The sequence below is a fragment of the Adelges cooleyi genome, unplaced genomic scaffold, assembly GCF_023614345.1.
Source record: "Adelges cooleyi isolate 19-005CV unplaced genomic scaffold, UGA_ACOO_1.1 ACOO_flye_CR_arks_rails_tigmint_CR_PRNA_574, whole genome shotgun sequence".
Taxonomy (NCBI): Eukaryota; Metazoa; Arthropoda; class Insecta; order Hemiptera; family Adelgidae; genus Adelges; species Adelges cooleyi.
Genome location: NW_026096268.1, coordinates 14,625,017 through 14,913,374, shown reverse-complemented (window position 1 = coordinate 14,913,374; position 288,358 = coordinate 14,625,017). Strand labels below are relative to the sequence as shown.

Genomic DNA, 288,358 nt, shown 5'->3' with positions numbered 1-288,358 from the left:
TTTATTCGAAACGATTTTAGTAATAATAATTATTAAAACATAACGATGGTGTACTTGTTCAAGTTTATTTTTTATAAACTTTCAATATTATAACTTAATAAATGTAGGTACCTATGTAACCGGCAACACATGTTTTGTTCATTTGAAACGGCAGAAAAAAGGTAAAAGTACTTATTTTTCAATCATCTGTGAGTTGACGACATGATGATAATGTAAACGTTCATATTGCCAGATGACGACACGACATCCTAAAACGGTTATACACATAATAGTATACAATATTATCCTTAGGCTCGTCGTCTCTGTCAAAACGCGTTTAACACGATATCTTATATGAATTCGTACGTGTTGAGCACTCGTCTTGCCCTTTTCGAAAATATTCACAAACACGGCGACATAAATCGGAAGAGATCATGAGTTAAAAGCGTAGGTAACACTATACACTGGCACTAAAGTGGTGCTCGAGAAAACTTAATCCTGTTCTATTATGCATTGTTTAGTTTGCACACGGAGAGTGTAGGTATCTTTTCAAAGTACATTTTTTTTTTTTACTACTCAAATAAAATAAGTGCTAAACGAACGTCCGAAAAATTATCCATCTCTATGGGGGTAAATGGAAATCTGTATACACTGCACTCAGTATGGTAGACAATGTTTAAGAGGTATTAAAAACACTGCTAATGCGTTAAAAGCGAACCAAACGTTTTAGTGTTCTAAGCTTTGGGATTTACACACACACACACACACACACGGTACACGGTTGCACGATTAACATATTATTTATGAGAAATTAAACTATTTTCACGGTAACCGAGTTTGCTCTTATAGAAACAATCTTATTGTTTCGAGAACGCGTTTAAATTAGATACCGTGGCCAAGTGCAAAAAATGGCATTAGTTACAAGCTTTCACAATTTATTTCACAAAGTGATGCTCGATTCATGTGTCGAATCTTATAAAGTATAGGTTATAGTTTTTTTTTTTTTTTTTTTATTGATTTTTTAAAAAAAACATTTACAATCTGTACATAAAAAAAAGTATACAATAAGCAAATATGTTAAAAATGTAAATATGTGACTTGAAGATTAAGGGTAGGGAAACTATCCAGCGATAGAACCCTATGAAGGTTATAGTTTTAACAAACATAAATTATAGAAGTATTGTTATATGATAAGCTGTTAGTAGTTAGTACACACATTCGATAATAGTAAACTTATTAAAAAATTTAAATAAACTAACAATGAGTCAATGAAATTAATTTAATGTAATTTGGTTCAAAAAGTATTAAGTCATACAGTAAAATGTATAACAACAACAAATGCATATCAATATAGATACATAAATGTGTCGATATGGAAACTTAGAATAGAGTTAGGAATATTTAATGTTTTAAAATAAATTAATATTAACAATTTAAAAAGACCAAGTCTGAACTACAAAACCAACAATTTTTTTACACGTATGGTTTTTATTTTTGAAAATACGTATACGGTTGGATTTGACTAAATATCGTTGAATAACACAATGCCGCGTTACATAAAATTAATATTTCATTTTTTTGTTGACACTAACACGGACTGTTCAAACATTTAATGGTATAAAATTATTATTCTTGGTGCGAAACAACTAGAACTTGTAAGCGACTAGCATTTTCAAGTAGTTTTCCAATCGTCGTGCTTTCGAATTCGCAGTGTTTTCTTATTTTATTTTACAACATTTTGTTATAAAATGCGGCACTTAAAATTGCTAACAGTAATCGTTTTGAGTTTTGCTGGACAGATTTGTCGATCCATGCCTTACGTTCCTGAGGACTTAACCAACCCTACACGGTTTAGATGTAACTGTTTGCTTAAAGCACTGACACATATGAGATTGACCTGGATGTTGTTTGGATTGAAGAAGGTTTCGGCAGCTTCAATTCTGGACATAGTTGTGGACAGCGATGGTAATGATGCGTTATCTATATTATACAAATTAAACGGTGTAAAAATCGGCTCGTTGTGGCTATTCCAATTGTACACAGGATTGTTGAGATCTTACTATGTCAAAGATTTAAAAAATAAAAGCGGAAGGGGCAGGTCACACGAAGCTGGTCTTGATAGAAACATTTCTGAAGTACATAGTTATGTTATCGACTTAATGTTGTCCGACTGGAACGCTACCGATTGTCCCACATATCGTTTAGACGATTGGTTCTTGCCATGGTTTGACAAACATCGAGACGCCTTATTCTCCGAGATAGAAGAAAACGTAGAGCAAAATAACCGTGAATTCAGAAATCTTGTAAAAACAAAAAAGAAATTGATGAACACAAACACCCGACAGGTGGTCGAGGAATTGAGCGAATCATTCAATATTAAATATCTATTATTGAACGAATTGGGCGATAACACATTGGTCAAAAAAGCATTGATGAATTCATACAACGTCCACGTTGATTCCACGTCGATCCCCCAATTTGAATGGCATGACTTCGCCGACATTCTTACATCGTCCTGGAAACTAGCGATTAACGTGACATGGCCCGAAGATCATCTTCAAAACCTCAAATCATACCTTACTAAGCATATTAATTTTTTGAAAATCATCTTTCTACGATTTACGTTGGTGCACCTGTTGTTGATTGAAAAACTAGAAACCGGTCCAATGAAGCACTACGCGCGAAAATGGCATACGTTGCTAACATATTTCGGACAGATGTTACATATCGAAGACGATCCGGTCATCAAGCATTTGTTAACTGTTTTCGACAAGCTCGCCAATCCAGATCTAGGTGTAGGTGCTGTGATAGATGATTTAAACAAATTACTACACAATTGCGTTGTGTCATTTAAACGCAATGCGACTAATCCAATGGACCAGACAACAGTAAAAAAGGGTTTGCTAACCGCAACAAGTTCTGAACATAAACTGGTGGAACTCATTACTCAGAAAAAAACGAATAGATTCTTGAGTGAGGTGGAACTAATATTCAAAAGAGTTAACTTTGGCGTCGTACGATCACTCGTGGAATACATTGATGAACTCGACGAGACTGTTAAAAGAAAAGTGTTAGAAGAACCGTCTTCATCGTACTCGTAATAAGGTAGATTCGCGAGAAGATAGATGCTTGTCGTCGTTATAATATAAACATGTTTTTCATACATTTTATTGTCACTCTTACTTATTAATTATTATATTGTAAAAACAAGATTATGTTGAAACAATTAAAATATAATAAATTAATTTAAAAAAATTGTCACTCTAAAATGCCCAATAAAAAAATTTTAATTCAGTTATTTTTGTTTGATCATCATTTAACCTTATTTTTAAGATATAGTTTTAAGACATGGTATAGAATAGTGTTATTCTTTTTACATAGTAAAGATACCCGATGGTATGGATTGATCAACAAGGTAAAAAGTTCCAGGCAGAACAGTGTTTGCTGACGTCTGGCTTGGTTGTCAGTCCTATTTATTGCGAACAAGTAAATATGCTAGTCAATTAATCGTCAAAATATATCATTAAGTTTTGTACTTGAATATTCTATTATATAAGCAATGGTTAGTTTTTTTATTCCACATCAGAGTAATATATTATAATGTTTATTGAATATGAATGTAAAATTTAAAATCTTCAGTAGCCGGGAAATAATATTAGGTGTTTTCGCGCCAATACGTTTAAAAAAAATTTAAGCACGCTTGTTTGGTTTGTTTGTGTTTATCCAACGTCTTTGGCCACGCTACGGCCACTTGTTGCGCCTAACCTAGATAACCGTTCTTTGATTATTTTAGGTTCAGCACGGTTGTGCAGTGTTGGTGTTTTTTTGTGTTGCTGTGGTTTGGTCGTGGCCGCTTTATTTTTTCAGTAACAAAGCCAACAACAATTGTTTAACACGTACGATTTTTAGTTTTGAAAATACGTATACGATTGGATTTGTTTAAATATCGTTGAATAACACATTGGCGCGTTACATTAAATTCATACTTGAATTTTTCGTTGTCACTTACACGGGCTGTTCAAACATAAAATGGTGCAAAATTATTGTTGCTGATGCGAAAGAACAAAACAATTTGCTAGCGACTAGCATTTCCAAGTAGTTCTTCAATCTACGTGCTTTTGAATTGCGATTAACTTAAGTTTACAACCGGTGTTTTCTTAGTTTTTACAACATTTTGTTATAAAATGCAGCACTTAAAATTGCTAACAGTAATCGTTTTGAGTTTGGCTGTACAGATTTGTCGATCCATGCCAGATCGATCCAAGCAATACACTGCGAGTGCCGTTGACAACCCTACAATGTTTAGATGCCACTGTTTGCTTAAAGCACTGACACACATGAGAGTGACCAGGATGTCGTTTCGATTGAGGGAGGAACCGGTAGTTTCAATTTTGGACATAGTTGTTGACAGCGATGCTAGTGAAGCGTTATCTATATTATACAGTTCATACGGTGTAGAAATCGGCTCGTTGTGGCAATTCCACTTGTACACAGGATTGCTGAGATCTTACTATTTGGAAGATTTAAAAAAAAAAGACGGGGAGGGCACGTCATACGATGCTGCACCTAATAAAAACATTTCTGAAATACATGGTTATGTTACCGAACTATTGGTGTCCGACTGGGATGCTACCGATTGCAAAAAATATACAATAAACGATTGGTTCTGGCCATTTTTTAAAGAAACTCGAGAGGCCGTCATGCCTCAGATAAAAGAAAGAGTAGAAAAAAATAACCAAGAATTCAGAAATCTTGTAGAAGCGAAAAAGGGATTGTTGAACACATACATGAAACAATTGACCAAAGAATTGAGCGAATCATTGAGTATTAAAAATCTATTATTGAACGAATTGGGCAATATAACAGTGTACAAAAACTCATTGATGAATTCATACAACGTGGACTTCCACGTTGATCCCACGTTCAAGTTTGATTGGGTTGATTTCGACGACATACTTAAATCGTCCTTCAACCTCGCCATTAAAGTGACATGGCCCGAAGATCATCTTCAAAACCTCAAATCATACTTCACTAAGCATATTAATTTTTTGGAAATCATATTTTTCCGAATAACGTTGGTGCACCTGTTGGTTATTGAAAAACTAGAAGCCGGTCCAATGAAGCACTACGCACGAAAATGGCATACGTTGCTAACATATTTCGGGCAGATGTTACATATCGCAGACGATACGGCCATCCAGCATTTGTTAACTGCTTTCGACCAGCTCGCCAATCCAGGTCAAAAAGTAGGTGTAGGTGCTGTGATATATGATTTAGAAAATATACTACACAGTTGCGTTCTGTTATTAAAACCCAATGCTGTTAAACCGAAGGCCATCAACCAGAAAACAATAAAAAGTAGTTTGCAAACCGCAACAAATTCTAAACATGGGCTGGAGGAGCTCATTACTCAGAAAAAAGCAAATCAATTCTTGGACGATCTAAAACTACTAATCTTAAAAAAAACAAACTTTAGCGTCATTCGATCACTCGTGGAATACATTGATGAACACTACAAGATTGTTAGTAAAAAAGGATTAGAAGTAGATTTCTCGTAAGAAGGTAGATTCGCAAGAAGATGCTTGTCATCATTATAATATAAACATGTTTTTCATACATTTTATTGTCACTCTTACTTATTATTTAATATATTGTAAGAACAAGATTATGTTGAAACAATTAAAATTTAATAAAAACATTTTTAAAAATTGTCACTCTTAAATGCCCAATAAAAAAATTTTAATTCAGTTATTTTTGTTTGATCATCATTTAACCTTATTTTTAAGATATAGTTTTATACATGGTATAGAATAGTGTTATTCTTTTTACATAGTAAAGATACCCGATGGTATGGATTGATCAACAAGGTAAAAAGTTCCAGGCAGAACAGTGTTTGCTGACGTCTGGCTTGGTTGTCAGTCCTATTTATTGCGAACAAGTAAATATGCTAGTCAATTAATCGTCAAAATATATCATTAAGTTTTATACTTGAATATTCTATTATATAAGCAATGGTTATTTTTTTTATTCCACATCAGAGTAATATATTATAATGTTTATTGAATATGAATGTAAAATTTAAAATCTTCAGTAGCCGGGAAATAATATTAGGTGTTTTCGCGCCAATACGTTTAAAAAAATCTAAGCGCGCTTGTTTGGTTTGTTTGTGTTTATCCAACGTCTTTGGCCACGCTACAGCCACTTGTTGCGCCTAACCTAGATTACCGTTGTTTGATTATTTTAGGTTCAGCACGGTTGTGCAGTGTTGGTGTTTTTTTATGTTACTGTGGTTTGGTCGTGGCAGCTTTATTTTTTCAGTAACAAAGCCAACAACAATTGTTTAACACGTACGATTTTTAGTTTTGAAAATACGTATACAATTGGATTTGTTTAAATATCGTTGAATAACACATTGGCGCGTTACATTAAATTCATACTTGAATTTTTTGTTGACACTAACACGGGCTGTTCAAACATAAAATGGAGCAAAATTATTGTTGCTGATGCGAAAGAACAAAACAATTTGCAAGCGACTAGCATTTCCAAATAGTTCTTCAATCTACGTGCTTTTGAATTGCGATTAACTTAAGTTTACAACCGGTGTTTTCTTAGTTTTTACAACATTTTGTTTTTAAAATGCAGCACTTAAAATTGCTAACAGTAATCGTTTTGAGTTTGGCTGTACAGATTTGTCGATCCATGCCAGATCGACCCAAGCAATACACTGCGAGTGCCGTTGACAACCCTAGAATGTTTAGATGCCACTGTTTGCTTAAAGCACTGACACACATGAGAGTGACCAGGATGTCGTTTCGATTGAGGGAGGAACCGGTAGTTTCAATTTTGGACATAGTTGTTGACAGCGATGCTAGTGAAGCGTTATCTATATTATACAGTTCATACGGTGTAGAAATCGGCTCGTTGTGGCAATTCCACTTGTACACAGGATTGCTAAGATCTTACTATTTGGAAGATTTAAAAAAAAAAGACGGGGAGGGCACGTCATACGACGCTGCACCTAATAAATCCATTTCTGAAATACACGGTTATGTTACTGAATTATTGGTATCCGACTGGGACGCTAGCGATTGTAAAAGATATAGCATAAACGATTGGTACTGGCCATTTTTTAAAAGAAATCGAGAGGCCGTCATGCCTCAGATAAAAGAAAGAGTAGAAAAAAATAACCAAGAATTCAGAAATCTTGTAGAAGCGAAAAAGGGATTGTTGAACACTTACATGAAACAATTAATCAAAGAACTGAGCGAATCATTGAGTATTAAAAATCTATTATTGAACGAATTGGGCAATATAACAGTGTTCAAAAACTCATTGATGAATTCATACAACGTGGACTTCCACGTTGATCCCACGTTCAAGTTTGATTGGGTTGATTTCGACGACATACTTAAATCGTCCTTCAACCTCGCCATTAAAGTGACATGGCCCGAAGATCATCTTCAAAACCTCAAATCATACTTCACTAAGCATATTAATTTTTTGGAAATCATATTTTTCCGAATAACGTTGGTGCACCTGTTGGTTATTGAAAAACTAGAAGACTCTTCAATGAAGCAATACGCAAGAAAATGGTATACGTTGCTAACAAATTTCGGACGGATGTTACATATCGCAGACGATCCGGCCATCCAGCATTTGTTTACTGCTTTTGACCAGCTCGCCAATCCAGGTCTTAAAGTAGCTGTAGGTGCTGTGATATATGATTTAGAAAATATACTACACAGTTGCGTTCTGTCATTAAAACCCAATGCGGTTAAACCGAAGGCCTTCAACCAGGAAACAATAAAAAGTGGTTTGCAAACCGCAACAAGTTCTGGACATGGACTGGAGGAGCTCATTACTCAGAAAAAAGCAAATCAATTCTTAGAAGATCTAAAACTACTAATCTTAAAAAAAACTAACTTTAGCGTCATTCGATCACTCGCGGAATACATTGATGAACACTACAAGATTGTTAGTAAAAAAGGATTAGAAGTAGAGTTCTCGTAAGAAAGTAGATTCGCAAGAAGATAGATGCTTGTCATCATTATAGTATAAACATGTTTTTCATACATTTTATTGTCACTCTTACTTATTATTTAATATATTGTAAAAACAAGATTATTTTGAAACAATTAAAATACAATAAATAAATTTTAAAAAATTGTCACTCTTAAATGCCCAGTAAAAATATTTTAATTCAGTTATTTTTGTTTTATCATCATTTCACCTTATTTTTAAGATATAGTTTTAAGACATGGTAATAGAAAACAAACGGTGCTAAAGTTCAATGTGGTATAGAACAGTGTTATCTATTTACATAGTAAAGATACCCGACAGTATGTATTGGTCAATAAGGTAAAAAGTTCCAGGCAGAACAGTGTTTGCTGACGTCTGGCTTGGTTGTCAGTCCTATTTATTGCGAACAAGTAAATACGCTAGTCAATTAATCGTCAAAATATACCATTAAGTTATACTTGAATATTGTATTATATAAGCAATGGTTAGTTTTTTTTCCACATCAGAGTTATATATTATAATGTTTATTGAATATGAATGTAAAATTTTAAATCTTCAGTAGCCAGGATATAATATTAGGTGTGTTCGCGCCAATACGTTTAAAATAAATCTAAGCGCTCTTGTTTTGTTTGTTTGTGTTTGTCCAACGTCTTTGGCCATGCTACAGCCACTTGTTGCGCCTAACCTAGATTACCGTTGTTTGATTATTTTAGGTTCAGCACGGTGTGCAGTGTTGGTGTTTTTTTGTTGCTGTGGATTTTGTTGTCTTTTCCAGTGACTTATTGTAAATGTTCTTCACCGAGAAACCAGGTATGCACAGTATATAGTCGCTACACTGCTAATGTCACACGTTCACCCCAAAAATTGTAGTCCATATAACTTACAGGCCTCAGAGTGGTCGCGTGGGTAGAACCAAGCTAATACTGTGCATATAATGAAAGGTATATAATATTTATTTATTTGTGTATTTAGTTAGTTATATTGTATATTGGCCAAGCGCCGTACCATTTAAAAAATTGTAACGGTCTAATCGGCACCTTTATTATTAAATATTCTTTATTCAATTATTTGGTAATCAAACCTGTGACTTATTTGAATTTACTTCTTATTTTTTCTTTATTTATGCATACAAAATTTATAAAAAAGACCGTGTGAACAATAAAAATTATTATTTGTACTTCTGCTTCGTTTTTGACTTCAACCTAACAAAAATTACATTCTTTGGTTCTTTTTTTGTTTATTAAAGGCGTTTAAGATAGGCTACACGGAGCACATAAAATTGCCTATTTTACAGCCGTTAAGGCACTTGTGTTCATATTGAGCACAAGCCGATGGCGGCAACAATGTAAAATATCAAAAATATGATTACAACATTTTCATTATCACTTATAGGAACAAGGTTTTATTTATGAAATCATTAAGTTTACTAGTTTTCATCATCACAATTAGAGAATTTATAAACACAATTGACAATACATCAATGTATGTAAGCTGTTAGCACACACATTCAATAAGAGTAAACCAATTAAAATTTAAATAAACTAATATTGAGTCCATGAAATTAATTTAATGTACTTTAATTCAGAATGTATTAAGCCACATAGTTAAACGTAAAACATAAGATCAACTGTATATTAATGTAGATACATTAATATGCAGTGGCGGCTATCTTGCAAAATAATGGTGTATCAATTTTAAAGCCATAAACCACCCACCCTTCCTAACCCAAAATTCTAAGGACTATTAGTCCTTAATATGCACAGTACACATTCATAACACAAATATAATATTATTTAATTCTATAATTGTATGACTTTATACAAGTCACTCATTCACCATGACCATCCACCCAATTTTAAAGGTGTATCGACGGATACACCTTTAGTATAGGATAGCCGCCACTGTTAATACGTCGATATAAAAACTTACAATAAAGTTAGAAATACTTAATGTATCAAAACCAATCTGCACGAAAAAGTAAATTAACTTAAACAATTTAAACAGGCTAAATCTGGACTCATACTTGTAAGGTTTGCATTGAGGGCAATTTAATTAAATGTTATTTTGATTTTAAAAAAGTTGCCAAATATCATTAAAAGAAGTTCATAAAAAAAACTTCTTAGTTTTTGTTACGATAAAAAAATGATTTGAAATAATTAAAATAATGTTGGTTTAAACATTATTTTAAACATTACCGAACATTAAATATTAAAAAACTTAAGTCTAACTGTTTTCTGTTATATGCAATATGAAATATGATTAAAATGAACTAATGAATGAATAAGTGTGAATTTTGGACGGCTATGGCTATATAATAATTAGCAGTTAAATTTAGGATTTAGTGAGTGCCGAAGCTTTAAAGCCCACGGCGAGAAGCGTACATCCGCCCGTGTTTATGACTATGAATTCGCAAAAAAATGATTTCAAAATGAAATCAAACATGAGATAAGTAATCTAAAAAATCAGTAAATTATTCAAATGGAAAAAACGACAATAGATAAATTGTTATAAAAGTTATATTACTAATTATCTAATTTTCCAAAGTATAAAAATATCGAAAAGACACATAAGCCTTACACATCTACTTTTTCCAACGAATATATTTTCTATAGGATATTTTAAAATTGGGAAATATTGTTATAAGTGTATAAACTAACGACCCAATAACCACTTTTTCCAATCTATTATTTTTCCATTTTGGAACAAGTGGATAACAGAAAAAATGGTCTCTGGAAAATAATGTTGACGTAATAAGTAGGGAACCGATTGGTGAAAATTAGAAATTCAAACGCTAAAATTGTATTAAAAGATTTGTCTACAGATTAATGAAATTGAAAACATATGTTCCCATTTAAAAAAACAAATGCGATACTTGTTTTAGAAAAATATGTACTTAAAAGTTTAGGAAAAAAAAATTCTCAAAATAATCATATTTTCTGAGAAAATGAGTGTCTTACGTAAGTTAGATCACCATGATTTTTTTTTTTTTGGAGGGGAGATTCGCGTTATTGTAGAAACGAATACAGGAATCCTAGTCGATCCCGTAGGTCTTAAATAAAGATCTATATAATAACATAATAAAGAAGAATAAACATACATCATATAAATACTGTTATATGATAAGCTGTTAGTACACACATTCGATTAGAGTAAACCAATTAAAATTTAAATAAACTAGTAATGAGTCAATGAAATTAATTTAATGTACTTTAATTCAGAATGTATTAAGCCACATAGTTAAACGTAAAACATAAGATCAACTATATATCAATGTAGATACATTAATATGTCGATAAAAAACTTACAATAAAGTTAGAAATACTTAATGTATCAAAACCAATCTGCACGAAAAAGTAAATTAACTTAAACAATTTAAACAGGCTAAATCTGGACTTATACTTGTAAGGTTTGCATTGAGGGCAATTTAATTAAATGTTATTTTGATTTTAAAAAAGTTGCCAATTATCATTAAAAGAAGTTCATAAAAAAAACTTCTTAGTTTTTGTTACGATAAAAAAAATGATTGAAATAATTAATTAATTTTACTTTAACATCAAAGTATAATGTTGTGATTTTGTAACCTTTGTATTTTTCATAAGACGGGCTTCAATCTATATCAATACAATGTTGTTATTTTAATTAAATAAAATAAATAAGTAAAATAGAATAGAAAATTAGTATTAGGTAATATACTTAATATAATATTTATAATGTACATTTTATAACCCGTAACAAAAAATGATTAGGTAATTATTTAATAAAAAATTATAATTGAAATTTGAATAAACAGTGATGATATAACAAGTTAAAAAAATGTATCGTGTTTATGTATCGTATTATAGTTATCATAAGACATAAACCGATAATATAAAATATATAAAATAATATTAATCGTATCTCAATAATGATCATGCACATCATAAGTTCTGCTCTTTTTAAATTTTATTTCAGGTAGAACCCGTTATAAGATGTTTACACATAACTATTGTGAGTAATTTCCACGGATCACTCGGTTTTTATTTGTCTGTGCTATTGCAGTGTTTTTGTCGACATCTAACTATCAATTAGCCATAACCCAAAAAGTATCAATTATAAAACTAAAAGCTAAATAAATGTATAAATCTAGATTATTAAATATAACGTTAACAGATAGCAGCATTGGAAAAAACTTGGAACATAATATTAAATAAAAACCTAGTCCCTTCTTTGTGACGGTTTGGTCGTGGCCGCTTTATTTTTTCAGTAACAAAGCCAACAATTTTTGAACACGTACGATTTTTACTTTTGAAAATACTTATACGGTTGGATTTGTCTAAATATCGTTGAATAACACAATGCCGCGTTACATGAAATTCATACTTGAATTTTTTGTTGACACTAACACGGGCTGTTCAAACATTAAATGGTGTAAAATTATTATTCTTGGTGCGAAAAAACTAGAATTTGTAAGCGACTAGCATTTTCAAGTAGTTTTCCAATAGCCGTGCTTTCGAATTCGCAATTAACTTAAGTTTACAACCGGTGTTTTTTTATTTTTTACAACATTTTGTTATAAAATGCAGCACTTAAAACTGCTAACAGTAATCGTTTTCAGTTTGGCTGTACAGATTTGTCGATCAGGGCCAAGTCGACCCATGCAATACACTGCGAGGGACGTTACCGAACCTAAACTGTTTAGATGCCACTGTTTGCTTAAAGCACTGACACACATGAGAGTGACCAGGATGTCGTTTCCATTTCAGAACGAACCACTAGTTTCAATGCTGGACTTAGTTGTTGACAGCGATGGTAAAGGAGCGTTAGCTATATTATACAATTCATACGGTGTAGAAATCGGCTCGTTGTGGCAATTCCACTTGTACACAGGATTGCTGAGATCTTACTATTTGGAAGATTTAAAAAATAATGACGGGGAGGGCACGTCATACGACGCTGCACCTAATAAATCCATTTCTGAAATACACGGTTATGTTACCGAATTATTGGTGTCCGACTGGGACGCTACCGATTGTAAAAGATATAGCATAAACGATTGGTACTGGCCATTTTTTAAACAACAACCAGAGGCCGTCATGCCTCAGATAAAAGAAAAGTAGAAAAAAATAACCAAGAATTCAGAAATCTTGTAGAAACGAAAAAGAGATTGATGAACGCAGACGGGAAACAGTTGATCAAGGAATTGAGCGAGTCATTCAGTATTAAAAATCTATTATTGAACGAATTGGGCAATAAAACGTTGTTAAAAAATTCATTGATGAATACATACAACGTAAACTTCCACGTTGATCCCACGTTCAAGTTTGATTGGGTTGATTTCGACGACATACTTGAATCGTCCTTCAACCTCGCCATTAAAGTGACATGGCCCGAAGATCATCTTCAAAACCTCAAATCATACTTCACTAAGCATATTCATTTTTTGGAAATCATATTTTTCCGAATAACGTTGGTGCACCTGTTGGTTATTGAAAAACTAGAAGACGCTTCAATGAAGCACTACGCACGAAAATGGTATACGTTGCTAACAAATTTCGGACAGATGTTACATATCGAAGACGATCCGGCCATCGAGCATTTGTTAACTGCTTTCGACCAGCTCGCCAATCCAGGTCAAAAAGTAGGTGTAGGTGCTGTGATATATGATTTAGAAAATATACTACACAGTTGCGTTCTGTCATTAAAACCCAATGCGGTTAAACCGAAGGCCTTCAACCAGGAAACAATAAAAAGTGGTTTGCAAACCGCAACAAGTTCTGGACATGGACTGGAGGAGCTCATTACTCAGAAAAAAGCAAATCAATTCTTGGACGATCTAAAACTACTAATCTTAAAAAAAACTAACTTTAGCGTCATTCGATCACTCGTGGAATACATTGGTGAACACTACAAGATTGTTAGTAAAAAAGGATTAGAAGTAGAGTTCTCGTAGATAGATGCTTGTCATCATTATAATATAAACATGTTTTTCATACATTTTATTGTCATTCTAAAATTCTCAATAAAAAAATGTTAATTCAGTTATTTTTGTTTTATTATAATTAAACCGTATTTTTAAGATATAGTTTTAAGACATGGTAATAGAAAACAAACGGTGCTAAAGTTCAATGTGGTATAGAATAGTGTTATCTATTTACATAGTAAAGATACCCGACAGTATGGATTGGTCAATAAGGTAAAAAGTTCCAGGCAGAACAGTGTTTGCTGACGTCTGGCTTGGTTGGCAGTCCTTTTTATTGCGAACAAGTAAATATGCTAGTCAATTAATCGTCAATATATACCATTAAGTTATACTTGAATATTCTATTATATAAGCAATGGTTAGTTTTTTTTTCTACATCAGAGTAATATATAATATTGTTTATTGAATATGAATGTAAAATTCATAATCTTCAGTAGCCGGGGGATAATATTATGTAAAATATCAAAAATATGATTACAACATTTTCATTATTACTAATAGGAACAAGGTTTTGTGTATGAAATCATTAAGTTTATTAGTTTTCATCGTAAACTGTAGAGCAATATAAAATTTAGTCACAATTAGGGAATTTATAAACACAATTGACAATATATAAATGTATTATAAAACGGCAAAGGATTTTTTCGGTTTCTGAATACACAATGCAAGTAACGTTGCACGCATTTTTTGGGGGTACTTTCTATCCACTTTTTCCAATAATTATTTTTCCTGTAGGAAAAATGGCGATTGGAAAAAGTGTACTCGAACCAATTATTATTTTTACCCTATTATAATATTATTTCTTACAACGATTATGGCTATAGAAAAAAATGACATTGTTAAGTACCTGCTTTTCCAAGTAACAATTTATTCCAACTGGTAAAACTAAATACTGTAAAAACTGACGGTTAGTATTTTTAATTCATTATTTATTCAGGTCCACATTTTCCAACAAACATATTTGTATCTCAACATATTCATGTTAATTGACAAAATATGATTAATTTAATTACCATAGATTAATTGATATTATTTGTTGTACTAGGTACCTGTACGAACTGAAATATTTTTAATATACTTTAAATTTTAATGTTTTCTGTTTGAATTTTAATTATTATTTTCTTCGTTTTTTTACTCTATAATATGTCTAATAACCCCTCAAAATGTGTTGTGCCTGGTTGTTTATCAGGAAGTTCTATAATTGTATAAATTTAGTTGTATCTCAAATGTATGCATACTTGTACACAATTGAACCTGCATTGTACATATGTGATACTACTTTTCAAATTTTTCTTAAATAAGAAATTTATTAGAACATCCGCTAGTATTAGTTGTAACACTTTTAGTTGTGGGAGCAACCTCGAGTCATGTCAATAGTGTAAATATAATACCCCACTCAAGCTTCAATAATTTTTTAAGAGATTAAAATGTTTTTAATTTTAACATATAGCTAAGCAGAATGCGTTTCGCTCGGTTACTTTAAGCCAAAACACCTTTTTTTTTTTTTTTTTTATGAAAATTTCCGCCTTTTTTGTAAATACACTAAATATTTATCTTGCACTTTAACGTATAGAAAACTTTTTTTTTTAAATAGTTGTAACTTAAATAAGACATTATATTGCAAAAAGGATGTGACATTATTCTGTTTTTACTTAAAAACATCATGGTCTGAATAAATTGGATTTCCGCTTAGCCCGGTGTAAAAACTGACTACCTATGCGGAATTCATCTAAAATAAGGGGTAAACGTCTTCTTAAGGTTTTGCCGATTTAGGAGGAATAAGACTTTTAGCTGTATAACAATCTCTATTATTTTTTATCTTAACGTAAAAAATAGTATCTATATTTCAGGTAACCGTTGTAGTAGCTAAATAGTGTCAGCCTGATCATAGTCAATAATAATAATGATAATATTATTTTATTTTGTGTTTAAAAGAAACGATTATTTTTTATGTATAAAACTTGGGAAAATATTTTTTTATAAAAACCTTAATTAAAAATTTGAAAATAGGCAATAACAATTAGGTATCTGTACAATTCTTAATATATGTATAGTACAAAACAATTTTAATTAGGTTAGGCCTTGGTAATTATTTAAAAACATATTATACAATGAATTTATAATGCACACAAACAAATTATAACATTTTTTTTATATGTGATGTTGTTAAGGCCTTCACTCGAAATACGTGATGTCTGATGATAGTTCGTTTATTTTTGTTTGCTTGTTTTTTTTTTCAAAATTCCTTTCTCCATCAATCTACTGACTCATTTAAGCTAATGTTTGTGAAGGAGTCAGCGAGAAATATTAAAACAAACAAATTGCAAGTGTAAAGAATAAATTTCATCGAAACTCCAGATGAAAAATGTTAATATCCATCTAAGATGTTATAAATTATATACCTACTAGTCGGCTAAAGGATTTATTTATAATAAAAAATTAGGTTATCCACGTTATTATCCAAATATTTATATTAATTTTGAAATATTCCATAAGAGATGGAATGTATTTTGATAATTTTTTTCTATACTTTTCCAAAACTAAATTCGGAATACTGACAATTGCCCTACAATTTAAATTACTCAAGTAAAAAATTATTGGACCCAAAATATAATAATTATCAAAATCGTTTTAACTTTGGAGACTTCAAATAATTTAACTATGTCGATGATAAAATATGTTGTTTTTGTTTTCGAATATTTTCTTTTTTAGGACATTGGTGTATGACTGTAACTGTTTGAACAAGCATACAAAACAATAAATCAAAACAAGTATTCTTCTTATTTTAAATAAATAAAGTGTTTTCAATACGTTTTCCCGTTTAAGAAAGTAAATTTACAATTATTTAGAAAAGCAATAATAAAGGTTTTAAATTTTGAATGTAAAAATAATTATAATTATATTATTTATGACCGGATGTAGACAATTTTATGCGTTCTAAGACCAATTGTAGGAATATGGATAAAAATACAAGTACAGTACAAAAAATATATGTATTCATGATAATTAATGATTTTTTTTAATATTATATAAATAATAGTATATTATAAATATATTTACAATTTTCTCATTTCTGTAAATTCTATCCAAAGGTATACAACACATTTGTGTCTATATCGAATATATTTAACATAATAAAACTCCAAGGCCTTTGTTACATTTTTGTTCTAAATGTATTCACTTCTTGTAATCTCTAGTGGAACCTGTTGACATTGACTATTTAATAAAACATTTCATTTAAACATTTTTTAGTCGTTAGATAAAACCACTCTTCTATGTTGGAATCTGTAATGTAAGAGTGACCAAAGAATTAAATGGTTCATTTATGGTTATATATCAACGAAAAACAAGTAAATGCTCCCAGTTTGTTAATTGTACATTCACTGATTATATACTTAGCATACTACAATACATTTAAATGACATTTACACTTGAGGCTTTACACATCAAAGGACTTGCTTCCACAAGGAGTTGAACAAAAGTAAAAAAAAAAGCACAGTTTAAACATTATGTTGTCTTTATAAATTGGTCACAAATATAAAATAGGTTCTCTATATAATTGCATTGTTATAACAAGCCATATATCGTTGTTAACAATATAATGAAATATTTTTATTGTCTATTTACTCACTCACACATAGCAACCTGGAGATTGGCTACGGTAAAAGTGTAATTTCCCCCTTTTTTTTGGGGGGGGGGGGGGTCCTTAATGTAAAATTAGTTTGATCACTATTTTTTTTTTGAGAAAATTGTAGTTATAGTTCCATTCTAGATAATATACCTTCGGTCTAATTTTCCCGACCTAAATCCCTAAGACTTTGCTTCGAAAAAAATTCTATCTTTTCTATTGGAAACTGTTTAAATTAAAAATTGCGCCAAACAAAATTTAAAAACATTCAGCCTTTTTCCCAGGAGGAGGGAGGGTTGTTGAAATTTCGGGGTTTTCCGTGTGTAATTTTTTTGGTAAAACTTTTCACCAAATTTAAAAGTGCTAGGGTTATAAAAAATCGAAAATATTTTCGAAAAGCATACAATTTCGGCACTTGTGCACACATGAGAATGTTTTAGTCATTTTTTTGGCATCGATTTTTCATACATTTTAAGCAGAAAAATACATCGATCGAACGACAAAAACAATATATAAAATTTTCGATGTTCGAATTAGAAATTTTTAATGGTGAAAAATTTAAATCACATTGTATAAAAACAATAGGTATACAATAGTTCACGATAACATGATCACCCTGTATTCAATTAATAAAAAAAAAATTATATATATATATAAATCGCTTCGTAATTATCACGTATTATAGATTACATTTTGATAATTAAGCGCTGACTTATATTATAATATTAAATTAACTTTTAAGCAATGCATATTTGTTTTGAAAAATAGTGGGATTAATTAATCTTTTTTCTTTATTTGTAGTTTTAGGAATTGAAATTATACCTAAAGTAGAGGTTACCAAGGTATACTGTATTGTGTAAATATATTTGATCTATGAAAATTGCTTTTGTATGTATTCGAACAAAAAAATAATGTGCAGGGTCAAAAAATACCGTGGAATATTGAAAACAACAATTCACGTAAAGTTATAAAAACTAATAGTACCGACCTATATGGAACAAAAAAAAATAAGTTGTTTTTCAGTAAAATATTTGTACAAATAAGAACAGTTACAACGACAACAACGGCAGAAAACGCAATAACAATTTCGTTTTAACGGCAAATGAATAAATTTTCAATCGAAACGTTTATATTTTACATTGCCAATTGAGAACAACTTAAAAAACAACCGGCTAGGTTAGGTTAGGGGCTGATGCAATGGTTGAAATTATTAGTATACTTGCTGGAATTTGAAAAAGAATATACTATGCAAAGGCTATTTTACGATATTCATATGTATATGTATATATGAGAGTTTTTATACTGAAGATTACAAAAATATTGACACATTTCCTAGCGTAGGTATAATACATTGTATAGCTGTTTATATACATGCACATTTTAAAGCAGTTAACGTCGGGTTGGTAAATTGTTCAGTCTACTCAAAATCGGTTTTGAAAACTATTACTGTGAAGTCCAAATACAAATTGGGTTTAAAACTCTGTTTGAAAACATAGGTATGATGTATCTAACCTATAAAAATATTTGTCTAAATCGGCCGCTTTTCTAGGTTAATGTAGAAATCGACTAATGATATTTCGTTTAAAATTGTGTTTAAGTCCTATTTTAATTGCTCAAATTTGTCTTTTCAAAGTAAATGAATCAGTTATTCAACAATCGACTTCCATAATAACATGCATTCCTGCATTCAACCCCTTTAATGTAATCGTTGAGCAATTGATTTATTTATTGTATTTTTAACGAGTTAATATACCCAATTACAAAAAAGAGAAGAATAGGAACATACGCATAGAATTTACACAAAAATAAAAGTATACAGATTAACATAATAGCTGACAAATACAATGTATTTCAACAACACAAAATAATAGATAAAGATAAACAATATTTACACAATTGGATTATTTAAATAATTAACAAAAGCTTCTAACGAATTTTTAACAAATAGATCAATATTAATTTTGTTTACTAGTCGCATTATGCGATTTAAATGGGCATCACGACAATAGTTTGAGAAAGGTCAACAGTCAGTGAAATAATAGATGACACAAGGAAGACCCTTGTGTCATCTATTATTTCACTAACATTTTATCTATTTTTCTATAATATAATATTTGATTAGATTCCAAACTATTTTAAAATTATTTCGCGAATTAATAATTTTAGTACCACAACACATATTTTTTGCCGTATACATTAGCTTATTCAATAAATTCCTATACTTTATAAACTACTTTATTACATATATTACAATGAATGGTTGCATTTTCGTTTTATTAAAAATCGTCCTCTTAGTTCTGATTGCATTTAAGCCACGTCGTGTAAAACCATGGATTTAGTTTACTTTTTTTCTTATTACTAAAATGTTTGCACATTTTACTTATTATATGATAATAAGAGTAAGTCCCACAACGATGAACCTACATAGTCCGTCGATGTACGGTTTTCATTTAATGGACAACGTATAAAGGTAGATGGGGTTGAAAAAAATGCTCTGATAATGTATGAATAAACCATTTAAGACGCTAATAATTACTGAACATAAAATATTAAAAAACTTAAGTCTAACTGTTTTCTGTTATATGCAATATGAAATATGATTAAAATGAACTAATGAATGAATAAGTGTGAATTTTGGACGGCTATGGCTATATAATAATTAGCAGTTAAATTTAGGATTTAGTGAGTGCCGAAGCTTTAAAGCCCACGGCGAGAAGCGTACATCCGCCCGTGTTTATGACTATGAATTCGCAAAAAAATGATTTCAAAATGAAATCAAACATGAGATAAGTAATCTAAAAAATCAGTAAATTATTCAAATGGAAAAAACGACAATAGATAAATTGTTATAAAAGTTATATTACTAATTATCTAATTTTCCAAAGTATGAAAATATCGAAAAGACACATAAGCATTACACATCTACTTATTCCAACGAATATATTTTCTATAGGATATTTTAAAATTAGGAAATATTGTTATAAGTGTATAAACTAACGACCCAATAACCACTTTTTCCAATCTATTATTTTTCCATTTTGGAACAAGTGGATAACAGAAAAAATGGTCTCTGGAAAATAATGTTGACATAATAAGTAGGGAACCGATTGGTGAAAATTAAAAATTCAAACGCTAAAATTGTATTAAAAGATTTGTCTACAGATTAATGAAATTGAAAACATATGTTTCCATTTAAAAAAACAAATGCGATACTTGTTTTAGAAAAATATGTACTTAAAAGTTTAGGAAAAAAAAATTCTCAAAATAATCATATTTTCTGAGAAAATGAGTGTCTTACGATAGTTAGATCACCATGATTTTTTTTTTTTGGAAGGGGAGATTCGCGTTATTGTAGAAACGAATACAGGAATCCTAGTCGATCCCGTAGGTCTTAAATAAAGATCTATATAATAACATAATAAAGAAGAATAAACATACATCATATAAATACTGTTATATGATAAGCTGTTAGTACACACATTCGATTAGAGTAAACCAATTAAAATTTAAATAAACTAGTAATGAGTCAATGAAATTAATTTAATGTACTTTAATTCAGAATGTATTAAGCCACATAGTTAAACGTAAAACATAAGATCAACTATATATCAATGTAGATACATTAATATGTCGCTATTAAAACTTACAATAAAGTTAGAAATACTTAATGTATCAAAACCAATCTGCACGAAAAAGTAAATTAACTTAAACAATTTAAACAGGCTAAATCTGGACTTATACTTGTAAGGTTTGCATTGAGGGCAATTTAATTAAATGTTATTTTGATTTTAAAAAAGTTGCCAAATATCATTAAAAGAAGTTCATAAAAAAAACTTCTTAGTTTTTGTTACGGTAAAATATTATTTGAAATTATTGAAAATTATTAAAATAATATTGGTTTCAAACAAAACAGAATAATGTTGTGATTTTATGGGAGTATATTCATTTATTCAAACAACGTTGTCGTTGTGTTATTTTTAGTTTCTATGCGGAGCAGAAAGGCCATTGGTTTTACAATGATGTGAGCTTTTTTTGTTTTATAGCCACCAATGTTTTTATTGTTGTTATACGCATATTGCAAGTATGTCAAGATGACATACTTGCAATATGCGTATATCAAAGTTCTACTTTATTTTTTATGTGTCTGTTAAGTGTTATTGTTACCATCTAACTATCAATTGGCCATAACCCAAAAAGTATCAATTATAAAACTAAAAGCTAAATAAATGTATAAAACTAGATTATTAAATATAATGTTAACATCGCAGCAGCATTGGGAAAAACTTAAAACATAATATAAAATGAAAAATTCGTCCCTTCTTTGTGACGGTTTGGTCGTGGCCGCTTTATTTTTTCAGTAACAAAGCCAACAATTTTTTAACACGTACGACTTTTAGTTTTGAAAATACTTATACGGTCGGTTTTGACTAAATATCGTTGAATAACACATTGGCGCGTTACATGGAATGAATACTTCATTTTTTTGTTGACACTAACACGGGCTGTTCAAACATTAAATGGTGCAAAATTATTGTTGTTGATGCGAAAGAACATACGAATTTGCAAGCGACTAGCATTTCCAAGTAGTTCTTCAATCTACGTGCTTTCTAATTGCGATTAACTTAAGTTTACAACCGGTGTTTTCTTATTTTTTTACAACATTTTGTTACACAATGCAGCACTTAAAATTGCTAACAGTAATCGTTTTCAGTTTGGCTGTACAGATTTGTCAATCCGTGCCAAATCCACCCAAGCAATACACTGCGAGAGCCGTTGACAACTCTAAAATGTTTAGATGCCACTGTTTGCTTAAAGCACTGACACACATGAGAGTGACCAGGATGTCGTTTCGATTGAGGGACGAACCGTTAGTTTCAATGCTGGACATAGTTGTTGACAGCGATGCTAGTGAAGCGTTATCTATATTATACAGTTCATACGGTGTAGAAATCGGCTCGTTGTGGCAATTCCACTTGTACACAGGATTGCTGAGATCTTACTATTTCAAAGATTTAACAAAAAAAGACGGGGAGGGCACGTCATACGACGCTGCACCTAATAAAAACATTTCTGAAATACATGGTTATGTTACCGAATTATTGGTATCCGACTGGGACGCTACCGATTGTAAAAGTTATAACATAAACGATTGGTCCAGGGCATTTTATAATTATCAAACAGAAGCCGTTATGCCTGAGATAAAAGAAAAAGTAGAAAAAAATAACCAAGAATTCAGAAATCTTGTAGAAACGAAAAAGAGATTGTTGAGCACATACATGAAACAATTGACCAAAGAATTGAGCGAATCATTGAGTATTAAAAATCTATTATTGAACGAATTGGGCAATATAACAGTGTTCAAAAACTCATTGATGAATTCATACAACGTGGACTTCCACAATGACCCCACGTTCAAATTTGATTGGGTTAATTTCAACGACATACTTGAATCGTCCTTCAACCTCGCCATTAAAGTGACATGGCCCGAAGATCATCTTCAAAACCTCAAATCATACTTCACTAAGCATATTAATTTTTTGGAAATCATATTTTTCCGAATAACGTTGGTGCACCTACTGGTTATTGAAAAACTAGAAGCCGCTATAATGAAGCAATACGCACGAAAATGGCATACGTTGCTAACAAATTTCGGACAGATGTTACACATCGCAGACGATCCGGCCATCCAGCATTTGTTAACTGCTTTCGACCAGCTCGCCAATCCAGGTCTAAAAGTAGGTGTAGGTGCTGTGATATATGAATTAGAAAATATACTACACAGTTGCGTTCTGTCATTAAAACCCAATGCGGTTAAACCAAATGCCTTCAACCAGAAAACAATAAAAATTGGTTTGCTGCAAACTGCAACAAGGTCTGCCCATAGAATGGAGGAGCTCATTACTCAGAGAAAAGCAAGTCAATTCTTGGGCGACCTGAAACGAGTATTTAACAAAGTTGACTTTGGAGTCATTCGATCACTCGTGGAATACATTGGTGAACACTACAAGATTGTTAGTAAAAAAGGATTAGAAGTAGAGTTCTCGTAAGAAGGTAGATTCGCAAGAAGATAGATGCTTGTCATCATTATAGTATAAAAATGTTTTTCATACATTTTATTGTCACTCTTACTTATTATTTAATATATTGTAAAAACAAGATTATGTTGAAACAATTAAAATATAATAAATCAATTTAAGAAAATTGTCACTCTTAAATGCCCAATAAAAAAATTTTAATTCAGTTATTTTTGTTTTATCATCATTTAACCTTATTTTTAAGATATAGTACATAGATTGTTTTAAGACAGGGTAATAGAAAACAAACGGTGCTAAAGTTCAATGTGGTATAGAATAGTGTTATTCTATTTACATAGTAAATATACCCGACGGTATGGATTGATCAAAAAGGTAAAAAGTTCCAGGCAGAACATGGATTGCTGACGTATGGCTTGGTTGGCAGTCATTTTATTGCGAATAAGTAAATATGCTAGTCAATTAATCTTAAAAATATACCTTTAAGTGTTACCTAACTTAAATAATGAAAAGAGAAAAGATTAAATACATTTTTTAATACTAATTTATAGAAGAAAGTCGATTATGGTTACATGAATATCAAAAAAAAAAAAATGGACAAATTATAACTATTTTATGTGCCAAGTAATAGAATAATGTTTTTATTTGTAATAATTTCTATAGACCTGTGACCTCTCAGTCTCCACTATGCCGCGACCACATTGTGCTCCCTCCTTTTTTTTTTTTGCGAATCTTTTAATTGATAAAATTTAATGTTTTCCAACGATAAAAGATAAACACTAAATAAAATATGAAATTATCAAAAAAATCAGTCTAAAATATTTATATAAATTTTCTAATTATTTTAATGATAAAATAGTTAAGTTAATTTATGTATCTTAAAGTTTTTTATAGCTTACATTCACGTGCATAGATACTATTTTTTAAATGATTTCCAAGCATGTAGCAAACATACAAGTTGTGTTTTGAATTTATATTTGTAAGATATTAGTTTGTATTCCTTTGGACGTCCGGTCGGTGTACTGAATTCGTTGCTATATTTGTACTATTGAGCGATTCTTCATTCAACTGCAAACAAAAACAAAACACAATTTATAAGTCTGTAAACACAGTATTTATATTATACCGAAGGGTAAGTACAGTGGAAAAAAAAACACCCTTCGAGATATTATCATGTTTTTATTTGGAGTTTTTCCAGTTTATTAGGCTTTGGAAAGTCTTTAAGAAAAACAGTGTGTCATAATATAAATACCGCTTTGTATATATCCGGCTGGCAATTAAATCCCAAATGTTATTTCAAGCTATTGTTCCAGTAGACTTGATGTATGCTGTTGACAATTTAAAAGGGGTTTTCATTAACTCATTGCGTTCAAAACGAAATAACACTTCCCGCACAAAGTTAAATGTGAAATAAAATAATATTGTTCCGACTTTTATTATTTTTCAACGTCCGTTTAACTCAGTTTCTAACGTACATTGCCTTGATTTTAATTTAGAACTACAATCAGACATGACTTTTGCAATTGATATATAGATAATGTGGCATGGAACTCGACTTCCAAATAAATATTTTGTAATCACTTCTTCGTGTAAAAAAAATCGATTCACCTACTGATCGTATGACCGTATAAATAAAAATAAGGCATTTTTTAAAACTAGGTCTTCTTAAAAACTGTCGCTCCGGATTTCATAAGTAGGTCGCATGAAACAATTCGTATTTGTCTTTGGATCGGTATCACATTCAGTTGGAATATGATGTTGCCATCATAATACCCACTGAAAGTCTAGAATCTATCCAAAATGCATTCTCACGATTCCTATCATTCAAATGTGGGGCAGATAGGCAGCCTAATATTGGTTATGGTGGTGTTTTAGGTTTTTTTTAATAATAAACCCATAAAAAAACCCGTAGAAATCATCTTAATTTAAGTTTTAGTTTCGATGCAGAGTTCAATCAAATTCTATTTTACTAAAAAACGAAAAATAGATTAACATAAATGTCTAAATTTATTATTCATACAAGTTGCTATAAGATATTGCAAAATCACCTCTATCTAAAATCCTCTTACCGAAGGGGGTAAAATTACAATGACCTTGAAATAACATTGCATTACAAAAAAAAACCAAAAACAATTCACGTACATTTTTTTTTTTCTAGAAAATCGTCAATAAGTCGGGTTGGCCATGAATTTCTTAAGACCTCTTGAATTTGTCGATTCGTATTTTTCAATTTATGTAAACGGTGGAAACGGGAACGCACTTCGAACAACCCAAGTGTTTTTCTATAGTAAAAAAAAATTATATTTTCGAGTTAATGCTTAGGCGAGAATTCGATAAATAATACTTGCATAGAAAATCGTACATGTAAATCTTTATTTACTTTTGAACTAAGTGTAACTTTTGAAACACATACCGCCAATTTGCTGAATTATACAACATCCTCACTCTCTAACAATTATCAAAATAATTTGTACACCTATGCAATGGTCTTATCATTAATTTGTTCGTATTGGCCTAAAACGGAACCACTAATTTGTTGAAAATTGTCCACCATCTTTTATGGTCTCTGCCGTTTTAAATATTTGCAAATTGAGCGGAACACGAAACAGCAATGGGTATTTTTAAAATTGATAAAAAAAAATGTATTGAACTCAAACCGAATGTTTTCGTCAAGGTTTAAAGATGGAATGAGTACCTACGCTTTAGAATAATTGCAATTTTGTAGTATTTCTTTTTTGAAAACATTTTTGGTTATCATATTTTACAATACTATAAAAATACTGAACATTAATCTTTTTTTTTATTATTTTCCATAAGCCTATCGACTTTCAAAACTTAAATAGTATTTTGTGTACAAATTTTATTTACTATTTAAACTGAGAATTATTTTCTGAATAGTATACCGGTCGACAACCAGTTTTGGCTAATTACTTTGGGAGTAATAACTCCCAATATTATTAAACATTAAAATTTAGGACGGGACGAGGAAGGGTGGAATGAAATATTATTTTTTCTGCTGGCACTACGGTTCTGTAAAAATACTGAGCTGTGAAAAAAAAAATAGAAAAAGTAAATGTTTAGTAATAGTTTTATAATATTGTAAAATAACACCAACTTAAGTGTCTCCAATTATTATAAAAGCTACAAAAATGCTATTATTTTAAGAGAAAACTACTAGTGTCCTGTCCTTAATGAATCAATCAATTTTATAGGGTATTTCGATTTATCGAAAATACCCTAGAATAACATGTTTTTGTAATATACTCGAAGGTACGCGTGTATTAATATTGGGTGTTTGCTTTACAACGGTTTTTGTTTTCTTTGTCGATGTGCAAAATGTAGTCGTAAGAAACGAATTTAGCAAAATAATTTGGCGTAAAGAGTCTTTTCCTAAGGGTCTAAAAAGTTCATTTAGTTCCTGGCGTGCAAATTGTAAAATTTATTATCTACATTTCCTTTTTTTATGTAACGGTATAGAAAGACAAAATTGCCGCATTTCTCATTACGGCTTATAAAGTATGAAAAATAGTAAACTGGCACAACAAACGAATTTGGCAGTTTGGTTTGTTAGCACCTTTTGCTAAATAGCCGTAACCTCAAATTGTGGTGTCTGGCTGAGATTTAACTAAGTAGCTTTAAATTAAAATAACAAGCACCGGATGACGAAAAAATAATTGAAAAGTATTAAAATTAAAGCTTTCAAAGTTAAAATTAACACCATTTGGGAGCAGGTTCAATCTTTAAGTTGTATTTCCTCAGAACTTGAGTTGTGGCAGCCTTGCTCCAAAGGCGTGACATGATTCCTACTAATTATATGCTGCAATAGTTATAGGTTAATTTTAAGTGCATTGTCTTTACAGTGCTTTTATCAATACATATACATGTTTTTAATGTATAAAATGTAGTGAATTTTTTCCCAAAGTGATTTTAACAACCAGGAATTGTTTTTGTCATTAGTTTGCACCGTGAATGAGCTTTAGTGACTGGAATAACGCTATTGTTTTCAATTCTTCCGGTTTTCTTTCCTCTAATCCTAATTAATTTTTATCACGATTTTTGCTATTTAAGTACATTTTTTAAACACTGTGGACATTTTAAAAGTAACAGTATTTGGTTTGTTTGATTATCAAACCGCAAAAAATAAAATTTAGGACAAAGTGATACTAATTATAGGTTTTTTTTTATTTTCAAATTTTTTAATTAAATTCCTCCCGTTTTTCCAGAAACTCGCAGAAAATAATTACAGTGATAAATATCCAGTTATTGTCTGATAAATATGAATATAATTTTTAGGCAGGTTCAAAAAATTTGTTTTTTTTGCCGGCAAAAGGAAAATGGGTTCATCTCGGTGAAAACAAGTATTTTTTGGCTAGTCGCAATAATTGTATACTTCATTATCTATTTAAATAACACTACAAGATGGACTATTTTTTTTTAATTAAGCATTACTTAGTACATTTAAATGCGACTAGAAGCATATGAAAAGACTTTCGAGATTAAAGCTATAGTCAAGTTTTGACTAATTAAAAAAAAGGTTGTCTTTCCTTAGAATTTAGGGGGGAATTTCGTTTTTATGGTTGTAAGTTTGAAGATTGCAAAGAGTAAGGGTCAACAGCTGGTGTCTAAAATATATTTGCATTATGATGTAGGTTTTTTTTGTGTCTGTATATGCATTGTAACTTTTTTAATACTGGATCAATTCCCTCGAGTAGCAACTCTATAAATCGCAAATGTTATCTAGTTGGCAACTTAAAGGGAGTAAAAATTGAAAAAGTTCACTTCTTTACAGTTAAAATTTAAAAAAATACCATACTAGTTTTGAAAAATGGTCGAATCCTTCCAGTTGAATTTTTTAGAGAGGAATATTTACTTGAGATTTAAATTTAAGTTAGACCCATTTACCACCCCCTCGCGGCGAGATGCAAGTTGTTTTTTGGGTTTTTGGGACCTTTTAGTTGAAAATTTATCTGGAATTAGAACTCTTGTGTACACAAAACATGTTAAATCTTAAAAAAAAAAAAATTATCAAATCATTCCAATATTTTTATGAATACTCCTTAGAGTGGCCCCAGCAAGTTTCGTGTGCTCAAATACCAGTTTAAGGTTTTGATTAATTTTTTAAAAAGTGAATTTATCACATTCAATCAGCTCGGCCCACCCAAATTTGTAATGGACTTTTCCTTTGAGAATATCCGTCGATAGCCGTACTTAAGTTTAGTATATCCGATTCGATAACATTTTCAAGTTTAGACGATTTGCTATGACCTTCGAATTTTCGAAGTAAAAAGTAACACAGATGTACTCAAAAAAAAAAAAAAAAATTCGAAATTCGAACATTGACAATTTTATATATTGTTTTTGTCGTTGGATCGACGTATTATTCTGCTTAAAATGTATGAAAATTTATCGATGCCAAAAATAATGACTAAAACATTCTCATGTGTGCACAAGTGTATGTTTTTCGAAAATATTTTCGATTTCTTATAACCTTAGCATTTTCTATATAAAAATTTTCATCAACAAAATCGCACAAGGAAAACCCCAAAATTTCAACAACCCTCCGACTCTTGGGAAAAAGGCTGAAAGTTTTAAAAAATTTGGTTGGCGCAATTCTAAGATTTAACAACTACCAAGTCAAACTAATTCCAAATTTGTGTGGAATTTAAACCGTTCCCAATAGAAAAGCTAGAATTTTTTTTCTTTCTTTCACTTTTCTAAGCAAAGTTTTAAAAGGATTTAGGTCGGGGAAATTAGACCCAAGGTCTAGACCTAATATTATCTAGAACAAAACTATAACATGTACAATTTTCTCAAAAAAATCCGTGATCAAACTTATTTTTTATTAAGCAAACCCCCCCCCCCAAAAAAAAAAAATTACACTTTGACCGTAGTCAATTTCATTGTATTGTTAACAACGATATATGGGTAATTTGAGCAATACATTTATATAGAGAGACGACAGTGAAGTATTTAGAAAGGGGGGGGGTCGCTCTGAGTGGCAATTTTTTAGAGGCGCCATCAGATTTGTACACAGCCCATCTTCTGTTAGTGAATCAATTATAGAGATGTGTCTAACACTTAAAAATGAAGGATTTGAAGACCCTTCGAACCTTTATATAAACATTGCTCTGACAATGTATCTATGTTGTTGTCCCGTATCAAACTGCTCTTCAGAGCGATCATTTGTTTTTTACTTTTGTTCAACTCCTTGTGGAAGCAAGTCCTTTAATGTGTAAAGCCCTATGTGTAATTGTCATTTAAATGTATTGTAGTATGCTAAGTATGTAATCGGTGAATGTACAACTAACAAACTGAGAGCATTTAATTCTTTAGTCACTCTTACATTATAGATTCCAACATAGAAGAGTGGTTTTATCTAACGACTAAAAATTGTTTTTAATTGAAATGTTTTATTAAATAGTCAATGTCAACTGGTTTCACCAGAGATTACAAAAAGTGAATACATTTAGAACAAAAATGTAACAAATGTAACCCTAATCATATCCACCCTTAAATTAAATATTCATTTTCAAGCACATAATTGTTATTAGGTACTCATGCTCTTATCGATATTTGTACTTTTATCTGTGATCACTGGATTGCTCTTTGACGCCCAAATTTGGGTTTCGAAACCATATTATGTAAGGTTTTGTTTTATGCTCTGAATTTTCGTTGTACGTTATAAATGCGTAAACATTACACGGTTAGTAATATTTTTTTTTTGCGTTTTATTTACCTTAAATTCGTATCGATATGAAAAAACATATTAGTCATAATAATACACATAAAAAAGCTCCTAAATGGTAGATGTACTCAGATTTTTCGTACTATTACATGCGTTAGTATAGAAAAGACCTTGGAGTTTTATTATGTTAAACATACTCGGTATAGACACAAATTTGTTGTACCTACCTTTAGGCAGAATTTACAGAAATGAGAAAACTGTAAATACATTTATAATATACTATTATTTATATAATAATAAAACAAATTATAAATTATTATTAATACATATATTTTTTTTTTGTATTGTATTTTATTATTATCCATATTCCTACAATTAGTCTTAGAACACCTAAAAATTATGTCAGGCTTTTAGACCTTAAGTCCAACAAACAGGTCACTACAACCCCCATAAGATGGGTCAAAACCTATTCACTGGAATCAAACTTATAATTTTTACAACAGTTGTTGGCTACCATAAATTCGGACTTAAGAGCATTTGCTTCAATATCTAATAAGTAAGCATGCTGTTCCCAATACACGTTCAATCAAGATTGTCGCAATATATTATTTTCACTTCAAAATATCTATCTGTATCATAACCCTTTTTTGTGAGTTACGAAAACCGCTAAAAAGTAAAACATTTTTAAAAAATAATTTTCAGTTTATAAAAAATACCGTATGTACAATTTTTTATGTAGCCTTTGAGCTACTAGGGAGGGTTTTTCCAGAAATGGGCTCTCCCTCCCTTAATTACACCTTTGGATTTGTATGGGAAAAATCGCTTTCGATGATGTATCTAACCTATGTTTTCAAACAGAGCTTTAAACCCAATTTGTATTTGAATTTTACAGTAATAGTTTTCAAAACCGATTTTGAGTAGATTGAACAATTTACCAACCCGACGTTAGCCGCTTTAAAATGTGTATGTATAAAAACAGCTACACTATGTATTATACCTATGCTAGGAAATGTGTCAATATTTTAGTAATCTTCAGTATAAAAACACTCATATATACATATACATATGAACATGGTAAAAAGGCTTTAAATTTAAATTAAATGCTAATGAAATGTACTGTAGTTTTTTATTGGAGAAACTTAATATTATTATTTGCAACACTCGAGAGATAAGAGTTCACCATCAGATAATATGTTAATGTCAATGGATAATGCTACTCATTTAGACATTTTATTAGAAATAAATAAGACGTATAGCTGATGTTCTTTTTAATATGTAAAAAGGTGTAAAAACCGTTTGGTAACTTATACATTTTCTTTTGTGGAAGATACAGGAATCCCAATCGATGCCGTTGGTCTTAAACAAAGATCTGTTTGCCGTACGGTTGACTACTTACGGGGGTCGACGTTTTCCAAGTGTTCCATCTCTATCGTTTCAGAACTTCGGGGCTGGTTTGTTATTCTCCATCGAATTGGATTGAGCAACGCGTGTGGCGTTCCTTCGTTGGCGTTGTTAAAGGGTTTTATTATCGTGTTGCCACGTTCGTCTTTCGTCGGGTTTGATCGATCCGGAGCGTTTGCCGTTTCATCGGTTCTGTTCAAATACTTGAGGAAACCGGAAAACAAAACATTTTTGCTGCCTTCGTCGGCCGTTTTCGTCGCGGCTTGGGGCAAACGCGAAATCGGTTTCTTTGCTTTCGGCTTGGCCGTTATGATGATCTTTGGCTCGTGGCTCTTGACCTTCGGCAGCATCAAAGGGGGGGGTTTCCCATTCGTCGAGTTGGCAGCGTTGATGACACCGGCACCTGTGATTCGGTCGTTTGCCCGTCTCGACGTGGCCGGTGGTTCTGATCTGACGTTGCTGGCCCGAGACAATTTATTGTTCAGACCGATCAGACGTTTGCTTGGTTTGCTCTTGCCGGCTTGCTCTTTTTTCACCGTCAAAACCAGAGGGCTATTTTGGTAATCGTTTTCCAATGTGCATTGCTGTCTACCGTGGTCGGTATGGCTCTCGACGTAGACATGAGAGCGTGTCAGTAGAACGAGCTTCTTTTCTTTTTTCTTCTTCGGACAGGCATCGCGCAATATTCCCTTGGGCTTTTCTTTTGACAGTTTTGACGTTTTCACTAGCTCTTTATCCTTATCAGGTCCTCCGTTTGTCGATACTACTTTGGCCGTCTTGTTCGAGTGTTTAATAACCGCATTGTTGGCCGCCTCGTCTCCAACGTTGTCCGGATGCCGTTTAGTCTCTATTGGCGTTGCACTATTATTATTATCTGTAGTCGGCTGAAACACAATTATCACTGTCAAACTTAAAGCAATGCCAAAACAGTACTACACTCGACCAGCTACAACTTACTTGTCTGAAAAAAAAACGTTTCATTTGTATCTGATTTTTTTTTTTTACACTATTATTTTAATATGGCTTGCTTTTGAATTTTATTAATTTGTTATTTTATCTATATTTGAGAACGTATAATTTCCATTTGTTTAGTTTGACATTTAGAGTGTAGTCTAGGTTATTTTTAAACAATAGCTTATTTGAAGTTTCTTTTACAAAAATCTCAACGTTATTAATAAAAAATATGTAAACAGACAAAGATAAAATATTATGGTATAATAACTGTAAGGAAATGTCAATCCTCTATGTACTGAAGAACTATAGTCCTTACTTATAATATTAGCTGAACTGTAGGTTGTTTCTTTATTAGAAAATTGTTTTTTAGTCTTCCAATTCATTTGTTAGCATTGTTGTATTATAATGTATAGTCATAAATTATATTATCATAATCGTTTTTCTATACAAACGCCTATAATTTGATTTTTAATAAACTTTTTATATCTTTTTAAAAAAATGTACTTACTTATTTTTCTAAAATATCTGTCATCATCCAATAGGTATTAGTAATAAACATTGTTTTATTAGATAAAGTTTCAATATTGTCTTGATAATTGTTCATGCTATTGTGTAGTTCATAACCATTATATAAGTACCCGAAAATAGTTTAAAAAAATATTCTAACGTTTATTGTGTGTATTTAATTTTATTTATAAAATGATTTAACAACAAAATAAGATATTGGAATTTCCATATTTTAACGTGTCAAACAAAATAACTATCGCAATATAGTGTAATATTATTTTTTCAATTTCGCCTCGATGTTCTCTTTGAATTCAACGGTTCCTTGCTGATTGGCCTCTTCGTAGCCTGGTAAAGATTGCTGTGCTGCATTAAACCACCGAACAATATTCGGGTATGCGGTCAAATCGAATCCCACTATCTAAAAAGTCAAACAGAATTGATAAAAAAATCACAACTGTTGTCAACCCAGCTGACATTAATATAAATGATTTCTATTACCTCCAGATTTGATACGGTGACCACCAAAGTAAAATCGGCCAGAGTTATTTCCGGTCCAGCCACCCACTTGGTTTTGGCCAAATATGTGTCTAAGATTTCCAAAGCCGAGTTCAACTTGGGCAAAGCCGCCGTTCCGTAAGCGCCGTTCATAAACACTGGAGTCTGCGCAGAGGAGAGAAAAAGAAAAAAGACAAAGTGTTAAAAAATCGCCCGGGCTTTAAGCCAAACGTCTTAACTGAACAGAGTATAATTAAACGGATTATCTTTCCAAAAGGGGGGTTCCGTTAAAACCGTCCTAATTGGAGTTGATTTTTAAACTTCAAAGCCGTCGGAGAATGGCAGAGCTAAGTATAATATTCTACGACAACAGCTGTGCTCACAGTTGAATCATATTAGCCAGTTTCTAACAAGAATAATATAATTACCGTCAATCGCTTGTAAACGCGTTGCGCAATTGCACAGTAAAAAAGTTATCTCGGAGTTGACCTTTGATTTTTTTTTTTTTTTACATATATAACTACAAACTTATAACATTATATAATAATATCGTTTTATTACTCCCCATAAAAACTGCTATATGCCCTTAGGCTTTGGTTAAAGTAGCGGGCTTACAATCGGAATGGTATAAAAGCGTTTGCAAAACAAAAAAAGAAATATTAATGGAGTTAAGTAAATTTAAAAAAAAATCCATTTCTAAGTTTTATAAAATAAATATTCCAATTGGTCGACAAAACGTTTGATATAATAAGCAACATTTTCAATTTCCCATTTATTATTTGTTCTAAAAAAATATCTTTAGTTAACAATCAATTAGTTCTCATATTAGTGTATTTTTCATAATGAATAAATTATTAGTGATTTTTGAGAAAGTTTGCTTGTACTAAAAAAAAAATCATTTTTTAATCTCCTCTTGGTCTTATAACCACCTCAGCTACCGCTAAATTCTCATTTTCTTCATTCTCTATTGAGAATTTTTAATTGATTTTTTTTTACTTTATTATTATAATGTATACAAACGGGTTCGCTTTGTTGTAACATGCCATTTAAGTAAAAAATAATTTTCAAGTTATAATTGTACATTTTAATAGCAAAAGTTTTCAAAAAATCGCCGGAATAGCTTATCGGATATTCCCCAAAGAGTTCAATTTTGGATTTCCAAGTTTTAATCCCAACTATAGTTAAAATTCAAAATGCGTATTGCCGAAAGTAGGCCATTCTGAATTACTGGCACGTCTTTTTTTTGATATTTTTATATTATTATGTATCAAAAAAGTATGGTAAATGAGATACAAAATATAAATATAACATGGTACGATGGTAAACTTGTAACTCTAAGTAGGATATAATAAGTATTGCAAAGCAAGCCACATATAAAAGGCATTCGAGTTTCGACCCTTTTTCAACATTTAAACGAAGACCCTATCAAATAATAGAAAACATAATAATATATAGATACACCCGAGTTTAGCAGAGAATAAAAAGTAGAAATTTTAGATCTATTTTTTTATGAACGGACAACAGCTGTAGCATTGCCAAAAGCAGCTGTAGACGTTTTTTAACGTTGTGTGAACAATAATTTCAAGATAATGTAATATTAGTAAAGTCTTTGAGTAGTTTACAAATCAGTCAAATATCAGTCAGCTATTATTACAATTTGCCATAATATTGTAATCAATAATACTTTTATATCGAACCACTTTTCAAGCTGATATTAACTTGGAGGCCATAAAGTTAAAAGGTTTTTTTTTAATTAAACACAATCTACTTAAAAACTTTTAAAGGAAAATATTAATGTTAATTAAAAGTTTCGCCAAAGCGAGATTTTAATAATTATAATTATTATCGAATAAATAACGCAGCAACATATTTTTTTTTTCTTTTTTGCTTTTCTTAGCATATTTTTAACCTTTTTAAATTATATTATTTACGTTCAACGTTATGTCGTTTATACTGTGAACAATAAACAGTCATTCGGTGCTAAATTTTTAAACAACTAAACTACAGCTAAAAAAACTTGTTATGTTTTAGTTATTATTACACGATATAGTGTTTGTTATTCGGGGCGATAAACTATTTTATTGTTACTAAACCCGGTGCAGCAAGTGTTGTAATAATAATTATAAACAATAAATTGGTTTTATGATGGATTTTACTTACAAAATACTCGGAAACCCTTCGGTAGAGAGCTCCTAAGTCGAAATCCATCCGTTGGTCGACGGTAGCTCTGCGTTGAAGGTCTTTTGGGTAAAGTTGATCTTTGGTAAAACCGATTTTGGGTTTGACGCCATATTTTTCGGTGAGATATTTGCAGATAGCTCGGCTGAAATTTGACAACATTTTCATTAAACAACTTTAGTGTCAACTAATAATAAACATAAATAAATAATTAAACCTACAAAGTTTAATATAAATGTTTTTTTAAAATATATAATTTTATTTTCACTTTTTGAACTAATAAACAGAATCGAACAACATCAGCTTAATTATTATTACCTTTCACTCAAAACGAACCCGTTGTCCACAATAGTCGGTATGGTGTGTTGAGGGTTCAACTAAACATATATTTCATTAGGGTTTTTATTTAAAAAAATATTATAGATTTTTTTACTTTATCCAACACTCTAGTCTACCTGTTTGTATTCCGCTTTTTGCGTATCTCCCTTGCCGGGTACGATCAATATGGGGTTAAGTTTGACATTCAAAATGTTTGCCACCAACTGCACTGTTCTGCACGGTGGACTCCAAGTATCGTAGTAGAAATCTATAGACATTTTGCAATAATTTTTTCTAACTGAGAAGTCGTCGGTGCACGGTTTTAAATTCACTATTGAACTGTCAGTAGCTGAAAATAAACTAAATAGAGTTGTATTTGTTTTACAGACTTTATTTATGTGTTGCATAACTAGCTAGATAAATTAATTATATAAGGTTAAAAAAAAATTCAAATTCATATTTCGATAAGTCCTAAAATATTTTAGCTTCTTTTTTTTCATAATATATAGTACATGTTGTTAAATGGTATAATTACATAAGGCCGGAGTCGACACAAGCGGCTATAGTGTCTATGCATGAAATTACTTCTTCAAGTTATCACTTACATACAAAATAGTCTGGAAACTGATTTTTGGCAATTGACATATCATTCCACTGTTTGAAATGATGATTTCCTATTTAAATTCAATAAAAAGCTATGAGATCATTTTATTATTCCTCGGTGTTGTTAAAAATGTTGTTTTTTCTTAAAATCAGCAAGTCGGAGTACATTTTTAAAACAGTTTCATAACTTAAAGTACAACAAGTCTGCTATCTAAGAGAGCGGTTAAAATTATATTAAAAAACAACCGTTTCTTTAGTAAAACTCTTAAGGCTTCAATTTTAAATCGTTTCTTGACAAGCCTATACGATTCCCAAATAATTACATTCTAATTGTCATTGCTAAGCTGTTTGTTAAACCTATCAGAAAAACATGGCATTTTGGCCATTTTCTAGGTGTATTTTGATTGATGAATAATCAAAAAAAAAAAAAGTAATAAAAATCGTTTGGTATGGATTTTATAATGATGTGTTTTTATTGGAATAATATGCTTGCAAATAAAATTTGGGTAAACAGCTTTTAGAGCACAAAACTTCAAACACAAATTTAAAAGTTTTCCAATAAGTAAATGTATGAAAGGTTAATCCAAAGATTCAGAAATTAATTTTTCTATACAGTTTATTTCCTGTAAAGTGGTTTTACTTGGCTGTACCCTTCAAAAACTCTTTGCCTGTGGTACTAAGGTGGGTTCGAAATTAAAAAAAAAAAAAAAGTCAACTCCTTTTACTATTTGGCTGGATGTGAAAATGTGGTGTAACATTTTTTCGACAAAAATAAAGAGACACTGTGGAAAATATTTAATAATATTATCTTTTTCAATAAAAGGTTTTTGTTACGGTCCCTTCGCCCGCGTATCTAATCTATTTAAACGTAAACCTCACGTCTGTCGCACGAGTGAGAGACGGTTAAAGGTTGAATCACAAAATGTATAAATCTAGTTTTTCTGTGGGAAATTACTCTCGGTTTCACAATAGAACAGGCTCGTTTTAATCCAATGATCATTTTATTTCTCGCACGTGCCCTCATAAGTCTCCTGCCCGTCCCCGTTGACGAAAACGGATTTATATTAAGATTAAAATATTTTATGTCACGCGCTTAGGCATTATTATCGAACGACCCACTTTTGTAAATGGTAAAAAAAACTTTAAGCTAAAAAAACCTGAAATAACACAACTGATGGTCTTTGCTTTGATGTAAAGTTAAGAAAAATGAAATAGAATAAATGTTATTGTACTTGAAAATTCTCGGAAAAATGCCACTCATATAACATATTTTGCTATTATACCTGTTACTTTGAGCCCGTTAACCCTTTTGACGGGGGCTGATTTTTGTATTCTCAAAATAATCCTCACCATGATAATATTATACATGTATTATTATAACAGTTCTAATCGTTCGCCCCGAGTTGTACACTACTGTAACCAAGGCAACAACCTTGAAGGCTTGTTGGTAATCGCATATAGTGTGCGTGAGTGTACTTTGCGATTCACTCACATGCCACAGGCTGTTGTCCGGTCGTTAAATAATATATTGGTGAGATTCGACTTACTGCAAGTGTTTAATGTATAAAAAAAAAACCCAAAAGCTTTTTGCAGAGTCGATTTGCAGTGTTATGTTTCCATCAATTTCGGGTGGCTGTCACACTTCTCATTAGTTCTGCATCTTGTCGACGTTCAAGAACGATAAAGATTTAGCTTAGGGTTTCAATGAGACGGGACAGACTTACAGATTTGCCAATATTACATTGTATAGAAAAAGATATGACAAATTTACAAAACAAGCAAACACCTGTAATATATGATAAGAAAGTAAGGTGGTAAATGTTAAGTTGACACTTATACAACATCCTTGCTCAAACAAAAAATACCATTGACCTAATTAATTTAAATTTAAATACCAGGAAAATGTAGAGCATTTTCAAACGGTTAAGCACTCTCCAATTTAGAATCGCGCCTATGGTCAATGAGCGTTGGTATTTATTATTAAAAAAACACATTATTACCGAAACCGTATTGATTGAGGGGTTTAAAAAAAAAAGAGAAAAATGACAAATATACCGACTAAAAAATTGATCGTGTATTCGGTATTTCTATAAATAAATATTTGTAAAAAAAAAAATATACATACATACGATGTTACATCATGCGATTGCCAACGTGCAAAAATAAATATCATAAAAATATGCGTATAATGGTGTTTTCGTAAATTAAACGTTATTGTAGTGGTGAAATAAAAAAACAAAATAAAAACGTTATTGCTATTATTTCTTAGTGAGGTTGGCCACCATGATTTTGAACCCATCGATTCCCTTTTGGTTTAGCTCCTGGTAACCCGGCAACGTGGTCTTGGCCTTCGACAGCCACTTGGACACGTTCGGGAACGGCGACAGATCAAAGTCCACGGCCTATGACAAGACAAATTGATTAATATTGAAATATATATATATATATATTATTTTTATGCAAATAGCTCAAAGGCGTTTTTTTTTTAAGAAGCAACCCACCTCGATCGTGGACACGGAAGCCGCCAAACTTAAGTCGGCGAGCGTGATGGAATCGCCGGCCGCCCACGCGGTACCGCTCAAGTAATAAGTGTCCAACAACAGCAAGGCCTCGGCTATCTTCTTTTCTTTGTCGTCGGTTTTGGGCACACCGGCGAAAATGTACGGATACTGTATAACATACAACACAACCGGTGATTATTTGATTAATAATAATATAAAAAATAAAATCCAGTACAGTGGGACCGGGGCACTGTCACGGGTCTACAGGGATTATGAACTTCAGTCTAATATTCAGACCTTCAGTCCTAACACTACATCCATTTTTTTTTTTGGATTGACCACGTTTGTCGATAGCACTTTATCTTAAGAATATTCCATGCAAATTTGAAACAACAAGTTGAAAAATATGTACATTTTTTTGGGTGTTTTCCTCGATTTTGTAATTTTTAGGTATGTTTCCGGATCTACAGTGTTGCTACACGAAGAAATCTGTTCAGCACCCCCTCCCTCCCTCGCAAATTGAATGAAAACTAGTTAAAGATTATAATCATAAAAAAATAACCAATTTATTTAAACATATTTTCTGGCAAATAACATCAGTTAAAAAAACCAATATTGTTTTATTCTTTAACTAAATAATTGTGTTTTAAAGCATATTATTTAATGTTTTTAGTAGCGAGTAGTGAAATTTTGAACATTATATTTTTAGAGTACCATTTGATCAGAAATTTGTCCGACTAATAAAAGATTTGTTAACAGACTTTTTTAAAATAATTTTCTGCTAAACATTTTTAAACTGCATACAAATCACCAAATGTTCGATACCCCCCCCCCCCCACCCCCTTTGTATCATATACACCACGGGGCTTCAGCTCCATCCCTTTTAACTGATTAGGGACCTCGATAAAGGCAGTTCTAGACCACAGGACTTACGTATTGGTCGGCAAAGGCCGCGTACAAGGTGCCAATGTCAAAGTACAATCTCTGGTTGACCAACGCTTGCTTCTTGGGGTCTTTGGGGTACAGCGAATCGTCTTTGCCGTATTTCTGTACCAAGTACACGATGATGGCACGACTGCAAAAGTAAAAATAACACAATAAAAAAACACTATAATAGTTACAACGCGGTAATCGTGTACCCTTGGGTCGTCTACACTGTGTTTAGATACTCTGACCGATATTCAGTACAAATTGATTTTTTAGTTTTGTGGTTATTTTAATATTTAATGTACTCTGTATGTGCGTTTGACATGCCACACCCGGCAATAACGATTCGTTCAATGTAATTTAGCCTTGTAACGCGGGCAATATAAATAATATTCTCTGTATAATATAATACAATATAAAATTACCAAATCTACATGAAACGCACACGAGGAATAGGAAACCGTCATCACAATCTCATTATAGGTTTTTTTTATTGGCTTCGAAAATAGGCTTTTTGACACAGTTTATGAATAAAAAATAACAAATTATCTACACAACTTCCTATGTGTGTATAACAGTGGCAGATAACACGTTGAATAATTATTTTATATTTTAGTCTGGTGGAATTAATTATCATAACTGAAACTTACCTTTCCCAAAGTACTAGATCGCCGTCGACCAAAGTGGGAACACAGTGCTGGGGATTTATCTAAAACACAAACGACCAAACGCGGTTTTATTAATCACTATAATTATTGTTCGCAACAATTATCCAAGCATACGCCGACTTGTTTACCCGATTATTATTAATGATAATATTATTTAGAAACAGTAAAACCGATATTAATAAATTGTATGGCGTTACCTTGACGAATTCCGGTTTCAAGTGTTCGCCGTGATGGAGATCCAAGGGTTTCAAGTTCAACTCCAGACCGATGGCTTTGGCTGCGAGCAAAACAGCTCTGCACGGTGGGCTGCCCGGGGTGTAGTAAAAATCGACCGTCATTCTAAACACACGGATTAGCCGATGTTACAATATAATTTAGGTAACAAAAATAGTTTTTCTTAAAAAAAAAAAAATAGATTTTAAAAAAAAAGACAGACTTTCTGATAATCATTCCTTATGGTTAGAGTAAAATTCTTATTTGAGAAAAATAATTAAAGAACATGTTTTAGACCGTAGAAAATTTTATAAAATTGTTCTATACCGATTTGCTTGTGAGTTTAATAATCATAATAATTATCCAACACCCAACATTGACTACAATGATATCCAATTATTTCGACCTTGACTGTATTAGTTGTTAATATTCTAAACATTACCATTTTTCAATATTGAAAAAACAATCAATTAATACATATTATATTTCCAACTAAATCTCTATAGAGCTTAGTAAAATAATTGGTGACTGTAAACAAATGGGATAAATAGGATGTTTTTTTTTTGATAAAATAGTCGACAAACTATATTTTACTTGGCTCTGTTTTTTAAGTTGTATTGAATGTAAGAAATTGTATCTCCACACATCAGAGTTGAGCTTGAAATAATATCTAACAAGTCGTTTAATAATTAAAAGTTTTAAAACAATAATCGAAAGATTGTATTTTTTATGTAACAATTTTTGTTTGTTAGATAATTTTGTAATAAACAAAATATATACTTTGTACAGGTAAAATGTGTAAAATTAGTTTAAATGTGCACCATAAGTTAAGTCCACTGCAAATTGTGTGAGTTCACATTCCATCCACTATAAACCGGTTTTCGAATATCTACATCGCAAGTGCAAGTACAATGTGTACAGACTATCCCAGACCGAACTTGCTCTCTACTGTGTTACAGTTTTATACCAACTGACCCGCGATAAACTGTAATAATATTATATGAAACACAATATGCGTTTCTTGCTCATCTGTACTAAAGTGTTAATTAATAACGTTTTAATACAATACTAAACACCGATAACAATATTATTATTATTATTGTCGCTGCTTGATAACTTTTATTTTTGTTCGAATACGATTTTTTGTCAACCAATTTCACTAAAACTGTTGTTTGTTTTACAAATAATAGTTCTATAAACTCTACACTGTAAATAAAATGAAAAATAAAACCAACATTAATTTAATTAACCCGTTTGGCATACCTGCCCTGGTTTTATTCCGACATTTTTTATAAAATATTGATTTGTAGATTTTCATAACCCGTTTTAATTATCATATATCTATTTCCCACGTGAATTTCTGTTAGTGTACAGTGTTTTTAACAAGAACATATTATTAGTATGCCGAGGTTGAATTTAATCAGAGGTTGTTTTTACGGTGTTTTTTTAGTGGTTTGATGGGAAAATAAAATACTGACAAAACTAAGTCATGGTAAAATGACATAACATTATAATTTTAACGGACCGAAACAATGTGGCACCTTGAACCGGCTTCTATTATCCTTTCACTTTTTACACTGTGAAAACCTTTACCAACATTATTTTAACTTCTATGCGATAGCTGTTAGAAGGTATTGATTTTTGTTTTGACCTATACAGTTTACCGGATAAACAGTGATAATAATTATTTAATTGTTTAACTAAACTAATTGAAACAAAACAAAACAAAAATCTACTTGAAAATCAACACTGGACTGAATTGTAAACGAACGGGTGCATAATATGTATACACGGTATTTTTTTTTAATTAAATAAATTGATAATTTTTAACTTTAACTCATGACTGAAAATTGCATTTACCTTTGCCCCGTTGGTTTTTCAATTAGACCACTTGACCCCCTCACGCGTTTAAGTATAGCATTTTTTTTTTGTATTTACCTGACTGTGTTGTTGAATATAATGTGCTTCTATTGACTGAATGGAAAACACTGCTTGTGTCGACTGCTCGAGTGTAATAATATTGTGGCCGGTGCTAGCGTGCCGGTTATATTTAAGGTATGCACTTCCCCCACTATGTTGTGGCCCATGTATTATTAATGATATATGAATATATTGTACAGTACATGGTATTGTGTCCAAAGTGTACAGAGTGAATCATTAGGGACGGGACATTATGTTTTTCTTAGAATAATTATTGCATTTTTGTAGTTTTCCTTTTTGAAAACGGTTTTGTTTAATATAATATTGTTATCTTACAATATTTAGACTCACTTTGTGCGGTTGAGTAATGCAGCTTTGATGATAATTACTCAAAAAGCAATAAATAATATTCAAATCTTTTCTCAGGAAATTCTACTAGAGTTCTATCATCTCTTGAAACTCGAATGGTAGCTCATATATTTTTATTATCCTTTTAAATTAAAAACAGATTATTATTGACTTGATAATCTTGGACAGGAGTACATCCGAAGATCACTACCAAGTCAATAATATTTCACTCATGACAGCTGCAACACATTCGAGAATAAATTACCAAAAATGTTGTCTGGGCATGCTAAAAAATTTCAATTATTGTAAAAGAAAATTAGTGTCTTATTCTTAAAGGGTTCTTAATCTGTGTATTTTTGATAGAGAACAACTGATTACAATTTTGACAACACTCTATCCGACAATAGTTTTAAAAACATATGGATTTATCAACATTTGCATAATGTATCGATCAACGTACATATTTTATTAGTTTTCTTTTTTGAATTATTGTAAAACCATAAATAAAAATTGCCACTTTTCAAATCGAAATTACTATTTAACTAAAAATAATTGTAAAAATCGCCCCTCGGTCGACACCTTATGTAGGATGTTATGAATAATCCAAATGTTTTTAATTTTAAATCTTAATCCGGAGTGTTTTTAAAAACGTACAGTCAGTTAAGCCTTTGTACAGAAATAGTCTGTACGCGTTAAAAAAATTAGAGAAACAAAAACAATATTTCATATCAAAATAGATGTCTCTTTACTGTGTTAACGCTTGGAAATTTTCGAGTAGGTGAGCAACGCCATACACAAAAACGGCGACCGGTTTTTTGCGGGATTCCCGCCGTCAGCAGAGGTACCCTCGCCATAGCCAATGGACGGGCGGGCGGTAAACTATGACTAGGGTACCTCTGTTGACGGCGGGAATCCCGCACAAAACCGGTTGCCGTTATTGTGTACGGCACCGCTCAACTGTATAAGATTTTCAAAACCGATATTAATGAATCACCCTGTAGAGGTTCAAACGGGAAACCGGGCCAGTTCCACTGAGTCATTGGATAGTGTGCTGGGTGGGAGTGAAACCAGTTTACAGAGGTCCATTCCCATTAGGCATATTGCCGTCGTTATCCGCCTGGGCGATTCCGGAAATCTAAGACCTAACGCGAAACCCAAGACGTAGGACGATCACGGTTTGTATCCTTGGAAGATTAAAAAATGTAACACAGTGGAAAATAGTTCAGACACAGTGTACAAAATATCCAACACAGTGGAGTCGTCGAATAGTAGGGACGGAGCTAAAACACGTTTTAAACCACATAACATTTTCACTTAAATAAAAGTATTTGTTTGTCTTTGACTCTTAAACTTCAGTTTCTGTGTTTCATTTAGTTACATCAAAAATAAATAACAAATTGTTAAAATCATTGTTATCAACGTATTATCTAATAAAAATGTAATTATATAAAAAAATTTTTCAAGTTATACAAATACAAATATTTCAAACAACACTCACCATTTGCAAACTATTACTTGGTATTTTTAATTTTAATTTTTTTCAAAAAAAAAAACTCAGGTTTGTAGCCTGGCGGAGGTAACAATAATGGTATTTAATGCTGGCAAATGTAAATACATTTTTTTTTATATACTTGATAATCTCGTTAAAAGGGTACCTACTCCTACGAAGAAAATATTTGAATAAGTTTAAAAAGAACATTTTTTAAAGTTTAAAGACAAAGCAAAGTTGTAAAAAGTGATATTCGCTCTTTTAGACCCAAAGTTTGCGTTTATATTTTAATCCGTTTTTCACTCTTTACCTCACTTGACACTGCACTTGATAAATACACAAATTAATAGTGGTTTTTTACCATTTAAACGAGAAAATAATACTATGAGTTCGCCACCGCTTTATTATTGGGGTTTAGTGTTGGGGTTGACCTCTGAATTAGTTGGGATTTTTTTTATCAATACAAGGGCATCGGACTCGGGGAAAAAATAAAATATTTATTGTAGTTTCAATTGTTATTTCAACACATAATAATATTTATAATATACCGAAACAGTTTTGTAGTTTATATTATTTTGTTCCTGACACCAGTGTGTACTTGTCCTGAAAACGCCTGTGTAGCTCCACAACGGCAATCATTAATAACTACTTCACTTTATTGTATTTAAATAAATATACGATTAGGATGATTGATTGTGCACAACCTTACTGGCGTTTTGTAAGAAATAAATCTTCTTGTCGCCGTGTTGTGTTTACATTTAAATTTAAGTAAAAAGCTCTTTTTTTTTTTCCACTGAAAGTCATAACATATCACTTTCTTTTAAATTACCCACGCGGTTTATGTTTGGGGATAGAATACGATTGAAACATTTGTGTTACTTATTTGTCAAAAATAATTTAGCTACCTAATTTGAGTTTTCTGAACCGTGTACTACCACCGTGCATTTTTGCCGGTACATTAACTTACAAATTATGACATTATGCTTTCTATTTCCTTATTGAAGAAATGCCGGTTTTCTACACTGACAGCCGGTTTCACCAACTATTGTTAAATACACTCTTATCACCATGTTAGTTAACGATTAATTAAAATAATTTTTTTCTATTTTGAAAGCCTAAAAAAAATGTAGGTAGTGATAAGAATTATTTCCATTGTTGTACTCAGAACAGGCAAGACATAATAATATTATCTTAATTACAAAATACAATAAATTATGATATTTGAACCTATAATGCAAGTCTATGCCATTCCTTTTTATTTAATTTACTTACATAAAATAACTTCTACTTACCTAATAAAGAGTTCTCGAAGTTGTCTTTTCTATTGTTTTCTAAATATTCAATAATAATAATAAAGAAGTTCCTCGTCAAATGTGTAATTCATTATTATATATTACTAGTATACTCAGTCGACAAAAATTATAAAACAATTTCTGAACTATAATAATATAAATATTATAATATATAAGTATTAAAATACATGCCGATTAACTTTTTAACATTTTTGGTGATTAATTTAACAATCGCTTTAACAATGTGTTAAGGCTTACAAGTCTCGATGAAACCGAATTTTTACTAACTAATCGTTAAATATAAATAACAATAAGTTAAATTCTCAACAAATGTTGGTGACACCGGCTGTGAGTATTTAATTTGTTGTATGTAGTTGGTACTAATTAAATGTCACAGGTAGACCCACGTTAGCTGAACGACAGTGTCTTACCGAATTTATCTATTGATCTAATCGACGAGGAATAATATCCATGTACGGTGTTCAAGAGCTTATGAAAAAAAAAGTATTCATTTCTATTTAAAGTGGTCACATTGTCGCTCGCTTTCTTGATGGCTACTTTGTTGTAGACAATTATTTTACAGCTCTTTATACTTCACTCTGTGATAGACTATAATATATTAGGTATTCGTTTCGCTTTGATAATCATACTAAAAAAAAAAATTCATATAACCCGGTAATTCCACGGTGTGATTGATACGACCGAGCGGTGGTGGTTATAAAAAGTTAATCGCACATGAAATTTATTTTCTTGCACGCGCTTCGACCGCACTTTACTACCCCGTTAGGAAATTTGACTGACATGAATAATAGAATGCAAGATAAGGAAAAATGGCCTCATGCCTGTATAATATATGAGACCGGGTCGTTGTACGATTTCCAAGTATTATATTATTATTGCATCGAACAGGCAATTTAAAAAAAAAAAAAAATTGCTTAGTTAAAAAAATTGTTTGAACAAATCTAGTTTGAGAACTCCCACTTGGAAAATTGATAGCTTATTGTGTGCTGTCACTTACTAGATTTCTATATTGCCTTTTCTATTCAGTTCAGGTTAATTCAATTCTCGACTTTCCCAAACGAAATAATATTATGACATGCGCATTTATATAACATTAAAATACAATATAGATGAAAGGTGAGATTGGATACCTGCTATTTGGAATACCTGTAGGTACATAATGAATAATCGACAATTGTACGCATTAAGACTATAAATGCAAATAGATACATTAATATTGCGTTTTAACTCGATTCGATAACCGACTTTGATGTTTCAAACGACATAACAACAACATATTGTGTTTGGCAAGTAGGATGTGTGCAAAACCGTACAGAAGGAAGTGTTGACCGGTTACAGCTGTACAAACACGGCCCAGACCAATATTCGGGTGATTTTTTTTTTTAATTTTCTTATACATTCCTATTTACCGCCAAGGCCGACATCGATTAATAATAACTCACGGATAAGACGAAGCCTCAAGGATTTGTCGATCTCGCACACAAATGTATTTCATACGTTTGATATTATTTCGTTACACATATAATGTACTTGTAAAATGTAAGTTTAGCTTCACAGCGTCGCCGACAAGGTGTTGTTTTTGTACTATGATGTTTTTTTATTTTTTTGTGTACTTGGGCCACTCTATAGATCTGAAATCGTACCTGAACTGTACTTTATTGGGTTCGAAACAAGAAAAACTGTACATATTTTTCAACTCACGAATAAAGCGCTCTAGGACTTGTGTTAAAATGGTCGAGTTCCTTCCAAATTTGTATGCAAATGGAATATCCTCATACGATATTATAATAAGTACTATCGATAAACGCGGACAAACCCATTTCGTTAGAGAAGGGACATAAACTTTGTCTTTATTTCTCTATTTTACGAGCCAAGTTTTATAGGACTTGACGGGTTAACTTGAAAGTAATTTTATTTTTAAACAGCACAGTCTCCCGTCGACTGTCCTCGATGCACATTCGATCATACGTGGGAAGTAATAGAATCAGAAACTTGAATTGATTAACAATATACACATTATATTTTCAGTATAGTAACGCATCAACTGCCGGGCTTAATGACCATCATATGAAATAATAGCATGTTGCAATAGGGTTTATTTTAAAACGATTACCGATGGGTTTGTTGAGTCTTATCGTTTCTATTAGAATACCTATAGGGAAAACGGTCGCCTGTAATTATTATATTTACCGACGGCAGGACAAACCCACGTGTAATTGCGCTGGTCTACCGATTATTCTCATAGCAGTTGGGTGCAGGTTGACTTGCATTTACTGGAGTGCAACTGTGTGTAAATAATTGTACAATATTATAGAATACTTTCTTTGGCAATTATGGAACACTCCTGTTTAGCTTTTGACATAATAATACAATAGGAAATGTCATAAACATATTTTTAAAAATAACATTGTCTAAGTTTTGATGAAAATGCACAAGTATTGCTTTGTTATCCTCTAAAAAAATACTCTTACTCTAATCGTTGATTTTATCATATATATATATATATATATCACAAAATAAAAGATAGTACTATTACTATAATAGCTTTTAATATTATGATTATTAGGAAAGGTATGCGATTACAGCATATAATTGCACAATATGATAGGAGAACCTAATTGTATATTATAAGAAGGTACTCTTAATAGGTAATAACTGTGCGAATTAAATATAACGATGACTTACCTAAGTCGTTCCACTCGAAACCCATAATTTTGTTGACTCAATATTTAAGCAATTTATATTAATCTGGGGGGGGGGGTTTAAGTACAAAACTCTAAACGTGATTCAGATGCGACATGTGTGTAATTAACATGGGTTTTGGTGACGCACGGATAAGCCGCAGTGCGTGTGACGTATCCAACAATGTATACAGGGTGATTATTTTATCATGGGCCACTCGATATCTCACTGGGTTTAACTAATAATAATTTTTTTTTTTTTCACAGTGTTTTTATATAATGTGATCTCCCAAACTCCTCCCAACTTTTTTGATAGAAACTTTTGAAACTTAAATGGAAACTTATATATATTTTATTACCTTTTTAAATTATGAATATTCTACTTAAAATTTCAACTGTTCGATAACCAGTTTTGTATAATAATTTTTAAAATGATAAGAGTTTAAAAATAGTTCTACACTGCACCTGTCCTCCTGCCCTAAACTTGAAACTTCAATTGCATGGCACATTTCACATTTGTACAGCGTTTACAAGTTAAAATGACAACTAAAAGTCTACTAATCAAAACTGAGCATTTGAGCAAGTCGAAAATGTTCAATACTTTGGTGTAAATTTAAATAGTCATCGGCTAAGCTGTGCATAATATAATAAGGATCTAGTAATATTCAACCAGAACCAGCTGTATCTTAACACGTTAAGCAGTGTGGTTTAACCCTGTATGAATATTCAATACTTAAATACAACATAAAATATATTAATAATTATATAAACGTCTTGTAATAACACGTCATATATAGAATAAGTCATGGGTGGGTAATTGGGTTAGATAAAGTAATACTAAATCATTTTGTATAATAGTTGAACGTGTATTTCAATATTTTAATGTATTTTTTTGATTATTATTCGTTTAAATTTATTGAGTGTACACGAAACCTAACTTTGAATAATAATTAGTGATGACCTCTTTTACTAGCTTTTGAATTTGAATTCCTAATTGTTTTATGAAATCCGATTGTTTATTATTTGGAAACTCATTTAAAAATGCATTCATCATTATTTTGATGTCCGGCTCTTCCTTCGGATCTGGTCTTATGCAATATTTTTCTAAGAACGGCTCTAAACAGTGCTGATTTCTTCCGTTGATAGACCTGAACAATTTTGTGGTAAACGAACCACCTATTAACTTGTACTCGACAAGTGTACCGGTATAAGATGGAAAAGAGCGTTTCAAATTTATCCGTATGTCTTTGTACCACTTGACTAACGATAATATTTCTTGTACATGCTGTACGCTAGCAAGTTCCACCGGCGGAATTAAATTGAATAAAAAATTTAACGCGTCATACATGTATTCGAACATCTGCTGACTACCCATTAACTGTTGGCAAGTAAAATTGAAAATTGTCCACGAAATGCCATAGAAATAGTCACAAAGTTCAAATTTGCCATTTACACCGATATTCTTCTGTTGGCTTTCTTCCTCGTCATCCGATATGTGCGCCTTGCCTTCCGAATCGTCACTGTTTTCTTCACGTGATTGATGATCATGTTGCACTTCACGGGTTGTCGATTGCCCACCTGGCCTTTGTTCACCGTCCATACTTCCCAGACGCATTTTCTTTAACTTGCGCCGTTTAACATTAGCGTACGCTCTATTTTTGGACAAACGTCTTTCGTAACCATTAACAGATAAAATGTTTTTGATCAACGCTGTAAATGTATGGGTCGCGTTCGCGTACAAACATCCTAACAAATTAACCACCATGTAGAATTTTTGGTACACGTTATCGACACTAACATGCGAATTGCCAATATTGTTAGCGAGCGAGTACAAACCTCTGTGAATAAATAAATCTCTCCCTGAAAACGAATCGCATTCGTTTGTAATGCCTGAATGTGATTTAACTTGCACGTCGGCAATCCGCGCCCATTGCCAATTGCCCAAAAGCGCGTTAAGTACGTCAGCAAGGGTTTTTTTTTCGACTTGGTAACTTGCAATCGTTTTTTCACTATTATAATAGTATATTATAAAAATATACAGTAACACTTTGCCGGGCTTCATCTAACCGACGTGCCAAAATTGTATTTTGAAATTAAAAATATATTATATATTTTAAAGTAAAGTTTTATACGGTGAACGGTAATATTTAGGTTTTCTACTTTTATGCTATACAAAAATACGACTATTGCATGTAAAAAAAAACGTATGTTAATTTATTGACCGTATGCATACAACTTCAATCTCTAACAACTGTTAGAAGTATTGCATTTTTTACATCGTTATTTATTCTAAATTGTGCTGCCACTAATATATAGTTATTGGTAAACTTCGCATTGAAACTAAAACTCACTTAAAAACAACATGACTATGCTACAACCTTATATTATGTTTTTTTTTTTTTTATAAACAAGTGTGATTTGTCTATATGTATAACATAGTCGTCTACTAATACAAATATTTATTAAATGTAGTACACTTTTTTGTATTGTAGATACGTTTTTTTTACATGCAATAGTCGTATTTTTGTATAGCATAAAAGTAGAAAACCTTAATATTACCGTTCACCGTATAAAACTTTACTTTAAAATATATAATATATTTTTAATTTCAAAATACAATTTTGGCTCATCGGTTAGATGAAGCCCGGCAAAGTGTTACTGTATATTTTTATGATATACTATTATAATAGTGAGAAAACGATTGCAAGTTACCAAGTCGAAAAAACCCCGGCTGATGTACTTAACGCACTTTTGGGCAATTGGCAATGGGCGCGGATTGCCGACGTGCAAGTTAAATCACATTCAGGCATTACAAACGAATGCGTTTCGTTTTCAGGGAGAGATTTATTTATTCACAGAGGTTTGTACTCGCTCGCTAACAATATTGGCAATTCGCATGTTAGTGTCGATAACGTGTACCAAAAATACTACATGGTGGTTAATTTGTTAGGATGTTTGTACGCGAACGTGACCCATACATTTACAGCGTTGATCAAAAACATTTTATCTGTTAATGCTTACGAAAGACGTTTATCCAAAAAAAGAGCGTACGGTAAGGTAAATCGACGCAAGTTTAAGAAAATGCGTCTGGGAAATATGGACGGTGAACAAAGGCCAGGTGGGCAATCGACAACCCGTGTAGTACAACATAATTATCAATCACATGACGAAAACAGTGACGATTCGGAAGACATGGCGCACACATCGGATGACGAGGAAGAAAGCCAACAGAATAATATCGGTGTAAACGGCAAATTTGAACTTTGTGACTATTTCTATGGCATTTCGTGGACAATTTTCAATTTTACTTGCCAACAGTTAATGGGTAGTCAGCAGATGTTCGAATACATGTATGACGCGTTAAATTATTTATTCAGTTTAATTCCGCCGGTGGAACATGCTAGCGTACAGCACGTACAAGAAATATTATCGTTAGTCAAGTGGTACAAAGACATACGGATAAATTTGAAACGCTCTTTTCCATGTTATACCGGTACACTTGTCGAGTACAAGTTAATAGGTAGTTCGTTTACCACAAAATTGGTCAGGTCTATCAACGTAAGAAATCAGCATCGTTTAGAGCCGTTCTTAGAAAAATATTGCATAAGACCAGATGCGAAGGAAGAGCCGGACATCAAAATAATGTTGAATACATTTTTAAATGAGTTTCCAAATAAAAAACAATCGGATTTCATAAAACAATTCGGAATTCAAATTCAAAAGCTAGTAAAAGAGGTCATCACTAATTATTATTCAAAGTTAGGTTTCGTGTACACTCAATAAATTTAAACGAATAATAATCAAAAAGATACATTAAAATATTGAAATACATGTTCAACTATTATACAACATTATTATTTATATATTTAAACCTATTAATTACCGGCTATCATGTATCAATTCGGAATTCAAATTCAAGATATTATTATTTTATTTGTTAATTAAATCATTTTCGCTATTTACCCAATCATTTTTTTTTTTACAACACATTACCTACTTATTATTATTATATGACCAGGTTGGTTGTAAAACATAACGGAACTTAAATAAATAAATCTATTTGGAAAAAGAAACACATCAAAAGTGTTTTTTTTGGTCCAATGATTGATATGTAATATCATAGGTACATATTATAATACCTAGTGTTAGCAGTTAGCACAGTAACATACATCTACTTAATTTGTGGTAGTACATAATTGATGCTGTGAATATTATTGATATAATTATGTTCAATTGATGTATAAATTATGGAGTCATGTTTGTCCTTCGAACTAATATATAGTTTCGGTTCATAGATTGGTTATTTTAGACAAAATACAAACAATATTAGGGACAAAAAAGTCAAGGAGTCTCTATAAAAATCAAACAATGACTACTCTACAGCGTCCTTGGTCGGCCAATCTGTTATCGTATCACAATATGATAACAAATATCAGGTCCGGTGTGATAACACTGTTTATAACCTTAGTTAAAAAGGTTATAAAAATTAAAAATGTATTCATTTAAAAAAAACTATTGAATAATTATATTTTAACTTGTATTTTTTGTAAAAAAACAACGTTAAAAATTTCTCCTTTTAGTGGTGGTCAAACGCACCGCGCTTAAAAACATTTAATATTAAACGTGAGCCCAACTTTTTCAGTTACCTATTCCTTTATATTGTATTATATTTGTATCGATTAGTAAATCAGTCAGCATTCGTCGAATAGTCTATTATTTATTAATTCAGTGATATAAAGTTATTATTAAAGTATGGGAATAGTAGGGTCGCATTTGACGCGAAACTTGAGGAGATTTAACGTAGTTGGTCGAACAGAACGCGTGATTGACAAGGAAAAACCAACACGGGCTCCACTACACAAAGCCGATGCCGAAAGGATCAAACAAATGATCAAAGGTATAATTTGTCGCATTGTAAACACAATATTGTAGTCTTTAAAGTGATTTGATAGGTTTGGAATTTTACAATTTTGTCATGTAGATAAAAAAAAAAATATGTACTAGGTAATCATACTCAGATATACCTGTTTGTTCTTTCAGACGATCCTAAAATGAAAGAAGAATTGCTCAATAAAAGTTCAGTACACGAGGGCAATTTAAAAGATGTTTACGTCACGTCCACCGGCGATGTAAGTAATAGTTTATGTTTTTTCCAATTGTATGCAAACCGTTAAACTTCGATACATATCATCATTGTTGTTTTTCCACAAAACAGCGAATTAAAAAGGAAATCGACTAGTGAATGTTTAAAGTTTTGACAATGTTCAATCATTTGTATAGTACACATAATTAAAACATAAATTATATTTTAGCATTTATCGTAGTTAAACCTATTTACGTAAATTGTATGTAATTATAAGTGTTTTTTGTATTATATATATAGCTTCCCGATGTTTACACCGGTTCGAAAGCCAAACTTCCGAAAAATCGAGAACAAGTGTTTGCGTCCGGTTTCCTAATGGAAGAGCCGACCGACGTGCCTAAAGGACGGTATACGTTAACGCAAATAGTCCAGTGTATATCCGACCATCACGGAGACAAAAACCAATTTACGGCCGAAATTTTAGCCAAAAAAATCAACATTGACGTAAAAACTATGGGTAAGTTAGGTTCAGCCGTAATAATTATCTTCCGTTTTCTTTTTCGTGACCATTTTTTTTTTTGGTAAAAATCATTGCGTGTCTCGTTCACAGAAAATATATTGAAATACTACCGAGTGTTCGATATCCACATACCCGACAAAAGCGTGATAGAAAAGCAAACGTCGTCGCCTAAACAAGCGCTGCTCAGTATTTTCAACTCGCTCAAAGACGATTTGATGTTGGAAAAACCCACAAAGAAACCAAAAGCTATAGAAAAAGATTAGAAAGTATAATAAGTACCATTGTTAATTGTTTATGAAAAGTCGAGTGTTTGAGTAATATAATTATTTTGATGTAAGTGTAGTTTCGAAATCGATAACTATTATTATACATTATAAATTGTTGTTTTTTATGGATTTTAGTTGTATTTGTCGTGTGTAAATTCGTCGTTGACCTTCGAGTTGATGATCACCAAAGACTGTTGACAATTGAGTAATGATCGGCAGACGGAAAATTTTCAGCGTTTAAAATTTACATTCTATTCTTAAACCGTGTTGGTTTTGTGTTAACAATCATTATAGTAACATGATTTATGTCAAATATAAAGAAAACCTATAAGAAATAATATTATTTGACTTACACTTAAATTTTATTAAGTTTAAGACCAAAATGTAACTGTTTTAAACGCTGAAAATGAGTAACGTCGTTGTTTGTAAATAGTAGTAAACTTGCAGAACTATTTGACATGTTATTTTTAAATATTACAAAGGAAATAATTTAATGTTTTACAAAATAGTTTTTGTGAAAATACTTTAAATTATGTACCTATTTCAGATTGAAACAAATATATATCTTACAAATTGAAAGATCAATCGTTAACCAACGAGATTTACAAATAAAATATTTGACAATAATTATAAACGATTGATTTTTAATAATACAAATAATTAACATGTTAACATATTATTTTAAAAAAGAAAAACTACAAAATTGTAATTATTTTTAAGAGAAAATCAGTGTCTCATATTTGATAAATCACCCTGTATACAACTTTTAATTACTCGATGAATCAATGTCAATCTCGAGTGTTAACCCAAAACTTAAATCGAACAAAACACAAATTATTAGCATTTAATTGACAACCCTCCCCCCTCCCTTATTGTAGCTAAAGACAAGTGTATATGTTTTTTATTTGCTTTTCGTGGCCTGCTGTATAAATTAACCTACTTGTGTAGTACTGTTTCGTCGGCATGTACTTAACCGAAAAAAATTCGGTTGACCTTAATATATATATATACCAAATCGTACCCGAAAAGCACTTTAATGGGCTGACAATTTAAGAAGTTGACCCTTTGAAAATTGAGTAAAAAACCCGACAAATGTACTACACTCTATTCTTTAGACATAAACGTCGACCGACTGAAAAAATATCTCCTAAGTCCTTTCATATGGAAGGAGTGGAAACTGGAAACCTTTTCTTTATTACGGTCTTTAGGTGAAGTTCAAGAAAGGCTCAAGGTAGATTTCAAAATGGGACTATAACATATTATACAATATTGTCCCATGAAATCATTTTATACTGTCATGCGTTGGTGCCAAATGTGTTGCCTATCGACGCCGTAGATTCACAATGGGTAAAATACAAATATAATATCAATAATTAAATTACAAAATATAATATTAATAGACATTTAAGCCAAGTAGTCGAGGTGAAAATCATTTGGTTTTTAAAGTGTTGCTGATTTTAAAAAAAAAAAAACATTTTTTGGTAAACGATTTTTGCTCAAAAATTAATTGTCACAAATAATATTATATTTATGAATTTTAGATATTAAATTAATGCATTTTGAAGAAACGGTTCGATACTTAATTCGCATTCAAATGGATTTATCTGCACTTCAATAGTCAATGTGCATTAACTGCTGCAAGTAACCACAATATCAGTATATACTACAATATTATTACTATTGTATTAATAACCTCTTGTTATAATATAAAATTCACTCTAAGATTGCCTGTCGGCACAGCCGTGTTTATTGTTTTTGTGTTAAAGTATTTCAAATGCATTTACAAAACGTTTCAAAAAAATGTTCAAGCAGTGTTGGTTATTTTTCGAATAAAATATTATCTATTTTATTTCAAATACAAATTTCTACGTTATTGGATTTTTTTTTAGCTGTTTTTTATCGTTATTCGAATGGATCTCTACTCAAATTTCATTCAAGTATGTAAATCTCCTAAAACACTGAACCCATTTTTTTCATATGGCAAGTCTATGCATGTGAATACACCCTAAAGGTACTTGAATAGGCTAAACAGTTAAAAAGTTCCTCCCCCTTTCAATTTAAAACCCCAAAAAATGTTCTAAAGATAGCGGAATTAATTTCAAATTTGTATTAAACATATTCATTAGATATACCCAACCAAAAAGATATCATAAGCCTTTTTTCCTGCAACTTTTTAGGACTTGAGATTTGAAAATTAGACCCAACATCTATAGATATATGTGATCCTAGTAATGGAATATCAGTTTAGGTAGGTACATATTATAAATATTTTTGCCAGTGTATAACTGTTACCGTGTATAATATACCTAATACTATGTTTCCGGTTCGAGCCAACTAACGGAATTGACTTAAGAGGTCGCCAAAATAATACAAGACACAACAGGATGGTCGTGCGGTCTGTGCCCAAAAAGTAAACTGCACTCCTTGTGAGGTCTCCGACGATGGTAATAATAATAATAATATAATTACCCTTTCAGGGATACTATTGTATTATTATGGCCGGTCCGGGGAAAAATTCAATTTTCCAAAAAACCGAAAAACCGCAACGCGAAATCATAAATGATATGTAAACAGCGTGTGTGTGTGTTATTAAGCTATTGAACGGTTCTTATATACTTACATTATGTCATTATTGTATAGACACACACGTGGTCGCGTGCGAGAAATAATGAAAAATTGCATTTCGGTATGGTATTTTTTTTTGTTGTTTTATTCCTCCAAAATCGCATACACGGACAAAGTAGAGACGATATTCCTTCTTAAATACCCGTTAGGTTAAAAAAAACCACCACCACCAGTTACAACAATAGTCTTCAAAGGCTTTTTATACTTTGTGTCAAATCAACGGGCAACCTCACCGTCTTGTTAGAGTACAATATATAGTGTGTACACATATAGGATAAAATAGGTATATTATCCTTTCCAAAGGGGTCGCTCGTCAAAAATCAAATGGCGATTATATTAATATTATCATTGCTCGTATATAACATGCACTATTATTCATGTGGGATAACACACACAAGGGACCCAAGTATGCCGCCTACCCTGGCCATTTCTCTCCTTAGACCAACACAATATTATGATAATATTGCCTGTGTCTTTCTACTGTGCCAGCTGATGTACAGTGATGATTGTAGTATTTAGTGTAAATATTGTAATATTATATTATTTTGTTATTCCAACGGATACCGCGCATACCAGGATTGACAATATAAGATATCAAAGATACTCTCTCTCTCTCTACACATATACAGAGAATATATCTAAATATTTTTTATTGGAATAACTGAAGAAATGTTCCTTTAACTAAGGGACACGTTAAGGCACATATTTTAGACGTTTTTTAATTATTCTTTTTCATACTTTCACAGCTGTTATTGGTTAGTCCGACTTTGATATATTTTCCCACTACACAACCCCATCCCTCGTGTGGTAAAAACCCTATGAACTTTGTCCAGTCGATAATCGGTTTTGGATCGGTTTTACAGTCAGCAAATTATTCATAATTTAAAAAGTCAATAAAATACATAAGTTATTGTTAAAGAAGTCCACAAGGTTTTAACACATAAGGGATGGCCGAACTATATTAACAGCTATATAAATGTATAAAACAAATATTGATTTAAAAAAAGTATAATATCTTCTGAGACTTTGATAAGTGGTCTAGGAAAAACGTGTACTGCGCATTATATGCAATAATATGTTTATGTTGAAACAATTAATATTGTTTTTTTTTTTTATTGAAAATGCTATACCTATTGTTTTAGGTACAATAAATTATACCTACTTTATAAGTGTTTGTCGAGTGAAAATTTACCCTTAAAACCGTATATCATATAGAATTACACGAATTACACGGCCGATTGATCGCCGTCGATCGTCCAGCCAGCCATATCCACCAAGGTCGACCTTGTGTACAATATTATAATACCCCGATGGGGTTAATCCAAAAACGGGGATTCGCCTCTTGTGTGTAACGCAACACTACAGTTATGTTTTTCCAAAAAATATATTTACATTACAACGTCGTCGGGTGGTTGTTTTCAAAACCCGCCGCCTTTGTAAGGCTATTGTTGTTGTTTACACATTGTACATAATATTTGAATGGCCGTCGTCGACTAAAACAAAAGGGATGATGATGTGTTTACACACGTCAATGGAAAAAAAAAAAAACATTGATCGAGCGAAACACAATCGGTCGCACACGATTAGTTGCAAGTCCACTAGAGATTTGTGGACAAAAAAATCAAACAACTCTCCCTATGTGTGTACTTAAACGGCGACCGAATAATAAGGGAGGGGGGGGTAGCCGTTAACGCTTGGGCTATTATTTTTAACGACCCTCTTAAATACATACACGGGGGCTATTATGTACCTATGCAAGCCACTCGAGTAGTGTATTATGATACCGTGGCGAAAATAATAAAGCGACGGTGGTGTTTACATATATTAATATCACAGTGAATACGGTCTGCTGATAATAATATAATAATATATATAAATTATAATAACGGTCATGTAAATATTTAAAAAAAAAAAATGTCTTCCCAACAAACACCCAACAAGACTACCAAAAACAACGAGAATCACCCAAGGGAAAATAAATATTATTATATATAGGTATTGAAAAATATAATATAATAACTTAATCGGAACCGTTTATCGACCCGCAGTGTTTACTCAACCCGCCCCTGTAGAGAGCTGTACAGGGGGATAAGGCACCTATAAAACCTATTTAAGTGCAATAATTCATCGGCGGTGCCTAAAACGACGTTATTATTATTACCTATAAAAATTGGGTTATATTGGTTTTTCGTCCTACCTATCTCTTGTAAAAAATAAAACAAACAGTGGTTATATTAGTGCCCAGGTACCTCGGAAAAAACCTACCTTATATTGTATTACTTCTTTTGGTCGGGCGACATTACGGGCCTAAGGGTCGAACGCAATAATAATAATGCTTGTACACGACCTAACCGAAATAATCCAATCAAATAAATAATAACACATAAACCGCGAATTTTTATTGCAAACACAACACCAGACACCAAGCTAGGTACACCGTCCTCGACGTAACAATATGTTTTATAATAATATATTATGTTTTTTTTTTTTGCTATAGTTTAGTTTGACCAAGGCGAATGCAGTTTGGAGTTCCCGAGAGGATTCTTGGTCTGTCCAGATGATGACCTCACTAACATTTACAAGTTGTATCCTGGGACAAGACGAGGAGCGCGTGAAAGAAAGGTTAGGTAAGTTTAACGTGGAAAAAAAAAATCAAACACCATAAAGTCTGCTGTCGAGTCGCGGCGATGAGATGAAGCAATTAAATCATTAAAAGTAACAAAAAACAGCGTACCTTATGGGGCGGGTTTAGTGTTGTGTCTAAATGAGGAGTTGGTGTACCTATGTATTACATACACAAGAGGCGTGACAAACGGGTGGAAGCATATCCTGTTTACCTCTTCTTCCGCCGGAGACGCCTACACCACACGTTGTATGTGTTGAGAAAATTGGATCAAAAAATGAGTAATTACTGAAAAAAAAACTCATCCCCGTGGAAGGAAAACATAGAGTAGCCGTTTATCTGCAGCGTTGATCTCCGCTGCCGGTTATAATGTGCCCAGGTACGACACGTCGGTGTGTGTACACTCCCATCATAAACGTTCGAGTGAACCAAGAAGTGTCTAGACCGAGTGGGGTATCGAAATTTGTCCTCAGGGGCCGTTGCCGTTCCGCTAAAAAAACCGCAAATATCAGATTGGTTTTCGATACGTTTTGAAAATTGGTTTCAATCTTTTGTACACAAACAAAAAAAAGTATACACCCATAAACGGGTGGTTGGGCACGTGTTATTTTATCGACAGCAATATGGCCAATTCCAATAATTATGATTTAGTTGGATCACGTTCAACCACCAAAATAATACAGTGAGGGAAATCACAACTGTTCCTCGTTTAGATCAAGAGCAATCTCTAAGAACTTCAGAAGTCAGAATGTACTTAACCTTATTAAGACCAATTTGAAGCCTTTTTTGGAGCACAATCGTGTCCTCTGAGAAAACCGAAGAACAAAGGACGACAGTGTTTGAGAGAAAAGTACTGAGGAAAATTGACGGGGCATACTTTAATGCTCAGACCAATTAATGGCAGTATGGTCTTGATTGGCCGAGAACAAGGAAGAAGATGTAGAAGACTATTACTTTAGAAGGTCATAGCTCATAAGGTTCCTTAATGTTGTGTTTTGTACTTGGTTTACAAAATGCAGTATCTACAATATAAAGATCATGACGTCGGACAGTTAATTTTGTACTTGCTGTTAGTAATAATATTATTGACAACAATAGGACGATTATGCCAAAATGGTTTTCGGTTAGTACCTACCTAAGTATGCTGGTGGACGAACTGAATTGTCTGTTGGTATAAATCTAGTCTATTCGAGTGGTAGTGTTTTGTATAGCCACCGGTTGGGTATTTACCGACGTTCTGTAAACCTATACTTGTGCGGCTACCGTCTGAGGACGAGCAACTTTAGACGGGGTTTAACCTTGGGGGACAAAAAAATTCAATAAAAAATATATAGGTTAGTATAATGATGTGTGGTCGACGACGGCGAGGAGATAGGATTACAAAAAATTACACACACACCTTTTCCCATTAGACATTTTTTTCTCCCTGCACGCCGTTGTTAATAAACCGATCGTTTATGGTCGTCTCACGTTAGCACGAATCGATTGAAATAATAATAATAATAACAATTAAGTAGCTTAGACCTCACGGAATACACTTCCATTAGCGAAAAACGTCTTAATCGTTTTTTATTATTTTTTTTTTTTTAACGTAACACGACCCTAAGTCTCGACACGACTAATCGCATAAAACCGCGAGTGTTAAAAAAAAAAAAAAAAAACGATTAACAGCTAAGTATTATTTTTTAAATGTAAATAATTTAGCTATAATAATATTTAGCACTAAATAGGTAAATTTATTTTAATTTTAATAATAAACATGTCAGTTGTCATTGCATTCTACACACTGTCCATTCCATATATTATGTTATGTTGAGAGTTTAGCACAATTCCGTATAAAATATTATATGGTTAAGGTCGACTAAATGTTTAGTTAAAGAAACTATTTATTATTTAGCTTTTCCAATAAAAAATATTAAGATATATTCTCTATAAATATATATATATATAGAGAGAGAGTATCCTAGAAAGTACTAACTGCACCTATTATTTATAAAATATCATATTCCAACCAAGAATAATTTTGCAATGTAAGTCTCTATAGTGCCTATTGGTTAATAAGGTTACCGTTATGTAAAATTGAGTAAAAATAATTGTTTATAGAAAAATACATCATTGCCAAAACTGTATTAAAAAATTAATGTATTTTTTTCAACAATTTTTTTTTTTATTAGCTCAACATTTGACAGTAAAATAAAATATGTACTTTTACTTTAACCAAAAAAGGGGGGAAGGGCTGCTACGGCTAAGTATTTTTGTATAGAAAAGCAAAATTGTGTGAACAACTATGGTACAATATTATTTATTTTTATAAATTAAAAAAAGGCGTCCCAAATCGAAGATTAAGTTGGGATTCGAATCGTGGGACCGTCTTGTCCGATCACCGCTGATGCTTTGCCGGGTAAAACTGTTTTTTTTTTTTGCGTTTAATTAATATAATATTATACACTATTTGCACCGCTCTTGGGTATAGTCACTTAGGACGACTTGGGGTAGTATACAACAATAATTATTATTTAATTACTCCCTCGATGTACACCGCCCTCGATGCGTTCTTATTAATTGAGACGGTTCGGTATAGTAGAGGTACGATTGCCGGTATAAGTACTAATATGTTTATTATGTGTGTGGGTACGGTATGGGTTTCCATTTCGGATGGCGGTGCTGCTGCCGTTGTGTATATTATCTCATTATAACGTCGTAAATAAGCTATTGTCTTTGCCGGGCAACACAGCGATTGTGCGAAACCCCCCCCCCCCCCAAAAAAAAAGGTATTAAGAAAATGATCCAAGGGCGGCGGCGGCGGCGGTGGTGAAACAGCAACCCGATATCGGTCGTAATTTACCGGTGATTTCTTCTTCTTGATCTTTCGGTGGGCGGCGGGCAGCAGAACTACTTACCGTTCGGTGGTCGTAAATTTTGAAACCCTCCCCCCCCCCCAAAAAAAAACCGTCAGCAGCTAAATAAAAACCGCGGTGCAACATAACGACCACAGTAATAATAATATTATTATTATCCTTTCCATTGGCCGACGTTGCGCACACACTTAACGTTGTTTTACTATATTAGTTACTCTTACTTGGGGTGGTTTTATTTTTTTTTTTTTGGTCGCAATAAACGCATAATTTTTTTATATTATTCATAATAAATTGTCCATTGTCAGAGTCGTTTCGGTAGTCATAAATTATATAACAATTCACATTAGACGTGAGCTCGTAAAAATGTTTATACAGGGTAGAGCCGACCTGACCGTGCCCTGACCGTTTAACGTTAAAAATATTATACCGCTCGAATTCCGAGTATTGACTTAGTTAGGTTAAAAAAAAAAACCAAACAAATTTCGCTTAGGTTAGGTGGCAAAATATGGATTGCCTTTAAATTGACCCGTCCAGTTATTGTACTTATGTTTATATGGCTACATCTCAAGACGGATCTTGCATCAGTCAAAAGAAAACTGAACACGTGCATCGTTTACACCTGTAAACATTATACAGAAATAACTTTGGAAAAAATACACCCATCAATAGTTTGCCTCGCTAATAAATTACATTATACTATTATACTATTATGTATATAACTACACACAATTGTTCATACTGTTTGGCCAACGGATGTACAAATTATATACATTTTCTTATTTAAAATACATTTTTGTGGGTGCAATTTATTTATTATGGTGTACACAATCAGTTATGCTTGTAAAACATATTTCATATCTTTGAACATACTGTATATACCCCTCTCGAAGGGGTGGAAGCATTTTCTTTATTTTTTTCTATGTTATATGTGGTTTTTGGGGCTTAATGTCTGAAAATTAGTCTGAAAGTTTATATAGAGTGCTGAAATACATATAACTTTTTCGATAATCTGTACTTCCAATACTTTATATTATTTATTAATGAAAACCAATCACACCTTGACCGTAGTAAGTATCTAGGTTGCTATGTGAGAGTGAACCGACAGTCAACGGATAACTGCAAACTAGTGTTTATAATTTATATGTTCAACAAACAGTTATAGACTGACCATCAACCCCAATCATATCCACCCTTTTATAGAAAATATACAACATAAATAATAATCATTTATCATCCAACTGCAGATCCGCGTCGAAGCGTTCATTTGAATGTGATTTTACCACTTTAAATCTCACTCGATTGGGGCACTGGCACTGGCTTTCTTGTGTTACATTTATTTTATTTTTCCTATTCGGATTGTTCTTATCCATAACTCGGCCCGACCCTTGCAATAGGGCGCATAATATATTATATAGGCGGAGGTGATCGCAATAAAGGGATAATGATGTAATGCATATAGGTACCGACCTGAATCGGACAATTACCCGGCGCTCACTAGGATTAATAATTAGACAATTACCATTATTATAATAATAGTATAATGACTGTGTGTGTATGTGCGCGTTTATAATGTATTAAATATATTATAATAAAATAAGGAGAGCGATCCATCCGACACAGGTCGGTCGCCACGGGGGCACACGCGTCCGATTGGCGGGCGCGTGCACAGCCGGGTACACGTGCCCCTAACGCGAAGGGCGTCCTGCCCCGAATTCGTGTGTATACTTACACACACACATTGCACGTGGTCCTATTTATTTTTTTTCACTCGCTTAAGTACGTATGTACCTATATATATATATATATACACACGCGGTCGTACCTGTTGGAGTAGTCGCCGAGGGACAGTTGGCTAGCGCGCGCATCCTTTGGACCGGAACAATTTGGAGCGAGGGGGTAAAACAAAAGTAAAAAATATATATATAAGTATAAAAAAAATCCACTAAGCCCAAGACGTCGTGCGTTCATACATATATATAGGTAGGTGTATAGATATGTGCATGTGCAAGTACCGCAGTAGTATGTGTGTGTGTGTAAGAATAAGGGCATATTATTATTATATTGTGTACTTCCAAAGGGTTTAACGCCATATGACGCGACGCCCCTGTTGCAGCTATACAATACAATATATGTATTTATATGTAAACGATTGTAGTCGGACATTGAGTCCAATATAATCATCTCTAGCCTGCTTAATATTCAAAGCCCAAACAATTGGGTCGAAATCGACCAGACAAAAAGATGATTTTTTGCTAATACTTTGGCGATAATTGCGTTGGAAGCTTTAATTGCTTAAAAGTCAAGTCGACCGATAAACTACCCTTCGCCTTATCAATACTGCGACCGTTGGGCCAACGTTAATGAGTTTTAAGTACTTAACCCACCCTTCTCTTTCTTGACTTTAGCAACCGCCATTTCTTTATTAAATCCACAAGTCTCACAGGTCCAAATCTGTGCAATTTTAATTGGTTTGTGCCTTGTAATATGTAACAGAGTGTACTTACAGGTAAAGTTTAAGTACTAGGTGCAGATTAAAGTAACTAATCTGACTTGTAGGCTTTAAAGTTTGAACGCGACGATGCTTTTTTTAAATAACCTATTACACATAATATTATAACTTAAAGAGCTGCTGTAAAAAAAAAAAAAAATTAGGTGTACTTCAATTAAAAACGAAATCCTATTCAATTAAATTTCAGACCAACAAAAAAAAAATTAAAAACTCCTTCGAAATGAGTTCTTAATGACCTCGGTTGCGTTTGACTGTTAATTAATATATTTTTTTTTTCTTTGAAAAATCACTGATTCAATGGTTTAGCTACTGGGAATTATTATCAGCAACACAAACGTAATGATGATTATTATTCACCCAGACATCCGGACACACATTAGTATAGGTACCTACCGCAATGCCAAAGGTATATAATATTATACATTAGAGGTGTTCGGTGGAAACATTATCTCACACCCCCATAATACACAATATTTACCCCTACCTGTGTTTTGAGGGTGTTTTTAGACAATATGATATTTAACGCCTTTTTTTCTCCCCCGGCGGTACGGAAATACAATAAACAATTTACACTACACATATTAGAGGTATTAGATTTAAAAAAAAAAAAAAATTGTATTTATTTCCGAATTACTAGGGGTAGCCGGTCCCACTGCTGCTGCGGTAGTATATGTGTCTTACAACGACGACGATGATAATAGTATTGTAAAAAAAAAAATAACAATCCAAACAAAGTTATTGTAAATTACAATAAAAACGTCAAACCATCATCCCTTGCCGAAGGGTTGTCATCTGCCGTTCGGCGACAAAACGCCACCCGCAGTCAAGGAAATCGGTTTATTGCGTCAATGGCTTCTTATTATAATTTTAAAAATAATAAAACACAATATTATTATTATCATTGCCGGTATTAAATACATAATATATAGAAAATCGCGTTTTTACCTATTACCCTTTAAGAGGAGGTACCCTTTGCCGTTAAAGGGAATAAAAAAAAAAAAATACATTTAAATTTGATGTATTGTGCCAGCCTGATTATACCCAACACACGAGAGTTGACAATATAATAATAATTACAATCATATATTGTAAGCAAATTATACTCAAACGTACCTACTTCCTATTATGATGGTAGGTATGTTTTCTCGATATCCTGTCTGTTCTGGTTAAGGAGGTATTGTGTTTTTTATTCGTGAAAACCCGTTGATTTCATACACAAAAACAAAACACCAACCCCGGGTAGGACTTATGGGAAGAGCACCAAATATAATGTCTGTATATTAGACTGGAAAGTATGGTGAATGTAAGTATACCGTGTGCTTACAAAGTACAAACAAATATTCAGAAATCTGTAGACATTTTTTTATCCAGAAAAAACCTAATTAGACCTTTGTTAACACAATATTGTTCCAAACAGTTCAAATATATTTTTTAAAAATTAATTTAAAAAAGTCTAATATCTTCTAAGTTATTGACTGAGATGTACTTAACTAATCATCCAAATTATAAATAATAATTATAAAATATTATATTTTTGCTGTGCAAGTCGCATTGTAGTGATTTTCTTTGTACTATTGGGGTATACAATTAATAATTTTTTATCTTCCTTTAGATTCTAACCCGAAGCGGTTTTTCGGATCCGACCGTTCGTTTCTATATTATATTATGGTAATACTCAAATCTACGGCCGCTAATCGTCATAATAACAATTAACGGTATAATATTTATTATCAGTACAAAAACCGTTTATTACATCTTGGCCGGGTCTTGGCACGTTGGCCAGCACGTGACGGATTCTGTTCTGATTCTAATCTAGTGTGTCTCGATAGTGTTGCACGATTAACACGTTTGGAACTAATGATCGCCTCCGGATCCGTATATAATATAATAATTTATTGTTTTTTTATTGTCATTGTTGACGTCTTCATCGGTGAAATAAAAAATTGGAATCACACACCCGATCTGATTATTATTGGTATTGTTATTATTATTATTATTATTACTTATTGTAAATGCTGACGGCGCGACGGCCAAACATCTACCCCGCGTGTGTAGGTAACCGACTTGGATGGCGGAAAACGCCAAGTCATATATAATATAAGGGTTGTTGTTGTGAAGAAAAATAACAGCCCTTCCGACGGCGAGCCGATAGTATTTTTTAGTGTGATCAATGATGACGGAAAGAGATGGGCAAACGTACCTCACTATTCTTCGATCATTGATCGAACATCGGCCGGGAATTCCGTATAAGAAAATAATTACAATAAAATGTAGGTATACCCAAAACACAAGCGCAAAGGAGAGGTGGTGAAGAGAGGAATGAGAAATTCTCAAGCAGATAGTCAGATAGTCGGCTTGGTAGGTATTAGGTGTAGGTGCTGTCTACAAGCGGTCAAAATAAGATTGGTGTTTGAATTTTTGGGGGTGCTAATTTTGAGTCTGAGGGTGCTATCACCCCTTCTAGTCGCACCTGTGGTAATCAACAATAATTGTACATGTAATATAGTTATACGTTTGCTGCATCTGAGTAGATCAACGGGTTGGTCAGGTTAGGTTTGGTTAGGTTTGGTTAGGTTAAACGGAAAATTAATTTTCCTCATATAATATTGTGAATTTTTGGTTAGCAACGGCAACAAATCATTATAGACAGACTTGTAAGTTTATCAGTGATTTCTGGGCTGACTCATAATGTATAGGCAAAAATCCGTATACCTACCGCACGGGTCTGTCCCCTCGAGCAACGCCAACGCTCGTTTATGATAATTTGCGGTCCCGGATTATATTATATTATTATACTCACCTATGTAAACGGTACCGATAATAATAATTCATAATAAAATATTATAATATTTCCATCGATCGTGTCCCCCGGCCCGTGGTCCGTGCCCCTATACGGACAGGTGCTCCTCGTTAACACTTTCGGCCTGTTCATAATAATATAGGTACTAGGTAAATGTGTAACACACTGTGTGTGTGCGCTGCTCACATATACATTTAATATAATATAGCATCTTATACCGACGCGGTAGCTATGTTAACTAGCATAACGCGATTATGTGTCATGTATATATATATATATATATATTATGGTTTATTTTGTTCAAAAATGTACACACACACACACACGTGTACTAGAGCGCATTATCGTTTGAACAATATTTCAATAGCGTTTTTTTTTTTTTTTTTTGAAAATATGTGGGTTACGGTCATGGTACTGTTGTTTTCTCCCGCCGTTAATATAATTAAGGCCGCGGCGGTTTGAAGGAGGAAAATCGGACAAATCTCAAAAGAGCCCAGAGTGAGCTCATCAAGACGATTGCTCGCAATGGTAGATATCATTTGTGCATCCTAAACACGGTTTTTACCGGTGCCACGACCGGGTCCAACAAAAGGATCACACTGTGCAGGACTAATGTGCACGACGACACCCCGTTGTCGACCCTGTCTGAGGCGGCGGCGGAGGTCTTAAGACAACGGTTTGGTCGACAAATAACTTTTTAGCGCCCATTAACAGTTACAAATCCGTTAGTCCCAAACACCAACCTAACCAATTCGAGATGCGGTGCTTCAGGGAAACGCTTAAGACACCCCGGACCGTGAGGGTGGCAAATGAAGGAGGTGCTAGATATGGTAAAAGAAAAACCACAGAGATAAGATGACCATAGGACACATTGGAAAAGGAAGACCACAGAATACATGATACATGACCACAAATAGTGAAGGATTTGAATAAAGGAAAATACCTACAAGAAAGAAATAAGTTATGGAAAGCGGCAACAAACCAAACCGAACCTAACCTAACCAAACCTAACCTAACCTAACCTAATCCAAGGATTTATAACAAAAAAAAAAAAAGAAATATATAAATTATAGTAGACCTTATTTGGCAAAACGTTGTTGGGAGTGCCAAGTCTATTTTTAGCACAACCGCCAAACCTCAGCCAACCTAACCTAACCAGAAGGAGACATAAATGTTAAGTCACACCACAGTAAATTAATAATGGAAAGTTAATTTTAAATCGTTATTATTATTGTTAAAATATTACACTAAAAGTACTATTTCTTAACGTTTTTATAAAGTGTCCCGAAAGATATACATAATAATAAATATAAGTCTTACTTATTGAATTTTCAACACAGTATTAGTTTTTAATGTTTTTTACCAGGTTGTAAATTTTTTTTTTATCAAAATGTTATTACAATGAAAAAGTATAATTTATGTACACATCATAATTGGACGTTACCAAAGTTCTAATAACAGCAAATTAAAATGTTTTTTTTATTAAATGACAAATTAAATAATAATGTTTTTTACACTCGACGACTATTATTTCTCTCTCTCTCTATATATATATATATATTTACGTTTCAAGTATTACCATATGTTACTTCTTATAAGATTCATTCATGTTTTCTTCAGAGGATTTCGGAAGGTACTCGTACAGAGCATACGAGTTCCCCATCTGGCGCTACTTTGAAATTGTTTTTTCACCTCTCTCATACTCCAACACCTGTTTTAACTAATTTACTTTCCTTCTTTATTCTTATTTCTCATGTCCGGAATCGTCGTCGTACGTCCTAAGCACGTCCAACACACACAACACGTACAACATAAATATGTCTGATATAATATTATATTGGTTTTTTGTGTGCAACATGATTAGGTTAGGTTAGGTGAAATGTTTTTCAATGGGAAATTTGATAAAATTTATTTTTTAAATACGTTTTACTGGCCAATTTAAAAAAAAAATCACTTCCTGTACATTATTATAATACACACGATTTTTGGTTACAAGTACAATGCACACTGGTCGGTCACTGCACCGTGGCTGGGCGTCTTAAACATAATATAAGTAATATCTTTTGGCCGTTTCTCTCTGTAATTAAACACAGACCGAGACCGTGCATGCAGTAATAATCGCGTGCGTCCCGTGCTTAACCCGAATAACATATACAATATGATAGGTACCTAAGTACAGTGTAATCGGTCGGTAATCAATACAGGGCGGTAATTACATTGTTTATTAAGTGCAACCGAAGCCTTTGTAAGGCCAAAACAATGTGTCGGATCGGACGGCACTCTTCAATCGAAGCTGGTCTTTCATTATAATCCTTTTCGTTCAATCATTATTATTTGGACGGTTTTTTTTTTTTTGTATGTATAAATATATTTGCTACTGTCTAACACACACACAAGACCGGTGCGAAACGCGTAGTGAGTAAGTATTGGTAGTAAGTAGCGTGTCAAAAAATTATATTTATTAAACAGAGCAAGTAGAACATTTTTTTTTTTTTCAATAACAAAGCCACGACCCTTGAGTGTAATATTATATTATTATATGATTATACGGCGCGGTTGTATATATTATATATAGGGTGTGTAGTGTCTATTGTGCGCGAACTGGTTCGAATATTGTGCACTCATTTTTTATAGTAGTAATAATAATATATGTACACTCACTGTCAATAGACAGCTCCCAGTTTTTTTTTATTGAATCGAATTTTTTATATATTTATTTTCATTTTTTTTTTTTTTTTTGCAAAACGCCGGTCTGGAAAAAGAACGGTCCGTTTTCATCCCCTTCGTCGTGGTGTGTTATTATAATAATAATAATAATGTATTTTTCTTTAAATTAAATTCCGTGACAAATACACGTGACTTTATGTTATTTATTGCTCTTGACGTGTCGTCGCGGTGTGTAATATTGTACATACCTACACTATATTATGTGTATGATGTGTCTTATCCATTATTATTATTATTATTATTTTGGATAATATGCGGACAAAATTTGAATTGTTTCAGGCCGACCGGGGCCGGCTATCGATCCCTGCTGGGTGTGCGATAATCGGTCCCTTTTAATGGTGTGAACAAGGGAAAGAAACGCTGTGCCTTTGATGTAAAATATCATTTTCTCAACTCCAGACACAACGATCGACGACTATCATCATAATGCGTGCCCGGCTATATTATAACAAACTGTACTCTCTATAATATGCACCGCTATTATAGGTATGGCAAGTTCCCATTGTGTGTAAACGTCTTGGGGAGATTCACTCGCGGGTCACTTCCACCGGATTCACACGAAAACCGCGTTTGTATTGTCTGAACGTATCAATATTAATCGCACTCGCTTTGGCGCCACGACAAACCGCTTTCAAAGGCGGTCAAAGAACAAAAACAAAAAAAATTATTTCATTTTTCAAACATTCTCCTGTGTGCTCCGTTTGACTAATATAATACCTAACCTATTGCTAACCAAACTCATTAACGTGAAATTTATTTTAAAAATCAGAATAAACCTAACCTAACCTAACCTTACCAAACCTAACCAAACCTAACCAAACCTAACCAAACCTAACCAAACCTAACCAAACCTAACTTAACCAAACCTAACCTAACCGTCTCATCTATCAGTTATATTATATAGGGTAATATTTGTACATATTGGGCCACTCAATATCTCACTGGGGTTAATTAATGTTTACATTTTTTTCCCTTATATAATGTGATCTCAATTTTCATGTCCCTATCCCTTTCCCTAACTAATTATTTTTATATCAACAGAAGATAGAAGTTAATCGTTTAGGCATGTGTGCTAGCCTATAGGTAGTCGATGAATGGTTTTCATAGGTAGTATAGACTATTGGAGATGTGCACTTGCAGTGCTTGCCACAAAAAATGTTGCACAAACAGAGACTAGCTGCTAACCGGTTGTATACTAAAAAGGATACATATTCTTCTACTCTAGCTGTTGTTTTCTTATTAAAGATGATTCTAATTTTTGTTCACTACAGTCTTTAGTGCCGTGCGAGCACACACCCGAGTGTAATGGTAATTGATTTTTCGCGTTTCGGCAATTTCAATCGAACCAATACATAATAACGTTAACAACAATACTGTAATAGTTTGGGAGAACACAAAACGCAATGCAATCATTGACTGACCCAAGCGGTTGAACGGTCGCCGCCGGTTAATGCGTATAGCGTGCAAGTAATGAGTGGCCGGGTCAACGGTTTTTTAATATATATATATATATTTTTTTTGGAGGAAAAAACACATTTTTATTAAATATATATATATATATACAAATTAGTAGATATTACATATTATTATAAAACACACACCAATAACAATAATGAGCAGATCGCATTAACACGCCTGTGTATATGTAATGCGTGCGACGGCGTGGCGTTTTTTTGTGAATATTTTTTAGGTGGAAAAAAAAATAATTCATAAAAAAAATCCAACGAGTAAATAGGACCGACGTGGAAAAAAAAATGAAAAAAAACCTATACCCAATATAGGCGAGGTTCAAAAGAAATTCATCAGTCATCGGGTTCGGAAATCGGCGTGTCGGCATCGCCAGTTTTATAAGACAGTTATTACTATTCTAGATAATCATAGCGTAAAGATCATTTTTTTTTTTTTACCTCCCATTCTATATATATAAAAAAAAATAATAATATTTTATATATACATACATCTAATCAATTAAACCGGGCGCCTACAATTTTTTTTTTTGTTCGACGCCTTTCTGGACGTTTCAACACTTTTTTTTTAATGACCATATTATATTGTAGTCTATCCATCTGTACCTATACATTTATACGTGAATACCAATACCGTCTCAGTCTTCACTACTATTTATTTTTTAGCAAAATATATAATAATATATATTATTTTGTACCACGCGACACAATACATATTATATTTTCATTATTTTTTTTTTTGGCACGCTCGAAGAACGGATGGGCAGATGGTGGTCGTGCGCCAAACCCTCCCCCCCACCTATCTTATATAGTTATATAATAGCAGCGCTATTAATATTTGTCGGAAAAAGATAGACAACCGGCTTCTTGCATCCATAGATGTTGTGATGTGCATCATTCGCATAAAAAGGTTATTAATTTTTAAAAAAACTATTTAAATAGTTTGTAAGCGTTTGTTTCGAGTAATTATATTTGAATCTATTATTTCGTATGAATCTAATATTATACAATATTCTACGTTTAGAAAATTGTATGTACAAAACCGGTGTAACTTCAAAATTAAAAAAAAATACATAGGTATTATTTTTGCTTAACGAAGTCACAATTAATCATATCTTTCATGATAAAAAAAGGAATGCAACTATCCGATAAATACAAAAAAATAAATAAAAAACAATGAATGTTTACCTAATAATCTAACCTAACCAAACCTAACCTAACCTAACCTAACCAAACTTAACCAAACTTAACCTAACCTAACCTGTATTTGTTTTTCTACCCATGAATTTACAAAAAGCTGGTTATTTCAAAATTCAATCTCAAAGAGATAATTCACATAAGACAATTATTTTGCATTCGACTAATTTTTTATTCAAATAACATTTTATTCGAATATATTTTTATACATTTGAATAAGAAATTTGACTAAGAATTTGCCCAACTCTGCTTGTATTATCATAATATTGTGTCCGGTGACTTTAACGCTCTACACGGCCGGTCCTCGCTAAGTCACTGGCTGGGCTTAAGTGGATTCACGCATATAAGATGTTAAGACCCGGCTAAAAAACACTTAATCAGATAAACGGCCTCAAAGCAAAAGAAGTTTTTAGTAGTAAATTTGACGCCTTAAACCGGAAGGTCCGTTGCACTTCCCGAAAACGGCCATTGTGCAATATTGATACAATATTATAGTGTTATATAACCCTTCCTAGTAGGTATACCGTTTGGTATTATAATGACAATAGGTATACATGTCAGTGGAGGCTATATTTTTTAATATGCTTTTTTACACAGTTTTTGGTCATTCCGTTTAATCGATCATTTTCATATAGGGTTAATATTACTTCTCGATCATCGCACTCCCCCCGGATACACGTACACCGGTTTCGAATTCCGGTCGTGTATACAATATAAGGCTTGCAGAGTGGACGTGTGCGTCAACGGTTGACTTCCTTAAAGTCCCGACCCGACTCAAAGCAATACGATCCACCTTCATCCGCTCGTCGAGTACATTATATTAAATGTATAACAAACGCTTTACAAAACGATAAACCTAAATAAATAAGTATGTTTTATTAGAATTTTTTTCACTCCGGCTTTAGCTTTTGTGTAGAGTTGTTTTTGTAAATTGTTTCTAACGTTAATATAATATACACTAGGTATCATGTTCATCATGTATACGAGTATACTTCAAGTGATGTTTCAGAATTATAACGCGGATTTTAGTTTATAGTACTTAAAAGTAAAGAATACATCATACGTTTATTTTCATTGTTTTAGTCTCTAAAATACTCAATCTAATGTATAATATTACTGAATACATTTTTATAGATATGGATAAATGTTATCTATACCTACAAAAAAAAAAAAATTGCTTTTTTACAAGCGCACAACTTTAACAAATCGGTGGTCGATTTAAGTGAAACTCATTAGGGTAAAATGTATTTTAAAAATCAGAATAAACCTAACCTAACCTAACCTAACCTAACCAAACCTAACCAGACCTAACTTAATCAAACCTAACCTAACCTAACTGGTTGAGAAGTTAATCTTACAGACTAAAGGCGTCCAAGGGGAAGACATATTATATTTTTGCGTCCTGAGGCAGCTTCCGCCCCTGCGTCCACGGTAGCTACGCCACTGAGTACAACGTTATTTCGGTGTAATGTATCCGTCGTCGTCGTTGTTGTTTTGTTGTAAGAAAACTGTACACGTTGTACAATGTTGGTTAATTGTTGGCCGGTAGACACAGACACGCGGTGTATTACGACGTAATGTGCGGCACGCCGGCGGGAATTTCATTTGTGTGCGGCCGCCGCGGGGCGGGGCTTACCGCGAAGGGCGAATGTTATAAAACACGTTGCCGGTCCCTTCCGGCAGATCAGTCGCGGTTCTTCGTCAACACACGACGTTGTTCAATTTTGTTCAATTTTTGATATACTCTCGTGTCCGATTCGCGCAGTTTTTTTACTAAAAAAAAAAAAATAGTTTTTTTTAAATCTCTTTCGGTTTTTTTAATATCGTTAAACACTTGTCGACATGGCGTCCGTTTTGAACTGCATGAACTACGGCGGGGCCGCTTACTTCGACGACCGACAACTTACCCGGTACGTGGACTACGACGCGGCCGGCGACACCCTCAGGGCCGTGTACGAGGCCGCTTTCGCCGGCGGCGGCTCGCCCGCGGGTTCCACGTCCACCGTGACCACCGCGACGTCCACCTCGTCGTGCGGCGATCCCAAGTCCCCTTACGAGGCCAACGGCGGCGGCGGCGGCGGTCTGGCCGAATGCGGTGGGCTGCTGTTCGACGACCAGGACGCCATGGCCATGGCCGCCGAGGAAGCGGCCGCCGGTTGCGACGGCCAGGCAGGCGGCACCGACAAGGTGATGAAGAAGCGGCGGCTGGCGGCCAACGCCCGCGAGCGGCGGCGCATGCAGAATCTGAACAAAGCTTTCGACAGGCTGCGCACCGTGCTGCCCACGTTGGGCAACGACCGGCAGCTTTCCAAGTACGAGACTCTGCAAATGGCCCAGACTTACATCACGGCCCTGTACGACCTGCTGCAGTAGACCAGTAATTGTACGACTTACGTTTTTTCTTACATCAAAATCTTGTACATATTATTTTAACTGTCGAACGTAATCGCTATTAAAAAGAGTCATTTATAGCTGTTATAACTCTTCTCGTCCTCTGCTAGGCTAGTTGTATTTTTTTTATCAAAATGCAGTTTCTCATAAATTTCTTCTTCTTCTTCTTAACCCCCCCCCCCCAACTCAAAGGGTCGATAGGGGCAATATTATATATGTATAAAAAAAGAGGGTACATTTTAATGGAATTTATTTTTAATTTAAAATCTGTTTAATAAATAAGTGTATAAACACCCTTAGCCCTCCCCCCCAAAAATTAAATGCTCCCAACAAAATTAATTGCTCAATTTATATCATGTTATGTTTACTTTTTTGATACGGTTTTTTGCCGTATAATAGAAAATATATACTTTTTTATTCTTGTATTTTTTTTTTTATGATTATATAATGAAAAAATGCCAAATACATATTATAGCCGCGACTTACCGCACGCGCCTTTTTTTTGTTTATTTTTTTTTAAACCGTACCGTCCTTTGACTGTGGAATCGGAAATGTGTAATTATAGATTTCGCCCAAGCCTGTGATAATTGTACAGATATTATTATTATTATTATGTTGTATCGTAGAAGTTAAGTATTTATACGATTATATATTTTTTTTTTATGTATGTTTACAAAGTGCTCAAAAAAAAAAAAAATAGTATATATTATAATGTTGTATTATAATAAAAGCTCAAGATATTTTTAAAAACAAAAAAACTGAAAAAATCTTATTTATTTTTTTGCTTAACATCATCCACTACTACTAATATTTGGGGCGGAGACGTTTCTCAGCGTGGGCGTCTCGTGTGTGTATATATTATGACTTCTTGACCTTTTTTTTGGGGATTTTCGCCCCCGTGTTAAAATAATATAATACAACGTTAATTGAGTAACACGGTTAGGGGGAAAAAACCCGAGAAGAAAAGGGTAACGACGACTTCCGTTCACACACCGAAGGGTGAATCTTTATCTTGTCGCGGCTAAGACAAAAGTCTTGAAAAGTGAACTACTAGTCTTTCTCACGGACCACAACAACAACAACAAGGTACATTATTTGGTTTTATGAATGAGATCGATTTGTGGTGTATAATAAGTAGGTGTAGGTATATTATATGTGTATGGTGTTATATTATTTTTCGGAGTAGGTATATATACCTTTACTTACTTTGTTTAAAAACTGATATTATAATAACACAACCGATGAGCGGTTGTCGAGAACGTGTGATAATCACGTTCGTTAGTCGTGGTAATAATTATCATTAAAAAAAAAAAAATCCCCACAGAGCAGGATGTACACAAATACATAAGCATAGTGTTATCATAATATACAGGTATAAGTACTAACCGAATTAATGTGCACACTTGACTTCCTCGGCGGGTCTTGAAAAATGTTGACACGGGTTAGGGCAGCAGAGAAGGTATACACTATTGTAATATTTATATCATCATCTAAATAAGCTATTAATAATAATTATTATTGTAGCGAACCGATAGGTGATAAATGATAATAAGCGGTTTGTAATAATAACAATACAATAGTTGTAACTTTTTTAAAGGTCTTGTAGAATTATAGGGTTTCAATAAAGTTATTAACTCGTTAAGGTGTCTAATAAGAATCCTCTCCTTTGATTTTTCATAAATCTGCCATCATCTGTCTTATCTCCCTTCCAAATATTATATATGTATCATCTTCTCTGTATGACCATTAATGACTCGACAAGTATCTAAAATTAAATAGTAAAATTTAGAAAAAATATTGTAATTTATCAAAAACCGTTTAAATATGAAATCGGTGGTGTAATTTGTGACAAAAACAATTTTTTCAATTTATTAATCAAAAACTGATTGTCGATTCACTCACACAACCGTTAGCAACCTTTATAATATTTACTACTCTCAATGTAAATTTCCCCCTTTTTCGGAAGGTTTTTTTTCCTTAATAAAAAATTAATTTAATACAGATTTTTAAGAAAATCACATCTTTTTTTCAAAACAAAATGTATAATATTCCATTACTAGCTCTAGTGATAGAATAACTTTATAGCCCCACGTCAGTCTAATTTTCAGACCTTAAGTGTTATAATTTTACAAAAAAGTTTCCTCCCCTTCTAGGGGAAAGGATTTATGATAGTTTTCCTGTTAGTCGCCGTTTATTGAGGTGTTGTATTCTATAATATATATATATATATATATATGTATAGAATATCAATCTAAATAATATTCCTTATAAATTTGAATAGGTGAAATTTTAAGTGATATTAATAAATGGAAAATCGTTGAGCTGATTGCTATGACAGTAATAATAATAAAAAGTACAACGTTGTACGAATTATTATCGTTCTGACAATTGATGCAATAAGTAACAGCTTTTCTTTTAGTCGACATTTTGAGGTGGTTTTTTTTAACTATTATTTTTTAACAACACTTTGCCGCCAATACTGGACCGGGTTTCCGTTGTGCATTATCGTTTCTTCGGTCGAATATAACCTCATTATACATATGCATATGGTAATATAATTATTTGGGTACTTAAGTCGGACACCGTGAGAAAGCCTGATTTCGGGGCAAGTGTGCAATTTAACGTGTCGGCTGTGAAATTTCGTTCAAGTTCCGCCAAAACGGATATAGCTCGAGAAATTTCTTAGGTATACTGCTCGAGAAATAATTATCATTATACTAACCTTTTCCGTCAGTCAGTCCGCAATAGTGCTTTACCATTTCAAGAGTCGTCTCGGCGGGTCTTTGTCGAATTACCAACAATTTTCTTAAGGTACCTACCAATTTTTTTTTTTTTGTGCGGACTTGGCCTAAACAACAACACGCAATTACCGCAGCTCGGCAGACACGTTTAATTACACTATTATATATCTATCACATTGAAATGCACACAATAACGGGTTCTGTATATAATAATTATTTGCAAGCAACGGTTAAGTACCTATGAGGAATTTTTTTATGCTTTTTTTTTTGGTTTGACGGGGTAAACGGTTTTTTTGTGAATTGTCACTATTTCGGGGGCGTGGCCGGTCCGGGCTGTGTTCAATAATTATACACACACACACACACGGTCCGCAAACATAACATTCGCAGACACGACCGAAATGATAAATTAAAAAAAATATATAGTATAATAATATAACAACAGTATTGTTTAACGCCTCCGGCAAGAGATCATTCGTCTTGCACGGACTTCAATCAATCAATTACCTATATTATTATTATACCTTGTAACATGCCTAAGTATGATACACTAGACCGTACCGATTATGGCCAACAGTGACGAAACGTCAACCTTTTTAATTGTTCGTTTTTAACCGAGATCGGTTTTTGACAGGCTGTGCACATAGGCAGTACCTACCCCCCCCCCCCCCCCAAAAACCGCTTAACCCAAACTGCAATAGAAACAAGTAACGCCGCTTCAAGAGGGTTATAATTTTTTAAGTGTACACTGTATTTTTAAAAATCCTACAAAACGTAGGCGCCAACAATTATTATTTGGGGATTGGGATACTAAAAACGAGGAAACTCAAAATTAGTGCATTTCAAAAAAAACCTACTCTGAATCTTGGATATTATGACCTTGGATAGGTCTTCCCTGGCCTATCCAACGGTGTCACGGGATAACTTATGCAAGTAACCTGACAACAAGACCAATATTAGTAAGTAGCACATAAACTTGTAAATAATAAATACAAGAAAAACAATTGTCTCCTTTGCGTTGGAGGACTGTATATACTGACTATAGACCATATTATTATACTGATTTGATTGGTACAATGTGTTTAAATCCGACTTCATCAAAGACCGGTTAATTGTCCAAGTATTTCCATCAAAAACTATATTATAATAATATGTACAATTATTAATGTAACAACTCTATATTGTTGCAAGGACTGTTGTAAAAAAAAAAAAGAAAAACTGTTGAATTTATGCCCGTTTGTGTTTCACACATTTTTTTAGGACGAACATGTATACACACTTATATATTTTTTTTTTTCTTAAATTAAGACACGACAAGATGAAACATAATCGACTCGTCTGGTCCGGCAGAGTGGCTCGCACAAGCAGTTAAACGATAATCCGATCGTGTCACCAGATCCGTGCAAGAACCACCTACAACGGGGGCACACACAACCTAAGCCACTGTAAGGGCTATGCGAGGGGGAGAATGAATAAAAAATTTAAACCAAAAAAAAAACAACAACAACAGTTAACAAACTGCCCACCCAACGATCCCGAAAAGGTGGAAAGAGGGAAAAAGTATTTTAACCGTCTATCTCTGTGTGCGGCTGTAGGTAAATTAGTTAGGTACACACTATACGCCAAATCGTGTGAACATAATCGACACGGACGGACCGAACACGGTTGTATGTATATATATATATATATTATATTTTAAAAAACTGGATTTTTTTTTGATTTTTTATAAAAATCACACGCATAAGTTGCCACCGAGTCGGATTTTGGGCGTTTATTGTCTGCGAGCAATTATTATTATTATTCACCGTGTGTGTACGGTTGAATAGTACACCAATATGAAGAAAATACACTTATGATAATATGTCGGTTCGGATAGGAAAAGAAGCTAATATATTATTTTGATGAGACGACCAGAGGGGAAAGGGTTGAAACGATTATACTAAATTGTAAACATTTGCTAATTAAATAATAATATAGTAATTATTGCTGCTAATTAGTAATAAACAATTTAAATCTATATTATATGAATAAAGGCGATTTTCCATAACAGTTATAGTCGAACTCAATAAATTTGCCTTTCGTTGAGTTGTTTGAGTGATGGGCGTTTACAATTTATACAAAAATTAGATTAGAATAGAACTGAGTATACCTGTGAACAAATCTCGAGCGAGCTGGGGATATAGTATTAATATTATTTGGATATATTAATTTAAGAACGGTGCAGGGTTGTGTTTAGGCCCAAATGTGTGAGAATGAAGCTAATAAAAGTTAACCTACTGCGCCTCTCTATTAAGAACGGGAAATCCCCAAGACGGGCATCTATTGAGGATCCATTTAGAACCTTCAGGGATATTCTACAAGTGCTATTCGGGCGGTATCTTATCGTGGGAAACCACTTTATTTCCTATAATATCCCCAATATTATTATTATTATTTTTTGTATATAATACACTAAGGTGCTAATATACTCCAGGGCCAAAACGCCTACGCCTACCGTTTGTACATCATCTTGGAATATTATTATATTATATTTTTTATCAATAAACGCGTGCACGACATACTATAGCCATCAGATATCGAAAATCCCTTAAGAAATACAACAACAATAAGATAATGTTAAGTAGTTCGACATGTTACAATATAATAATGTACTCGTCCTATTGTGTGTGTGTGTGTGTGTCATAATACACTGTGTATATTATATACGGTTCTGTGGCGGCATCTTTTTTTTATTGTTGTACCATGGAAATATTATTATTCTTATTATTGTATATACAATATCAGCTATAAGGGAAGACGGTGTAATTTCACCACACGCGATACCGCCCAAATTCGATATTATATATAATATGCCGCCCTCATAATGTAATATACCTACTATAATATTATGTGGCCAATACAACACACACGGAACTAATCAACTTGATCGAACACAAACAATATGTGCGGATTTTTATTTATTTTTTTTTTACAAAAAAGGTGCAAAAACAAATATAAGATAATTGTCGGCAGGTTAGGTAAAGCCTATTCGCGGTGTCTGGCCAAAAAAAAAAAAAACTACCGGATACGGTTGACCGGATCGGTTAAACAAACACCGTAGTGGCAATTTCCGCATCTAATCCGATGATTTTGGGTTGTAAGCAAAACAAAAACAAACCCCGGCTTTAAGACGTTGTTAAGAAAATCTGGGCAAACACAATACGAGGGTGGTCCCTGTTCGAGGTTAGGTCTGCCTTAAGTCTGCTCGAGAAAATGTTCTGGGCCGATGGAGATCAAGAAATTGGCACTAGAGTTGACAAGGTTTATTTCAATTTTAAAAAGATTTAAGTTTAACTTCATCGTCGTCATGTAGCTCTTCTAAACAGTCCTCGAGGGCCCGTCGCTTATCACAAGATGGTTTCTTGACGAATTCGCCAAGTTTCTGATGGAAAATAAAAGTTAAGAGTATCCACACTTCATGCAGATATATGGATATGTCCTTATCTGTGTTATATCTCTAATCCACTATCTCTATTAATTTTCCTCTATTATCCCTGCATAATCTCTCCTCCATATTCCTCCTCCACAATCCATAATGACGTCAGCACTGTGACACAAAACTGTGACCTAACCTTACTTAACCAAACCAAACCTAACCAAACCTAACCAAACCTAACTTAACCTAACCTAACCTAACGTGACGAACAAATTTTCATAATGACCCCCCGCCATAAGACATATCCATTATCTATGTCAAAAAGAAGAATATTAAAAAGTTGTTATTTTTTTAAAATAATGTGTTTAACGTTTAAACGTACAACGTTTAAACAATACAATTAAATACAGTTAAAAAAAAAAATAAACATTAATAACGTTTAACGCGTTTATCCAAATTTAAGCGCTGATTCACAATACTGTTGTACAATATATTAGTAGTGCTGACCTAACCTAACCTAACCTTTCCACCACTATGGGTCGGTCAATAATTTTCCCAGTTAGTCACATACAAAATATTAGGCGAATAGCGCCACTAAAGTTTAACCCACAATATTTACAATATTTTAAATGCTAACTATAAGTTCTGCTATTTGGTGAATAAGTTTTTTTAATTTTATAGTTGGCCAGTTTGGCACTTGTCCACCACAACTTTGCTGCTACACAGTGACAGAATTTTGGAAATGCTTTAAATTTTGTTCTCAACCGGTCAGGAGCGAGGAAGAAACGTTTCTGTGTTATGAAAATTTGTTTTTGCCGTTCTACAGCACAGACTCAACACATCCAACACCGCGTGAACATCTACTTGCCCTGGACTCGTGCCCCACGTGCCCCCCCCCCTTCAGGGTAAAGGCGGAACCGACGATGCATGTCAGTATATTTTTTAAACAGTGTAGGTGATATTTCATGTCTGTGAAAACCAATGATCCGTTAAACCCTTTAAGTATAAAAAAAAACATAATATTGAAATAAAAAGTGATTTTCTGATCATCTCCGGCTATGTGCGGAAAAACCGCAGGGCTATCCAGTTTTCCCTAAATCGTCCACACGGTAAGTGTTGTGGTGGTTTTTTTTTTTTTTTTTTTTTGGGCGGTACTTCCTGAAGGGTCGCCATTGGTCGGTAGTCCTGGTGGACGTCCGGCAGGTGTAACCCGGTTTTCCAGTGGTTTAATTGCGCGTTACCTATATTGTTATTATTATTGTAAGTATATTAAGTTCGGCAACAGCGACCACAGCGTTATACGGGGAAATTTGGGGGGAGGGGGGAGGTGGGGGTGATGGTGTAAAGAAAAAACACACACACGGGGTGCTGTCGTGTAATGATTATTATTATTAATACTATGGCGGTCCTCATCAGTGTCTATGGTTCATTGTACACAGCTGTGATGTTATATAGGCGAACGCCGCTAACCAACTGTTGGTCGCGTGCCCCGACATGTATATACAACACAACACCGCCGACTTGCCGCTTGCAGCCGTCTATTTTTTAGTGCCGGTCTGTATAATATACATACATAATATATATATATAAGTAGTACAATGTCGTTGCCGACATGGCGTGGAAGTGATGTTTTTTTTTGGGGGGTTTTGGCGGGGTTTTTTCTTTTTTTCAAAATTTATTTTTTGTTTTTCGCCAAACACTCGCTGGACTCGCGTGTACTTGAAATCAAAAAAAAGCCAGCCCGTGCACCCAATGCAATCATTGAGTCACTTATTAAAAACAAGTACAACAGCTGTGATTAAAAATAAAAAAAATCTTACAAAGTAAATGATTATTGTGACAACTACTTTTAAGTGTTGTAATGTTCCCAAAGTTAATATTGCTTTCTATATATGACACTTTTTTTTTTTTTGTATGCAACAACTAACCTAACCTAACATGATATTGGATAAAAATGTTACATTTCATACACAGAACAAGTGTTTTATTTGTTTTATTAAATAAATATAAACTTTGAATTTTAACAGTTTCTTAAGCTAAACTAATATTTTTAAAATTAATTTAACCCATTAAATGGTAATAAATTAGGCATAATAATAAAGATTTCGTTAAAAAAAGATTCTAAAAACCTTAGTTTAATTATTGATTCGACTCTCGTTAAAAAATAAATGTAGATATTTTGAAAAGCTCTAATTTTAAGTTTTAAGGTTTTTCTATTATCCCAAGTCCCCCCCCCTGATATTCGCCAATGCTCCCCCCCTTTCTGAAAGAAGTGTTATAAGTCATAGTATAGAGTTATGTTGGCTTTGGAAGACAATTTTCCCAGTATAGTACATTTAATGGTTTTTTAAGCAAATAGTCTTAGAAAATATGGACTACTTATGGAGAATGGACCGATGGCAGTCACATTTATTCATACAATTGAATTATAAATATATTATGGACAACATAAATAAGTTTCAGAATTTAGAAAAAATATTCAGTTCATTTTTTTACTGTATAAAAAAAAAAAGTTGAAACTACCATCGACGAAAGTCACTTTAAAACCCATTAAAAATAATAGGGAAAACTACTTTTTTAATTATTATCAAAAACATTGTTCAGTACTAGGTGGTGTTAAAAAATCTACATATAACTGCTTATGTACATGTTTTTCAATGTGTAGCTAATACAAATATGCATATATGTAAATATATAATGCACAAATACATTCATATGAAATCTAAAATTTGGATAAATCCTAATTTGTATTAAATATTGAACGGTTTTCATTAGAAACATCAATACCGGATATATTAGGGATGTGCTATAACAGTATCAGGGCTTTACTGTAATACCACTAAAGATTAGGGCCAAGATTTGAAGATCCATGGAAATAAACGTTTTTGTCTTCTTTGCAAGGTACACGGTAAAGGCTTCATTTCTTGCGACCGCCTATCGTTTTGTACCAAAAAAAAACAATTTCAATTTTCAACATTAAACAGCTACGGTTTAATCGAACGTTAATCGACTACATACTAGTCTTGAGTATATATTAACGTGCCGTGTAATAATTTTCACGCAAAATACATGTAACATCTTAATTCCCATCAATAACAAGAATATTATTATTATATACAAAGCGGGTGGCCCCCTCGTCGCTTCTGCGCTGTTCGCAATCCTTTCAACCCTCGCTTAATGACCAAAAAAAAAAAAAAATACTCAGAAAATATATACAAAAAAACATTTAGGCGGTCTTTGTGTACGCAATTTGTCAGAGGTAGCATATTAATATAATATATAAGAAATATCAAGTACAAAAAACAGCAATAAATAATAACATCTCACTGGAATCGTTTTCTTTTTTTTTTTGTTCTCAACCCCTTTTGCGAAAACGATATCTGTAATCGATTTTTTTGGCATCCGCCTACATATTATTATTGTACCTACCCGAAGTGTTCATTAATAGCTCTCTGGCTCTCTAAAGATAATAAACTAATGCTTAATTGTGTTTTGGGCGGTGGCGACCCTTAGCCACACATTGCGAACGTTACAAAAATTGTATTTGAATAAAATAATTAAAAAAAAAAAAAACACACACCACCGTGTTAAACCAATACAGAAACTAAAAAAAAAAAATAAAAATGTATAAAAGAATTTATTATTTTGAAATCCTACATAGGGATTTTGAGTAATTTTTTTTTGTAATTTGATGTCCAAAATATAGACTTAACTTAATACCTAACAAATACTTAAGGGTAACCTAACCTAACCTAACTCTACTTAAGAGTATTTGTTCACCTAACCTAACTTAACCTCTCCGGTTTGAAAAACACTCTACTTAGTTTCTTGGAGAAATTAAATGTATATATATATTAATGTGTTAATATTATTATAAGTATCCGCCCGAAAAAATATCTATAGTTTGAAAAACTAAACAAATAGTTGGGCCTATATTATTATAGTTGTTGTGTCCCTATGTTAGCCATAATTTTAGTTGGTCCTACCATTTAGTTAGGTTAAATTAGGTTAGGTTTATTTAAAACAAACGTTTTAGTATTCAACAAACATAGATGTGACAAATCCGGATCTAATACAAAGATAATATTATATAGTGGTCATCAAGTCACTTGACAGGTAAGACAACTGTTGGTCAGCTTCAGTTGGTCACTATCAATTAATATTGATAGTGAAATTAAATTTTGTGTTTTAAAATAAAATATAATTCAACTATACTCTTGAAAATATTTTTTGTTCCTATACAATAGCACAATAATATATTAATAGAAGGTAGCAACGTTGGCCGGGTAGGAAAAAGAAAAGTTTTTACAACAACTGTGAACTGACAATTTAAAATCTTCTCGCTTAAGTTAGTTGAGCCCTAATCTAACCGTCCCCCTTTTTTTTTGTATAGAAGCTTTTTCCCCCCCCAAATATTCAAATTAAATTTGTGAAAAATGATTTAAAAAACATGCATTTTAAGCTCTGTAAATTTAATATAGTGGACACAGCTGGTTATAATTTTAAATATAATTAAAATAATTTCGGTAAAATATAAAAAAGTATATATAGTTTAAAAATACTATATTATTATACTATAGACCGTTTGAAAAATAAAAAATGTTTTCTACCGTTGAAAAGAGACAAATGACGTAAAACTCAACAAGAATATTAAGGTGAAAAAAAAAATACACGACCGTTCTAAGGAAACCGCATTGTGTTTCTTACAGTGTAGTCTGTCTTTTGAACGGCTACCCGTCTCTATTGTAGTCCAGTATATATAATATATATACAGGTTGTTTTTTCTTATTCCTGCGACGTCACAACACATTGACTAGCGGAAGAAAATTATAGGGATTCATTCATTACTCAGCTTTTGTGATATTTCCCTATTGGTTTCTATTGATTTTCCGCGCACACCTTGCCTTGGATCAATTTATTGTCTGGTAATCATACAATATATCAGCGTCTCAATTAGGTATTACCTATACTGTAAAATTTCTGTGCATTTCTGTTATCCCTTTGAAAGTACATCTCCGTGTACAATTTTAGATTTTTTTTTTTTGGTAAAAATAATTATATATTATTCTCAGTTATATGTTTGGGGATCAAGTTTGGTTGTGCGCCGTTGATGTGCGCCTGAGTTTGTTTATGTGGACTAAAACCAACCAAACAAAATAAAAAATTGCTATACTTACACATACCTATTGTCGGTCTGCGGTGTGTGTGTGTGTGTACAATAGTGTGTGTAATATTGGCTCCTGGCGCTTCCGAATCCTTTTGTGCTAACCGCTAATGGATGTGTCGAGGCTCTGGTCAGCATTTTGCACTACTTCTGGATCGGCGGTGGTCCACGCCGACAAAAGATCCAGCTCACAAGAGTGTTGGCAAATCGTTAACAATTAATTACATTAGGTATAATATCGGTTCCTTCGGGGTGGTAATTACAAACGGTCGTCGTACACCATTGTGTGTGAACATATAGTAATTGCACAAGACACATAGGTATAAGAACTAACCTAGCCGGCGTGCCTTAGTCGGTGGATCTGCAATGCAAGTCACACATGATTTAAGGTAATCCCAATTGATATCCCACAGAAAAACGGTAAATGTACGAAGCACATAACTCCGAAGGGGTTTTATATGTTGTTTCGTGAAATAATTTTAAAAAAATTGTTCATCAAATAAGATGTGAAAAAGTAAAAAGCACTGAACAATTATTGTGTTACCAAAGCTCGTCCAAAACACAGATAAACAAATAGAACATTTTATCCATTAGGTATTACTGGGAAAATAACATAAAAAATAATATTTTTATATTAGACACAGTAACTAAAGTAAAAAAAAAAAAAATCACCTGGGATCGGGTAATCAAATAAATTCTAACATAATAATAGAGAAAAATGATTTATTATTTAATCAAAACTACATTTGTCATAGTTATTAAAATATGTGGTCTGGAAAATAAAAATTAATGATGATGTATTCAACTTCATCCCTAGTAAAGTTGTTGTATTCTGCAAGTACAAAATAATATTATACATTTTTTAACAAACAAATCCGGTCAATTTAATAGCAACTGAGTTGTTTGAAATTCGATATACTTGCAATATATTTTTATTTAAAATTATTGTGACTGAAGAATAAATAATAACGTAAATTTAAATTACAAAAAAAAACTGATCATATATCTAACATGTTTTTTATTCATTTTGTACACCAACAATTGTTCAATATTTTGTCTGGTCCGAGAATTATGATTTTTTTGGTTGAAAATAATTATAATTTACAGCAATACAAATAACAAACTTCACAACTACAATGTTTTTGATCATTTTACACAACACATTACAATTGATTATAATTATATTGTTTATTACCTGATCGTTTTATTTTATATGGTATTGACGTTTTTGGTCTATTGAGATAATGTGGAAATTCGTCAAACAACTTCGAATCAATGATTAGTTGGTTTAATTTTTCAAAATTTATTCCATTTGGTGATTCATAAGCTTCGAATAGGTCTCTTAGCATCGTCTATTGTTTTTAAAATAACAACTAGACATTAGAAAGTTTTCAAAAACAGTAACAACAAACTTTCCATTATTTTAAGAATAAAGTAGTGTAGTGCGTTAAAAAAAATCACTCGGTATTCAATTTTACAAAAAAAAATTTCATCCTCGACCTCTTCCCCATTCCCATTCTCATCCCCATTTTCATACCACCCCCATCTCTTATCTCTCATCTCTCTTTTTTCAGATAAATCAGCTGATTTTTTCGTTATGATAACCGGTGTCGATTTTTCCGTTTATGTACCAAAGCAAAGACATAGAAAATATGTCAAAAATATTTATCAAGGCTAACATTAATTTTCTAAACAATAATTTACATTTTGTACAAATCGCCAAGAATTTTACAAGATTGAATGTACAACCCAATTTATATAGAATAAATGAAACATATATTATTTCGAGAGGCCCAGCACAAACAACTTAATTAGTATTTTATCGGTAAAATGATTTTTTATTTACGCTTGTAATGGCCTCTAATGGATCTTGTTGTAAGGCTACTTCTATGTATTTAATAATTTCCTCCAATTTGAATGAATAGCCTGAAAATGAAAAAAATAACGAAATTAAGACAATTTGACCACGAAGGAATTGAAAATAATAATGTGTAAAATTATAACAATAAAAATATGATACTAAATTGTACAGTTCTATCAAAATGTATACATTTTTTTTAGAAAACTGATCATGTATCTTAAATTTTCCTATTTTTTTTTTGTACTAATTAAAAACAAAGTCCTCTTATTTTTTAATTTGTTAAACTGGTTTTTGAGTTAGGCGTTTGGTTAAAAAATAAAAAATAATTTACAGCTATATAAACGACATACTTGATTACTAAAATGTCTTGTCAGTATTTTTTGAAAATTTTACTTAATAAATAATATATTGAATATTTGTCTATTGTTAATTACTTGATAATATTATCTCTTTCAAATGATCAAAATCGAAAAGTGTCATTTGTTTTTTGAGTCCCTCTTTTAATTCTCCAATGCAATCTTTTACACCTTTCAAGGTTATGGTCACAGCACCATCCTCTGTCTTGTATATGCCATTTTGCTTTTCATATTTCATGACTACGTCACGTATAATTTCCTATTATTTTCAGAATAACAGTTAGACGTTAAAATGTATATTATAACTTGCACACAAAAATCAAAATGCCAAACTACCAGACATACTTTGAAGTTTTTTCTAGCCTAATAACATTGATTCCATAATGTATTTCTTAATGTTATTCAAATATTATTGTATTGTTTATCAGTGTAAATACAATTTAAATAAATTCTTCGGTGCCAAAATGGGGCGGTATTTTCTATAAGTCGTAGTTTATAAGTGATCGTTATACTTACACGTTCTCCGGGAGTCATGCCATAGCCAGCGCCCTGACATTGCAAAAAGTATGATGCCACGCAGAAAACAAGTACGGTATTCATTTTCAAATTATTAAACTGGGATTAAACTTTGGAATACTGTTTTACAAACTATTCGATAATAGTGCTTGTGGCGGTTTTATAATTTCACTGGAGTAGGTATTGTATCTTTTTGAATTACCGCAGTACTTTCTGTGAGAAAATATACTTGAGCAATGCAAACGGTTGGAAAAGCTTGTAACTATTAAGCTGTGCTATTTCACTGTAAACAAGAGTTGTTTACGAACGTTCTCGTTCGCGTTGTTTGCCATTTTACACGCACTGTCCTGCTGTTATTTTTCTAGAAGCACGAGTGCTTACTACACTTGCTTTAAAAATTGTTTATACACTGTAAACGTTTATCGATAGTGCCTTATCTGAATAATATTTCATACTTAAGTACTGTATCTAGAGCCATCTTTGGGTTGGTCTCCCACTAGGTCTAGACATGCCCAAGCCACTGTATCCGTTTAATTTTCACAAAGGCAACAACAACATTAGGATGTTTAAATAGGTCCCTTAAATCTTTGTTATGTCTAAACTTTATAAGTTTCTTGTCATCCCCTATGGTCGTAGCCCATGCACAAGGGTGCACTCATAATTAGTTAAGATGGGTCTAATATATTATGCCATGTACAATCTTACTTTCGATTCTCTAGAGAGTAGTTTTGATTTAAATAGTCTTAATATTGAGAAACAAGCCTGATTGGTGTTATTAATTATTTGTTACATCTCTTAGTGCATGTCATTTTTACTGTTAATTAGAGTCCCAAGCTATTTGAAGCTATTCACGCGTTCAAATGTGTATTGACCAATTTTAATATTATTAATAATACCACCTAGAATGTTTTCCTCTCTAGAAACTTTTATGTATTTCTTCACAGACAATTAATCCCATCTTCACCTCAGCTTAGATTAATTTCTTTGTAGTCTCAATCACTTCTTCTTGAGTCTCTCCGAGTGATCGCTATATCATCTGCGGAAGCGAGTATAGGGCTTCTATTTAATTCCACGAATCTAGTTTCTTCCATTATTCAACAGTGGATATTTATATAAAAATTATAATAACCCAGTTTATCCAATCAATTGATTTAAGGTCTTTCAAATGCTTTACGGTTATTGAAGAAATCTCATTTTTTTAAAAAATATTTGAAGGGCTGCTGGAAAAAAACATCAATGTCAGTTTTATTAAATTGTTGGTAATTCCGTTTTTAAAGTTTAACAACTTCCAAAATGACATTGCAGCAAGGGTTTGAGCGAGAGAAAAACACATGTTGTCGGAAAACTACATATATTTGAGTGAAAGAAAAAAAAATACATTTTACTTATACAAAAAATGAAAAATAAAATACAATCTCTGACCTTGATGAGTATTTCCCGTCACACGTTTTCTTCTCCCTTTATTTTTGGACAGGCAATGATCTTTCTGTGCAAAACCGATTCGTAGTTCGATTCCTTTGGGAACAAGCTAATAGACGGCACTACTATCTCATTTTCAAAAAAAATTGACATTGATGGTTTTTCCCCGCAGCCCTTCATTTCAAAAGGCCACGGATCTTTTGATTGACGTTATAAACTTCAAAGTTCAGTGAAATTCTCTTTTACCAAAAAAAAAATAGCTTAACAAGCATAACTATGCAGGTTGCTATAAGAGATTCCAAAATCACCCCTCCCTAAATGCTGTTACCCAAGGGCGGAAAAATCACAATTACCTTGAAATATCATTGTATGGTGATAATAAAAAATTATTCACATAGGTGGTGGTTTTATCATAACTTTAAAAAAATCGTCACCAAGTCATGCTGGCCTTGACATTCTAAAGACACCGTTATAAAAATGCAAGTTTAACGTGGATATCTAAAAAATAGACACGGTCTTTTGGCTTTGTACAATGTTTTTAACACAAACGAGCACTGTATTTCATTTATGCAAACAGTGCAAAATTTAAACGCGCATCGAATCGCACAAGTGTTTTTTTAAAGTAAAAGAATTATTATGTTTTCGAGTAAACGCTTAGGCAAGAATTCAGTAAACAATTATTTATGTATACTTAGCTAAATATTAGAAATATTTCGTTAAATTATTATTAGTTAGTCGATAATTTCTAAACATTTAAAAATCAATAAAGCTTCATCTTTATCTGGCAACAATGTGCCATTTTGTTTAACTTTAAAAGAAAAAGTCAATACACAATATTATCTTTACATGATTACATCTTTTATGATTTACCTATTTGTGGTTTTTTTGTTATGAAATAAAATTGCAAAAAAACATTGTCATTTTTTAACGGTTGGCGTTTAGTTATAAAACTGTGTAATTGGATAAAAAATGAAAGCAAAGAAAAAAAACAACAAATAAATAATTTATATTCCTATTAGTTATATTTTTCCATAGTGATGATACATAATAATTACAATAATAATAATAATAATATAAATATGAATTAATCAACATAATAATAATATGTATAACTAACATCAACTGTAAAAAACATAATACTAAATTTATTGAGTATATATAACGCTGTTGCCAGTACACAAACGTTAAAAATCATTTTTTCGGTAATATATAATTATATATTTTAATAAATTTGATGATTTTCATATTATTTATATATAATATGTATTTATTTATTCATCTAAATTGACAAAAAAAAAAACAAATATTTTTAACAATGATTTCATTCCGTTTGTCGCTTCGAAACGTTAACTGATTTTTTTTATTGTTATTATTATTATTTAATAACACATTTTTTTAACATTATTCCTAAATTAGATAAACATATTACATACGTTATTAATTTTTTTAGTAAATCATAATCGTACAATATTTTACATTATAATAAACCAATGCGATTATTTTTGTTTTCATCTTTTAGTCTTATACGATATAAATTGTAAGATTCGACTAAAAACAATTTTTTTTTTTATAATAATATATTTTCTTGTATTATTATTAATGCCGTCGTCGGTTGACATGATAACAGCTTTAATCAATTACACTATTAAACAGCTACTAATGAACAATAATTAAATCGAACGGACGGTAAACAAAATAATGGGGAAAAAAAAATACATTATAATAATATTATTATGAGCCCATATTTGTCACGAAACTAACCGCTTTTTAATTAACAGTAAAATAATTGATGTAAAATCGATTTTGCATTTTTTAATTTTTATTACATTTGTTTTTTTAAACCATTTCATTCAACCGGGTCCGTTCAATTTATAACAATATAATTTTTATTATAGTATAAACACAAACAAAAAACAAAAAAAAACGTTTGAGCAGTGTTTTTCGGTAAATATAATTATTATAATAATAATAATAATATTAGTATTGACATAATGATTTACCGTGTGCTAAATATTAGCTTACCAGACTGAAACACGTTCGTTTTTCAGATAATTACCGAAATAAATATTTAAGAAAATTAAAAAAAAGTCAATATTGATAGCGGAATACGCATATACATTTATATATTAATTATTAGAGTATTTTGAGTGTAATGCGACGGTTGGGTGGCTTAAAAAAAGATTGACAATAATAATTAGGTATTATTGCAAATATTTTTACATATTTGCTTATTATAATAAGCGTTTAAACAAAATTTAAAACGGTTTTAAGTCATTGTTGATTTTTTTACCAAAAAAAAAAAAAAGTCACCAAAACGGTATAATAATATTTGTATGATTTCTTTATATTGAATTTTATCATACAACAGTAATTGTTATTATCATTTGTCGGTTTTTTTTTTAAACTAAATTACATATAAAATATTGTTATTTCAAACAAATCTACCTAACCGTACGCACTGGTTGTTGTTGAGAAATTATTTTTTGACAATATACTATACCCGTAGAGTAGATATTATTATTATATATTTGATTTCAACGGGGAAAAAACATATTACTTAACCTATAAATAATTAGGTACTGTCGTTAAATTAATCTTAAATTAATCACTTTGGACTTTTCGCTCGTCACAAGTGTAACATACTGTAATATTATAATCAACTAAACATTATTGTAACTTTTCATACACATTAGTTTACACAGAGCTCGTTAAGAGCAAAGTACATCGACATAGTTAAGTCTTGAATAACAATTAAAAAAGCTCCTTATGTATATTCAATAAAAACGAACTGAGCTGGTTATGATGGACCGACAAATATTCTATTAGTATTAATTATTCATCTCTAAGTTAAACCATAAAAATGTATTTTTAAAAAATTCGCGTTTGTCAAAAAAAAAAATAACAAAATAATAATATTAAAGCAAAGCCAAACGTTCAATGCGCAAGTATGATAATAATAATTATAATAATCCTTTAATATAGATTTATAATATTAGTATAATATAATAGAATAAAAACTTAACAAAAATCAATAACATAAAAAAAAATGTAAAATACTTGTTTACATATTGTATACACTTAACAGCTAAATATTTGATTATCGTTAAATTATTATTATTATAATCTTGCAAGTATTTTATCCATTATTATTATAATGCGTTTATTAACGTTGGATTGCCAATATCGAAACGTAAATAAATGTATACCTATATACTTAATATTATTATTATCTATCTTAATTATTAAAATATACATCCGTCCGTTGAAATGTATTTCAATTTGGGATAGTGTATTGATTTTGTTAAAATTATTTGAAGAAATTCCATAACGACTTACACAACAACAACTATAATATTGTAAATATTGTTACTTTAAAAGGAAATACTTAACTTAATGCATAAAGGGAAGAAACCAAACGAAGGGGGGACGAAGCTATCGCGTTGAGCAGTAACGTCATGAGTTGGGATGACTGTGTTTCTTATTTTTTTTTTTTTTTTGGCACGAGAAGAAGACGGTATTATAAGAACATATAAATTCGGAACCATAAAAAATCATAGACACCGAAAAACTGAGACCACTTAAGCTTGGTCACAACCCAGCGAGTCACAACCGAAATTTTAGAATTAAAAAAAAACAACAAAAAAAAAATGTTAGGTTAGTGTATATTTGAAATTTATACTGTCACTGTCAATTGTCTCTGATGTTGATTGTTTTTTATTATACTGCGCCAATCGCTCTATATTCTAGACTTAAAAAAACATTATCCCTATAACAATAGTAAATGTAAGTATACGATAAATTTTATTTTTTTTTTTAGCTTTTTTTTTTTGTTTAAATATAACGAAACGATTATCTGTATTTACTCCACAGTTGTACAATTGTTATATTATTTTTATATACACACACACACACACATAATATTATAAGTATTACGGTTATAATATTTTTTTTACTCGCCATGCTGTCGTTTTTTAAGAGTAACTTATTATTGAGCAATTATGTTTCCATTTATCCCTCCCTCTCCTAAACCGCACGACCAAACAACAATAGTAGTGATATAATAATATTGCTTAAACTGTTTTTTAGCCGAAATTAAAACGAAAAAAAAAAACTCTTGGCTGCCTTCTTCGTGGCACAGCTCACCTGGCCCTTGATGGAAGGTTTTCAGAGACTCAACACTTCCAAACACTAATATTGTCAACGGATGTGTATGTGTTGTTTTTTGAACTACAGGACGGCTCGCGACTAAAGCAAATATTATTATATTTTTTTTAAATAATAGTAACAACAGCAGTTTTTTTATTTATAACAATAATATTGAGAATATAATATGATGTTAAAAAATCGTGATTTGATTGAGTGATTGCGCTAAGATCAGAGATTGTTCGGGATCGGATAAAATCCTATTCTTATCACTTTTATTTCTTAATAAATAATAACAATTATTATTATTATTGATTACGAATAATAACTACCGTGATGCTCTACCGAAAGCCGTTATTGTGATTATTATTTTTCCTTCGCCGGTTCAGTATAAAACAACAATTATTAATTACAACTAGGTACGCACTAGGTACTGTACGTTAATTACTATTATCGTACAACGGTTAAAACTATGATGTACACAATATTTCGGCGTACTTGCGCGCCTACAGTACCATTATGTTTGCACGCAAATCAATCGCAAGTCCGCGCGTTCTGGCACGGCCGACATCGCGCCACGCTACGGGGGAGGTACCTAGTGATTGTTGAGCGATAGCCGTGGCGCGAGTTGGCCCGGGCTGGGGGGGGTGCGATTGGATTTAAGCGCGGCTAGCGGAACCATGGGGAAAACGCCCTAGGGGCGATGGCTCGGGTGCGGCTGGCGTCAAACGCTGTCCACGCTGGTGAAACGCTCGCCCAACTCGTCGCACACGTGCTGGCCGGACGAAGGCGTCGGGCTCAGCGACCTCAGGGACGGCGGCCGGACCTCGTGCTGCTGATGACGGCGGTGATGCTGGTGATGCTGGTGCTGTCGCCGGTGTCTGTTGTAGCCGCCGCCGACGACACCGCCGCCACGGCCGCCGCCGCCGCCGCCGATTCCTCTTCCGCCGCCGCCGTGCCGGAACCGTTGCCGGCGATCCCTGCCCGACCGCCGCCGGCAACAAATGCAGCCCAACAACATCAACGCCAGAACCGCGGCCATAGTCAACACCGCCGACATCACCACGTTGTTCATGGCTTCCGGTTCAATCAAACCTGCGATGCAAACATGTTACATGATAAAAAAATGTTGAAACATGTTTGAAAAATATAAACACCGTGCTAAGACGTGTGTTCTTCGTACAGTACTTAAGCAACGGTGTGTATTTCAACCCAGCCGGGAGTAACCAACACTGTGACAGTAGATCTGGGTGTTAAAGCAAAAACCATAGGCGCAATTAGGGGGCTTAGGGGGTATTAGCACCCTTTTATGTATTAAAACCTCTGCTTTTTGCAGAATTGATTTCAGGTGGCTATCATACTTTGCATTACTTCTGCATCTTGTGAATGTTCTTTTAGTGCTTTAAGAAAAATGTTCATTTGCCATGGGGTTTCAATGAGAATAGACTTACAGGTTTGCCAATTAATTAACATAAAAAAAGTTATTGACACGTTTACAGAACAAGCAAAGCGTATAACTCTTATACTCTATATATTTTTGCTATAAAATTGAAATTAAAATAAACTTAAGTGTTAGTTATTATATTTTTATACATCCTTGCTCAAAAAAACCATTAACCTCGTTAATTTGAAAACCCTGAAAATGCAGAGCTAAGCCCCCCCCCCCCCAATTGTTTTATTAAAACTGCGCCTATGGCAAAAACTAAGGTTTAACTATTAACAATTAATTTTTTTAGTCGTGCAACTAATCAGAATCCCTTTGTATCGATAGCACAATCAATAATAAAAGTAAGTGATAATATTTTCACTAATTTCACTGAAGGTACTAGGTAGGTATTATGTAAAACATAGAGCAAATTATGTGTATTGCACGGTTTTAGTATAAATTTAATATTGCCGATTCTAAGTAGTTTTTTATCATCTTAACTCAACGCTTAGGAGCGTTTTCTTGGAAGTGATTTTATCGCCTAACGAGGTTCGCCTAGAAAGCGGTATATAATAGCTGTTATAGTATTGTTGTGTATTGTAAACCAAGTATAGGAAACCAAATATATAGCACGTATAATAAATCAGTCAGTCGCATACGGTTACCAAGATTGGTCGGGGGCAAACGAAATCGTTAAAATCGAATTTGAGAATATCGGTAACAGATGCCGGAAAAAAAAAAAGGATAATACAATATCAAATGCGCATTAGGTCGTTGACGAGTTGTTGGATTTCCTATGCCGACAAGAAAACAACGTTACTTATTTAGGCGATCGATACACCGTTTACTTCCGGCTGCTTCCGGCTAATGTCGTACCTACATGATGCGTTTGCCTAATACTCACAGTCGCTCTCGTCCGACTGATCGTTGGACCCGCAGTTCATCACGCTGTTGCACCGCAGCTGGTCGGATATGCAGAAGCTAGAGTTTTCGCACTGAAACCCCGGACAAGGGCCCGGCGATTCCAGCACTTCGGTCCAGACCGCACTGAACCCGGTGCCGTTTCCCGACTTGTCGGCCACCACAAAACTAGCGACAAAATACAAACAGTATATTATAAGAAATACAATTGGGCGTTCTCTCGGTCCGTACCTGATCCTGAACTGATTGGAATCGGACAAGAACTGCCACGGCCCGCTGGGTTTCTCGCCGCATAGCTCCAACGGCGGTTCGTCAATGGACGGCCAAAGCCTGACCACAGCCGTCGCACAGCCTCTGGCTGTAAACACACAAACACCAGATTTATAATCGTAACTTTGGTGTACCGTGGAAAAAACCTACTCGATGGATCTCCTTCGACCGAGAACGAAATGAAATTGAGCAGTATTTTGTAATTGGGCCTGACGTTTATGAACCAATTGCACGTCCTGCTCGGCATCCCCCTTTCCGGTGCAGTGTATTTGAGCGGGAAATTCGGACTCTGCACCTTTCCGGAATCCGTGTTGCTTATATTGCTGCCGCAGTCTGCGACGAAACAAAAAAAAAAAATCACCAAAAAGCATTAGCACAACCCAACCCGCAAACATATCAGAACGAATCACCTACCACCGAATATTGGCTTGGCCACGTCGAAAAAATATCTAGCTTTGAAACCGCTGTAAACGCCTTGGGAGTTGGTGTGCAACAGCACTTTCAAACCCAGAGCGCCCCGGTTGGACTCCAGCGGTCCGGGCGCCGTCATGCCGCAGTATCTGCCCACGATTTTCTCCGTATTGTCCTTGTAGATGTTGTATATCTCGACCCAGTCTTCGGTGCAAACCGTCACCCTAAACACACGGCAGGTCAGGTTAGGTCAGGTTAGGTCAGGTCGGGTCAGGTTAGGTCAGGTTAGGTATTGTCACCCACCCGAATTGTACAAGCGAAGTGTTCGCTCGGTCGGCTCTGATTTTGAATTGGTCGAATATCAGCGTGACCTGTTCGTTGGGGGTTGGCAAAAATAGGAACGTACAGTTTAACCCGTTGGGGTAGTTGGCCGGATGTCTGGGCGAATTGAAGTCACCGCGTTTCTTCGAGTCGCTGAGATAGCTAAAATGGCACGTGCCGTTCGGAGCCGCGGTGCCGGGTATCAGGTACTCTGTATTGTAGCGCAAAGTAATTAATTATATTATTATTATTGTTAAAATATTCATACTCACCGGTTTCGAACGTGTACTTGGCTTTGAAACCACGACCCTGCTGGTCTCCGCTACTGAAGACCATCGCCAGCCTGGCACCGTCGCTGACCAACACCTTTTCGTCCACTTCGTCGCCGCACATTTCGTAGTCGAACTTGTCGTACAGGTCCATGGCTTCTTGACCCTTCAGGTATATCTTTAGGTAGCCGTCCGTGCAACTAGTAAAAACAAACACAAACGTTTTGAAGCGAAACAGCAATGCAAAATGTAATGTTATGTTGTTTTACTCTTGGTCCGTTCGACGGGGTTTGGGAATGTCGAAAATGAAAAATTCCAGTTTCACCCTCTCCAGGTCTTGCGAGCCTTCCATGCCGTATATGAAATACCGGCAAACGATTTTCGGTATGTACGGAAACGGGAAGTTCGGACTGAATATATATCCGGACGAGGTTTTCTTGCTCAACACTTTTTGATCGCATTCCGTTCCCCGGATGTGTTCGCCGTCGTTTTTGCCGATGAAATCTGCAAGAATCGAGTGGTCAAAAATGGCGCATTACATATTTTAGTTTTGGAAACAGGTACACGCACCCAGTTTGACGAAGCTCTCGCTGAACTCGAACATGCCTTTGAACCCGCGGTTTTGCGTGTTCGTGGCCCTCTGCAGGGTCTCGAATGTTACATACAGCTCGTGGTCGGTAGAGTACACTACCAAATTCCGTTGCTGGCCGCAATGCTGACCGATGAGCGGACTGGTCGCGTTAGGACCGTCGTATATGTTGACAATGTCGAATGGACAACTGAAAATCGAAATTCGATGGTTAAAAAAAGCTCCGACTGTTTGGCAGTTAGGTTTGGTTGGGTTTGGTTGGGTTTGGTTAGGTTTGGTTAGGTTCGGTCTACCAGCGTCGTAGACAAACTCACTGCGGTCCGCCGTAGAACAGGTCGAAATCCCGAAATTCCAGCCTCACCCTCTGGCTGGGTTGCCCCAGGAACTGGTACGTGCATTTCAGCCCTTTCGGGTATATCCCGGGATAAGTGGGCGTCAGCACGTTTCCTTGCCTTTTGATTTTCGAATGTACGACGAACGAGCAAGGGCTGACGGGCGACGGCGTGCCCAATTGGAAATTGGCTGTGGACAATATTATTATTATTATTAAGACATCACGCCACGTGTGTAAAAATCACAGTGCCAGCAACACACTTACAGTCGTTCTGAAACGAAAACTGCCCTTGGAACAACGCCGACGAAGTGTTCTTGTCCGAGTAGAAACTAAAAGCTACTATCCTGTACAAGGATATCCTGTCCCTGGGCGGGATCAGGCCGCAATAACGTCCGCCGAACGGCGAGTTGATCAAATCTTCCGAGTCGACTTGCTGCACCTCGGAGTAGACGTCCACGTACTCGTGTATGCACCTGAAGACGAGCGAGTGTATGAAAATAAGAAAACGTTTGCCCGTTTTTGTCCACTTACTCTGGAGGAATGCTGCGCAGCTGAAAAGACGTGAACGACACGTAGGCTTTCTGATGCGATGCGGCCACGAAAGTGTACACGCACACCCTGGACTCGCCTGCGGTGTTGACGATTTCGGGCGCCCGAAAAGTGCCATTTTGGGGGCCGTTGTGACTGACAAACGTCTGATCGCATCCTGAAAAAATAAACGCCAATGTTGAACACGCCGGCGGTGGTCCAAGGGAATCCGTATATGTATACTAACCGGTAGTCACTCTCTGAACATTGGCTGTTCTCGACGACAACAACAACAACAGGAACCGGAACACCAAAAGTCTCCAACGGACATGCCAATAGTCTTCGGCCATGTTATGTCCTTAAAACAAAACACACCGGTTGAAGGTGTAAGAAAAATAGAGCGGCCAGTCGAGACGTTTCTGGTGTGGTGACTTACCATAGCGGCAAGGCAGTATGGTTTCGGCGGCGACGTCAAACTGTCATTCGAGAAATGCGCGTGCACAAACCTGGTTACAACGGCAAAACGTTAATAAAACAACAACAATATATTATTGGTAAAAACCCAGTAAATCCATTGAAAAACGTCCACTATTGAGCTTGTTCGTTGTTAAGCGGAGCTTAAAAGTGTGTTCGCTATTATATGCGAGTACAATCCATTATTGACAGCGATTGATAGTGTGCTCACTAATGATAGGCCACGGATACGCTCCCCTAATATCATGCACCTTTTGAGTCCCCTCCCCCACCCAGAGATCAAGTGTTAAGTGCGCGCCAATACTCGTTCAACAGCGGACACTTTCCGATTGCCCCCCCCCTCCGGCGGACGAGTACATATGTACTCAAAACTACCAGCTCCGTAATGACAATCACCCACCCGCAAGTGTATAGGCCGACTGAGTTCGACAAGCATAACGTGTACTTACGAATGACTCGCGCTAATCGGTTTTAACAGTCGTCAGCTGGTTTCCACGGCCGGCGGCCACTACCTTTGGCGTATTCCCATTGTCCGTATCGGTCGGTGCCAATATCTACCTGACGGCGGCCGTGTCGAGTACGACCTGGCGAGCGCGCCAACCCGTATCGGCGAGCGCGAGACGACCGCAGACGCGACGAACACTCGCTGCGGCGCGAAACTGGGTCACTTTTTCGCAAAACAAAATATGTCGTTTGAACGAGCGCGCCGACTAACGCCACTGACACGGACGCGTACGGTTTCGTTACGATAACGTTTTCGGGTACATGCGAATGTATGTGTGTGGACAGTTGTTCCGGAGATCCGGTAACGATCGTCCGGCCACCGCTCTGGCTCGAGATCCGGCGACAGTAGCTCTCACATACACGCACACACACACACACGCAGTCGAACACACCCGTTCTCGCGCCGCCGCCGCCGTCGTTCGAGGGGTGGCAGACGAGTGGTGACGGCGTTTGTACACAGAGTGCGTGTATTCCGCAGGGGAGGGGCTGTTCTCGCAACCGGGCTTGCGCGGCCTAGACGGCAGATCGAATTCACTCCGGCATTGCCCACGCCCGAATCGGTCAACAAACCCAAACAGCGGCAGCACGTTAGCGTACAGCGTTACGCGGATTCATCCCTAACCCTCCCTCCTTCCGGCTGTGTGCGCTTCCCCGCCACCATCATTCATTGCTTCGCGATCCGCCGTTTTTTTTTTCGACGAAAGTTCAACTCGTCTCCGCCGCGCGCCGCATAGCAGCTACGGTTCACCCCGAACAGAGGTGGCTGGAAGCTGTGCGCGTAATATCGTTATCAGCAATGCGGCGATAACGATAACGACTCTGCACACTCTATTCGACAACCAGAAGTCGACGATAATCTATCCAATAATATTCTATTGGAGGACACGATGTGGAATATACTTTTAAAACTAAAATTTGATCATTTTTCTGGGGCAGCGTCATGGCTAATTTTTCCAAAACCTAATTTAAATGTTAATTAGATAAAGCTATCAAAAGTGCTACAGCTTCTGATTAACATCCGTATGTGAACGGGTCACTATAATTTTTATTGAAGATGATGAATAAAATAAAAAGGTTTAAATTTACCAAAAATGTCTGGAGGGTTGCAAATTTGTGAAACGCATTGGACATGGGCAGACTGGCAATGGGAATCGACCCAAAATATTAGGACAGGGGATTAATACAAAGTGTTTAATAGGAATCCTAGTATGATAAATTTTAATATGAAAAATATTAATATGAAACTATTTAAGTTTACAATTACTAGAAAATTTCAATACATTTCGATTCGACTCATCTTATTTTCAGACCGATTTGTACGTTTAAGTATAAAATGTTGTATTTGAGCTTAGACATTTCGGTGGTAAAACACATTTTGTTTTACGAAAATATTTTTCGATAATTATCGATCATAAATCTTTGTAGGATCAAACTCTTATCAAGTCACATAGAAACTTAAATAAAGAAAAATACGGGGCGTCGTATATTTTCCTGTAAGACATGTTTATTAAAAAAAATACGGCCGCGACCGGGCTCCTTAAATAGTATACAAATATATGTATTTGCATATATGTAGATTTGGTTGCCTAGTTTTCGGCCCCTTAATAATTGAAAGAACATAGTGAATTTAAGAAAATGGTTTTTATTGAGCCAAAAAACTACAAATACAAATAGGGAAAGATATTTCCCACAGAAATTGAAAACGCATTTAAACGATCACGTTTGAAGAACATATATACAATATTAACATTGACTCGATTAAAAATAGTTGTGCTTTAATAATAAATAGTGGGTTACTTAGATCTAAAGAAATTAAATTATAAAACGATTAATAATTAATTACTGTTTTTGATAACAAAACCGGAAAATTAAATGAAAAGACATAGAAATATACTTAGATTTAAGTTACATTATTTCATAATTTAAATTTTATTGGCTAAAATGTCTTTATAACAAAAACAAATGAGTAAATCATTTTTAATTTATTACTTTTTTTTTTTTTTTTGAACCACTGACAAACGGTTTATTAAAATTAAATCAGTTCAAAAAAAAATTTCATAAGTAAATTTAATGTTAAAACTATTTGGTCTGAATAAATTATTATATAATATATATATTACTTTCCAAGCATAGAAAAATAAGAAATAAAAAGCAGTACTAAATACTAATATAACAGTATGAATAAAAAGTAAAATTAATATAAATTAACTGAAAGAATTTTCTTTTTTTAATTTAATGTACGTACAAAACAAATATAATAATAAATGTATATTTTCTACAAATATGAAATATTTACATTTTAAATTGCACATGATAACAAATTTTTTATTCTGAATTGTATACCACTGTATTCAATCCAGAAAAACAGCTCATCAGTATTTTTCAATATCGTCATAACGTTAAAATAACTGTTGCTTACAATTAGTAGTTTAATTATCAATTGATCAAAGTAAAACTATTTATATATTAACGGGAATTTCTATAAGATTAAACAGGTATTTAAAAAAAAAAAAAAACTACAGTTTAGTCAAAATTTAAATAGTTTCAATTAATATAAAACATAAAAAGAAATTGTCTTAGTACTTATGTATGAATGGATTACCTGATCTGTAATCAGCAAATTTATTGGACAAAATACACAAACATATTACTATTTAACCAGTTGAACCAATACAGATACTATGAGTAATAACATTCAAAGTTCAACAAAATTAAATTTATCAACAAGTAACATGAAAATGTGTAACTATATTTCCATAGTTTGGTACAAAAAGGACAAATGTCACTTGCTGGGCATAATAACAGATTTTTGTTTATATTAACATTGTAATACACTTAAATAATAATTTCTCGATGTTCGAAATTAAATTATTATATAAAAAAAAACACATTACACAAAGCACCTGTAGAAATAGGAACTTTTTATTTGTGATATTTGTCCACAGTTTTGTAAGAGGTCTTGTTTTTTTTTTTTAATGTTTTTACTTAAAATAAATTTTTAACTTAAATAAAAGTCCAAGAAGAAATTCGGTAAACAGAGTAATACGATTTTATAATAAATAGTAATTGTGTGTAATGTTAAGTAAAACCTTAAATATTTTAACCAAATTATTATATTCAATCGAATAAATATAAATTTATAATATTATATTAATATAGTAAATAAGTCAATATAAGTATATTCCTCATTTTACTTAGTTATGTTTTGATGGTGTGTTTTACTTAAACGGCCTAACATGATATTATTAGTAGTTGATTAAATTCGAAATGTATTATTCATCAAGTCAGGTAAAAATTGCTATATAATATTGATGGCACATTTGGTTCTAGAGGAAATACTGTAATATAAGGGCTGTAATTATAAATAGGCTAACAATTTATTAGCTAAAAATAAAAAACATAATATTTAATACAACCGATTACGGTTGCATATTTTTATATCTTCGTACAGTATTTTTAGTGTTGGCTTTTTAAAAATTATAAAACAAATAGTATGTAACATAAAAAGTCCAATATACAATATCATAAAAAAAAAAGAAAATTGACCAAAATCAATTTTCAGTAATAAGATGTTCAACAACAACTTATGAATATATCAAAAAAACTGTACAATTAAATAACTAAACCATTTCGGCATTTGTATTCTCGATTGGGTTCTCCTTGAACCGAGTAAAAGTGTTGAAACGGACACTCAGCTCTAGACATCTACAAGTGTCCACAACTTATCTTCTAGTTCTTGAAGTGAATTAATGTTTGCATCGCTATAATCACAAGACAGTGTGGCGTCACATGGGTTATCGATGCACTCGATTTCCTGGTGGTTCTCCACACATTTGTCCAGATGCTTGAGTAACTTTGTACGCTTGCCGAACGACCGATTACAAACAAAACAAAAAGAGTTTGATCTCGTGTCTGAGGCGAACTGCACGTGGTTAACGTACATGTGGGCCCACAGTATGTATGGCCGCGACGTCTCGTACCTGGAATTCAATTTAAAATTTAGTTATGGCACTGGAAATTTAATTGATGCAACACTACTAAATCCAACCTGCAGTAATGGCATTTATATTTGCCTAAAACATTGCCGCACAACGCTAAAGCCTTTTGTAAGTGTTTACGCTTGGCAAAGTGTTTTGGCAAGTTGATAGACACTCGTTTAACAAGATTCAATTTTGTGAGAAACTCTTGTTGGCTAGTCGAATGTGTTTTTTCACGTGTTGGTGAATCTAATTTCTCACATACCTCTGTTGACGATGGTTGTGGCGGAGGCGAAGAGTGGCATTTACATTCGTGTTGTTGACGGCTTTTAACGCAAGAGAAATATTTTTCACAAAGCGGACACTGATATAGAGATATCTCAAGAGGTAACAATTGTATAGAGCATTGTCTTTGATTGATTCCATCGGTTTGTTCTGAAGTGGATTTCTTCGATCTGAAAAAAAAAATATTAACTTGTTAAAAATTTAATCCATTTAAAAAATAATTATTTCAATATAAAATATTACTTTTTAACTTCAGTGCTTGCTGCAACTGTCTGCGTTCTTTTAGGTCTGGATCCGTTCATCAATGGAGGTCTGAAATTTAAAAAAAAACCTAAGTTTCTGCTAATAATTCCAATTTTTTGAAAATAATTTTTATATTGAAACCAAATCATTTAGATTTATTTAGATTTTGCAACAGATAACATTTAAACCATGCACATCTTATGATTGGTAATTTTGGGTCATTATGATCAGGCCTCACCAGAATCCTAATGTCAAACTATCTTAAGGTTATTAAAATAGTTAAACGACAAACAGAGAAAAATGTTTACTTAAAAAATATTGTAAAAATTAATTTTTTTTGTTACATACAACAACAAATTTGATACTATTTACTAAATATTTTGAGAAACTTACTGTTCAATTTGTACAGTTGGCACCATAATATCCTGGACTGGGACCGAAGAAATTTTAACTAATTTTCTGTATACAACAATAAATAAAACCATTAAAAAGTGATTTATATTAATAATTAATTATTTATTACCTGCTATTGTTAACTTTTCGCTGATTAATTACTTTTTTGAGCTTCCTAAAAAAAATTATAAATAAAACCACAATTTATTAATGAGTATGTTACATTTTGATGTATTCCTAATACAACAATCTTACTTTTTGGGTGATGTATCTATACTAGTTAAATCCACAGTTTGGTCACTAGAAAATAAAAAATGGAATCCTGTTTCTGGCGTAACTGAAGATCCAACCGACTTGTTGGTATCAACATCCGAGACCGCATAACAATGATCAGAATTGGAATCAAAAGAGGTACTTTCAGTAGAAGGTAATGCCGGTATGTCAGGAGTTATAATCATTTGTTCTGAATTATTTGGTGGTTGAGCTAGTGAAAATGTTCCTATAGAATTTCTTGGTGGAACATTAGACGTACCATGGGAATCAATGCTACAGAGACACAAGTACGAGTAAGACATTTTTTTTTGATAACACAATAAACAATTGTTCGAGTATAAATTATTTTTAAATGACAGTTAGGTACCTTGTAACCTGACGTATATTTCTCAGTTGAACGTAATTTATTTTACTTATAGGCGTGGTTAGTGGTTGACCAGTTCTTTTTTGCAATACAACAGTAGCATTCCTTTTTTTCACTATGTTAGATCTAGCGTTTACGTTTTCAATTACTTGTACATCGTCATTGTCATCGTCGTCATCCAAACATATGATTTCATTGTTGCTTTTACTATTCAATTTTTATTATACATACAACTTAAGCGTTAATTTACATTAAATATTTAACGAGCGCCAGTGAACGACTTACGCTGTAGGTCCATTCAATGGTTGTTGTAAAACAACCAAACTAGGCATACCAGGTTGATCTTTACTACTGTTTTCTTTATGCGGAGCTTCCTTTGTATTTACATTGTTATTGTTATTGACAATATTATGTGCACTGTAAATAAACCAAAATGTTACAATTTTATTTTCAACCTCTAAGTTTTTCAGCAGGTAAGACGCGTGTTTCACAAACTTTTGCTTAATAGGTAACTTCTGACTTATAACAGGTGCATTTTGCTTATCTTTAACAGGTGATGGACTCTTCATGACTTTTACAAACATATCATATATACCTTTTACATCGGAATTTTGTTTGTAGCACTGTAAAATAATAATAAGCACATATCTATAATATAATAGAAATTATCGAATAAATAGTCAAAACTAATCTATTTACTATCTACTATCATCATTCCCAAAATATAACTGGCTGACTATATAGTTTACATTCTTACAACATAAGTATAGTGATCATAAACTAATTTAAAATAATAAAAAAATTGACAACAATACCTAATTTTTTTTAAAATAAATATTCTACCCTAAATATATATATATATATATATTGTTTCATAGGATGTAAGCAAAATAGTTTATTGACAAGGACATAAAATTGACTACCCCAATAAAAAAGGTCTCATCTTATCTCATCTCTTCTCATTACTTCTCAAGGTGAATAAAATAAACATTCAAATCTATATTCTTATTATGTTTTGGACATTCTAAAAATTTCAGGCGAAAAACAGATATAAATGTTTTCGTAGGCGATACAGAAAAATATTGCATTATCAGATTGTGGTGACGATAACTCAAAATCAACAAATGTCAAGATACGACCATTTTTGTTGGAGCAGTCGAAATATAATTTTTATTGCAAACTCTTAACTAGCTGTTGCGATATTTCGGAATAATCAGATTTTTTATTTTGCTACAAAATGTCGAGTACAGTATTCTAAGAATTCCTTACCAAATTGTCAACAGGAACAGACAGAAACCTTGTCATTTCTTCTCTATATGTAACGTTATTTTTGAGATGATTGTTAACTATAGAAATGTTTGTCACTCTGCATGTATTGGCAAATCTTGTAAAGAAATCTATATGTCCAAAGCATATTTTACAGATATGTTTTGGTGTTGGATCATCTTCTGTTACCTATAATAAAATAAACAAATACATTTAAAACAATTATATTTAATAGTAAAACAGTCCAAAAAACAACAATAAAATATAAGTTTTAATAAATTTAAATTAAGACAACTAATATTGGTCATCTTAACCTTTGACCCTCAAGTCAAGTCATTCACAAGTATATAGAGTTTAAAAATTATACTATAATTTAAAAAGAACTTTATCCAATGTTTAGTTTTAGTATTAACCTCTAAACAGTCGTGTCCTTAAAAATCTCGTTGATGGTCGCTCTGTGGTGTTTACGTTGTCATATTATTTCTGTTTATAATAAGTCCCTAACGTAATAAATTTACAAAAAGTCACGATGCTAACACCACGTTTGCAAGCGCTTAGAGGATAAATAAAAGCCAATGTTAGCGCATTTTTCTTCAAGACGCTGACAGAAAGTCACATTCAGCAAAAAAAAAAAATTGGGATATAGTAACAAATATTTTTTTAGCAATTTTTTAATGTCAAGCGGCTCATACACTACGATCAAATACAACGGATTTACTCGTCGGTTATACCCATCGTGTTTAAAATCAAGATTCGACAGATATAAAAACTGTCGGTTTTTGCCAATACACTTCGGTTTTGACCAACGTGTTTTATTGTGACAATGAAAACCGACGTATTTCATCGTTGTATATGAGCCGTTTCAGAGTGACTTATAAAAAAATAACTATTTTTTTAATGTGATAAGAAGTATTTGGTTGTTGTTTATAATAACTCAATAAACATGGGTAATAATTAATAATATTATTATTAGTTATTTAATTTATAATCAAAATTTTGGATTTAATAATTGCTACAATTTGGAACAGGTAAGTAAAAAATGGTAAGAAAGTGCTACAGACTGTAAAGAAACTCAAAGCCTAGACATAAGGTTTACTTAATTTTATGTTGACCTCAATACATTGTTATTATAATATTTTTCGCCTGCTGTAAATGATAAACTGGTTATCAAAGGTATTTTTTTTTTTTTACTTAGATATTATAGTTAGCAGAGAAAATATAATTTGTTTGTCCAATACTGTAGATTTAGAGTTACACCAGTAGTTTTTAGACAGCAAACGAAACCAAATACCATGCAGTGAAGAATTAATTGAGTTAAAACTAAATAGAGCTGTGTACTCACAATAATCGTTAAAGTGTAGAATATTTTCGCAGCGATACAGTCCTTTTTCCCTTCTGGACAGAATATGTTGACCACATCCAGCGGATTCAAGAAACCACGGCCGCATACCCGACACATTTGACCGCCGCTCATGATGCATTTACTTATGGATATAAGTCTGGACGTTAAATTTAATGGAATTCTGGTCGCTAACGCACAAGTTCGAGCATTTTAATTTTCTAATCACAAACAGCAACCTCTTGGGCTCGCACCTGACTGTACACAAAAAAACGGCTATTATACATATGTATAAAATATATTAACTGTTAAGTGGATAAGAAAACAGCGGCTGGTCCAAAAGGCAAACGCAAACGGGTAGTTATCAATTAAACAGTTATATTATTGACAACCAGGGTTTTGTATCACCGTTTCCAAGGACGCTGTATATCATGATCAATGATCATGCATACATTTTTTAACTACGACCGAGAAAACAGAATAGAAGGAGAGAAGAGAATTATTAGTTATTACAGTGAACATCAATGATCAAGTTAACTGAGAGGAAGATAAAATATGATAAGTATTGATGATTATTATTTAATATTTTATTACAACAACGGTAATTATGAATCGATAATTTTACTTGCATAAAAAACCTACATGTAGGTACGTGCGGTTATTTTAATTAAATTACAAGTGGATGGGATTTTTAGAATTTTTTAAAAAGAAGTAGCGAATTTTTAAAAATTGTAATAGAGCATAAAGGGCGAAACAATTATTTTGAATTTGTATATCTTAATTAATTTTTCGGACCAAGGTGGCGAAGAGGCTGTGACCATAACGCTCCCTTCCACCATGGACTCAAATAAAATAATAAATTGTAGGCGTTGTGTAAAGAACATGGGGGGGATAAGAGAGTGCAATTACCCCCTCCCCTAACCATAAATTAGAAATTTGTATTTATGGCCGATTGTTCAAACAAGACTGGTAAAATTATTATTATTTATTATATTTAAATATAACTTTAATCTTAGAAAATAATTATTTCTCATTACTAGTTAAAACAATGTATGCTAGTGATCAATTTTATATCATTTATTTTGGACGATAAAGTATAAAAAAGCAATATTTTTTAGGAACAACAAATACATTGATTTTGTGGATATACCTTGCCCAATCCAACTGTGGTCTTTGATTCTGTGCAGCGCTTCTGGTTTTAACGACTTGAATAAAGTGTGTGTCGTCACTCGCGGTGAAAATATTTATATCGGGGTAGATGTAGACTTAATAACATGAAATGCATACCACCAACCACGTATACTAAATTATTACACAACATTCAATGTAAACAATGTATTTCATGGAGGATTTACTTAAGCGTCATTCCTTGGACCTTGGTATATGTTAACATGAAGTAGGTATGTAACACTAACACTAACAACAGCAGCTGGTGCTGCCTGCATGAGTAGCAACCGCCAGCTGCAAAATGCTCACGTGATCGATTGACTAATGCGCATGCGCACATCGTCATTTTGCGTTGTTCGTCAGCCGTGCATACACCTATTGCTTTGAAGCCGCTCCACGTGGCACACATTAAACTGGCTTAGAAACTTATCGTTGACTAAAAAAGCACGATTGCAAGTGGATTTAAAAGCATGATAGGTACCAATGCTAATATTGTAACGGTGCCTAAAACAAACTGTCAGCCGAAGTCAATAGTTATTGATTTCATTTGTATTTTGTAAGTATCGTGCCAAGGTCGAGTGATCCAGTCACACGATTCGGCACACGAGGACACGGTTTAACTGTCAGAGAATTTTATCGCTGGTGACATCAGTCTTTGGAGCCAACCGGTCATGATTATGACCCAATTTACCAATCATTCATTTGGGTTTGTGCCAAGATGAAACAAATACCTACCTAGTTATCAGAGCAATCATCACAGAAAGGCGATGAAGATTATAAACGATTATCGGACGCGTATCCAGGGAAGGGAAGAGTGTGAGACAGTAGTCCACTCCACTTGTCTTAATTTTTATGAATATTAAGGGTCACCTTTAAATTTGCTTTCTGAGTCAACGTTTATTCAGACCATCCCTGAAATTATTGTAGCACAAATAGTTAGGTTAGGTTAAAATAAGTAACTACAATATTCTTCGGTAGCTATGTCATCATTAACGATCACAATTTGTTCAATACAGTACCACTGTTGATAGTTGACTACGTTCTATTATACAGGGTGTTTCACGTTGTATAATTTTATTATACACGTACACACTTCGGATTCTTCAATTTTAGTTTCCGCACTTAATGAATGAAATTTTAACTTAACGGGATAATGTACACTTGGATCTTTATCCAAGTGCTTTTTCCGCACAGAAAATAGAGTCAAGCAGAATAGAGGCGGATTTAAAGCTCTAGAGACGAAGGTACGATTTAAAATGGCTTCTTGGTAGTAACTTGCTACCAAATTCAAAACAATTAAGATAGGCGAAAGTTAAATTCACTTACATAATTTTAATGAACGATATCAACAAGATGATGTCAAACTCTCAAGTCTTCTCTACGTGATTTTTAAAATAATACATTTACGAAAAGCCAACCAGGACTAACCTTGTAAAACCCTTATGGCCTTAGGGTTTTTTTGTCACAATGCTCCTTAGTCTTCGTTGAAAGAAATTATGAGAAGGATCACGAATGTCTCACCATTCTTGCCAATTCACCCAAATATGCTCTAACGACCACACAGCCAGGATCGAAGGACGAACAAAACGCTGTGGCTAGAAACCTACTACTATTAAATAACTCCTGTACAGTTAGACAACATGCATAACCCACTTTGGCGAGAAATTCCATCTTGTGTTTGCGTTACTTCCTTACAACAATAGAAGCCACTTTTAGAATTATGATGTAAAAAAAAATATATGCTTGTCGACGACAACTAAGAGTTTTTTTTTCCGTTTTGGCTTTATATAAATTCAGTTTTTAGCATGTATATAGTCATAACATAAATATTAAAATAACATATATACACAACTGAACCGATTTACCAATGAATTGTGATAAACACAAACCAAATGAGAGTTTGTGAACATGGAGATTCGATCATCGTACGATAACGGTACATTTACATGATTGTCAACAATTTCAAAGAAGATTACCAACTTAAGATTGTATTTTCGTTATTATATTATGTAGCCATCGATAATATCGGTAGAGCAACGTTGCATGAAAGTTAAAACTATAGGATTTAAAGTTTCCAGCACAAAACATGTCGGCGAAGGTTTAAAGGTACTCAAGAACTTTTTGAGACCTGGGGCACAACCTGAGTATTAACATTCCTTAAGAATAATCTACTAACACCAACATTGCGATTTTTAAACAGTCCATCATGGAATCCTTTATCTCTAATTCTTAAACAGATGTAATATTTACTGACTTTGAGAAAGCATTTGGTAAAGTGAATCATAATCTCTCGATACGTAAATTAGAAACAATCGGTGTTTCAAATCCACTTCTCTCTTGGCTTCATTCATTCTTAATTAATAGATCTCAGATAGTAAAACATAACAATCAAATACTATTAAAGTAACTTCAGGTGTACCTCAAGATGACCATTTATCTACACTTCTTTTATTTATAAATGATATAGTAAACGTTATAAAATATTACTTCTAGCGGATGATGCAAAATTATTTAAACCTACACAAACCCCCTCGGATGTGACATGTGACCTGGCATGAAACTAAATATTAATAAATGTTCAATAATGACTTTCACATTAAAAAAAAAATGTTATATTAAATAATTATTTAATAAATCGTAGTTGTATTCAACGAATGAACATTGTAAAAGATTTAGATGTGATATTTGACTCAAAGCTTACTTTTAGTGCACATAAACTACAAAGCATTATCAAATTCATACTTCCTGAAAAGAAGCTGTTCCGAATTTCACTGTCCTGATGTTTTAAAAACAGTTTACTTCTCTCTAGTACGAACTCGTCTTGAGTATGCTTCTCTAATCTGGTACATAACGAGTCTGTCTCCCAGAACAATCAATTAGAGTCAGTTCAAAATAATCGTCTACGTTACACACAGGTTATGATGCAATCTTAAGTCGGGTTAGAATTGATTCCTTAAAAATTAGAAGACAATTTTATATATTTATATAATCTTATTAATAACAATTTAGACTGCCCGGATCTTCTTAGTAATGTTCGATTTTAAATACATTCAGTTAATACTAGAATAAAAGATAAATTCTATGCAAAAAACACTAATAAAAGGATTACCAATTACTCTCCCGCTAATATTTTAATGTTCCTGGGAATAGTTAAGTATTGATATTTTTAACATTAGAAATCTAGAGCAGTCAGTTCAATATCTCTCGATAATACTATTTTATTAATATATCTGAATTTAATCAGCTATCAGGTTGCAAAAAAAAATACAAGCACGATGGAAAAAGGTTTTGAACTTTTATTTAAAAACGATAGATTTAGCTAGTAATATTAAAATAATGATGTAAAAATGTATGTACATGTTTAATTACGACTCGTATAGTTATTATGTACATATTAATTTCAAAATATAATAATAATATTTAAACGTAGGTACATATTGTTATTATGAAGTAACAAAATAATGTAAAACTAAATAATATACCATTTTGTTTAAACATCATAATAATATTATTATGTTTTAATATTAGCGTTGAGTAATCAACAAAAAGACAATGCAAGTATGTGTAATTAAAAAATAAAAACATTTTATGGACAATAATAATAATAATAATTATATAAAAAAAATGTATTTGACGAAATCCGCTATTAAAGCGTAAAATTGTGAGAAAAAGTCGAATAGAACGTTTTCGTCGTCGAAAGCTAAAAATATAATATAATTCAATAATCAATACACGATATTTGTATTATTGAAATAAACAAATAAATAACGATGCTTAATAATGTATTAATATCATTACACGATTATCGTTTAACGAATTATTTATTTGTAACCATTAACCTAAGTAATTTTTACACAAAATTATTGTAATATAATTTTATTCAAGTATTTATTATTTTGTATTATTAATAATTAATATTAAAACGGGAAAAAGTTGACGACGCAAACCGGTATTAGAGTGTTTTTTTTATATTTAATAAAAATTATTCAAAAAAATTACAACAAAATGTAAATATCGAACGAAACGATACATTTTTAACGGCAGAGTTGTTATAGACACCTATACATATTATTGTTGTGTTGTTTAATCTACCGTTATACATAATATAATACAATATATTATGTATAATGTCACAACGTTTCTGTATGCTAATACACAGTGTAAAGGTGTACATAATAATAATTCATATTTGTTAAAAATTCGCGCCTACACGACGTAGGTATAGGCGTAGTGTAATAATAATATTGTCTTCTACTGTGTTCTAGTAGAAACCGATGAAATATTGTAAGTTTATAATAGTAAAATCCGTAAAAATGCTATAAAATGTTTGTTCTTAACGATATTGTATAATAACATAACCGATAATATACAATTATTTTTCGATTTGAAACAACAGTTGTATCGTTTCTACTTACATGGCCGATCCTATAATCATTTTCAAAATATTTTTATACTTGGAATAAGGCAAAAATCAAATCAAAAAATATATCCAAAATGTTAATCCGGTTCAAAATTGTCAGTATATATATATATATTAACACTAGAGCGGAGACCGTAGAGATTAGTCTTCGGACCGATTCCGGTTGAGTCCATCTAACCGTCGAACCGAAGTGGTTATATATTAAATATACTATGTATTATTGTTCGACTGGTTAGGTCGATTTGTTCGGATAAACCTTAAAAAAAAACGGACTCGTTCGCGTAGTTCCCTAATGCCAATGTTCGACGTGTAATATTATTATTATGATTACGACGTTCTGTCTCGCGCGTCGTCGTTGAGCTTTGGTGTCCACAGTTGCCGTTCACGCGAACGGCCTGTATGCGTAACCGCCCCTGACCACGGCGTTGCCGGCGAACAGACGTCAAATAGACGAGCGGGGGTGGCGATAGCGCAGCGGCTGGTCTTCCTGATGGTGGCACACCACGTCGGGGGGACAGCCCACGTCGTAGAAAGTCTCCAGCGGTATGTGCTGCACGTTGGTGCCCATGTCGCCGACAATGTCGGAATTGGGCATGTACGTGCGGTTACCGTTGGACGCCCACCGGTCGCAGCTGCAACTGCATACCGACGTGTTGTCGTCGGGCGACATCGAGCGCTTACCGCTCATCCTTACCACCCGGAAGCTGCCCAACGGTAAGCTGGACATTGACCCATGGGCAGTGATCACGTCGCCTTCCAACCGCACAGCTCCTTGAGCCGCCTGCGAAACAGACAACGCACACAGTTATTAACAATAAACGGTAAACTTAATACAAAAAAAAGTTATGTACACATGTGGGATTTATGTGTATATATATTTGTGATACTGTGTTACCAACTTATCTTATAACTTTTAAGTGATAAGGTTCTAAATCCCCCAAAGATGGCGTAAAATGTTAACTTCAATTATCTCTATTGGTGTCATGTATACTTAGCAATCTAGTTTATACCTAGGACAGACACTCCAAGATCAAATGCTGTTTCCTAAATACTAGAATATTGAAATTTGCCTTTCGTTGTGAAATTTAAACACTATTTTTTTTTTAAATTCGCCTTGGGCTTGCTCGCTTTTATATAAATCATATTACGGATGGATACATACAATGTGTAATAATAACAATAATGTGTCACATCGTGTATAGTGGCACTTGTCGTTCACTATTGTTTGTACAGCGTTTCGGGGGCGCCGCCAACGTAGACACGATTGATGTAATGGCGCGTTCAAATATTTATCTTATGGTGTCGGATCTCGTCCTGTTTTCATCCCTTTAGCAAGTTTTTCTGGAAATTAAGTCCCTTGTCGCGCCGGTCGTCAGCCAAACCTACTACCAATTCAACGGTGTCGGTTGCAATGCCAAACAAAAATCGTCCTTTTCGATAGTAAGTACAATAATAAGTTGCTGTGCATTTAAAAAATCGTATCAGCAAATTGGTAATGTTGCTAAAGGTCTCTCAACCTGGACGATTAACACATCGAAATTCAGTTATTATTGCAGGGTTGTGTACCAGGGAGGAGTAGAGTACGATATTTACACATTATTATTGTTAGTTGTGTGTAGATATAATTTATTATGATTATAGCAGGTTTAGAACATGGCCGCTACGTTTTTGTTTGCATTAAACCTTTCCTTTCTGATTTCATTTATTCTGTGGTTAAATTACATAATAAACTCCAGTAATAGTTATAACAATACAGTTATTAAAACTATTATTTAAGGTATTCGACTTTGTTATTTTTAATTGTTATAAGACATATTTTTGTTTTAACGATTCTTAGCTTATCAATTTTTGATAAGGATTATTATCACAGACTAAATGAAAACAGATAGCTCACTCGGCCGAGAACAAAGGAAATTTTCAAAAAGACTGATAAGGGATATCAGGGCACAGGGGTATCAGTGTAGCCGGACGAATTAATATAAATTATTGTGCAGATATTTTACAATAATATTGTACAAACTTCTTATCAATCATAAGATTTAAATGATAACACTATATTTTAATGAAACGCATTATACGAAATTTTATACTCGATCTGTGGTCACGTGCCGTCTTGGTTTTTGTTTACATGCCGAGTGAGCTATCTGGTTTCATATTATAGACTATAGTCTGTGTTAGTATCATGGTTTTATGATAATATGTTTTAAGGTCATTTTTAAATATAACAACATGGCACCCAAACAGCAAAAAAATATTAATGTTCACTGAGGTCTCATAAATTGATAAAAGTTTATAAAATTGCAGTGATCAATAATTATTTAGGTGACATTGACGTTTTTTTACAATTTTTTTTTCTATTCAACTCCCATCTCCTTAGGGGATGAAGTCCCTGTATTAATAAACGATATATGTTGACTAGGTCAAGGCGTTTTCCATTTTGGTAAGAATTTTCTAATATTGTCCTAAAGCGAGCTGGACGTGTCCGGCTAGTATGAGTGATGATGATAACGTTATTTATTATTAATTTAAAAAAGGAAGAGGAGCATATAATATACACACACACAGTTTCAAAACGTCACTAGACCTTTTCGGTTGCAAAACGACATTGGTATTACTATTATTGTACAAAAATAAGAGTAAGAGATAATCGGATACACGCTGAGTCGGCGGATATTATTATTGTAAGATTTCAACGTGACACGCCCCATTTGTATTGTTTTTTTCTTGTACTTTGACCAGGCGTAGGATAAAATATTACTGTCCCTCGGCCATAAAAAAAAAGAAGAAAAAAACCAGCAAATAATAGCGGCAATAAGGAATAGCCGTAACCGTGATACAAACAGAGCACATAGAAATACGGTTGAAAATTATTATCTTTGCAGAAAATATGTTCAAGTAATTATTTGCCACCCAAGTGTTTCCCATGAACGGCAATCCGATCATGTTTACTGTGTAAAAAAATATATTAGATTTTTACCTTATTCCTTAGGTTTTTTTTTTGCCCCATTAAAATTATTACGCTTTACTTTGCATAAATATAACATCACATTACGCTTGTATAGTATATTATTATTATACCGATCCATTATGGATATTAAAATCTCGACAGCCGGCTTGATTCCGTTGCCGTTTTTTCTAATACCAATGTTTTAATACATTTTTTAATATTATTATCGATTTGTTTTGAAAAAGTTTCAAGCGCGTTTTAGCCAAAATATTGTAAACACTTAAATCGGATCCATCCAACTCGAATGTGGGTATGCTGTTCATTAACCTAACCCGACCGAAGCTTAATTTAATCCCCAATTGCCACCGACTAATTATATAATAACGGTTCTATAACAATAACGACATTTATAAGCCCACACTCAACGCCAGTTTATTGACAATATAATATCAGGTATATATTTTTCATGTAGCCTCCAAAACCCTCGTTTGTACTCTGACGGATGACTTAATAGTGCGGATTTTGTTGCCAATACAATGAACACTTTTTTAATGGAAAAAATGTTTTATACTTTCCACCTCTAATAAAATATACTTCCAACCGGAGCGATACATACATACATCAGCATGGCATACAAATTATTATGGTTATTAATACAACATGGGCGTCGACCGTTTAAGAGCATTTTGTAATTAAAGCTAAATTTTTTTTAGAAAAATCCATAGGTGGTACCAACGTTTTCAAGGGTAGCTGTAATTTCAGCGGATGCCTATTTTTTAACATCAAAACCTCATCTGTTAACCATTTTGTTTTTTACAAGGAATCGATAAAACATAACGTTTACATAAATTCGTTCGCTTTAATCAATTTTTTCACTTAAAATATTTACAGTTCAGTACACAGTACACGGACAACGAGTTATTCCGATTAAGTAGAAGTTGATTTTATGATTTATGATGTACTTAAGTGTTATTACAGCATCATTTCCCGGACTTTGGGCGCGATCATACATTATTTTTCTAGCGATGGAAATGGTGGGCGGTATCTGCTTTTAATAGTTATAGTCGTTACGAGTGGGAACACAAAAACAGGAATTTTCATAAACAATTTTCTCTAGACGCGTAAAACACTTATAAATACTCATTTCACAAATAATTTGTGAAATCTACGCATCTAAATTTAAAAATGTTTGCTAGAAAAGTTAGTAAAAAGTCATAACTGAATAGATGGTTTTGAATTTCGTAGATTTTTACTTTGAGTATTGTTTTTGAACAAATGTTTTCCGTACAATATTTGTATTTAGACCTACTGTGTTTATTATTAGTAAATTTTTCCGGACTTAAAATTAGCAGGATTCATTGTTTTTTTTTGGAAATCCGGATTTGATCTAATGTCTAATGCCTATAAGGGTCGAATCGATGCAACAATGTTTATCATATCAATATTGTGTCCATTGTCTTTGAGCAGTAATTTTAAAGCCTGTTAAAATTTGCAATCATGTTGAAACATAAAAAGGGAAATAAAGATTAAAGGTCTCACGGCTTACTGTTCCTTGTTCATGTTTGCGAGAAAAGATAAATAAAATGGCCAATTACTTAATAACAAGAAAATAAATACAAAAGTCACTCTGAAGTAAACTCTCCGATTATGCGGGCCACCAGCGGCTTGTGGCCACAGAGGGTGATAATTCGATAGCTGAACTAAATTAGTCATTCTTAAGAATCCCATCGTCAATAGCTGTTCTAGAAACCGCCAGACACCAAAATGTTAACCAAAGTTGCTGAGGGAAAGGGATCTTCAAATAGCTACTACGGCTTTGTGGCTAACGCTGGTGTATTTTGTCAGCATCTGATTGTAGGTCATGTTTACTTACAGAGCACAGGGTATGTACAAAGAAAAACAATGTATTTTCAACGTCGGCCGAATGCAGTAAACCCGGATGGGAAGAAAATCAAACAACCAAAATAGAAGAACTATTTGTTCAAATCCGGCACTTTGGAACTTCGGTGCAACTATACATTTTCATCCAAATATCACATTTTAAAATTTTTTTTACAATCAAATAAACGGCATTAAAGTTTATTTTACTTTGTGTTAAGTGATAAGAGACAAAATATACGTGATAAGAGATAATATAATATCCATTTCCTTGGAGCGGAGAAAATAACTTAAGTGTTTTTCATTTTGTAACGGTTGTAATTACCTGTAACGCCTCGGCTTCATCCCGCCGCTCGTCCTCCGTGTTCATGGTGACGAATCTGAGCACTAACAGATCCAGCGAGGCGGCCACGATGGCTAAACCGAACAGAATGAAGATTAGCGTGAACGCAACGTACTCCGGTTTCTCGTTCAACGTGTTGTTCTTCTGCAAGGCCACCATGTCGCCGAACCTGTTGACCACAGCAATAATAATAATAATAGTGCAAAGAGCACAATGAAAAGTACTACTTACCCTATGGTGGTGAGCGTGACAAAGCAATAGTAAACCGAGTCAAAGTACGGCCAGTTTTCGTAGGCGGAAAACGCTGCCGCACCACCTGCTATGGTCAGGGTGGATAGGAATGAAACTACGAATATTAGATTGGTCTCGGTGGCCTCGATGTGCCTGCAGCCCAGCCCTCGTTTTACTTGTCTGATCACTACCGACGAGAACTTGTTCAGCCGCTCGCCGATGCTCTGGAACATGACCAGGCCCAAAGGGATGCCCACCATCGCGTAGAACATTGTGAACAGCTTTCCCGCCGTCGTGTTTGGCGTCGAATGTCCGTACCCTAAACACATAATTCGAAAACCCTATAACCGACCCACTCGCATATTTTGGTTCTTCCTATTGTAGCTATTATGGCTGCTAAAACATCCTCTGTACACACAGGAATCTGGCATCTAGGAATATAGACAGGATCATAGCTGGATGCCGCGACACCGACAAAAGGCAGAATTCGGCATAAAATAGTTGCAAGTACAGCACTAACATTAAGTATTTTGATAAAGATCAAAAAGAGAATTAGGGCTACAAAGGGTTAGGTTAATGCAAAGGGTTTGCTGACACTCCAATAAAACAGTACAATCCATGTATCTCTTTGAAGATACAAAGTATATAAGTTTAGATTTTTGACATATTTTTAAATATCGAAATAAAGGAATTATATAATATAATTAGTATCTGTTAAAGAATAGTAACAAAGAAATCATAAAACCAAAGTTGTGGTGCACTAAGGAATGGCTGAGGTTGATTGTTAGTAACTTAAAATCGTGGGGAAATGTTTAATACAAACTTGACGGAATTTCGCTGCGGTTCAACTTCTACTAAACTGCACGATATTTTACACTAACAGGACGTGAAGTATGTACATAACTGTTTTTGCATCGATAACGACCTACCGCCCATTAACAAGATGTACTGCAAATTATGGCAAGTCACTTGTGTAGTGCTACCGAAGAGCTTGAAAACTGTTTCGGTTCGTTAGTAATGAAAGGCGTTCTGACAATGCAGTCGGTATAGCGACTGCGGAAATATTTTCCGAATCGGGGTCATGTTGAATAAAAGATTATATTAGCGGGTTTTCCTCGAGGATTGTAATCGTTTCTTCCGCCTTACAAGTCTGGATAATTAGGAAAAATCACTTCCCTCCCCCGCATGTCTAAATCGCACTAATAACATACACCGGAAGTTCAATAAGATTTCCCCATAAGTTTCCAAAATGGCCCTACCACATCGGATCAACTAGGATTCACCCCTTTAAGCGTTTCGCGTTGTTCCCATACCAAATCGAATAATGAAATAAGAAAGCAACGTACTGTAAATACTTTGCCACTACTCTTGCATTACACCCCTTTGGGATATGATTAGGATTTCCGGTGCTATCAGAGAAGTGCCCTGATAGATCAACCTTTACAGCAAGTTTTGGCTGATTTCCCAGTTCGTTTGAACCCCACCTTAACGCATTTTATTTACCGAATGGGTTTACTGTGTTCTTGAGAGCATATTATAATAATTATCACGGGTCATTTATAATCTCAATTGGTGTACACACTACTGTTGTGGTGTTTGATGGAAATTCTACTCAGAAGGTTTTATAAACTCTCAGCACGTAATCCTCTCGGGTCAATAGATTTTCTTCCACTGAGTATGTGCTTGTGCTTTGACGTTGGATTAAGTCGTCCAAGACTTAATCGTCGGACAGCGTATATTTTATACGCCTATACACTACACTCTACAGTACACATATCGCGTTACCTATGGTCGTGAGAACCGTGGTGGCGAAGTAAAATGCTCCGACGAATTTCCACTGTTGGCCGGCCTTGTGCGGTTCCGACTTGTATATTATCGTCTCCAACAGTCGATAATCGTCTGGCTTGATCCCGTACTTGGTCTTGATCATCCGTTCGACGGCTGCGAATGAAAACAAACAAAAAAAAAATTGATCAAAATCTAAGATAATATTACATGTGCATTTGACCCGTTTCCAAAAGCTAAAACGGTTAGTTGGAGTCGACGAGGGATGATTTTTTTTTTGTTTTCACCCCACACGACTACTTCACCCCCTTTACCGTGTTTCCGCCCTCTTCCGGCTTTGCGCTTAAAATAATTAGCGACGAAATTAGCACTTTTAATTGGTAGCACAACGTTAATTAACCGAGCCAGCCGGTCCAAGGTTGTTGCCAACACAGTGGCGGCCAACGTTTATGCTATCAACTTTACAGCCAATCGACAAAACATTCAAAATTATAACCACAATATCAGACTGTAGAAACAAGCTGCCTGCCAATCAATAGTGCTATGTTTGAAAGCGATTGCTAAACTGCGAACCTAGATAGGATTTTTTACATACCCTCCCAATCGGTAGTAGCCTATTCGAATGATATAATATATATTTATTGGTAATATATATTTAATTGATAAAGGCGATGTTAGTTGTAATAATCGTTGTTGTTTGAGTCAATAGATAAAAGGGCCAATGTGCGTTTTCCAATTATCAATTTTCGGTAAATGTGTATAAAAGTTTTTTTTAGAAAATGCGATAACTTATGGTTCGTTTAATATAGAACAACTAATACACACAAATATTGCATGACAAATAGTTTGCTTCTTAACTGAAATAATTAATCATCGTTAATTGCTGTTTTGTTTAATTAAATAGTTCGCTATTCGTTCATCACAATACGCATGTATATGACATTAATCAATAGTAAATTTAATCAGAAAATTTAAAGGTAGATATAAGTAAGTAAGTATACACTACTTACAGTCTACTACTTAGGGCCGTTAAGAACCGTTTGCTATATTGATTAAATATAATCGAAGAGGGGTTTTCCAGTTATTTTTTAAACTTTCACGGTTTTGCCAAAAATTCTAGGAGTTTGTGACCGGAAAGGACTATGAGGATTATAATTTTAATTTGTATTGCTTGGAAAGTCTCCAACGTTTGCACAATCTCATAAACAATCTGTCGGTTCAAGTAATAAAGTATTAAAAATTACACTGCTACTGAAAAGTGTATTATTTTTAATGGCGAAGGGTATTTATTTTTTTATTTACTTATTACACGATTTGCTCAGGTTTTTTCTGTATTCATTTTTTCGTTAATTTAACAAGGTTTTCTGTGGTCTGTAAGTATTGCGCAATTGTCATTATAGCTGTTTATCTTGGCCTCCACTAAGTATATACTTGCGATTTGGTCATATAATAGAATTTTCGAAAAACAAATGACCAAAATGAATAATATTATATGCTGTGTCTTGTTACACGCTGACACCGTCCGAATATGATATTTTTTATTATTATCAAGAAGTGGATAGAGTGAATGAAAGAAAATATGGTGACGGATAGGGATTTTTGGAGAGATAGAGAGGATTTGACTGGCCGACCCAATTTGAACAGTATATTATGATGGGGTGAAATAAGAAGAAGGAAATATTATTGAGTTTCGTTAGAACTGTTTCAACGTGACTTTGCCCCTTTAGCTACGGCGAAAATTGAATTTCGAAAGGCACCGGAATATGCATTTTAAAATAAATTTAACGATAATAATATTTACATTTATAAGGTCGGAAGTGTTTACCGTGTACGGCGTGGATCGCGGGGATTTGACAGATTTACATATTATATTTTTGTTGTGTATACAAATCTGTCGAAACCTCTTAACCACGGCGGCCTAAGGGTTGTGTGGAATATTTCTTTTAAATTCGAGCCAGGGTACACACGGATCGTGTGACACTATAGTAGCAAGTATATGCAAGTGTCCCGGAAGTATACATCCGGTACAATATCAGCTGTGCTCGCACGCGCCTTCTTTTCTGTCGACCTCGAGTGAATACTGTTGGGAATAAAATAATAATAATGATAATTATTATTATTATTTGTTTCGCCCTTTTGTACTTATTATTTTCGTCATGGTCTAAGAAAAAAAAGTATCCGCCGGACCGTCACAGTTAATCCACATAAATCCAACAGCGTAACGATTTTCATAAGCCCGTTAAGTCCCTTTAAGGAAAAACGTCGCGATGGCGTTTCTCATTTATTTTGCGTTTTTCCGAGGCATTCATTGATCATCTCAATATTACTGTGGCCAATATGATCACTTAAGGGTAAACTATGCAAAATGCATGGATTCAAATGCGACGATTTAGAGAACGTTTGCTATACGTGTGATTTTATTAAAAATACTTAACACATGCGAGTACGTTAAGTAGCAAAGTTTCCAAACAGGAAGCTAAAAACTTTCCGAGTTCTTGGAAGTTAAACGATAAAATTCAAAAACTCAACGCCTTCGGTTGATAGCAAGTTATATAACCGTCGTTAGACACAAGAAGTTTTCCCTAGTCGAAACCGATAAAAACAATTGAAAGTAGAAGCCATTTTAACATAATATACATATTTATATTTATATTTTATTCGCACCTAATAAAGTTTAATATGAGGAAAATTGCTTGGCTTCGCACTGTTTACCAAAGAAAGTAAATCAAAGTTAAAATTTTATTTGTAACCCCACCATTGAGCGATTTTACTTATTTATCATTGATTTTATCAGTACCATGATAATTGAATAGGAAGAAAATAACACCAATGCCAATAATTGTCAACCTTTAACTCAAAATAAGTAGAGGAAAAATAGACATTAAAGAATGTAACTACAGAAAGTGCTAAAATCTTAGACGGCAAAGATGAGATGTAAATAAACACATTCTTTGTCATAATTGACAAATTAGTTGTGGAACCATTGGAGAGGTCAAAAGTTAATGACTGATTATGGTTTTTGAATGACATTTTATACTTTAAATGATAAATATTAAAATGTAGTTTTATTTATTTCAATGTGATTTTTTTCTCCATAACTTGAACAAATATTTCCTATCGTGGATCCTTTTCAAGAGCCTAAAAGCACCAATTAGGTAAATCTGAGCATTTATATGTGTATAATATTATGCTGTTATAATAACTGTTACAAGAATTTTGCTTATCGTCAACCCAACAAAGTGAAGGCGTTTTTTTTTTACATCCTTATGCGTCAACGATACTCAGCATTGAGCGCAATGCGGCGGTTGCTGCTTTACTTACTTTTAATTTTTTATACTTCATTATTTTCCAGAATTTCAAATGCTTGCTACGAGTCCCTGAAGAGCTGAAAACTCTTGTTCTTCGTCGAGGAAATATAATTGGCCCAAAAAAGTGCACTAACCTACCAAACGTCACCCCGGTTGTATGTTTTTTTAATTTTACCTACACAAATGTATCGTTAACACGTGCAAATAAGAGATCAACGGCATTTTTTATATTTTAGTAAAAATAATTGCCACGAGCGAGTGCGCAATATGAATCAATGTCATTGTTTTTAAGAGTATAAATTAATTACTCTCCTCTCGCTGTCTTTTTCTCTTATTCACTTAATTATTCTTCTCTTGACATAATTATTATCCAACCGAAATGCTGGGGGAAAGTTAAGCCATGCCAAACCATTGATCAATAGAAAAAGACTTGCACCTGTCACGAGACTACTTTTTATGCAAAAAAGAAAGCCGTATTGATCCCCAAGTGCGGCAATGCACGCCTAAGTATAATAATAATAATAATAATGGTTATTCATTTTTTTGTACATTTTTATGAAATATACTAATATCCCTTTCGCAGTTGGAATGTTTACCAGTATACCTTTACACACACACCCAACCGAGTCCACCTCTTCGGCGGCGTGCATGTACCCTTCTTATGGCGAGGGCATCGTTGTGGCGGCGGCGGCGAACAGGCCGAGTCGGCTGTGATTGATGTGGCGTACTGCCTGTGACGTCATTGCGTGTATCCATGGCGACCTGGCGCGGGGCGAGAAATAGACGCCGCCACTGCCGGCACCGTTTTGGCCGCCGCGGTGTGTTTTTCTTATGCGACTATGTCGTGCACGTTTTCTTATTATTTATCTGTTTATTATTATCCCCCGTTTCGCACCCTCCAGTAATAAACACCCAGTATATTATAGGATGATCTGACAAAAAATGGCAAATATTTTAAAATGTCACAACTTAAATTTATTTTTAAAAAGTTTCATTAAATCACCGCAAAGGGCGTAATGCGCTTAAAATTATATTATACGAGTACGTTTAGACAATTTTATAAAGACAAAATTATAAAAGCATAAAACATCATTATCAAATGTACTCACTTGGAGTTACGTGAGTGATAGGAAGTAGATAACTCAGTAGAAAATAAAAAACATTTAGATCCCCTCGCAAAAGAGTCAGCCAATCAAAGTAGTGGTATCTACATTGCGGCCAAGTCTGTTTTACCCATGTCTCATTCAGAAACTGGCCAAGTGTTAAGCAATACAAATAAAAGAGCAGTGTTGCTCATGAAAGTAGGACTGAAGTGAGGTTATTAACTAAAGAAATAGCAGACTTGGCCACAATGTACATATCACTACGTTGATAGGCTGACTTTTTTGGAGGGGGTCTGGAACTTGGCTCCTTTTCACTGTTTTTGTTGGATTTGATATTACATAGCAACCCAGAAATTGTCTACAAAGTGTAATTTTCCCTTTTTTTTTCTTTTGGTTTTCCTTAACATGCACATCAAAATATTTATATTCATGTTTCTATAAGATATTCCAATATCGCCCCGCCTTAAATCTAGTGACCAAAAGAAAACATTTTTGAAATTTGTCCACAAATTTTGAATGCTGCTGCCAACTCAAATATTTTCCGGGTGAAACATAAAGAAGGTCATATCATTTAAAATTAACACAAAAATTTTAATGCTTTCCTAATAATCAACTACAAGAGAACAACAATTAGAACTTTTTTTCACATTTTTTTCTTGGTTTAGGTGGTACTTTGAAGCGAGGATCTGATTTTTTAATAATGTGAAAAAAATACTAGTTGTACTCATCCAATTTTCGAACTCAAATAAACACATTGGTTTTGAGTGTCCAATCCTTTGATTTATTCGTTCCTTTTTGATTACTAGTGTCGCATCGATGAAAAAAAAACAAAATAATAAATAATTGTAAGACAAACATCTAATACACGTGTACCCTCAACATAATTACTAAAACGTTTTATTCTAATATGTTCAATAAATAAAAAAATATTAAACAAATATTATACATATACAGGGTGAATCGGTAAGGATAAACCCTTATATTTTATTCTTAGAATATTCGCCAATTCGTAGATTTTAAACTTCTCCCGTCTGAAAAAATATCAAATATTCATATTTTCCTAGAGAATTATTGGATCACCCTGTATGAAATACATGCAGAATATCAGCTCTAGATTTGACGCCACGGAAATTATTGTGTAAAACCAGTAGCCAAAAAGAATAAGTTTAAACTCTGCGTTGAAATAATATACATAATAGGAAACCTTAAAAAAAAAATACACCAGCTATGTCAATAAATCAACTTAGGCACTCCGCAAAATATATTAGAGTTTTGGTCGTTGTATAAGCCCATATAGCACAAATAAGTCACTTCTAAACCGTTAGTCAAGTTCATCCAGTTGACTTGAGTCATAAAATATATTGTACCATTTCAATCGTTTAAATAAGCAGCAAAATATGTAAGTAAGCTTTTAATCAGGTATAGGAAATATTTAAAACACCTTAATTTTAAAACGCATTTGAAATACACATTTTTATTTTATATTTTGAATCTTAAATATAAGACAAAAAATTTACTTAAATTCACTAAAAAATTCTATAAAATATGCAATTTCGGGTTTTGTTAAAAAAAAAATTAAATGGTTTGTTAATATACAAGTAGTTAAATATATATTATTGTACAGAGTGATTCTATAAAATGATTTTTTAATATTACACAGGTTTAGGAAGACAATTTTTTTTAAACATTTTTATGTGTTTTTAATACAATGTGATTTCAATTATTCACAAACTTTTATGTTCTTACCTCTCTTTAAAATTTGATATTAATATATAAACTTTTGAAAATTAATTGTTTACATACATATTATTTTATTAAGAGGACTGCATGCGGTCTGTTTTTTGACGGTTTACACCAAAAACTAAGACAAAATGTGGACTACTTAGGATGGCCCGATTTAAATTCTGTTTTATGTGATATAACTGTTATATTTTTTTTAGATTCTAATAGTATTCAACTTACACCGCCATACAATGACGTTCAATGGCTTGCTTCCTTTATCTGTGTTGTTAATTAGTTGTTTAAATGTCGTTTCGGGACATCGATGTTATAATTTACCACCTATGCCAAATTTCGATCCGAAACAAGTATGTCCAAGTAACGCATCTGCTCCTTGACAGGATATATTATAAGAAAAAAATACATTTATTTAGTACAAATTTTGAAGTTTTGTAATCCGTCACTAAGATGGTTTCCGTCGGTCATTTTTTATTGTTTTTTCATGTCAACTTCCTCCCCCCCTGCTGTACTCTAATTATTCCTTTATACTTGCATTGATCTGCCGCTTTTCCTATAGTTTCTTGGCCCATTGTACGTCATGCAATCGACGGAAGAGCAACATCGATGCATGGTGTATGATTTTTACACACACACACTGAAAAACATTTGGAAGAACCAAAACGTACTCTGTCAAGATCTCGTGGACTGTAGAGGTTGTAGATATAGTGAAGATTGTATGGATTGTAGAAATTGTATACGTTGTAAGGATTGTATAGATTATAGAGATTGTCAGGAATGTGTAGGCTGTACAGATTGTACAGATCTAATAGGTGGTGTATGTATGACGGGATTCAGAGGCCATAGAGTCGAAGTCGAAGCTAAATATAGTTTTACTGGAGAATTGGTAGCCGATCCAAATTTACCATCATTATGAACTGTTACTTCCAATATTCGTAAGTACTTAAATTTTGGTAAATACCATTGTATTTTGTCATCTGGTTGACAAAACCATTTCTATGTACTGTGCTCCATTAGATTTAAATTTTAGCTAGATGTTTGTTTAAAAAGTATTTACCCTGTGTATCTCATTAATATTTAATGATTTAAAGATCTAATTAAATTTACTGATCTATAGTGAACGGAATAATATTATATAGTAACCTAATTGGTAATTGTTACAGTTCACTTTGCAGCTGGCGTTGATGGAGAATTAAAATTAACAGTGTTCACCACTGACTATACAACCCATGCGGGTGTATACGCGTGCCAACAAACGCCGGAAGGCTACAATCATTCTTTAACTATTCTGTTAAAGAAACCGCGCAGAACAATGTAAATTTATTGATATTTATTTTAATAAAAAGAAAAATTAATAATTTAAAATTGATTCTTTGCAGTAAAAAAAAATACCTTTTTATTTTAATTTGCAGTTGATCTCATTTATACTTTCGGTTCGTAATAGACCAGATGATATGGATTTCTATATGGTTAACCATAACAGCTGTTACCATCCTTATAAGAAATTCAAAATGAATAGAAATGTTCGGATCGATGATGGTGAAAGAGTTTACGTTTCCGTCAGTTTTATGGCAGAGCACAATATCACACCATACGGATGCGTTAAAGTTGATTACTAATCGATTCTAAATTTTTATAGCATGAAAAAAATACAGCTAACCCGATCCTGTTATAATAATTTTAATAAAACTTGGAACTCGGTAAATTCTTAGACCTATTTGTTTAATTAAAGATTTTTAGCTTAGTATAAATACTAAGCTAAGTCAACCGCGTTACCCACACTAGACACTAGTGAATGTGTAGACATTTTACAGCTGTTAGTTTCAACTAATTAACTGCTTTGTTAATGAACTAACAAAGTAGTAGTTACAACGGTTTTTATTCTAACTACAAAAATTGGTTTCTAGCGAAATAAAATTCTCTCTCTTCTGACTTTTTAGTAAAAATATTCGATTTATTTGCAAAGTTCTTATTATTCATTTTTATTTATTTATTTATTTTTTTATCTCTGATTTACAATAACTGCACGCATCGATAAAAAAAACAGTTGCCGTTTGCCGCATTATATACGTCATTGCGGGTACGATACAATTCAAATTGATACTAGTAGTAATCTGTTTCTCCTTCTTCTGCCATTGCATCTCCAATAGCTTTGATTCAATCTACTCCAATTGGTTTATATAACATAATTTTTTTAGCACTTAAAATTGTTCTAGAATCAAATCCGGGATTGATTTATTGACCGTATTAAACCCGTTTTAATTCCATCAATGGGCATTACTTTAAGTAGGTATTGTAAAGTACATAAAAGCCTTCAGGAAATATACAATTAAAAAATTACATTTAGCCGTATTACTACAATCTCTCCGCAATACAAGCACGGTGTATACACGATATTTGTGGTCTGCTTGTCGATAGACTTAATGGAGTGTTGTCACTACCAAAATTTACCCACACAACGTTTCACAAAACAAAATCATGCAATAATGTGTTAAACCAAAAGCCAAAAAGAAATAGTTTAAACTCTGCTTAAAAGTATTGTACATAATATGAAATCGTTTAAAATATTAATACACCAGCAATGTCAATAAATCAACAGTATGAGCAGTATAAGCACATAGGGAAGACCAAAAAAACTTACTTCGAAACAGATTGCCAAGCTCATCGAATTCACATTAGTCATAAAATAACGTTTAAGTAAGTTGCAAAATATGTAAGTATGCTTTTAACCAGATACAGGAAAAATTTAAACTACATTTTATGTAAATGCCATATTACCTAGATTTGCTATTTTATTTTTATTTGGTTCAATGTTAGTAATGGAGGAATAGGTATATTTTCATTTTTTAATAAGGACCATAATTTGATTACCATCATTGCATTCTTGCCATCTGGGATATTCTAACCACATGACTTAACCATTCTTAAAAGTGCTCCATTAGATATATTTTAGCTACATGATTGTTTAAAATATATTTACCTGTGTATCTCCTTAATATTTAATGATTTAAAGGTCTAATTAAATTTACGGACCTATTATGAACGGAATAACATTATGTAGATACCTATTTGGTAATTTCTATATTTTACTTTGCAGCTGATGTTGATGGGGAAATAAATTTGGCTGTGTTCACCACTGACTATATAACCCATGCAGGTGTAGACGCGTGCCAACAAACGCCAGAAGGCTACAATCATTCTAAAACCATTTTTTCCAGATCAACGGTCTTAGACGAAACCGTGCTGAACAATGTAAATTCATTGATATATATACATTTTTTTTAATAAAAAGGAAAATTAATGAATTGAAATTGTTTCTTTGCATTTAAAAAAACTACTTTGTTTTTTATTAAATTTACAGTTGATCTCATTTATAGATTTGATTCATACTACACCAGATAATATACATTTCTATAGCGTTGGCCATAATGACTGTGACCATCCTTATGAGGAATTCAAAGTGAATAGAAATGTTCGGATCGATGATGGTGAAAGAGTTTACATATCCTTCAATTTTATAACATACAAATACACCACACTATATGGATTTGTTAAAGTTGATTAAATACTAATCGATTCTAAAGTTTTATAGCATGACAAACTACAGCTAACCCAATACTATTTGTTTAATTAAAAATCATTAGCTTAGTATAAATACATTTCTTTATGCATTGTTAAATAAAACTAAACTGTACCAGATAGTATTTACAAGTAAACATTATAAGAAATTGGAAATTCCTTAAAATTTATTTTATTTTTTATTTAGCTAAATATACTAGTTAATATTATCCTATGTTTCGTTACCATTATTCACTGTGATCCAATCTAATTCGGCTGGCTACTGTTTTTTAATAATTGTAAATTTTAATATTTCCAAAACTATATAATTACGATAGTTTTAGTACAATAAACCCATTTTTCTTTAGGTTAGGTTAGTGAAGTGTCGTTATTCTTTAATCCTACTGAAATTCTCCAAATGTGTAGGTATATTTATTATAATTCAACAACTATCACTTTTTATAATCTAAAAATTAGTAACATTATAATTACTTCGTAATTAGTGAAAAGGTAATGATTGTGAGAATAAAAAAAACTGATGTTCATTATTCGTCATCAGGATTATATCTATTGAGAATAAATATAAAAGTTTTGTAAGCTAAAATATTTTACAACAAATTGATACTTTAAAAAATGGTAAGCATTATATTTCCACATTATCATAATAATATAAATCAAATTGATGGTGCTGATTTTATATTAATTTAGAACGTTGATAGCATCTAGGGAGGTTAAGGGAACTGACTGGGTTAATGTGAATAATAATTATCCTATTAAATTCATACAGATTTTCAAAGTAAACTTCAAGGTTTCCAACACACAGCCTATTAAGACAGGGAGTAAAATAGCGATGGGGAATAATAAAACAAGACACATTTAATCAAATAAAGAACGCCTTGCATCATGCTTCAAAGTAATCTTAACCCAACTAAGAACGCCCTTTCTGTCTGTCGTATATTTTTCTCAAAAAGTTCATCAATTAAATAGTGTTTTAAAATTTTCTATTTTTAAAAAAGGTAAATTTTAAATTTTACTCTCTTGGTAGATCTAATAATTTTAATTGTTTAGATATATAACTAGCACCGCGTCGAATCTATACATATAAAACACTATAAAAAAAATTAAATTATTATTAATTAAATCCAATGAGATATAGAGTGGTTCACGATTAAAAGATCACGCTAAATAAATTATTATAAAGCCCAAAATTTGGGGTTTTTATGTAATGACAATTTTTATATTTCTGGCTAATAACACGTTGTGTCTATCAATGTGATATAACTGTTATTTTTTTTCTTGATTTTAATAGTATACAATTTACGTGGCTTTTTAGACAGTCATACAATGGAGTTCAATGGCTTGCTTTCTTTAGCTGTGTTGTTAATTAGTTGTTTGTATGTCGTTTCGGGACATCAATGTTATAATATTTCACCTATGCCTAATTTCGATCCGAAACAAGTAAGTCTTAGTTATGCATCTGCTGCTTGACAGGATATAATATTATAAGAACAAACTAAGATAGTTATCGGTAAAGCTTATATTATAGGACACCAACGTCGGTCGTTTTTGATTAATTTTTCATGTAACTTCCTTTCCCCATTTCCCCCCCCTCCCTTAGATGTTTAAATGTCAACAGAAAATGTGACCCGGAAATTATAATTTAAAATTAATATTTTATGTATTTGTGTGAGATAGCAATTTTAATCAAACTTGGTACACTAATGACTTGCGATCTGAGAAATATACTGGCGGCTGGGGTAACACCTTTTAAGTGCAAAGGGCAGGAAAAATATATAAAATTATCGAAAACTAAATTATTTTTATTTATTAGAACATCTTCTAGCTGCAATTTGCTAAAAAAAAAAAAACAACAGACAAAATTGTTTAAAAATATATTGTTGTTGTTCTAAGTAAATTCTGTGTACTCGTACTGATCCGTCGCTTCCTTTTTTAGTTTTTAGGACCATGGTACGCCATACAATCAACGGAAAAATTACCTAGATGCATGGTGTATGATTTTTACACACTGAAACTGAAAAACACTCGAAATGCCCGAAACGTAAACTATCTAGATGCTTTCATGGACTGTAGAGGTTGTAAAAATTGTAAAGGTTGTATGGATTGTAGAGGTTGTAGAGATAGTACAGGTTGTATAAACTGTAGAGATTGTGTCGGTTGCGAGGGTTGCATGGATTGCAGAGGTTGTAGAAATTGTGTAGGTTGTATGGACAGTAAAAATTGTACAGTTCTAGTAGGTGGTATAAGTTGTGAGCATTGTGTGGATTGTAGAGGTTGTGAGCGTTGTAATAATTGTAAGGCTTGTACAAATTGTACAGATCTAGTAGATGGTATGGGTATAACGGGATACAGAGGCTCTAGTGACGACGTTGAAGCTAAGTACAGATGTACTGGAATATTGGTAGTCGATCTAACTGTACCATCATCATGGACTGTTAGTTCCAATATTCGTAAGTACTTCAATTTCGATTACCACCATTGTTTCTTGGTTCATCTGGTTGTTCTAACCACACAATACTAAACCATTTCTTTATGTGCTCCATTAGATTTACATTTTAGCTAGATGTTTGTTTAAAAAGTATTTACCCTGTGTATCTCATTAATATTTAATTATTTAAGGGTCTAATTAAATTCACTTACCTATGGTGAACGAAATAATATTACATAGTTACCTAACTGGTAATTTTTATAATTCACTTTGCAGCTGAAATTCTTGCTGAGAAAATGAATTTAACTGTGTTCGACACTGACTATACAACCCATGCGGGTGTGTACGCGCGCCAACAAACGCCGGAAGGCTACGATCATTCTATAACCATTTTGTCTAGATCAAAGGTCTTAGACGAAACCTTGAAAAACAATGTAAATCATTGATATCTATATTTTTTTTTTAATAAACTGAAAATTAATTAATAGAAATTGTTTCTTTACAGTTAAAAAAATACCTTTCGGATCATAATATACCAGACGACTTGAATTTCCATATCGTTGACCATAACGACTGTGATCATGTTTATGCGAAATTCAAAGTGAATAGAAATGTTCAGATTGATGATGATGATACATTTTACGTTTTCTTCAATTTTATAGCAGACAAAGATACCAAACCATATGGATGCGTTAGAGTTAATTAAATACTAATCAATATTATAAAGTTGTATTGCATGACGAAATACAGTTAACCCAATCCCGTTAGAATGTTTAATGTATTCTGTTAACAATTGTACTATAGTACCCGTCACCATTCTTAATATTATTCTACTTTCTACAATTGGAGGATTAAAAATAAACTAAAAAGTAGAAAATAATTTTCAGTATAGAAATCAATTAATAAAAAATAAATAGTATTATTGTGAAAAAAGTGTGGGGCGCTTTTCAAGAACTGATATATGTAGCACCCCACGCTTTTTTCACAATAATACTATTTATTTTTTATTGATTTTTATATTGAAAATTATTTTCTACTTTTTAGTTTATTTTACTATTTAAGCGTGTTTTTTAGTTTTTTTAAACTATATTTATTTTCCACTTTTTAGTTCGATGTGCTTTAAAATCGTGTTTTTTAATTCTAGTACATACGTGTCTCTATTACTTGAAAACTTCAGGTAAACAACAATGAATACACGCATGTACGTTCGGTTGCCTATCTCTTTTAGTTACATAGTTACATACAAACATACAAACGTACATACAAGGGAAGCTAATATAAGCGTGTTAAAAAAATCATAAGAAAAATCTAACCTACTCCAGTTGGTTTATATAATATTATTTTGTTAGCACTTAAAATTGTCTTAGAATTAAATTCAGGATTGATCTATTGACCGTATTAAAAGCGTTTTAATTCCGTCAATGGGGATTACTATAAGTAGGTATTGCAAAGTACATCAAAGCGTTTGGAAAATACCCAATTGAGAATTATGTTACACGGTGTATACACAATATTTGTGATCTGCGGGTAAGCTTGTCGATAGACTTTATCAAGTGCAGTTGCCGCCCACAAAAATTACCCACAAAACAATAGAAAGATTAAAAAATTAGCAAGTGCTTCAACATCGACCATGTTTAAAAACTGTTTTTTTTCTCACAAGTGGATGGACTTTATTTTGCTGAATACACTTAAAGATCAAAATATAACTACTTAAAAGTAGAAAAAAAAACAAAGTTGGTTTAAGTTAACTCAAGTATAATTAACTAATTATTTTTAATGCGAAAATGTATTTCATTATGGTTAAACCTTTTTATGGACTTTTACAAAATAATACATTTTATCACTTTAACCATTTCACTTAACACTAAATGGGTTTCAATAAAAAATGTTTTAAATATAACTCAACATCACTAATGCGATAAATCCCCGCCGAAGCACTATGAATTCTCATTGTGAAACTAAATAAATCCTAAATAGGTATTCCTATTTTTCATTCAATAGTAGACTTGTCCTCCGACCAAATACTCTTTACTTATACTTTACCCCTGATTGATCACACATTTTCAAAATTAACTTTTTGCAATAATTTCAATAATAATATTCGATCAAAAAAAAATTATATCACGAATAGGGTGATACAATTATAAACTTGAATGATTTAGAGGTAAATTACAATTTATAAAAAAAATTACATATTCATTTTTCAACCTAACCTAACCTATCTGTGTGCCCAGGATATTTAAATATGTCCCGGATTTATGACCACTGTGCAGATAACTGTGTATAAATTCTGAGAAGGCGTAGCTACCTTCTCAGAAGTATTTAAAACATTTGAAAAAGATAAAATACTTGCAACGAAACCGTTTCGATGGGTATCTGTGTGATTAGTGTTGGAAAACAATATATTTTTACCAAACAATTTTTCTTAGAAAAAAAAACCCTTTTCATTACTTAGTGAACATTTTTACGATTTTTTTTTTATTTATTTACTAGCACTGATTTGCATCGGAGTGTTTTTCTTGAAAACCATTTTATCTGTAACAAAATATGATTCTCGGAAAAATGTGCAGGGAAAAATAAAACATTGAAGAAAATTATCTGATTCGGTTATATTTTAGGGGAAAAACTACACCGAAAAAAGGGTCCGCCCATTTAACTATACTTTTGTAATTGTTCAAATTCACTTCTGATGCAATGTAATACAATAAAGTGCCTTTCAGAATTGTAGGTATTAAACACAAATATTGTAAGGCCATTATGTAGTACATCAGTTGTCTTAAGTTAGTGCTGGGCATAGAAAACAAGTAGCAACAATTAAATTTGACGAAACGCGAACGTTAAGATGGAATGTGTGTATTAATTAGGTTAAAACAGAGTTTGGATAAAGTTTTCAAAAGGTGCTTTAAAAGTTGTGCTAACAGCATGAAAATTAGAGAAAATCTGTTAAAACTGATTAGCCGTATTGAAAGAAAGAAGGCTGGGAAAAGTTGGATCAGAGATAAAGTGAATAGATGATAAGGAGATTATTTAGTGTGGATGACCTCATCTGTAGCGGATCGCAACATGGAAAAACCAAAAAAACACTTTTCTAATTCCTAACTTGTGATTTAAATCGTACCATAAGGCGCTTTAGACTTGTCCTTTATAGCGCCGGAAAGTCTGGAAACTTATGGGAAGTTTGCATTATCTTCCCCGTATCATAAATAGAAAACCAAATGAAATAAGCTACACATACCGGATGTCCTTAGTTGGGAATTACCCAACTATGGACATTCGGTACACGCGGTATGGTCCTATTGGCATCCTGTTTGATGTCAGGAACTTGCCAAGTAAACCAAGAAGACTCCAAGTAATCCAATATCCCAAATAGTACCCAAGTATTCCAATACCCCAAATAGTGCCCAAGTAATCCAATACTCCAAATAGTCCTCCGTTGTCCAGGCCATCGGTGTGCCGTGATCCCTGACACGGTGTATGCATAGGCAAAAGACTACTTATAATTATCAAGTGTAAATGTCGGGTTACTCACCGTCCAGTGTGTGTTTCCTGCGTATCTCCGTCTCGGACTCCAAAGCGTCGAAAACAGCGGCACCGATGAGCAGATAGGTGAACGTACAAACGATCAACGATAATGTGCGGACGTTTTGCTTCTTCATCCTGCGGGCGACACCATGGTGCTGGCCGCCACCGGCGCCTTACCAACGCCGCCGCCACCTCAGCTATCGCAGCAGCTGAAGCCACTGGGCGCCGACTGCGCGTGCATTGCCGGCGATTTGCATGTGTGTCGTGCAGATCGAGTGCTGCGTGCATCCGTCTGTCCAACATGGCAGCCAGGGTCTTCCGGCGCACCCATTACAACCTGCGAACCGCAATCACATTAGTCATGTTGGCCTGGTCGATATGCAAGAGGTCAACCTTGTGATTGGGGAAACTTATCGCCAAATTCCACCACTCTAGATGAGATACTAACTCTACCTAAGTAACAAGATTCCAGTTAACAGCAGTTGACAACGACTAACTGGCTACGAAAGACACGCCTACCATGCTTTACTTAGCTATGGCAGAGTACATACCACACTTGATAGCTATACCTAGGTCCCAGCAAAAGATAACCGCCTCTCCTCAACTCCAATAAGAACTATCAGTGAGCAAACGTCCAAACGACTTCTTGGACGCCCACAGCGTTCAGAAACCGGCGATTGACTTGTACAAGACCTCAGTCAGATGCGCACGGGGTCAAGTCAAAGATAGTGAATGAGTTAAGACTTGTTTACTTGTATGGTATACTTTAGTATGCTTTTATGGATTAGATATGTCTGACTGGTGTAACTAAACCGTGGGCCAACGCTCAATTAGAGTTTTATTAAGTTTTTTATGAATTTTAATACTTTTGGAATAAGAAACTCCTCAATAGATTAAAACGTCAACTCAAGACTAATAGTTAACCTAGCAGGAATATATTCGACAAAAATGTATTTAACGTACATGGGATTCATTCATTGTACTTACAACTATTACATAATGAGAGTACTCCCATACATAGGTATAAACTTAGAAAACCTTTCACTTTTAGAATTGTTCATATGATTCGATGTGTCTTGTACCATCGCTGCTAACAAGTTAAAGATGCAAGGCTTTCAAAATACTGATTGCCATTGTACATGGTAGGCTAAACCATTATTTAGGTAGTGAATTAATTCATCAAATAGAACTATCGTCTATTTGATTAACGATGTACTGCTACTACTGTCACAAATAAATAAATCACTGCGTGTACATACAAATATTTTAATCACATTACATTGTTCACAAAACGCATAAATGAGTCCTAACCTTACCATAGTTAAAAGTCAACAAAATACTATGATTTTCTGGTAGTTGACAAACGATTTATGATAAACGTTAATGGAAAAGTGATTTTTCCATTGTGTGAATGTACGTCATAGTGATAATAAATTATCTACCACCACTGTCAAAGGCCACTATAGAGTCTCCGAACGGCCACGTTAGTCGAATAATAGACTATGTAAGTGCCGTTACTTAGTATTTGGCGAAAAGTAAGAGTCATCCGATGCGCTATGCAGTCTTTACAAGCAGTAGTTGCCGCTACCTAGTAGCTACAGAATCGATAGCCAATGTATCTTGGCCCCCACCGTAGTTACATTTATTTCAATGTGTATCTACACTGTACAAACACGGAGACAGCGGTTTTTATAGGGAAAGTACACTGGCGGCGACCTGTCCACGCCGCATGATTGACGAGACGTTAACTTCACTTTTTTTTCCCTAAACGCGCACATCGTCACGGTTAAATTTGTATTATCTCTCTCTCTCTCTCTCTCTCTCTCTATCTTCAATCTAACACGCACTGCTGACCCACATCGGTATCAACTATCGAAATTAAAAGCAAATCCAGCACGTGTAGCGACAGGGTCGCTCTTTAGGACGGTTTAGGCCGCGAGCTTAACCAAAATGGTCCCAACCCTTATTAACCCATATCTGTAAGGTCATAATTAATCATAATAATTAATGTAATTTTGTATCCACTGGTTAGGTAGTTTTTTTTTTTACTCTGATGAAAAGAGTAATATTTTCTTGACAGGAAATCAGTGCTCAATGTCTAGTGTCGTTGGGGTATATTGAAGTCGTGTACAGAATACAGAATGTGTACATACAGTACGGTTGTAATGATATTCTCAATCTGTGACTGAAACCCGGCTTGTCTGGTGATTTCGGACGGTAAACTATTCGTGTATATTTATTTCACCGGTATTATATTGTTACTATACACAGTGATGAAATTCCACCGCTTATATGGTAAACGATTCTTGATTATAGTATATGATGGGGTTGTGGATAGGCAATATCGGTACAGCGGTGTCGTTGATCAAATACTGCCACAGCCAAGCAATGGAATTTTTTTTCATAGTAATAATGTTTAGCCTGTTTTTAGGTCCAATTAAAAGCCACTTCAATCAAATTTACAAAAAACGCATCCGCGTCAAGTATGATAATTAGCAATTACCAGATCATCTAACCTACCGAGACGGGCAGAAATTGAGTGTACTTGCATAACAATTCCATCCATAAAGTTTACATTATCACAATATCCAACCGCAAAAAGAACTATTATTATTAATTGAACGATACATTTTGTTTTAAAGTGGCCGTTATTTTTTATTCTAGAAACAACAACGAAGCCAAGACAAAAATTACCAATAACCATTGTTTTCAATTAAAACGTTCCGGTTATTAAGAGGAATAAAAATAATACTTTTATTGTGTTTACAACCTAAAAAAATTATTAACAAAACGTTTTTTTAATAGACTAAAATTATCGAAGAGTAACTATTATACAACCGGACATGAATAAAAAAAATACAGCCTTTGTATGTAAACAAATGAGATATTATAATTAAATCATTCACAAGAAAACTTAAGTGCAATGTAAAATACAATAGATATTTGTATACTACATTACAGCAGCACTATAAATACATTGGCCATACATACAAATGGTACCTATACTTGAGGTAGATATTAAACTGGGTTTGAGGGGTAAGAAAGTAATGTTATTCATCTCAATCAGACAAAATATAAAATATTGTGATATAGAAATCCCACAAGGACAAAATCTATTTTATTATGTTATTATTTATGTTTTATTTAGCAGCATTGTTTAATATGTAGCTAAGTTTTAAATATTTGCCTGCACCATTCAACAACCAATATAAAGTAGCTGTTTCTCTTTGTCTATGCCAACTTGAAGGTCAATGTCAATTGAGAAAAGTTTCTCATTTTCAGACTATCATTTCTTTTCTTTATTTTTGACGGCCGTTTTAATATGCTTATATGCGAGCTACAATAAAAACCTAGCCCAATTCGACGCTGGACAAAGAACCATACACTGTACAGCCTTTATAAAGTAAAACACAAACTATGCACAAAAAAAAACCAGAATTTAACGATAGGAATAGCTGTACGGACTTTTCTAGCACTAAAGGGGGAGATGGGGAGGGGGGGGGGTTGGAGGGAGGAAAAAGTATCGTAAAATGTAATGATCTCTCCTCTACTCGGTTGTCCGTTTATGTACATTTATCAAAGATAAAAACAAGGATTTTCTCCTATTTTAAAGAATAAATTAAAAAAAAAAACCCATATAAAAAGTCAGTTATATGGTTTTTAAGCGCAAAATCAACCGTTTATAGAATCGATAAGAAAAAATCAGGGCTCTCAGCGACTTAAGTTCTTATACGACCGGATGTTACCGTGGTATTGTCTGGTCGACATAGTCTGGCCACTGAATGGTACATGATTTTGTATTTATATGTAAAGTGCTAAAGTGTAGTAGAAGATGCATTAGTTCAATATATTATTTTTTTACTATTCTATTAATACCGACTACTTGGGGTCGGCCGCAGTCTTAAGTGGATGTCAGCCCCCTGTTTATAACTCTTCAATAAACACCAGTAACCTATACGCAATATTCAACTGTTAAAGACTTTTCCTGGACATTCCTATTAAAAAAAACGACACACTATACCTTTATATTCGTAAAATTTATAAACAATTTTTACACTATCTTTAAATGTATACATCTATAAATAAATAATCGGGTACTTTTGCGTCTGGTAAAATTTCTATCTATTAATTTACCACATTTTACACGTGCACTATGCTATTTACAAATATCAACTATGTTGTAGAGTTTTTATTTACAGTGCAAATCATATTTAAATTTTCTATAATAATTATTGAACAACTTCCGCACGCTTTATCTCAAACGTGTGTGGGGGGTTAGTCATGACTTGCCATTATAGATATAATATAATTATTGTGGTCACACCGGATTACTTAATAAATTCTTATCTGCAGGTATGACAGGTTATCCAAAGATTTATCGACACGGGTCAGGTACATTTAAATAAAAAATGAATTACACCCGGACGCATTTCCGGTCAGCAAACGGTCCAATAACATTAAGTGCCCCGACATTAAACCCTCTCCCCTACATCTACTTCACAACAACAGGGTCGGTAGGAAAGTGGTGTTAAGTGATTCTTTCAAAAAACTTTCCAAGGCAACGCGTTCTATGAAATACTACTTGTCAGGCTTGTGGGTGTATTATATGTATTACAAAGACCGTCGATTAGCCTAACCGGATTTCCGGCAAAGCTATCATTGCAAATGAACTATTTTAATTCAAAACCCGTCTTTTCTTCCCTTCGGTTATGTTGTGTGTGTGTAAAAGAACTGACCGGATAGAAAATTAGGATACTCAGTGGACACTGTATTAGTTATTGCTCAGAGCTTTTCTGGCCAAAGCGATTTCACAGCATGCTTCTCAGATAGCTGGCCCCCCGCCTTCGGTAATAGTAATTTACCGTCGTGTACGTACCAGCTGCCGGCACACGTCGTAAGCCGAGTTAAGCCTAATCGAACCACCGCCTTCGGTCAGGCTATAATAACATACTTACACAACACCGTTTTTACACGCGCTAACCGTTACAAGTAGCATCCATCACACCCCCTCGCGCGTTACAGGGACGGTGGTGACATATTGTACGTCTTATAATACTGTTGGACTTACCTAAGTGAGCATAGACCCGTCGACGATGGTTTGGCGGCGGTGGGGACGACGGCGACTGGACGACGACCACCACCACCGTGGCCGGCAACGGCGGCGGACGACGGACCGGAAAAGCGAAACGGCCACGCACGCGGCGGACCGATGCGGCCCTATGGACGGACGGCGGCCGGACGGTTCATCGGTGCGTACACGCCGGTTGATAACACTAACCGATTGAAACTTTAATAAATATTGTAGGAAAAACAATACAAAAACGAATTGATTTACATACGAACGCGTGAATACGATGCGATAGTGTGTTTTTTGCGTGCGGATGTGAAGTTTTTTTTTTACGAACGTGTGTGTTTATAATGTGTCGGTGAGTGCGTGATAGGGGGTAACGGACAGAGCAGCGCAACGTCGTACGACGGCCGCCGGAATCCGGGTGTGCGTCGGTTGGCCGACGGCTCGGACTCGGGAGAGACTACGGCAGGAATCCGCGGAGAGAAAATGCGGCGGTCGGCGCAGCGCCGCCGTACCAGAATCAATATTTCCCTCTCTCGCGGCGACACATCCCGTTTGTTCCCGTGACGTCATCTCCGGCCGCGCACATGGTTTTTTCACGGTAAGCCCGTCGCCGCCGCCGCCTCCCCTATATGCATTATACGGGATGAGATGTGTGTGTGTGTGTGCGTGCGTGTCGTACGTATCCGACTATGCGGCGACGGCGGCGGTGGCGCGCGTCCATTGGGCGGCTCGCAGGATACCGCACCGTGACCGATTGTTTGTTTTTCCTCTGTGGGGTTCACGCGGAAAGATTAAAACCTAAAGTGGGATACAGAAGAAGCCCCCGTCCCTCGTCCCCGTCTCGTTTGGACGTCAGTAACACCATTGCGACACCCCAAAAAAAAAAGTGTATCTATTAAACAAGCCCAAACTGACCGACAAAGAGCCTATATTTAACTCTCTTCTAGCACCGTTCACGACAATGTTGTTATCCTTGAGGAGCATTTCATTCTGGGGTCTGTTTTTCAGGTTCATTTAATTGACCATATATCCTATAAGAGAGCACACTTCTTAATTATTAACGAACGAGTCTCAAGGACCGTTACTAAACTTTAAGACCCTTCAGTTACCATTGTAGCAGAATTAATGTTTATTGTATAGTTTTATTTTCTCAGAAAAAGTACATTTAATTTAGGTGGTGCCTATTGGTTATTAGAGAAATTGCTATCTACCAGATGTTAAAAAAGTAATTTTTTTTGGCCATATACTTTTTTTTAATAATTATATAATTTAATCTACATGAAAAATTGTATACTAAATAAGTTTTAAAAATTGATATTTAAATACTCAATAAACGACTTTAATTTGAAGTTCGGAACCAAAAACTTTGAGAGCCTTACAGGCAAAGCACTTCAACGAGCTATAAAGGGTACAGTGTTCGAGTGACTGTTAACCCCAGATGCGATACTCAATTGCCAAAGCCTTCAAAGGCTGGTCACGGGCTTGGTATTATATTATAAAGACACCAGTTGGTACCAGGGTTAAAGAACTGCTCCCAAATTTACAGTGCATCCGTGTTAATGCACTTATGTTTAGATCAGATTAAATGGAATTTCACAGTAGTGTTTAAGTACTCGTGTAGACTTGGAAAAAAAAAACCCTAGTCCTTAATCCGGGAGGATATCCTATGTTGTTTGTTTTTCACACGGTGGTCACAAAAATTACAACACGGCGCCTATTGTATGGAGGATTTGTGGTGATGTGTTTCTTAAGTCCAGGTTTAACACAATAAGCGGTCTGACAGTGACGTTTTCGAAAACAATATTATTATTATGCCGTTTGTGCCAGCCGAGATGACGCACGTTCCCCAGTATATTAATCACTCTGGCTACTAATCCCGGGGGTTTGTTTCTCTTAATTTGACAAAGTTACATGCCAACAAAGCTAGTAACAAGACCATTAGAGGTACTCACAGGCCAGGTTTTATATTAACTAATTAGTGATAGGGATAATGGACAAAAAAAATCATTTTTAAATTAAATAGCACAGAAAATACAAAAACTACTATGATCAGCCAAATACTAATATTCCAATCATTTGCACTATGCCATTGTACTGATGTGTGAAAAATTATGGTGACATTTATTCATGCCGGAAATGATGACACCAAATCTTGGCTGAAGAAGCTGTTGGACGAATCCCAAAGTTGGGCCAGTTGAACTTAATATTGGAAGGGAAGAGATCAAATAGGGTAAAAAAAAAATATACACCCCTTTGAGATATACCGTTTATATATATATATTTTTTAAATATTTCCCCAGTCTTGTTATGTGGAGAATAAAATCAATATAGGCTCCGTGCAAAGAGTTTAAGTGCACCAATAATATATTAACAATATTTTAAACAAAAGTATACCATTAAAATTAACGGCTACAACCGACTTTTGAATAATTTTCTATTTGTTTCTGGGCCGACAAAAATATAAATATCCATAAAGGCACGACGTCGCCATCTTTCATGATTCACAATTCAAATATATAGATAATAGATATACATATTGTACCCGTGGGCAATCGGAAGAGTATATAAATATATTATAATTTTGTATAAATGTAATAAAAAAAAATAGTAAAACTATAAGGAACTACTAAAAGTATGAGTATAATGTATTGTAACCGAATACATATAAATAGAAATACATTAAAAAAAAAAACAATCAAAGTATATGTACTTAAGTAAATACCTAAGACGAGGGTTTGACAATTAAAAATTAACCTTCTGGGAATTACAGCACTAAGAACTTTAGTGTTTTCAAGTTTTATCTGCCAAACTTACTTACTTACATTCTTATGAAAATACGGCGTTAAAAGGGTTATGCGGTATTACTTTTGTACATTCTATTTAATAATTAGTTAACTCCTTTCCTTGAAGACGTGCTTGCCGAGTATAATATCCCACTTTTGTTATCTGAAATTAAAAAAAAAAAAGCTTTAACCGAGTAAATTATAATTCAAATATTCTGTCTAATCATTTTTACGCCAAAGCCATGTTGGATTTTGCAATTAACAGATTAAATCGTATACACCGTCTTCTCCTCTCATCTTTGTAAGAGGAGGTCAAAAGAAAACTTTAGTTTTAGTTTATCTCCATTTTTTTATTAGTCATTATTTTAATTAAACGAATCCTATTAGTCGACGTCCTCCCCTTGTTCACTTTTAAAGTTTATTCGTATAATTTTTAATCAACGCCATTACACTTGTACAATATAAAAGAAAACATAATTATAGGAAAGAAATGTATAGCATTGCAATTGTTTTAATCTATTAAAAATGTTTTTCGAAATTAATACACTTATAAGGGACCTCTACACCTGCTCGTTCTAATTTTAACAAAGAAATTAGAATTTCAGTAGACAAACTAACCGCAGCAGTTTGTAGCACTAATTTTGTAATTAAGTACCTCGTTTTTGGTGTCAAAGATGACTCCATAACTTTTTTCGATAGGATTGTTATGTTCTATAGGTACACTAAGTCCAGTTAAGACAGAAAAACAGAAATCCCGGATAAAAAGTTTTAGCAGGTAATATGTTACCTGTTTTCAACAAAATCCATTCAACATACACATAAGGACATTAGCTGGATTTCGAAGAATTTTCTATGGAAAAAGTAATAAAAAATAGCTTTTTGTGGTACGTTTTCAAACGATTAATTGCCCAAAGAGGAATGCGAGGTCAATATTTGAGCAATGGTGCAAAAGACAGAATGCCAAGTTGTTTCATTTTCGATAAGGATACATTCTTCCTGTTTGAGGGAGCTAAATAATTACATTTCTGTACAGAACTTGTTTTTTAAGATTTTTATGTCAATATACATTATATATATATATCATACGGCATACCTTTGTTTTAAATAAAAAACAAGCGGGCTGTCAATAAATATTATAACTGCAATATATTATTAAACACATAGTATAGATGGACGTCCCTGTATGGTTTTGGCGCTTATTTTATTGTATTTCATAATAGTTTTAAGCAGTGAAAGTGTACACAGGAAACGATACTATAATATATTAAATAAGTAAAATTTGATTATATGTACTTTTAATTAATTAGATATCATTGTTGTTGTGATAACTGATAGCTGATAACCGGTAGTTATCACTACAAGATATTTATTATCACACATTTTGTTATCAAGAATAATATATTTTGGTTGGCTCTGGAATTATTTATTTTGAATACGTGTAAAGATAATATTTTGATTTTTAATAACTATTTACATTGGCTTACTAAAATAAATAATTTAAATAAAAATATATACAATTTATACCGTATACTTAATCGTAAAGTTGTACTATACAGTACGAGAGACAAATTTTCGCGATAAAGTGTTCGAAACGTCAGTGAAAAAATTGTCTACTACAATTTTTTAAGTCAGTTTTGAAGTATAATATACCATCAATAAGATCACCACCTATGGATTGAACATATTATTTAGGTATGGATGATTCTAGCAGACCGGTTGAAGTTCAGTCAAATGGTACTGATGAGCGCGAAAAGACGACCGACGAACTGAAAACATGTCAAACAGTTAACGGAGAAAGACAGTTGTCGAACAGTTTGTCAAGTCGACAATGTTATCCTGGAAAAACAATGCACGTGATAACACCTGGGTCAAAAACATACCATTCTATTAAAAAGTCACCCGACAAAGAACCAAAATTTGTGCCCTACGAACCCTACAAGGCGGCCGTACGTTCAATTGTGCCCGAATTGACTCAACCGATAGTATTCAAGAGACGACTGTCAACTACATCTACTTGCAGTAAAGCATCCAACACGGTCGAAGAAGATGTGCTAGTCAAACTAGTTACGGAAAAACAAGTAATTTCACATTTATAATTAAATTTCAACATGTTTTTTTTTTTTAAAGTTATAAAATCATTTTAGACTCTTGAAAACGATGTGCGTACACTCAAAGAACAATTGAAAATTATGGAACAACAAATGGGGTCTCAAGCGCAAATAAATAATGAACTTAAAACTATGCTCGTAGCATCGATCGGAGAAGACGTTGAAGCTAAAATACAGATGTTAACGGAAGATAAGGTGCTGTTAGCACATAAACTTCTTAACTACACAGGCGCATTAGCTGGTCGTCAAGACCAATTAGAAACTGTTGCGGGCGAAAGAGATGTTTTACGGAGCAAGTTTTTAGCCGGCAGGTAAAATTGATAGAAACTTTTTAAAACTATACTGTTATACTTTTAATATTTAATTTAAAAAGTTTTAATTTTTTACAGTTTAATAATTGAAGACTTATCTAAATGGAAATCTTTCCTATGCAATCGTGTAGACGATTTAGAAGCTGTACTGCAATCTGTATTAGACGAGAATAGAAAAAATAGACATCTTCTGAAATCGGCTCACGAGTATGTTTTAAATAGTTTTTATTGCAAAAATAATACTCTAAATAAATTGAATTTTATTTTTCCATGTTTAGGAATTTGAGGCTTTTACAAAATGAATATAAACTAGAAACTCTTACCAAACAAAAACCACTCAATAGTACAACTATAGCTGAAGACATTAATAGGATATCGTTCATTCTTAAACGACATCTTATAAAATCTCCAGCTCAAGAACTTCAAGTCCACGCTGCTGTCCACCAAACCGAGGCTGAATCTCGGGCCCAACAGGTAGGTAATAGACACCGAAACATAGTTTTCGGGAATACTTCATTAACTACTAGTCGATTTTATTTAAAAATAAATAATTGTTATTTCTTTTTGATAGCTGTTAGGACAATCGTTACCTAGAGAACAAATGAATAACGTTGACGCTACGTGTAATGCCATAATGGAAGCGTCACAAGCCTTAGAGTCGAATATACAGCTGTGCTGCATGCATTGTACAGGCAGTGTAAAATATGTGTGAACTATTACTTGTAAAATCTTTGTTAATTTTTGTGAATAATATATTTTTGAGCAATAATAGATTTATTATACAATTATATTATTAAATAATTATATTTTATTTTTAAAATAAACCGATAACTTTCTATACCAAAAATCACTACTCTTCGTGTTCTGACTATCGAATCTTGTCAAGTTGAAACAAAAATTTGTACAACTATTTTAATTATGTCTATGCCAGTAAAGACTCGTGGCACATCTCGCAGCGATTGGTAGCGCTTTGTAATTTATATTGCACATAGAATGAGTTAAAACTCTATGAATTTTTCAGTGTAAAATTTATATATTTATTAAGTTATATATTTACAATATCACAGCATTTTTTAAAACTTAGTAAGTATTTTATAATCTAGAGATTACCGATGATCTTAAAATTAAGCTATGTCTCCAACAAATTAATTATTTCAGTCACATTTTTCAAAGTGTCGGTTTTCTGAAATTTCGATGTACTAAAAACCTAAAAAAAAAATAAAGAATAATTATAAAAATTATATGAAAATTATAGCACACATTGCATACTTTGATTGTCGGCAGACGTTCATTTTTAGATTTGTATTCATGTTCATCTACGTACAAAGACTGCAAATAAATCCACGTGAAATCCGAATTTTTGGCATGCAATTTCAAATAGAATTCTTTGGATTTGTCCTTATAAAAAAAATTAATAAGGGTGTAACAATAATAGTGATTTTTGCAATAAGTAAACATCGATTACTTGTAAAGAATGTGGTTGATTTTTATCTAAATAACAAGCTACAGCATTTGACATGTCATACATGTCTTTCTCCGTCAAGTTTAAATTTAATACCAAATCTGCCGAATTGCTCAGTATCGTTAGCTGCAATTTATATTTATGGCTAGTGAAGTAAACACTTCCTTTAGGAATATTTTTGCTTTCGTGTGAACTTGATTTCAAGCGATCCATTATGCACGGTATGACTAGTCTGTAAAATTAATGAACGAGAACATTAGTAATGTTAATGTTTAAGCACGCTTCAACAGTGGTAAGCAGAGATGGACATTAAACATTAAACGTACTTCAACGATCTAGACTTAATAAAATCTTTGGCAAATATTGCCATAGTGTTTAACAGGTTAAACGCTTCTCGGAAGATTAAATCATCAGATTTCACACTGAACTTAGTACAAAGCGGTGACCATATTTTATGAACCATCGGCAACAGCTGGTTTTCATAACTAGATATTACTTTTAACCCTTCATTAAGAATCTATAAAGGAAAAAATACAGATAATTTTAAATCATTTTATTTACTTTTTTGTAAATTATGCTCAATGAAAAACAATTTAAAAAATGGCGATTACTTGTAATGGAAGAAAATGGTGTTGTAACGGCAGAAAATGTAATACGCGTTTCATAATTGAAACTACCATTTCTATGTAAGGCGGTAAAGGCTTTTCGGTTTCTTCATTGTCGCTTCCAATACCTTGACTGATTAAAAAAATAAAATACATTTTTTTAAAAATTAATTTAGAATAGAAAAATTTAACTTAAAACGCACCCAGACGATGGTTCATTTTGCCAACATTCATCGTTCCTAGTTAAATCTATAGTTGACATTCTATGATATTCCAAAAGATTTTCGACAATACTGCCTTCAGATGACTTTGACTTTTTATAATTAAACTCAATTTTGGGTTTGGAATTTTCCAGCCAATTACGAACACACACTATGAATATATAAAACACTTTCAAGAACGAATGTAAATTATCTGTACGGTGAGCGTCGCAACTCTGAACTAAAACCTATAAAAAACATTAAACAAGCATATAATTGAATAAAAATAATATTATAAAAAAAAATATGTATTATTACATCAGTAACTATGGCATGAAATGAATGTAATAAATTATCGTTGTTATTTATGTTCATAACTACGCCAAGCGCGTTTAAAACTTCCGGGTGGTCTCTCAACAACCACAGCTTGGTGGTGAAATGATGTGATAGATAATCTGAGTTTTTGATGACGAGATCTACGGGATCTTTATAACCGCCAGACTTGGAAATCAAAGAAATCGCCGTTTGACCTGTTTTGTAAAACAATTATTTAGATTTTATTTTTAGACATTTATTTACGAGCACGACATAGTTTATTGTGTACCAGCTAAAGATATCGAGTTTAGTTCCGAGCCAACACGTTCCAATATTGGATACAGACAATGAACCAAACACACACGTTGTTTGGCCAAATCAAGAGACGACACCAGGTGGCCGAGACCTTCAGTCATAAGACAAATTTGTAAAACGTTTTTCTGAGTTTCTGCAATGTTTTGAGTCGATTCGTCATCTGCGCTCGTAGCCAAATACCACACTTTGTTGTCCAAATATAACTGTATCACATCGCTCACCAAATCATAATGACACACGTCATCATTATCTGAAAATATTTTATAATATACTATATTAATATTAGTTTTAAATATTTAACTTTTATTTTAAAAACCACACAACGCTTACTTTCTGATAATGTCAAGTTTAGTAAAAGCGTGATTTCTTTTCGACACTGTGTCTTGGTTTCAAATAGGTCCATTAAATATCGTACAATAAAGTTCCGATCTCCATATGAGCCGATAAGTTTACAAATATTTTCTATTTTGACTATTGCAGAAGTGTCAATGAAATGAACCCATTGCTTCCACGGCACATTCAAAGACAATTCTCCGGATGATGTTTGCAAATTATTCAAATCTAATACGTATAAACATAAAATAAATAAAACTATTGCTATGTCATCACTATTGCTAGTGATCATCAAAATTATTTTTAAATTTATTGTGGAGTCAAGAATGAATTGCCACTGTGTGCGAACCTCTAATTGTGGTGTCTTTTAGCAAAGAAATAGTTTTGTATTCAAGTTCTAATACTTGCGTAAGAACAGTTATCATTCGGTCCAAGTGTGCGTACGAATTGAGAACACGAGGTAAATGAGACGGACCAAAAAGTTTTATGTATCCCGACAACAAGGACAAGTCAGTTTTTTGCTTGGCCAAATCTTAAAACAAACAATGTGTCATGAGTACACAACAATTATGTTATTACGGTAAGCTTAAAATGTATCTATGCATTACTGGACATGCGAATAGATCGTGGGATTCTACTCAAGAGCACATAAAAACTTTCTTCCAATAGTTCGATTAATGTCTTCTCGTTGCGTTGGTCAAATATTTTAATTAAATTCACTATTGACTCGTTGGCTAATTTTTCCACTTGAGGTTGTTCGTCGTCCGACAAAACCAGTAAAGTTTCAATTAAATCGGTAACCGATGAGTTCATAGATCTAAATAGAAAAAAAAAATTACTACTAGTTAAAACGGACAATTAAAAACATTAAAGAATGGCAATTGAATTTAGTAATTATTAAGTTGTGGTGAATTACCTCGAACACTTATTTAACAATAAATTACAGGAAGTGACCAACTGAAGCCTAACTCTCCAATGTTGATGTTCCCTAGTTTTAATCATATACGAAAGAACCACTTTAAATTGTTTATTATTTTCTTTGATCCAGCCATTTAACTGTTTTTCTTCATCACTCAAACTCTTCGAAACTTGAGTCTTTAAGTGTTTATTGTACGGATTTCCATCTTCTATTACAACATGATCGTCACATATCAGTAAAGAGGTTATCGAACTCCATAAATTCAGAGCGGCCTAAAAACACAAGACTGAATGTAATAAAAGTGTTGGTATTTTCAATGTTAAGTTCTTACGACTGTCGAAGAATGATGTTGAGTGTCCGGAGCATTAGCTATAATACTACACACAGACAAAACGCCAGGGACGAATTTCGTTAAATCTCCAATAATTTTTTGACGAATGCCGTTTTCATTGATTTTTGTCCAAACAGAAGTTAAAATTTGAATACACTTTATGGCTTCAACCCTGCAGATTGCGTTTGTATTATAAAACAATATTATAGACACAATCAAAATTATTTTAAAAAGTTGTCAACCTCAAAGCATTCATTTTTTCGTATTTTATCATTTTTGTACACACGAATATGAAATATCCAACATTTTTACAATCAGCTTCACGGTAGAGACGACTTAAAACAGAAACATTACTTTTGCCAACTAGCAAGTTCATACAAACTGTTACTGCAAGTTTTATATCTTCGGAAACATCAACAACTGAAAAAGAAAAATAAGTAATAGGTATAATTTGAATTTTGAAAGAAACCTGTTAACATGACGTTTGATTGTTACATACCTTGTTCTGGATTGTTTTTGTTGGATAGTTTACTAACTAACAATGTGTAAATTACATTGAAAGTTGGCCATACGTCAATGGATGTTTTTTGCAATAACGTTGTTAAGACGTTCAGTACATTTAATGTGTTGTCCGATCTAAAATTACATCATAATGTGTTTTCGTTATAAAACATATTGCAATTTAAATTACTAGTAGAGTATTCATACTTGTCGGTTTTCATGTGTACTTCTATCGGAATAAGCACATATCGTTGAAGAGGTTCCAGAGAGTCTGTTGGAATCGTGGACAACAATTCTGCCAGTCGCTTTGAATTTTTAGCATTAGGTTCTGTTATGAAAGCATCACAGGCTGGTTTAAGCGTTTCAAACGCTTTTTTAAAATTTTCTTTATCTACAGTCATGGTGACTCTTGCACTAGGAGCTCGTCATAAATATAAACCTATTGCCTAATAAAAATAAAAAACATTGTAATTTAAAGAAACTGTTTAAAAAATTATACATATTATATTAAATATAATATTATAACACAATATTAAACTATTCGTCTCAGACATATTTATCAATAGTATTTTCCGTATTATAATAGTAGAAGAAATAATTACCGATACAAAATTGTTTAAAGTCCATTTAAAATCATAGAAAAATTAACCAGAATTTTAATTTGAGATTCGAGCATGATATTCTGAATGACCGGTGGCGCAAGTTTAATTATCAGTATGTTCTTATCAGTTACCGATAAAATGATAACCTTATCATAAACAAAAAACTGATAACTATTAATATTTCACTGTGATTTCATGTGACATCTGGTGGTGTTATTTGACATTTGTGTAACCAAAGAAAGTCATATTCTTCTCTGAAAATGACATAAGTACGTCAATTTATGTATAAGTACGTTAGTTTCATGGACTAACCATGACTTAATCACTGATATAATATATTATATATTATTTGCGAGGCTAATGTACATAAATCCACCTTGACTGTTTATTAACATACTTATTATCTTCTAATTCACGAATCATAACAAATCTATAAGAATTAAGATTCATTAATGGAATATAGTATTAAAAAATGTTAAATGTGAATTTTGAATAAATGTGATTCTGTATACCAGCTGTCTCCTGATACAGTCCCACCATAACGAAATTCCTATGTACTTATTGTGCTTCCAAAACAAAATTCATAGAACACTAGATTTATAAAAAAAAAAATGATTTTCTTTATTTTATAGTTGCAAATAATTAATTCAATTCCCTAAGAACTGTCCAAGTAACTCCGTGGGTATTGTTATTTGATTAGTCCCTGCGAAATCTAGAGGAAACCCCAGGATATCTCAACAACGGATATTTAGAAAGTGGCTTTTGGGAATTCTAAACGGATGTCCTTCGGATCCTTCCTTGCGAAAGCATTTGCATTAAGAGGACGCTGTATACATATTTATTAAAAGGTCCGGGTCAAGGCGATTTTTCGCAAAATATTAGTATTAAGCTAAAACTAAAGTGTAGATTTATCAACATGACAAAGAGGATTATTTATTGGTAGTTAATTTTTTTTTAGCACATTATTACAGTGGTCATAATTGTAAATCATTTTCAATCCTAAACAAAGCTACACAAAACAAGTTGGCTTTAGATGACTTAAGATGACTTTAGAGCAAAAATATCCATTATAAAGTTCAATGAATATAATTTATTCTCCGAGAGCGGTTCGTGGGTGGATTTTTGATCAATTGAAAGGGTCTTCTAATACTTCATGAAAGAAAATCGACTTTATATATATTTTCAAATAGCTATAACTTCTTTACTAAATAAAATGTTAAAAATTCGCCAAAGTATAACCCTAAAAATTTTACGTTCTTGACTGTTTAATGTTTTTACCCTAAAAGTTTACTTAAAAGTATATAAAAAAAACCTACTGCGTTACCGCCTTTCTTAAAACATAAAAAAAAAATGTAAAGGTATACCTAACGCCTTCTTGAACAGTTTAATGAACTATTAAATTTATCGATTTTTTGTGCAACCCAGCGTTTAATTTTGTACTATATAACTTGCTAAAAAGTTCTTAAAAAAATAGCAAATGGATCGAAATAACAAAACCAACATTGATTAGATAAATTATTACACATTGCAAAAATGTATTCAAACAACTAAAGTTATTTTGATAATCTATAATGAGTTGGGCGTAAAGCATAGGATTTATTCGCATAAGTATACACTTATTATCTACCAGCTAATTCATTATACTCAATCACAAACTTTAAATATTTTTTTTTAACATTATACTTTACTTTGTTTACATTAAAAACTAATTATAACACTCATTTTTCGTTGGTGAAAATTGATAATTTATTCATATAATATATGCGCAGTGTTATGCAATGTGTAAGTTCATATTTGTAAATTATTTTATTATTAGCTCTCGAGGAAATTCATTCTTTATCATTTCAAGAAGTTCATTTGTTATGCAGACAACGTTTTTTTCCAGACAAATTTAGAGTTTTGTTATGAAGAAAATTATTGAAATTTATATTATAGATTTTAAAACACCATTTTAGAACTGTCGGTGAAGACATTCTTGACACTGTTACAGGCTAGTTGGAATTTAATAATACAGTCAACTTCAGTTTAAAACCGTGCCCACTACATTCGTACTGACTGTAAACCTAATTAGTAGTACTCAAGTTGCCGCAGACCTTTCGGCTAATACTAAATTCCATGTAAAGGAAAACAAGGGTTGCTCGCAATTAAAGGTGTAATACCTAAGATTTAGTTGCAGGTAGTTGTTGTGTTTTGTATGTTACTTATTAAATTATGCACTCGATGATCTAATACTACAATATGCATTATTTGGCCAGACGTTACAAATTGCAAATTTAACGTTGAATCAATTTCTATTATACATGTAATACAATACACACTTATGTTATGAATAGTATTTAACAAAGTACAGCGCCGAACATTTTAATGCCAAACACAAAATCATCATTGTTACCTAGGCGACGGTATTCGCGGTATTTGATCAATTGTGCTAGACTATATGCTGATTGTGTAATAGTGTTTGTCGTTGCAGTAAGTGTACGAATTAAATATTTACCTTAAATCGTTTATTAACACACACACGAAAGGAATGGGAAACATATGTTCGAACGGTAAAGATTTCACAAAAGCAGCAGCCGGCGGGTCGGTTTTGGACAGAGTGATTTCTCAGGCTTCCACCGAAGACGACTGTTTGCTGTACAAGTATAAAAACGATGATAATATTATTATTCAAGCGATTGAAGTTGTTTGCCCCAATGTCGTCGTAGGTTGGCCGATTACAAAAAAGGAGGAGAACTCATCAACGTGTACAATAACGGCGGTCAAGACCAAGCTGAAAAGTACATTTCGGAAAAGCTGCACGGTCTCATGTACAACAGCGGCAAAGGCCACGTGATCAACCGAAACGATTACCTCAGGTGGAAACACCAAAATCAAAAACATGTATGGATTATATTAAGTCCGGATCCGGGCAAATTGGTCCTGTAGTGTTCCCTTTAGACCTGTAGTCCCTAGGCTACATTGGGCATTATTTGGTTAAATAATTTTTCTAATAAAAGTTGATTATTCATTAATTAATAATTTATTTTTTATGTAATGCTCGTTTGATTAGGATAATTTAATTAACTTTTATTAATCAAGTAGTTTTAGGTAAGACAGAAAAAAAAAACACTTAAGACAAAAATATTTTTGTTATGCTACTAACAAAATATATTTTACACAGTTTTTTTTCAAACATATTTTGTACATATTACTCAATTATAAATATTGTACAGGTAATAACTAATAAGTGCATAGTTAAAACAAACAAAAAATATTTCCTTAATCACTAATAACTTTATTTGTATGTACTTATAAAAAAAGTTAATTTTTTAATCATGATTGTTTCAACTATTGTCAACAGTTAACTTTTTCAATCATGACTAACTTATTAGTACTTAAAAGTTAAAATTTGTATTTATGATTCATTTTATTTGTTATTGTACAATTAAATTAATCATGATTGAAAAGTTAACTTTATGTGAAATGTTAAGCCATCAAGTAAACTTTTAACCCTTCACTGCATGAATTTGTTAATTTTTATGAAAAAATTAGGAATGATTAATATTATAATAAATTTATAGATGCCATTTGTATGTGTATACTGCACTCTATTGATAAAAATCATAATCAATAAATGATTTCAATATAAATAACCTAATGCGTATGTGAGGCGCTCGGATGCCAAACCGAATAACTCCACCTTTTTTTTTCAAATTGCGAATAATACCATGGTTGGATTAAAAAAGTGTATAATTTTCAGTGGCCAAGATAAATAACTCCATAGTTGAATTTTTCACCGCTAGAGTGCGCTAAGAAAATTGGCAATTGTACTTACATACATTGTTTCAAATAACTTAAACTGCCTGTCCTGAAAAATTGCATTTTATGGAGTTCATCAGTTTGGCTTCTGAGCGCCTCATATGCACTTACATGTAGTGAAGGGTTAACTTAAATAAAAAATGCCCGTTTCTGAAAATGGCCCTTTATTTTTACCGCTTAGGTAGCAATTAGTTTCGATAGCAAACACGGTCCTCACGACCCGTTGACCAGATGGGCGGATCACTTGGCTTGTTGGCAAATGCAGTACAGAGGGTCGTTGGGGGAGAGTTTGCTGCATGTGCTGATCATATGCGACACCACGGTGCACACTCGGCTATCCCGGCTACTGCTCAAACACTTCCCGATGTTGAGTCAGGACGTCGTGGAAGGAGAGGAATACTTAGGCGAGTACTTGACGATTGGAACACATGGGAAGTAATACTTAAGTGATATCGTTTTTTTAATGATCACAGGAGCGAGTGCGTTGCATTTGGCTATAGCCTACAACAATAACGACTTGATTCAAGATCTAGTGGACGCCGGAGCCAATATATGTCAAAGGGCTATTGGTAAGTAAAAAAACAGCATACAGGGTCGAAGAGGTGTGGAAGTCACAGGCTGTCAGGAATTAGTCTAAAAAAGTTTGAGTACAGATTTTAAGAAAACACTATAATTAGCCGGTTTCACCAACATTTGTTAAGAATTTAACTTATTTAACAACTAGTTAGTGAAAATTGGGTTTCATCGAGATTTGTTAGCCTTAACACATTGTTAAAACGATTGTTTAATTTAGATAATATTATTATGTCTTGCCTGTCCTGAATATAATAATGGAAATTATTCTTATCATTACCTACCTTTTTTTTAGGCCTTCAAAATGGAAAAAATTATTTGAATGACCTTGATGACAAACTATTTTTAGAAAGGTATATACTATCTAAACAATGTGTCAAAAAATGATGTATAAATTATTTACATAAACCGAAACGTTAAAAAAAAGTAAAATAAAGTGTCAACTGTCAAATAATAACAAACTGACAAATTAAATATTACAATGAGTTATCACATTTCTAATAACCAATGAGAATGTTGGAATCGAGGTAACCGCTTTGGTAACCCAACTAACGTTTTGGTAACCTAACAAATAGAATTTGACAATATTAATGTTATGGTGAAACTTATTTCATTTATCCAGATGTTAAATTCAAATTAGTTGTTAACTAACATGGTGTTAAGAGAGTACACAAAACATTAGTTGGTAAAACCGGCAGAATATATTATAGTCGCACTGAACAGTTTAAACATTACCTTCTCAGCACCTCGTCGATGCTAATAAATAAATAATAATTAAACAATTTGTTCAACTAGTTGTTGTTGTTTTTTTTTTTAATAACCGAAAAGGGAGTTTTTTCTTACCACGTGATCAGCAAAACAAAGAAATCAATAACAAACACACTGACTACGAAGGACTGGCATACCTCGGAGAGCTCCCTTTGGCTTGGGCTGCATGTTGCGGTAACCAAACCGTCTACAATCTGCTGATAGAATCAGGAGCCAATCCCGATGCTCAGGACTCATTTGGAAACATGATACTACACATGGTGGTCGTTTGCGATAAACTGGTATGCTATATATTTACCTAACCTTTTAATTACTGTTAAAAAAAAACTTATGTTTGTTGGCATTAGCTGTGTATGGTTATTATTTGTCCTTTTATTATGGTTTACAGAGCATGTTTGGATTTGCGTTAAAACATCCTAAAGTCCCTGCCAGTAACGGTATCACGAACATGGCGGGGTTAACGCCTCTGACTCTTTCTTGCAAGTTGGCCAGAGCCAGTGTCTTTCGGGAAATGTTAGAACTGAGTGCTCGAGAATTTTGGCGGTATAGTAATATCACGTGTTCCGCTTACCCTTTAAGTGCTTTGGACACATTACTGCCGGACGGAAAGACAAGTTTGAAAACAGTTTTAATAAATTATTGAAACTTAAGTGTGGTATTATATTTACACTATTTACATGTCTTGACTAGTTCGCTAACGTTTCAGAACACTTGCACGTACCATCTTCAGGGCTGTGGTTCGATGTTGCTCGTACCGCGCTCTCCTGCAGACTGACCGATTCGCTTCCGTGGGCGTAGGTTATATACCATTACCTCACCGCATTCTCCGCTTCCTCTTGCCGCTGCCAGCTGTTTTCCACAGCCACGCCCCTTCGCCTTGGCCGGCTATCGCATGACTGATTTCCGTTTCCGTTATCAATAATTTCTTGCTGTAAATACAGCTGGAAATACAACAAGAAACTATTGATAACGGAAACGGAAATCAGTCATGCGATAGCCGGCCAAGGCGAAGGGACGTGGCCGTAAAAAACAGCTGGCAGCAAGAAATAATTGATAAGGGCAATCAGTCATGCGGTAGCCGGCCAAGGCGAAGGGGCGTGGCCGTAGAAGACAGCTGGCAGCGGCAAGAGGAAGCGGAGAATACGGTGAGGGTATGGTATATAACCTACGCCCACGGAAGCGAATTGGTCAGTCTGCAGGAGAGCGTGCAACGAGGAACATCGAACCACAGCCCTGAAGATGGAACGTGCAAGTGTTCCGAAACGTTGGCGAACTAGTCAAGACATCCCAGTGGGAGTAACCTCGAGTCATGTAAATGGTGTAAACAGTTTTAATTTCAAATGCAAAGTTTAATATTTGATTGTAAAAATATATATTTAACCGTAGACTGGAATTCGGCGCTGTTCATAATTTTGGACGGTACCAAGGAAGAACATTTAGATATGCTCGACGGTGGGATAATTCAAAAGTTACTAGAAGAGAAATGGAAAACGTTTGCACGAGTAAATAATTTACTATATTATCTACCAATTATCGCTCTTAAACTAAAATTTCAATATCGAAGGGGAGGTTGGGGGAAGAAACACACACTATGAACCGGTTTTTCAACCTACTATTTACTATTGTGAATCCATATTTTATAATCATTTGTGCATCAAAATGTGTTGATTCTCTTTTTCTTTCTAACTTTAGAAACAGTTTATGAAACGTTTGATCATCCTATGCGTCCATCTGATCATGCTGAGTATGTCTATTTACTTGAGACCTGCCGATCAAGACAAATCGCTGTTGGGCGCAGCCGAAGATTGGCAAGACGTGGCCCGATACTGTTTCGAAGGCGGAACGGTCGCGGGTGTGTTGTCCTATTTATTTTTCCAGCAAGGTGGCGAAATATTGAATCAGGGTCTCGTCGGATTTTTAAAGCAGACTGTATGACACTCACGAATTAATAATATAATATCTGTGCTAATTGAAAAAACTGTTAGTTTAAAGAACCGGCAAAGTTGATATTCCTCATATCGAATTTGCTCATATTGGCGTGCATACCTCCAAGGCTGTTGGGCGACAAACAGTCGGAAGAAGCTATTTTGGTTTTCGCAGTACCGGGGTCGTGGTTTTTGCTAATGTTTTTTGCCGGGTATTTATTTATTTAAATTTAATTATGTTTACGCCCACGGGGACCGGAATAAAAATAGCATAGCCTAAATTATTTACATTACAAAAAAAAAAAATACTAAACAAATAACAATCACAATAAACTCTTAATGCGCACACTTTTAACTTGTAAATATTACCAAACCAAAAAAATGTTTCATTTAAGGTCTGATATTTCATTACATTACTTTGACTATTTGCGTTCTGCGTTTTAAAAAAAGATTAAATCAGTTTCAACATTCTACCACTATAACCTGTATTATTTAACTCAACAACTAATGACTTCAACAAAGGCTTTTCTAATATCAGTATAAACTGTGTCAATAAAAAATAACTGGTACCAAGTAAGGAAGATTTTTGAAAGGTATGATAAGATATGATATGATATTAGAGATACTAGATTAGAGATAAAAATTGAGATAATGGATAAGGCATTAGAGGAAAGAGATTAGAGATAATATTTAGAGTAAATAGGTTAGAGAAAGAGATTGGACATAAAAATAAAGATAATAGATTAGAAAAAATAGAGATAATGGCTTAGATATAAAAGATTACAGATAAAATAGATATTGTATTAGAGATACTAGATTAGATATTATAGATTAGAGATAAAAATAGAGATATGAGGTAAGAGGTTAGAGATAAGAAAAGTACCAGGGTCTTATACTTGAACACAAAGACATATACATGTGCCTATGTATCCGGTTGTAGTGTGGATACTCGTTAGTTAAATTTTTCTTTTCAGAGCGGTGCGTTTGACCGGACCTTTCGTCACAATGGTCTATTTGATGATCACGGGAGACATGTTAACGTTTTTCGTCATTTACTCTGTTATTTTGTCCGGTTTCACACAGTCGTTTTTCTTCTTGTACAAAGGGTCTGCGGACGTGGGCACCTCTTTGTACAAATCGTATCCCTCCACGTGGATGGCTTTGTTTCAGGTCACCATGGGCGAGTACAATGTGAGAAGTGGTGGTTTTTATTACTACAATACCAGCAGCAGCAACTTAAAAACCGATTTTTCTTTGCTCATTATAGTACGCCGATCTAAGTTACACCGTATACCCCGTGCTCAGCAAGACCGTGTTTACCATCTTCATGGTGTTAGTACCGATATTGTTGCTCAACATGTTGATAGCCATGATGGGTAATACGTACGCTCACGTGATCGAACAAAGCGAAAAAGAATGGATGAAACAAGTAAAAAATTCACCCTGTATGAACTTTGCACATTGTGTGTGTGTATGTAATTATTTTTTAGTGGGCAAAAATAGTGGTAACGCTCGAAAGGGCTGTACCGCAAAAAGCGGCCAGGACTTATCTGGAAGAGTATAGTATACAGCTGGCTCCTGGTGACGACGTTAACCCAGAACAAAGAGGTTTCATGGTGATCAAATGTAAAAGTCAGACAAGGGCAAAACAAAGGAAAGGCGCTGTCATCAATTGGAAGGTAGGTATTCGAGTGCAATGAAATCGTTGCTAAACCCTTGGAATTAAAATATTACAACAAGTATTGAACAAGCACAACAGTAGCACGTTCAACTTGTAAACTTTTTCCTAGTAATTTACACTAGTTAATACTTTATTTTAGGCAAAACGTTATTTTCCATTGTGGTAAGTTATATTTTTAATACCATTAAATTATATATTGTTACTGCGATAAGAATACAATAATTGTAAATGTAGTTAATAATTAAAAATAATAACAATTCAACGTGATGACGGTATGAGTTAGGCATTTGCGTCCAAAGGACAATTATGGGCGTACCTAAAACGAACATGGTTCATATTTCAGAAAAGTGGAAAATTGGTAATACAAGAACTTCGGAAATTAGAAGGCACCGGTCAAAATTTGAGAGATATCATTTGGAAACGGTCGTCCCTGACCAATTCGTCTCCTGTAGTTAACAAATTGTTCGGGTAAGAATTGAGAAACAAGTTTTTGTTAAAAGAAAAAAATGTACCTACCTAAAAAAAACAGTTATTTGTCTCCTGAAAAAAAAACCAAATTTTGAAATCGGTTCCCTGTTCTAATAAGCATCTCAATTTATTTATGCCGGGTTGCACCGAATATTTACACAGAGATGAACTTGTTTAAACTGGAGTTGAAATAAATTCTGTTGCATAAATCATGTTTTACAGGGTAATTTATCGCTGTGTAAAAATGTATGTATAGTTAAAATTTGTTATCAATATTTCGCGTTAAAGTGGTGATAACGGAAATGCGCGTTATCAGTTTATCATTGATTAGACCCTGTATGATAATAATATTAACTCTGGTACTGCTGATACCATTTTTTCAGTAACCATTAACCAGTATTCTGGTAATAACCGGAATATAAAATCACGATTGAGGAACACTTTTAAATTTAATTCATGTTAATTTAACAAAATTTACCAATAGTTAACGACCAGTTTGGTGCAACCGGGCATTAGTGTTGGTAGAATTGTAGAAAAAAAATTGTATTTATATTTTTCGTTTAAAGGCCAAAAAGCAAAGGCAATTGCGAGGCGAAAAAAACACCACCCAGACTTTCTGGAGCACTGGGAGCTGCAATTGATGCAATGGCGGTGGCTCAAAATTTGGATATGACTCTGCCGAAAGATCATAAAATAGAAGGTATTTTATAACCAAGACACTGTCCAATTATAAACATCTACTATGGATTTGTATTTGTTTTTAGATTTACACGATCCGCTAAGGCAGTTAGTGATAATGTCGGAGAGCAGCAATACTGTGGATAGAAATCAAGTTGAAATTGTTGCTAATACGGCCGCTAAAGTAGCGGTAAGTCATTGTTTTTTTTTTTAACCCATAAATGTATGTTGTAAAGCGTTTATTTTTTTTTTTACAGACACAGAGTTCTAATAGATTAAAGCCAGTGATCAAAGTATCCAACCTCGGCATGAACTCTGATAACCCAGGCAAAAAGTCGTCCAACAATCAAGTCAATAAACATATTTACAACATGTCGGCCGACGAGTACAGCAGAGCGGTTGTAAGCACAAAAAGTAAGTCAACGCAAACGGGTAACTTTGAAGTAATCGGCAAGAATGGACACCAAATCGTACGACCGAAAACTGCTAAAATAAACAGGTAAAAGGATTATTTTTTTAAAAATAATAATCTTTGTTAGTTATCTTTGATGCAGGTTGATTTTTACAGCAATTCAACATTGATGAACTATAGGTACTTTTATTATACACATAGTCTTTTTATCCTTCACACAATCTTACTGGTGTGAAAAGTTCTTATAACAGTATTCCAATATTTCAATCACAGCCTTCTCTCAATCCATTTTCCTGTCGACTCGTTTGTTAACAATTTATATTCTACACAACATTGAACCAAGTGAAGTAAATTGTATATCTTTTTTATGTATTTTTTTCATTTTACATGCCAATAAAGTCATACCTACTTCTTTCTCTGAACTATGTTACTATGGTTACTCCTCACCTGCCATTCATTTCCTTTTTGTTTGCCTAACGTTCTCATTCCGTTTTCTTTGTTCACTTGTATTTTACATTGCAATGCCTCCAAATTATCCCAAGTTAACGTTTTGTCAGGCGCAGTATATTTGAAAGAAATTAGCCATAGTAGAATTGTGTTGTTTTTGAAACATGTTTGTTAGGGAAACAAATTAAGTGCAATAATCCCTTAGTATTTATTCTGATTTTTCAGGGTAAAGCCAACTCCTAATTTTACCGTGAAAAGGGGAAGGTCGGCACAACCAAACAGAACTGACCAGTCCAAAGACGAACAGCAACAACAGCAATGCTATTGTGTGAGTGGCAACAATATGCTAAGACCGTGGAGCACACAAGACTTGGAGCCACTGAACACTATCATGGCGTGGGGTCCAAACGACGATTTTTAATATAATATGGTCAAACTGGATTTAGTAAATCTAGTAGTCCCATTTTAACACTTTTAGATAAACCGTGTCTTAGATACAAATTAAATACTCCAATTTGCATTAGTCAGGATAGACTACGCGGGGAGTGGCTGGAAAGTCACAATCTTATATCAATTTGTAAGTGTTGGTAATACTTAACCCTTTGGCGGGCGTGTGTCTGCACTGAGTGCTGTTATCTCATTGTTTTCTTGTGATAACAAAAAAAGCGCGCCAACCGGTTAACTTATTTCTCGGCTCATATAAAAGTTATAATTTTATACTTGCATTAACAACAGCTCGACTTATTAATTTCATAGCTTCTAGACATTTCTTATAATTTATGTCAATATAAATATTGTTTTTTTTTTCTTTCACAAATCAATTTCGCTAACGCAAACCGTAAAAATGTGTTGTTAATATTGTTCGATCGACAGTAATAAATATGTACGTCTAATGCAGTTTGCTGTTTTTAAATAATATATTACAACAAGAGTAAATCAATAGTTGTATACATATAATAAGTAGTCAAAAATACCAACGTGAACCATACAATCATCAATCAGCGTTTAATATTTTACCAATCTTTCATAAACAAGAAATTTGGAAAATGCGTTTACAAGAAAATATAATACAACGTCATGTTTTCTTTTTTTTGTAAAAAAATACAATCAATCTAGAACACAAATATATTCTGTAATCGTTTGTTTTATAAAAAAAATTAAGCGTAAAGGCTTTCTCAAAAGAAAACTGACTTGAAAATAAAACAATTTTAAAATTGTGTTGTACAATTTAATTAGTTATAGGTAAGCTTTTGCCAATTTTTTCTCTTTTGACAACTTGTTTTTGTTTAGTTATTTAAAAGCGTCTGACGCAAGACTACCTAACGATGATAGGCCTGCAAAACAAATATCTTCCTCTCCCAGGAGAAATATATAAATAGTGGATATTTGGATCCATCCATCAAATCTGATAAAAATTCTGTAATACATATTCATAGAGCATCGTTGCGTTTAAAGGCTCTTACAGTAAATAGATAACAATATTCATCTGCTTGGTTTTATCCCCTTTCTAAGTACTAAAAAAATATATAATGTAATGCTCACAAACTCGTTTCATTACTTTTTTTTATCATCGGTAGATACCCCCTGGTATGCATAATTCGTTTGTCACCCAAATTTGTTTAACGTCCATTGTGGAAAGGAAAACAAATAACAATCTATTTGAGTATACCAACAGATATTTGGTAATATTGGAATGGAAAAAATATTATATATTACTAACAAAAAAGGTATACAGTGTATTTTCTCTAACAAATAGATGGGAAAAATGTGATCAGAAATATTTCTTTACAGAATCATTTTTCAGAGTTGGATAGTATTTTGTGGAGCGGTTAATAAGGCCTCTTGGGATTTTCTGCAAAGAGGCCGGGTACGGAGAAGTTGTTAAGTCGGAAACGTGTGTTGTGTCTAGATGAGTAGGTACTATTTTTTTTTTATAACTCAACACATTAAAACTTAAATTATATAGTTCCACTTTAGCGCGTACTACTCGCATCAATGTCGTCCCACTCGAGTCGGTATGCTTTTTGTCCAAAGACAAATCAAAATAGTAGCAAAGTTTCAAAAATTGCTATAAAAAAAACCAATTTGGGAAAATTGACATCACATTATATAAAAACACTATGAAAAAAAAAATTGTATTATTAATTAATCCAAAAGCGTGACCCCATTCAACAAGTCCCTAATACATTTATCAGATAATGTTTTGTATTGTAAGTTTTTTTTGTAAATTTAATTTTGGTTCAATTTTAGCGTGTACATTTTATGCATGTAATAAAAATCGATAAAACGCTAAGTAAAAGCTATATAATATACTTAAAATTATACATTTTGAGTGAAATTAGAGTCGATAGCCCGTCTACAATAATTAGTTGCCGTTGTTCGCCGTTGACATCATCACAAAACTATTATTCAGATACCCTTTTTGGCTGCAACTCAAGTAGTTCAAAGAACAATTTCAATTCGGTCTAACTTTTTCAGACCTAAAGCTCTAAAATGTGATTTAATACACACACAAAAGGAAAAAACTAACTAAGAAGGTACACACCTAAGAAAACAGTGTTTAAGACAGCGGTGATTACTTTTTCACAACAATATGAAAAACAAAACTGCGTTACAATTAAACCGATGTCCGTGAGTAATGGTGAAAAACAATGGTTATTAATGGTAGTTTCAAAAAAATGACCCGGAAATCCGCGAAATCGCATTATACGCCCGTTAACGAAATGCATAATAAACCGATTTCTTTTCGCGCGCGGCGGCGGCACGGCCAGTCTTGCGGTGTGTGAAAACGGCCGCCGTTTCAGAGACGGCGCAAAACGGTCTACCGGCGAAACTGGCCGCCGCTGTTGATAACCGCGACAACAGTGACGGTCGTCCGTTTGCCGTGCGCTATACCCTGTTGAACAGCCGTCGCTAATCACAGAACACAATAACGTCAGCTTTTTTTTTTTTGTTGAAAAATTTCCCATAAAAAAAAAAAAATTCAGCGCATGTTAACCGATTTTTTTAACTAAATAAAAAAAACACCGTTATGAGCTCGAAATTCAAATGGATTTTCGTTGCAGCGGTATTTTTCAAATATTGCAGTAAGTAGAATATTATACACCAACTATTTAATACAATAATAACTGTATCAGTCTGACAACCCAACTTGAAATCATAACATGGAAGCCAACGAACTGCTTCTGATTGTGATAACTTCAATGCATTACATCTGTGCTTTGAAATATATACTATTTTATAATCTATTCCCAGTTAAATTTATACATGTTTAAATGGAAACGTTGACGATAAGCTAAGTTCAGTATCGTCTCTTCCCTTGGGCCTGAACTGTCTACAGTAATTTAGTCCTGTCTGAATAATTTATAACAATTTTCAGCACAATTAAATTACCTGCACTCGAAAAAATAAGTTTATATCCAAGATAAAGAGAACGGTTCTTTTGCCCAGGGCTCTTTTTCGATCGAGCTAAATATATGTATATTTTTTTTAAAAATAATTAAATTTTATAATACATCATAGTTTAGATACTGAGCTGAGAAATATTGTTTTTACAATTTTGTGTTTTTTTTAACATGTTGGTTTTAGTTGGAGTCAACTAAGAAAATTCGTGAGTATTTTAAGGAACTATTTTTTGAGTCACTAAATGTTCATTGCTCAATTACTCACTTACTTGATTAATATACTGGATTTGTATATTTGGTTGCTCGTTTACTCGGTTTATTTAATTTATTTACATGTTTAACAGATTTTCATACTCGTTTTCTCAAATTCTTATTGACTGGATTTTTTTACTCGTTTATAATAATATATGTTTGCTCGGTTATAAGATTACATACCTCATTTACTCAATTAATTTACTAGATCGGTTTATTAGTTTGCTCAACTTATTTACTCATTTTTGTGATTTATATTTTACTCGATTTATTAACACGATTTTTTACTCGTTTATAAGTTTTGTTTGCTCGGTTATATACTCGTTACTCAATTAATTTACTAGATTGGTTTATTTGGTCCATGTACGCGTTTCCTTGCTTAAATCATTTTACATACTCGTTTGCTTAAATTTATTGACTAGATTTTTTACTCGTTTATAATAATATCGGTTTGCTCGGTTATACGATTGTATATAGTCGTTTACTCGATTCATTTAACAGTTTGCTCGATTTATTGACTCATTTTTATTTTACTCGATCTGTTTACTCGGTTATAAGATTGTATATACTCGTTTACTCAATTAATTTACTAGTTTGGTTTACTCGGTTTATTCACTTGCTTAATACGTTTTCCATACTAGTTTTCTCAAATTTACTGACTAGATTTTTAACTGCACTTATTTAAATTTTTGAAAACCAATTTTTCAAACTTACTTTAACAGTATGAGTTTTAATCGAACGAAATTGATCCTTTTCATAAACAAATGAGTTACTTAATTATCTTTCCATAAATTAAATTACTAGGTAAATCATAAACGGGAAGTGTGCGCAAAGTAACGATTCAAGTATTTCAACAAACGAATTCGGCTATTATACAAATCTAGCTGAAAACTCAAATATTCTGACAATTTGGGAATTCCAAAATATATCCGAATAATAACTAAAATCGTTCATCCCCCGTGCAATAATAATTATGATGAATTTAATAATTTATGCTGTTGTTGCCTAAAATAACCAACATTAATTATTGGCATTCATTTGGGCTAACTAATTATTCAAATATTAAACAATTTTCTCTGAATAAAGAGCAACCCTTAAACTCATACCTTCCTTATGCGGGATTACAGTTTAACATAACATGTCAATTTCTTAAATGACAGGATAAAAAATTATTTAAAAAAAAAAACCGGATAGTTTTTAACCAATATGTCTAAAATAATATTACTTATTCATATTTTAATTTTTTCGCAAAGACACCTCTAATATGCGTTTTGTTCTTATTGTGAAATTCACAGATTACTATAAGTTGCTTTCTTATGGCTTGTGTTATTCTAGACCTTATATATTTTGATTAGACTATTAACTGTGAAGCTGAGAAGGTATTTCTTAAATTTTTATTATTTTTGTTAACAGTAAAAAAAACTTTGTGGTTAGCTACATTTTGATGTGTTTACACAGCTTTTTATTAGCTAATAAACGCCAAAAAGTGGCTTTAACGCAGTAATGAAATAACAATAAGAGGTAATCTAAATTATACCTAGACCAAGAGACAAAAAACTATTATTTTTTTTAACAAAAACTTTATAATTTTGCCTAATTTATTACCATTTAACGGGTCGATTTAATTTTGTAAAATATTTATTTTTAGCCTAAGGAATTTTTTAAAAGTAGTTATCACAGTTATACTTTGGTTTGTAAAATAACACTTATTAGGCCTCTTTTTTAGTAGAACAGAATTATTGTGTTTTCATATTTCTCCATATTATTGTACTGTACTGCAAAAGACATGAACGCACATTTGTTGTATTAATTTTACTAACGCATGCACTCAAGTAGAGAAATTGCATAAATAGAACGCCGTGTCGTTGGATAAAATTAATCCAGTTTATGAAGAAAACGCATTCCTCGAATTCAGCCATTCTTGTCAAACACATACATTTTCTTCACTTTTATGTTGTGCACAGCAAATGTAACTGCATTCCGTTTGAAATACAATGTGTGTACTCGAATTTTCCCTATTTTAAAATTTACCTGTTTTTGTATTGCCAGCAGTGATTATCGAGGCATACCGTTATGAAATCCCAGGCTAATATTTACAAGGTTCATCACTCTTGATGGCAATTCTTCTTTTCCATTAAGTTTCAAAAAATCCACGTGATAAGATTGTTTCTTTGAAAAGCGTCCACGCAATGTACTTAATATACATAATGTAAAATATTGACTCAATTCGTCCGACTTATTATATTTATACAAACCTGGGTAAAACGGTAACATATTAATCCCAACAACATATATATTAGTCTGTTTGTGATATTTGCCATAATAATATGTGTGTCTTTGCATAAAAAACAAAAAATGCCATAAACAGCAGCCGGTGCGTCTCCTAAAACAAATATTAATTCCATATATGTAAGTATACCTTTTTGGTTTTTAAAAAAAAAAAAAAAAAGGCGACATTTACAAGAAACTTTTTGTACAGAAATTATTAAACAAAACCAATTACAAAGTCAGCCATTTTTATTGCTTGCTAAATTATTATTGTATTTTCCTTTAATGTTGTAGACACACTTAACTGTCATTTTGGAGGACTCACCACAATCGACTTATTGACAATGGCTGGTTATTTCTCAACAGGTGAACACACATAAGTACATTCGGCCTGCCCTTTCCGGTTAGGTTTTTCGCCTGTAAGTGGCCACTTGTGTCGTTGGCAACACAAATTAAAAAACTTATATATAATGTTTTTCGATAAGTACAACCTAAAGTACAAAGCATTCGGTTTAAATGTATAAGTACAATCCTTCGCATAAAGTACACGTTTGATTGTATTGTAAAATGTACAAAACTATATTCTGAACTTTTTAATTTAGAATTTTTTTATATTTTATTCTGTTTTTTGATAAAAATTAATTTCGTTTAATAAAAAAGCATTTCATCTCCAAATAAATACAAACGAGAACGTTATAAAGCGTATGTGAGCATATCAAGCAAATGCAATAACATTGTTGACAATGTGCCGTTATATATTTAGTCTCAGATTATTTTTAAAAATATTTGTTTGTCATTATAAAGATTGAATTACAAATAAAACTCAAAATTGTACCTGGAGATCGTCTCAGGTATTCATTTTGCAATAAAATCTTGAAAAATCTTCAAAGTCAAACTGTTTTTAACGGTTGTTTTATTATAAAACAATATAATCTGCAAATAAAATTTACATAGTCACCGGCTAAGTATATAATTGAAAAATATCATAATTGTCCATGTTACACTATTGCTACTGAGAACTACACTAAAGATATACAGTTAACAGCTTGGATTCTGAAATCAGAACCACAATTAAGATGCCCAAAAAAAGTTTGGGATCCTTCGGTTAGCTAAAGATGCATGATATAAGGTTTGTTTTGTATTTACATTTACTCTAAGTCCTAATCAAACTATATTCAGTCACAGCTTCATGTCAACACCTGTTGCCCAAATGTATTATTCAATAGTTAAGATATTATCAAATTGTCTAAGCCATGCACTGTTTAAACGGGCCAAAATGCAAAGTTGGGCATTATTAATGTCATATAAATAATTATAAATTGTTATTAACTAAAATGTAAAATGTTTTCTACCATATTTCTTTTCTGGTCTTTGGGAATAACACTTTGGTATGTTAATTAGTTTTCTTTACAAACTTAATGCAAAAACACAAGCCAAACGGTATACTATAACACATAAAAGTTTTAAATTGTTTTTAGGAACATGCTGTGCTGGTACTTTTTTAATGGTTAACGTTTTATGTGTTGATTACATTTTATATAATTCTTTTCTTTTATTCATTATGTAACTATTTAATTGATTTTATACTTCTTATTTATTTATTTTGTATAATTTTAATAATTTATTTAATCTAACGTGGATAGTTTGTCGTTAACTAATTTTCAAGCTTTTCAAACCATAAAACTGAAATCGTAGATTGGAAATTTAAAAGTTTAAGTGGAACCAATTCCTGTTGAGCTGAAACGATTTAAACTCTAAAACAAAATATTCGACATAGAAACAAAACTTATTCGATTAATTATTTGAATGTATTTTCACGGATTTATTTATGTGAAACATATGTGCAATAAAATAGCGTTCATACTATTAGTAAAAGTCAAAATATTGACTTTTTCAGTGAAAAACAACAGTCGAAAAACACTTTATTGCTTTTAAACTTTTACACACGAGATATATGTTTCAATGATTTTTCAACATTGAAATTTTATCTGTTACACAATCCACCATTAGTGTAGTCATAAAAATATATCAAGTATTTTATTAATCTGTTTATTTTCGGAGATTTCACTAAGATTCTCCTAACATCCGAAGATAATTGTTTGCAGACTTAAGAAAAAAAAACGTTACTGCTTTCAAATTGATTACTACTTTAGTCAATTAATTTTTGTTTACAGTAAAACAGCGACGACGGAGTGGGGTCGAGATGTTCAAAGGTCTTTAGAAATTATCATTATATATGAAAATTGTAAAAATCACTCACCAGAAAAAACCTTGGGCCAAGGATGTAAATATAATTATGGTAAAAATATTTAAATACCGGGGAAAAAAAACATTAGTACACTGGTAAAATGTATTTATAACCATATATAAATATATATTGAATGATATCTTATTCTCAAATCTTATATTCTCAATAATATATATATTTGTATATTTGTTGTAAATTCCCTGAAAACCAATAATTTCCATTTTTCTAGACAAATACCTTTGAGGTTTGCTAATTTCTTAACTCGAGGTGTACTTGGGATTTGTATCATGATAATAATTGAATTTTTCTTCTAATCCATGGACCTAATAATCCAATAGAGTTACCAAAGAACCAATCAAAGATTGTTTACACAAAAAAAACTACAACACCAGACGTTTCTCTGTAAAATCAATAACATGTTAGCCTCTCGGCTAACGGAGAATAACGTGTGATGTGGTACTTAGTAATTATTTTCAAACTGCCACAAAATAACAGTCTTGTGTTCTGTTGACAATCTAAGAGGAGTAGACACAGAACAAAAATCTCAATGACAGACCAGTGTTGTTAATGTCAGTTTTTTTAACACATAAATATTACCGAAAACTTTCAACCAACCGTTTCAAAGTAAAAACAAAACATTCGCAGTGGTGTTTAAGTATTCATCTTGAGTTTTATTCGACGTTGGACGGTTATCTTTAAAAGTTTTGTACTCTAATTCGTTTAATGTTCGACTAAAACGCTTGCCAAGTAGTTCAAAACATTATACCAAATGGGTATGGAATCCAATATTTACCTGTGTGCTATCTTACATTTAAGCTAAGATAAATATATAAGTAGCATTTTTTTCATTTAAATTACCATAATTTTTTAAAAATCTACCAAGTAAAAATAACAGTAACCAAATAATAACAATTTAATGGCAATAGTTTTAAATTAAATTTCATAAATTACCATTTTTGTTTTTTTTAGTAGCCCCGTAGACTTTTGTATTTTTTTGGGGGGTTTTCAATTCTCAACGTTTGGTATTATACAGCTAGAATTATGCGCTTACTATTTACATTTATATTTCATGTTTATAAAAAAAAAAGGAAGGCACTATTATTCGACGAATATATTGATGAAACGATTTCCACTTGGTATATATATTATTATTTTCTACCTCGAAGCTACATTTAAAAAGAAAAATATTTTGTTGGCAACAATTTTCCTTGAAGTGGTAATTTATTCTCTTTGGGCGAATTTAAAAAAAAACTGTACATTTTACAACGTGACAGAAAATAATTAGCATTTTAATTTAGACACATTAAAACCGTCTAGGAAATATTTTCTTAACCTAATTTTGCATTTTATATGTCAACATTATTCTACACGATACCTACATGCTATAATTATTGTTTTACAGCTAATATAATTTTAACAGTACATTCTTTAGTATAAAACTTTTGAATTCTGGAAGTTTTAGTATTTAAAATATTCGACTAATTAATGTTAAGTATAATACCTTGTCTCAAGAACATACATAATTATTACTAACTTAGTAATCAAAATCGCATGGAAGTTTTTAGCACTGCGAGAACGGATTTTGAGACCTAAAATCTTGATAGCTACCTATCGAAAATGGCTTGAAAGTTTAATTTCAAACACACTAAGTTTCCAAACAGAATAAATAAAAAAGGCAGGTACTTATATCTTAAATTTTTTTGTAACTTGTAAGGTAACATACACGTTTGCATTTTTTTTCTGGTTCTGTTGGTCTTGTCTTTTGTTTTTTGATACAGATTTTTTAAAACTTTCAAACACCGCAACCGCATAAAAAATTAATTTTCGATTAGTCACTTTTCACAGACGTTGACTGAAGTTCGGGTTTGTTAATTATGGGTAAAAGTTAAACTAATTGAAAATATCAACAAATTATATGCAAGATTTTGCAAGACTGGTAACTATTACACACTTAAGGCGGATTTTTTTAACTTAAATGCATTGTTATAATATATCTATATATATATATATATAATTCTAAAGTAAAATATTTTAAGTTGTACATGACTTAGATCGAATAGTGGACAAATAACAAAAGCAATCAAAGAAAACTGTAATGCTTATACGTTGTACACAGGTTATTGTATACAACCGAGTTAAAGTTGATATTATATTCAGTCTTATTTTAAAGTTTAATGTACCTACCTTAGTCTATTTGAAAACTTAGTATGTTTGAAATTTAACTTTTAACATTAAAGCCATTAACTTTACACAGCTTTGTATTGTAACAATATTTAATACTTATGAGATTTTTATGTGGCTTAAATAGTGTTTTATTTTTGTGGTGAAAATCCAGATTTATGAAATCTCATCACTAATTTTATCACATTACTTGTGCTATACACCAAAGTCGTCGCCAGTTAATAGCAAAAGTTTACATTGCTTCATGCATAATGCAAGAAAGTTTCTATATTAAATAATCTTTGTTGTTTTAAACTTTATTGATAAATATTTTATTGTATTTTTATCTTATCCGTAGTACTTTACTTGATGAAATTATTAATTATGTATTAATAGACTTACTAACCAAGTATGTACCACCTCATAATTACGTTATAAATACACAATAAAAACAAAAATTGTAACTAGAAGAAAATGTGTACGCATGTTTTAATCATAAAAATGTTTAAAAATAAAATGAATATTACTTGACAAATAAATTTGATATGAAGTCATTTTTTTTTATGTACAATAAAATGTCTGTTATATTTTTTAATTAATTTGGCTAAACTATTTGCAGGGAATATAATTAAATTTATGTAAATTAAATTCAAATCATGCCTTCGATTTGTTACTCATTAATGTGATTTATGTATTCTTTCAGGCGGAGAAATCAAAGAAACAGATCAGTTATGTAAATACAGTTTGGACACATGCTTGAAAAATGTTTCTGTCGTTTTAAATAATACCGAACTGAACGGCATCCCTAAATCAAAGACCGACGTGGACATAGTTTGCAAGTAATAAGAAAACTATTATCATTATGGCTTCTTCTTGGGTCATAAAAATACGAGGCCACCTACTAATCTTAAATTCTGGTTGACAATGAGGAGAACGCAATGGTTTTATACTGTCATCGAATTTTTGTTTCCATTTACTTTATGACTATGAAAGTTACTTAATTCTTTGCAACTTTGTCAGATTATCCGATAAATATTTAAAAAATTGTAAAACTTTTTAAGTTTTCATGAAATATAACGTGTCTTATCGTTAAGATGGTTCCTGAACTGACTAAAAGGAAAAATTCAATAACTTTTTTTTTATTGTAAAACTCAAAATCAAGAGTGAACCCATTTTAGTATATTAATTATTCTATAGTTACTTAATAATTTATGTATGAATAAAAATTAAGTCATTAATTTTTTTTTAGTTCTTTTGATGTATAACTATATCTTTTAATAGAACAACTGGCATCATATAAAAGTGTAATAATTTTTAATTATTTTTAGAGGGTTTAAAATAGGTATGAAGTGCCTGGATGATTATTCGAAACTTTGTTTAACAGAAGACCAGAAGAAAACGGTCAGCGATCACATAATTGGCGCCAAATATACATTCAGATTTTTATGTGATGATCAAAAATTTCAAAAAGGTAAAAACGGAGTTAATTATATAATAATATAATAACTTATACTTTATAAAATAAAATACAATGTACAATACAACTATTAAAACAGATATTTTTTTTACATATAGTGTAATACTAAAAAGAAATCCTACATAAGTAAGACATTTTTATAGTTCATAACTGGTGTGTTAAAGCTGTTCATAAAAACTGAATAAATTTAAAAGTATATTGTGCGCTACTATTTTCTAAGGCGAGCCGGATATTTATATGGGTGCAGGCTATTTTTTTTTTTTTATATTTAAGAGGCTTCAACATCTGAGGTTGCTGGCTATTAAGTGGCATAAAAAATAGGCATTATTTGACATAATTCATTCTAGGGAGTATTTCAACTATGACAACTAAATAAAGGGTACATGACTATATTGATTTATACGTGTTACGTTACTTTTAAACTTATTTTTCTATGAGTTATGGGAAATGTTTTATAAAAAATTACTTTTCAAAAAAGGCCGATTTCGATTTTTATAATATAATGGAAAATATTTCATAAAAACCGATTTTCAAAAAGAAGAACATAAATCATAAACCAAGAAAAGTTAGTTGGAAAAACATTAGTTTCAATTATTTTGTAAGAGGTGACTAAATGATGTTTTATGCATATAGAAAAAAATATTGTTTTAATTAATCAACTAATAATCGCTAATAAATAATTATTATAATAGTTTAGTTTTTTTTATAATTTTAAGATTTGTATTGCTTTTAACGATACCGTTGTAATATCGTCAAAGAAAATGCTCACTGGACTGAATTAACTGAATTAATTTGATCAGCTGCCGTTTTTATGCCACAGTGCGCCGCATAATCATTAAAAGTTCCAATAAAACAACATCTCCACCTATTTGAATCCAATAAAATTTAAGACAAAAAAAAGGTTTAATCGTGATTATAATTTTTATTTTATTTTATTTTAGTTAAAAAATAAATCATAAACAAAATATGCCTATAGATAATTTAACAGTCCATTTATTAACAGCTAAAAACATAATATTATATTATTTCTAATGAAGTAAATACACGTGAAAAATATTTAAAATACTAAATAATCGCATTATAAAACCACCGAATCGTTTTAAGAATAAAAAATTAAATCCAAACGCTTTAAGTGTAATTTACGTAATGTGTATATACTAAGTGTATGTAATTCCATACTATTATTGGAATTAGGTGTATATATAAATTTCAAATTTCAATAATCCAAAATAAAAACCTACCTAAGCACCTTAAGTATTCCTTAATGTGTTTTAACACTATCCGAGAGCTTATATGGCGGTGATGAGCCAAAACTACATATTTATTTATTTTGTATGTAAATTTGTTGTGTCAGATAATAATGAACGTGGGTGGATATTTTAATGGTTTTCCAAAGGGTTCAAATATGATGTCACTTGTCACCGCAATCTATTGTTGATTGAAAATACCTACTACTTACCAATAATCTTCCACCGCATAATATGGTCGTGTTGATGTAATTTTTAATTTTTCCAGACTATTTAAAGTACACGGACTGCTATAGAGTAATAAATACAGACTGGGACGATTGCACTAACCGGTTTATGTCGCTGGTTCGAGAAGCAATGAATAGCAACTTGACAGAAGACATCAAAGTATTAGATCTGTGCTGGTAAGTCCATCTACGTTACAGTCCTTTGGTATGATGTGTACCTGTTCACAGTTGTATATACGAATAGTATTTAGTGTCTAGTGATTTTCAGGTATAATCATTTTGAGACTAGTTCTAAATTCAGAAACAAAACTGAGAAAATCTAAAAAAATGTTTAACCCCTCATACATATATTGTGTAGACATCCGGGTAATATGTTAGATACAAGAACAAGAGGATGTAAATATGACCCTTTTTTTTATATGGTTTTATAATATACCTGGTATATAATATTATATGCTTGAACCGTGAACGGTTCTCACATTAAAATATTCAAGTTTCAAGTGCTGTTTTATTCAAATTTACGGGTTGTTGATTTTATGGCGACATAAGCATCGGCAGCAAATAAAATTTATTGCCAAGTATAAGCAGGCTTTTATAACGTCTAAATATTATAGTCTCGAGTAAAGCGTGAAATAAAAATATGATATCCTATGCGAATATATAATGAATAATATTACTATCGTTTCGGACATCAATAAACACATGCCACTTTATAATATGGGGTTTATGTGTAAGTAGGTATACGATAATAAATTTTGATTAAAAAAAAATATCTGCTCGGTACCAGAACATGTAAATATAGGTACATACAATTATTCAATAAAACAGTAGCACGCTATAGCTATATACAAAAATGTTTACCTTTAATACAAATATGCCGAGAGGCTATAAAAAATGTAATTACACGAATGAGAATTTAAAAGTAAATCAATATAGATAAAAAAAAACGATCGAAATTGTTATATATAACTCACAAATCGCTCTGTATTCTAAAGAATATATAACTTAAACATGATTAAAATCACTGAACTTAAGTCAGTCGACAAACTAACATGAATAGTAATATTATAAACGCTAAAAAAACCTCAATGCAAATGTTTTTTTTCCCCCAAATAACATATTAATAATTAAGTACCTATACTTCCCACATGTTTTTTAAGTATTACTTTATTTATGATATTAAGTAAAATGAAACACACATAATTTCAACTACCTACCTGAATTTGGTTGATTATTTAAAATGTTTTTTATGTTTTGTTTTAAAGCTATATATACATCTAGCACGATTTAAACCATTGCTCTATATTTCACAAAGAGACATTTTGATGATGAAACTAACAAATAGCATATACTTAAATTTAAATTGTATCTGTTAAAATGTCACTAGCACAAATTCTAGTATTGTGTATTCAGTACCTTTTATACATTATATACATAATAGAAAAAATATTTTATAAATAAACGCATGTCTTACAGTATTATTCTTGATTCGTGAAATTAAGTATGTTTGGAAAAGGGACGTTAGCTGTTGTACTTGCTCGGGTTTATGGGTTAATGGTGCAAAAAGAGCCTAATAGACTTACAAAAGACAAACAACAACCCTAAAACATTAATAACATGGTTTACGTTCATGCTAAAACCTATAAAATCGACAAAATAAACAACTCTAAAAGAAACATTAACTAGTTACCTTGATCCAACGCTTTGCAGAACATTTGATGGTGATTTTATTAAATATATTTCCAAAAAAATTGTATTTTGCCATACCACTAAAAATGTATTAAACAGACATATTTGCCGACACGAAAATAATCCATTTCGAGTTACTTGAAACCAGAGGGAAGATCAGAATTTTTTAATTTCAAAATTAGCCATTGTTAATTACTTGACAAGACACGCACGAGTACTCCAACTGAAATACCTTGAAAGATATAATGCAAAAGCACACAAATATAATATCTTTTGTGCGCCAACTCAAAAGTCCAAAGAGTTTTCAACAAAATATATTATAAACAAAACTATAATACCTGTTTAATATAATAATTATGGAAAATTTAATAAACTTTGTCATTTGGAATCATTGAACATGCGATTTTGCGAATATTTTTATGCAAAAGGGAGCTCTTCGCGTTATACTTGAAAATCCACCGGACTGTCTCGTATAATATTAACATATAATTGTCCATCAAAAATAAAACAATCTTTGGTACCTACCTAAAAAATAAAGTTTAAGTAAACTTGGAATGCTAAAATGACGGAGAGTGATAATGCTTGTCACTCTTGACGCTAAAAATAATTCCAATGATGTAAATTTATTTTTTTTCGTGAAATAAAGTACTGTATACTTAACGCATAAAAAACGTCACAAACCTACTCGAATAAGCCCATCGAATAATTGAAGCTATTCCAGGAAAATAAAATTCGCATTTCTTGTTATATCACAGTGTGTGGGTTTATAATTGTACTTTATAAATGTATTTTGTCAAATAATTATCTGTTCAGTACTCAGGGTCGGACTGGACCGAAAGGCGAAAGAGTGATCGTCCTAATGTTTTGGGCAGCTTAAGCTAAAGACATAATTAATCAGAGCAGTGCTAAATTAATGGACCGTTTGTTAAACCGTCCAAACCGATACTTTACCCCAGCCCATTTTTGTGAACACATAATTATGTTGACAATAAAAATAAAATTTAAAAAAACATGCCAAAAATCAAAACTTTAAAACTTGCGAATTCAAGAAAAGTTATAGATTTATTCATGCTCCTTTTTTTTAGTCACAATTTAATAATAATAATATTTTTTATTACGGAAATAAATTCCAGTTACAAAATAACTTTTTTTTTTTTTTCATACATATAAAGATTCATTTGAAGACTTACCTAAGTATACAACGCCTTGCTATCAATATAGAACCTCATCTAAATTGTACCTTAATACTGTAATAGTAAACCTATTGCTGAAACAAACTGTAATAGTAAAACAAGTAGAAGTTAGAACAGTTCTTTCCTAAAGCCCTCGAGTTAGGTTGTGGTGCAAATACTTAAACAATTATTGTCACCTAGTATAGCAGGTAGCCATTTATAGGTAATTTAGTGGAACGTTGTTAACGATGAGAAGATATAACCAATTAAATACATTCAAGACGTTGAGTGGAGAGACTAATCTGGTACTGGCCTCGGGGGACTTTTATTAGAATGTCGACATTAAACTCGGTGGTTTTAGATCCAACCCTTAGGGGTAGAAAATTACAAGGATGTATAACATAATAATTGCAAGGCTGGATAGAGATAGATGGAATGAATAGAGTGTGTAATGCAGCAATAAGCCTTGACGGCCTTTGAAGCTGAAGGAAGAAGTTATAAATTATCATCTAAAAAATATTACGGTGGACTGATAAGAGAAAAAGTAATTTTAAAATTAAACTCTCATCATCGACAAAGTTTTGTGCATATCATGTAAATGTCATCATATATAATTCAACAGTACACCCTTTTGACACGTAAGCGGTGAATAATCAATCACTTAGTGCCAATATATTATATTATATTTATTCTAGTTTATTCCTGGCCGTGCAATGACGGTCAAAAATAAATAGTAAAAAAATACAGGATCACTGTGTACAGTGAAAACAAATTAAATACCGGGTGCCCCTAAAAGGACAGAATTTTTTATCGCGTTAAAAACACCTTTTTCTCATTAATCTTTTTATTGGTCCGCATGTCTAACATAATAATATCCATATAATTAATAATTTTTAACGTCAATCGATTTTGACCAGTTACCGGTATCAACAGTGTTAAGCATGTAGAGAACCGAAGAGGCATAATATATCTGAAAATATAGATGATTCCAACAAGAATACATAGATGACAGAATAACTAGATAGTTTCTAATATATTAATTAGATAATTTCTCCATAAAATCACCTAGATTGTTTTTAGATATTATTAGTAGATAATAGTAATAAATGTTTTTTTTTGTACTCATGTCGTGTCTAAATGAAAATAAATATAGTTTTGGCTGTTGTATGCAAAACAATTAAATTAACTATGTAGCGCTTACAAATCAAATAAGTACACGATGAATGATGATGATGTATCGTTTATGGTCATTATATCCACATTTGGTACATATGGAATTATTAAATGTATTCGAATAGTACACTTGTGGGTTGCAAAACATACACAGCCGACTCGCCAATTAGATTAATGAACCCTTATATTTACAACAGTGTAACTGTCAACGTCAACAAAAGTATAATGTAATTATTTGATGTGTGTTTACCGTCGGAATGAATTACTTATAATTTATTTTGTAAGCTACAAATATTATTCAGTAATAATTATTACTGAAAAACCAAAATTAATTAATTTAAATATAAATCCACAGTTACACATGTTATTAAAAAAACATTCTGTTTGATATTTGTTTTATTACAATATTATGCTACTATATATAATACTATCTAATTGTAAAATGTAATGTAACTTGAATCAAAAACGCTATACATTTCATATACAATACAATTTAATAGCCAATTTACCCTACACTAGGTTCAGTGTTTAAAATAGTTACCTAAACTCAATTTAGGAGTACTACATTTTAACAGCCTTGCATACATGTGTGCTTTATAATGTAATAAAATAATTAACTACTTACACTCTATAAAAATCACAGTGAATTGTAAATAGTATAGACAGATACTTTAAATTAAACTTAAAAACTAAAATGACATAATTAAAAACAGCAATACAATTAACACAGATTTTGAAGACCGTTTTTGAGTTCTTTGTTGGATTTGCATGTTTTAAGAATGAATAATTTTCTTACCATCACAATTCTGGTTAGGTTAAATTTATTAACCTAATAAATAATATTTTTATTTTCTCATGTTCAATTGTTTCATAAAATAATAAATTGTAACTCGCTTGTATTTAACGATGTGTTGCAGTGCCAAACATGGATTTCTTAATTGCGTATACACTACTAGCAAGATTAAATGTGGCATCGAAGAGGCAGTTTTTATACAAAAAATCGCCGACACTTTATCAGATAATCAATTAGTGTCGCCAATTTGCCGCCATATCACGCTAAGTCATTGCAACAATACTCAAAATGTAAAATACAACATGTTTATCGTAACATTAAGTTTTTTAATAATTATTTGGAATAATAAAACATAATTTTATCGTATGATAATAAATAACATTTATATATATATATTGTACATAAAATACATTTTCAATGCCATAATTAATGAGATCATTAATAACGGTAAACTATAAAAGTCATAATGTACACAAATATATTGTATTTACAAAAATAATAGATATTTAACAAGAAAAATGTAATAAAAGTCTCATTTGTAATAATTACTCACAGTGATTTTTATTTACCATTGGTATCAACTGCAGAGTATTACCCTGTAGTTGTTTAAAACGAGTGCCATCCACTCCTATTAACAATCCAGCTAGTCCGTACAATAACGATAAAAAAAGAGCTAACGACTGAACAATAACAAAATGTGATATAGACATTCCGATATCTAGCCAGCTTCCAGTATTTTTAATGAAGTACAAAAAATGTAGACCCATTATATTTGACATGGCCAACATTAACGAGAACACATTGGCAGGCGGTATCTAGTAAAACAAAATAGCAAAATTTTATGTTTTGTTAAAAGAACAATTTTTAAATTAACAACAACAAACCTCTAGTTTAACGCTCGTGACATAGAACGTGCAGCATGTTAATAAAATCGGTGTAAGTATTTTGAACAGTACTAGTCCAAAAGTGGTAAACGGCGAAAACACCGAAACAAAACACTGTCCGACAGACGGATCAAAGGAATTTATCGAAGCTATATTTCCCATGCCGAAAAAAGATCCAAAGCTGAACAATAACTAAACATACATTTCAATATAGAAATACAATAAACGTCAATTACATATTTGATATTAAAAAATATTGTGATTTGCTTACAAAATAAAACGCATGTCTCCATTGAGTCCGTAGAGAGTCTGATGACTGTTCCGACTGAATCGCTATCTTCCTCCAACACGCTAAAGTTATTGTTAGCACCAGCATAAAAATAACTTCCATATTGAGCGATAATTGTACGTAAACTGCACTTATAGACAAAAACAAGGAAGTAACATTCGATATCATATCTTGTGTTTTTTTAAATACACACATAGACGTTACTGAAAATAAATAATTAAATACATAAATATATACATATATAAATATTTATTATAGAATAAAAACTAAAGTATTACTTGAAATCGACCAAGATAAAATCTTATTCAATGTTGATAAGCCCAATTTGTTTTCTATACTATTCGACACAAACATAACGTTGACAATCGCCAATGCTAATAATACAACTTGCACAAAAGAATATGTTTTACGTATCCCACTTTGGTTTTTTAAATGCATTATCCCGGCTAGCAGCCAAACGACTCCGCCTATTACACTAATTTGACAAAAATTAAAATTAAACATAACTTTTTAAAACAACATATTTCGTTAATTACACATATTTGATATCTGTTTGGCCGTCAATAACCAAAGTCAAAGGACAAATTGAAAACCACGCCGACGAGATAAAAACAATAATTGCTTTATTGATAGGAAATCCATATTTTATTGAACTATAAGTCATCCACAAGCACAATATGATTAAAGCTAAGCTTAATAAGTGTCGTTCAAAAAAGGTCCAAACCTGTTGACGAATAATAATAAACTATAATAATTGGTTTACAATGTTATACAATGAATCCTGTCAACGACGGAATCTTACTGAACCAAAAGATAACTATTTTCCAACTATTTCAGTTTTAATACAGTTTTTTGGTTTAAGTACGGGATGTTTTAAACAGATTTCATTGTATAATAATTAATTATTGTTATTTAGTTGGATTATAACATTTAAACCATAGAAATTCTTATACTAAATAATGTTGTTTTAATATATTTTTTAATTTTAAAAACCACAACCGTCAATAATAGCATACCGTTTAAAATAGCAATTTACCAATAATTCAATGCCAACAAAGTAGAACAAAATTTCAAAAACATCCGCCTTGTTTAAGTTTAAAATTATCTCGGAAATGTTTGCGTAGTTAAGTCTTTGTAGAATTTGAGAAATGCAAACCCACCATATCACTGATAGTATTATGGTATAAAAGTGAAATTGCAGTGGTAGTGCTTGAGCTGTAAAATAATAAATCATGATTATAAATTAGCTGAATAATCATGTATTTATTTAAACAAAACTGTTTACCATAAATAAAAACTGAACACGAAATAGTAGCCGTACAAAATATTGCATTGATTATGTTTTTTGTTCTCCGATTTATCTCATTGCATGTTGTTATTTTCATAGTTTCTAGTATGAGCAAAATTATCCATCCAATGCCAATAAAAGTAACACACAACAAAAGTGGCCACTTGTAATATGTATTGTAATAGTCGATTCCATTTAGACTCAAATGTATCCAATCATAACACAATTCTATCTATAAAAAAATCAAATTATTAGTTTATATTATAACTAAATATTTTTTTTTTTTATATAATTTTATACAATAGATATATAAAATATTTTACACATTTGTCAACTTTAGATTCGATCACAAGCTGTTTGGTTTTCTGAACAAACTCGGTTTGTACATTTGGGCCAAGAGGTTCAAAAGGAACATAAAACTGTCGAAACGTATGGATTTCAATTTGTTCACGTAACGTTGAAAATGCGGCATTCAGCTGGAGAGCGTTTGCCAATAAATATTTAGCCTTTTTAATGGTGTTGGACGAGAACAAATTAAGTGGTAAAATACCCTGCAAATAAAACGATAGAAAAATTTTTATTTTAAACAACACCATTTAGATTTAGTATGTCATATAAAAGAAACATACCACTGAATTTACAGGTATAGGAACACCAATCAATGTTGACATAAGAGGGGCGACATCAGCTTGCCTAACATCCAGCGGTAAAGAGTCTGTCTGTTTTTTGGCACCAGATAATCCCGCTCCCCAAGTAATAATCGGCACTTCAGTTTCGCTAGGTAAACCATCTCCATGTGAACCTACCGTCAAATTTTAATGTAATGTTTATACAAATTTTCTTTGCTTATCTCTAATCAAGTGTTGATACATTACCCCAATCAGTCATTCCGTGATCGGATGTAAAAATGTATGCTGTACGATTATCGTTGTAGAAAGATTCCAGTAGTTCAACAGTTTCTTTAACGCCGTTTTCGATTACCACCAAATTGTCTAAATATTCTCTTTTAAAAAAAAAAAAGTAATAATGAAAACAAAGACTTATTTATAAAAATTGTCCTAGTGAAAGCTAAGGTATTTACTTTGAATGTGGTTTGTCAATATGTCCTGAAACATCTGTACCCAACAAATGTAAGAAAAAAATTAATTTTTTTGTAGCTAGCATAGTTTGAATAGAAGCATCAATTTTTGAGTATTCTATGAATGATTTTATCTTATCGAAAACCCATTCAGACAACAGCGCACTAGAACCATTTTTTCCAGTAAAATCTTGTAAGTCAGACTGATATGAATGCACGTGTACATTTCCTGCGACATTTCCTAAAAAAAAAAAAACCAACACTATAGTATAATACATACCCAACTAGGAAACTCATAAATTATAATACATTAAAATCCTGTACAGTTTATATACTTAAATGTTCACCTTTTTTAAAAATGTTAATAATATCGGGACTTCCCCATGAAAGGGTTAGAGCACTCTTGTTAAACACGGAATCAAAGTCAACAACATTATCTTTCCAACCCTAAAGAAAATATTTATTATTTTAAAGAAATGTACGTTAACTTATTTCAATTGAATGTACACACATTGGCCATTGCTTACTTTAAAAATGGCTGATGGATCCTCGTAAAACCCTGCAATAAGGGCAATGTGTCCGGGACGGGATTCAGTGGGTACTCTAGTATGGCATATACCATAAGATGCCGCGGAGTCGATTATGTTCCTAATGAAATAATTAACATACAATACAAATTTAATAATTCTAAAAAAAAAACAATTTATATGTAATTTTTGTACGCCTACTTGAACAATGTGCTGCTTCCATGATTTACATGATCATAGAATATGTCAGCGCGCAGTCCATCGGCCACAAACAGTACTAAACGATCAGCGGGTGGCTCGAACTGAACTTTTTGATCAGGAATACCACTTATAATGGGAGATTTGAAGTAGATGTCGAATATCGAAATTAATAATGACAACTGAGCAACGAACCCCAGTATCAATATCTTTACGCTAACCATTTCTTACATACCTACTTGACGATTTATTAAATAAAAATAATGCAACTACGGTAAGTAAGTGACACAAATATTTAAATATGGAAAAATTAATAGCACAAGTATTATAATATATTGTATACATTTAATATTGAAACGAACAATTATTAATACTAACGGCCGGTTGACATATACCTATAAAGAAACGTTTACAGCTTACTCTTTAAGTCTTAATAGGTCTTTGCCGGTTGATCGTTGTAAATTGACAAAAAATAATAATTGCTTATTGCTCATCAACAATCAAATTCTCGATAACGTTATCTATGGCGGTTATCATACTAACAACAATAACATTATTATCAGCTAAATGCTAATAAACAATTGTAGTGATAAGGCGAATTGATAGTAGTTGGGCGAGTTTTCGTCGTAGGTTTATGTAGGTATTTAATTAAAAACTGTTAATAAAGTGACAAAACGCCGAACTCGATTCATTCGAAATGAACAATCCTAGTTCCGAGGGATTGCCGGCGGTTATGGAAAATTCAGATTCGTTCGATAGTGGCATCAAGAGTTTCTCGAGATCTCCATCGTTAACTTCCATCGATAGATGGCCAATATTTTTTTCATCGTCCAGAAAACCGAAACCGGATCGAAAACTGCCCAAACGTGAGTTGCTTATGTTTAATGTACAACACAGCTTTCATATTTTGATGATTTTTATTTTTTTTACTTAAAACTTTCATTGTGCACGTATTTTCAATAAGTAGGTATATTTGTTGCGTTAATATAATATATTTATTTATTATTATTTGGAATCACCCTACGACTACAAACATAAAATTGTCTTATGAAACGCGCATCGAATAGTTACTAATTTACTGAAAATACATTGAAATGCTAATTGGTGTCAAACACAGTCGCCATAATTACTTATCCTTATTCATACATCAAAATTTTCCCATTTTTTAGTTTTCTGCTAGCATAACGTTTGACAAGATAAGTATTAAAATATTAGAATTATATGTATTATTAAATCAATAGTAGGTGTAAATTTAGATTAAATTCATATACCAGATATCTTTATCGAAAACTATTTTATACATGGATAAAGATTCATCTTGAAGTTTGATTGTGTCTTTATCTGCAATGTTATATGTAAGGTAACCCCTTCTAAGTAAACGTGCCGTAACTAAAAAAAAAAAAAAAAGGCATTACCTACAGAAAATGTATACAATTGGTTTTTTACTTGGTTGAATCGGTTATTTATATTTTTTTATAACATTTGAACCACCTCAAAAGTATCGTTAAGCAAATGTTGTTTCTTAATTTGTATAAAGTGCTCCATTTAGCTTTTTCTATATTAACTAGTAGTTATGTAGTTACCAATTAGTAGTTACAATCCTTTTCAACAGTGCAACCCATTCACAATTATATCAACAAAGTTAAAAGAAAGATTTTCCAAATTATCATTATTGTGTATTGAAAAAGAGTTGTCTAATGAACTAAAAACAGTTAATAATAATAATAAATTTGCTGAGAAAGTTTGAAAGCTTAAACTTTAGCTAACTAGGTTTTTGTGTTACACTATTTGTTGTCTTGGCAACTGATTGTTATTTGTTTAAAAATCAGTTAATTTAATTAACGTCCAAGGTTTTAAATTATAAATATGTACACCAACAGAATATTGTTTAAAAATTGTTATTTTAAGATACTAATAAGGCTACACGGGGGGAAACCAAAATTTTGGTAAATTGAATCATTTTTATTTTGTACATATTTGAAGAAGGTTTTTTCTAGTATTTTGCAATAAATGGTTAAAAATCAGTGGATTAAGCTATTGAACATTTAAAAACGCTAAAGCACAGATAAAGTTCTCCTCTATTTATTGTGAAAACTTATGGGTGATTTTAGATCAATTACAAGACACTTATTTTAATTTACGCACAACTGTTTGAATGTAAAAAAAATTGTTATCTTTAAAAATTACTGTGATAGTCTGAGAAAAAATAATAACAACCAATAAAGAATCCTCATTACAATAATATAATACATTTATAATTAGTATACATTACAGTGTAAATTCTACACTAAATTAGGATTTTGCGAAAAATTGCCTATACTTTACTCCTTAATAAATGGGTGGATATCGTCTTCATGACTCCTTTTGGCTTTTGACGTTATTATTCATGATAAATCAAGTTTTGATGTTTTTAATTGAGCTCCCTTTTAATGTTATAACAGAAATACCCACTCCTCCAAACCACGCAGAATTTAATTTTCCACTGAAATTATTCTTGTCAGTTATTCGTAGTTTCGATTTTTCCTTAGTTATTAAATATTTAAAGATCTCTCTGAAAATCTATATGGCTATAATTTGACAACGTTGACAAAGAAATTAAAATTGGGTTCAAGTCAGAGTTACGAAGAATGATATACTCTAGTGTAATTTATTTGCATTATAAACAATAGTTCAGAATTTAATAATAGACGACTATAAAAAGCCATTGAATTATCGAGCCACTGAATCCGGTTAGGTTAGGTTAATAACAGGTAAAAGAACTGGTGCTGAAATTTGTATAGGTATAACATTTTACTCAAGATTTTTTTTTATTAATATCGAAACTTAGTTCCTAAATTTTTCGTTAAATACGTTGCTATTTATTTTTATAGCATTGATTTATAATTTGTAATTGTTTCTGACTAAGAGTTTTCAAATTCCCGTCCCTTGTTCATTAAAATTATTCGGCTAATTTAGTTATAGGCTGTATAGTTAAGTTATAATTATTACTTACGGTCACTGATCTGATAACGATTGTTATCTATTTTCTGATAAACTGATGTCTGATAATTGATAAACCATAAAAATTATTGTTGTACTTTATAACTTGTACTTAGCGATAGGTAAGACAATTTTGCGTTCTAAATGGCTGAAAAAAAAATTTTAATATTTCCTCAACAAAAAAGATGTTTGCAGGATAATAAAATGTAATTTGATTTCGTGAATTAACATTTAAATTTAAACTTATTGTAGACTGTAGTATAGTTTAAATGAGACATTGAACGCTCTAGTAGCCGAAGTTTCAAAAATATAACCATAATCACATTTTAGAGATATAGAATTGTATTATATTTTCAAATTATTTCTAAGAAGCTCGATAACTAAGCTACTAATTCTTATATCGTGAAATAAGTTGTTGTTCAACAATCAATATTCAATTGCTTTTGATGTCACAATTAGATTATCGTAGATTGAAATAGACTTATATTTAATCTATGATTTCCAAATGTTATTATTTTTTTATCGCAGAATGAACGCTATTAAACAGGGCGATCAATTAGAGTTAAATTTTCTTGGAAAACATATAATTACATTTTTTTTTATTTTACAACATTATACAACTTACAAAGTATTTTCAACTTTTGGCTACTTTGTCATCTTTTGTTGGGTTAAAAAATATTACAGCATAAAATACTATTATTATAAAAAAAAAAAGTATTAAAACAAATTAAAATATAAGTTACCATTTAAGTTTCTTTTACCTGATAAGCTGATAGAGCTATGGCAAATACAAAAAAAAAGAAAGATAAATATTTGGGCTTTTTTAAATATTATAAATTAACAATTATTTTTCAAGAAAACAAGTAGATCACCCTATATTTTAAACAGGTGGGCGAATAAAGGGGGGGGGCGACTATGAGGGACTGAAGCCTCTCCCTTAATTATGTTTATAAATTGTATCCATTAAAAATAATATTTTTGTTTATTTTTTTACTATGTAATATTTAAATCTATATCTAATGCTTATGGGTTTTTTTCCACCCCCTTTTAATTTTTGTTCAGTCTTAGATACGGTCATTTAAGCAGGGGTTCAAAACGCGTTTTGGCCAAAATTTACAATTTTTGCTTTGCCAAAAAAAAAAACGATTATAATATAATACACCATTAAAGCAATATGATCGTGTAAACACTTCAACTACTTTTGACCTATATAATAAAATATTAAAAAAGACCATTTTTTAACTAGTTTTTTGGAACTTGTAACCGAAAGTTTCGGTTCGAAAAATTCCAGGTAGATCACCTCGGTATAAAAATAACTTTTTAAATTTGTTATATAGGTCAAAACTATTTAGACGAACATAATGTTTTAAGGTTATTAATATAGGTATGTATATTTTTGTTGTTTAAAGAAAAAAATGTAAACTATAGCCGAATGCGTTTCCAAACCCTTCATTAAAATACAAATATTTTAAAGATATTTTATTTTTTGACTTAGACAATACTTTTATTAGGAAACTGAACGAGTGTATTATGTTTTACTTTAAAATTTGTCTGTTCTCTACTTAATCGAGCTCGATTTTGTCATTGCACCAATTATGTAACACAAGTTGTCGACCTCCACACTAACACACACACATAGCTAATTTGAACGAAGGGAGAATAATTCCAAAATAGTGTATAGTGTATACAGGGTGATTCGTTAAGGATAAGACACTAATTTTCTCGGAAAATAATTACAATTTTTATAAAGTTATTAAAACTTGAGTGGGGTATTGTATTTACACTATTTAGACAACTTTCGATTACGCCCACTTGAGTAGTTTATCTGGTCTGCCATGACCAGTCAAACTACTCAAGTGGGAGTAACCGCAAGTTGTGTAAATAGTATAAAATATAAATACAATTTTTAAAACAATAACTCCAATATTACAATTTTTTTTTTAAAGAAAATGAGCATCTTATCCTTAATGAATGACTATTATCATTGTATACACCCATTTTCGGTGTTCCATACTTATGCGGGGGCGTTTGATAGTAGTAATATATTTTCATACAATATAATTTATCTATCCATAGTGTTGTGTAGACTTTAGAAACAAAAAAACAACTACCTATTGATATGTGTACGGTTTTATAAAATTGTAGATAAAATTATCTAGGGACGTAGGCGTTAACTTATTAGAATATAATATATATTTAACAATCGACATAATTTAATTGATTATATGTAAAATATAATATTATAGTGATTAAATCCTGTGGTTAATATTGTATTTCATTTGTATTGTTCTTTATGATCGGCAAATAAACTACTGTCTAATTATTAACAATGAGTAATGAGAAAAAAGTACAACACTAGTACTAGTTACAACAACGAAATAATAGTATTGTATTATTTTTATTAATTGTGACTTTTGTATTATTATAATAATAAGTATACAAACTTTTTTTCGATCCGGGTCCAATATGTTTAATTAACTTTCCTATTTTCGCAATTTCAAACTCGGTTAAAATATTATTAAAGTAGCATTTGCTTTAGTTATAATAAATAAACGTACATTTTTGCTTGGTAATGTTTTCATTTCCTGGATTTAAGTACTGATTTAAATAACTCAACATAATTACATAGATACCTATGCAATTTTATCCCCTTATTTCCCTTAGGTCAGCCTGTTACAATTAAAAAACAATGTGAGTTTAAACAGGTAGGCATTATTTGAACAATTGTCATTTAAATTAATTGTTTAGTTTGGGATAATATACATCGTGATTCATGTCTATGGCCAATATATATATAGTTGTGTACATTGTATATATATGTCTGTTTTAATAATTAAAAACTGATGTATTCCTAAAAAAAAATTTCAAGTTTATTATTTTTTTATCAATGTGTACTGCATATAGCAAAGAAGTCATATATTCGTTTTTAATACTGATGTAATTTTTTTGTTATAGTCAGTAAATATGTTTTACTCTTATACTGTTAACACTATGTTAACTATATTATTCTAAATTGTGCTTGGGCATGTTTATGTTTACTTGACTGTCAAATGGTTGGTAATTTAAATTACAAACTCATTAAAACAGAAACTTTATATTTATTGTAAAATGTAATAATTGTCGGTGTGTTATATAAACTAAAATAAATTTTCCGAGGTAAATTGGATGTGAAAGTGAATAAACTAAAACGAGAATAAAAATGTTACCAAACAAATGTGGAAAAACATTTTTTTTTTATAAAAAAAATAAAACCCCCAATAAATGAAATTTATTATGTTTGTTTATGATATTGTCTTTAGGGATGTAATGTATGCGTATTATGTTAATTAGTGAGGACAAAGAAAAAAAATACCTTATATTATCGGCTTCGCACTAAAGCTTATGTCTTGTATTTAATTTTTAAATCAAACAAATCTCAATACAAGCGATTAAACCCGATTAAAACTTCTTAATTACCTTAATTATTAGCCGCGTTTATATTTGAACTCGGACCTCAGAACTACTTAACTAATATTTTATTACGCATACGAATTAAAATACAATAAATAATAATAATTGCGTGGGTTTAATATTATGTTTTTATTGGACCTGTTAGTAATAATTTGTATTCATAACTATGCTGATGCAGTTGTGGCGTAGGGGTAACGCCCAAACCATCGAATAAAGACTTCTCGCAAATCGCAGTGATATGATAAAAGTATAAAATCGAAAACACAATCTACATGTACGTTGAAGTAGTTCAGCATTACGAATTATTAGCAATTCTTGAAACCAGCTTGTAAAAAATGCATTAAAAACGAAAACACACGTTTGTTTAGTGTCGTACCTATATATTATTTATATACATTATTATTTCAATATAATAATATGTCTCGCATGTTGTCAGTTTTTTTCTTGTTTGCAAAATGTCATACCGGTTAAGCAAGCAATCGTAGTAGCAATATATTATGTATTACTACGATTTGAAACGCGCGTTATTAACAATTTTTTTTTTTAGTTTTCGACTGCACTGTCGATAAAAAAAACTATTTAGTGTATACCAGCTAGGCTGCAGGTGCCTCTGTAATAAAAAACAAAACTTGGTGAATGTGTGTGCGATTGTGTCAGCTGATATTTGATGAAATCTCGATAACGACATGTATCGATATGAAATTTCGATGTTGACGACGATTTCGATTTATCGCCGTGTGCGTTTATCGACGAATTTTCAAGTAGTTTGTAAGCAAAATATATTTTAAAATACCGTTCGGTTCTTCTTAATTGTCGTTTTTAATATTCCTACTGCCATAATATTCTTTATCGGTTATCCGATTGCCGCCAATCGAGTGTTATCAGCTGTTATCACCGACAGACAATCTTTACCACGGTGTTGTTTTTTTTTTTATTTTGTTCGTTACAATCGATAGTGGACAACCGCGGTATCGATACGGTGTCTCTCGGTTGCGCTCTGGCCCGTGAACAAGTCAACTGCACAGTCAACGCTCCTGGCCGACGTCCGCCTCGTAGAAATCAATACTGCCTACCATCTCGGCGCAGACGGTATTGTGTTCCAAGGCGTATCGTCCACATCTGTTCAATATAAATATATAATATACAATTATTACATCCGGATTTATGTGTATAATATATAACATATTAATACACTATTAATCGAAAACGAAGGACGTATTTTTTTGCTTGTCTGTTTGTTTTGTTACCACAAGGGTGTAAGTCATGTTTGAACATTAATCCAATACTCAATGTGAACCGGCTTTGTGGCTTTTTACAATACGCGATTTTCGTAATTATTATTTTTCTTTTCATGTAACGTTTTTATTATTTTTTTTTTTTTACTGCAACAACGCTATTAGCTTTGCAAATTTTTTTTACACAATACCTACCTATCATTACATCGCTTGTTTATTTGGTATTTTTTTTTTATTATTTTTCTTTTAGTCAAAACAGAAAAATATGTGTGTTTGAATAAGTACTGAAACAATATTGGACACGCTCGCAATGTCTGCCAAACAAACGCCTTCCATTATCGGCAAAATCTTCCGGGCCTACGAAAAGCAATCTGGTAATAGTTCCTGTATCGTGCTGGAAAATCGCTATCAAGACGACGTGTTGCTGTTCGAGAACAACACACTGTGCGTGGCGTCTGGTGTCGAATTCGAATCGATCAAACGACAGTGTGTGAAAATAGTCGACGCTTACGGATGCTTGGGCGTTTTAAATGTAAATATTGAGAATAAACTAGCTCTATACTTGGTACTAGTGACCGGCTGCCAGTCGGTTGGCAAAATATCAGATGCGGAAATTTTCAAAATTACCCAAACTACATTTGTGTCGTTGCACAAACAACAAAATGAAGATTCTGCATCTGAGGTTCGGAAACTTTTAAACAGTGGAAGTTTTTATTTTTCAAGGTTCGTGTCGCAGGAATTGCGTTTTGACCTAACACTTTGTGCTCAGAGGCAATGGAACAGTTGTAATCCAGATCAACGTTTCTTTTGGAATCGTAATTTGCATATATATTTCATTAGATTTGGTATCGATACTGCTCAATGGCTGATGAAAATCGTTTGTGGTAGTATCGAGGTAAAAACCGTTTACGCTCGTCACAAACAAGCAAGAATCGCCATTATATCAAGGTTGAGCTGTAGACGTGCCGGTACCAGGTTTAATGTCCGTGGTTGCAACGATGACGGTTATGTTGCAAATTTTGTCGAAACCGAACAAGTGGTTTACTTGGACGATGAAGTGACTTCATTCGTACAAATCAGAGGGAGTGTACCATTATTCTGGGAACAGCCCGGTGTCAATGTAGGGGCTCACAAAGTGAAATTATCAAGAAGCATAGAAGCTTCTGCCGAAGTTTACGAAAAACATGTTAAATCGCTCAAAGAATGTTATGGTAATACAATTTTCATTAATTTATTGGGTGCAGCCAATGTGAACAGCAAAGAAAACGAATCGTCTTTAAGTTACGCATTTGAACAAAAACATTCTACTTCGACATTTTCCTTTATACCGTTTGTTGCATTCGATTATCATCAAGAGTTCAAAAGCGGTGGTGAAAAAAGTCTACAAAAGCTAAAAAACACGGTAGGACCTTATTTAGATTCTTTTGGTGTATTTTATGCTAAAGGAAATTCTGTAGTAAAACATCAAACTGGATCAATGAGAATTAATTGTACCGACTGTCTGGATCGTACTAATTGTATTCAAAAATTTTTCGCACTCGAAGTATTAGTAAAACAGTTGAATCTTCTTTGTCCGAATGAAACCGATCAAATAGTGTCCAGATTTGAAGAAGTTTTTCAGCAACTTTGGGTAAATAATGGCAATGAAATTAGTAGGATTTACGCAGGCACCGGTGCCATTCAAGGTGGTTCCAAGTTGCTGGACGGAGCTCGTTCGGCTGCTAGAACGATTCAAAACAATTTATTAGACTCCAGCAAACAAGAAGGATTTGACATCTTACTGTATGGAAACGCAATGAGCCACGATCTGTCGTTGAAGGCTAAAACTCTTTTACCGTATAACGTTTGGCAGTGTCATCCAGATCTAGTTGAAGTACTGTGTAAAAAGTATAAATCATACACGTACAAAAGCAAACTACGAGTTGCCGTTGCCACTTACAACGTCAATGGAGGCAAACATTTTTTAAACTTTGATTCTAACAATTTAGAATCTTTATCAAAATGGCTTTTAGGACCGTTTAACGCTCCTTTATTCGATTCATCGAATGAGTTCTTTTTGAACGAGGACAACAATCTTCCTGATATTTATGCAATCGGATTTGAAGAAATAGTAGATTTGAATGCAAGCAATATAATGGCTGCCAGTTCAGATAATGCCGATTCGTGGAACAAAAGTCTAAATAAAGTTCTATCTTCTAAAAGGGAGTATGTGTTGTTGACTAGTACTCAACTTGTCGGAGTGTGTTTATTTATATTCATAAAACCAGAACTTTTGCCTTACGTACGTGACGTGACAACGGATTCTGTAAAAACTGGAATGGGAGGCGCCACCGGTAATAAAGGCGCCGTTATGGTACGATTTACATTAAATGCAACAAGTCTTTGCTTTATATGTTCTCACTTTGCAGCTGGTCAGTCTCAAGTCACCGATCGCAATGCTGACTTCAATGAAATAACCAGAAAACTGAAAGTACCAATTCAATCCAACGACTACGTGTATTGGTGTGGTGATTTTAATTATCGTGTGGACATGGACCGATTAGATCTTATAAACCATGTCTTTGATGGCGAATTGGATGAAATATTGAAATATGATCAACTTTTGGCTCAGTATAAAGATAAAAAAGTATTTGAAGGTTTCTTAGAAGCACCAATCACTTTCCCTCCTACTTACAAATACGATATCTTATCTGACGATTACGACTCGAGTGATAAGTGCCGTACACCCGCTTGGACTGATCGAGTTTTGTGGTTCACCAATGAAAATAACGAGTGGCCAGACGGCAAACAAGTATTCTACGGACGTGCAGAAATTAAAGAAAGTGACCACAGACCCGTTATGGCTTGCTACGCAATCGATATATTGTGTGTGGATCAGAATCAACGCGAACAAATACTCAATACGGTGTGGAATGAATACGGTCCGGTTGACGGTGTAATTTATGTGCACATTGCAAATACCGATTTCCCTAAAGACGACGAGAATTTCAAAAATATAATGCTCCAGGGCTTAGGCTCTTTTGGTAAAATACTCAACGTTAAATATTTTATAGACCGAGCGGAAATAACTTATGAAAATGGCCGCTTTGCTTCCAACGCATTAAAAATCAAACAGATTTCCATCAACAATTATACATTGATTTTGACGTCGAAAGAGACTAATTGGATAACAAAAATAAAGAATGAAATTGAAACTGTCACTAATCGCAACATTCCCTTGTGGACGGACAAGTTAAGAGCGGCTCCAGTGCGTCCACCGTTACCAGCGAGATCCGATCAAGTGGCTGACGGAATGCCCAACTATCCGCCGCCTTCGAATCCTTCGAATACTCCTTTACCCCCTTTACCTCCTAGACAGAGGTTGCCCCCTCCACTCCCTCCAAGAAACACTTAATACAATTATTTTAATTAAAAAAATAATTATCAAAATAATATTTTTTGTTTTTGTTTTACATATAAATAGAGTTATATGTATTTGTTTATTATTTATTGGTCCAATATTGTTAAGTACCAATTGTATTCATTGATTTTTAAAACTTTCCATTTAAGTAGTTACTTTTCAATTTTGATCTGTTGTTATTATAGTTGAAATATGTAACGTATCAATTTTTGTTTTTAATGAAGCTGTTGATTTATGGTTAATCTTTATTTTGAACAAATAAATGCAATGTAATACTTAAGAGACATCTTTACAATTTGTTAACTACGATAGGTGTATTTTTATATTTTTTTATTATTTTGCATTTGGATTTATAGTTCCTGAATTTTTGTTTGCATGTTATTATTTTTTGTTATTTTGTGTTAATATATTATTATTGTTTATTATAATTATTTCTTTTCTTTTTATTTTTACCGAGCTGGTACACATTACTTTTTTTAAACATAATTTACTGAGGTCATTTTTCATTTAACCAAAGAATTATGATGTTACACAAATGGATGCAAAACTTGGATCCATGCTCGCAAGAATTATATTTAAGCAATTTTCGGGTGTTCGTTGAGGGTGAATGGTTATGTTTACGCGAAGTCGACGAAGATCCACTTAACGATATTTTCCCATCACAATGTCTGACTTCTCCAGATCTGCCGTTCTTATTAGGTATTAGATTATAACATTAAAATCACATTAGTCATAAAAAACGTTTTAAAATATTTGACGCTATTTATCTTAAATATTGTTTAAATAATAATGCCGTTTTAAATTTAGATCGGGATCCAGTATTGATCGAAAGGCGTAACCTGGTGAATATTTCTAAGCTGATCGTTAAGGAACTGATAGAAAACTCGCTGAAAAACGGTCGTATGCTAGATTCTGATCACGCGCCATTGCAACACTTCTTTATAGTCTTGGAACATGTGCTTCGACATGGTTTGCGTCCCAAAAAAGGTCTGTTGGGTCCCAAGAAGGAGTTATGGGACATACTTCAAATTGTCGAGAAGCTTACTCCCGAGGCGCAAGAGTTATCCAACAGCATTCGGGATTTGCCCACTGTCAAGTAAAAATTTTGATAAAACAAAAAAAACCATTGGTTTATCTTAAATAAATATTTTAGTATCATACAGAAAAAATAAATGTTAACTAATTACAGGACTCAAATGGGTAGAGCTAGAGCGTGGTTGAGAGTAGCGTTAATGCAAAAAAAGTTAGCCGATTACTTGAAAATATTAGTGGACAACCGTGACGAGGAATTAGTGGATTACTTTGAACCGGACGCTTTGATGATGAGCGATGAAGCTGTTGTCATCGTAGGCCTAATGGTTGGACTCAACGTAATTGATTGCAATTTGTGCATTAAGGCAAGTCCTAATATTGTGTTGTCCAATCGATTGTGTCGTTAATCGTTTTGTATTTCGATAGGAGGAAGATTTAGACTCTCAGCAAGGTGTAATTGATTTTTCGTTGTATTTGCGCTCCAGTCACCACTCAGCAAGTCATCATGTACAAGGCACGGTCAGTTGTCCTGATAGTCCGTTAGGTTTGGAATCGGATAGCATGAACGTCGTTCTCGATCAAAAAAACTATATCGAAGAGCTCAACTGCCATTTGAAGTTAGCAACGATACGTATACTGTTGCAAATTGAAATTAGTATACTTATTATTTATAATAATTATTATTATCCGTAGGGCGACAGTAGCTAACTTAGAATCCAAAGTAGAAACATTGACTACATCAAATACTCTGATTAAAGAAGAACTTGAAATGTCAAAAACCAGTTTATTAGTGCTGAAAGAGGAAAACCAATCTCTCAAAAACCAATTAGCCACTGCGGACGTCCGTTCAAAAGATGTATACCTAAATATTCTGAACGTTTTCCATAAGACTTAGTTTTAATCTGACTTGTTACTCTATTTTGTTTATATTCAGACAGATATTGTTATAGCCGACATTCCCGAAGGGGATATCGATACCCTAAAACAGCATTTTGAAAACGAAAGGAAACAGCGCGTCGAAGCCGAAAAAGAACTTCACTTACAGGTACGTAAATACGTTGGATCGACTGTTTTAAATAACTGTGTAGAGTAAAAATTATCTTGGCTCTAACAACAATTTCAATATACACAAGTGTCTTAAATGTTCATTGTGCCATAGATGAGTCTTAAAGCTGAAATGGAAGTGGCTATGAAACTTTTAGAAAAAGAAAGCCGAGAAAAACAGGAGACTATCGTTTCATTGAGACATCAATTGGACGACATCAAAATGATTAATTTAGAAATGTACAAAAAGTTACAGGTGAGACATTGTCGTTGAGAAGTACAAAATGATTTATAATTAAAATGTAAATAATAGGATATCGTAGTGATTTTAGTTTTTGGGGAAGGGTTTGGTTTAAATATCATAAAAATGTACACATTAAAATGTCGGGTTGGGCGATGATCAGGAATGCGAAGAGGACTTGACCAAAAAAGCTGAAATGGTGAGCCGGCTGCAGAAAAAGACCGAACAGATTGGCTGCTTGCTGAGCAACTTGCAGTTCCATGATGCGCAACAACTGAGAATGAGAAATCGCCCCGGCATGAAGACGTCAAATTCCGACACTAGGTTAGCGTCTCGGCCCGACCGTTCGCATCACCGACAATCATATACACCCGTTACGGAGAATTCACCGAGCCCGGAACCTTTGATCGATCCCGATCAGTCCAATAACTGAAATAATTCACTATCTTTGTGTGTGTGTGTTTTTTTTTTTAATTATATAACTATTACTACTATTAATGTATTACAATGCCAATAATAAACATATTTAAGTATTGTCTTTCTCGTGTTAGCCCTTAAATTAAATAAGGTTTAATTGCAGGAAAGTGAGAGTTCTCTTAAGCACAAGTCAGAATTTGTTACTAAGTTGGAATCAAAAAACGTAGCCTTAACGGAGGCTTTGAATAAAACAGAACAGGTGTATGTATTTCATATTTGTTTTCTGTACAAAACGTTTATCCATTTATCAATTAAAAGTATTTTTATTATTGAATTTCGTATAAATGGACAAACTGACATAGAAAAATGATGCGAGTTAGGTCGTTATGGGCTAGGTATTATGTCTTATATTTATAACTATTTATTTTTGCCTACATGATATATTTACAATATATAAATTAATCATAAAATACTTATGTAACAATACTAAAAAACTGTTTATCATATTTTAGTGTAAGTAATATGTAAAAATCAATGACAACATTAGTATACTTTTTTTTTCTTCAAAATATTTATATACATATATTATACTACATAAATGATTTTAAATAAAAGAAAAAAAATTATGTTCAATATTTATAAATGAGTTGAAATATATTATTATCCTTGGACCTGAACGTAATCGTCCTCTTCATTTCAATAATTTTTATTTTATTTTATTTTTTTTTTTTTTTATTATTATTTTATTTGAAACCATACTCGCAACATTTTTAATCTTTTTTATTATTTTTTATTTTAGTTATTTATTGTTTTTCCTTTAAATTATTATCTCTTCCTTTTCAATGTATTCGTAGATCGAAACTAAACGAAGAAGAGAAGAAAAAAATGTCCGATTCAATGCTCAGGTACCACGATCAAATCGCTGCGCTGACATTGAACGTGGCCAAGTTAAAAGAAGACTTGGTTAAAGAACAAGAGTCAAAGCGTGTAGTGGAAGAAAGTCTGACCGCTGCCGGCAACCAAACGACACGTCTCGGCCAAGAGATAGTCCAGCTGAAAGCAATGTCTAATGTAAATGTGTGCGATATTTTTCGTATGGATCTACTCTACGATACTCAAAGTCATACTTGTTTTTTTACTTAGGAATATGTCCTCCTGCAAGAGGAACACCACAAGGTATTGGACAAGTATCGAGGCCAAGAGAAAGCGTTGGAAGAACTCGCTGGTCAGCTCAAAAAAGAAATACTCAAGTCGAGTGCACTCGAAGAAGCCGCCAATACATCGTTGGGGCAAGCCCATTGGGAACGCGACAACGAAGTGACAAATTGCAAAAGATGCGAAAAAGATTTCAGCTTGAGGAGGAGAAAAGTATATGAATGATTTTTTTCGCTGTACAATAATGATTTATTTTGTTTTTTTGCTATTTATTAAAGAAAATAATAATTGTCTATAATATAAACAAATATTTGTTTTTGAAAACAGCACCATTGCAGGAACTGCGGTGGAATATTTTGTGCCTTGTGTTCGGACAATATGATGATGTTACCGTCGTCGGCAAAACCAGTACGGGTGTGCGACGACTGTAATCTTTTACTGGTTGAAAGGTATTCTGTCGTGCCGAATAATTAACGTAGGCAAATTTTAATATCAATGACTAGATAATATGTACATGTTTTTAGATAATGAAACAACAAATTAGTATTAAACATTTTATATATTTTTTTTATTAAAATTCACTAAACGAAAATTTACCATAATTATTATGTATTTCAATGTGTTAATTATGATTTATTTTTAATTTTGAAAGAAAAAAATAACGCCATTATATTTATACATAACGTAGTATTATTCAATTTTTTTTTTTATAACGGTGATAATGTTATGCGCTACATATATTATATTTTAAAATTTTAATAAAATGTTACGTTATAAATTGTATTTTTACAGTAATCAAACGATGAAACAATATATTATATATATTTTTTACTATTGACTAATTATATACATATATGATAGTTTTGTGTTCTCAGTATGTTAATTATATTATTTCTTAATTCTCAGAGATAAGACTTAACGGGCACTGCGTCCTGTGCCTAGTGCCCTTATAGATTATTACCATCCATACAATTATTTTTTTTAAATACATTTTACAATAATTATATAAATATGTTGTTGTTATGATTTTTTTTTTTTTAAATTACAGTTAATTTTGTCTTAATTATGTATGCATTGTATAAAACAACAAATCCGAGTTTAATTTTTCTTTTTTTGGTATTCAATGGTCATTTGAAGTTATTTCAATTGCTTTACATTGCAATTTATCACTTGGTGTTGCATTGCTTAAAGTACAAACATTTTAAACATTATTTTCCATGATGAAATGATAAACTTACATAATTCAAAATCTGGGCATTTTATTTATTTGAATAACAAATAATGCAAACAATATATATTGAAGTACATTTTTGTTTAATGCGTCAAAATATAATTTATTTAAAATAAATAACTATTTACTGTATTTTAAAAGATGTTTTTTTACTGAATTATTATTTTTATTTTAGAGTAAAAGTTGAGAGTATTTAAATCAGTTTTTATTTGTTGTTTAAATAATAAAAATGTTTGAAATTATTATTTGTGTATTTGTTAAAATAAAAATACAATTTTTTTTTGTTTCTGTGAGTATTATATTAGTGTATTTTAATTTTCAAAAACTATTCGAATTCAAATTACGCCCAGTATTGCTAATAAATAGAACTTTTTTGTTGTTAATTCGGCCCTTGCCAAGTTAAGGGTTAAACTGTATGTACCTACTTATTTCATAGACTTTGTTGATTATAACATATTATGTTATATAGTTTAAAAATAAAAATGATTACAAAACAAATTGTTTGAGTGGAAAATGTAGTGTAAATAATATATTATAGGCAATTAAATGATTGCATAACGTTGCAAGATAATATTATAAGCTAGACTAATATTTTTTCGATGTTACATACTATGCAGGTGCGCAACTACTAAGTGTGCTTAGACACCCTAAATGTTTTTTAATTTAAAAAAAAACCATCAGTTTGGCAAAACTTTGTTCTTGTTCATTATATAATGTGTGTATTGGACGAGCAGCTTGATACCCCAATACACGAATTCGATTATCGTCAAAAGGCTAAATCCCAAGAAAAGTCCGGCAATACCTCCGAATGATACTGTAACAAAAACACAAATATTTGTAATAACTGCAATCAAAGAAGATTTTACCTATTTATAATAAATTAAGGCATAAAGACCAATTATCAAGAATTGTATAAAGCAGAAAATAGAGTATCAAATTATATAACTATAATAACATGAATGTATCTTTTAAAACTAATGTTTAATTGATTAATTAAGCTGGTCAAATTATTATATTATAACTGTTTAGCGCATCAAAAAATTATACCTGTCATTATGGTCTATCATACTCAATTATACATTTTAATTTGCTTGTAGGAAAAAAAAATTGTTTTATGCGGTATGTATTAATCAGTAGAATTAAAACTGAAAGGTGTAGGTATGCTTTTATTGCACAATTTAATTTTGCGTACAAAAAAACGGTAGAGTTTATTATACAATTATTTTGTGTACCTATGTAAAGTAGACATATAAAATATATTATTATACACATGTACATAATAAATATTGTAATTATTCAACTACTCCAGGCGCAATAATTTTCAACGTTCAATTATTATGAAACGCATCATTAAAAAAATTATAAATAATATAAAACACACGCACGTGTTGTAAACAATAATAAATTAGATAAACCAACAGCGGTGTGTGTTGTTTCAACCCTATTTTAGCTGATAAGTAACTACATTATTACAATATATAATATATAGCTGTGGGTTGTTCGTGTATGAATTATTATAATATGATATTCCACTGGAAACTTTACAATAATATTAAATATAGCGAAGGTGATGAAAATAGTATAATATACTCATTACCTCTATGCTAAGACAAGGGGTTTAGAGCAAGTAAATTTTTTAGCAAGTTATTTTCCATGTAAGTATACACATACATAAATAAAAAATAAAAAATATTGATAATATCACATTCAGTATAGATAAGGTTAGGTTAGGTTAGGATGGGTTGGGTGGGTGGGTTAGGTTAGGTTAGATTTGGTATAATATAATATAAAATACTGTTACACTGTTTCATCGGTTAAAAAAATAATGATCACATTTTTTTCAGTGTACTTATGTGTTATCAACCGTTTACTAAATTTCAAGTTTTTGAACACAAATAACCTTAAAATCCGCAATCTAATAATTTTTGAGTAACTTTTTTGGTATTATTTTAAAAAAATAAAAAAAAATGATTGGCAACAGATTAGACCTAACTTCAGTCTAATTTTTGCTGCCGAGTTCTAAAATTGCGCCTATTTAAAGCAAGGTATTATCAAAAATTGAGTTTCAATAGTGATTTGTGAATAGGGTCATGACTAATTAAATATGTTCTTTGAAATTTCCAACTTTTGCCCTACTGATCTCTTACAAATTCGGTTCGATGGAGATGCAGAGGAAAAAAACTTATGGTTTAGGTAAAGACATACAAAAGAAAAACCACATCATTAAAGAACCAAATCCTTCTCGGCTCAGCATTGGAACTTAAACTCCGAATATTGTTAGTAATTCAAATGTTTAAAAGTTTAATACAAACACAATAGTGTTTGTGATATATAATTTACTCAAAACTTTTTAAACTCATAACGAAACGAGATTTAATTTTATAAGTCGAACATCGCAAAATGTTTTTGTAAGATTTAATTAACGTTAGACATTCTTTGATTTTACAAAGTATTTTTTTGTTTTTTTTTCGCATTGTTTGGCGGAAAATTCAATTACGTGTAGATTATCTCAACTTTATTTTAAATACATTTTTTTCCTTAGTAATTTGTAAAAAAAAATCACGTGCCAAGTAGTTAAGCATGTCTCAATTATTATCTTTAAGTTTCTTAAATAAAGATTTATTCTGCACGCTTCCTCTCTTGCCCCCCCCCCCGCCATTTATACAGGGTGATTCACTAACTATAAACTAGCCAATATCTCAAAAATTATTGAAATTTGTTTAATTATTATTTTTCATATACTTTCACAGTTATTAGTTAATTATTTGTAATTAATATTACACTCCACCCTTCCTTTCGTCCAAAATTTTAAACTTTAAAATCATTTTAAAAGTAAATATCCAAAACTGGTTATGAACAAGTGAAAGAGTTCATACGGTTTTAATACACAAAATGGACGGGTTATTTTTTTAAAGAAATAAACTGTAATTGGACAAATCAATGTCTAATATTCATATTTCATAGAATATAATAAAGTGAAACTGACTTTATTATACTTTCAAATGACAGTAGTTTATTAATAGAAAGTACTAATATTTTGTTCAATAAAGTAAATGGACACTCTCAAAATTTAAAACGGTACATATACACTAAAAAAACGTGACGGCCATCTTCTATCATCTATTATTATTTATTTTAGTTTTTTTCTATACATCATCTGTTGTGTTAAGACATATTTTTTTTGGGGAGAAGATTTTGGGCCTCGTCTGAAAATCATTGTTTTAATTTAGTGTCATCTCTGATTTCATTTATTCTGTGATCAAAATAAATAATAATACACAGATATATAAATTATAATTAACTAAATTGCTGACTAGTGATAAAAATGGAATTCGACGTCCGCCATTTTTGTGGGATTTATGTGTGTGAATATTTAAATCTGTATACATCTGTGATTCTGTGTTTCAACTTAATATCACAGGTTAGATTAAACCAGATGGTGCACTTCGGGATTTACTGATAACTCGAACCTGCCTCAGCGCAGTATGGCCACATACGAGGAATTAAATTATTATACAGCGCCTTTTACTATAATTATTGTATCAAAATCTAATCTGTGCCTGTATGCTTAATATGTTTATATATAATATATACACTTAAATTTATACCAAGCGACTCCTTGACACATTTTTAAATATATTTTCCTGAGTTTTATCTAATCTGTGTTTGTATAATAATTGTTATAAACATATTTTCATGTGGTGAGGTCACAACTAGGTATCTCTATTGAAGGCATGTACACTTAGCAAATGATGTAAACAAAAATGGACAATGTAGGCGATTTTTACAGCTGTTCATAAAGCTGTTGGTAAATCGCTACAGTCTGTCTGTACATAGCAGCTGTTTTGCACTGTATTTTTTTCATTCAAAAAAAAGGTTCGATTCGATCCCTAAACCGTTTCTATACGTCATATATACCAATATTATTATTAATGATGTTCACCTAAGAGGTCGATCCATCCGAAAGTCACGTCCCTTTGATACTTGACGGCACCCTCGTTCCTGTAGAATATGTCGACTGCACCGTAGCTGTCCCTGGTCAACGGATGGGAGTCCAGAGAGTAGTCCACGTCAATGTCGTACACGCTTTCGTGGCACGTAGGCAGGCACTGCGAACAGTTGAGCGGCGACAGCATTTCCACCTGCATGAAGCCCCGGATGTTGCCCACGGGCGGGCTGAAGAAACGCAACTCGCTGTTGTGCCGGGCTATGCACATTAGCTGTGTGGAGTTGCACACCGGAACGCGGTTGTCTGTTAAAAATAATAATTTTATAATTTTCTAGTTAACATGGATTGTTATGTTACTGGACTGGGGGTCAATCGGAGATTTTTACCTCTATTTTCATAGGAGATAAAATTGAGATAGTGGATTAGAGTTAAGAGATAGTCCAGCTGGATGATGGAGGCGAGGAGGGAGGAGATAAGAGATAAGAGGTGGTCCAGATAGATGTCGAAATGGTCCAGCTGGATGCTGGAGACGAGGAGGGAAGAGATAAGTGGTAAGAGATTAGAAAGTACCAGGTTCCTATACTTGTATATTAAGACATATCCATGTTCCTATGGACTTCCGTGCAGTGGAGATCATGCTCACCTTTTTTTTTCTCTCTTTGGAGATACCATATTACTTTTTTGTTGTATCTTACAATTAAAACTCGGATGTTTATGACTTTGCATATTTTTACACAAATAAAATTGAAATTCGATTCGCGAACACCACATTTTAAATCAGACAATTCTGGTTACAAAATAATATTTTAATACATTTATAATAATAATATAATAACAATAATACATTTATGGCCATTAACATTCGAGCTCTGCTTATTATATTCGACAGTATTCAAAATTGTTATTGTTTTTAATTCCCCCCTACCCCTAAGAGAGATCTGTCAGTGTTTAAGGGCAAAGTAAATGACCCATTTACTACTACTAATAATGTTTATGTGAAAAATGTACTTCAATCGATTCGGTTAAGTACTAGATAAAGTATTTAACTGCTCATTTTTTTTCTTAAACGATTTTAAATAAACCACTAAGAAATACTGATGGTCACCGTAAGACACTACATTTTGTAAGTACAATGAAGTCAATGACTTGGTCCAGATTTCATATTTTTATTTGAAATACATGTAACATTTTCTTGAAATAAAGTGCAAAAACTTGGTGTTTACGTCAAACAAAAGGCATTATACAAAAATTTGAAGAAAAAAAATTGTTTTAAATGCCTATTCTTTCACCCCTCTGATTACCTACAGACTAAAAAATTAACCCCTACAAATGAGTTCTATATAAGTAAAAAATAAATGTATATTTTTATATCAATCCATTTGTTTCCCGGTTTGAGTGGAACGTTTTTCCAGGTGTATTATAATTTATTTCAATTTGTCATCACTAAAATTAAACTATCCCGCACGAGTACTTGTAAGGCGTAGGCATTATAATTTATTTAATATTATTTCAATGTATAGAAACATTTTCTGCCCAAACACTCACAACTTGAAAAGTAAAAAATAATAAAATTTAATTTATGTTCATACTTCTAAAACTTATTATGTTTTACATTTCATTACAAAACATATTTTTAATATAACTAAATAAGTTAATTTGTACAAAGTTGACCATCTTATTGTATTTATATCTAATATTTTTAAAGTTTTTAAATTAAAATAACGTTGTGTTTTTTTGTAAAATCAGTTCCCATCACTTGCCCTTGTTATAGTTTTCCAGGTTAGTGATACATGAAAAAAAGGTATTAAATTTCGTGTGCAGTAAAAGAAATTCTACAAAAAATAATTAATTCCTTTAGAAGTCACAATGGAATTAAGTCAATTCTTAGCTTGGACGTTTTATACTATTTTTGTCTGCCCAATCGTTTGTTTGACGTTTAAAAAAACTTTTTTGGTTCTAAAAACATTTTGGGTAAGTACAACTATTTATACCATTAGAACAATGATTTAATTAAACAGTACAAGTATCGGAAACAATAATGCGAATACAGTTACCTCCTTTTTAAGAAAAAACAAATTAATCTTGAATTTGGCCATTTTCATAAGATTCAAATGTTTCTCCTAGTCAAGAAACGAGTAAATAAATCGAGTAATCTAGAACTCAAATACAGTTAATAAATCAAGTAAACAAATCTAGTACACAAATCGAATAAACGAGTAAAAAGTCGAGTAACCTAGTAAATAAATCTAGAAAACGAATAATCTAGTACTCAAATACAGTTAATAAATCAAGTAAACGAGTACACAGATCGAATAGACGAATAAATATTCGAATAACCGAGTAAATAAATCGAGTAATATAGTACTCGAAACGAGTAGTCTAGTACTCAAATACAGTTAATAAATCTAGTAAACAAATCGAATAAACGAGTAAAAAATTCGAGTAATTTAGTAAATAGATCTAGAAAACGAGTAAATAAAACGAGTCATTTAGTACTCAAATACAGTAAATAAACTGAGTGAACGAGTACACAAATGGAATAGACGAGTAAATAAATCGAGTAACCGAGTAAATCGAGTAAGACATGTATATGTTAAAACCAATATTGTTCTTACATAGTAGTACTTATTTTCTTATAATCTTATTTAGAACAATTCATTTTGTCTTTCTGTGGTAATTTTCGTGTAAATTTGCACTGTATGCTGTGGATGATGTTGTAAACAATTATTGGAATAAACATATGTATGTATGCAAGTATTGTGGCATCTACGATATGTACAGCAGCTGTGAACGTACCGAGCATATTGAAATAGTACGGACGGCATTGGCACTTTTCGTGTATGTAGTTCAAGCGACATTCGATGAGGCAAGATTTTTGCGTGTACGACTTGGACACGCTCAGCTGCTGTTCGTCGGGAAAATAACAAAATCTCTCTTCTACCGACAATTGTCTGATGGCATCCGTGCTTATGGTCACATAAGGTTTCACCATGATGTTGAGCTTGAGACCTTTTTCCGCGTGCACGATGGTGCCCACACCGGATTCCGGATACTCTGTCGCATAAAACACTTGAACCTATAAAATAGACAATAATATCAAACAAATGACATTTGTTTTGATTGAAGTTTTTGATTGTACCCACCTTTACTGCCTGTGGACCTGAAATATCGGATGCGTTCACTAATCGTTCGGAATCGTTGAACTTGTTGAAGTACAATTGCAATCCGGTCGTCGCACCTGCCGCAGTGTTTCGCCTGAGAGCACAATTCCAATCACCGGTCATGTTCGCCATTAAGTTCTCCTCTACTTCCAAAGTGTTGATTTTCGGACTAAAACAAATACCCAACGTTATTTTTACCCCTTATTTCAACACCCTCTTGCCTTTGTGTATTTATGTGTGTCTATTCGCCCAATTACCAATTAACCGCGTCGATGGAGTTCAGCGAGTTAAACGAATAGCAAAATCCCTCTTCGGTTCTCTGCAAGCTGAACAACTCGCAACAGTTGAACGAATGACCTATCCAAAAACAAGTGCTGAACACCTCGTCGCAAGTGGGCATCACCTGCAATGGTTTTGGAATAATAATTACATATTATTATTTAGTGCAAGGACAAATTGCAATCCATTTGAATCGTCTCGTGCAACAAGCGCAGTGGTCATTGGGTTAGATGCTTGAAGCCAATAATAAATTATAAATTACTCGCAGGCGAAATTAAGGAGATTTTATCATTATAGTATGGATTATTTTATCAAAAAACATTATGTAAACGAGTAAATAAGTCGAGTAATTGAAATAATAAAATGTGTAAATAAATCTAATAAACGAGTAAAAAAATTAAGTACACGAGTAAAAAAAGAGTAAATTAATCTAAAGTAAACAAGTAGACAAATCGAGTGATCAAGTAAATGAGTAAATATAAAGAGTAAACGAGTAAGAAGTCCTGACAGTAAAACTAAAAATGAGTAAAGAAATCGAGTAAATGAGTAGACAAATCAAGTAAACGAGTAGAAAGAGTAAACGTGTAAATAAACCGCTAAAAAGAGTAAATACATCTAATAAATATAGTTAACGAGTAAACCATTCGATAAAAGCGTAAAACCACGTTTTAATGGACATATCTTAATGTTACTAAAAAGTTTTACGTAACGTGTTACCCCCGGCCATAAAACGTATTCACATTTCACGTTAAAAATAACGAATAAATCGAATAAATGGATAACAATTAAATAACAAATCATTGCTTTCCTAGCCGATTTATTTAAAAAAAAAAAAAAAATCACTTCCTTTAACCTTTAAAAATAAGTCGGTAATGTTAATTTTGACCAAGTCGTCGAGATAATCGTTGGTTCGTTTCAAGTAGTCGGTCATCCGGTTGTAAATGGGATGTTGAAGCATCGACAAAGCGTTCAGGAAGATGTCAGTCTCCTGTTGTCGATACGACCCGTTCAACATGGCCGCCAAGTATTCGTGGGCCAGCGGCCGTTTGATTTTGTCCACCGGACACACGCTGACGGCCGGAAACGGAAGTAAGTACAGCGCCAAGTGCGTGTCCTTGACCGCCGTCACCGTGGGGGAAGCGCTGAACTTGAGCCACATGGTGTTCACCAAGAACGTGGCGCACACGAAACTCATCAGCACGATCGCCAACCAAATACACCTAGGTAAGTAAGTAAGTAAGTAACGAATCAAGTATTTAATGAACAATAATTCATTATTATTCTGTCCAAACCGTTCGACCAAGTTGGAGTTGTCTCTGAATATGTATTGCACGCCGTGCAACGTACAATACCGGGCGTATTCCTTCAGGACGTTTCCCACTTTCTTAGTCCTGGCCACGGCCGTTCTCTTGACGGTCGCATAAGACCAAACGTACTCTTTACGCCAGTAAGTCTCGGGTTCGGACTTCATACTTACCGGTAAGGGTGGGCAATAGTAACACTCGAAGGCCGTAGGAAATCGTCCTCGTCGAAGCGCTGTTTACTTAGGTGACTAACGATGAGGGCGTTGAATAGGGAAAAAAACGTTTACTCAATGGTTGTATACACAATAAGATAGTATTATTATAATGATGTTGTATTTATTTAACATTATTATTCGTTATAATATCTAAAGACGGTGTTTACGGATATTTTCACCGCCCAGTAAACAAATTCGACTACACTCAATATGCTGAAGCCCAAGAATAGGTTGGCGACGCCGCCCAGAGATACTGAAAAAAAAAAAAGAAAGCTATATTATTATACACCCTTAGTGCCATCACAGAATAGATAAAAGCAGAAGTGTCACTTTCTATGTAAATGATGACCATTTTATGACAGACTATTTAGTATTATAATATGTTATACTTGTACACAACAAATAATAATGATTAATGCTACATGTCTGTTGCCTGCAAAATGGTCCACCACCACAAGTATTTAATTTTTCCGTTTACTGCCAAATTTTTAGATACTGCGTAGTTAGATGTTTTTGTATAATTTAGCATAATTCGAAATCAAGACTGCCTCATTTCGATTTGAGGAACGAAGGACACCCGTGAACGAATAATAAACGGCCACATTTTGTGTTGTAGCATTAAATAATTAATTTAACAAGGAAAACAAAACTGGCACATGTCTCGTTAAAATATTTGATTTGAAATATGGTTGACTACCGAATGTGGCGGCTTAAAAACTATTGCTAAACCTCAATTTCTGGTATCTGGTTGTGATTCAACTGAGTACAAAGCATTACAACTAACCATTTGGGAGCAGCTTTAATCTCAAAATTGAATCATCTGAATATATATTTTTTTAAGCTGTGGCAGGCTCGCTCGTTATAATAGCTGTAATCGTTTACCCAAAAGATCCGTCCAAACGAACGTCACGTCTCTTTGGTACTTAGTGGCGCCCAGGTTACCGTAAGCCACGTCCAGGTAACCGTGGTACTTCCAAGCGATGGGGTTCTGGTCGGGAAACGATTCGAATTCCAATTGGTGCGAAGTCTCGTAGCACGTTGGCAAGCAGTGCGAACAGTTCAGAGAGGTTTCGAGAAGATGAGGCTCGAATCCCGCCGTACCTTTGGGCGGAGACAACACTCTGATATGGCCTGTAGAGAAACGGAAATAAAGAAAAAAAATTGTACGCAAAAAAAAAAAATCCATAAAACTTCAATCTCACTAACGAGTGCTTTTCATTATGCAAGTAAGATGTGGTATTCCGCATTCTGGGTTGCCGTCGTCTAAGCAATATTGATCCAAAACATTGATACATGGTAATAATATTATAAGTACTAACAAAGTGTTAGTGCTTGTTATTTACCCGAAAAATTTGGCTATTATTGGGTTTAGGATAAAAGATAAAGAAATTGTGACAAAGAGTGAAATGCGGAGAGAGAATATTTGGCTGGTCCACTCCGGTTGTAAAGCACCGAAGAAGAGATAAGTTTGTTATTTAAAAATTACAATTATATTTTGGGGGGTCGCAATAAGTAAAAAGTTATGAAGTAAGCAAGAAGGCTAGTTGCAGTGTGACCATAATGCCCATAGTACACTTCTCTGGTACATAATTTTTATTTGTTTCACTACTGCAACCATGCGATACTAAATATACGACTCATCAGCTATCACATTACCATATTATGAAATTTGAAATTATCTATTGATTTGTATAGTCGACGAGGATTATAATGTGCAGTGTTTAACACCTTATACAAAAATTATTTATTTTTTATTTAAACTGGTCACACTGTCGCTTGCCTTTTTGATTACTTTGTTGTTTCGAGTACAGACACAGAATTCTGAGGGAGCTTTCAGAGCTTTTAAAAGGTCTGAACTTCCTTAGCCCCACCCTAGTTGCATGCACAGCTGTATAATATATTTTTAGTCGGTATTACTCGGGGTGGTGAAAAAATACATGTGACATCCGCACAATGACAAAATGAGCTGCATACGGCACTGGATCAAACAGGAACTCTGAGTGTACACGTGGTAGATGTATAACAGCCTTTCATCTGGGAACACACAACCCCGGACGTCGACGCTTAACCGTTTCACGCTATTGCTTGAGACGGTAATGACGGGCAAAGTCATTATGCTAAGACGTCGGCCCGGCAAAGCCCTGACCGGTAAACCGTCGCCCGCGTTTGGGAACTGATAGGAAGCGTGCACCATCACCTGTCGTCGTTAGTTTTGTTTTCTTTAGAAATTTTATAGAAAGTTTTGTTGGTAAAAACAAATTATAACAGCTGTTCTGTACTTTTGCTCCGTCAACGTCACGCTGTCCCAGCCCCAACGATTCGGACTCGTTAGCTTTGCGGAGAAACACTTCCAAACCCGTCACTGTACCCACGGCCGTGTTCCTTCTGAGTTGGCATCCAGGATACATTATGTCGTCTTCTTCGACGATGCCTTCGTTTTCGAGTACTTCGGACAGTGGACTTGGAACGAAAAAATAGCCACAGTAAAAACGAAATCGTGTTTTAATGCTCAGTTTTCTTTACCATGTACAAAACATGTCAGTGTTAGCTGTGGATATTGTATATACAGGTACCATGTATGGTGGAAACCATGGTATGTTATGTAACCGTAGTATGTGTGGTAACCGTGGTATGTTTATAATTTCCTAACTTAACCTTACCATTACATTGTCTTTATCGTTAACGTCACCCTCTTTTCTGTGTATCACAAAGACAAAAACCATGGTTACCACACAACAATGATCACCACACATACCAAGGTTACTAAAAATACAATGGTAACCTCACAAACCAAGGTTTACCGCAAATACCAAGGTTACCACACATGATAAGGTTACCCTCTGCATCAAAATAAAGTAACAAAACTAAAAATAGCTAAAGAGACTTAATTTACAAATTATGGGTTTCACCGAAAAAATTTTCCTACAAAAGTTGTTAGTTTTGATAAGAAAATTTGTTTGGTTAACAAAAAATACATGGTTTCCATTAAAAAAAAACATGTTTTTGGCCGTAAGGCGGCCATTTTAAATTTTGGACCATATTTTTTTTTAACGTCCCCCTTTGTACTCTAAAAGTCTTTAATGAGCAACTTTTTGATTGAATTAGTATTTTTGGAGAAAAATCGATTAGTATTTTAAAACGGGTCACCCTGTATAAATAAATAACTATGGCCCATGTGTATAACGAATAGGGACACAAAAAACACTGATTCTGTATGTTTATTTGCAATTCCATTACCTTTTGAAGTGATTGAATAAAAAAACCATTGACGTGCAGATTCAAATTCTGTACTTAATCTAACTCAACGGCTGTCGTCCAATACCAATTATTAATGACAAGTGTAATGTTTAATTATTATTATGTGTTTTACCAGTGTTTGCCCGCCTCGGAAGTGAGCGAGTTGAACGAATAACAAAATCCCTCTTCGGTCCTCTGCAGTGAAAACGATTCACAGCAATTCATGTTTTGACCGTGCCACTTGCACAAACCGAAAATCTCCTCGCATTTCGGTAACGTTGTCAACATGAAATCGGTGACGTTCAAATGTTTGAAATGATGAAACAACTGTCGAGACGCTTTGACATGAGGGTTTATTCGGAAGTAAGTGGGCTGCTGCATCATGGCCAACGCGCTCATTATATCCTCCAGCATTGACCGAACCGTATCGTTCTTCTCGCTGACATACCTGAGAGGTTAAATGCAATTTATATATTACTTCCATGTAAAAAAAAAGCTAATGGAGGAGGGGGGAGGGTTATAGGTTTTCTGGACTTATTACAACTGAAAGTGATAAAATCAACAAAGACAAGACAGTCAACAGTTCACATCGAAGCGTTTATTTGAAAGTGATTTGATCACTTAAGTTACATTGTGTTTGTGATTAGTTTGCACTGAATTTTGTGAAAGAGATTGGTCAACGCTTTTGTGACTGTAATAACACTATCGACATTTTAAAAACGAATTGTAACTAGCTTTAATCTGAGTTTAAATCCGCTATAATCCAAAAGCCAAAAATTAAAAAAACTTTACCCCTACCCATTTAAAGTCGAGAAAAACACCCAAAAAATGTACATATTTTCCAACTTATTAGACCACAGATTCGCATCGAAGCGTTTATTTAAAAGTGATTCCATCTAACCTAACCTAACCTAACCTAACCGGCCCCACTATACTAGCTTTTTTTTTTTTTTAATTTCAAACGTATTAATTGTAGACGTGGGTTGTTATAGAATTTTACCTGGAGAGGTATTGGAGACCAATGGATTTTTTCACCTTTATTGCCGGACAAACGGTAATGGAAGGAAAGGGAAACTGGTACAACGGCACGTGTATGTCTTTGACCGCCAAAATCGTGGGCACCGCTCGGTATCGAAGCCATAATTTATTTGCGATAAAACAAGCAGATATTCCGCAAACAGCCAAAGCCGCAATCCAAAAAATCCTGAAACCATATAAAAACAATAAAGACAGACACAAAGGGATCATTGAAAATTTCACATGAAATGAATAAATTGTATGCAAATTCATAAACTCGACCGGTTATGGTAAATCATAATTGTAATAATTATTTCGAAGCGAATTGGGTTTTTTTTTTTGTTTTAAAAATTATATTTATGATTTATAAACCATGTGTCGTGTATAGTTGAATTTGGCCCCTGACAACTTTTATTGATTTTTCTTAAACATTATAATAGCTTTGTTAATTCACCATCGTCCTGTTTACACAATGCCTCGGCGGAAGCATTGAAATAAATAATTTATTTGTCCGGCGTTAATCATAAATACTTGGCAGTATTGTAATATATTTTCTATGAAATCTAATTTCTCTGTCAATTCAGATTACAGGCGTTGTGTGGCAAATGTCATGAAAAATAATTAATAACGTAGAATAAAAAAAAATTAATTTCATCCTACTTCATTTATTTAACTGACAAAACAAATGTTTAATTCTATCGAACACTAACCCCTATTTAGTTACATTAACCCCTCCCCCACCTCTAAAGTGGAATTTGGTGCATGTTTTTGTTTAATCGAATTTCTCTTGATTTTTTTCTCTTATTCATATAAACATCTTCGAATCACTTGAAATTTGAGAGTTAGAAGGCTTTCTGTAAAATTACCTGAAATATCTCTTGTAATGTACTTAACCAGCATTACATTACACTTAGGTAACTTCACATGAAACATTGTGTATTGATGATTTGAGAAAATATTATAAAAATATTCTAAAGTTATTATTTAAAAAAGGGTTTAATATACTGCTGTGTATTTTACCATCCCAATCAGTCTGTGATATCCACTAATCTTTATTAAACTATTTTATTCCAACAATAAACTGTGCATAAATTCAGCAAACCGAATATATTAATCATTACTATCAAAGGGAGATTTCAGATGTGTTTACTTAGGATGCCATTACGCTTGTGTTACATAAAATATAATATAATAGTGTTTCCAGGCGAGTTTATTCCACCAAAAAGGCACGACCAAGGTCCTAAATAATTTAAAGTTTTTTTATTTAAAATTTAACCTATAAAATTGGAGAGAAACATGTCGTTTTCGAATAATATGGTCTTACCCCTAAATATACGCTTCTGAGACGACCCTTATAATAATAATGAATATTTAATGAACTCTTTGGAAACACAAACAACTCAATTACAATAATAAGGATATATTAAAATCAGAGCGCCGGAAACCTTATAATAGAATACCTCCGAATTTAATATCACTAATTTAAAATGTTTAATTTTTACCTATCAAACGGGATCAATTTAATGTTTCGGATGAGATGAAATAATTATTCAAAGGACCGATATTGTTCAGTAGATTATTTGCAATTGGGTATAAAATATAGTTTATTTTCTTTTTTATTTATATATAATATTTATAATTATAATAACGCCCCAAATGAGCACAACTGATAATTACTAACTTATTTATAGTTTAACATACATTCTGACATATGAAAAATGTCAGATTTTATTGAAAATTGAATGTAAATTTAAGAATTTGTGAAGAGTTAAATCCGGGGGGGGGCTTAGGCTTATGTGAATAATAGAAGCCCCCCCTCCCCCCAACATTTTCACAACAGCACTTTTGGCCACTCACTTTTCCAACAGGTTGGCGTTGGTGATGTACCGCATACCGTGCACCGTGCTGTGGGCCGTGTATTCGTTGATGAGCGTGCAAGGCGGTTTGGCTTTGCCTTTGTCTAGGCCGTCGCGGGTCGCGTTTTGCTTTCTGCGGGCCTCGCCGGTCTTCCTGGCCGCCCATCGACCATCAGCCATGGTGGATCCGCGCAAATATTCGGTCAGGGTTTCCCCCAAAAGAAAGCGCACCCGTACATATTATGTGGGTATATTTGCATACAATTACAGAGATAACTAGGCGCTGCTATACAGTCATGTGTCATATTTTTTTTCCCTATCCATTCGGTTCGCCTCACAAGCTCTCTATCATTAGGCCGAACACATATAGATGTTATTATATGTTGTATTATTCGCCTAAATAACGATGATCGTTATACCGGCAGCTAGGTGTAATCGTCGGTGTGTACACAATATAATAATAATAATAATAATATAGACAACCGCACATTATCCGAGCCGGGCAGGGCCGGCCGGCCGGTGGAAGGCGGAGCGTTTTCGGCGGAAAAGGTTGCGTCCACACCGCGTCGTTCCAGTGCCGTTACCGCCACCGTCATGACTGCTGCAGTGCCGTCGTCGTACTTTTGGTCAATGCTAATGTTCACGCTGTTCCACAACACCGAAGGTGAGTCTCATTTATATTATTATTATTAATATTAGTCTAAATGTATATCTTATATTATGGTTATAATAAAACACTGGACACCAGTCGGTTTTTAGCAACTGAGTAAATGAACAGAATTAAAAAATTGAGTAAACAAATATAGTAAACGAGTCAATAACATCGAGTAAATAAAATAATAAAACGAGTAAAAAAATCGAATAAACGAGTAACAAATTGAGTGAACGAGTAAATCTACCGAGTAAACAAATCTAGTAAATGATTTTTTTATATTTTTTATTAAAGATATATTTCAACGAAACAACTATCTTAACAAATAAAACTAGGTAATACAACAAATTATTACATAACAAACATATTGTACAACAAGTAAGTTTTAATAACATTGCGTTAAAAAGGAAAAGAAGAAAAGAAAAAATAATAATGAATATTTAAGCCGAATCTAGTAAATGAGTGAATTAAGTATAATAAAACGAGTAAACGAATATTATGTAAATCCAGTAAATAAATCGATTAAAGTGTAGATGAATTAAGTAAATAAACCGAGTAAACAAATTAAAAAACCGAGTAAATAAGTATAATAAATCGAGTAAATATAATAATATTATTAATAATAATGACTAGGTTATTTTACATGTTCACAATAGATTTAGAAATGTGAAAATATCTAGCACGTTTTAGATAAACCCCCTTTATTTGATTATGTTATGAAAATAAAGTTGAGTATCCACACTTCATGCAGATACATCAAGTTGCAGGATATAATATAAGAATATATTAGGATATATAAGGATAGTCAAGTTTCCAAAGCTTACAACTCAAACACATAATAGGGCAGTTTAAAAAATAGCTACTTCCAAGCTTAAGACAAAGTACGCGTTATCGATGGCTTAATTAAAACGTGTTGTAAGTACATGTTATGGACAAAGTGAGTTTACCGGATAATCAGGTAAAGAGTCTGGAGGTCTTTTTCCTGAAAAAGGAAAAGTCCATATTTAAACCGATAGAAAGCGCAAAAAAGGCGTTAGGTATTACTTTTGTATAATCTTATATTTTCATATTTTTAATTAAACTTTTGATATCTGTACACAACGTGTAAAAAGAGTATGTAAACATATAAGTAAATATCAAAAAAAAAAAAATACAGAAAATAATCCCTCTCCCTTTCGATGGATATTTTATGGTGTAGCCAACCAACTTTTGATCTTCAAACGACAACTTAAGTGTTTATTTTTTTTATTTACACAAGAACGTTTTAATAAAAACAATTTTTTTTGTTATAATATATTAATATCTATTCTTACGCTCACTGTAACACTTAAACTTCTATTCATAATAAATACTTAACTGTTAATTACTTATTACACCCTTTGCGCATTTCAAATAAATGTGGACTTTTCGATAAAACGGTATTTTTTTTATAAATCTCAATTTGTAATATATTTTTTATTTACACGAAATTATAATAAATTAGCGTACAAAAATTGGAAATTTTACCGTCCATTCAAATGTAATAAACAAATATGTTTCTAAGAAATCTTAATGAAGATTTTTATGGGTTACATACCTAACAGGTACCTGTACCTGAAATTTGCATTCAATACCTCCCCACAGGTAAATATTTTTTTTTAGTTAGGCCACTTTATGTAATACGAGAGTTGGCATTATTCATTGTATAAAAACAATTATTTTTTTTACATTTTTATATCCAAACACATTAATTTAACCGAAAAGTATTTTAGTATGGAACTTTATTCGACGTCAGCCCGTTTGCTGGACCAATAATTAATCTGGAAATTAAACTACCGAGTTTATATATATATATATATAATTGACCTCTTCGGTAAAAAAAAGTTTCTTCGCTTTTTATCTCACTGAGAAACACTGTAAGAATAAAATACATCGTCCTTTAGAAGCAATTAAAGATAAAATAAGTATATAATACAGTCTCGTTAATAACGCATTCACTTTTGAATTAAACAAACACCAATTTATTGGATTAAATACTTGAAATTCTTAACGGACACTAATGGAACGGCAGAGAAGGAGCTTATAATATTAATTTATTATTTTCTATATTACACAAGACACACTATGCTAATAAATGTTGTGTTGCCTTTTTCAAGTCCTGGTTTCAAAAGTTAGCCAACCAACTTCTGATATATAGGCACATAGTATAATGTACAACACGGTTTACCGTTTAATTTGTTTGTTTTTAATTATCTAAGTGAACGTCGAGCAGAGTCGTAACCCTTGTGTGTTATTTATGCATGTTGTTTGTATAATAAAAAATATGAAATTAATAATAATAATAATAATAATACTTATTATTTTATTTGACAATAACAACAACAACTATACAAATAAAAACATTATAATATCTTAATGTGACAAATTGACACCACCCCAATGAGTATGGCTTAGTAACAGGGGATGATGAGTTCAATATCTAGATTATAATATTAATAGTATATATATTTGTTATGAAATAATTTTAACAAAATAATAACAATAAAAGTATGTATAAACAAAATAAAAATGTTTTCTATTATAATTCAAATTATAAGATGAGAAAAAGAAAAGAACATCAAACTTGCTAAACGTTATTTGGATCTAGATAATGTGTAAATATACATATATATATATATATATATATATATAATTTATTGTTTTTAGCTTAATATTTTAAGATGATTTAACCTTATACCAAATACCGTTTTAAACAGACAGTTGAAGTAGAAAACGAAGCCACCTAGAGCAAAGAATATAATATATTTTTAATAATCGAAAACACAAACTGTGTGTACAGTTATTATTGTGTTCTTGAAGTGTTCACAATAAAGCGTTGACGTTGATGTTGCTTATAAGATATATATATAAATGGCTGTAAAAATTGAGTGACCATTCATGTATAAGAGTGTTGAAGTTGTAAGGCAATGTAATGGCTGGTTCTTACAAATAACCATTCGACCTCCCACGGTCTCGTCAAATCGGATACTTTTTTCTCCGAACCCAAACGACAGCCATAAATCAAACTCCAAGGGTAGCTTTGACTATTTGTCCGAAATAATAAATAAAAAATATATATAAACCTAATAAAAAAAAAAACACCCCATCTCAGCGTGAGGGGGACCATACAAATAATAGTGTGCCGGTCAAGTGGTCTTGTTGAAAATTCGAATTTTGTGGAGTATATAAAATTTATATTGGTTTTGGTTTCTTTTATTATCAACGGTATTTTTTTTTCGATTGTAATCAATTTCGGTTGGTTATAAAAACAAAACCCCGGCACAGTAGGGTCATCTTAAGGAATGATTACCTACAACCCCAAACGATAAAATCACTTTCGAAATGACTTTCTGTAAATTTTGTGTTATCAACTTAACTTGTATAATTGTTATAAACAGTGATAACAATTATAAACATGTGATAAGGTTCTAATTTTCACAAAGATGGCGGAAAATGGTATTTTTAATTATTATCTCTATTGGCGGCATATCTGTGTGTACAACTTTAAAGCTCTAACTCGTACTTTTTTTAATGAGTTTAAATAAACTTTATATATCTTATAGTTTAAGAGAAAATTGAAAATTAAGCCTTCATACGATTTAACACGCAGACTTTTTTCAAATTCAAATCATTATATACCACATGGGTATGAAATTGAATTTACCTGTATATTTTCTTACATTACAGCTGAGCTAAGACAAGTATCTTCTCATTATTGGTGTGTAGCATTTGTTTATTTTCCTATTCACAACAAGCTTTTGAAGTTATGAACATACCAATTTTACATTTTTATTACCATAATTTAATTCCAATTTTGTAGATTTTCAAATTTGTAGATTGGTATTATTGGTAGTACCAGTAGTACCAATCTTCACCAATTTTCATAATTTAAAATGTTTTTCCGATATATACATGCGTTTTTTTTTTTGTGAAGTTTTTTCATTTTTGCTATGAGCGGTAAACTCTCGAAGAGAGAAATTGTTTTTAGTCGAGTGCCTCTTCACGAAATGGATTTTTAATTAAAACATTCGGCCATCGAAGCTCTAACATCAAACACGGTTACTATAAACCGTTTAGGTTAGAACCAGGTGGTCGCAATAATTAAAATATTATGAAGTAAGCAAAGAGGCGAGCCGCAGTGTGACCAAAATGACGAAATTACATTTCTCTGGTTCATATTTTTTATTTGTTTCACTTCTGAAACCATGCGATACAAAATATACGACTCATCAGTTATCATATTATCATAATATAAAATTTGAATTTTTCTATTGATCCATTTGGTCGATTAAAGATTATTCTGTGCAGTGTTCAACAACGTATAAAAATAAAAGTATTCATTTTCATTTAAAATGGTCACACTGTCCCTTGCCTTCTTGATTACTTCGTCACTGAGTACAGGGCATTATCATTATAAATTATTTATTATTATAAATGATAATATTAAAGTTCTATATATTTTTTATTCTACGGTTCGAACAATGTATATTATGTATCATTACACGTCTTAAAAGCCTTGTTTAATGATATAACGACAGTTTGCTTGTAATGGTTGGATAAAACATTACTTACACGAGTGATCAAACACCACAATATCCAAGTAGGTATCATAGATACATTTAATAAACTAGATTGCTAAGTGTACATGCCGCCAATAGAGATAATAATTGAAGTTACCATTTTCTGCCAGCTTTGTGGGAATTACAACATGTGATAACCTTATAACATGTTTATAACTATTATCACAGTTAGAGATAACAAATATTTGAATCGTTATCAATATTTGTTTTTTTTTTCAATTTTGCAAAAAATTTTAAAGGTGAATTTAAATTTAAATTCTAAATAAAGTATCATTATATTATGTTATTTTATTGCGTTTACCATAATATAATGTCTAGTGTTCGCCGGAGTTGTGTAATATTTAGACGGCTATTATAATATTATAATATCGGTTAAGTCAAGAAAAAGGTGGTGGCGACGTTTATGACTCTCACGTTTAGAGCGAATCAATCATTTGACCTTTCAACGCGGTCGATAGCCAACATCGGCTGGTAAGTGCCAACAACCCGTTATTATTATTGTTGATGTTATATATTTTTTTCCCCTTACATTTCCAGGCTTAAAAGTTCTAATATATATATATATATACATGGGGTGTGCTTCTAGTGCCACTTAGACCGCTAAATTACACGTTTCTAAGTCATGCGAACGCCTCGGCCCTCGCCCGGTAAATTATATACGAGGTCGCAGGTCTTTTTACTTTAAGTAAAAAAAAAATTTTTCTCCTTCTTTTCCCTTTTTTCCCCTCCATTTTATTTTATTGTTTGTGCGGACACGTTGAACGATTATCCGGCAAACGATAAAACGTTATTATACACAGGGTGTCCCATTTTAAAATACTAATTCAATCAAAAAGTTGCTTATTAAAGACTTTTAGAGTACAAAGGGGGATGTTAAAAAAAAATAGGGTCTATAATTAAAAATGGCCGACTTACGGTTAAAAACATTTTTTTTTTAAAATGAAAAACCATTTATTTATTGTTAACTAAACAAATGTTCTTATTATAACTAATAACTTTTGTAGGAAATAATTTTCGGTAAAACCCATAATTTGTAAATTAAGTCTCTTTAGCTATTTTTAGTTTTGCTATTTTATTTTGATGCATATGGTAATCGCGTCATGTGTGGTAACCGTGCTATGTTTATAATTTCCTAACCTCACCATTACTATCCTCTTTTCTGTGTATCATAAAGACAAAAACCACGGTTACCACACATATCATGATTACTAAAAATACCATGGTTACCACACATGGCACGGTTACCGTATGCATCAAAATAAAATAACAAAACTTAAAATAGCTGAAGAGACTTAATTTACAAATTATGGGTTTTACCTACAAAAGTTGTTAGTTTTGATAAGAACATGGTTTCCGTTTTAAAAAAAACATGTTTTTGACCGTAAGGCGGCCATTTTTAATTTTGGACCATATTTTTTTTTTTTAACGTCCCCTTTTGTACTCTAAAAGTTTTTAATAACCAACTTTTTGATTGGATTAGTACTTTAAAATGGGACACCCTGTTTATACATGTGCGGTGTTGTAAGGTGAAATAAAATTTCAACTAAACAACAACATAACATGATTTAATATATTATGTCCAACCGATGTTTAATGATGTTTAGGCGTATTTTTAATGCTTGTAAAAATAAAAAATGTTATCACGCGACATTGTATGGTATACTTACTGCACAACAGGCGCGGCTAGACCTTAATCTTTGCCTGTAAAGTGGGGTGCTAAAATTATAGCCCTCGGCCCAGCAGAAAATAATCGGCCAGTGATTTTTTTCTTTTACTTAACCCGTTTGAAATACTCTTAATATATACTATTTCCCGGAAATAAAAAAAATACAACTTTAATGGTTATTGAGGCTATATTTTAAAATATATATATGTATACAATATCTGTGCAGTGTGCTATAACAAAACTAAACTATAGACTAAACTGTCAAATCGGTCACAATAGGGAAATAAAGGTTGTTGAGCACTCAAAAATGTAGAAGAATAGGACAACATATTATGTTGCCAGAATATATCTGTTGACTTTATTTCAATGCGTTAGACTTTTTCCATTGTCCGTGTTTGTCGGAAATTATGGCAATTTAAAATACTGAGCTTGGTGGATAGTTCCTTTTTTTTATTTTTAGTATGAAATGTCAAAAAGTTTATAATTTTAAGTTTACACAAAAAAATAATGCCGTTCAATAGCTGTTATACACTGTACTAATGGCGTACACCATACTACATTACGGTATCATTATAAACGTTGGCTTTTTTTTTTTGCCAACTCATCAAATCCAAATCCCAAGAAAAAAACATGCTGGTTGGTTTTTATCAAAACCGGTGGCCCAAATAGGAAATAATTGTAGGGAAGGCTATACCTGTAAGATGTATGTATATGTATATATATACATCTGTACACACACATATATATATATACATTAATTCGTAGTTTTTTGTTCTATACAAATTTCAGAATCAATATTTTAGACTTAAAATAATGTTTTGCAAGTTAATAGAGCTCTAGCAAATACTAAAAAAGCGAAAAATTTCAATATTGTCTCATATAAGTATATAATCAAAAATATTTTCAAAAAGAAACGCTACAATAATTTGCAATTATTTTTAAGAGTGAACTAGTGTAGGGCGTTAAAATAATCACCCGTTAAAGAAAATACAGTCTCTCCTAACCTGCCCCGCCCATTTAATTAAACCTAGTAAATGTTTGATGGACACACTGGGTCGGGTTTTCGGTAACGTAACGGCTGTAGAAAACGATTGGCAGCACCTTTAATTAAGTCGTCGTCGGCCAGCCCTCTACGCCTTCCCGTCGACGGGCCAGTCCTGGAAGTGGATAAATCAAACGGACGGACACCACCGCGCGGCCAAAAGTGTGAAAGACATGGGTGCGTGACTTTTCGTTATCAATCGTTTGTTGCATAACTCGCGGCGCATGTATATAATACACCGTGCCAGCTATAAACTACCGATGTCGTTCCTTTGAAGCCGCAGCGGACAACGTGGCCGCCGCCAAGTGGCTCGCGCCGTACTCTCTGTCGTCCGGCCGAATTAAAACGTCACAACGGGCGGCCCACGTGAACAGACAACGGCCGAATGGCGTGACTGGCCGAATTAAAATATCACGCCGCGGCCGGCCGGTGCACTCGAGTGGACCGACCGTACAAGACCCCGGGGTCTCCTTCCGACGACGTTATTATTGTTATTATTATTATTGCTGCATACATGTATACACCAACCTATTACATGCATAAGTTTTGTGTGTGTGCGCGCGAGTATGGAATTTATTACGGGAAACGGTAGCACGCGAATCGCGGCTAGACACACAATGTGACCGCACACACCGCTCGAGTATTATATTATTATCCTTGTGGGGCAAAAAACAAAAAAAAATCCCTGCCCACAAACGTGCGGACGGGGTTGGTTTTTCTTCTTTTACGACTCCTCGCTCTTAATTACATTTTACTTAATAACATCAGGACGTGGTGTGCAGAATTCGTTTTACACACACAATATGCAAGTGGGTCACCGCCGAACAATGCGGGCCTAAGCCACCGGCACCGCAGACACCGGCACGTACGTGTATGTCATAATGGAGGCGCACTGTAGAAACACACACACATAATATTATTGTAATTATTATTATGATACACTTTAGTGTCCTCGGGGTACTACCTCGCGGCATTACTTACATATCAAAATAGTAATAATTGTTCTAATATAAGCACAACGGTAGAAATTAAACTGCGCGTACCGTCCGGGCAGGACAACCCAAGCGGGCTGCGACAATGGTAAACGGTACAAAATCTAAGTTCAACAAATTACAAAATCAAGTTCGTCTAAACTATAACGTCATAAGTGCGACGCTTCGAAATCCTATCCCTTTCCATATTTATATGTTTGATCAATTTGACACTTATTTGTCCAAAAAAAAAAAATGTTAATAGTATCCACACTTCATGCAGATACATTAATACATGGATCTCTGATCCACTATCTTTATTAATTCACGTCCATATCCCTCCATAATCCCTCCACGGTCCTCCTCCATAATCCATAATGACGTCAGCACTGTGACACATTTTCAGAATGACTCCCAGCCATAAGTCATAATATCCAAGTCAAAAACTTGTGATTTTAGGCTACACTTGAAAGCATGATTATGTGTTTGGGCTTTAATTGTTGGGGAAAGGGAGCGGTGAAAACAGAGAGGAAATTCAATTGACCTCCAGCCAGCAGAATCATTAAAATGTTAATAAATTGAGTAAGCAAAACTTTGTAATATTATAGTTAGGTACATAATATATTTTAGAGTGTCGCAAAACATGTTTGGACTTGTGTGTTTCAACTGTCCTATTGTATTCTATTTCAGAAATACTATTCAGCGAAACGCCGAATTTCGGAGACCGCATGGACAACTTGACCGTCACTGTCGGCCGAGACGCTATCCTCGAGTGTGTTGTCGAATCATTGTCCACTTTTAAGGTAAATAGATTCACTAATATTACAATATAGTATAACTATTTATATGTACACGGGCAAAAAACACAGTTGACTATAAAACTTTTCAATCGAATACACCAACCAAAGTATATAGCTTGCTTCGAAGGAGTTTCTTCCAATAATGGAGAAACTCATAATGGATCTATGAACTACAAGACGTGAATATTAATCCGAATTTTAACAATTGTGGTTTTTTTTTAAATAAAAGTTTTCTCAAAAGTTCAGAAAAAATGGCATTGGATTTTCCTTTCTTTTGTCAGCACATAATACAAGGGTACTTAGTAGGTATTTATTACTCGTGAACGTCTAGACGGGTTCCTGTTAAATTTCCATTCTACAAAGGTGCAATTTGTAAGATACGACTCGATAAGCGATTTTTTATTATTAATCCAGAACATTTGTGACCGAATTAGTAGTAACTGTGCGGAAAAAAAGTTTTAGTAATAAAAGTCAAGAAAAAAAAGCTTTGCAAGTAGTTTACTGCAACAGCATTAAAATGTAATTACATTTATGAACTTTTCTGTGTACAGGCGTTTAGTAAGTAGTCGTTAATACTTGCTTTACATCCGATTTAAATTACTTTGATTACAATTTAAACTAACTCATTATTGATTTAAAATCGAGTACTTTATAATATGTTGTGTTTTTTTTTTTAAAAAACCTTGTTTATTTATTTGCTAGTTCATACCGAATTAGACTTAAGAAAAACAAAAAAGGATATTTTTAGTAAGAGGCGAAATATATATTTAATGACTGTTATTATAAACGAGTGGGACAAGTATACATATATAAATATATACATAAATGCACAATTTTTATATCAAAATTAAAACATTTTTAGTTATTAACAGACCCAAATTTAAACGTATAAAGCTTTAATTTAAAAATTGTTTATTTATTCTACTAAAAAAAACTGCGCTTAAAATGTGTCAGAATAATATTATTACCACACTTCAACTACCAAAATATGTTTTTTTTAACTATAATATATTTATAGGTTAGGTTGTATACTAGAAGTGTGTGTACGCTGCACTTATTAATATACCCTAGCGTGCTTTTGCAATTTTAAGTAAATGAAAGTAGAACAAATAATTTTTTTTTTTTTAATATTTTATAACAATGTACAACCGAATAACTGACATGACTCACTATATTATTGCTGAAAATCCAATAGGTCGGCCTTTTGTAAATCCGTTTATTCCCGACATTATTATATATGATTGTAATTCCGCACACGGACCAAGTTGTGGAATATAATTTTTGTCTCGTCCAATCCGTGGAACTCGTTAAATCCCGACACATCCTAATAATATGGCGGTTGTGTGAACTCAAGTTGGCAGACACTTTGCTTTAACTTTGTACCAAACTCGACTACTATACCTACTATACACTTTGAATTAGCCACTTTGCCCGAGTCCATTACATGTAGGACCAGTGTCAAAAGTTAGCCGCTTTTCCGTAGGGGCATCCATTAAAAATACTACTGTTTTTGTTTACCCGTAATTTATCACACGGCTCAGGAACATAATATCGTATTATATATATATATAAAACAATGTGGGTTAAAAAACGTTTTGCTATATTGTCACATGTTAGATTAGTATAACGTCAAATCAACTGATATAAAACAGAAATAAACAGAGCTGAAACCATAGCTGATATCAATTACTAGACGGTGTGACAGTGTGACCAGTTTAAATAAAAATAAATATTTTTTTTCTATAGGTTGTTAAACATTGCACGGTTAAATTCTTTTCGACTATACAAATCAATAGATTGTAGTGAAATGATTACATAATATTATGTAAATGTGGTAATATTACAACTGACAAGTCATATGATTAATTGTATCGCATGGCTGCAATGGTGATAACCGGTAACAAATTAAATTATATAATTTCGTCAATGTGGTCACACTGAAGCTCGCCTTTTCGCTTACTTCATAATATTAAATAATCTTCTCTGAGAGGCAGAATTCTTTTTATTTTTGCTGTTATTGTTTTTTAGGGTTTTTCTAATAAAACTGACAAATTTTCTCAAACAGTTTAATCGAAAATCGGCCTTTTAGTCTCCACAGAGAAAGTAGAAAACTTGACATAAAAAAAAAAAATAATTGAAATCTGTCCAATAGATACACCGTAAAGTGACTTCTAAGAAAGTAATTTGTTTTCATCAGATAATCGTTATAACTTGGAGAACAATAACTTTAAAAGTTTTGTAACTAGAAAAATGTGATGATATGTGTTTACTTTGGAATTAGTTGGCGAGTAAAAATGGCTTCTAGATCAATATTTGTCAAATATTGCCTATCCTTTGGCCCCTAATGAATAGTTCTCCTTTCCGTTCACCAGAAGTGAATATTTTTTAGGCCAAACATGTTTTTTAACTTCACACACCAAATTAGACTTAGGGGCAACAAAAAAGGATATTTAATAAGAGATAAAATATTATATCTTTTATGACTATTAGTTTATGTTAGGTCACTGTAAACAAATGGAGCAGATGGACATAAATGTATTTTTTTTTTTTTTTGATAATAAAATTTAAATATATATTAGTCATTAAAAGCGTTACACACTAACAAAAATTTTAACGTAAAGCTTTAATTAAAATTACAATTTTTTATTTATTCTATTAAACAAATTGAGTTTATTCATATAAAAAAACCATGGCTATTAAATATATTATATTATAAGTACAACGAGCATTGATTTTAATGAAAATAACCAGTTATACATTTATATGAACAGTGCAGATGAAGAGCTGCATTAAAAGCACAATAAAGTATTTTGTTACATTCAAACCGTCACAGTTTCAGCGAAACATATAATATGTAATAAAAATACATTTCCAACTCAATGTCGAAAGTTAAACAATGAAAAACACTAAAATAATAACCATATGAATTTTGTCGAGTCGTTACCGTATAGTTTCTAATACAAGGTGTATGTATAATTATTTTTAGCTATAAAAATACAATAGCGTTCATAAAACAGAATACGACCAAAGAGACAGAAATATTATATTTTTATTATACATTTTTTAACCAATCATTAAGATATAATATATTTCATGTTAAACATGTTTCTTTAGCTCAAATAATTGGCGTTATCGTCAACCGTCTATTCTTCTAACACACTTAAATATTAGCGCATAAATTCGACTTGAGGAAATTGATACCTTAAATAAATTTCAACAACATGTGTTCACTAAGTAAAAATTAAATCTGCAATATTAAATGTAAACGTTTGACCAACACTTATGTGATTTAGAGAAAAATCTAACGACTGAGTTATTTTTGTTATTTCATGACAGACAAACCCATGTTTTACCGAGATTTTAATTTGTAATAATACATATCATATTTAATTATTAAGACCAATCGTTGTATACTTACAGGGTCCAAATTAAAAATATTCCACAACAAATAAATCATATTGATTTTATTGTATAAATATTTGTTATTTGTCAATTAATCACAAAAAAACACCCTTTTTATTTATGAGACAGCGGGACATTTTGTTTTTAATTACAACGGCTCAATATACTATACTGCTATTATTACAAACAACACAAATTAATACAACTCTACAGTGGTGTAACAATCAACAGCCACACCACTACATTTAACTTGAGCATAAAAATAGGTCAGCATTAATGTCCTGGCTACAGTAAAAGCTTTAATGTGTACTGTTTAAACGCATAAATGTGCTGTTTGCAATATTATGGCAATTCCGCGAAAAAAGTCTTAGTTGTTTGTCTCTCATTTTCACATAATTAAAATTTAAAACGCCTTCAGAGAAGTCGGATAGAATGAACATTTCCATGGAAATGTTCAAAGTACCAACAGTCTATTTTAGCTTCGATCTGAGAAGGTATTGATTATTAAATAGTGTGTTTTTTTGGCTAGGCGTGCCTTTATCCACACATACTCTCACATCCAAATTTTGATTATTGTACTGATTTTGCGTTGATCTATACTGTTGGTTTACACTATGCTAGTTTTTTAACTGATCTAGCTGTCTACTTTGTGTTTGAGCTAATATGAGATAATAATTAACAAAAAAATACCCAGATCAGTCTTAACCAGTGTAGTTTAAACATGTAGAGTATAAATCAAATTCCGTCTTAACCAGTACAGTTCAATGTTCAAACCAAGCACAGTTTAAGCCAATGCAGTACAAACTAGTACAGTATAAACCAAGTACAGTCTATATCAGTACAATCCAATTGTAATTTTTATCAAGCATCAATAATTTCTCATTAAACGCACTTAAAACATAATTAATCTTCTTAAAAAATACTTAATAACCAGAGAAAAAATCATACTGTGCCGGATTGAATTACAAGGTTAAGCACACATATTTAGTATTATTGTTCATGCACAAAAAATAAATCCAAGTATATTCAGTTCATGTCAATGTAACTACTGACGTTAAAATGACTTTTGATACTAACACGTCATGTCTTTGGCAAATAAGCGCGTGTCGGATTGTGTTTTTCAAATCGAGTACTGTCATCTACTACAGTGCACATAATATCTAAAACTTATGGAATTTTCGTTTTCGTTATAGACTAGTAAAGTGATAATCGTTTTTTTTGGTCTAAAAAAACCTAAATTTACAAACAATTCCATGGCTAAAATTTTGTTTTTTTTGATCGCCATATGCTTAACAATCAATGCAACAAAGCAGCCTGTCGAAAGGAAGGATCAAGTAAACTCTCTTTGTCGAATAGCAAATTGGAAAGATATGACGTGGTCCAAACAGGTTTTCACGAGGTATCAACAGCTCTGGGTGATTGTCGATGATTTTTGCAATAAAAGTTTGAGCTCCAAATTGATCTATAAGTTACAAGTAATCCCTTTATTGATGGGATGTGGTTACGGACCGAACTTGTCTAATTTCCTCCATCTAATCACATTTACAGTAACCGAGTGCAATAATATGTCATATTATTATCATCATAACGCAAATGATTGTTGGAATAAGTTTAAAGCGAGTCTCGAAAAAGGTGAACTTACTATACTTACACTGTTGCGCACATTTGAGAATCTTCAATCTTTAGACAAGCGAAATGCACACTGTGAATTTCACACTACTCTATTGATTATTCAAAGTTATCTCAAGCATAAGAGCCCTAGTGTGGAAAGTACTGCTGGAGAAATTTTGGAGTTTAACCGACTAATCATTGAGTATGCTGCAATCTTAGAGAAAGATTTGCACGCTCATTGTGACCCTAAACACATTAAATTGGATCGACAGAATTTACTGAATGAACGTGGAAATAGAAGTGTCCTAAATGTTCTCTTTCAAAACACCATAGACGCCCACTACGATTTTTTTATAAACAAATTGAATTCCTACACAGGATACATAAGTGATCACTTGAACAAGATTGGTTATCGTTTCGCGGAGTCGTCTCATACTGATGAGATTGATTTTTTTTTGCCTGACTGAAGGGGCTAATATCAGTAAGTTAATTAAAAATTAAAAAAAAAAATGATTTTTCTTATAAATTTGTAACCAGTTTAACCGAATTGTAATATAAAGAAATAAGTTTGTCATATTATTGTACAGTAACTTTTAAGGTATAACACATTTTATGTTTTATTTCAAATAAGAAAAAATCCTTTTTAATAAATATTTTGACATATTTTAATAGTTTCGTTGTATTTAACACGTATAATAAAAATCATTTGTGCGTTATTAAATTATGTTTTTATTGACTTGAACAAAAGACCAAAAATTAAAATTAAATCACATCGATATAAAATTAATATATTTACAGTTTTGTATTAAAGCTAAAATATTATTATTAATTTATTTGATTATTATACAACCTAACCCATACTTAAAATTACCAAAAATATTTAAGAGATAGAACAACATTTATTAAAATATAAAGCGGACTGCCTGTCTACCAGGTTTCCTATAGTGACACAGTATACCATATCAGACATTCATGTTATGAGTATAAATTAAAAACATAAAATTACATAATAGTTATAGTGTAAAACATATATGATGGTTTGATAAATATAGCAATAAATTTAGATAAGTACAAAAATATAATAAAAAGTATGGAATATAAAAAAGTTTTTCAGCCGAGTCTGCAACCACGAAAGAGCATTTACATGTCTCGTTGAAGTACCGAGATAAATTTAGAATAGTGGTGGAATTATAAATAGTGATATAGTATATTAAGAAGCAGTAACAAGCTAGTATATTAAAACATCAAGTTTCTGGATAATATTGTAGTGTTAAGTATTTGGCTTGAAACAATTCATAGAGAATTTGGGTCTTTTAACTCTTTTGAATTTATTATTTAGTTATAATTTGAACGTTGAACGTACAACATATCTCTTATCTCTTATCTCCTATATCTTTTCCTATCCCCTACCCCTATCTCTCACCCTCTTATCTCCCATCCATATCTCCTACCCCTTATCACTCACCCCTATCTTGTTACCTGTTATCTCTTATCGGATAACAGCGTAACGCTTTTTTTTGGTAACACTTTTTGACATTTTTCGGTTATGTGCCAGAGCTAATTCCCACCCCCCAACCCCAAACCCATTTCCACCCTTAACCCCATCTCTAATTTTTGACATTTTCATGTCTTAGCTCTGGCACATAACCGAAAAAAGCGTTATCAAAAAAGCGTAACGAAAAACTAAATGGGGATGAAGACGAAGTTGGGGGTGGGAATAGGAATGGGGTGGAATTAGCTGTGGTGCATAACCGAAAAAAAGCGTAACGAAAAAAGTGTTACGCTGTTATCTGATATGAGATATCAGATAGGGGTAGGGAATAGGGCTGAGTGATAGGGACGGGAGATAGTGGGTAGGGGATAGGGGTAAGATATAGGAGATAAGAGATATGTTGTACGTTCAACGTTCAAATTAGAACTAAATAATAAATTCAAAATAGTTTATTTCTCTATGCTAAGTTACTTTTGGCCAGATAATAAACACTACAATTTTAGCCAGAAACATGATTGTACATAATTTTTTAATCCCCTTAACTTATAAATAAAAATCACGCAGAATATAGATGTCTATGGATTATGTTTAAAGTATCCTTCATTATTTCTAGACATATTGTTTTTAAGTCTATTTTTCTAAGCATATGAGTCTTAAAGAATTCCAATATTAATTTGGAGGCGGTGCCCCTAGCACCAAACCATAGACCTTTTGCATCCCAGTCATCGATACCGTATTGATACTGCAGGTATGGTATGGTAGGTAAATAGATATTTCTTTTTTCCTCGTTTATTTACTCATCTTGATTCAAATTATTTGTCTCCCATCTGATTGTTGGATCGAGTATAAGGCCTATACGATCTAAAACTATTATGTCCGCCCGTCTGTTTTGGTTTCCTGCTTCTGATTCCGCTACACAATGGGCATCTTCGTACACTTCCAGGTGGCGTTTTCTAAACAGATCCGCTATCATTGTTCAAACTTTGTGGTGACAGTGCGAGTTGCGTAACAGTTCAGACCTGGGACAGGATCCACGAATGTGAGGGAGTGTTTCCATTAGTTACTTCTCACCGCAGATTAGATTCCCTTGACTTCGTCCACCCATTGCCCTATTGACCATTGTGTTCATAAACATTTTTATTGAATTAGTCCATTTACTACTGGTTAATCCTACTTTGTTTGAGACCCAACTGTTTGCTCGTACCAAGCCACCCCGCTTCCTCGTTGAGGCAACGCTTTCCAATTGTTGTATTTTGCTTTCCTCAATTCCGAACGTATAGCACGTACGTTAGTACCCGTAACTCCGCCTAGCCTTTTTTGACATTTGTTAATTTCTTCATCGATATCTCTCACCGCCTTTAAGTGAGCATCGTTAATACGACTGAGCGTTTGACGAATGTTTAAATGTTGAAGTGAAGCTTCCCATTGCACTCTAAGGACACCAAGGCCCCTTAGTTTACGTCCGGTATAATATACTGATATGGGTGTGTCGGCGGGCAATCCAGTAATTTCCCGAACACCTTGACGCATGACTTTGTCTACCTTTTCGAGGAACACTGGTGCCAAAAGATCTACCGGCGTTGTTTGCATAGGAAACACGAGCTTAAGGTACACGTATTGGTCTAGAATGTTCAATTTTTGGTCTCCTCGTAGAAGTGGGGTCGTAATCAATTTGCGGAAGTCTTTTTCTAAGCCGGTTAGGAACTCTTTTTGGTCGAATATTATTTTGTTTGAAAAATTAACTCCTAGATAACGTACTTTTTCTTCTAGTGAAATACTGCGTATTTCGGCTCCGTCCATTGTTTTCAGTTTTTCGGATACTAGTACTCCGCTACAAACATTGATTGCTACCGATTTTGCTGGGTTTATAATCATGCCGAACTTTGTGCGAACTCTGTGCTCAAAGATTCAATTAATGCACAAGCACTGTTTGCATCTTTTGCGATAACTACGGTGTCATCCGCAAACGCCAGAGCCACCACTTTTGTAAGTTCAGCTGAAAGTTCATATCCGTAGGTGTTTGATATGTCGGTGTCCGATATTTGTTTAAGTGTATAGTCTTAACATGCGTTGAAAATAGTCGGCGATAGTGGGGACCCTTATGCGACACCACAATATAATTTAGTTTGGTTGCACCTGACTTTATTTATTTCCAACTTTCTTGAATTTGTCGTGGCCAATGATGTCACCAGTTTTGTTAAATTCGTAGGTAGTGGCAAAGAGTTAAATGTAGTGTTTCTTATGTGATCATGACCAACCCTATCGAACGCTTTAGACAAATCAAGCATTACAATGCATACATCATTCTTTTTTTCTATGGCTGAACGAAGACATCCGTCCACAGTGGATGCGTTTATATGAACACCGGATATTCCATTAATAAATCCTCTCTGTAATTGGCTGAAGTGGATCCTTTCTCTTATTGCCTAGTCAAGACATCGTTCAATTATGCGACGAATGACGCTGAAAATAGTAATTGGTCTCCAGTTTTGTAAATCAGTTTCTGTGCCTTTACCTTTAAAAATTAATATGATTCGCCCAGTTCGGAACTTTGATGGGACATAGTCCCATGCCAACATTACCTTAGCAATGGCTAAAATTGCAAGTGCACATTTAGTTTGTCGGATGGTTCAATGGAAGCAAACAAGTGTTGAGACTAAAGAGTCGAAAAATTCTACCGTCTCGATCTGAGGTGTTAGTTAAACGAATCTAATAAATTCCGTCTCAAAATGTGTTGCCTCTTGGATTAATTGATTAATGGAGATATCATTATCAACAGAGTTTGATATATTATTTACCGGGGACGTATCCACTGTCTGTCGTTGGGTATTACCTTGAGTGCCCGTAGGTAAGCCATCGATAATTCTTTGAACTCTTATTTGAGCACACGATCCAGAGGCTTTAGCCAAATGTCCATTTAGAGAAATATATGACGTTTTTCCACAACCGAGACATGTCACTTTTGGTGTGGCGCTCCTTGATGTTCCTGTATCTGCAACCAAACTGGCATTGCCTGCAGATGGCCGTCCAACTTTTGAGCGCTCGGTTACATCAGTGATTATCAGTGTCATTATACGATATTTACGCCCCGTAAATATCGTATAATGACAAAAATTTACTTGCGAAATTCGATATGAAATATAAAATTTCGACACTGGCAGACACCGCAGCACGTAAAAACACATAAAAGGAAACTATCTACACTAAACTATCATGCACAGTAATAAATCCAAGTATATTTAGTTCATATCAATATAACTACCGACGTTATAATGAATTTTGATACCAACACGTCGTCATGTCTTAGGCAAATAAGTGCGTGTCGGATTGTTTTTCAAGTCGAGTTATGTCGTTAGTCGTCTACTACACTGCACATAATATCAAAATTTTTTGTTTTCGTTATAGACTAGTCAAGTGATATTCGTTTTTTTTGGTCTAAAAAACCTAAATTTACAAACAATTTCATGGCTAAAATTTTGTTTTTATTGATCGCCGTATGCTTAACAATCAATGCAAAAAAGACGCCTCTCGAGAAGGATAATCAGGCAAACTCTCTTTGTCGAATAGAAAATTGGAAAGATATGACGTGGTCCAAACAGGTTAACTCGAAGTTTCAGAAGGCCTGGGTGGTTGTCGAAGATTTTTGCAATAAAAGTTTGAGTTGCAAATTGATCCATAAGCTACAAGTAATCCCTTTATTGATGGCATGTGGTTACGGACCGAACTTGTCTAATTTCTTCTGGTTAATCACATTTACAGTAACCGAGTGCAATAATATGTCATATTATTATCATCAAAACGCAAATGATTGTTGGAATAAGTTTAAAGCGAGTCTCGAAAAAGGTGAACTTACTATACTTACACTGTTGCGCACATTTGAGAATCTTCAATCTTTAGACAAGCGAAATGCACACTGTGAATTTCACTCTACTCTATTGATTATTCAAAGTTATCTCAAGCATAACATCCCCAGTGTGGAAAATACTGCTGGAGAAATTTTGGAGTTTAACCGACAAATCACCGGGTATGCTGCTATCTTAGAGAATGATTTGCACAATCATTGTGTCCCTAAACACATTAAATTGAATCCACAGGATTTACTGAATGAACGTGGAAATGGAAGTGTCCTAAATGTTCTCTTTCAAAACACCATAGACGCCCACTACGATTTTTTTATAAACAAGTTGAATTCCTACACAGGATACATAAGTGATCACTTGGACAAGATTGGTTATCGTTTCGCGGAGTCGTCTCATACTGATGAGATTGATTTTGTTTTGCCTGACTGAAGGGGCTAATATCAGTAAGTTAATTAAAAATTAAAAAAAAAAATGATTTTTCTTATAAATTTGTAACCAGTTTAACCGAATTGTAATATAAAGAAATAAGTTTGTCATATTATTGTACAATAACTTTTAAGGTATAACACATTTTATGTTTTATTTCAAATAAGAAAAAATCCTTTTTAATAAATATTTTGACATATTTTAATAGTTTCGTTGTATTTAACACGTATAATAAAAATCATTTGTGCGTTATTAAATTATGTTTTTATTGACTTGAACAAAAGACCAAAAATTAAAATTAAATCACATCGATATAAAATGAATACTTTTAGATCTACTATATCTTATTTATAAATTTATATCAGTTTTCGTTTGGTTGTGGTTGATTTAACTAAATAGTAAGCTGTTGCCGTTTGTGTTAAAATCGTTTTAAAATTATTTGGTAATTGCCATACGAATAAGTAATTTAACATTATTCACTTTTTAAATTCATACATTTGTGAATATTTGGTTGGGTTTGTAATCCACTCATTGGATCCAATATATTGCTATCATTATAAGCTCTCAAACAACAAGAATTCATAAACTATGGAGCTTTATCCCGCTGGATCTTTGTGCAATTTTCAATTAAGTCGTTATACTTGTATTTAGTATTTATGTCCGAGAAGGTTTAATGCAAAACTTACTCTGGGCGAGTGTTGATTTTGACATTCGGCCAACGACTGCGGTGTCACCCTTTTCGCCAATTATTTATAATTTATCCAGGTGCCCGCTTGTAGTATTTATAAGACTATATTATAACTCAAGAAAGTCCACTCGACCCATTGTTTTCAGACGTCAACCCCTTGTGACATTTTAGTGTCACGGCAAATGTCAATCGTCAGTGCAAATGCCACTCTCGCGTCTCGGCCGATAATTAGGAGGCGTTCTGTACTTATTTATTAAAAAACAAAAACAAATTGCATTTCATCTCAGTCGAATGTGACAAATGGCGGTAGTGTAGAGACCAACGGGACGTCCAAAGAAGCGATGGGTTGATGGAGTAGTAAAGCAGGAGAAACCTGGAGAAGTTGGGGATGCTAAAATTGGCAGCAAAAGCTCTTGAGTTGTGATAATCCTACGCATAAAATCACACAGATAAAAATGTGGTAGACACGCTGAACATGCACACAACACACACATAGGGGAGGTAGAAAGAGAGAGATGGATATAGACTATAGGCAGATGATAATACTGCATTTTACGGCCGTTTGTCCGGTTTATTATCATTATTATTTTATTATTTTTTGAAAAATTTTCACGTGTGCCATTATATACACGTTTGCATAAAGCCGCTGTAGGGATGGTAGACGGTAATAACGGCGTTCGGTGGTAGAGGGTGGCAGAGGGGATATGGTCACCGACGTATTCACACGCGAACGCGCACTATCTATTGTACTCTTGGGGATTTCCGCCATATTTATTATATTTTATTCCTGGGCCCCGTGCCTAATTATCCGAATATCCCGGTTTAGGTATGTTCCTTTGATTCACTGAAACCACGTCATAGCTAGTTGATTTTACACGGGTTAGATACACCAAAGTCACTTAAGACCAACAGTGGTCCGACCCATAGCTCTGGAGTCCTCAGAGAGCTTAGAGTCCTCTGCAGGAGTTTTAAAAAATAAGATTTCATAAAGACTGATGGTCTCCTCTTATCATTAAACTAATATTTTATGTTAACTGTACACTTAATTTAGCTAAATAGAGACCTGTCAATTACTTCCCTGATGTACCATGTAAACACATACAGGGTGGTCCATTGCCGGCGGTGTCATGAGCTATTGATACCAAACACTATTAAACTTACTCCTAATCCGCCTACTTTATTTTAAGAAACATCAGGCCGTATATCAACATAAAAATTGAATAGACATGTTATAAAGTATGACTTAATTTTTTGTTTTGATAATAATTGTTAGTAGAATAGAATCTTATGCGACTAAGTTTTGTTATTCAATTTTGGTAAAATACAATATTTTTTTAAGATACATTTTTGGAGGATTGTTTTTTTTTAACATTCGAAATTTGTATCTATAATTATTTTTATGAAGAAATTAAATTTTTTTTTTTTAGTATTACTATTTAATACCGTATTAGTGATATTATAGAAACTAGTTTTAATTGTTTTAAAATGTATGTATTTCATTTATATACTTTACAGCTATTTCATGAAATGTCAAAACACTACTAACACATTCACCCTGTATATGGAGAAAGCATAAGGTACTTATACTCGGAAATGCGATTTTCGAGCGGAATACAAATGGGCGAATTAAGATTGTTTTTTTTTTAATCAAAACGAAGCTATAACTGTTTATTTTCTCGTTATCGTACCATCTAAACTTAGGTATGTCAAAGGACTGTACTTGCCAACACGACACTTACCCTTTGTTGAATACATGCGGCGGTGAAGTTTGGCCGATTAAAAAAAAATTATGAAACTTTATGCGGGTTTCGCGTGCCTCATACTTGTTGACAAAATTTTTTAATACTATGTTGTACAGTCCCAACTCGGCCTGTCCGAGATACTTACAAGGGAATTGGCTTTTTTTGCAAAACGCGCTTTTTTGTATAAAAATGTCTTTTTTTAAATTTAATATTGTGGTAAAATGTTGGCCCAGTATGAATACCGAAAACGTACTGTAATTCTATTTTACTAGAAAAAGGGCCTAATAAGTGTTATTTTATAAACCAAAGTACAACTGTGAAAAGTCTCACGAATTAAAATATTGTAATAACTACTTTTAAGTGTTGTAATATTCTCAAAGTTAATATTGTTTTCTATATGGCACTTTTATTTTAGGTATGTTAATGTTATAATATAGTGCATGATATTGAATAAAAATGTTACATTTCATGTACAGAACAGTGTTTTTTTTATAAACTTTCAATATTAAAAGTTTTGATTAGAACAAGGGCCCAATAAATTAGGCAAAGTTTTTGTTGTAAAATATGTACCTAGAAAAATAGTTTTTTGCGTCTCCTGGAGGAAACCAAAATTTTGAAATTGGGCCCAGCTAAGGCCCTAAGTGAAAAATAATATATACTTACGTGAAATATGATTGGTTGCAGGTGGCGTGGCTTCGGGTGGACACGCAGACAATATTGTCCATACAGAGTCACGTGGTAACCAAAAATGACCGGATAGTCATAACACAAACGGACCGCAGGGTGTGGAGATTGCACATCAGAAACGTCAGGCCTTCGGACCGAGGGTTCTACATGTGTCAGATCAACACGGACCCGATGAAAAACCAAATCGCTTACCTGGACGTCGTGGGTTAGTAGTACAGCTATGATGGATAGCTTTTAATAGGCATCTGTAGAAGCATTTTGGGGTTGAAAGTATGTCTATAACATATCGGATAACAAAACGGTGAATGCACATTACAATCAAATAATAATAATTATTTTCAACAAAACTCGTAACAACACAAAATAATTGATGATTGCATGCGGTCTGTTTTGAAGAAGTTTTATATAGGCAGTATTTAAGAAGAAGAAAAGAGGTTTTAATAAATTTCGAACATGTCAATTAATTTACCAGTCAATAAGTCTATAAGCTTCAAGGTATTGTTTTGAATATAAATAAGTCAATGGAAAAACGTGTGTAGTCAAACTTTTTTTGTCGAAAAAAATATTTAAAAATCGAATAACACGGTTATAAACATAATATTGTCAGTACAGTGATTTTTATTGATATTTAATATTAACAGCTTAAAGGTTTATGTCGGAGCGTTTTTTTTTTTTAGAGTGATTTAATGTTTGTATACATTCAGTCTTCAATCATAATAATTTCAAAAGACACGAGTACGCTCGGTGTTTTACTTAAATATTCAAATGTCAGTTATTTTTACTTTTTACACGAGTTCTTTAAAATAAATACTTATCAATATACAGCAAACTGTTAACCTTTTGCCATAAAGTCAGTAAGAACAAAATCAATTTAGGCAAAAATGATAGAAAACCCATAATCGACGCGGCTTAACTCACAAATCCATAATTTTAAGAAAGAGCCAGTTGTTATATTTTAAATGTCAGTGCCAAAAAAAAAAATTAGTTCCACCATTTAGTGAATCATTTTTAGCGTTGGGTCAATTTGGTTTTAAAATACTATACTGTTACACAATATTAAATGTAAACGGTAATAAATTACTGGTGAACAGTAAACTGTTTTGGCGTTATGCCCCTCAATAATAATTATTGTCAATTGAGGCTATGTGAATGTACCCATATAATATATCCATATTCAACTAACAGCCTTACAATAATTCCAATACATAATTGATAATATAATATTACATAATTTCATTCGTCTGAAAACAATGACGTTCCGCCGTCTGCGTTAGGGATGATGATGATGTGTACACAATAATAAAATATTATATCATTGCATTGTATTGGAAATTAAACAGTAATTTAATAACACCGTCAGGAAAATCGATTATGACTTAAAAAGCCAACTAGATTTTTGTTCGGGATATAAAATAACGTACCTCTAACACCGTCGGTCACTTCAGGACTAACCTTTGGGGACGTTGGGGTTTCATAAGATACAATAAGCTTCCCCCCCCCCTCCACAAGTAGTCCACCTGAGTACTCAATATATTATAATGTAATATACGTACATATGTTTTTTTTTGTTTGTTTATAGACTACTCTTTTGTGTTATGCACGGAAACTGATTTATTGTTTTCTACTCGCGACGCAAATATTTTATTTTATTTCACTTCTGGGTTTATTTTTTATTCCTACTGTGTACATAATATTTTACAATCGCACTGCACAGGTGTCGCCTGATTCAATTGTAAACTTCCACTTATTTGCCGGCAATAATAATAATATATTACAAAGATTACTCTCCCTTCTTTTTCGCCTCGCACCTCATCCGGCAAAAGAGAAGTCACCTGCCCTGATTTTTTTTTTAAAATTTAAATAGTAGGTATTTTTATTATTATTTAAGAGGATTGTAAGCGGGCGGGTTTTAAAGAGTTTTTTTTTGTAGGCGACATTCAAGAAAAATGTGGTTTTTATACATTTCGACCATGCCAATTTATTTTCAGGTTAATTTGGATAAGCAATTTTGGCGGTAAGAAGTTTGTGAGACTATCTACTACATTTTGATGAATGTGTTAAAAATATACAAATTTATTTGCCTCCTCTTTGTCGGATTACGTTGAAACAGATTTTTATTTATTCAAAGTTTGTACTTTTGGTATTTAAATAAATTAAACTTGAAAATTGGTAAAACGCAATTTTTTGCACATAACTAACCTATCAAACCTAACCTAACCTAACCTAACCTATATCTTTAATTTTTTTCTAAAATCTCTTTAGATAGTAAATTAATTTGATTCTATATATGTTTAGTGCCACCAGACATTTTGGACTATCCCACGAGCTCGGATATGGTTGTGCACGAAGGCAGTAACGTGTCGTTGCAATGCGCTGCCACCGGCTATCCAAACCCAACAATAACGTGGCGCAGAGAAGACAACAAGAACATAAGTCTGTCCAATATGTTAACCGGTAATCGATATAGAAGATTTTAAAATACAGCATAAATGTACATACAACACACGTCAGATTTACAGTTGGAAATTACAATGTTTACAGCGATTCGCATGTCCCACGGGAGTAGCATTGGAAATATTATATTACAAGCATAACTGGTGGTATTACAGGATAAAGACTCGAAAATTTAGTGGCGAGGACCGATAGTTAAATAATATATGGGTGGAATAAGTTTTGTCGAACCACTGTCCTGTGTACACCTAACCTGGTCGATTTTATTTTTGGATTTTCATACCTCATTTATTTTTCAGTATGACAGACATAGTAAGCAAAGCGTAAAAACGCGATAGTGGCTACCAACACTGTGGTGGTACCTAAACTACCTACCAACTCTTACACTATCATGCATGCATAATTTATAATGGATACAGACAATATAATGATAGATGAAATTATTAGCTCGCCATTATTATTCATACACACTGTTACTTTTTCGGGGATGGGTTTTAAATGAACGATACAAAAAAATAACAATTAACTTATATCGTTTTAATAATAAAATAAAATAAATAGGTACGTTTCACTGTGGGTGCGCATGAAAAAGAGGTCAAGTCAACAACTGTGAACTTTTCAGAAAATGTAAAATAAGGCTTAGAAGAATATATGTAAGATCAGATATTAAAATAAGATTAATATGTTTTGAATAGGATAATAGAACAACTTGTTTTGTACTTTTCTGTATAAATTAGAATTCATAAAAATTAATAACAAATAATAACTGTTAAAAGTAAAAAAAAAAATTGACAAATCTTATTGAGTTGAATTTACTCATTTTTTTTTCTATAAAAAAAGTTATTTTAATAATAATAATATTTTTTATACAATATCCTAATACATTTTAATATTAATTGTAACAAAATACAAACTTTTTTTATATTAGGCATGTTTTATTAGTTTATTTTTGTCATTATTAGCTTTTCTAGATATTTTACTAGAGTCTGTAGTTTTTTGATTTGGCTCAACATTTACTTGTTAATTGGTTCTTCTCGAACTGGATATTGTTCATCCATTTCGATATTGTATTTTAATGATATTAGTTATAGTGTTGTGATTACAACACTCTTGATAGCATAATGTAATAAAATATGGTGGGAAAATAGACATAACACTTTTATCGCTAAACAGATGGTTCAAAAAGATTTAAGTCGGTATAAAAAAATGATATAACTCTTGTAACACTATTAAATTGTAAATTCAAAAAGGTTTAAGTCGACTTATCGCAAAATACACTAAAATGAGAAAAAATGTGACTTAACTCAACAAACACTTCTTTATCATTGAATATTACACTTAGCTTAAACTATAAAGCCCTAATGATAGAGTTTTTCGGTGTATTTAACCAACTCATTTTGTACAAAATATTGACTGAACCCCTTTTTCACAAGCAACCACTTTTATTTATTTATAAAAACTTAATGGTGTTGTTTACAATATATTTTTATCTACTATGGTTTTAAACCATGCACGCTGACGTACATGTCCTAAAACTGCATAACTACTGCGCCGTGATACTAAATTCTAATCAAGGCGTTCAGTGCCATACATTTGAAATCGTTTATTCTTAATAACAATGCATATTATGGCTCCCGACTGACAGTGATTAAATAAGAAATTGACCACTTTAATATGACAACTTAACATTTTTTTTTTCAGTTGCTGTTGTAGAAAGTTCAACGCTGACCTTTCAACGGGTAACAAGACAACAAATGGGTTCCTACCTGTGCATTGCCTCTAACGGTGTACCGCCAACAGTTAGCAAGAGAATTACACTAATCGTTCACTGTAGGTTTTTTTTTTCTTCCTAATGATACAATATGTCATTCAAACCTGACAATAACCACATGATTTCCATGTCTTAGTCGCTCCAATGGTGTGGATACAAAACCAGCTGGTCGGTGCATTCATTGGCGATAGACTATCTTTGGAATGTCTTGTAGAAGCATTTCCAAAATCCATAAACTATTGGTCGTCAGACAACGGCAACATACTGTTGTCTCAAGGTAGTTTTTAACAGTGTAAACTCTGAAAAAATACATGTAATAAATAAAGTATAATAATTATTAGAATAACGATTTTAGATAGATCATGCAGAGCATCGGTACAAAATATACAACATTTACTGAAACTAATAAATGCAATAAACATAATGAAAGGAAACCTCTTTTGATTTATAGGAGATGACTACGATACGTCGTTCAAGGGAGACGCATATAAAGTAGAAATGAGATTGACCATCAATCAAGTGAAACACACCGATTTTGGTACATACCATTGTATTTCGAAAAATCCTTTGGGCGCCACAGATGGGACCATTAAAGTCTACAGTAAGCTCCTCAATTGTTATTATTACCTCTTTTGTCAGGTATATTCTTATTTTGATTTCCTGCAAACAAATAGAACTACCGGGGAAAAACTGGAAGTGGAACGATTATCAAACATTGGTGACCGCTTCTAATAACGGGTTGCATCACTCGGGTAAGTTTTCTACATATTATAATATATAAAAAATTAGGTATTGATTTAGGTTATATGCACAATTACCTTGTGATAACTTAAAAATGTATATTTTGTCTGCAGGCTCACTTGACGTCGAAAACAACAATGCCGGCGTACAAACATACCAAAAGAACCAAATTGTTAAGTTTATTGCGCTTTGTTTTTTTTTGAGTTTTCTATAAACATATATATATATATTGTTACAACGCCAACATTGTCAAATATTATGATTAACTATTTCTAAGGAACAGGGTACAAATTTAAAGGATAGTACCCAATACTTAAACCTATATTAATTTCATTAATTACAACAATTATTGATAGAATGCAAACATTGAAAAAAAAATGAATTGTACAATAATAATGTTGGTTTATTATTAATACTAAATTTAATTTTTATTAAAGTATTATCCCAAATGTAGGTATTATGTTTTACCCCGTGTAATGTGTACCTGCCTATATAAAACTAATTTACATGTTGTCCGTGCAAGATAAATTGTTGAAAATAGAAAATGTGTACATAAGGAATAATCAAATTATGATTAAGTACTGATTTTTATTTATTACTATTATATACATACATTTTAGTTATATTAAAACATTATAAAAATGAAATAATTTAAATTTAAAACTTATATAATGTCTAGTGAGACAATTTTGTGAAATCACCCCAAACATTTGCTAAAATTACTTTGTAATACAATTTACAGCTTAAAAATTAACATGTTCCTACTCTTTTTATAATTAGACAATTATATTTAATTAAATTGTTTGTCGTTTCTAAACATACATTTATTTGTAATTTGTTTAATTTTTTTTAATACTAAATTGATGGTTATTATTGAGAAGTACTATTAAATGTTTTTTTTGTTGTTATATTTTTAATATACAATCTCAGCTTATATTGTAAACAGTTATTTAAGCACCATTTATTTTAAGAACAATCTAGTTATAAAGAATAATAGATTTGATCCTGATAATTAATAATAAAAATATCATGTATGTTAAAAATATATTCTTATTGAGTATTGATTATTAGTTGGTCTTATTGAGAAATTTTATAAAACCATTTTGTTTAACAAAATATTGACTCCATAAATATCAACAAAAAATGAACAATACTTTCAATGATCAAAAAATCGTATCTGTATATTCTTTGAAATTATACAAAATTAGCAACTGGATATTGAACAGTTTTGAAAAAATTATGCTTAAAAATTTGATACAAGTAGCACTCATTTGATTTTATGAAAATAAAAATAAAAAAATCATTATATTCTTTATAAAAATTTAACTGAGTGACAGAGATGCAAATTCCTCTGCTATTTTTACAAGTTCATCTACGTTTTGACTATTCGTACCGGACGCTTGAGCGGAATCCGCTTTGCCTCCACCTTTGCCGTTAATAGCCGCTGCAACTTTCGCTGCCCAATCGTTAGCCTTGAGCCCCTTAGCATTTAGGTCCTTAGAAACCGCACAGTGGCAATATATTTTGCCGCAATTTTTATCCTCAGAAATCAACATGACCGCGATTTCTGGTCTAGTCGTCTTTACCTGTTTTAAAGCTGTGTCTAACGCTTTTGTATTGGACCCTGCGTCCAACTTGCACACAACCACCGTTCTATCCGCTTCTGCGTTTATCTTGTCTTTTACCGTTTCCACGATAACTGCAGCGACGGCTGCTTGTCGTTTTCGCTCTTCGTCTGCAATACCCTTCTTAAGGCCAGACAAGACTTGCCTTAATTCTTCTTTTACCCAGTAAGGCATTACCGACTTACTTAGTTTATCTTGCGCTTCGGTTATTAATTTAGGCAAATTCAAATCTTTCGGACTCAGTTTCGTTATTTGTTTCCTAAGTTCTTCTCCCCTGTTGTAGGCTTTAGTTGCTTCTGGACCGGTTAACGCAACGATCCTACGAATACCTTTAGCTATTGCCTCTTCGGTGAGTATTACAAAACGCTCCATATGGCCAGTCTTGTGTAAATGTGTGCCCCCACAAAACTCTACAGAAGTTTCTAAGCCCGCAGTTCCCTGTGGTTCTGAAAGTAATTTTTCTACGGGAACACCAACCGAAACAACGCGAACTGGATCTGGATAAGTTTCATCAAACATGGCACGTAATCCTTTAATATTTTTAGCATCGTTTAAAGCGGTAACTTGGGCATACACAGCATCGTTTCGATCGATTACTTCATTTGTAAGTTTTTCGACTTTGGCAATTTGATCCACGGTCATTGCAGACTTGTTTGTAAAATCAAAACGTAATCTATCTGGAGCGACCAGAGATCCTTTTTGATTAGAGCTGTCACCCAAAACAACACGCAACGTGTGGTTCAGAGTATGAGTAGCTGTATGATTATTCATTATTAGGCGACGTCTTTTGTCGTCAATTTTTAGAGTTACTTGATCCCCGACTTTCAAACAACCACTTTCCAGAATGCCAACATGTAAAACGTATCCAGCTCGTACTTGAACATTTTTTATATACAGCTCTGTGTCCTCGTCCTTGATTAAAGAACCTTCGTCATAAATTTGACCACCTTGTTCTGCATAAAAACATGTTTTATCCAATAATATTCCACATTCTTCTAATGCACTTACTTGTTGGACGAAACCACTAGAAATTTTGATACTCAAAACTTTTGATGTACATGTATTGAATGTATACTCGGCATTTGGTCCATCCGATAAAGCGTTATAATCGTACTTTGGCAAATCGTCTGTTGTAGGTACCCCTTTTGCTTGTAAATCTGCAAGAGCATGAACATCCAAAGAAACCATTTCCTTACTACCGTCTACTTTATTTTGGCTAACAAGCTGAGCTCTTTTCTTGGCTTCTTCGTATGCTTCCATATCAATAGATAATCCTTTTTCTTCAACCATTAAATGTGTCAAGTCTACGGGGAAACCATACGTATCATACAACCTCCAGGCAACTTCCCCCGGTATGGTTTTGTTAGTCAGCTTTGAAATAGTTTTACTTAAAAGATTACGACCGCGATATAATGTTTTTAAAAATTGCTCTTCTTCTTCGTTAATTATATCAACTACTTGCTGTGGATCTTTGACCACTTCAGGAAATGTATCCCCAAGTATGTCAACAACAACTTGTACTAAACTAGCAAAAAATCCAGGTTTAGCGTTTAACTTTTCTGTAGCGTATCGAACTGCTCGCCTAAGTATACGCCTTAATACATAGCCTCGGCCAGTATTGTCAGGTCGTCCACCATCAGATAATGCAATAGTTAATGTTCTAGCGTGATCCGCAAGCACTCTATAGGCCATATCTTTTTGATCTTGATCATCTGCACCGACTTTGCCTTCGTATGGAGCTGCATTCGTACCACTCTGAATGGCTATGAACAAAGGCTGAAAAATATCAGTATCATAGTTTGACCGCTTGTCTTGAATGACTGAAACGAGCCGTTCAAAGCCCATACCACAATCAATATGTTTTTTGGGTAAATTCTTTAATGTTCCATCCTTTTCTCGATTATATTGCATAAACACTAGATTCCAAATTTCCAAAACATCAGGGTCGTCTTGGTTGACTAAATCAGCTGCCAATCTGTTACCAATTCGGTCATAATGTATTTCAGAGCAAGGACCACAAGGACCAGTCTCACCCATTTCCCAAAAGTTATCCTTCATACTACCTGGAATAATATGGCTCTCGGGAAGTCCTAAATTAAGCCAAATATTTTTACATTCTAAATCTGGTTCGAGACCCGACTTTGTATCGCCACCAAAATAAGTCACATACAATCTGTCAGGAGATAAATTAAATTCTTGAGTAAGGAATTCCCAAGCCCATTGGCATATTTCAATTTTGAAATAATCGCCAAAAGACCAATTTCCCAGCATCTCAAAGAATGTATGATGATAAACGTCCTTACCGACATCATCTAGATCATTATGTTTTCCACCAGCGCGAATGCATTTCTGTGTGTTGACCGCACGTTTCCATTTGGCCATATCCGACGACGGATTTACAGTACCCAAAAATATGGGCTTGAACTGATTCATGCCAGCATTTGCAAACAATAAAGTGGGATCGTCCAAAGGAACGACGGACGAGGAATGTATGTATTCGTGGTTCTTTTTGTCGGTAAAAAATTTGATGTATCGGTCTCTAATCTCCTTTGCCGTAGGAACCATTTTGAGTTCCAACACAGAACGTATATTATGTTATACTAAATAAACCTGCAACGTAAAGTAATAATTTAAAATTTAATAGTTCAATTAGTATTTTAACAACATCATAAATCCAATTACCTTAGGACGGAAGCGACGAGACCAAGATTGCTTAATGACCAACCATTCACCAAGTCGTTGAGCAAGCAACGGCCAACGTGTTCATAAATGAAATATGATAACCGTATTCCGGGCCGATAAGAACACTATCAACAATTTTTATTGTCACAAGGTCCACCATATTGTAAGAATTGATAACACGAGCTGCTGACACACCTATTAGTTTGCCTTGACCCTAGTTAAAATTGTTGGTCGCTGTTGCCACCGTGGACGCGGTTGTTGGTCAACAGTGATAACGACCAATGAACCTTGGCTCTGCCCATTAAATTGGTGTTAACTAGACGAGTTAATTTTTTTTTTACTTTCATTAATTTTGTAGATTAATTACATTACACACATTTATACATTATATTAAATAAAAACGTGAAATAATACGATTAATTCTACTCAATCGACAAAATGTATTTAAATCATTCGTCCGATCCTAGAAGACCAGAAAAAGAACACAGGTATGACAACGAGAAATCAGAAAATTATTATAATATACGGTTTAGTTAATTTATTATTAAAACAATTGCGATAATACTTGTATTTATTTAAATAGTTAAGACATTGTGATTAATGTTTGAAAAAAAATTATTTTCTCCAGATTTAAACAACGGTACGCCAGTAGTGATTCACAACCAATATTACCCGGTGAAGATTTGACATCCGATTATATGAACATACTGGGGATGGCTTTGAGTATGTGTGGACTGCTAATGAAAGTAAGATTTCATTTTAAAATATAACCTTTTCCAAGACATGTTCAGCTTCTGAACTTTTTTTATTTTTGTCCTGAAGGACATAAAATGCGTAAAATTAAAAAAAACCAATAACTGTATATTAAACGAGTTGATGCTCGTGGCATATTCGTTTTACTTAATATTTTGTTTAAAAGTATGCATATCACTTTCAGTTAAAGGGGGCTGCATGGTGTGCAATGTTTTGTTCGTGTATAAGCTTTGGAAATTCTAAATCAACCGACGACACTAAACAAATATTTAGCAGCTTCATGTGAGTATAGTTATTTACAGTTAACTAACAAACATGTTTTAGGTTTTATTAATAACATCAATCAAGTATACTGAACAAATAAATTTAAAATGTTAACCTCTGTTTTATAGGCTTTCTATATCTGCAATTGTCATGTCTTACCTACAACATCCACAACCAATGACGCCTTTCTGGTCAACATCTTTTGGTGGTTAAACAATTCCAGAGAAACAATACGTCAAATAATTAAATATTTGTTTTATATTTTTGGGGGTTTTTTTTTCTCTAAATTTTTGTAATTGTGAATGTTAATAATTATAAGTGTAAAAGTTTCTAAAATTAAAAATACAAGATTACAACATAGACATGTTATTATACTTAAAAAAATGAAATCTTAAAAACTAATTTTAATACCATAAATACTCAGTCAATTTATAAAATAATTATTTCAAATATGAATATATTTTAAAGAAGCCTTCCTCTGCAATAAACTGATTCACAGTGGCATTTCATAACTTTTCCAGGGACGCTACCTACATCATAACGGTAATCCCATGTAAGTTCCGATCCAGCAGATATATAATGAAGTGCAAAAAATGCAACCCAAGGAAACCGTAGGTCGTGGGTATCGACAAATACGTTCTGTACAAATGTATTTGGATTACATGAATGATTCAAATAACGTCCAATGTTACCCGTAGTCTTTGCGTCCATAATATACACGCTCTCATTATTACCATAGAATTCACGAATTGACTTTGGAGGCAAGGGATTATTTTTCATGGAATTTGCATTCCATTTTGAAGGCACATGACTTCCATCTTTTTTCACATTGGTAGTGTTGTTGACAGCCTTTCGTTTACGCAATCTTGATATAATGTTAGATTCGGAGTTTGATTTTTCTGGAAAATAAACAGTAATTATAAAATATAGTATACATACAAAAAATGTTAACATTTTACACGGTTGCTTAAACTTAAATTAGTAAACCTCTTATTATATTGTACCAACAGAAAAAAAAAAATGCGAGTTGAAATTAATTACCAGTAGTAGTTTGAAAGTCTTCATCTGATGAAACTTTTCCAATCGATGCTCCACTTTCATTATCAGACTTATTACTTTCATCTTCTGCATCACTTGGAGGAACTTCGCTTTCATAATCTTCTTTAATTTTTTCCACTACTTCTATATAATCCAACTCGGCCAAATATTCGTCTCCGTAATTTTTACCCCCCTCATTAGCGTCTGTTTCAGTAAGTAAATTACCTACATAAATGCAAATGAAACTTCCTTGGGGTATGTCGTTCAAGCACCGTACACCCCAACCTTTCTTCTCCGTTAAAAACAGCTGTAACTTTTGTGACAGAGGATTTTGTACTACACGGTTTATACAAGTACTTGAGCACTTGCAGGTCTTATTGCATTCATAAATTCCCGTCAAGACGCGTTCAGGTAATCTCCGGAAGTTGTAGCCCATGTTTGGGTCCTTGTCGAGATTAGGTAAAATTTTCTGGCCATCGATTGTCATTTGCCAACAAGCGCATTTAGACTTGTCTTGACAATTATCAGTGCAGTCGCATCCACATAAGAAATTGTTTTCTATATTCAAGTTGACGCCAGCTTTTGCACGTCTCTCAGTAATATATTCCATATTTGGTGGAAGTCTATGGCTGATGTTATTCACACAGGTAATCGGTCTGAATTCTTTACCGTCTGATATATCGTGCAGGAATTTAATCGATTTTAAAACCTTGAACTCCATTAGGGGATTTACCCAACTATTGAAATCAAATTGATCGACAGTCATTTTACTTTTAGTACTAAAAAGATAATCATGCATTTCCTTCATGTTTCTAATAGTACGACCACACGGAGTTTTATACATAACACATTTTTGTACATCATTAAAAAGTGCAATATATCTTATAAATCCAAAATGTAGCGGTGTAGCTAACATGCTGATTCTTTTCGTTTTATTATAATCATACGCGGTCCACTCTATACAAGAATGGCCACAGTTATGAATGACAAATTGTTTTGTTTGAGGAACGCCATAAGGTAAAGAAAGAGTGGTAACTTTAAAGGTATCTTGATTTTTTATGAGAGGTGATGTATGATTGTCATTTTGAGCAGTTGAATTCTTACTGGTACTTTTACGAGCTACATTTTTTACTGCGCTGCTAGTGGTGTCTTCTTCCATAAGTGTATATTCTACGTACGGTTTGTTTAAATATGCCAACCCGGATTGTCTCAAACGAATGCCTTTTACTGATTTTGCCTGTTGCTCAAATATATTCCACAATCTCGACGAGCCTCTGTATATCCATTCGGTTCGCTTACTGTCCGTAAAACATAATTTAACAAGTGAAGCGTCAACTTCCAGCACTTTTGCTAAAACCCATCGATTTTCACATTCAGCCCGAACAAAATGTTTTTTATTAAGCCTAACCATATTACGTTCAGGGTATTTCATCAAATATTGTTGTATAAACTCTTGAGAATCTGGATGAACATCGTTCCATACTGGATTTGTTTGATGTCTTATCAAACGTATGTCTTTATGTTGCCGATATTGAACGTAACCATCATCAAAAAAAACCATGTACCTAAATAAAAATACCATAAACATTAATAATTTCAAATTTTCAATATTAATTAATTAATATATAATACATATGCATATATAATTAAATTATTACCGAAACCGGTTAATTAAATTCGGAGGTTCAGCAATTATTCCGGCGTAATAATAATCTACATCAGAATCTATTTCTGTGAACTTGGAAATAATTCTGCAACCAACTGGAAAACGTACTGGGGACTCTTCAAATGAAGCAACCTCTTTGGCTTGTAATACTTTTTCTTCAGAATCAAATAACAGGTGCACGTTTCCGTCATTCATAACAGATTTAATTTTACATTTAAACCATGGTTGTTTTAATGTAAATTTCATTCCATACAACAAGTCCCCTTGCTTAAACTGAGGATATTCTAAGGGTCCTTCTTTAGGTAAATCAGCCGGCACACTACAAATAGTTCTATTTACAGCAATAATATCTTTATCCGATTTCTTGCTGTCCTCAAAAATATCAATAGGGTCAACATGTTTAATTACGGGCTTATAAGGTTTATACAGTTCATTTCTCAGAGAGGTAATTTCATTTTGTAATTCTGTACCTAAATTATCTATAAAATTTGCTTCAAGAGTACAGTTGCGTAAAGACTTATCGAGGTAATCATTGCACTTGGTTATTTGATCATCTATAAGTTCGTTATGATCTTCAAAAAACATGTCCACAGCAGTATCTATTCCGGCAATTATATCTTGAGGTTGGTCAGAACTATTTGTATCTTCTTCGTCGTCGGATTCAATGACACAATACGCATCATAATTTGGAAACTGTCCGTCCATAATACACTCGCCCGATTTCATTTTTGTCTCCAGACTTTTAAAATGTTTCAAACATTTAGCCAAACATGCCCCACATACCTAAAACACAACAAAACTTAATAGTTAAATTGTTAAAAAATAATTCATAAAGTCACATTAAAAGCCTAGCTGTCGATGCGTTTCTAATTAACAAAAAACAAACAAATCTTATATTTGTTAAACTGCGTTCTTACTTCTTTGTAGGATTTGTAATCTACGTGATAATAGCTGCACACCATATCAAACGCTCTAGTGAGATTTTCTCCAGATTTGCATCGTCTATTGATACAGTTAACTTGTTTTTGTTTCGCGATGGATAATCTTTGTTTACTCGACGCCATACTTATTTGTGTATCTATACAATAATTGACAAACAAAAATGGTTGGTATTCTTTTATTCGGTAATCTAAATATATTTTTTTATTATTTATATAAATTAACAAGCTAAACTAACCCAGTGACTTCTGGAGCTTTTCCTTAAATATAAAACCTCTTGGTTAAAGTAATTTAGACTAATTACTTAAAACTATGAAAACGAGAAGTCTTCTCGATTTAAAAACCACATACATGTCACATACAAATTACAAATCACTAATTAGTGACGACTAACGACAATACCGAATAACCCGGCGTCGGGCGTACTTTTAATTTTTTATGATGTTTTTACTATTATTGATTAGAAATACTAGTATTTATCATCAATGTTTACAATAGCTAGTTCTGTTTAAGACCTCTTTGGTGACGTTATAGAATGTTTGTGTATTCAAAGTATTTCCCGCCAAAAACTTGATTTACTAATAATACGTATCATAAAAGATAGCATGACTAAATAAATAACTATTTAGTCACGGTAGATACTAGATTATAGATAGACTTGTAATATCCCATAATATGTTCATTCATGTTTCAAAATTTCTATACGAGGTATTGACCTGGCTTTTGTCGTTTGTCTGTTGAGAATTAAAATAAAAATGTACTCACCTAATGGTTTTTTTTTTTTATAAAATAATTATGTAAGTAAGAAAGAAATCTTGTCAGTGTGAATAAAACATCGGCATGAATATTATTAAATATTCTTATTATCGTTTTTAATTTTAATCTAAAAAATGTTTGAACTCGACTTGTTAGCTGTGTTCAAATGGATTTTTGCAAAAATGTCTTATCGGAAACCGTTATCATTTATCGCGTCACCACGGTTTTTTCAATCTATAATAATTCGTTGTAATTTTATCAAATTTACAATGAACATAATATACATTACCTAATATATTACAATATATGTATATCTTGTATAACTTAGTGCTTGATCTATAGATACGCATAGTAATTGTCGGATTATCAAATTAATTGTATAATTTTGAAATGTACAAAAATAATAGAGTTCAATAAAAAATACACCAAACGGCCATTAGACGACGGCATTTATTTTTCTGGCAAACCTAAATTTATTACAATTTAAAACTTTTATCTGGTTTCTTGTATAACATCATATTATCTGTATATTTCGTAATCTGTAAACCCAATCGTTGACATCTGACATAAATGCGATAGCTGATAAGTACAGAAATTGTAATTATAAAATATTATTATAATTACATACATCATTATTGTTGTATAATGACGGCAATCGGTATAACGACAATTGACGGTCACATGGTCCTTTTTTCCGTTAACGGAATATTGTAAAAATATATTAGTATATTATTATCGTTGGCGCGGGTCGAGTGAATAACAGTAATAAGAATTTTAATATTTGGCAAAATTTAAATTTACACCCGGAAAAATCGGTACTTAGTGCTCGTAGCGTTATCTAACGGTTGAATTTCAAACTTTGCCGTTCTTTGGAACCATGCTCATTGCTTTTTGATTTTTTCACCCAGTCAGTACTCTGTTGGTTGTCCGGCGCCCCACCTATAGTGAATTTTTTTTCCTAAAGGCAGAAGGGTTATTACTTTGTCATAATATAATTTTGTCGTGCACTGGCTATTGCCCATAATAATATCATAGTTCACACTGCATACCATACACACCGTCGTCTGTCATTTTCTAGTCAGGTCGTTGTGCGCGACACACGTTGTTTTTTCGGTCTCTCCACATTATAGGCATTATCCATTACGGTACGGAATTGACATTTTCAGTCAGCATCAAAAAAACGTCCCGTGGAACATCTGTTCTCCATCGCATCATTTAAGTACGTAAACACAGAGTCTACCTATTTATAATGAAATTTTGAAATAAAAATACCCCCCCCCCCTCTTTAAAAAAAAAACCATTAATATTCAATTTTTACCCTCCGCAGTCGGGTGACCACTGGTCATAGTCTAGTCGAATGTGTTACGGGACATTCAAAGTCCTGTGACGTTTACATTAACGGTTCAGTTCTCATCATGCTAAGTATTCAAATCGACGATTGGATTCGAGAACCCACTGAAGACGCTAGGTGTTGTAACTGTGGTGGGGCTACAGTAAGGTCTTGGCGCAGCAAATGCGATCCTGGCGAATGACGCCCCCCCTCGACTACGACTCTCAAGTGGCGCAAACGACCCAGGTGATAATGGCTGATCTCGCTGGTAGATTTGGTCGATTTCTACGTTCAAGTCGAACCAGCCACAAAAAGATAAATCAGGATGATCCAGTCCATACACCCCTAAGGAGTAAGTCCATGCAATTGTACAGTTAATATAATAATTGATTCCTTTAAATAAGCCCTTTCATGTTATTGTTCCAATTTCTGTTATAAAAATTTAAACAATAATTGTGCTAAAGTACCAATCTCTACATTTTCGGTTAATATCAGCTTAAATACACATTACGAGTACTTATAGTAAGGGACATATTAGTTAATAGACTTATTTGCAACATTTACTACATACTGACTACAATTATATTTTTTAATATTAACTTTAACAGATGATTATTCGTACCTAGTTATATTTATCCTGTTTTATATTAATTGTTAGTTTTAATTCTATAAATAATTTTAATTAAAACTAAGTACTAATTCAAAGAAAAAATAAAGAACAATAAATGTTTAGTTTATTAACAACATATTGTTAAACATCAAGGTAAATATTTTACTTGGATATTGACATTAATAATTTTTTAAGTCTTGTAAGAATTAATTAAATTCACTGATAAAATAGGTATGATTAGCTAATTAAAAAATATACCACTTTCATAACCAGTCTGTAAGCTATTAACTATTGTACACCTATAACATAGTAAGTGGGATAGGGGAAAGGATGTATGGCACACAATTGTTAAATATTGTTTTGTAATGTATATAATTTCAACATATTAATGTTCTACAATAGTCTGTAATGAATAATAATTACAATCTATACACTATTTTGCTTGACTAAGACATCAGTATACTAGAATATTCAAAAAAGTGTTACGTTTTAAACTAATAAAACTATATTTTTCACTGTGTTTTTTTTTAACGTACAATGTAAAACCAGATTAAGAAACAACGTAAAAAATGTTTAAAATTTAACTCTTTAAGACATACATTTTAGTTCATTAATTATTCAATACTTATGGAGAGTAAAAAAAAAAGTTATAATTGTAGCTTAACCCAATTGTTTTTTTTGTCATTAAGTAAGTAGCAGTTGTTAATACTAGTAGTTAACTTGAAACGATTGCATCTTTTCTATTATTTTTATTAAGACCTACTTGTTAGGCTTATAAAAATATGAATCATGCATTGAAAAAACGCTACAACTTTAATTAGTTTTTTTTTTTTATTATTATTATTATGCTTAACTATAATTTTTGAACTATTTCAGTGTGCATATATATAACATATATCATATTTTTTTGATAACTAATATATATATATATATATATATATTACAAATTGTTGTATTATTATACATTAAAAAATACTAAAATAGTAATTGGTGTTGGAATTCAAAATATTGTAAATACAAGTTGGTATTTGCATTGGCGGGAAACGAATTTGTATTGTGCTCAAATATTTCTCGGATGACTCAAAGTAAACATGCACACACTACTAGTTACAAGCACTGGTAATTAGTCATACATAAAGACTGCCTGTAGTGTATCTGTTTCGTTGTCATATAAGCAATAATGTAACATTGGTATTATGTCGGTTTTTTAAAGTTTATATTGTGTATTGCGTTGTAAATGCTTTGAAATGTAGAAAATATAATTTGCTTTAGTTTATTGTTACAATAATATTCCTATTGGTATTAAGTTTCATAAGAGCTAATGATTTGTTCAAGTTCAGGTGGGACTAATAGATAACAACTTGCAGTACATGCAAAATCTTATAATAATAATAAAAAATGTTTATTAGCACTTTAACAGTCATTTGCGCAATACATTATATTATTATGTCTGTGATTAATGGTACGACAACATAACTGTTTATGAATTATTATTATTATTATTATTCATTATAAACTTTATTAAGTTATTTTTTTCAATGTTAATTTTAATTAATTTTCAGGGCCAATAAAAGAAGAGTCTAACAATTACAAAGACAATGAACCCTTTATTGATTATGTTGATATTATTGACACCGAAGAACAATTGGTAAGTATTCTTTTGTATATTAATTATGATAGGGAGACAAACAGACAATTAAAACAACTACAACAGTCAAAAATAATTAAAAACTCGCTGTAAATTGAATAGTATTTATTACATTGTAAATTACTAGTTTTACATTACATTTATGGAATTTTATTTAAATCTCTAAGAATTTTTTGCAGCTGACAAATATAATACGTAGTGGTTTAAATCCTAACCGACGACAAATATGTAATTCAAAGTATGTCACAGGATGCGTTCAATTTCTATAAATTAGTAACTCAAAGCTTCAAGGTTTTTTTCTAATAGATTAAGATTTTCAAATGAATCGTGAAGGTCTTTACCAATTGTCATTTTAATTCATAAGGATGTACGTATAATGAGATGTAAATTAATAAATCCTTGTTGTATTTTAACTCGACAATTGAATTACTTTTTAAATTAGTATACTAATTGAATACAATTTAATACATCATTATAGCACACATTTTATTATTATTATTTTTTTTAATATCAAATGTTTAATATGTTCACTCTTAAAAAAAAATGTTTCTTGATTAAAGTATTTAAATTACTTTCCTGTTATTTCTAATAGTAGCATGTAAATGTTTTTTTTTAATGCTATGTGTGTCAAAAATACAATTAGTCTCGGAGATAACTTCAAGATAAGTTCTTCAAAAAAAAAATGTTGGGAATGTTATCTATATTAAATGAGATCATCACACATTCTTTTTTGTTCTTTTTCAGACAAATAATTTTGAGAACTTGGCATTTTTTTACTATAAAAGACATTTATTGAAGTGTCTATTTTGTTTATTCGACATATCCATGTAGATCTTTTTTTTTTTGTAACTAACAATTTTATTAGGTAGCAATTTAATTAATATCTTTTACTATTTTAATCAAAAAGATATTATTAAAATTACTATATTATAAAGATCTTTGAATAGGGTTATCTTTTATTTTGTATTATTTATTGCTATTATAGATATTTTTGTGTTAATGACTTTGGCTATTTAGCCTCTTATCTGGTTTTTTTGAATTCCAATAAAACACTTCAGTTGGCACGCATAGTAAATGCCAGATTTACTTAATCCCCAGTAGTTTGAGGCAATTTATTAACGACTGCTTGCAAATATAGTAATTTGTGTTAGACCAAAGTACCTTGTTAAATTTTCAGGAGTTACATGGTTACCGGCGACATGTGGGATATACTGTCATGTCATGGGTGATGACAGTGATGACATGTGGTACTCTTCGCCTAATTTTTCACTGGTGGCCGACTCTAATGCTGTTTACTACTCATGTGAAATGTTCATTAGAAAAAGCCCAAAAGATTTTAATCGTGGTATGTATTGTTCTTTTTGTATCTAGTATGTTTACAACTATTGTTGTACAAATTAAAAATTTTGTTGACCTTTTCTTATAGATCCACTATTAGTTTTTCTTAATTTATTGTACCTAAAATTATGGATAAGTTTAACTTTTATTACTCATTTCATAAAGATAAGTATGTTTTAATCAAGTTGTTATAAAACTGTAATGATAAATAAAAGCCAGCACTATAGGATTGGGTTGGTCATTAAATACTCTTGATAGAATTAAAAACTATTAAATATAATTCAGTTGTTTTTTAAGTAAGTTTTTCTAGTAAAAAAATGTCACTAGAAAATTTCAATTATTTTTAACATATTATAGTACCTTTTAAAGTTGAGAATAACCCATTGAACATTTTTTGACTGATTGATTGAGAAAATTAGAATATTCTAAATAAGTTAAAAAGTCATAAATAAGCATCGAAACTAAAATTGTTTTAAATCTTTATTGCAGGAAACGTTTAAAAAGAACCATAAAGCTGAACACGTTGCAGAAATTGAAATTGTAACCTCGTCTTCCTTAATACCAAGGTATGTTATTTTCTAATTTTATCACAATGCGACCAAGGAGAGGAATATCCCAGGACCTAACGGGCTCTCCTTATCGCTTGATAAAATAATAGTTCGCTTGTTGTTTGTTACCTATCCAGTTAGTACAAGACGATTATACTGTTACCAATGTGTGTGTCCATATTGTGTTCAAACAGTGAAGCGTGCCACGTCAACGGATGGGACAGACAAGCGTATTTAGAACTCAAGTCACTCGGCGAATCAGCAAAACTGTCAGTGCGTACTCCTAGTGGAACGTTTAAAGGTTCGTTAAACCTATCTTTTTCTAAAATGAGTAGAAGAGTCTATTTACGATTGACGATAATAAAAAATATGTATTTTGTTTTAGATCTAGATGAGATAAGACGGTTTGATTTCAAGAAGTATCGATTCATCTGGGATGTGGAAGAAAGACAGTTCTACATGCTGACCGGAATCGATCACAATATAGACACTCATGTATTTCACGAACAAAAAGGATTGTCGGCTACAGAGCAATATCTTCGTCGAGCCGTTTATGGTTCCAATGTCATAGACGTACCATTGCAAAGTGTTTGGTCTTTGGTGTTCACCGAAGTTCTAAATCCGTTTTACGTTTTTGAATTGTTTTCATTTGTGGTTTGGTATCTTGATAATTACCTCACTTATGCGACAGCTATATTTTTTATGTCGGTAGTCAGCATAATTACTGCTGTTATTCAAACAAGAAGGAATCAACGAAATCTAAGGAGTACTGTGCACTCGAGTGATGTCGCTAATGTAATACGTGACAATAATGTGATAACTGTTCCTACAGAATTATTGGTACCAGGAGATGTTCTGGTCATACCTAGCCATGGCTGTGTTATGCACTGTGATGCGATTTTGCTCACTGGTCATTGTATCGTAAACGAGAGCATGCTTACAGGTTAGTTTTGTTACTCGGTTTTCATGTTTTATAGAAATTTAAATTAAAAATAATGTTTGGAATAAAAAAAATTCCCGAAAAATAATTGTCAATCAAAATGTAACAAATGCGCTAAGCTTTAAGATCAATAATACTGTCGGCATAGTGCACAGGTGTGATTATAATTGAACAAGTGCACTTTTTTTTTTAAATTGTGTTTAGGTACAGCAATAAATACCTAGTGGCCTTTTACACGTTGCTTACACATAATGGGAGCTTGCTATAAGCCATGTCAAGGGCATTGTAAATTACATATAGGAGTAGGAAAATTAATTAAACAATTTTACCAGAAATAACTTTTTTTTTAAATTCTGTGTTTTATTTTAAGTTTTTTATACAACTGTAATCATTAAAAAAAAATCCAAAAAATGCTATCCAAGTTCAGATATTAGTTTTGAATTTAATACAAATTAGGACATTATTAAATATTAAAACATATTATTCATGCTTAAGGTGACACAAAACAGTTTGTTTTCATTTCTACAACTGGAGGCGATTTTAAAAATCAACTAAACATGACAAATAATATCTGTGGCCAGTGTCGGTTTTGCGAAACAGATTCAAAACAAAAATGTTATATCGTTCCCGTAAAATAATAAAAAAAAATACAATTTGATTTAAGGTGAAAGTGTTCCTGTAACGAAAACACCAATCCCTGGAAATCCTGATCTAAAATATGATATAAAAGAGCATGCACGGCATACATTATATTGTGGAACGTCTGTAATACAAACTCGTTTTTACGGTGAAGGACGTGTATTTGCAGTAGTCGTACGTACAGGATTTCATACGAGCAAAGGTGATTTGGTCCGTTCAATTCTGCACCCATCTCCGGTAGATTTTGAATTTGAAAGGGACAGCTACAAATTCGTCCAAGTATTGTCGGGAATTGCTGCTATCGGGTTTGTGTACACTATATTCACAAAAATATCTCGAGGCGTTCCAATAAGAGATATTTTCTTGAATTCGTTTGACCTGATCACTGTTGTGGTACCTCCAGCTTTACCAGCCGCCATGACCGTTGGACAGATGTATGCTCAGATGAGACTGAAAAAACATCATATTTATTGCATTAGTCCAAGGTCGATAAATGTAGCAGGGTCAATAAATTGTGTTTGTTTCGATAAGGTCAGTTTAAATTATTATGCTATTTTTACCCAATTTATTTTACTTACAAAACAACATATTACAGACTGGTACTCTGACCGAAGACGGGCTTGACATGTGGGGTGTAGTGCCCACTGTCGAAGCAAAATTTTTGCCAAACTTTAGAAACGTAACCAATATGCCATCCGATCATTTACTCATGTCAGCCATGGTGACGTGCCATTCAATTACTTCCATCGAAGGGAAATTGTCCGGTGATCCTCTTGATCTCAAGATGTTCGAGTCCACTGGATGGCTACTAGAAGAGCCCGAAACTAGCGAAGATAATCAATTTGATTTAGTCATGCCTGTAGTCGTGCGGCCACCGAATAAAAACACATTTACTACTATTGAACAAGTAATTTAATACAAAATATATTTATGGTGTACTATAGTAAACAAAATCCAGCCTAGTTGATATGGAGCATTTGGGGTTGGGAAAGTGACAAGTCTTTTAAGAACTATTTTAACTGAAAATTATAAAATCACATTCGAATAAACGCCTGTTGTTGTTTTAGATTGGTCAAGAAATCGGTATTATTCGTCAGTTTCCATTCAGTTCAAGTTTGCAATGCATGAGTGTAATAGCAAAGCATCTATCGTCAAATTCCACCCATGTGTACAGTAAAGGAGCACCTGAAAAAATATTATCTCTTTGTAATGCCATTTCAATACCATCAGACTTTGATCAAGTATTACAGCGCTTCACTAAAGAAGGCTATCGTGTGATCGCTGCCGGTTATCGGGCTTTAAAGAATAACTTAAGCTATGTGAAGACTCAGAGACTAACGCGTGAACAAGCAGAATGTGATTTAACATTTTTAGGATTAATTATATTAGAAAATAGATTGAAACCAGAAAGCGCCAGAGTACTGTCAACATTGCGGTCAGCCGATATTAGAATGATAATGGTCACCGGAGACAACATGTTGACAGCACTCAGTGTCGCAAGAGATTGTGGTATTGTGTTGCCTACAGAAGACGTAATTACTGTGCACGGAGTTAACACGCCTCCTTATTTATACTTTACTGCAGCGGACATGACAGTAAACCCGGCGATAAATCCAAGTACTATTGCGGTAAGTAAATATTTACTTACAACTCGCAAAATATATCCTTGAAATGTTGAAACTAATTTTATTCTCCGAACTATTTTCAGAAATTAAGCAGTATTCCATCCCCTAATTCCAATACCAGTATGAATTTCAATGTAGACATGTTGGAAGCTGGTTTATTAAGCCAAGGAAGTACTGCGGTTAATACACCGATGGGAAAGTATGTTTCGTTTATTGAAATATGCATACGCTTAACATTAACTTTTTTATTTTCTTCTTTAGAAGCTCTCAAAAATACACGTTTGCATTGACTGGTAAAACTTGGTCACTGCTTAAGCAATATTGCCCTGAACTTTTGCCGAAAATTATAACTAGAGCTTCGGTATTCTCTAGAATGAGTCCAGACCAGAAACAGCAACTTGTTCAAGAGTTGCAAGGAATTGGTTATTATGTCGGTAAGTAAATGTAGTTTTTCTATAAAACTATAAAAATTGTAATAAACTATTTAATACAATTTATATTTACATTAAAACATTGTTAATTATTATTTAGACGTATAGGTTAAATGTGTTTTTGTATTATTACACTTTCTATATTGTTTGGTTAAACTCTGTTTAATAAACCAACAAAAACTTTATATGCAAGAATTTTCATTAACGATTTAACTTGATTTTACAGCCATGTGTGGGGACGGCGCCAACGATTGTGGCGCATTGAAAGCTGCACACACCGGCATATCATTGAGTGAAGCTGAATCGTCAGTTGCTAGTCCATTTACCTCGCGCAAGGCGTCAGTCGAGTGCGTTGTACGAGTGATTCGTGAAGGCCGTGCTGCCCTGGTTACGTCTTTGGGTATATTTAAATTCATGGCCGGCTATTCATTGGTACAATTTGTGTCTGTGATTGTCCTCTATTCGATCGACAACAATCTAACGGACTACCAGTACTTATATATTGATTTGATCACTATATCGTTATTTGCATTTGCTATAAGTCGAACTCCTGCATATGAAGGACCTTTGGTCAAACAGAGGCCCGAGACATCACTAGTATCTGCCTTGCCATTAACTTCGCTGATCGGACAACTAGTTATTTCAACAGTGTTTCAATTGATAAGTTTTACCGTCATCCAGTATAATGATTGGTTTGTTCCATTCAAATCAAAAGAAGAATCGTCTTCACTGGAAAGCTATGAGAATTACGCAATTTTTTGTTTGTCCGCCTTACAATACATAATTATTGCGTTGGTATTTAATAAGGGGCCGCCGTACAGACAGGGTCTTGAAGCAAATTGGTGTTTGACAATTATATCAGTGGTCATGTTGGTATTTACTACTTATTTGTGTATATCGCCCGCTGAGATGATAAGATCGGCATTTGAATTGAAAATTCCACCAGACAATGGATTTTGTTACGTTTTGTTGATGTTGGGTTTATTGAATTTCTTGTTGTCGGTGATTCACGAAAAAGTATTATGCGACCGTTTGCTCGTCAGATTTTTAAGTTTGCGGTAAGACTAAATATATTTTTTTTTATTACATAAACAAATGTTTTATCCAATTTGAATTTAAAACATTTTTTTTTTTTTTAGTTCCCATAAAAATAAAAGTTGGGTAAAAACTTATGCCGGTCTAGAATATGAACTACAGAAATCACCGGATTGGCCGCCACTGACTAATGATCGCATTAGTGCTTCGTCGTCTCCGTTTTCATATACATCGCCCGAACAACTTTCCCCGACGGTCAGATCGGTCACTCACACAAATGGTAATACTTTGTCAACATAATATTATTTAAAAAAAAAAAACCAATACAGTGAGGACGGAGTGGTTACAAGTCTTAAGAATTATTATAATTATTGAATTGATAAAATCATTTTCAAGTAAATGCTTCGACGCCAAACTGTTGATGGTAATAACTATTAAATATAAATACAAATTATTATGTCAATAAAAATAAGTTAGTAATGCAGTGTCTAAAGTGTCACTTTTAGAAAAAATATATTGTATGTATTTTATTAGCTTTTTAAGTTGAGAATATAATTTACTGAATTGAATGGTCAGTTATGTAATAAATTGATCTGGAGAAAAGTGTTATAAAGGGTTAAGTGATATTTTCTTGGTTATTCATTGTGTATCGGTAATACTATATGTAAACAACATCCCACACAAGTTTGGAGTAATTAGACTATTTTTCAAACAGTTATGTTTATATTATACACTATAACTATTTAAAAAATAGTCTAATTACTTCCAATGTACAACAACGTCTCATCTTGAACGTCCACATTGAAGATCAAAATAATATGTATGTGTAAATTAAATGCATTATCTTTTTTTTTTATTATTTTAGGGTATACAATTAACAACGGTATTAATTCAGTGCATCGTCGTTTTCATTCTGAGAGTGAAGACTCTAATTATGCCACTCCAGCCGGTAGTTTGCAACACTTTTGACTAGTGTTCGTTTTACGAACAATACAATTCGTACTTAAGATAGTTACCTTTAAATGTTTTGTATTGTTAGTATTTTAGTTTATTTTGTATAGACTTATAAATGATATATACTTATATATATATATGTCTTGCAGTTGTCTTGTTTACCAAGAAAAATCTCTTCTCTTAGTGTTTAGAAGTAATATTTTATCATTTTTTTTTTAATTGTCATGGTTAAGTTTGAAATGTTATGGACCGGTAGAAATGATAATGATATTTTGACGTAGTCAGTTTTGTTGTGTTCATGTCTACTAACTTAATGTTCATAAATTATCAGTATTTACACTGTTAAATAAAATAAACTAGAAATATTTTCGTGTATGTACATGTTTATTAATTTGTCTCGCTGCGTAGTGCTGGACAATGAGGTAAACATTTATTTTAATTTAATTTAATAGAAATCTATTAGTTTAGTGCCTTTTAACAAAGTATGTAATCAAACAATTTGTATTACCGACACATTTTTTTGGGTTAAAAATACATTACAATATATTTGTATACTTTATTTTACTAATTCTATATTTTAATTTGCAATTAAATTATAACGTTTTTTTTTTTTTTTTACAAAGTCCATTCTAATGATTGTATAATCGATGTATTTTTATACCAACTTTCAACATTTCTGACCAAACAAATTATGCCATGTATTGTAATTATAAGTAAAAATTTCCCTCCATTTTATAGTCTTTCAACGGAGTTGAACATTTGATGCAAAAATTTTCAGTATAATGAACTTGTCTCTATTATATTTAAGTACATCAAACTGTGGTTGTTTTTCTTCATATTATCTTAATTTGTATTGTTCTTATACCGACAGTACAATATTGCGTTACACTGGAATTTTTGTTATTTTAAATTTGTATTAAAAAAAAACCCTTTGCAAAACGATCAAGTATAACACATTTTGTATTTAACTTTTGCATTTCATCGAATATTTAACTTTTATATTATTGTACACCAGTGGATTTTTTTTTTTTTTTTTTGAGACAGTTTTTTTGTTTACATCGTGTTTTTTACACACGTGTATCTAGAAAAAACAAAATACTAAAGACTTAAAGTTTATCTATACGCTCTAGGGGCTGTATTTATAGTTAGTTCTTAAGAATAAGCATTGCTTAAGCTACCGTATTTAAGCAATACTTATTCTTAAGAACTGACTATAAATACGGCCCTAAGTAAAATACTCGTACAATCAAAATTGAAAAAATTAAAAGTAAGTTTTAATTCATATATATTTATTTTAATATAAAAACGGATCTTAATAAAATAATAATAAATGTACAAAGTAATTACAGTGTTATTAAAATTCAATAATGATATAAACAATTTAAGTGATTTAACTTGATAAAATTGATTTTCTTATCATATACATATATACATATATATATATATATATTTTTAAGGATTGTTAAATATTTTTCTTACTACAAATTAATTAGGTAACATTTGACAGTATTCTATTGACAAGTTTTAATGAGCAAAAAACATTTGTATTTAAAACCGATAACATATCGGCTTGGATTCAGTTTTGTAAGTGTATTGGTTTATAAATAAAATTAATTCATTTTTTTTACTTTTTCGTATGATATTATTATACATTTTTTTTTCTAAAATAAACACCAATCACAATATACCGTTAGTGTAGTATTGAAACCCGTCGTACAGTCTGGTGGTGATGGAATGCAGCGATGATTCAACCATGTTATCAACGAGCATTGTTAGTTGAGTCTCCGTCAGATTTAAATGAAATCTGCATTTTAAAGACCCTATAACGGCAGTTGCTCCAGCTTTAAAACACGGAAGTTGAGAATCTGTTAAAAAAAAACACAAATAATAATAATAAAAGCTAGTACACTAGAATGGGGAACGCCGAACAATAAGCACAGAGTATAGTGGAACCCTGAAGTTTGCAAGTCAAAATTATTAAGTAATAAAGAGGCTTTCAAATGAAAACTGCTGTTGGTAAAATGTATTAAATATAAATAATTTTTCAGACAATAAATGTCAAAAGAAAAACAGTGTACCTTTTATGGGAGAGAAAAGCCAAAAAATGTATATATTTTTTATGTACATATTTCCAATGTATGCATGTGGTACTATACCTAAATACTATATCTCCCACGGGTTTGAAAATAACAGTACTTCGTAGACTATTTAGTAAGTTATAGCGTGCTCAGTGTCGTTATTTTAAAATGAAAAATGTACACATTGTTAGGGTATTTTACTCAATTTTTATGTGGGATGAGATAAACTCATTTCGTAACATTCAGCACTAACTGGTTAGAAAGTTAGAGTTATAGTTAAAAAATTATCACTAGTTGACAAAACAGTAGATAGAAAAATAATATTTTCTCAGCTCCCCATCAGAGTCGATATAGAAATTGCTTATATTTAAAAACTCACTTGCAGACTGCATGATCTGGACAATAGACACTATACGGTCCATGTGTTTACGAGATGCAATCAGACCACGAAGTATGAGCTGCTTGAAGTATGTGAAACCTTCCGAATCTGGACCGCCCATTACATCGACCATTTCTGATGTCAATTTAAAAGGAGAACTTTCAAAACCAAGATTTTTCGGAGACGCTGACAGTATGAATCCAAAATCAATATGAATAACATTTCCCTGGTTGTCGAGCAAAATATTACCATTGTGCCTATCTTTGACTTGTATTAAATAGCACACAAGACAATATGCAGCACAGCTATGTATAAAGTTTTGACGCGCCTCCAATATCTTTCCATCAGCTTTGAATTCTTCTTCAAAATACATCGGCAATGACGTCTTATTAAGTTTCTTGATTTGATGCAATGATATGGTATTCAGTACAGGTTCAATAAACCCAGCGTCATTTGACAAACACAATATTCTGTAAGGGAAAACTTTTAATGGCACTTGTTCTGCTATCCAAATGCTGTGCAAGGTAAGCAACAGTTGTGAAGCAAGAAGCTCTTGTCGTAAATCATCGCCAGTTTTTACTATAACGGGCAACAGTTTCCAATTGGCAAGATAACCATAGGGCGAGTTTTCTTTAACTCTCTTTTCCTTTTCTGACCAGAGCTCCTTTAACGCGGCTGCTGACGGGTCTTCTGGGTCGGTAGGTGATGAACCTTTAATGTCTGCTGATTCTGTGAGACGACGTCTGATATCACCAGCTACAATAAATGTACTTTGATTGATGACTTCCGGTTTTGGATCATCAGGCTCACATCGAATGAGATTTTCTTCGCTACGAGTTTGCCGAAGATTAGACACTCGAGTAGTTAATGGAGAACGTTCAGCATCTTCCACTTCCGCCACTTCAACGTATATAATAAATGGAGCCTATAATTGGATTAGAATAGGTTAATAAATTTAAATAAAAAAATGAATTGTATATCAATCATACCTTATCCTTAGAATTCAACACAGCTGCTGCTCGAGGTGGAATCGCTAAAACGTGATGATTACAATTGTATAATGGTATCCAAACTTTGGCTGGTAAATTTTTATTAATAAGGCTCAATTGGCTATAAAGATATGTAGTTTTAGCTTCTCTGGACGGTTGTTTGGCCAAATCTCGACCGAGAGAAACGAGACATTTGACAAATTCTATTTCAGAACTCATTCTAGGAGCCTAAAATTATATTGTTTAATCGTTTCAATTAATCAAAGCAACCACAAGTTTGCGTTTTCACTTACGCCACATCGGCATTCCGTCGTTTGTTCTGTACAAGTGCAGCCATTGTCAAAAGCCATACCAGAACTCAAATCTCCCAGAAAACTTCGCTCCCAAACTAAAAAAAAATAGGTTGTTAATTAAGGTATCATTTGATGTTGGTGCTAATTTATAGCTTCAATGATAAAATACATTTTAGGTAAGAAATGAATAAGTTACAGTACAAAGACAAAAACTGTTATATATAATACATAATTATTACTATCATATTACCAATTTGAATTCCATTGAGGTTGACCATAGAACTGTCGGATCTAGATCGACAATGTGTTTTCTTGGTTAACAGATTGAAAGAATCTAAACTAGTTTTCTCATTGGGTCTTTGCTTGTAATGTTCATTCAGTATTGTATTGATAAGTTGACCGCTTCGAGATTTAGTTTTTATATTTAGGTCGTTAAACGCATTTAATAACCATGCACATTTTATTGAAAAATCACACGACTTACAACACCTGCAAATGTTATTCAATTCAGAATAAGGTAATATATTGAGCAAAAGCCATAAGTACCTAATCAATAGTTATAAATAATAAATACCTGTGAACCAAATATGAATCTATGGCCTCCGCTATATCGTCCATTTGTATATACATGCTAATTAATTGAGGCAAGAAAAAATCTACAGAACTATCTTCGAAACTAAAAAGCTTATCACCTAAAACACAATTATTTATTATGTTGTAATAGAGATAGTATGACATTAATATGAATTTTATAAGATTATAAACAATACAAACATTATTACCTATATATCGTTGAACACCGGGCTCTTTTGAATTGAAAAGGTACGTTATAGCCATTGGCATGTCAAATAATTTGGATTCAATGAGTCTCAGTAAAAAGCTTTTAGAAACTTTATCGAAAATTTGTGAGTCGCAACCATTGTGTTTGGTCGGACTTGGTTCCGAACAGCTGAGGCTTTCGTGACTGCAGCTGCTGGCCATTTCGGAGCTATAATAATTTATAACTATATAACAAATTATTATTAATTGCTATGGATTTTACATTGCTGTAATCGTTACCTTCCAATACCCGAATCATCCGAATGGATGTTAGGGTCCGATATTGGCGTGCGTTTTTGTTCGGGGCATTCTGGACTAGTTGTCACGTCGACTTCTGGAATTTTCGTCAGGACCGAATCTAGACTGCGGTTACGATGGTGTGAAGGATGATTTATAGGTGGTAATACTATACCCATCGACCTAATTTATAAAAAAAAAAAATACACATAAATAATAATATAAAAATTAAATATTAAATAAAGCTGGAGTTAAAAGATGGAAAACAGATGCTCATTAAAAATAATAATGAAAAATTCATTAAAATTGTTCATTTGGCCAGGAGGACAGTTATTGATTGGCCCGGGTTCGATTTTAAATTGCAATATTAGTGTTTCAAACTGTTAGAGGATTTTTTTTATTTCTGATGACATGAAGAATTATTTAATTATAATAGAAGAGATATTTTGTATTTTTTTTTCTCGCCCTTACTTATAAATAATGTTCTAATATCTAAGGGTAGGTGCCGTAAATAGTCCTTCTAAATTTAATTCTGAAAATTTCTCAAAAAAACACCACATGTAACACCATTATATGTAATTATCATACCGAAAGTCAAGGCTAAGGTTCCTTTGGTGGTTGCTGTTTCTGTGTTTACTGAAAGCTGGCCGACCATGAACAGGCGTTACAGATTTTGTAACGGCCACTTTGGTTGGCACGTTTTCGTGCATTACAGTGTACTCGTTTTAATTAGAAATAGTTTCTGCAAACATAATTGTACAACATAAAATTAAAAAAAAAAAAAAAAACCTCAACCTATTGAAATTTTCCACACAGATTTGGGAGATTTACTTTCAAAACATTGGTGTCTCGTTACAAGGCCGAAGCCTATCTCACACCGTGAGTAGTAAACACAAGGCACGCCAGACAGTCGGTTGTTAACATGGTAATTATTATAGTAGTTCTTCGATGGTATTTCGTATAAGCCCGCACGCCACAGGTAACGATAGTAATAATTATACTGTGTTGGTCGGAGCGGAAAATTCGAAAAATTTAAAAAATGCCAAGTACACAGAAAAAAAGGGCGTTTTTTCGACACAACAAATATTTGAGGTTAACGCCTAATCTGTGGTCGAAACCGAGATTCTTATCTGGCATACCTGGTTACCGGTAACTCTCGTAATAATATTGACGAGTAAAAAAAAAAAAAACCCAATTCACGTATATTTACACATATATAATATTATAATATCATTATTACACCTATAGGCTATATGTATATGCATGCAGTATGTAATATACGTTTTTGAGTATTTAGAGTTATTTTACTTACCTTGTTTGACTGTATCTACTTTTCCCATGCCAAACGTAAACAACGAAATATTCTCACGTTAAACACGATTTTGCAGACACCCCTTACTATCTAAACGATTATGGAACTTTCTGGATTTTGTCGGTTTTGTCTCAACGAAGACGGTACGAAAAAACCCATTGTAGGCGACTCCGACGATTTGGTTCAGAAAATAAATTTTTGTTTGCCCAATAAAGTAAGTTGAACCCAACTCAACATCTATTTACATTTTTGTATTTATATGTGTTTCGCGTAAAGTTTTCAGAAGAAGATTCATTACCAAAATTGATATGCAACAGTTGCCACATAAAACTTATGGATACATACAAATTTTTTATGTGTATTCAAGATACTGAAAATCATTTTCATGGCCTCTTGAATCAAATGGTGACTACATAAATAATGCATACAATAGCTTAGCTATATTATAATTTGTATATTTAATGATGATTAGTTAACGTTTTTCCCGAAATTAAAACAATTGATTTTGTCTGTTTCCTTTTAAATCACTCGTTCTATCAGCTAACCTGTTTACTTTAACATAGTTTATATCAAACTAATCGAATGTAAAAAATAGCATTTAATGGTTTTTATTTTTGCCTTATAGAAACAGACGCCAAGCGATAGTGAAACAGAAATAAAAACACCAGAAGTTACCAAGTATGTTGTACGATGATGTTAGTATAATTATTTTTAGTTTTAATAAATTTTGCATATTTTCATATTTAGACCAAGTAAAAGGAAATCTGGACCATGTAAACGTATATCCGTCAAGTCTACTAAAAAAAGTGCTGTTGTTGAAGAACCTTTACAACCTGTCGTTAATAGTGAAACTGTTGAAAAACAAGACGTCGATAGCAAACAAAGTAAGCCTCAGCATGTTTGCGAAATATGTGATAGACAATTCCAAAATCTTTTAGCGTTTAACACGCACGTTTTAAACCATAATAACGAACCTCCTTCTATATCTTGTGAATCCTGCGGTTACACCACTCAACACCGTTCGTCAATGTATCGTCATCAAAAGCGCCACCTCAAACAATCAAAGTTTACTTGTTCGGAATGCAATAAAAATTTCATTACAGAAAGTTTGCTCAACGAACACAAGAACAAACATACGGGCGACAAGCCGTTCAAGTGCGAAGCGTGTAAGAAGTCATTTTCATTGTCACGTTACTTAGCCACACACATGAGACTTATACACGGCGACACAATATCCTACGTGTGCAATCAGTGTGGCCGTAAATTTGACGACAGGAGTTCACTCGCTTTGCATCGCCGTACACACAAGCGAGCCATGTCGTGTCTCTGCGATATATGCGGTAAAGAATTGTCCAGCAGGGAACATCTTAAGCTTCATAAAAGGCTGCATACCGGAGAAAAACCTAACGTTTGCACTTATTGTGGTAAAGGCTTTGCTAAACAATGTACTCTGGTATTGCACCTGAGAACGCATACCGGAGAAAAACCTTATCAATGCGACCAGTGCGGCAAAACCTTTTCACAACGATCGTCGTATGTCATACATTATAGAAAGCATACGGGCGCCAGACCGTATGTTTGTGCTTGTGGTAATGGATTTGTGTGTAGAGCCATGTTAAGTGCACACGAAAAAACGTGTGCTTTTGTTTTTCCTATGAATATGTATCAGACTATGTATTGAATTTTCTCTTTTTATTAACACTCTATTTTTCTTTTAATACTGTACATAAAAAATAAAATAAAACCCTCTTGAGAATCATTGAATATTTCTTCCATAGGTATAATAAACAAAAAAATGTTTATATTGTTACTGACTACATGTAGGTTTTATACAGTTACGTCAAGTTTTTTCTTACTATTATACATGATTAAAAAACTTATTCATAGCTTATAATATTATGTAGTAAACCATAGTAATGAGTTTCCTATAAAGTATTGGATTGTTTAATATTTGTCTTAATTTTTATTTGTTAAATGTATACAAATAAAAAATTACTCTATACATAATTATTTTAAATATATTTTTGACGGGTGTTTCAAATAGTTTATTGTATATCATTTATATTTGTTAATCCTTATAATTGTTTTTAAATATGTTTAAAATTAATATCAAAATTAACAAAAAAATATTTAGAAATTCTGTAAAACATAGCTGTGTATTATCAATGATATACAATATTATTATTTTATTTTTTAGGAATTTAATTAATTTTGTTTTAGTTTAAAAGTTATTTTCAAAAAACATGCAATATATTTATTTATATTATATATATATTTGTTAAATTGTATGTTACTTATTTGTATAAATATAATGTACTTTCATTGTAAAAGTTGAAATTAGATGAAATTATATAAAAGCCATGATATCCACATGGGCTACAGTTTAAATGTAAATTACTTAATGTGCAATACTTATATGTCGAAGGCTTTAAAAATAAAATAATTACCTAATTAACAATGTAGTGTAATTGGTCTTCAATAAATATACAAATAATTTATTGTAACTGTTGAGCCATAATGTTGTTCAATAAAGGCTAATAATAAAAAGAATTATAAATTCCTGTTTCAGTACTTATATTAGTAAATTACTGTTTAATTATTAATTATATTGCTCTTAACTAAATTGTATACTATTTAAACGTGGTCATTTTTAAAAAAAAATATTATTTAAATAAACAATTGTTTAGAACTGAAATTGAAATTTATTGAAATTATTTTTTATTTGATATTTAAATTCGTCCAAAGGAAAACATTTGAAATTATTACTTGGATATTATTTTGTTAAAATTAAAGTACTTATTTGAGTTTTTATTTAAATAAATAAATACTTGATTAATGCCCACGTTTGGTACAGGCGCGTAACTGCTTGCTTACTTGACTTACTTACCCAGAAGTCCCACTCTCTAGTGTGGCCTATGAATTTATTTAATGATTACGATTAAGTCTCATAGTGGTAAATCAATTTTTGTTTTTCACCAAAATTCCAAAAACACATTTTCCTCCCCATTGGTAAATGGAAATAATAACAACAATATGAAGTAATTGCTATTTGATCTGTGATACATTTTTTTGTTTTCCTCTTTATATTTTTCAATTGATTGCCTCGCACAGTTTTAAGTTATAGCTTCTATTGTGCCAAAATTGTTCTTAACATAACAAATACCTAATTATAAATTTGTTCATATATTTTATGATGGAAATATTTCGTTGACGCTTTTTACGTGAAAAAGTAAAAACAGTTTAAAAAAGTTAGGGGAGCCGGGGAGACTCCATATTATTATGAACCCGGATTCTGCCATAATCGGCAAAAGTAACATGATAAAACAAGATGGGTATGTCAACAACTTGTGGTATCAGTTTTTCAAAATCGCTGCTGACGTTTTAGGGCGACCGTGGGTTAACTTTATGGGAGAACATCAGCGTCCATGTTGTGGAAACTAATAACAGACATTTTCTGACATACCTAAATATTTCATCACGGGGCAAGGGGTTCGATTCCGGACGCATGCGTATTGGCATTATTTTAAATTTGATAACGGCAATTCGAGCAAAATTCAAATTCAAATTCTACATTCTAGTCTTTTTTTTTTTTATGTTTTGTTCTTGTGTGATTTTTTAATTCGCTTATATTATATAATATACATATATATATATATTTGTAATTTATTACATTAAATTTAATTACATTTATACTAAATGTCTTGGCTGTAACTCGTATTTACGCAACTCAATAAGGGGCGAGCGAACAAGTGATGTCGCTACAATGTGCATGTTCAATAGAATGGTTAAACGTCCAGGGAGTAGTTTTGAAGCGATTTAAGTCGTCTTCAGCTAAGCTGACATTAACCCGCAACGATTTTCGCGATATTTACTTGGTAGTGACGGCAGACAAAAATGCCGCTCAACGATTCCCGCTTAAAGACATAGCCGTACACAAACGTTTTCTTAACGATGGTAAGACCACGATAAATTTCAAAACTGAAAGGGTGATGATGATGTTATCGAACGCACCCGTGGCACAATTAACGGAGTTCTTAAAAATGTTATTTGTCAAAGTGACCAGTCGCAAAGATTCACCTCAGGTATTTACGAATACACAATAAGTTAATAGAATAATATTAATTACAATTGTTATACCCCCCGTCCCAAATATGTTTATTTATTTTAGGTTAAAGTTAGAGAACGACTGTTTGCGGTGAAAAGTAGTGTTGCTGAAGAAATTAGTCCGATTAATGCCAAAGACGTGGGCCGCGTCGGTGAAAAATTAGAAGGACCAAATGCAAAAAAAAGAAAACTAGATGATGATCTCAAAAAAGAAACGGTAAAAAAAAACTATTTAATGTCTTATATGGACAAGCTGTCAAGTGAACAACGAGAAGTAGTCGATGCGGTCAACTCTAAACACAACATATTTTTTACAGGTGACCAAGATTAATTTCTTTTAAATATTATTCATAAGAACATATTTATTACTTAAGATATAAGTTTATTTTCGCTTTCATATAAAAATTACATTTTTAAAATTGTTTTTTAATGAACTTTAAAAAAATGCCCAGGTTTGACTTTAAACACGAATAAAATAAAAAAAGTTTTTTTGTAATAATAAGAAAAATACATACACAAAATTAAAAATTATATTTAATACAATTTTGTTAATAAAATGGTTTATAGGCAACCAAATCCTAAAATGTTGATACTTTGTATCGAAAATAAAAATATTTAATATTTAATTAATAAGAAATCTTATCCACAATAGAAACACTTGTACAAGGAATTATGTTGCTATCTTTAGCACTAACAGCAGACTCAGTTTAATAGCAGTCTGCTGTTATTTTTTAATTATTTTTATAGGAGAAATATATTGATTATTCACAATATATTCCTTTTGTAATTTTACGTCTGCTAAAATCTATACCTAGTCAAAGTATCATAGTCCTGTATAAGTCCTTTACATTTAATTTCTCATTTTTAGCTACATAAATGATAAAAATATAATAAAATGTATTTTGTCATCATCATAGTTTACATTTGTCTCAACTCCAAAATGAATACAATTAAAGAGTACTAAAAACTGTCCAATTTTAAGCCCTTGATTGCGTGAATAAATAATTATCCATATTAAGTTTTTAATAATGAAGTTTTATTAAAAAAGAAATATGATGTACATTTAGTGTCACTATAGGAGTTAGGACAGTAGCAAGTTAGATAGACTATGTATTTCATAATTATTGTAGAAACTATTTGATAAAGATTAAAACGAAGATTAATTAATCAATAAATGTTTATTTTACGATACTAACAAAATAAAAAATATTTATAAGTATATTTTTTTTTTACAATAAATATTCTATCCTTGAACGGCGATTTTCTCGTTATCTTTGTCTTCGTCATTACTGGTAATTTTGAATTCGTTTATCTTTTCTAATAACTCTTCTGTTGCGGATTTTGTTTCATAAACGGGTTTTGAGAGCTCGGCCGAAGGGTATTTCATAACATTGAATTCTGGATCTCTGTTTGTAAACGGACTCCAAACTCCTTGAATAGACGGGCAGTCCGTATGCCACATTTTTAGGTGTTTTTGCAATGGTATACCTGACCGGGTGGAGTACAACGTCAGCCACTTGGTTATTTGTGGGGCTGTGAAATTGTGACAACTGACCACCTCTCGTTCGCCGTTCAGATACTCGGCGACAAACGATGGGGATTTGTGGCGGCGCGGTTTCAAGTATACTGCTGTTTCCGGATGTTCTTCGGCGAAAGCTAGTAGATTTGTTTCGATAAAATCTCTTATTCCGCGGCTGGAACCGTTGCTCTTGCAAAACCTTAGTGTGACTCTTTTCAGTTGGCACATGTAACGTCCGATGCCATTTTGAAACGGTACCCTGGGAAAACCCTTGGGTGTGAAACGGTTGCTGGACATTTCTTTTGTTCAGATCGCAATAAACTACTAACTTTGACTTGCAAGTGTGTTACAAAAGAAACCAACACAGAAATATCAAGTACTGTTTAATTTTTCCGGTTTACGGTGAATATTCTTCTGTTGTTATCATTTATCACACCCGTTATCAACCAGAATTATGGTATGAACATAGCAACAATTAAAACAAATATATTATATTAATTATGTTTTTGATTCCACCAATGGCGCCAATTTTCAAAGTTTAAACGCAGTATAACGGTTTTAACTTTGGAACACATCTTAATTTCCTTATTAGTTATATAGTAATAATTTTTATTAAAAAATCAAAATGGGATTTAGTATAGACAGTTTTTCGCCACAGATTGTGATAATAAATGTGTATGTTTATCATTACAGTAATGAATCATCACTAATAACGAAACTTAATAAATTAGTAATCTATTGTTTGTACCAGATTAACCGCGAGTCTAAATACAACGTTTTTGAAATAAAAGTACCTTATTAAAAACTTATGTAAAAAAGTAGGTGTTAGGAATTTTTAATGAATTAAGTTTGCCAAGACCCTTTTATTGACAACAACCTTGGGGGGAAAAGTGTATACTACTATTTTTTTTAAATTTCTTGTATGATAATATATTGTTTATTAAAATGCACCAACTAAATCAAATCTAATATTTAAATTCAATTTTACAGGTAGTGCAGGCACGGGCAAGTCGTTCTTGTTGCGTTACATAGTGAGCACTTTACCTCCAGATGTGACGATGGTGACAGCCAGTACAGGTGCATCGGCTTGTTTGATCGGCGGAGTGACGTTGCATTCGTTTGCTGGTATCGGTACCGGTGAATGTACATTAGAAAGAGGAATTCAAATGGCTTCAAAGTCACCATTTGTACAGACTTGGCGCAAATGTAAAATATTAATCATCGACGAAATTTCAATGGTCGATGGAGAATACTTTGAGGTACATTCGATTAGCCTAATCACTTAAACACAACCACTTGGATAGTATATGAAAATTAATAATGTCTTCTTTGCTCGTAGAAATTAGATAAAATCGCAAAAGCCGTTCGACGACGTGAAGACGAACCTTTCGGGGGCATCAAGTTAGTGTTGTGTGGCGACTTTTTACAACTACCGCCTGTAAAACAATCAAAGGCGAGGTTCTGTTTCCAAACGCTCGCTTGGGCACATTGTCGTTTTCAGTGTTTCAACTTGAAAACCGTGCACAGGCAAACCGATGATAAATTTATAAAAATTTTAAACGATCTACGAATTGGAAAGTAATGTCCAATTTAAACTTAAATTAATCTGTTCGAGTACACGTCTTGATAGTTAATAAATTATGACTTTCTAGAATATCGCCTGAGACGGCAGTGGCGTTAAAAGCCACCGCGTCAAATTCATTGCAACAAGGAGATATCGTACCCACTCGACTTTGCTGTCGTACTGCAGACGCTCAAATGATTAATCAAAAAAAGTTATCGGATTTGCCGGGAGAGGAATCTAAATTTGAAGCTTTCGACAGTGGTTTGACAAAAATGTTGGACGATTTGACGCCGGTGTTGAAAACCATTGTTCTTAAACCTGGCGCTCAAGTAATGTTGGTAAAAAACATTAACGTGTCTACTGGGTTGGTGAACGGAGCTAGGGGAGTAGTGCAAAAATTTGATAAAAATGGATCTCCAATTGTGCAATTTAAAAATGGTAATACAGTTACTGTTAAGTCGGAAAAATGGGTTGTGAAAACACCCAGCGGACAGTTTCTGTCGAGACAACAATTGCCCTTGAAATTGGCTTGGGCGTTCTCTATTCATAAATCACAGGTAATTAAAAAAATGTGAAAAGTTAAAAAAAATCCACTAATTTATTAAATTAAACATATTATATCATTCGTTTTACAGGGATTGACGTTGGACTGCGTTGAAATATCTCTAGGTCGGGTGTTTGAAGCGGGTCAAGCTTATGTCGCTCTGTCTCGAGCCAAAAGTTTAAGTTCATTGAAAATTACAGATTTCGATAAAAAACACGTGTGGGCCAATCCGGATGTTATAGCGTTTTATAACAAACTCGATAGAATCGTCAATTCTAATAAGGTATATGCTCTGGGGTCTAAAGGGTAATAGTCAATTTAGTAAAACCATGACAATTATATTATAAATACAAATGACAAGATGATAGACTCTATTTGGCCATATTATATTTTCTATATTTTATAAAAAAAAAAAAAATTAGTCAAAATAATAATGGGTTTTGTGTAAAAAATCAACCATATATACTGCGATACACATATTAAAATATTATGTTACAAATTAGGTAAATGCAGACATTTCTATTTGATTTACGAATATTGTGATAAGCTTTTTTATGATTATCGTATTTTCCAATTTGGTATCTATTTGATAAAATCAAAAAAAGTACAATTTACATTTTGCGCTCTAGCTGAATAAAAATGTTTATTTATATATTATGAACCAAAAATTTTATTTATTTTGTAGAGATTTTTTTTAAAATAAATTTTGGTAATCAAGATGAACAGAGTAAGTTTTTTTCTTTATTTGAGGAAATTATATCTATATTTTCCTTACTTCATCTTGAATGAAAGATATATTAGTGACACGTTTGTTTTGTCGTTACAGTTGTTTCCCTTCAAGTCTATAAACTATTTGGTAGACATACCATGAGTTGTCCAAATAATATACAATTGATTTCAATTTTTACTTTTATTAATAACATCACAATATAATAAAGACAGTGATATCACGGGTTTTGCTGACTAATTAGTTGGCGTAACCAATCGGTTTTCGCTGGAGAACTTGAAGTCAAAAAACTCGGACTAATATCCATATTTTCAATGAGGGATGAGTCTTTCTCTTCGTCCTCTTCTATCGTAGAGCTGCCGTTTAAATTACTACCAAAGTCTCTGAACAAATTTGGCATTATTATGTCTTTTGATCTAAAATAAAAGAAAAACATTTTGTATACGATCGATTAACAAGAAAACGCGTATCGCATGATCTCAAATATTGTTCTATGTGAAAAAATTACCTAGGAAGAACATAAGGTTCGAACGGGAAGAACGAATAAAGCCATTGCTCTTTAATGGCCTGATCGGTTACCCTAATGTGACCGTCCATGACGGTATAACAGTACGTGAGTTGATAGGTTTTAGTAATGTGTGCAAAGTGATTGGCCACTTTCGAACAACATATCCTCAAAGGACTCAGCCGGGATGTAACTATTTTGGAAAGGTTCAAATTTTCCATGAATTTAAGATCTGCAAAAAAAGAAAAAAAAAATTAAGATAATCACTCTTAAGTTATGCATCTGATTAGTATTATAATTATATTTCAAACGATTCATACTTCTTTTACTATCCATCAGGTCTTCATGCCTAAAAGCTATTACGTAGAACAACGCTTGGCACATGGAATAGAACACGGCGTGCCAGCGCAGCAGTTCTTCGTTGACCACTTTTACAGACTTGTCTACTCTGTTGATATAGTTAACGCACCATGTTGACAAATCGCTCAACGCCGTTTTCAAAACGCTAGACATTTTTAAAGAAACCACATGTTAGCTAGCACGTTATTGTATTATATCATCATCTGCTTACTTGATGGAAACAAATGGAGCTCGACTCAAGAAACTGGCTAGATAACCGGCAGCGGCTTGACGTAAAGTCGAAGGCGCTGACATATCGCAACATTTCTTCCACAAATAATTACTAAATTTCTCAGACAACGTCGCCTTAAAGCTGACAAAGTAATAAACTATGTATTGGATATGACTACTTGCGTAAGTAGGTAATATTTCACTTTCAAATACTGCTAACAAATCTTGGTACAACGATTTAGTGTTGTCCCATCTGAAAAATATTCAATGTTATCAGTTATAACAATATTTACATATGACCATTGAATTCATTATGATTGCGTACATTAATATTCCGTCCTTATCGTGACAAGACAAGTTAAAAAATTCAAATATCCTGAGAATACTTAAGTCTAATGTCCGTAAAAGACATTCAGCCTCTCTTTTCACCGGATCAGCCTGCATACTGGCTTCATCGATGTCCATCTCGAAAATATCTTCTGTTTCAACGGTCAAACAATTTTTTAGACGATCGAGTTCCTCTTTGGGTATGTGGGCGTCAATTTCTACTAGCCTATAAAATGTTTTATAAATTAAAATTAATGAGTTAAGAGTTATGGGAATTATTATTTACTTGTGTATAATAAGACCAAGAATGTTTTTCCTCAACGACGGTTCATAGTCTAATATCATGAATAAATTGTGTATATAATGCAAATGAGCCTCAGGATTATTTCTCTTGAACGGGAATTTCTTCTGCAACGCAGCCATTAGGATGTCTTTTGCTCTGAAATTAATATTTCATAGAATAAGCACATTAAAAAAAATATATAATAATAATAAATCAATCAAATCTTACAAGGGAATCACTTTGAGTAGATCTCTAAGAGTTTTGTGTACATTTTGATAGCCTTTTTCTTCGTCTTCACTAGGCATTCCGTTGACACGATCTACTACTAGGCTGTTAACTGAAAAAAAAAAAAAATATATATACATTATAAAATAAGTTATTATAAAGAATCCAACAGTCATTTACCTTCGGAAAAACAAGACACAAGCTGTTCTATAGCGAATTTCGTATGGTAGTTATGAGCGGAACACACGTCCAATAAGAACTTGCGGTACTCGTTGACCACTTCATCGCTTCTGTTCATCCATTTCAACACCTGATTAATAAAAAATTATTTAGTTTTTAAATTGTTTACATTGACTAAGAACATAGCACAGATAGTTAGGACAAAACATTACCAATATAACTTTAACAAACAGCGTCAGGTTTTCGTTCAATATGTTGATACAATTCCTCGCGTCTTTGAGTAATTTTATCAGCTCGGCATCCTGAAAATCATTTTAAAAAAACGTAATGAAAAATAAATTGAAAAAAAAAGACGTCAAACAGAGATCAACGAAAACTTTGTAAAATAATTCCGTCAATCAAAACTAAAAAAACAATGTAGGTTAAAATAAAATATTGGCACTATGAAATTTCAAGCTCATTTCAAGTAAGTTCATTTGATTTTTTGTCGTCAATCAGCCACTACAACAATGTGTACACCTATTGCTTTACAATTGCAAACATGTCTACTCGCAGAGCTCGAAATATATCGTTTTTCAATTATGGTGCTTACTCCTACTGCGTTTTTTTTTTTAAACCAATAAGTTCTCACCTGTATATGACTTAACATATAGGTATTGTATTTGACGCGCTACTCTGGTGAAATCTGGCACATATTTTGCTCTTCGTTCAACCCCCACATTAACATTTTGGACTGTATTCAACAAGGTCATCGCAGCTACTATATTCATTTGGGAAATATTCTTGGGCTTGGGCGCAATCTGTAATGCGATTAATTTATGGCTGAATCCGATAAACGTCAAATATGTTAGGCAGGTATGCAAATAATTTACCATAAAAAAAAATAATAATAAAAAAAGACAATTTATAGTCATTCCTTAAAAATATTGATGAAACATGTTTACAAGTGGCATCGAAAATGTTGAAGACATCGAGATAACAATACATTTTTATTATTTTTTCATGTATAGATTGTTTGACGTGAGGCTATTGCGCAAGATTTTATTTAATTGAGTAAAACTGAATTTAATATCGAGAAAATGTTTTTAATAATTTTAGTATAAGATGATAAAAAAAAATTTGATTTTAGTGCATTTGCATTGATTTTAGCAGTGACAAATCTCCAAAAGAGACAATGTCTCCTCGACTCGTGTCCCGCTATTGGGTTACGATAAATTCTATAAAATAACAACGTGATAAAATAATTAGAAAACTTGGCTTTCAATATACAACACAAATCACCAAACATATAAATATTAAATTACAATTTAATTTGTATTTAAATTAAAAAATAACTTTAAAATGGTAGTCCTACCTAGTTATGAACTAGGTATACAGGAGAGCCAGACAATATATATCGAACATTTCTTAAACATTTTTTTTTTATTAAACCTGTTTAAATAACTAATTAATTAATTACACTGCCCTAATTTACACCATACACAATGTTAGGTCACATTACCTGACCATTATTAGGTGAAATAATAGTGTAAATGTATTAGGTTATGTATTTTAGTTGGTCGGGTCAGATCATATTTTTTATTTATCTCACCAATAAATGACTGAATACATTAACCAAAAAGGGATAATACCTACGTAAATTAAATGTAACCTAGGTAGTGTTTATGTTTAAATTGCAGCATGAATATATCAAAAGTTGCAATACATAACATATTACCACCTTAAGAGAATAACGCCTTAAGAAAATAAAAAATAAAATGTTCTTATCCAAGCAAATGATACCAATAACAATAACGACCAATACCTTTATTTCGATGCCCGTATCCCTGATGTTACAGATTAAATTGTTGTACTGTAGTTTTTCCTTGTCTACGTTTTGGTTGAAGCTGATGAGCAGCGCCTTCAAATTTTCGACGAGGTTAAACTGTACTTTTGCCTTGGGCACGTTATTTAACGCAGCAACGTTACGTTTTTTCAACAAAGACGGTGTACTAGTGCTGGGCGGACGCAAGTGGTGTGTACCACTTTTGGGTGACCGATAGGACGACATCTCGACCTAAAAAAAACAAAAAATATGTCACAATACCGATATAGAAGCGTAAATTTGTGCCGGCCAAGTATGACCTTGGTGTCGATCGGTCGTACACGAGAGAAACGCAACAAGCGATTGTTGGGTTTCTCGCTTTCGTACACAACCAACTCATTGGCCGACCAAATTTCGGACATCAAACCCACGACAAGAGCCAAAAGTAGCTAGGTATTATAGGTATTTATAGGGAATGAAACTGGCATTTAACATAAGCACAGTAATTAGCAGAAGCGTTAATACACTTTAATAGGAACAGCAAAAGGTAAAACACTACGTGGCGATTCGGTAAAATTGAAAAAAAAAATATATATACAAACTTACCCACTTTTACATTTGACGACGGTGGATTGGAAAAACGGTAACTCTGAAAATTCACGTGTTTTTGGACTTCTTAACAGGTCCACTTTGTTCGAACCAACGAATGGAACTGTCGTTTTGTGTATTACTTTTTCTTATAGGGTTTGTACAAATTTTTTCTCTCTACAACGTGCAACGTACAAAAATTCCGGAACACACACACACGATGTCGGCAAATTTTAACGTATGGCTAACGTGTGAAACGTCACAGGCCGCGAGTTAACCACAAAAAAAAGAAAATTGTTATCATAAATTTGTTTTCTCAATTCTTTCAAAACAGCTGTTGCAATGCATTGTTGTTATCATTACCGCCTCTCAGTCGTGCCAACATTCACAATATTTGTATACAACAGACGATGGTGTTTGTTTTGCGGCCAGCCCACATATTATTAAGGAGTAAATAGTAATGATCCATCTCATTTGACCAAGTATATTGGTTTTTAAAATATTAATTAACGTATTTGATGTATTTTATAAAAATTGTTAATGTAATGTTGTAATATTCCAACATTATATGATTATAATTTTAGATTTACCCATCTCAATGATTGGATGAGATAATAACCATAATAAACCTAATGAAATACAGTGTCGGTCTGGCGCTTTGTTTTAAGCAATAATATGCAAAAATTCCGTTTCTATCCAATTTGTAAATTTACAAATCTATTCAGTGACAACTCCAGTATCTATTTAAATACAAACTAAAACAATAATTATTTACAATCATGGAAAATTATGGTTGCTCTACAAAAACAAATTATAACAATGTATCGAATTTGTATGAAAAATGTCAACATTATTGTAAAAACAAACACCTAGGTATTCTATTGTTATGTACAAATTCAATGTAAGTGAAGTGAAAATCAGCTGCAGTCTCTGCCAGTGAACGATAGAAATTTAATAGATGTTTTAATCATTATATAACATTGACCACGCACATCTTTTTCGATATTTTAGGTGTAACATTTGGTTTTTAGGCCAATAATATTATATTAAACGTCATGTATACAGAGTGATTTTTTTATCATACTTCCCAGTTCCCACTCGCACTTGTCCTAATTTTTAAACTCATAAATTTAAAAATTGTGGTTCAAGACTGGTTGTCGACCAATCAAAACTTTTAGTTAAATATTCCTAATTTAAAAAGTTAATAAAATATATTTTATAATATAAAACTATTGTTCAAAAATATTATGTTTGAACCTTGTTTCTTTCGTTAAAAAAAATGTGGAAATAAATTCCAGGATTCCTTTCTAAACTTGGGTAAGCAATCATATGAAAGAAACCTACAAATAATGAAACGTCTAAAATAATAATATCAATATGGTAGTAATAGATACATTTTTTGTTTTTGTCAAACGGCCAAACACCTACTGTTTTATCAAATGTATTGATTTCGTACATCATAAATAATGTGTTAAAATTAAAGATTAAATGTATGAAATGGGTTATCAGAAATTTTGAAGATATTGTAATTATTTTAAATAGACTTCATAAAGATCTAAAGGTGTGCAAAATAAG

The 288,358-nt window shown here is 32.6% G+C and overlaps 25 protein-coding genes and 1 long non-coding RNA gene across 44 annotated transcripts; 13 read left to right on the top strand and 13 right to left on the bottom strand.

Moving 5' to 3' along the window:
- Positions 1-3,831: 3,831 nt before the first annotated feature.
- LOC126842643 (uncharacterized) lies at positions 3,832-13,961 on the top strand. Of its 3 annotated transcripts, none has more exons than XM_050579694.1 (2): positions 3,832-4,994; positions 13,385-13,961. In XM_050579694.1, exons 1-2 carry the CDS (start codon positions 4,164-4,166, stop codon positions 13,925-13,927), a joined length of 1,374 nt encoding a protein of 457 aa, XP_050435651.1. In that variant the 5' UTR covers positions 3,832-4,163; the 3' UTR covers positions 13,928-13,961. The 3 variants fall into 3 exon arrangements, with proteins under 3 accessions (XP_050435651.1, XP_050435650.1, XP_050435653.1); XM_050579693.1 differs by lacking the exon at positions 13,385-13,961 and adding an exon at positions 7,688-8,086 and having other exon boundaries at positions 3,832-5,235; XM_050579696.1 differs by lacking the exon at positions 3,832-4,994 and adding an exon at positions 6,283-7,446.
- A 24,849-nt stretch (positions 13,962-38,810) lies between these two features.
- On the bottom strand, positions 38,811-43,121 carry LOC126842644 (glutathione S-transferase 1-like). Its single transcript, XM_050579697.1, has 6 exons — positions 43,006-43,121; positions 41,052-41,193; positions 40,837-40,895; positions 40,193-40,334; positions 39,260-39,427; positions 38,811-39,160 (listed from the first exon to the last, which is right to left on the bottom strand). Exons 2-6 carry the CDS (start codon positions 41,190-41,192, stop codon positions 39,017-39,019), a joined length of 654 nt encoding a protein of 217 aa, XP_050435654.1. The 5' UTR covers position 41,193; positions 43,006-43,121; the 3' UTR covers positions 38,811-39,016.
- A 10,165-nt stretch (positions 43,122-53,286) lies between these two features.
- LOC126843181 (NADH dehydrogenase [ubiquinone] 1 alpha subcomplex assembly factor 4) lies at positions 53,287-55,098 on the top strand. Of its 2 annotated transcripts, XR_007686397.1 has the most exons (5): positions 53,287-53,715; positions 53,859-53,947; positions 54,202-54,418; positions 54,512-54,754; positions 54,823-55,098. XR_007686397.1 is itself a non-coding variant. In XM_050580548.1 (4 exons), the coding sequence occupies exons 1-4, from the start codon at positions 53,571-53,573 to the stop codon at positions 54,682-54,684; spliced, it is 624 nt and encodes a 207-aa protein (XP_050436505.1). In that variant the 5' UTR covers positions 53,287-53,570; the 3' UTR covers positions 54,685-54,816. The 2 variants fall into 2 exon arrangements, 1 of the variants encoding a protein (XP_050436505.1); XM_050580548.1 differs by lacking the exon at positions 54,823-55,098 and having other exon boundaries at positions 54,512-54,816.
- Positions 55,099-75,273: 20,175 nt separating this feature from the next.
- On the top strand, positions 75,274-76,015 carry LOC126843357 (protein lin-32-like). The gene has a single exon (XM_050580814.1). It carries the CDS (start codon positions 75,335-75,337, stop codon positions 75,863-75,865), a length of 531 nt encoding a protein of 176 aa, XP_050436771.1. The 5' UTR covers positions 75,274-75,334; the 3' UTR covers positions 75,866-76,015.
- Positions 76,016-94,830: 18,815 nt separating this feature from the next.
- LOC126843370 (cubilin-like) lies at positions 94,831-101,911 on the bottom strand. The gene is made up of 15 exons (XM_050580872.1): positions 101,491-101,911; positions 101,004-101,073; positions 100,815-100,925; positions 100,571-100,745; positions 100,304-100,512; positions 100,020-100,227; positions 99,687-99,895; positions 99,386-99,620; positions 99,120-99,316; positions 98,830-99,058; positions 98,530-98,750; positions 98,266-98,448; positions 98,077-98,203; positions 97,829-98,013; positions 94,831-96,593 (listed from the first exon to the last, which is right to left on the bottom strand). The coding sequence occupies exons 3-15, from the start codon at positions 100,915-100,917 to the stop codon at positions 96,223-96,225; spliced, it is 2,652 nt and encodes an 883-aa protein (XP_050436829.1). The 5' UTR covers positions 100,918-100,925; positions 101,004-101,073; positions 101,491-101,911; the 3' UTR covers positions 94,831-96,222.
- A 2,632-nt stretch (positions 101,912-104,543) lies between these two features.
- LOC126842852 (uncharacterized) lies at positions 104,544-111,053 on the bottom strand. 2 transcript variants are annotated; one of them, XM_050580044.1, is made up of 12 exons: positions 110,836-111,053; positions 109,689-109,943; positions 108,350-108,535; positions 107,576-107,703; positions 107,366-107,497; positions 107,084-107,287; positions 106,699-106,989; positions 106,574-106,618; positions 106,444-106,509; positions 106,051-106,119; positions 105,594-105,977; positions 104,544-105,525 (listed from the first exon to the last, which is right to left on the bottom strand). In XM_050580044.1, exons 2-12 carry the CDS (start codon positions 109,818-109,820, stop codon positions 105,243-105,245), a joined length of 1,920 nt encoding a protein of 639 aa, XP_050436001.1. In that variant the 5' UTR covers positions 109,821-109,943; positions 110,836-111,053; the 3' UTR covers positions 104,544-105,242. The 2 variants fall into 2 exon arrangements, with proteins under 2 accessions (XP_050436001.1, XP_050436002.1); XM_050580045.1 differs by lacking the exon at positions 110,836-111,053 and having other exon boundaries at positions 109,689-110,019.
- Positions 111,054-114,689: 3,636 nt separating this feature from the next.
- LOC126843480 (two pore potassium channel protein sup-9-like) lies at positions 114,690-143,665 on the bottom strand. The gene is made up of 6 exons (XM_050581038.1): positions 143,199-143,665; positions 138,138-138,467; positions 122,457-122,612; positions 120,672-120,990; positions 120,423-120,609; positions 114,690-116,053 (listed from the first exon to the last, which is right to left on the bottom strand). The coding sequence occupies exons 2-6, from the start codon at positions 138,262-138,264 to the stop codon at positions 115,715-115,717; spliced, it is 1,128 nt and encodes a 375-aa protein (XP_050436995.1). The 5' UTR covers positions 138,265-138,467; positions 143,199-143,665; the 3' UTR covers positions 114,690-115,714.
- Positions 128,990-130,265, top strand: LOC126843481 (uncharacterized). Its single transcript, XR_007686425.1, has 3 exons — positions 128,990-129,539; positions 129,768-129,918; positions 130,017-130,265. It is a non-coding gene; the product is annotated as an uncharacterized LOC126843481 (long non-coding RNA).
- A 3,751-nt stretch (positions 143,666-147,416) lies between the features above and the next one.
- On the top strand, positions 147,417-149,194 carry LOC126843469 (golgin-45). The gene is made up of 5 exons (XM_050581025.1): positions 147,417-148,065; positions 148,132-148,406; positions 148,485-148,613; positions 148,685-148,880; positions 148,978-149,194. The coding sequence occupies exons 1-5, from the start codon at positions 147,682-147,684 to the stop codon at positions 149,116-149,118; spliced, it is 1,125 nt and encodes a 374-aa protein (XP_050436982.1). The 5' UTR covers positions 147,417-147,681; the 3' UTR covers positions 149,119-149,194.
- A 225-nt stretch (positions 149,195-149,419) lies between these two features.
- On the bottom strand, positions 149,420-154,085 carry LOC126843468 (TELO2-interacting protein 1 homolog). Its single transcript, XM_050581024.1, has 17 exons — positions 153,990-154,085; positions 153,595-153,833; positions 153,386-153,522; positions 153,129-153,306; positions 152,887-153,058; positions 152,553-152,827; positions 152,245-152,453; positions 151,986-152,168; positions 151,634-151,864; positions 151,278-151,553; positions 150,992-151,203; positions 150,677-150,921; positions 150,480-150,606; positions 150,195-150,385; positions 149,872-150,100; positions 149,676-149,804; positions 149,420-149,613 (listed from the first exon to the last, which is right to left on the bottom strand). Exons 2-17 carry the CDS (start codon positions 153,786-153,788, stop codon positions 149,536-149,538), a joined length of 3,066 nt encoding a protein of 1,021 aa, XP_050436981.1. The 5' UTR covers positions 153,789-153,833; positions 153,990-154,085; the 3' UTR covers positions 149,420-149,535.
- A 2,431-nt stretch (positions 154,086-156,516) lies between these two features.
- Positions 156,517-165,498, top strand: LOC126843003 (transient receptor potential cation channel subfamily V member 5). The gene is made up of 17 exons (XM_050580293.1): positions 156,517-156,629; positions 156,695-156,869; positions 157,969-158,191; positions 158,261-158,356; positions 159,189-159,409; positions 159,517-159,742; positions 160,515-160,630; positions 160,821-161,057; positions 161,114-161,265; positions 162,028-162,244; positions 162,321-162,482; positions 162,544-162,732; positions 163,078-163,202; positions 163,769-163,902; positions 163,967-164,070; positions 164,138-164,379; positions 164,965-165,498. The coding sequence occupies exons 1-17, from the start codon at positions 156,517-156,519 to the stop codon at positions 165,158-165,160; spliced, it is 2,928 nt and encodes a 975-aa protein (XP_050436250.1). The 3' UTR covers positions 165,161-165,498.
- A 2,187-nt stretch (positions 165,499-167,685) lies between these two features.
- LOC126843784 (uncharacterized) lies at positions 167,686-183,354 on the top strand. 2 transcript variants are annotated; one of them, XM_050581552.1, is made up of 5 exons: positions 167,686-167,825; positions 175,775-175,910; positions 176,400-176,542; positions 178,064-178,199; positions 182,974-183,354. In XM_050581552.1, the coding sequence occupies exons 1-5, from the start codon at positions 167,771-167,773 to the stop codon at positions 183,203-183,205; spliced, it is 702 nt and encodes a 233-aa protein (XP_050437509.1). In that variant the 5' UTR covers positions 167,686-167,770; the 3' UTR covers positions 183,206-183,354. The 2 variants fall into 2 exon arrangements, with proteins under 2 accessions (XP_050437509.1, XP_050437510.1); XM_050581553.1 differs by lacking the exon at positions 182,974-183,354 and adding an exon at positions 179,288-179,336.
- Positions 183,214-187,916, bottom strand: LOC126843783 (GPI ethanolamine phosphate transferase 1). The gene is made up of 15 exons (XM_050581551.1): positions 187,534-187,916; positions 187,117-187,348; positions 186,916-187,036; positions 186,736-186,835; positions 186,392-186,629; positions 186,186-186,313; positions 185,940-186,112; positions 185,634-185,861; positions 185,308-185,542; positions 185,059-185,237; positions 184,559-184,746; positions 184,301-184,497; positions 184,005-184,225; positions 183,734-183,925; positions 183,214-183,664 (listed from the first exon to the last, which is right to left on the bottom strand). The coding sequence occupies exons 2-15, from the start codon at positions 187,335-187,337 to the stop codon at positions 183,395-183,397; spliced, it is 2,691 nt and encodes an 896-aa protein (XP_050437508.1). The 5' UTR covers positions 187,338-187,348; positions 187,534-187,916; the 3' UTR covers positions 183,214-183,394.
- LOC126843781 (synaptojanin-1) lies at positions 187,721-203,078 on the top strand. 8 transcript variants are annotated; one of them, XM_050581547.1, is made up of 12 exons: positions 187,805-187,979; positions 198,695-198,876; positions 198,985-199,273; positions 199,367-199,574; positions 199,636-199,826; positions 199,903-200,050; positions 200,144-200,254; positions 200,369-200,509; positions 201,075-201,172; positions 201,766-201,988; positions 202,055-202,279; positions 202,394-203,078. In XM_050581547.1, the coding sequence occupies exons 1-12, from the start codon at positions 187,921-187,923 to the stop codon at positions 202,538-202,540; spliced, it is 2,022 nt and encodes a 673-aa protein (XP_050437504.1). In that variant the 5' UTR covers positions 187,805-187,920; the 3' UTR covers positions 202,541-203,078. The 8 variants fall into 8 exon arrangements, with proteins under 8 accessions (XP_050437506.1, XP_050437504.1, XP_050437503.1 ...); XM_050581546.1 differs by having other exon boundaries at positions 199,903-200,065; positions 201,766-201,982; XM_050581545.1 differs by having other exon boundaries at positions 199,903-200,065.
- Positions 203,079-203,611: 533 nt separating this feature from the next.
- On the bottom strand, positions 203,612-211,896 carry LOC126843257 (sodium channel protein Nach-like). Of its 2 annotated transcripts, XM_050580654.1 has the most exons (6): positions 211,540-211,896; positions 210,665-210,810; positions 210,390-210,576; positions 210,043-210,322; positions 207,241-207,549; positions 203,612-204,111 (listed from the first exon to the last, which is right to left on the bottom strand). In XM_050580654.1, the coding sequence occupies exons 1-6, from the start codon at positions 211,879-211,881 to the stop codon at positions 203,975-203,977; spliced, it is 1,401 nt and encodes a 466-aa protein (XP_050436611.1). In that variant the 5' UTR covers positions 211,882-211,896; the 3' UTR covers positions 203,612-203,974. The 2 variants fall into 2 exon arrangements, 1 of the variants encoding a protein (XP_050436611.1); XR_007686399.1 differs by lacking the exons at positions 207,241-207,549; positions 210,043-210,322; positions 210,390-210,576; positions 210,665-210,810; positions 211,540-211,896 and adding an exon at positions 204,895-204,964 and having other exon boundaries at positions 203,989-204,111.
- A 443-nt stretch (positions 211,897-212,339) lies between these two features.
- LOC126843228 (sodium channel protein Nach-like) lies at positions 212,340-218,495 on the bottom strand. Its single transcript, XM_050580608.1, has 8 exons — positions 218,317-218,495; positions 216,443-216,646; positions 215,576-215,890; positions 214,485-214,665; positions 214,123-214,402; positions 213,412-213,468; positions 213,088-213,336; positions 212,340-212,458 (listed from the first exon to the last, which is right to left on the bottom strand). Exons 1-8 carry the CDS (start codon positions 218,493-218,495, stop codon positions 212,340-212,342), a joined length of 1,584 nt encoding a protein of 527 aa, XP_050436565.1.
- Positions 218,496-218,892: 397 nt separating this feature from the next.
- LOC126842882 (neurotrimin-like) lies at positions 218,893-247,697 on the top strand. Its single transcript, XM_050580093.1, has 9 exons — positions 218,893-218,979; positions 227,935-228,047; positions 241,950-242,157; positions 244,248-244,406; positions 246,105-246,233; positions 246,311-246,451; positions 246,626-246,775; positions 246,849-246,926; positions 247,029-247,697. Exons 1-9 carry the CDS (start codon positions 218,910-218,912, stop codon positions 247,127-247,129), a joined length of 1,149 nt encoding a protein of 382 aa, XP_050436050.1. The 5' UTR covers positions 218,893-218,909; the 3' UTR covers positions 247,130-247,697.
- A 372-nt stretch (positions 247,698-248,069) lies between these two features.
- Positions 248,070-251,319, bottom strand: LOC126843664 (alanine--tRNA ligase, cytoplasmic-like). The gene is made up of 2 exons (XM_050581331.1): positions 251,223-251,319; positions 248,070-251,150 (listed from the first exon to the last, which is right to left on the bottom strand). The coding sequence occupies exon 2, from the start codon at positions 251,103-251,105 to the stop codon at positions 248,238-248,240; it is 2,868 nt and encodes a 955-aa protein (XP_050437288.1). The 5' UTR covers positions 251,106-251,150; positions 251,223-251,319; the 3' UTR covers positions 248,070-248,237.
- A 167-nt stretch (positions 251,320-251,486) lies between these two features.
- Positions 251,487-252,599, top strand: LOC126843161 (protein Asterix). The gene is made up of 4 exons (XM_050580523.1): positions 251,487-251,710; positions 251,851-251,968; positions 252,160-252,257; positions 252,368-252,599. Exons 1-4 carry the CDS (start codon positions 251,661-251,663, stop codon positions 252,450-252,452), a joined length of 351 nt encoding a protein of 116 aa, XP_050436480.1. The 5' UTR covers positions 251,487-251,660; the 3' UTR covers positions 252,453-252,599.
- Positions 252,449-256,326, bottom strand: LOC126843160 (histone-lysine N-methyltransferase SETDB1-like). Its single transcript, XM_050580522.1, has 5 exons — positions 256,121-256,326; positions 255,861-256,021; positions 254,936-255,726; positions 253,281-254,842; positions 252,449-253,138 (listed from the first exon to the last, which is right to left on the bottom strand). Exons 2-5 carry the CDS (start codon positions 256,005-256,007, stop codon positions 252,702-252,704), a joined length of 2,937 nt encoding a protein of 978 aa, XP_050436479.1. The 5' UTR covers positions 256,008-256,021; positions 256,121-256,326; the 3' UTR covers positions 252,449-252,701.
- A 1,201-nt stretch (positions 256,327-257,527) lies between these two features.
- On the top strand, positions 257,528-268,290 carry LOC126843737 (polyamine-transporting ATPase 13A3-like). 2 transcript variants are annotated; one of them, XM_050581450.1, is made up of 15 exons: positions 257,528-257,857; positions 257,966-258,320; positions 260,141-260,226; positions 261,404-261,571; positions 262,054-262,130; positions 262,307-262,413; positions 262,498-263,055; positions 263,717-264,222; positions 264,287-264,598; positions 264,759-265,319; positions 265,400-265,515; positions 265,578-265,750; positions 265,974-266,805; positions 266,887-267,062; positions 267,648-268,290. In XM_050581450.1, exons 2-15 carry the CDS (start codon positions 258,152-258,154, stop codon positions 267,749-267,751), a joined length of 3,945 nt encoding a protein of 1,314 aa, XP_050437407.1. In that variant the 5' UTR covers positions 257,528-257,857; positions 257,966-258,151; the 3' UTR covers positions 267,752-268,290. The 2 variants fall into 2 exon arrangements, with proteins under 2 accessions (XP_050437407.1, XP_050437408.1); XM_050581451.1 differs by lacking the exons at positions 257,528-257,857; positions 257,966-258,320; positions 260,141-260,226 and having other exon boundaries at positions 261,525-261,571; positions 262,250-262,413.
- An 822-nt stretch (positions 268,291-269,112) lies between these two features.
- On the bottom strand, positions 269,113-273,614 carry LOC126843738 (phosphatidylinositol 4-kinase beta). 2 transcript variants are annotated; one of them, XM_050581452.1, is made up of 10 exons: positions 273,363-273,614; positions 273,120-273,273; positions 272,535-272,714; positions 272,258-272,463; positions 272,050-272,167; positions 271,726-271,964; positions 271,476-271,570; positions 271,183-271,410; positions 270,194-271,118; positions 269,116-269,601 (listed from the first exon to the last, which is right to left on the bottom strand). In XM_050581452.1, exons 2-10 carry the CDS (start codon positions 273,239-273,241, stop codon positions 269,414-269,416), a joined length of 2,301 nt encoding a protein of 766 aa, XP_050437409.1. In that variant the 5' UTR covers positions 273,242-273,273; positions 273,363-273,614; the 3' UTR covers positions 269,116-269,413. The 2 variants fall into 2 exon arrangements, with proteins under 2 accessions (XP_050437410.1, XP_050437409.1); XM_050581453.1 differs by lacking the exons at positions 273,120-273,273; positions 273,363-273,614 and having other exon boundaries at positions 269,113-269,601; positions 272,258-272,479; positions 272,535-272,657.
- Positions 273,615-273,747: 133 nt separating this feature from the next.
- Positions 273,748-275,778, top strand: LOC126843739 (zinc finger protein OZF-like). Its single transcript, XM_050581454.1, has 4 exons — positions 273,748-274,057; positions 274,120-274,248; positions 274,469-274,521; positions 274,591-275,778. Exons 1-4 carry the CDS (start codon positions 273,944-273,946, stop codon positions 275,522-275,524), a joined length of 1,230 nt encoding a protein of 409 aa, XP_050437411.1. The 5' UTR covers positions 273,748-273,943; the 3' UTR covers positions 275,525-275,778.
- A 1,503-nt stretch (positions 275,779-277,281) lies between these two features.
- Positions 277,282-282,123, top strand: LOC126842929 (ATP-dependent DNA helicase PIF1). The gene is made up of 6 exons (XM_050580168.1): positions 277,282-277,925; positions 278,012-278,264; positions 280,457-280,725; positions 280,806-281,044; positions 281,119-281,587; positions 281,666-282,123. The coding sequence occupies exons 1-6, from the start codon at positions 277,596-277,598 to the stop codon at positions 281,882-281,884; spliced, it is 1,779 nt and encodes a 592-aa protein (XP_050436125.1). The 5' UTR covers positions 277,282-277,595; the 3' UTR covers positions 281,885-282,123.
- Positions 279,107-279,899, bottom strand: LOC126842930 (39S ribosomal protein L43, mitochondrial). The gene has a single exon (XM_050580169.1). The coding sequence runs from the start codon at positions 279,761-279,763 to the stop codon at positions 279,191-279,193; it is 573 nt and encodes a 190-aa protein (XP_050436126.1). The 5' UTR covers positions 279,764-279,899; the 3' UTR covers positions 279,107-279,190.
- Positions 282,124-282,469: 346 nt separating the features above from the next.
- On the bottom strand, positions 282,470-287,065 carry LOC126842928 (RNA polymerase I-specific transcription initiation factor RRN3-like). 4 transcript variants are annotated; one of them, XM_050580164.1, is made up of 11 exons: positions 286,802-287,065; positions 286,196-286,447; positions 284,604-284,693; positions 284,392-284,521; positions 284,215-284,323; positions 283,990-284,142; positions 283,702-283,929; positions 283,378-283,629; positions 283,127-283,311; positions 282,810-283,038; positions 282,470-282,717 (listed from the first exon to the last, which is right to left on the bottom strand). In XM_050580164.1, exons 2-11 carry the CDS (start codon positions 286,439-286,441, stop codon positions 282,522-282,524), a joined length of 1,818 nt encoding a protein of 605 aa, XP_050436121.1. In that variant the 5' UTR covers positions 286,442-286,447; positions 286,802-287,065; the 3' UTR covers positions 282,470-282,521. The 4 variants fall into 4 exon arrangements, with proteins under 4 accessions (XP_050436121.1, XP_050436122.1, XP_050436123.1 ...); XM_050580165.1 differs by having other exon boundaries at positions 286,806-287,065; XM_050580166.1 differs by lacking the exon at positions 286,802-287,065 and adding an exon at positions 285,023-285,191 and having other exon boundaries at positions 286,196-286,316.
- Between the last annotated feature and the right edge of the window lie 1,293 nt (positions 287,066-288,358).

Bases quoted from the DNA above. Each gene is read 5' to 3' on its own strand.
- LOC126842643 (XM_050579694.1), top strand. From the start codon at position 4,164: ATGCAGCACTTAAAATTGCTAACAGTAATCGTTTTGAGTTTGGCTGTA. The intron at 4,995-13,384 runs CTCAAATCATAC...CATCTTCAAAAC, and splicing joins CCGAAGATCATCTTCAAAAC to CTCAAATCATACTTCACTAA.
- LOC126842644 (XM_050579697.1), bottom strand. From the start codon at position 41,192: ATGACGGTCGATTTTTACTACACCCCGGGCAGCCCACCGTGCAGAGCT. The intron at 40,896-41,051 runs GTAACGCCATAC...TTTGTGTTTTAG, and splicing joins TGAAACCGGAATTCGTCAAG to ATAAATCCCCAGCACTGTGT. The intron at 39,161-39,259 runs GTGGGTTGCTTC...GTCTTGTCATAG, and splicing joins CTTCCGTGTCCACGATCGAG to GCCGTGGACTTTGATCTGTC.
- LOC126843181 (XM_050580548.1), top strand. From the start codon at position 53,571: ATGGGAATAGTAGGGTCGCATTTGACGCGAAACTTGAGGAGATTTAAC. The intron at 53,716-53,858 runs GTATAATTTGTC...TTGTTCTTTCAG, and splicing joins GATCAAACAAATGATCAAAG to ACGATCCTAAAATGAAAGAA. The intron at 53,948-54,201 runs GTAAGTAATAGT...TTATATATATAG, and splicing joins ACGTCACGTCCACCGGCGAT to CTTCCCGATGTTTACACCGG.
- LOC126843357 (XM_050580814.1), top strand. From the start codon at position 75,335: ATGGCGTCCGTTTTGAACTGCATGAACTACGGCGGGGCCGCTTACTTC.
- LOC126843370 (XM_050580872.1), bottom strand. From the start codon at position 100,917: ATGGCCGAAGACTATTGGCATGTCCGTTGGAGACTTTTGGTGTTCCGG. The intron at 98,751-98,829 runs GTGGGTGACAAT...CCGTGTGTTTAG, and splicing joins ACTTCGCTTGTACAATTCGG to GGTGACGGTTTGCACCGAAG. The intron at 98,204-98,265 runs GTAGGTTTTTTC...GTGTGTTTACAG, and splicing joins GGTCGAAGGAGATCCATCGA to CCAGAGGCTGTGCGACGGCT.
- LOC126842852 (XM_050580044.1), bottom strand. From the start codon at position 109,820: ATGAGCGGCGGTCAAATGTGTCGGGTATGCGGCCGTGGTTTCTTGAAT. The intron at 106,990-107,083 runs GTACCTAACTGT...GTGTCTCTGTAG, and splicing joins AATATACGTCAGGTTACAAG to CATTGATTCCCATGGTACGT. The intron at 106,619-106,698 runs GTAAGATTGTTG...AATTTTTTTTAG, and splicing joins ATAGATACATCACCCAAAAA to GAAGCTCAAAAAAGTAATTA.
- LOC126843480 (XM_050581038.1), bottom strand. From the start codon at position 138,264: ATGAAGAAGCAAAACGTCCGCACATTATCGTTGATCGTTTGTACGTTC. The intron at 120,991-122,456 runs GTAACGCGATAT...TTATGTGTTTAG, and splicing joins CACGGTTCTCACGACCATAG to GGTACGGACATTCGACGCCA. The intron at 120,610-120,671 runs GTAAGTAGTACT...TGTGGTCAACAG, and splicing joins GTCACGCTCACCACCATAGG to GTTCGGCGACATGGTGGCCT.
- LOC126843469 (XM_050581025.1), top strand. From the start codon at position 147,682: ATGGATGATTCTAGCAGACCGGTTGAAGTTCAGTCAAATGGTACTGAT. The intron at 148,614-148,684 runs GTATGTTTTAAA...TTCCATGTTTAG, and splicing joins CTTCTGAAATCGGCTCACGA to GAATTTGAGGCTTTTACAAA. The intron at 148,881-148,977 runs GTAGGTAATAGA...TCTTTTTGATAG, and splicing joins CTGAATCTCGGGCCCAACAG to CTGTTAGGACAATCGTTACC.
- LOC126843468 (XM_050581024.1), bottom strand. From the start codon at position 153,788: ATGACTGTAGATAAAGAAAATTTTAAAAAAGCGTTTGAAACGCTTAAA. The intron at 152,169-152,244 runs GTAATGCATAGA...GTTTGTTTTAAG, and splicing joins ACGATCTATTCGCATGTCCA to ATTTGGCCAAGCAAAAAACT. The intron at 151,554-151,633 runs GTAAGCGTTGTG...AAATATTTTCAG, and splicing joins AAACTTGACATTATCAGAAA to ATAATGATGACGTGTGTCAT.
- LOC126843003 (XM_050580293.1), top strand. From the start codon at position 156,517: ATGGGAAACATATGTTCGAACGGTAAAGATTTCACAAAAGCAGCAGCC. The intron at 159,743-160,514 runs GTTTGAAAACAG...ATTTAACCGTAG, and splicing joins ACTGCCGGACGGAAAGACAA to ACTGGAATTCGGCGCTGTTC. The intron at 161,058-161,113 runs GTATGACACTCA...AAAAACTGTTAG, and splicing joins TCGGATTTTTAAAGCAGACT to TTTAAAGAACCGGCAAAGTT.
- LOC126843784 (XM_050581552.1), top strand. From the start codon at position 167,771: ATGAGCTCGAAATTCAAATGGATTTTCGTTGCAGCGGTATTTTTCAAA. The intron at 167,826-175,774 runs GTAAGTAGAATA...GTATTCTTTCAG, and splicing joins GGTATTTTTCAAATATTGCA to GCGGAGAAATCAAAGAAACA. The intron at 175,911-176,399 runs GTAATAAGAAAA...AATTATTTTTAG, and splicing joins GACGTGGACATAGTTTGCAA to AGGGTTTAAAATAGGTATGA.
- LOC126843783 (XM_050581551.1), bottom strand. From the start codon at position 187,337: ATGGTTAGCGTAAAGATATTGATACTGGGGTTCGTTGCTCAGTTGTCA. The intron at 184,498-184,558 runs GTAATTAACGAA...TTGTCAAATTAG, and splicing joins CAAACAGATATCAAATATGT to TGTAATAGGCGGAGTCGTTT. The intron at 184,226-184,300 runs GTAATACTTTAG...ATTTATTTTCAG, and splicing joins TTTATCTTGGTCGATTTCAA to TAACGTCTATGTGTGTATTT.
- LOC126843781 (XM_050581542.1), top strand. From the start codon at position 195,088: ATGTCTGCCAAACAAACGCCTTCCATTATCGGCAAAATCTTCCGGGCC.
- LOC126843257 (XM_050580654.1), bottom strand. From the start codon at position 211,881: ATGAGTTTCGTGTGCGCCACGTTCTTGGTGAACACCATGTGGCTCAAG. The intron at 210,811-211,539 runs GTTAAAGGAAGT...AAACCATTGCAG, and splicing joins TTACCGACTTATTTTTAAAG to GTGATGCCCACTTGCGACGA. The intron at 210,577-210,664 runs GTAATTGGGCGA...TATTTGTTTTAG, and splicing joins TCCATCGACGCGGTTAATTG to TCCGAAAATCAACACTTTGG.
- LOC126843228 (XM_050580608.1), bottom strand. From the start codon at position 218,495: ATGGCTGATGGTCGATGGGCGGCCAGGAAGACCGGCGAGGCCCGCAGA. The intron at 216,647-218,316 runs GTGAGTGGCCAA...ATATGGTTTCAG, and splicing joins AACGCCAACCTGTTGGAAAA to GATTTTTTGGATTGCGGCTT. The intron at 213,337-213,411 runs GTTAGTGAGATT...GTTTCTCTACAG, and splicing joins TTGCATAATGAAAAGCACTC to GCCATATCAGAGTGTTGTCT.
- LOC126842882 (XM_050580093.1), top strand. From the start codon at position 218,910: ATGACTGCTGCAGTGCCGTCGTCGTACTTTTGGTCAATGCTAATGTTC. The intron at 242,158-244,247 runs GTTAGTAGTACA...ATATATGTTTAG, and splicing joins CGCTTACCTGGACGTCGTGG to TGCCACCAGACATTTTGGAC. The intron at 244,407-246,104 runs GTAATCGATATA...TTTTTTTTTCAG, and splicing joins TCTGTCCAATATGTTAACCG to TTGCTGTTGTAGAAAGTTCA.
- LOC126843664 (XM_050581331.1), bottom strand. From the start codon at position 251,105: ATGGTTCCTACGGCAAAGGAGATTAGAGACCGATACATCAAATTTTTT.
- LOC126843161 (XM_050580523.1), top strand. From the start codon at position 251,661: ATGTATTTAAATCATTCGTCCGATCCTAGAAGACCAGAAAAAGAACAC. The intron at 251,711-251,850 runs GTATGACAACGA...TATTTTCTCCAG, and splicing joins AGACCAGAAAAAGAACACAG to ATTTAAACAACGGTACGCCA. The intron at 251,969-252,159 runs GTAAGATTTCAT...TATCACTTTCAG, and splicing joins TGTGTGGACTGCTAATGAAA to TTAAAGGGGGCTGCATGGTG.
- LOC126843160 (XM_050580522.1), bottom strand. From the start codon at position 256,007: ATGGCGTCGAGTAAACAAAGATTATCCATCGCGAAACAAAAACAAGTT. The intron at 255,727-255,860 runs GTAAGAACGCAG...GTTGTGTTTTAG, and splicing joins ATTACAAATCCTACAAAGAA to GTATGTGGGGCATGTTTGGC. The intron at 253,139-253,280 runs GTAATTAATTTC...TTTATTTTCCAG, and splicing joins AGACTTTCAAACTACTACTG to AAAAATCAAACTCCGAATCT.
- LOC126843737 (XM_050581450.1), top strand. From the start codon at position 258,152: ATGCGATCCTGGCGAATGACGCCCCCCCTCGACTACGACTCTCAAGTG. The intron at 261,572-262,053 runs GTATGTATTGTT...TCTTTATTGCAG, and splicing joins CCCAAAAGATTTTAATCGTG to GAAACGTTTAAAAAGAACCA. The intron at 266,806-266,886 runs GTAAGACTAAAT...TTTTTTTTTTAG, and splicing joins GTCAGATTTTTAAGTTTGCG to TTCCCATAAAAATAAAAGTT.
- LOC126843738 (XM_050581452.1), bottom strand. From the start codon at position 273,241: ATGCACGAAAACGTGCCAACCAAAGTGGCCGTTACAAAATCTGTAACG. The intron at 272,464-272,534 runs GTAACGATTACA...AAATTATTATAG, and splicing joins GATGATTCGGGTATTGGAAG to CTCCGAAATGGCCAGCAGCT. The intron at 271,411-271,475 runs GTAAGTGAAAAC...ATATAATTTTAG, and splicing joins CGACGGAATGCCGATGTGGC to GCTCCTAGAATGAGTTCTGA.
- LOC126843739 (XM_050581454.1), top strand. From the start codon at position 273,944: ATGGAACTTTCTGGATTTTGTCGGTTTTGTCTCAACGAAGACGGTACG. The intron at 274,249-274,468 runs GTGACTACATAA...TTTGCCTTATAG, and splicing joins ATGGCCTCTTGAATCAAATG to AAACAGACGCCAAGCGATAG. The intron at 274,522-274,590 runs GTATGTTGTACG...TTTCATATTTAG, and splicing joins AAAACACCAGAAGTTACCAA to ACCAAGTAAAAGGAAATCTG.
- LOC126842929 (XM_050580168.1), top strand. From the start codon at position 277,596: ATGTCGCTACAATGTGCATGTTCAATAGAATGGTTAAACGTCCAGGGA. The intron at 277,926-278,011 runs GTATTTACGAAT...TATTTATTTTAG, and splicing joins GTCGCAAAGATTCACCTCAG to GTTAAAGTTAGAGAACGACT. The intron at 281,588-281,665 runs GTAATTAAAAAA...TTCGTTTTACAG, and splicing joins TCTCTATTCATAAATCACAG to GGATTGACGTTGGACTGCGT.
- LOC126842930 (XM_050580169.1), bottom strand. From the start codon at position 279,763: ATGTCCAGCAACCGTTTCACACCCAAGGGTTTTCCCAGGGTACCGTTT.
- LOC126842928 (XM_050580164.1), bottom strand. From the start codon at position 286,441: ATGTCGTCCTATCGGTCACCCAAAAGTGGTACACACCACTTGCGTCCG. The intron at 284,522-284,603 runs GTAATGTTTTGT...TTTATTAATCAG, and splicing joins TGTTTGTTAAAGTTATATTG to GTGTTGAAATGGATGAACAG. The intron at 284,324-284,391 runs GTAAATGACTGT...TTTTTTTTTCAG, and splicing joins TGTGTCTTGTTTTTCCGAAG to TTAACAGCCTAGTAGTAGAT.